At 46.9% G+C, this 268,055-nt stretch overlaps 8 protein-coding genes and 1 pseudogene across 23 annotated transcripts; 7 read left to right on the top strand and 2 right to left on the bottom strand.

The window, feature by feature from the left end:
* The first annotated feature begins 31,823 nt into the window (after nt 1-31,823).
* On the top strand, nt 31,824-55,534 carry Itga5 (integrin subunit alpha 5). The gene is made up of 30 exons (XM_046436102.2): nt 31,824-32,269; nt 38,801-38,931; nt 41,276-41,388; nt 41,517-41,637; nt 41,831-41,892; nt 41,979-42,024; nt 42,261-42,386; nt 42,615-42,659; nt 42,774-42,817; nt 44,729-44,785; nt 44,960-45,012; nt 45,299-45,507; nt 45,793-45,984; nt 46,185-46,230; nt 47,003-47,104; nt 47,279-47,334; nt 47,466-47,620; nt 47,918-48,055; nt 48,185-48,252; nt 48,737-48,887; nt 48,970-49,062; nt 49,222-49,301; nt 49,418-49,498; nt 49,605-49,710; nt 50,093-50,245; nt 51,794-51,877; nt 51,984-52,097; nt 52,698-52,799; nt 53,364-53,486; nt 54,425-55,534. Exons 1-30 carry the CDS (start codon nt 31,878-31,880, stop codon nt 54,506-54,508), a joined length of 3,327 nt encoding a protein of 1,108 aa, XP_046292058.1. The 5' UTR covers nt 31,824-31,877; the 3' UTR covers nt 54,509-55,534.
* A 3,616-nt stretch (nt 55,535-59,150) lies between these two features.
* Nucleotides 59,151-81,225, top strand: Znf385a (zinc finger protein 385A). Of its 3 annotated transcripts, none has more exons than XM_046436347.1 (8): nt 59,151-59,226; nt 65,755-65,888; nt 74,838-74,948; nt 76,595-76,757; nt 78,742-78,984; nt 79,329-79,498; nt 79,714-79,809; nt 79,929-81,225. In XM_046436347.1, exons 1-8 carry the CDS (start codon nt 59,217-59,219, stop codon nt 80,157-80,159), a joined length of 1,158 nt encoding a protein of 385 aa, XP_046292303.1. In that variant the 5' UTR covers nt 59,151-59,216; the 3' UTR covers nt 80,160-81,225. The 3 variants fall into 3 exon arrangements, with proteins under 3 accessions (XP_046292303.1, XP_046292304.1, XP_046292305.1); XM_046436348.2 differs by lacking the exon at nt 59,151-59,226 and adding an exon at nt 64,589-64,683; XM_046436349.2 differs by lacking the exon at nt 59,151-59,226 and adding an exon at nt 64,863-65,085.
* Nucleotides 81,226-82,461: 1,236 nt separating this feature from the next.
* Nucleotides 82,462-82,648, top strand: LOC124087478 (small nucleolar RNA U3; annotated as a pseudogene).
* A 4,134-nt stretch (nt 82,649-86,782) lies between these two features.
* Nucleotides 86,783-90,745, top strand: Gpr84 (G protein-coupled receptor 84). The gene is made up of 2 exons (XM_046436053.2): nt 86,783-86,893; nt 87,719-90,745. Exon 2 carries the CDS (start codon nt 87,724-87,726, stop codon nt 88,906-88,908), a length of 1,185 nt encoding a protein of 394 aa, XP_046292009.1. The 5' UTR covers nt 86,783-86,893; nt 87,719-87,723; the 3' UTR covers nt 88,909-90,745.
* A 7,846-nt stretch (nt 90,746-98,591) lies between these two features.
* On the bottom strand, nt 98,592-123,335 carry Copz1 (COPI coat complex subunit zeta 1). 2 transcript variants are annotated; one of them, XM_046436105.2, is made up of 9 exons: nt 123,260-123,335; nt 108,911-108,979; nt 107,267-107,348; nt 106,566-106,657; nt 104,822-104,877; nt 103,142-103,219; nt 102,320-102,371; nt 100,713-100,751; nt 98,592-99,940 (listed from the first exon to the last, which is right to left on the bottom strand). In XM_046436105.2, the coding sequence occupies exons 1-9, from the start codon at nt 123,275-123,277 to the stop codon at nt 99,893-99,895; spliced, it is 534 nt and encodes a 177-aa protein (XP_046292061.1). In that variant the 5' UTR covers nt 123,278-123,335; the 3' UTR covers nt 98,592-99,892. The 2 variants fall into 2 exon arrangements, with proteins under 2 accessions (XP_046292061.1, XP_046292060.1); XM_046436104.1 differs by lacking the exon at nt 123,260-123,335 and having other exon boundaries at nt 108,911-109,036.
* A 21,121-nt stretch (nt 123,336-144,456) lies between these two features.
* Nfe2 (nuclear factor, erythroid 2) lies at nt 144,457-156,860 on the top strand. 5 transcript variants are annotated; one of them, XM_046436313.2, is made up of 3 exons: nt 144,457-144,619; nt 150,191-150,360; nt 151,733-156,860. In XM_046436313.2, exons 2-3 carry the CDS (start codon nt 150,247-150,249, stop codon nt 152,741-152,743), a joined length of 1,125 nt encoding a protein of 374 aa, XP_046292269.1. In that variant the 5' UTR covers nt 144,457-144,619; nt 150,191-150,246; the 3' UTR covers nt 152,744-156,860. The 5 variants fall into 5 exon arrangements, with proteins under 5 accessions (XP_046292269.1, XP_046292265.1, XP_046292267.1 ...); XM_046436309.2 differs by having other exon boundaries at nt 144,457-144,724; XM_046436311.2 differs by having other exon boundaries at nt 144,457-144,735.
* On the bottom strand, nt 155,953-162,414 carry Hnrnpa1 (heterogeneous nuclear ribonucleoprotein A1). Of its 3 annotated transcripts, XR_006850044.2 has the most exons (12): nt 162,256-162,414; nt 161,594-161,710; nt 161,140-161,286; nt 160,791-161,001; nt 160,606-160,698; nt 160,417-160,509; nt 160,121-160,195; nt 159,746-159,907; nt 159,024-159,179; nt 158,702-158,766; nt 156,316-156,393; nt 155,953-156,112 (listed from the first exon to the last, which is right to left on the bottom strand). XR_006850044.2 is itself a non-coding variant. In XM_046436307.2 (11 exons), the coding sequence occupies exons 1-10, from the start codon at nt 162,268-162,270 to the stop codon at nt 158,711-158,713; spliced, it is 1,125 nt and encodes a 374-aa protein (XP_046292263.1). In that variant the 5' UTR covers nt 162,271-162,414; the 3' UTR covers nt 157,809-158,457; nt 158,702-158,710. The 3 variants fall into 3 exon arrangements, 2 of the variants coding, with proteins under 2 accessions (XP_046292263.1, XP_046292264.1); XM_046436307.2 differs by lacking the exons at nt 155,953-156,112; nt 156,316-156,393 and adding an exon at nt 157,809-158,457; XM_046436308.2 differs by lacking the exons at nt 155,953-156,112; nt 156,316-156,393; nt 159,746-159,907 and adding an exon at nt 157,809-158,457.
* A 69-nt stretch (nt 162,415-162,483) lies between these two features.
* Nucleotides 162,484-201,657, top strand: Cbx5 (chromobox 5). Of its 4 annotated transcripts, none has more exons than XM_046436316.2 (5): nt 162,484-162,614; nt 182,014-182,191; nt 187,404-187,590; nt 191,033-191,133; nt 193,087-201,657. In XM_046436316.2, the coding sequence occupies exons 2-5, from the start codon at nt 182,055-182,057 to the stop codon at nt 193,235-193,237; spliced, it is 576 nt and encodes a 191-aa protein (XP_046292272.1). In that variant the 5' UTR covers nt 162,484-162,614; nt 182,014-182,054; the 3' UTR covers nt 193,238-201,657. The 4 variants fall into 4 exon arrangements, with proteins under 4 accessions (XP_046292272.1, XP_046292270.1, XP_046292271.1 ...); XM_046436314.2 differs by lacking the exon at nt 162,484-162,614 and adding an exon at nt 162,905-163,063; XM_046436315.2 differs by lacking the exon at nt 162,484-162,614 and adding an exon at nt 180,141-180,277.
* Nucleotides 201,658-240,057: 38,400 nt separating this feature from the next.
* On the top strand, nt 240,058-246,879 carry Smug1 (single-strand-selective monofunctional uracil-DNA glycosylase 1). 4 transcript variants are annotated; one of them, XR_009225962.1, is made up of 5 exons: nt 240,058-240,103; nt 241,420-244,017; nt 245,005-245,713; nt 245,798-245,823; nt 246,535-246,879. XR_009225962.1 is itself a non-coding variant. In XM_046436101.2 (4 exons), exons 3-4 carry the CDS (start codon nt 243,727-243,729, stop codon nt 245,530-245,532), a joined length of 819 nt encoding a protein of 272 aa, XP_046292057.1. In that variant the 5' UTR covers nt 240,058-240,103; nt 241,420-241,609; nt 243,716-243,726; the 3' UTR covers nt 245,533-245,937. The 4 variants fall into 4 exon arrangements, 3 of the variants coding, with proteins under 3 accessions (XP_046292057.1, XP_046292054.1, XP_058432254.1); XM_046436101.2 differs by lacking the exon at nt 246,535-246,879 and having other exon boundaries at nt 241,420-241,609; nt 243,716-244,017; nt 245,005-245,937; XM_046436098.2 differs by lacking the exon at nt 246,535-246,879 and having other exon boundaries at nt 241,420-241,609; nt 242,823-244,017; nt 245,005-245,937.
* Nucleotides 246,880-268,055: the final 21,176 nt, after the last annotated feature.

The raw sequence follows: 268,055 nt of genomic DNA, 5'->3' as shown, positions 1-268,055 counted from the left end.
TCAGAAGTCACACTCCTTCATTTTTGCATTATGCCTTTGGTATACTACTGAGCCCTTTTCCTTGTGGGGAGGGAACTATATAGGAGCATGAATACCAAAAATCAAGAATCCGTGGGGGGGCTGGGGATGTGGCTCAAGCGGTAGCGCGCTTGCCTGGCATGCGTGCGGCCCGGGTTCGATCCTCAGCACCACATAAAACAAAGATGTTGTGTCCGCCGAAAACGAAAAATAAAGAAAAAATAAAAATAAAGATGTTGTGTCCATCGAAAATTGAAAAATAAATATTTAAAAAAAAAAAAAAAGAATCCGTGGGATTGTGTTGAAGGTAGCCTGCCACACTCAGTTTCCCCATCCTCCAATATCTTCTATGAGAAATTCTCTCACCTCTCTTTACCTTTCTCTTTCCTTAACTCTTTTTGTTCTAATTAGTTACAATGACAGTACAATGACCTTGACGTGTCATACATTTGAATCAGATGGGATATAATATCTCATTTTTCTGAGTATACAGGTTGCAGAATCACATTGGTCATACATTCACATATATACACACAGTAATAATGATGTCTGTTTCATTCTACTATCCTTCCTATCTCCCCTCCCCTCCCCTCACTTCTCTACCTAATCTAGGTTAACACTATTTTTTCTCACATCTTCATACATGGCATTTTGTATAACAATGAGGGTCTCCTTCCACCATCCATGCAATTCCCTTTCTCCCTCCCTTTCCCTCCCACCCCTCTTCCCTATGTAGAAGTAATCATCTTCCCATGCTCTTCCTGTCTTCCCCATTTTGAGTCACACACACCCCCCCACACCCCTCCCCCCCCCCTTATGTCAGAGAAGACATTCGGCATTTGTTTTTTGGGATTGGCTAACTTCACTTGGCATAATCTGCTCTAATGCCATCCATTTCCCTATCCTTAACTCTTTCTACTACAAAAATTCTAGTTACATCCATTCTTTAAAAAAAAAAAAAAAAAAAAAGATATAGGCTCAGTGTGGTGTTACACACCTATAATCCCAGCAGCTGGGGAGGCTGAGACAGGAGGATCACAAGTTCAAAGCCAGCCCCAGCAAAAGCGAAGCACTAAGCAACTTAGTGAGACTGTCACTAAATAAAATAGGGCTGGGGATATGGCTCAGTAGTCGAGTGCCCCTGAATTCAAACCCAAGTATCAAAAAAAAAAAAAAAAACCCTCCCCCCCCCCAAATTGATCAGGATTTGGTTGCAGAAAACCAAACCTATTCTAACTAGTTAAACCAGTAAGGCACTTGGTGTAGGGTGCTAACTGCACCACAGAATTTTTGGAAGAGCTGAAGAAACAAATGATGGACTACCAGAAATTATTCCTAAGGATGGCTAAAGGACCTGACACCGCTTCCCTGCATTAGGAAGCAGCCAGCTCAAGCAGCACACCGTTGTTGCCTCTGTCGGCATTCTGCTGACAGTGCCCTGCACGCCTTCTTTACTCCTGCTGTCCTCTGAATTCAAGTGATAAACTAATGCATCTGATTGAGTTTAATTGAGATGTGATTTATTTAAACTAGAGGCTAAGGATGTAGTTCAAGGGTAGAGCACTTACCTAGGAAGTGCAATGTCCTGGATTCAGTCCCCAGCACCACAAAAATAAACAAACTAGCTAGCTACAAGGGAATGTGGAAAACATCTTTAGCTTTTCAGTCTCTTCAGTGTATGCTGAGTAAACCATATATAGAACCCTCCACACTCCCTCTCAAGCAGTTGCTTCTTTCTTCAGTGCCAGGTTTTATAAAAGATTCTTGAAAGGCTTGTTTAGGTCGTCCCCACCTACCCACTCCACTGTGCTGGGGAAGCAAATGCAGGATCTCACACATACTAGGGGAATGTTCTACCACTGAGCCCATTCTCACTTCTTAATCTTCTACAGTCTGTCCGCTCTATTCTTACCGTCCCCACTGGATCTTCTGATTTGCAGGACCAGTGTTTTTTCAGTACCGCTCCCTGAGCATTCAAGGAGTAATAAGTTATATTTTTATGACGCTCATAGTAGGACTCATATCAATGTTATACACAAAATCACTTAAGATCCTTTCTTCAAAGAGGCCTTGGACTTAAAGGCACTTAGAATTTCAACTATCACCTAAATTAAACATGCTTTTCCTCCTACATAACTAATCTTAAATTAATGATGACATTTTCATCTAGTCTTTTCAGAATTCCTTCACTTTCAGTCAGTCACCAATCCTGGCATCTCAATACCAGAGACAGCTTCTGAAGCCAGCCCAGCTCTTTGCATCCCCACTGCAACTGCTCTATTTCAGATTAGCAGCCTCACCTAGACTATTACAGCAAACTCCTCCTGACTGGCCTTTTAGCTTCTGGGGTTTCCCATTTTCATTTTATCTTCTGCTTTAGCACAACTTTCAAGACATTTAATTATCTGTTCCCAATTTACCTTGTAATAATAGTAGCAAAGGCTGTTAGGTTCATTAAGGTTCTCACTTGGTAAGGAAACTGAGGGGGTCATAGAATTCAGAAGATTTGACCAGAGTTTCTTGATTTCTGTATGGAAGAACCAGAATTGAAGTCATGTCTGCTACCCCTAAAGCCAATACTGTGTGTGAGAGAGAAAGATTGAGGATTGAACCCAGAGGTATTCTACTACTAAGCTACAGTCTCAACCTCCTTTCTTTTTTGGAGACAGTCTCAATAAATTGCTGAGGCTGGCCTCAAACTTGCAATCCTCCTGCTTCAGCCTCTCCAGTCACTGGGATTACAGGTGTGTACCACTGTGCCTAGTAAGCCAGAACTCTTAACCCCATTCCATTTTACAGTTACTACAACTTTATCTTTACTCATCCTATTCATAGTCTAGCCTTGGTGAAGGCACCATCTTTTTCAACACATGCTCTTTAATGATCATACCTCTCCTGAATTGTAGCTATTCCCTCCCATCACTTTTCTGCTTAGATTGTTCCTATTCCATCTTTAAGTTCCAACTCAAATGTTACCTCCTTAGCTCACCTGAGATTATAGGCATGTGCCACTGCCCTGACTTTAGCTAGCCTTTCCAAGCTCTCTGTTCTATATTCTTCTCTGTTCATACTTTTTTAAATAGCATCTACTGAGTTGTGTGGTATTGTCTTTTAAATACCTGCATCGTCATGTTTAAAAAGAAATAGAGGGGGGAAAGGGGGCTATTGATACCATAATAGTGGAGAAATCCGAAAGATACACCCTAACCTAGTAATCAAAGCTTCCATAAATAATGGGACCAACTGACACCATATACTACCTGGTATGATGCAGGGAGAAAGACACAACCACTAAAAGCTCTGCCACCATGTTAATCTGGGAAAACACAGAACATTCAGACTACAAAATAACTGTTCTATATTTTCTGTTCTGTATTTTAATTTTTATTTTAAAATTTTTTAATTAAAAAATAAAACCCTTAAATAAAAAAAAAGAAATAGAAACCACTCTTCGTATCTTAAGCAGGGAGAGAAAATAATACAGAGAATTGGGTGGTAACAAAATAATTTAAATAGCTGAAGGAGCTGATGATAGGCCAAGCCTCTAGGAATGACTCCCAGAACTATTAGAATAACCCTCCAGGTGCCCACAGCCTCTGAAGACCATTGGAATACTGTTTGAGAAGATGGCACCTTAACTACCATTCCACAATGTACATAGTATCAGACTTTTTGTAGAACCACTGACTAATGTAAACATCTGAGTACAGGATCAGCGGAAGAGGAAAAAAGAAAACTGGGTAACCAGTACCTTGAGCATTGAGAGTTTGTTCTAAAGCAAGTTGGGGTTTTGAATATTTGCTTTTATAGCAAGATAGAAGTCAGGGTTTTTTTGTTTGTTTGTTTTCTTCCTTTAAAGGAAATGAGTTATTTTCAAAGCTTAGAGGAACAGGTACCATATGCCATCTTATTCACAAAAAAAAAATTGCCTGTATATGCCTACATATATGAATGTATAATAACAAATCCCACTATTGTATATAATGCACCAATAAAAACTTTTCTTAAAAAAACCTTGTTGTCATATTATTTGAGTGCTAAATAGGCAGGCAAATGGGGAGGGGGAGTGGTTATGAAAGCAGTTAATAGGTAACATTGAACTAAGCATCAATACAGACTAATTTTGAGTCTAAGACCAGCCCTATGACCTTGGAAATGTCAAACTTTATGCCTCAATCCTCTCTTGTAGAGAGGGAATGAAACTAAATGACTTCTAAGGTTCAGTCACACCTTAAAATTTTGATTGCTTTTGTTATTCAATTGAAAAAAAAGTATGTTAAAGAGGATGATGATTATACAACCATTTCTGGGGCTTTTGATCACTCTTTCCTGTCAAATTTAAAATATTCTCTGAGGCCATCTAGATGAGGTGAGAGAAGAGGGTGGGGGGAAGCAATCTAGAAAGTGAAGGGACTTTTACCCTCACCTATTGAATCAAATACAGCTCTTTAAAACACACATAGCAACTGCAGTGTTCCCTATTTTCCCAATTTGGGGTTTTAGTTCAGTTTTTCCCAGGAGTTAAGTGTGGGGGGGCAAGGGCGCTATTCAAACAGTCATCATTGAGTCTAGGAGCTGGAGTAGCTCATCACAGTCTCACTTAAAAGTGCACTGAAAGCATCCTTCAGGCTACGTTAGCGAGGCCAGAGATTAACCGGAGCTTTCTACTTGGTCCCTGAACTTCCTTTGGGCTATTTGAGGTGCTTGCTATGCTTTTTGGGGGAGATGTTGAGAGCCACAGCCAAAGGGGCTCCAGCAAACTTCCAGCTGCCAGCAAACTTCCAGCTGCTGGCTGATGATTGGCTCACAGCAGCCCCAGCAACATCTAGCTGATTGGCTCCTCGGCCCCAGCAACATCTAGCTGATTGGCTCCTCTGCGGTGATGCTCATTGGGCTGTTTCCCTGCCGTTTCAGACCATGGAGCTGCTCATTGGGGGACTTTTTTGGCTCCGCCCACGTGACCCAGCCAATCGGCCTGAAGAGGAGGAGGATTGTGGGAGGTGGAGAGAAGCTTGTGTGGGAGAGAGAGGCTTATGGAAAGCCGGTGGTGGCAGTTGAGGCTCTGAGGGTTTTTCCTGAGAGGCTATTTTGTTTGGCGTGTGTGGTTCTAAAAATAAAGTTAGTTTCTTTTGACAAGTGGCTCCTGATTGTGCCCAGCCAGACTGCGGCAAAAGCATCCTTCAGGCTACGTTAGCGAGGCCAGAGATTAACTGGAGCTTTCTACTTGGTCCCTGAACTTCCTTTGGGCTATTTGAGGTGCTTGCTATGCTTTTTGGCCTAATTTTTTTTTTTTTTTTTAATTCAAGACTTGTCCTTCATTCTCTTGCTTGTCTGATATAAACTGCTTTTCAGAAAACCATTTCCAGGCAAATCTTCAGATGTTAGCCAAAGGTCAGTTTGCCAATACTGTTTTTTTGTTGTTATTTCCCTCAAAATAAGAGACACGTGACAGAGCCTGGTGCTCCAGAGAATACAGTGGTGTTCCAAGAGCTGTGTGCAGCCCTTCATTTCTCCCCTGCTAATATGCTTTCTTATTTTCTTCAAAGCTTGTTTACCAATTCCAGCTTAGTCCCTGGACTCTCCTTCCCTCACCCTGCCCCCTATATTGTACATTTCAAAAAGTGGAGAAAATATCTTTCTGAGGCCTCCAGTGAGAACTGCAGAATCACCAGAACCCTTATGTCAGATCTCACAGCCTTTACCAAATCTTCATGTAGAGATGGTCCAGATTAGCAAAAAGAAGGAGGAGGGGACAGGGAAAGCCATTAAAAACACAACAGTTTCTTCCCTAAGGGAAAAGGGCTTCTGACAGGCCCCAGGACTGTAGGGGAAAAATTAGTGAGAGGGTTTAGTTCTCAGCCAAAGATGATAGAAACCCCAATGTTATATCTTGCTGCATGGAGCCAAATTAAATGGGATGTACACATGGAGATTTGTTTTAGTTACAGCCCTACCCTCAGGCCATTTATAGTCAAAGACAGTGTTTCTCAAAGCATGATCCAACTATCTATCACCTACATCAAAATTACTTTGGATGCTTATTTAAAAATGCAGATTCCTGGGCTCTGGTCCAGAATTCCTAAATCAGAAAATGTGGAAACAGCATACAAAAATCTATTTTCATAATATACCTTAGATTAATTCATATGTACAATAAAGGTTCTGAAACTTCATATTACTTGAATAAAGGCTTTTAAGGAATTTACAAGACAGATAATTATTTGAGCTTTTAAGGACCCAAGTCCTTAAAAAATTCACACACTAATCACAAAGTAGAGTATATCATAATAGTGATTAAGAACCTAAAGATAATAAAAGTGCATTACCTATGACATATAATTGTAAAGGTATGAATGGGAAAATACATTGAAGTTTTTTAGAAAGTATTAATAGTGATCACTGAATACAGTTAGCTGTAATGAGTAACTGAAGGTCCTTGATACGGAAATGACAAAGTGCATCTAACAAGATTAGTTCCAACAGTGTCTTAACTCCTTCTTGATTCCTTCCTTTTAAAACAAAATTTAAAAAATATGTTTAAAGGGCATAATTTGAGTCAAAACCAGGCTTCTAAAAAATAAGAAATGTTTACTTTTGGACTAGGAATTTAATACAGGGGCACTTTGCCACTGAAGTCTTCCAGAGTTGCTTAGGAAGGACCTCACTAAGTTGTCGTCAAGGCGGGCCTTAAACTTGGGATCCTCTTGCCTCGGCCTCTGGAGTCAACTGGGGTTACAGGAGAACCACCATGCTCACCCCATGAAATGACTGCTTTTTGACCCTGGTAGATCATAATGTGAGCTAGGGAAGGAGACTAGATTTCTGGATCTGATGTAAATTGTTTTCCTATCCCTGTAAAACTCCATGAGTTGATACTATTTTAAAGCCAGTTTTGAGGTTGTGATTAACACTGTCCCCCATTTCTTCAATAAAAAAAAATTCATTTGAGAGCTGTCACTACTTATAAATGATCTTCATCTCTGAAGATGTGGCCCAGGGTGTCAGCATGGATTGAATGATTGTTAATGGATATTAATGGCATTTTCTTTGCTAATAAGGAAGAGAAGAAAACTGCTAGTAGATATGAAAAGAACAATAGAGGATAACCCCCCAGTTTCCCATATCTAAATTAAATAGGATTAGAGACAAGTATAAGCAATTTTTTTTTTTTTTTTTTTTTTTTTGGTGGTGGTGGTGATGCTAGGAATGGAACCTAGGGGTCCTCCACCACTGAGCTACATCCCCAGCCTTTTTTTCATTTTTTTTACTTTGAGACAGGGTCTTGCTAAGTTGCCCAGGCTAGCCTCAAGGTTGGAACCTTCCTGCCTCAGCTTTCCAAGTAGCTATGTTTCCAGGTTTAAACCACCATACCCAGCTTAATATAGGCAATTATTTGTCTAGGATTTATTTCTCTCTGCCCTAAAGCTAACAGGAATCCTATAATCTAACCCCACTTACCTGCCACTTTATGGGCATAGGAGGATATGATATTTATTTTGGGGTTTTCATCTATAATTCCTGGCTCATCACAGAATCTCTAATCTTACCACTTTTCTGTCTTAGAGCTGACCATAAAAATATTCTCTGACCTACCCTTGTCCCTTGTCATAAAATGGTCCTCATTCCAGAAAGGTCCTGCCCTATACCCTACATAGGATGGAAAGAGGACTTCTGCCCAAATGGGCCAAAAAGAATGCTGAAGCAGAAAAACTTGGGCAGGGGGACTCCTCACCCAGTCCATTACAGTCTGTTAACATCAGATATGCAATAGAGTCTCCCTCCATAAAAACCCTAAGGGACTGAATTTGGAGAGCTTCCAGATAGCTGAGCAGGAAGAGATTTCTGGAAGGTGGGGCACTGGTAGAAAGCATAGAAATCTGCACCCTTTCCACTATGCCCCACCTAATGCATCTTTCATTTGTATCCTTTGTAATATTCTTTATAATAAACTGGTAAACGTGTTTCCCTCAGTTCTGTGACCTGCTGAAGCACATTAAACAAACTCAAGGGTAGGGGGGGTCGTAGGAAACTTCATTTATAGCCAGTCAATCAGAAGCCCAAGTCAAACAACCAGTGCATGCAATTGGCATCAGAAGAGGGGGAAATCTTCAGGATTCAGCTATCAGACTATGGGATCAGACGTTGTCTCTAGGTATAGTGTCAAAATTGAAGGACAGCGGGCTGGGGTTGTGGCTCAGTGGTAGAGCACTTGCCTAGCATGTGTGAGGCACTGGGTTCAATCCTCAACCCAACATATAAATAAATGAATAAAATAAAGGTCCATCGACATCTTTAAAAAATTGGACAGCTAGCTGGTATCCTCTGCAGAAGTGATTGCTTGCTTGGAGCACAGGGAAAACCCCCTCACATCTCATGTCAGAAGTGATCTGTGTCTTGAGAGTATAGTAGAAGAAACCAAATTTGTTTTCCTGAAACAGAAGAGAACAGAGTTCAGCTATCCTAGGGCAACTGAAGGAAGTGAGGCTCTTTATTCAGCCTCTGAGAGGTTTGTTTTTGTTTTGTTTTGTTTTTATATAGAAAAGAGCATATAGGGGAAATTTCACTAGTATCCCTAGAACCTGGTCTTAAAAAGCAATCAGTCTGCTTCCTTGAGAAAGAACTATCTTCAACAGATTCTGTAAGGAAGGATTTAGCACTGGGATAAAGTTGGAGTGCTGAAGTTTTAGTCTTTATACTAGTTGTAAAGACAACACCGCACATTGTTGATCTCCATGGTGTCCAGCAGGTGGAGTTACAATCTAAGGCTGCCTGGAACTGCAGTGGAAATGATAGGGCAACAGTGAGCTCCCACAGTCTTCTGAAGCCTGTGGGAAAGAGTCAAGCAGGGTGCTTCTGCTGCTCTCTGGTCCATTCATCCTAATCCACACAGACTTCATTTCTCTTCCTACACTTTCATAGAAACTTTAGCCTGGAAAAAGACAGGAAGAAAGAAAGAAAAAAAGGAACTTTGGCCTGAGATTGAGGGTGCCTACCATATGTGACTTCTTAGTTTCTGGTATCAAACTACGGAAGAGTGACACCAAGAATTCTAGAATCAGGGAATGTTGGGGGAAAGGAGACTTTTTTGAAGTCCAGGTCCTGGACTGTCCAGCCGAGATTCTAGATTGGCAGTGAGCCATCCTCCTTCCTGCCAATCTGGAACCACCCTCCTAAACCTCACACACATATACAAACCTTAAAGTGGCACCAGCCAGGAACAGCAGACCAGGCATGTGCAGTATAGGTATCCAGCCAGCCATCTGGTATCCGTGGATGACAGGCATCAAATTAGTACATAGGTGGGCACTTTGCCTGCCAGTGGGCACAAGGCCATGACCACCAGTTGGGTACAATCAGCCTGCCAGGGTAAAAGGCATCCCATGGCATTGTGCCCATGAGCTTCCCTGCCACAAACTGAATGAAGCCAGAAGTTCTGCGAGCTCTCCTGCCTATGGAGAAATAGACTCCATTTCTCATTGAAAGCAACAGGGAACATAGAGGCCAAGAAAGGAACAGTGCTCAACCTAAAAATAGTAATAAAGCCTCTCATATTGGGTGGGACACAGGGAGCCTGGAACCCAAAACTGGAAGGTGGAAGTCAGTAGTATAAAATGAAATATATAATACAAGTAGAGTGAAGGCAAACGTGGCCTGGTGAAAACAGCTTGGAATAAGACACCTGGTCTCTGCCCACATTAGTTTTATGACCTTGGGAAAGTCATTTCCTTTCTCTGGGCCTCACTTTTCTTAACTATAAGATGAGGCCATTGATCATAAAAACAGACACACAGACCAATGGAACAGAAGACAGAGACAAAACCACACAGGTACAGTCATCTGAGCTGTGACAAAAGTTCCATAAACAGATATTAGAGAAAAGATAACCTTTTTTGCAAATGGTGCTGGGGAAACTGGTTATCCATATGTAGAAGAAAGAGACTAGATCCTTATCTGCCACCCTAAACAAAAGTCAACTCAAAATGGATCAAAAACCAAGGAATTAAACCAGAAATTTTGTAACTCATAGAAGAAACCATACAGGTATAGGAAATAGCTTTCTCAATAGGACACCTAAAGCTCAGGAAATAATATCAAGAATTAATCAATTTTTGTTAAGAATTTGTGGGGGGGGGGGGCTGGAGTTATGGCTCAGTGGTGAGCACTTGCCTTAGCATGGGTGAGGCACTGGGTTTGATTCTCAGTACCACATATAAATAAATTAAATGGAGGTATTATGTCCATCTGCAACTAAAAATCTTAAAAAAAAAAAAAAAGAATATGTAACTTTAGATAGGGCAGAAGGGTTGGAGGGGAAGGGAGGGGGCATGGGGTTAGAAATGATGGTGGAACATGATGATCGTTATTATCCAAAGTACAGGTATTGGTGTGAATATACTTTGTATACAACCAGGAATATGAAAAAATTGTGCTCTATATGTGTAATAAGAATTGGAATGCATTCTGCTGTCATATATAAATTTAAAAAAAGAATTTGTGGGGCTGGGGCTATAGTGGCAGAGCACTTCCCTAGTTTGTGTGAGGCACTGGGTTCGAACAGCAGCACCACATAAAAATAAACAAAATAAAGTCATTCTATCCATCTACAACTACAAAAAAAAAATTTTTTTTAATTTGTGGCTCAAATTCTGAGTTGTGGCTCAGAGGTAGAGCACTTACCTAGCATGTGTGAGGCACTGGGTTCGATTCTCAGCACCACATATAAATAAGTAAAATAAAGGTCTATCAACAACTTTTTTAAAAAATTTAAAAATTAATAAATGGAGCCAGGTGTGTTGGTGCTCACCTGTAATCCCAGCAGCTCGGGAGGCTGAGACAGGAGAATCTCAAAGCCAGCCTCAACAATGGTGAGGCGCTAAGCAACTCAGTGAGACCCTGTCTCTAAATAAAATACAAAATAGGGCTGGGGAGGTGGCTCAGTGGTCAAGGGCCCCTGAGTACCCAGTACCCTCCCCCCAAAAAAGAATAGAACAGTGAATGCTGAAGATGTGAAGAAAATGAGCACTTTTACACTGTTGGTGGGATTTTAAATTACTACAACCACTTCGGAAATCAGAATGGAAGTTCCTCAAAAGACTAGGAATGGGGCTGGGGATGTGGCTCAAGTGGTAGTGCGCTCGCCTGGCATGCTTGCGGCCCGGTTTCGATCCTCAGCACCACATACAAACAAAGATGTTGTGTCTGCCGAAAACTAAAAATAAATATTAAAATTCTCTCTCTCTCTCTCTCAAAAAAAAAAAAAAAAAAAAAAGACTAGGAATGGAACCACCGTATGACCCAGCTATGGCAGCACTCTTTGGTACTTATCCTAAAGAATTAAAATCAGCATACTGTAGTCATACTTGCACACCCATGTTTACAATTCACAACAACCATACTATGGAACTGGCTATCACCTGGATGAATGGATAAATAAAATGGGGTAGATATACAATAAAGGAGTTTTATTCAACCATAAAGAAAAATGAAATTATCTCATTTGCAGAAAAATGGAGGGACTTGGAGATTGGAGATCCAGATTTCCTAATCTGTATACGGAGAAGGCCAGAGGCTCAAGTCAGCCTTGTAACTAATAGAACTTAAAGCTACTGTTTCAAAGTAATGTTCATCTGGGTCACGTCCATTATATTAATATATATTGAGTTTGGATATAAGGGAAGGCTCTGATCTCTCCTCCATCCCGCACCCACAGCCCCGGCCATCCCCTCAGAGCTGCCCTTTCTCACCTCCCACCTCCCTCGTACTGGCCATTCATAGTCACAGTGGGTTGACTGTCAATTGTGGCTTCTGTGCAGTGTTTACCTGGTCCTTGAGAAAGGGTCTGTGCCTGAACTCATCCTGTGAAGAGAGGCGTCCGTTGACGTCCCCTTTAGGCGGTGTTCCACTTCCCTTGCCCATTGAGTTTCCATCAAATACTGGAAGCATCCCATTTATTGGAGCTTCTCTAAATACTCAGGCTTTAAAAAATATCCCGTATTTGGGCTGGGGATGTGGCTCAAGCGGTAGCGCGCTCGCCTGGCATGTGTGCGGCCCGGGTTCGATCCTCAGCACCACATACAAACAAAGATGTTGTGTCCACCGAAAACTAAAAAATAAATATTAAAAAAAAAAAAATTCTCTCTCTCTCTCTCTCTCTAAAAAAAAAAAAACAAACAAACAAACCGTATGGACTGGGGCTGGGGCTCAGTGGTAGAGTGCTGGCCTAGCCACATGGAGGTACTGGATTAGATCCTTGGCACCACATAAAAATAAATAAAATAAAAAATAACCTGTTTAAGGATTGAGAACAGAGAGTTTAGAGATATTCCAGTGTGACAATTAGCGTTTACTTCTCTAAGTTCTGTTGTCCTCACTGTCTGGAAAATCTTAACCCTCAGGGAAGAAAAAAAAATGGTCAAATAGTCAGATATAATTAATATCTTACGTCCAATTGCATTGTGTTGGATTTCAAAGGGAATGTCATTTCACCTCTCATCTTCCACCAAATGTGTCCCTGTGCTGTGTCTGCCAAGTGGAAAGTAGGGGGTGACTGATGCAATAACTTGAGGTAGAAATAAGTATAAAACATGAATCCTACTTCAAGAAATTTATAATCTGAAAAAAAAGAAATTTATAATCTGTACTGTCTCCTAATGCATAATGTTACATCTAAAGTGTGGTTACGTAAAACAACAAACATTTATTCTATCAGTTTTTAATGGGTCAGGAATTCAAGACTAGATCAGTAGGCAATTCTGACTCAATGTCTCTCATGAGGTGGCAGTCGAAATGTCAATTAGGTCTACAGTTCTCTGAAAGTTTGGGTTTGGGTTTGACCACCCTGCAATGAAAGGTGGCTCATTCACGTAGTTGGCAAATTAGTACTGGCTCCTGGTGGAAGGTCTCAGTGCCTCTTCACATTGGCCTCTCCATTAGGACGCTTGAGTGTCTTCATGACATGGTGGCTAGCTTCCCTCAGAGAAAGTAATCAAGAGAAAAACCGAGTTGGAAACTGCAATGTCTTTTAGACTTAGCCTTGGTAGTTAAACACGTCATTTCCACAGTATTATACTGGTCACAGGGGCCAACCATTTTTCAGGGTAGGAAAGGAACACAGCATAAATACCAAGAGATGTGGGTCACTGAGGCCATGATGGAGACTAACAATCGCATAATCCATCTGGGGTTTCAGAGTTTTCATAAATAGTTAATAAAGCTAAATAAAAGAGCTAATATGTAGCTGGGCATGATAACACACACCTATAATCATAGTGACTCCTGAGGCTAAAGCAAGAGGAACACAAGTTCAAGGTCAGCCTCAGCAATTTAAACCCTGTCTCAAAATACCAAATCAAAAGGGTTGGGAGTACAGCTCAGTGGTAAAGCACTGTACCCCAATATCACAAAAAAACTTAAGCCAGTATATTTATAAACCTACAAAAACTTTGAATATGTTCATGATAGAAAAAATTTCCATGTTTAACAAAATGCCATCTAAGCCAGGCGCAGTGGTGCAAGCTTGTAATCCCAGCAGCCGGGGAAGTTGAGGCAGGAAAATTATGAGTTCAAAGCCAGCCTCAGCAAACACAAGGCACTAAGCAACTCAGTGAGACCCTGTCTCTAATAAAAATACAAAATAGGGTTGGGGGTGTAGCCCAGTGGTTGAGTACATTCAATACCCAATACCAAAAAAAAAAAAAAAAAGGCATAGAGTAAAATAGACCAGCAGATTCTCTTTTCATTGAAACTTTTTTTTTCAAATATTTATTTTTTAATTGTAGTTGGATACAATACCTTTATTTATTTATTTTTATGTGGTGCTTAGGATGGAACCCAGGGCCTCTCACGTGCTAGGCAAGCGCTCTACCGCTGAGCCACAATCCCAGCCCCTGAAACTTTTTTTTTAACACCTTTAAAACATGCTTCTTCAGAGTAGGCTAAAGGCTTTCATGAATTCCATGGTAATCTTTATGCAAAGAATGTAAACCATGCTGCTGTAACAGAGAGACCCACAAATGAAGTAGTGGTTCAGAGATAAAAAGAATAGATAGATAGTCCTTGACTGGTGAAGAAGACTGCATCTCTGGGTCCAGGACAGCTGCGTAATATGTTATCAAATCCTGGTAAGCAGAAGTAAGAAAGAGGAAGTAGAGAGCTACTAGTTTTCCTTTTTAAGGCCGTGACCCAGAAGTTATGCACATTGCTTCACTCACATCCCATTGACCAGAACTTAGTGATGGGTCCCCTCTGCCTACTGGAGGCAAGACAGTCTCCAGCTGGCAGCCAACTACCCTACTACTACATACAACTCAGTGTCTGGGCAATGGGGCAGAAGGGTCATATTACCAGAAGGAAGAGACTAGATGCCGTGAGTCAGTGATCTCTGCCACACTTAGAAAATATAGTTCTGTGGGGAGAGGTTAAGACCAAGGTTAACAAGTAATTGAACCACATCTCCAGATCCATTTCAAGAACTGGCTGCATATTAAAAGCATGATAAGGAGCTGGGGTTGTAGCTCAGTAGAAAAAAAAAAAGGTAGAGCATTTGCTTTGCATATGTGAGGCCTGGGTTGGATCCTCAGCACCACATAAAAATAAATGAGTAAATAAAACAAAGATACTATGTCCAACTACAACTAAAAAAATATTTTTTAAAGAAGCATGATAAGTGAGAAGTACCATGTTGCTAGAAGACAACCCATGTGAAATGTCATATAAAATATATTTGTCATAAAATATAAATTTGTCATAATTTTATAATGCCCCTATGTTATGTTTTATTACTTTTTTGGGGGGGGTCAAGGATCAAACCTAGGACCATGCACATGGTAAATGCTCTGTCACTGAGTTATAGCCCCAATTCCTTTATTACATTTTTCAAAAAGCTCGGTTGATTTAAATAATATTTATTAACCCAGGCAATGTCCCAGGCCATGAAAAAACAGAAATAAACAAGAACGTTACTACAGAATTTAGTCTAGTAGAAGAGACAATCAGAAAGATATAGTACAGTGAGGTAAATGCTATGATTGGTGAAATCTGAAGTATTTAATGCAGGGAACTAGGAAGGCTTTTTGGAAGAAGTGATACCTGTGCTAAAAACTGACCTCTGAAATGTCACATTACATTTGGAGAGTATATCAGACTTTGAGTAGATTTCAGATTCTTCTGATGGAGGTGTTAATATTTACCACCAAGAGCTGTAGACGTACAGATAGTATGTTAAATTCTCCCAACAAATTTATGAAAAAGATATTATCTCTATTTTACAGATTAATGCAACTCAGGGAGGTTAAGAAACTTGCCACTGTCACATATCAAGCAAGGGAGGCAGCAAACTCAAGTCTTCTTTTCAGTATAACAGTCATGTTTCCTGTCCAAAATACAAGCACATTAACAAAAAGCAAATGTCAACATTAAAAATTCTATGGAGGGCTGGGGATGTGGCTCAAGTGGTAGCGCGCTCGCCTGGCATGCATGCACCCGGGTTCCATCCTCAGCACTACATACAAACAAAGATGTTGTGTCTGCCGAAAAAACTAAAAAATAAATATTAAAAAATTCTCTCTCTCTCTCTCTCTCTCTCTCTCAAAAAAAAATTCTATGGAATATTCTTTCATGAAATATTTATAGTTGCTTCCATCATATGTACATCCAAATATATTCAATTTCTAAATTGCATAAGAACTTTATAAATATCCTGGATAATTAAGTGCTAGACTATGTAGTACAGTCTACAAGTGCAGGACTTCAAAAGAGTGGGACAGAGTCAGAATGATCTGGGGAAGATAGTGCAGGGCTTGAGTGAGCCTCGATAAAACATACAGAGGACGGTTCATTCCAGATGCTGGGATCACAGGAGCAAGGATAAAGATAAACTCGGCACATTAACAAGACAACAGTGAGACCCCCCCAATGACTACAGCAAAAGGGATATTGGAAAAAAGCTTTCTGTTCTCCTGGGTACCAAGCAGGAGAAGGTGGAAGAAGTATAGGCCTCAGTGTCATTTTACCCCCATTTAAGTGGCCCTGATAGCTGTGGCTCTATCTTTCCCCCTTTTCTAGAATTTAAAAAAAAAAAAAAATCAAACATTTCCAAGATCTTCCTTCTCCAGTATAATCATATTGCTCCCTTGTATATCAAGAGGCATATATTATTCTCCCAGTACTGGTCTACATCTACTGACAGACACACATCCTTACTCCATTAAAGCTTCCAGGCTAGTGGGATAAAAGAGACAATTCAGAAAACAGAATTGAGCAAACTGAACCTAAACCAAAAGCATAATATTTCTTGTAAAAAGTCAAGGTGTTTATAGCTCTACCATGTTCGAAACCATGGCAAACTACATGGAAGAAGATGCGAGGCAGGGGCAGGGTAGTCCCAGACTGGATGAGGTTTCTTACACTCCTGAATCCCTGTAGTCAAGCCAGAATCATCACCGCGAAAAGGGCTGACAGAAGGGCTACCTTACCTCCAAAGAACTCCTGCCCCTTCTGCCTCTGCCCCCAAGTAAGCAGTGAGTGGGAAGCTAATCAAAGGGAGAGATTGGAGGTGCCTTTAGGGTCAGGCAGGATCCAGCAGACTGGACCCAAGCCAGCGGAAAAGGCCATTGTCTGAGTTGCTTTCTGGATTTCCTGCCCTCAAACACCTACCCCGCCCAACATGCCCACTCAACCAGACCTTTTGGCTCACCCTCTCCCATCACTGTGGTAAGGAGGCACTGTCTACCACTAGGACAACAGGCCCTCAAGGTTCTCCTAAAGTGAGAAGGAAAATCATCCAGACCCATCTACACTGAGGAAGGGCAAAAGAGATGACAGTGCAGACCTTTAAAATCACTAGAGGAACCAAGCACTGTGGTAATCCCAGCAGCTTGGGAAGCTGAAGCAGAAGGAACACAATTTTGAGACCAGCCTCAGCAACTTAGTGAGACCCTGTCTTAAAAAAAAAAAAAGACTGGGGGTGCTGGGGTTGTGGCTCAGCGGGGAGCGCTTGCCTTGCGCATGCAAGGTCCCGGATTCAATCCTCAGCACCACATAAAAATAAATAAATAAAAACAAAGATGTTGTGGACAACTAAAAAAAAAAAAAGAAATGAATATTTTTAAAAAAGAATTAAAAAAAGGACTGGGGATGGATCTAAATTTAAAGTGCCTCTAAATTCAATCCCCAGTAGCCTCCCTCCCACCAAAAAAAAAAAAAGATCTCTAGAGGAAGATATTTTGGGATCTTAATATAAGATCCAGGATCCTCTTATCTCTCTCAACCCCACTCACTTCTAGTTTTACTCACCTAAAAGATCTGGAGTTTTCTGGGGGAAGTGAGCAATGGCTGAGTGGTGGAGAAGTGGGAAATGTGTATGTAGGTATCTGTGCCTCTAGGCACATCCCAGTGTTTTTAAATCAGCAGACTGGGTGTGGCTGGGATAAGGAATCTACAGGCCCCTTCTGTTGAGATCCATGGGCCTTCTTTCCTACCAGCCCTGACCTTGATCCTCTTTTGTGACCCTGATGAGACCAACTTCCCACTCCCAGCTGATTCCTATTTGGAATCACCCACTTCCAGCTCCTGGGCCCCTCCCCCATCCACATACTCACTCCTCTGGCAGGCTAGCTGGGCTCTTGGCTGGGAACTGAGCTCAAAACGGAAACGGGCAGTTGGGAGGTGTGATTTATGTCTCTGACTTCACCCCAGGCTGGAACCCAAAAACACTGACCCTCCTCCACATGCCCTTTTGGCAAACTTCATCTTCCTCAAAAATCTCAGGCTCTTCTAGCTGGTCAGGGATCATCCAGGCAAACTACCTCATCCTCACTCCCAGACCCCTCTGCATCACACTAACATTCACACCTTCACCTCCTGCCCAGTAAGAGATGGAAGAATGCATTAACTTCATTATCACCCACAGGAGGTGAAATCTCCTATCAGCCCCCAATAACAAGGAAGTTCCTGTATATATCTATATATTTAGTTTCCTTCTCTCCTGATATTGGACCAGTGGTTGGTGAAAATGAAGAGGAGCACACTTCTGTAATCCCACCTACTCAGAGGCTGAGGCAAGAAGATCACAAGTTGGAGACCAGCCTGGGCAATTTAGATTCTGTCTCAAAATAAAGAATATAAAGGACTAGGGGTGTAACTCAGTGGTAGAGAGCCCCTGGGTTCAATCCCAGTACCAAAAAGATAAGAGAAGAAGGAGAGCTAGCCCACTCAGAATTCTAAATTCTGTTTCTGGTCTCTCAAGATCTCTTTGCAAATTTAAGGTAATCCCCAACCCTATGATTATTTCTATCTCTAAAGATTTCTCAGAAACATTCTCAAAGATATCAAGGTGTTTTTTCTCACTCCTAAACAGTACCCTGGCATGTGGATGCATATCTTTAGGCTCTATTTGTGGAGGGCTGGAAAGCATACCCCATTCCAATCCTCAAGCCCAGAACCAGGAAAGATCTTACTAGGATGTGAGAGTCCCCTCCCAGGGACTTCTACCTTTACCAGTTAGAAAGCCCTGCTAGAAACTCATTTTCATCCTTTCCTGCTTATAAAGATGCCTCATCAAATGGTCTCGTTAACTTTAGAGGGATGTTAGAAAAATTAAATGTGGAAATCAATTTGAAAGATATAAAATGCTGCTTCATAGGATTATTTTGAGGTTAATGAGGTAATATATGTTAAAATGCTTATATCTGTAAACTGGTATTTGATTAAAAAAAAATAGCCATTTTTCCTTGTAATACCTTAAAATCGCAAAGGGACCTAGGAATTTGCCCTTCCTAGAAGTCCAGAGTTCATGCTTCCATTACAGTTTCCTTGGACGGGAGGCTCAGACTCCTAGGTTTTAGTTTCTGAAGGTATAGGATCCAATGAATGAGTCCACCCTCCATTCACTTTTTCTTGAGTCTGACTTGCCTGGCCTGGCTTCCCTCCCATTACCCCCAGCAGAGCCTTTCCCCCAGAGCCCTGAGCTCATCCTGGTTACCAATTATTTGTTTATTCCTAGCCCCTACACTAGGACTCCAGCTCCCATTCTGGTTTTCCCCTGAGTTTCTATATAACAATCTGAATGTGTTGAACTAAAATGAAACCTCAAAAACCATGTAGTCCGATTCCTTTGGTTTAGGAAAGACAAAATTGAGAAACAAAAGGCAGAGTTCAAGTTGGAACTTCTAGGCCAAGTACCTGGATCCATCCCAGGGGGTCCCCATCTGCTTTCAGGACTATAAAAATTCTTATCCCCTTCTTCCTTTGCCCCTCTCAGTGGATAGAGTAAATCATTATTTTTAACTTCCTGGAACATAAGCAAAACTGGAGAGGGGTTCCAGAAAGTCCTTCCACACAACCTTAGTTTCTTCTTAGGGCTTCCCTAACCCTTATTTCTGCCCCTTTTTATACATCCCTCCCCTCCCACCTTCCACTCTAGTCACTCATACTTGGATCCTGTGCTAACCTGCATATCACTCAAAAATAGATTTGTTTTTTAAATTGCTGAGGCTAGCTTTGAACTTGGATTCTCCTGCTCCAGCCTCCCAAGCCATTGGGATTACAGGCCTATACACCACACCCAACTTAGATTTGTTTTTTAAAAATTAATTTGTTGGGGCTGGGGTTGTGGCTCAGTTGTAGAGCACTTGCCTTGCACGCGTGAGGTCCTGGGTTCGATGCTCAGCACCACATAAAAATAAACAAACAAAATAAAGTTTTTATGCCCATTTACAACTAAAAAAAATGTTTAAAAAAAAATGAATTTGTTGCTGGGCACAGTGCCATATGCCTATAATCCCAGCAACTCTGGAGGCTGAGGCAGGAGGAATGCGAATTCAAAGCCAGCCTTGCCATCTCAGCGAGGCCCTAGCCAACTCAGTGAAACCCTGTCTCTAAATTTAAATATATATATATATATATATATATATATATATATATATATATAGAGAGAGAGAGAGAGAGAGAGAGAGAGAGGCTGGGAATGTGGTTCAGTGGTTAAGTATCTTGGGTTCAATCCCCATGCCCCCCCAAAAAAAATTTTTTAAATGGGTCAATTGCTCTTTGGGGGAATATTTAATCTGAATCTATTCAAACACCCAAGGCATGGGGGTCCCAAGTGGGGCTGTCAGATTCTGTGACTATCACCACCCCATAAGCCCCATAAGAGGCATTCCTTATGCCCCTGTCAATGAGGCTCTAGCACCAGCTGGATGGGCTGATCTCTCCTAAAGTGAAACCAGATTACTTGAATTTGCATCCCAGCTTTCCCACTTATCTTGGACAAGTTAATTAGGCTCTATTCGCCTCTGTTGCTTTGTCTTATGAAATAGGTAGATAGTACCTCTCTCACAGAGGGGCAGTGCCAATTAAATAAGTTAAAGTATGTAAAGCTCTTATGCCAAACACTAAGCTATTATTATTATAGGAGAGAGAATAACTGTAGGAAACTGTATTCCCATCCCTACCCCTGACATACCTGGGCCATGTGGCCCAATTCCTTTATCTTCCTGGGATCTCATTACCTTTCTCCAAACCTGCCCATCTGGCCCCTGTGCAATCTTACCCTTGCCCAACCCCCTTCCCTCCCCAGAGCCCCAAACCTGGGTATGGGGGAGGGAAGGAAGAAGAAAGGGAAAACGTGGCCATTTTAGGGCAGAGGATCTGTTGGAGGGGAGAGGAGAGGTGGGGGCAGCAGGGGAGTAGACCCAGAGTTGGGAGGCTCCTTATTGGGAAAGGGCCCTGTCTGAATCTGGGAGACAGAGGCCAGGCCTGGGCACTCCGCCAAGTCCAAAGAGCAGGCCCCAGGCCCTACTCCTGGCCCCAAAGCTAGCAAGGATGAAGGGACTAGATGCTCAATTGCTTTGGACCCTTCTCCAGACAATCCCCTGCCCCAACCCTTCCCCTCCTGCCTAAATTTCCATAACTATTAAAGTAGCTAGAACCAAGAGTATAACCTCCTGTGCATATGTGCATGTGCTGGGGAGAAGGAGGGACTCCTGATTCTGGGCCATAATAAGATTAAACTGCTGTTCCAAAAGTAGCTGTCTCTAGGACATTACCCACCACCCACAACCCCCACTAACTGCCACCCCACCCATGTCCAACTGCTGACTGTGAGCTCCTCCTACAGGAATTCAGCCAGTTCTGGGGAGACTGCTGGTGACTGGCAGCAGAGGTGGGGGGCCCAAGTGTGAGTAACGGTTCCCACGGGGATCGGGGTGCCCATGACTAATCAATGAGAGAGAGAGGAAACTTACATTCCTTGACTTGTAGGGCAGTGGATGGAGGTGGGAGGTGGGGCAGGGGCAGACTGAGGCAAGGACAGCCAAGTAGGGACACAAAGAGGGAGACTAGCTGGGGTGGGGGCGGGGCATCTTTCATCCCTGCTCTATCCACATCTCAGGCTGAAGGAGAGACAGGACCCAGGTAATCACACACCTGAGTCCCTGCTTCCCATCCCCTGGCAAACAAGCCTCTCCCCTAGTCCATGCAAGCCAGATCTACTGACTGAATGAGATGAGGGAAGGGCACCCTGGCATCTCACTGGTATTCCTTAGCCCTATGCACCCACATAGGGGTCACTTTCCCCAAAAGACCAGCTTAGAGCAGCACTGTGCAAGGCTGAGAGCTGCACTAGGGCATAAGAGCGGAAATGAGCTGGGAGCCAAGGTGCTGAAGAGAGGAAGGAAGCCAGTCTGCTGCCACAAAGGAGTCAGGAAAGACAAGGAACAAACAGCCAAGTGCCTCCTACCACCCCCTCCCTGCCTCCCACCATCCTCCTCCAGCCTGTCCAACAACTCAGAGCCTCCAGGAGAGGGAGGAAAGGGATGCAGAGACCCTCACAGGGAACGCTCTAAAATTTCCAGCTCTGCAGCCTCAGTGGCAAGGGCCAGAGCAACTCCCCACAGCCTGTGTGTCCAAGGAGGTATGATCACTCCACCTCAGCCAGCTCCAGAAGTCCCACTGTCCCAACTTACTCTACTAAAATGACCCATTTCTGTTTCAGTACTTGCTTTCCCCAGCTCTCCAATTAACAGTGGTTGAAAAAGAAGGTTATGAATTAAGGAAGGAGTGAGGAGGTGGGAAGAACTTGTCCCAAACCTGTCTGACCTTCCACTGCACTGGGAAGAGAGCAGAGGTGCACACACACACACACACACACAGAGTTTGGGCCCACCAGGATACAGAACCATGGACGCAGAACCATCCAGGACACAGAACCCAACCAAAGCATACACCAACACAAGCATGTTCAGGAGTTCAGACAACACATACTGGCATGCACACACGCACACAGGTTTTCACCTCACATTCACATTCGCGTCCTGCCTGGCCACCACAAGTGAACATTCCCATAGAGGGATCAAGAAACCTGGGCTAACTAGGATCCAAACTCTATTCCAGCTTTGACTCCTCTCAAGCCCTGTTTCTCCTTTCCCTGCTCCTTCCTCAGGACTGTCCCCTTCGTAAGGTAAAGAGGAGGCACCTGAGGGTGATCCAGCCTTGAGCCTGCTTGTGGTGAAACTCACTGTCTGGAATTCTGGCCCCCAGCCCCTTCCCTGAGGTGAGCACATGGAAAACATCCAGCTGTGGTTGCTTGGAGAGATGAGCTCAGCCAGTTTGAATGGGGCTGGGGGCCTGGACTCAGCGTCAGACTTTCCACCTCGGACCTTACCCCTCCTTCCACCCCCAAATACCGCCCCTGGGATTCAGGAGCAGGAAAGGGGCCAAGGGGACTTCTGACGCAAACTTCTCAGCCACGGACTGGTTTGGAGGGGGAGGGGCGCTAAGCAAAGAGCAGACCAGATCTGGATGCACCTCCAGTCTGCTTCACCCTGGAAACAAACCCAGAGGAGGGGGACCAAAAGAGACCCAGAAGACTAACCTGCAGGGTGGTGAGTGGGGATGAGGTTGACTTCAGGAATCTAAGAGGTGGGGGTGGAGAGGGCAGGATTCCCAGGAAAGAATAGAGTCAACACAAGAAGGCAAAAATGACCAAGGACAGCCCGGTGCAGTGGCGGCACATGCCTGTAATCCCAGCAGCTCAGGAGGCTATGACAGGAGGATCACGAGTTCAAAGCCAGCCTCAGCAACAGCAAGGCACTAAGCAACTCAGTGAGACCCTGTCTCTACATAAAATACAAAAAAAGGGCTGGGGATGTGGCTCAGTGGTTGACAAAGGACAGAAAAAGCTGGGGCCTAAATGAAAGTAGGCTGGGATGGGGAAAAGAGCAGACCAGGCGGCCTGCTTCCTGCCCACTGTGGAGAGCTCCTGACCCAGGAAAGGATGGGCTCCTCCATCTAGGCTAATAGTCTCTCTACCTTCCGCTCTCCAGGACTCCACACCTGCCCCACCTCTCCACATTCCTCTCCCCCTCCTCGTCCTCCCTCTTTTTCCTTTCACCTGCCCTCTCCCACCCTCTTTCAGGACCCTTCTTTCTGGCTCCTCCATCCACTTCTCTTTTACCCACTGCTCATCCCTCCTGGCTACCCTCACTAGACACTCTGCCATTTCTCTCCCTGAGTCCTCTCTTCTCTCCCTCTCTGCTCTTATGTCCTCAACCTAGCCCAATTCCCCCTCCTTCTGCCTTTTTATCCTTCACGTAAGCCCTCAGAGTTTTGTATATACTAGTAAGCACTCAACAGTGTGTGCAGAGCAAGATCAAAGGCAATTTCTGTGTACCAGGCACAGTTCTAGGCACTTAAAGCAGTCTGAGATCTTTACTGGTTCAAAGATTGAAGCCATGGAAGGCTTTAAACTGAGAAGCAACATCATCAGAGTCTTGATTTAGGGGGATTCAGTTACCCATTGAGTAGGTGAATTGCAGGGGGAAAGAGACCCTCTTTTCCATCTCCCACTTTCCGTCTTCAACTGTTACTTTCTCTTGGACTTCTCTGTCTTCACAGGCTTCCCTACCTAAGAAAAACTTCCTCTCTCCCTTCCATGAATCTCCCCCTCTTCCTTCTATCTTCTTCTCTGTACCCCCTATTCTGCCTTTCCTCCTCTGAACACCACCCCCCTTTCCTAGAACATCTGTGAACAATTGCTTGTACAGGCAGTTAGGTTGAGATCTCTCCCCAGCCAGCTGTGGGGCTGTGGCCAGCCATGGCAGCCCTGGTGGAAGGGTGTGGCCTGAAAGAAGGGCTGGTCTCCTGAAGGTAGAAGTTGTTGGCTTCATCCCACCTTTCCCTCCCCCAGTCACCTATCTCTCTACCCAACCCCCAACTCCCCTCTTCCTGATTAGTCTCTATCACACATTCCTTCTCTATCTTAGAAACCTAGAGAACCTGGCCCTACTCTCTAATCCCAGAGTTCTGTCAGCTAGAACCCTAAGCCAAATTTGATCAGAGATGGAGCAGTGAGTTCTCCAGTGCCCAGCCTCTATGCTGCTGGACCGCTATTGAAAGGAATCTAAGCCAAAGGGGTTAGGGAGCTCCTCCTCTTGGCTTCTCCCCTGGGACTTTGAGTCCAATCAAGGGTTGAAGCTTAAAGTGGGAAAGAATGGGTGCTGACAGGGCATAGTGCAAGCAGCCTTTGCTATAGGCGATGTAGGAAGCCAAATAGATTTTGGTACGAGACAACTAGCAATAAACCACTCATAAATTGTAAATTTGTAAACTGTGTACAACACTACCTCCCTTTATATTATCATCATCTCAACTTTGTAGGTCACAACCTTGGAGTCCAAGGGTGGTTTAAGAATCTTCTGAGAGACTCAGAATCACATCTATAGTTCCAGCTACATGAGAGGCTGAGACAGGAGGATAACTTTTTTGTGTTTTGTTTTTGGTACTCGGGGTTAGGGCAATTTACCACTGATCTACATCTCCAGCTTGCTTATTTATTTGTTTGTTTGTTTATATTTGAGACAGGATAAGTTGCCAAGGCTGGCCTCAAACATGTAACAAAAGGATCCCTTCAATCCAGGAGTATGAGGTTAGCCAGGGCAAAACATGAGACCCCTGTCTCATAAATATGAATGTGTGGTGTGCATGGCTGGGTGTGTAGTTCGGTGGCAGAAAGAGTGCTTTGCATACATGAGGCTTTGGGTTCAATTTGCAGTCCCATGAAAAAATCTTCTAAGGCAATACCAATGAGATCCAGCAATCCCACTAAAGGGTATATACCCCAAGGAAAGGAAATTAGCATGTTGAACTGTGTCTTCATATTCACAGCAGCACTATTCATAGTAGCCAAGGTATGGAATCAACCTCAGTGTTCATTAATGGATGAATGAATAAAGAAAATGTAGTACATACACACAACGGAATACTACCCAGTCATAAAACTGAATGAAAGGGCTGGGGATGTGGCTCAAGCAGTAGCGTGCTCGCCTGGCATGCACAGGGCGCTAGGTTCGATCCTCAACACCACATAAAAATAAAAGAAAGATGTTGTGTCCACTGAAAACTAAAAAAATAAATATTAAAAAATTCTTTCTCTATTAAAAAAAACTGAATGAAATACTGCCATTTGCAACAACATGGATGGACATGGAGGACTATATATTAAATGAAATAAGCTAGACACAGAAAGACAAATATCACAGGATCTCACACAATGAAATCCTAAAAAGTTGATCTCATATAAGTGGAGAGTAGAATGGTGGTTACCAAAAGCTGGGATAGTTAGGGGAGAGGAGAGGATAGGAAGATGTTTGTCAAAGGATACATAATTACAGTTAGATAGGTGGAATATGTTTCAAGAGATCTGTTGTACAACAAGGTAACTATAGTTAATCATGATATATCCTATTCTTGAAAAATGTGCAGGGTTAGTAGCTCACTCCTATAATCCCAGCAAATCAGAAGGCTAAGGCAGACAAATTACACATTTAAGGCCAGCGTTGGCAAGTTCAAGACCAGTGCAGACAAGAAAGATAGAAAAAAGAAAAAAAATTAAAAATATTTTTTTAAAAAGTGTCATGTGCTGTCACAAGAAAAATGGTAACTATGTGAGTAAGGCATGAGTTAATTAGCTAGATTTAGCCATTTTCCAATGTATACATACTTCAAGTATCATATTTTATACATGATAAAAACATGCAATGTTATTGATCAATTTAAATATTTTTTAGTTAATTAAAAAAAATCTCCTAAGGGGCTGGGATTGTGGCTCAACGGTTGAGCGCTCACCTCACACGTGCGAGGCTCTGGGTCTGATCCTCAGCACCACGTAAAAATAAATAAATAAAGGAATTGTGTCCAACTACAACTTAAAATAAATAAATATATATTTTTTAAAAATCTCTTAAGATGTGGTTCCTTTTCATACTGAAGGAAGAAAGGGAGGGAACTCTGCTCCTCAGGACTGCTGCACATCACAGAACTCATGAATGTTTGTGCCAATGATTCTATTTTACCCTCATGAAATATTGCTGGGGACACCTGGAACCCTTGCAAGGGTTTTCAGTGAGACTTCTTGCAAGGATTTACTCCATAGTTCAGCACTCCAACAGGTCAGCTCTTCCTGAAGGGAAGGGCAAGGAGATGGACCTATTCTTAGCCTTCTACATGATCCCTGAAGGACAAATGTGCTCATTGTAAAGTGACGACGGACAGGGAGGAATTTGAAGCCAAGGAAGGATTGTGTGTGCATGTTTGGAGGTGGAGAGGTAAGAGGTGCCAGAGGTCCAGTGAACTCATGGAGAGGACTTATGCAGGTTCATGAAAATCAAGGAGGGGGATCATGCTGGGCACCATCTCCAACTTCATGTCATTAAGGACACACACACACACACACACACCAATTTCTGACTAATCAGAAATACTGTCATCTCTGTGGGGTCAGGAAGAACTGAAAAGAGCTGAAACTGAAACAGCATGTCTGAGTTTGGGGATGTAATCTCTGGTCTTGTTCTCCTCCCTGGCCCCTTCCAATGCCCTAACTTCCTGTCTCGATTGGTAATCCTTCCCAAGAGAAGGCTAGAAATGGCAGACAGACTTGTGGGAGTAGGAGGGAATGCCTGGCTCATCTGTAGCCCCAATCAGATGTGCACTGGGAATCATGGTGCTCCAGGTCCCTCCCTGATGGGCTCCAGATGTGCTTACATCTGGGAAGACCATCCCAGGAAGCTGACACTCTCGCCCACAGCTCCCACCCCGGATGGGTCTCTCTTCCAGCCTCTAAGCCCTTGAGCTAAGAAGCTTCAGGCACCCCTTTCCTCTACAGAGTTTAGGCTCATGGCAGCAAAGTGGAAAAGAAGGAAGAAAAGTAATGGGGCTGGGGCAAGTGAGCAAATACAATGAGGTCAATGCTAGGACACCTCAGAGGATCTTATTCTCCTTTTAACTCCCCATCTGGGGTCATTATATTTTGCTGATGAATTCTGGAGCCTCCAAAAATTCTGAAAAAAGAAAAAAAATTAAGAACTGAAGAGAAGTTGGAAGAAAAGACACTAGCTAAGATGTGGAGTGGGCAAATTCCTTCCCATTGACCTGCTCATTCAAGACCCCTGGGTCTTGTGAATTTTTATACCAGTAGGCCCTCAACCCTGCCCCTCTATTATAAGTGCCCTTGAACTAGTCCTTGACCCTTTGGCTCTCTCCAGCCTAGAAAAATTCCCAATTTAGTGCCTGCAGACATATCTGGCCACAGTCTCAATCACTAGGTTGAGTCCTAGATCCCCAAGAGAATCTAAGCATCCCAGGACTGCTCCTACCACCCTAACAAATATCTTTCATCCACCACTCCGCTTTTCTGAACAAAGTAGGGATAGGGGAGGGGAATCTGGGTTTATTTTAAGTCTGGGACATGAGGGAGGGGTGGCTCCAGATCAGACAGTGGGTTGGAGTGGTGGTAGTGACTCACAGATGATGGAGCTATCAGTTCCCCTAGGCAGAGACCTGAGTCAGGCCAGTGACAGAGTTCATGGGTTCAAATAGTCGGCTCCTGGGTTTTCCAACTTCCCTCTTAGACATGCACAGAGCATTGCCCCAACTTCAGCAGGCTTTGGACTCAACTCCTGCTATGACTGGGCTCCTACTCTACTGCTGGGGATCCCCCACTCCCTTCAGCTCCACAACCTTCCACAAACGTCCCTCCTTCCTTCCCTCTGTGAAATCCAACTCCTGCTCATTGCCCCACCACAGGGCAGGAGGAAGAGGGCCCAGAGCCAAACTTAGGAGCCACAAACCAACAAGCTCCTCTGGCCCCCTTTCCTCCAACTCTTAACCAGTCTTTTTTTGCACTGTTCACACGGAGAACGTTATAATTGCACAATTCCCTGAAGTAATCAAGAGAGGCTTGCTCTGGCCAGAAGCCACTAGCCTGGGGTCTCTGGCAAAACCAGATACTTCCAGGCTTCAGGGATTGAGGGGGTCATTATCAGTCTCAGCACACCTATAACCCATTTGTGTTGGCATCAATACACCAATTGGGAACTTTTACTTCATAGAAACCTCAGTAGAAGCCACCTCTACCCACCTAGGCTTTTTTATGGGTCTCAAAAGGCTCAAACTTATGTCTTGAAATCAGAGCACCCTGACTGTGCTCTCAGAATTTCAAGGCATTTGAGAATCTAAAAGAAGCCACTGATACTTGGTACAGTGCTGCACACCTGTGATCCCAGAGGCTTGGGAGGCTGAGGCAGGAGGATCAAGGGTTCAAAGCCAGCCTCAGCAAATTAGCATGGCCCTAAGCGATTTAGCAAGACCCTGTCTCAAAATAAAAAGGGGATGTGGCTCAGTGGTTAAGCACCCCCGGATTTAATCCCTGGTATCAAAAAGAAAGAAAGAAATTAAAGGGAAGAAGCAGCCACTAAGTTTTATCACATATATGCACACAAAAAACTTCCATCCGGTTTCAGAAGGATTAATGGCCTGTATTTAAAATCTTTCCCCCACCCTACCCCCAAGGACAACAGATCTAGGTTAAAATCCCTACTCTAGAACACTATTCCCTATAGAAATCCAGCCCAGTTTGGAAAGCTAATAATAGGAAAAGAAGGACTCTGGCCAGGCTCAGTGGCACATGCCTGTAATCCCAGCAACTTGGGGGGCTGAAACCAAAGAATCGTGAGTTCAAAGCCAGCCTTATCAATGGTGAGGCACTAAGCAATTCAGTGAGACCCTGTCTCTAAATAAAATACAAAATAGGGCTAGGGATGTGGCTCAGTGGTCGAGTGCCCCTGAGTTCAATCCCCAGTACCCTCCCCCACACACACACACACAAAAAAGACTCTGGAATCCACTGGGATTGGGTTTGGATTCCCCCCCTGCCCTTTTCTCTGTTGATGTTGTTAGTCACTCCTGTAAACCTCAGTTTCCTGGCCGTAAAATGAAAACAACAATACCTTCAGTGCTGGATAGTTGGGAAGATTAAATGGGATAGAGGCAATTTAAAGGGGAATCCCAGAGCCAAGCATATAGCATGTGTTAAATAAATCACTATTAATACTTTCCACCGCTTTCCCATGCTACTGAAATTCAGCATGACTCTTGGCTTTAGAACCTGTACCTGCACCTGCATCTCTGTCATTTTCTGGTTCTGAAACTGTCTTCAGAGCAGGCTGATAGGTGACAGTACTAGCCCAGTGAGTGTCCTGGCCTCGTCCTTCATCCCCTGTGCCTCCATCATGATGAGTATACCATGATTAGGAACAGTCAGTCATCATATCAAATCATTCCCATTGAGCAATGAAGGGACAGAGAGTAGCAGAGAGGTCAGGTCTGAGAGAGAAAATAGAGACACTAGGAGGCACCCATGCTAAGCCACCAGAGAGAGAAACTGAAAGATACACAAGAGAGAGACAAAGCTGAAAGGAGGCAGAGGACAAAGGGACAGTGGGCTAAGAGGAGAGGGCTTTGGGTTGGGAGTCACAACACTTAGGTTTTAGATTCATCTTATCTGGTAAACCATGTGACCTTGGACAAGTCACTTCATCTCTCCACACCCATTTTCTCCTCTTTAAGAATATTGGATGGATGGTCTCAAGGCCCGGAGGATTATGCTGAAATATCTCCAGCCAGGAGGGAAATCTCAAAGTCAGGCCCAACTGGGAGCAGAGGAAAGGAAGGCCAGACAAAAGCAGGCATGGCAAGAGGAAAGGCAGGCAGTGTTGGGGCCATGGGAGAGGACTTATAAGGGCAGAGAGAGCCAAGAGAGGAGGGATATTGGGGAGAGTAGAAAAGCCAGCCAGAGAATGACTAAGGGGCTCCCGGTGTAAACAGGAGCAGGGAATGGACAGGGAGGGGGCCTGTTTGACTTGGCCAAGACTGGGGGCGGGGTGGAGTGGGGAGGAGGACTGGGGCAGGACACTCTGTCCCCTGTCCCCCACCAAAGCTCCTGGGAGGAGCTGAGTCACACACCTCCCTCCCTGCACCCATCCCACTCCCACCCCCAAGCTCCCCAATCCTGGGAAAATCTAAAGAGTGGTTTAACTGAGAAAGGAGAGGGCAAAATTCACGTACATGTGTTTTTCTGGGTTCTACAGCAATCAGGCTTCCATTCTTCTCCTCCCAAAGCGGGTTCCCAGCCCCTTAGCTAGAGTGGTTACTATAGGTTACCTTTGGGCACTGTTATGCTTAAGATCCTGACTCGGACATTCCTTGGGTTCTGCACCTGAGAAAGGGTCAGGACACAGATGTGGGTAGGATGGGGGCTAGTAGAGTGGGATCAGAAGGCCTCTCCCTGGGGCTGCAGCAGCTCTGGAGAAGGCTTTTGAAAAACTAGCTGGGTGGTTTGGGACAGGAAGTAGAGGAACAGTGAAGGGAAGAGTTGTGGCAGGAAGAAAACTGTTGACTGTGGGCATTTTTATTCTGAGCCCCCCAGGTTAGAATCTGGCAGAAAACAGAGAAAGACAGTGATCAGGGTTTGACTTTGGGGGCGTATTATCCTGGAAGGAGAAGACTCTGGAGGAAAAAGACAGGAAAGGGACTGAAAAGGAGAAGGGGTTAGGAGAGAATCTAGGCTCCTTGATCCCCCTCCCCCAGACTAAGATAAAGACTAGAGTCCTGAAAGGTGATCTCATCACTCAGTGCCAGAGCTGGGGGAAGGGATGGGCAGGGGGTCACTGACTTCCTGTAGGACAGACCCTTCCTGTACTTCCACAAGGGATCTGGGGATAAGGGGTCCTGGGTTCCAGCTCCCAAAGTTTAGAGTCAATAGAAACTGAAGGTTGGGCCCCTCTGTAAGACACCCCTCAACACCACCATCACCTTCCATAATTCCCCAGGCCCTGTAAGAATCAGGCCAGTCTGATCAAGGTACTGAGGGGCCAACCACTTCCAAGCTTCGTCAACTGCCAGATCCAAGGAAGGGGCTTCCCAGAGGTTTCCATACCCTACAACCAGGTGGGAGACCTGAGGCAGAATCCTGCTGGTGAATGACCCCAGACTCGTGGGGTGGGGTTTCAATTCTAGCAGCTAGGAGGGGGAGGGGAGTGGCAGCGGAACTCAGGAGCCACTTTCAGGCTCACTGGGAGCGCTCTGTACCTCGACTGCCGAGTCCCCAATCCAGCTGGCCGGAACCCAGGCACCCGGTGGCCCCGGAAGACAAGGGGGAATCCCAGTTGGCCAGACGCCAGAGGAATCTCCTATCTCTTTAGACCCCCAAAGTGTCCTCCCTGAAGAAGCGAGGGAGACCCCACACACCAGACACAGGCTCCCTCCGCCCTCCAGAGGTGATTCCTTTCCTCATTAGGAAATTCTCCGCTCCCTTTTTCCGACTCCTTTTCCGAGCGTTTACGTTGTACATCTGGAAAGGAGGGGGAGGAAGGAGGGGACGCGAGGGGAGGGGGAGAGCGCAAGCCCGCCCAGTCTGACCCCGCCAGACACCCGGCCTCCAGCTGGGGCTGGGGAGAGGGGGTGGAGAGGTGCGGCCCCCCCACGCCCCTTTGGGGTGGGGGGCGCGGGCTCGGCGTCCCGAGGACCCAGGAATGCCCCCCCGCCAGCCCCCTCGGCCGGCGGGGGGAGGGCTCAGCCGGGAGTTTGGCAAACTCCTCCCCGCGTTGAGTCATTCGCCTCTGGGAGGTTTAGGAAGCGGCTCCGGGTCGGTGGCCCCAGGACAGGGAAGAGCTGGCGCTATGGGGAGCCGGACGCCAGGGTCCCCACTCCACGCGGCGCGACTGTGCTGGGGTCCCCGGCGCCGAGCCCAGCTGCCGCTGCTGCTGCCGCCCTTGCTCCCGCCGCTGCTGCTGCTGCTGCTGCTGCCGCCGCCACCCAGGGTCGGGGGCTTCAACTTAGACGCAGAGGCCCCAGCAGTGCTCTCTGGGCCCCCGGGCTCCTACTTCGGCTTCTCAGTAGAGTTTTACCGGCCAGGAACAGACGGGTGAGTGACGAGGGTGGGCGGCGAGATGGGGGTTGGGGGCCGCCTGGAGACTGGGGACGCTGCTGGGGTCTGGAGGGGACCCGAGCTTGAGTTTGAGGGCGGAGTTTGGAAGGACCTGAGCTGGAGTTGGGGGCCCACGCTAGAGTTGGGGGCCCGCGCTGGAGCAGGGAGGGAACCGTGGCGGGCGTGCAGGGGGGCCTGGAGTGTGGGAGAGATCAGTGGCGAGACATGTGTCGGGTGGGGAGAGGACACGAAGCTAGAAGCCGGAGGAGTCTGAACAGGAGTCCGAGGCCAGGAGACAGGACAGCACATGAATGAGGAGCTGAGGGTCTTGGGCTGAGATCTGTGGGTTGCACGGGGACCAGGGGCGGAAAGGGGGCACGGAGGCCAGGAAGGACTTTGGGGGGCACTGGCTAACCTCAGGATCCATGGGGCATTGTGCAGAAAGAAAACGGTAGAAGCTGGATGAGCTCTGTGTAGTAAGAGTGGAGATAGAGACGGAGGGGGTCGGAAGGTTAAATGGGGGCCAGCTTCATCCCTCCCCCTCACTCAGACTTGGGAAAGACCTGGGAAGGGGATGGCGGCTCCCTCCCCTTTCTCCACAGTCTTCTGCACCGCCTTCCACCCGCAATCTCTATTTAGACCGGGGTTTCCAAGAACCAGGGGAGAGTCCCGGGACCCTGGCACTGGGGGCGCTGGGGCTGGGGGCGGGCTCAGTCAAGGGCGGGTGCACGGATGTGTCGGGAGGGGTGTGTGTGCGCGCGTGAAGGGGGGTGGGCGGTTTCCCTCTTCCTTTAGCTCTTGGGAGGAAGAGAAAAGCTGGTTTCCTGTAGCTTGTGGCTGAAGCTGAACCGAGACCAAAACTTCTGGGACTAGGGTAGGAAGCTGAGTAGATGCCGGCTCGCGCTGGCCAAAAGGTCCAGAAGCAAGGACTCAAAGACCCTGAAGCTCTCAAAAAAGGATTCTTATTACCAATTCCTCAGGGTGACAAGCAGACCCGGACCCTGAGTGCCTGGAAAATGGGATGTCCACAGGCTTGGAAAAACCACAGTTAGAGCCAAAGTCACATTAGAACAAGGATTTTCTTTTTGCACTGGGGGTCTGGGAGGAGAGGAAAGTGACTGCTTGTGACTGGGCCAGGGACCCCAAGATGACTGACTCCTGATCCTCCACTATGACTGGAGTAATCAGTCTGTTTCTCCTCCTGAGCTCTGAGTTTCCCACTGCTCACCACACCTCTCATTCCCCAGGATCTAGGATGTGATAGGACCTCTATCAGAGGTGAACTGTTTTTGCACATGATACTGTTACCTGAGTTCTACTCACTTTCTTTAATTTTTGGAGAAAAGGGGCTAATCTAGCTAATTCAATTGGGGAGGGAAGCAAACATCTCCTTTGTCTGGGGGACTTGGGCTGGGGAAAAAAAAAAAGATTTTAGGCCCCAGCTGTTAGATCTGGGCTTTTCAAGGTCCCCACCCCACCTCCCTGGCCCCTTGCCCAAACCCCATTGCATCACCCTGGCCTGGAACCTCTGCCAGGCCTTTCCTCCCCAAGGCCCCCTCAAACTTCTTACCATAATCCTAATGGAATAGAGGAGGGTGGGAGGGAGGGAATGGGGTCTTCTTCACTGATCAGGGTTTTTAACCTTCCCCTGCCCTCCCCAAGAGTGTCATTTCCCTTTTAAAACATTCTTCTAAAACATCTGGATTTCACACACTCCTGGTCCCCTAGCTGTCTGTCTGGCCCCTGGCCCTGATCTTACAGTCCCTGAAGCCCTCTTCTAAAACAGGGCCCAGCATTCTCCTCCCTTCACCTCCCCTCTGCTCATCTCCCCTTCCAAGAGAACCCAGGTGTCCAGCTTACACTCCTCCCCCTCTCTTTTTCTCTGTGCAATACCCTCTTAGCGTAGCACTTGCAACATTCTGCCTCCTCTGTGACTTCCCTCCCACCACAGCTGGGCCTTTGACCTCCTCCCCTTCCCTTGAGACAACATAGCCCCTCATTTAGGACCACAGCCAGAGTGGAAGGACCTGAGTGTTCTTGGTCTCTCTTCTGCATCACCTTTTATGCAATACATTAAACAGCATCATAGGACAGGGAGAGCATCTCAGAGGTTGCATGGCAGGTAGGAGCAAAATGTGAAGTCAGGCAGCCCTGGGTGTGAGTCCCTACCACTTCCCAGTTAAAGAACTGCCATGTGCAGTGGCACATGCCTGTAATCCCAGCAGCTGGAGGGTGGGCAGTCCTGAGGTAGACTGGGTAGATAAGTTCAAAGCCAGCCTCAGCAATAGTGAGGTGCTATGCAACTCAGTGAGACCCTGTCTCTAAATAAAATACAAAATGGGGTTGGGGATGTGGCTCAGTGGTTGAGTGCCCCTGAGTTCAATCCCTGGTACCCCCCCCCCACCCACCACCACACACACACAAAAAGAACTGTCATGTGTAGCCAGGCATCATGGAACACACCCATAATGCCAGCGACCAAAGAGGTTGAGGCAGGAGGATCGCAAATTCAAGGCCAGCCTGGGCAACCAAATAAGACCTTCAGCAATTTAGCAAGACCCTGCCTCAAAATAAAAAATAAAAAGGGCTGGAGCTATAGTTCAGTGGTAAAGTGCCCCTTGGGTTCAATCCACAGTACCAAAGGGGAAAAAAAAAAGAACTGTCATGTAAAGCCAAGTTCTATAAACCTTTGGAGCCTGATTTTCCCGTAAACATCAGATGCCTAACTTATTCTAAGAACTAAAAGAGACAAAATATATGAGACACCTGGTCTACAGAGTGATCAGTACATGGGAGGCATGAGTTTTTTGGGTAGCTGCTTTCTGGTTATGGTTTTCTTCTCCCTGGCCACCAGCTCGTTCTTTGTTTATGTTTTCCTCCATTACCTGCTTTTAGTACTTGCTTGTAACCATGATAGTAATAAAAGTTCTTCACATTCCTGTAGCACTTTCATATCGATTTCTCCATTGGATTGTTACACAAAACCCTCGTGTGGAGTAGAGAAAGCATTATCGCCGCATTTGATATATATAAAAACTGAGTTGTCAGGAGTCCTAGAAATTTAGAACTAGAAGTTAGTTTAGGGACCACTCAAGGGCAACCCATCACTTTATGGGAAGAGAATCTAAAACTTTAGAGGGACACTACTTGGCTCAGGACACTTGAGAGCTTGAGAGGTGGACAGTCAGCTCAGCAAGTTGAGCTAAGCAGCCTGAAGCAGCTCTTCCCCCCAGCCAACCAGGCAAACTCCTTGTGAACCCCAGGCATATATTTGAGGTTTCGGAATAGGTGTTCCCCTCTGGCCTGGCCAGTGCTGGACCCACAGAAACCTATAGGAACTGGGCCCCGATCCACTTGCTGCTCGCCACCTGACCTTGTCAGGCCATCAGAGTGAAACAGTAACTGAGTATTGAACGGGAACTGGTTAATCAGAAGCCTGCTATGGAGATAGCGGAGAAGGAGAGAGGAGGAGAGGAGGGGATAAATTGGCTCTGGTGTGGACCAGGACTCTGGCCTAGAAACCAGGATTCCTGGTTTCTGATTCTTATGCTAGGAGGAATTCTGAGTGACCCTGGACATATTATTTAACTTCTCTGTGACTTAGTTTGCCCCCTCTTTCAAAGAGGACACAGGCCTAGGTCAGCAGCTTTGGAACTTACAGAGCATCAGAACCAAGCTGGCCTCCCTTTGCAGCACCTCTGTGGGCATCTACACCAGTCAAAACCAGTGGGTGCTTCTGCAGTGTCTGTTGTGACAGTCTGTGTCTCCAAGGACTAAATCTAGACTCTCGGGGTTCTGGGCTTTGAAATAAATTATGGCAATTATTTCGTCCCTTGGACTCAATTTTGGAAGTTTATCGGCCAAACTGCATTCCGTAAGGAATAATTAATGGGTTTTCTCACTTTTTATTAACCAACATCTACAGTTGCCAATCAGAACTTCTGACCAGCATGCGATATCATCTCCCCACAGGAGTTGATACAATTCTAGCCAAAAACAAATACACTAGAAGTTTTAATTAACTTAGGCTGCCTTATCAGTAAATGCATGATTTCCGTCAGGCTTTCTCAATATTGAAAAACAAAGGACTCTCCATTGTTACCTTCTTGAACCCTTAAGAGGACCCAGCTTGTATGGGATTTAGGAAGCAGGAACCAGGAGAAGGGGAATAAGGACAAGCTCACTTACATGGCATCCCAGGCTCTAGGTATCTCACTTAGCACAGGGGAAGGGGAGGAGGTGTTGAGTTGACCAGGGATGGCAGAGCAGCCAAGTCTTCAAGTACAAGCCATGGGCAGCATGGCAGGTCAGGATCTGTGTCTCATGCCTGCACACAGGTGTCCTGAACCTTCATGTAGTCAGGGCTTGTGGGCTTCACAAGCTTTGTAAAGCCTGTCTGTCACCTTCCAATCCTGTTAATCTCCAAGCTTCCTCCTCAGGCCATCCCAGGAGACTTAGGCTCAGCTCTTCCCCAGGAACAGTGGCTGTTAGAGAGAAATTGGGAGTGGGAACAGGGTCCCTGTGCTTCATGAGACTTCTGAAAGGAGAAAGAGAAAGAAGGACACAGTGTTGGTGTTACCCAGGCCCATGCTGAGCTAGGGTCTGACCTCAACTCCTGGACCCAGGTCCAGTGGTCTGTTTCCAGTTGGTGACCCTTTCTGATTTCTGGAGCCTAAGGGCTGTGACCAAGTTCTCTGAGGCAGCTCCTTTCCCAACCCTGAGGCAACACAACCTCTCAGGATCACCAGCCTCGCCTTGCAACTGACCAGGTTCCTGTGCCTTTGGAGTGGCCAGCTCCCACCCCCAACTGAGTGTAATGTCTGAGTGAGAGGGGTGGGGCCCAGCGGGTGGGAGACAAACGGAGAAGTGAGGACAGGAAGCTACAGGCAGTAAACATTTCCTGTCCCCAGGGTAACCAAAGCTGGAACCTCCCCTCTCCACTCCCCATAACTTCAGGAACTCCCTCTCTTCGGCCTCTCCTCTCCTATTCCTTTGGACCCTGCCTTCCCTCTCCTCCATTTTCATCTTCTGATCCTCATAGACCCCTTCCCACACACATTTCAGTCCCCTCGGGCCTGCTCTCCCTGTGTTCCCATCTAGTATTCCTTTTGGACCTCAGCCCTCCCCTATTCAATATAGCTGGTCCTCCTGGAAGACACCCCCAGCCTTTGTGACCTCTGCCCAATCCCCCTCTTGGGCCTGCTTTCCTACTGAAAAGGCTGAGGAAGATCCTCCAGCCCAGGGAGGAATGGCTATTGAGAGGGTTGAAAGATGAATGGGGACGGAAACCGAAAGAGAGAGACACCACAACCTAAACCAAGAGAGCCAGCACAAGGGACAAAAGGATGTAGAGATTGAAGAGTTGCCAGAGGCATATATAACAGGACAGCAGGGACCAAGGCTTGTGGGGATGCCCAGGAGCCCAGACAAGTTGCCCAGGCTATGGGATGAAGTCCCCACAGAAGACCCTAGAGGAGAAAGCCAGGAGAGCTGTATGGAGGCCTTGGAGGCAAGGGACCTGGGGATGGCAGAGGTAGAGCTGAAGGCAGGAAGATTGTCTGGGACATTAACTATGAACAGCCCATGACATAGGACCCCTATCAGGGACCAACTTCTCTGGGGAGAACTGAGCCACCATGTGGAGAACACGGCTTGCAGTTGAGCTGGATTTGAATTCAGTCTTGTGGGGCTGGTATGTGAAAAGGGTTCAAGGGCTGAGACAGAAACCTAGCCAGGAAGGTGCTGTCCAGTGCAGGCTCCAGGGGGAGGGCAGACCCAGGCTCAGGGGAACAATCTGTCTCAGCATCCTCCAGTTCCTCTCTCTGCTTCTACTGCCTGATTTCCAGGACTCACATTTTCCTCCTACACGCCCCAAGGCTGGGCAGCTGGACTCCTGGGTCTTGGCCCAGGGAAGCAATTTGGCTAGTGACAAGGAGTACAGTCTAGGTGAGAGGACTCAGGCTCCAGAGGAGTCTGGGGTTCCAGGACTGTGCATCTAATTTGTCCCTTTAAAATTTTTTTTCTTTTGATTCAATTTTCAATCAGGCCACATGTTGCATTTGATTATTATACTATTATGTACCTTTTTTTTCCCCCCCTGGTCCTGGGGATCCAACCCAGGATCTATGCTGAGCATGCGCTCTACCACGGAGCTCTTCCTTCAGCCGGGCTGTGCATCTAATCTTGGCAGACAGATAGAGATGATAGAGAAACTGGGGTCTAGGCCCTTTGGCCCCCCTTCCCCTTCCTACAATTGACTCTGGTTCTTCCTTTCTTAATAGGGGAAGGTAGGAGAGAGAGTGGTGGGAGGAGGGGAGGGGTTGGGTTAGTGACAGCAGCACATGGGGACCGCCTGACTCCAGCCTATGCCTCTGGCATCTGTGGCATCTTCTGAGATATAAATACAACCCAGGGGGCATCTACCCCACCCCCAGCCCTCCCTGGCCCGGAGGCCTGGGTCCTTCCTGCCTTCAGAGACAGATCAGACCTAGGAGCCAACCTAAACTGCCTTTCCTTTCCCCTCCCCAGGGTCAGTGTGCTGGTGGGAGCACCCAAGGCCAACACCAGCCAGCCTGGAGTGCTGCAGGGTGGTGCCGTCTACTTCTGTCCTTGGGCTGCCAGCCCTGCACAGTGCACCCCAATCGAATTTGACAGCAAAGGTAGGCTGGTGCAGTTCAGGGAGAGATTGAAGGAGGGGTAAGACTGCAGCTGGGGGCGGGGCCTGGGTGGGGCCTGGAGCCAGGGGCGCAGCCTGCAGGGCTTTGAGGCCACGCCCTCCCAGCGGCAGCTCTGGTGCTCCAGCTCCAAGCAGTGGCTCCCCACGGCACTCGCTCCACGTTCCCAGCCCAGCCCAGGGAGGGCGGGCATGATTCAGAAACATGTGGCTCTCATTTCCACTGAATCACCCACAACTCTGAGAAGCCAGGGCTATAACACAGACAAAGACAGGGAGAGTCTCACACACTATTCAGTTCCTTTAACTAAGCATTGACTAAGTGATAGTGCATGCCATGCACTGTGTTCCTGCTGCAGGATTGGAAGATGATTCAGCCACTGCCCTCAAGTTGCTCAAAGTCCTGAGGCCCAGAGATGGATGGAAGGCAGCCACAGACTGACAGCTAATACTCAGAGCACTTGCTCTGTACCAGGCACTGTTGTGACCACTCACATAATATTAACTCACTTAATCCTCCCAACAACTGTATGAAGTATTATTGTCCCCATTTTACAAGTGAGGAGACAGTTTAAATCACTTGTCCAAGGTTATACAGCTAGTAAATGGTGCAGCAAGGATATGAACTGCAGCAGTCTATCTCCAGAGACAGACTTGGGTGAGGGGAAAGGAAGAGAACATACAGCAGTAGAAGACTCTCCTTGTATATGTGAGGCCCTAAATGTGAACCCAGCTCTGCAAAAAAAAAGAATGGGGAGGAGGCCAAGTGCAGGTGAAACTGTCTCAAAAAATACGATGGGGTTGTGGCTCAGCAGTAGAGCCCTCACCTAGCACGTGTGAGCCCTGGATTCGATCCTCAGCACCACATAAAAATAAATATAGACAGAATAAAGGTATTGTGTACAATTAAAAAATAATTTTAAAAAAAAAATAAAAAGAGCTGGGGCTGTAGCTCAGTGATAGAGTACCCCTGGATTCAACCCCCAGTACCACTAAAAGAAAAAAAAAAAAAGCAAACTTGAAAAGTTGGAGACAGGGCTGGGTTGTAGTTCAGTGATGGAGCACTCGCCCGGCATGTGTGAGGCACAGGTTTGTTGCTCAGCACCACATATAAATAAATAAAATAAAGGTCTATAGACAACTAAAAAAATATTAAAAAAAAAAAGTTGGAGACAGTGGAGTTAAGAATCATGAAACAAGACTGTTTGTTCCTGTTGTGTTGTTTTGTTTTTTGCAATGCTGGTATGGAACCCAAAGCTTTGTGCATGCTAGGCACGTGTGCTGCCACTAAGCTATACCACCAGTCCCTAAACAGACTGATTTTTAAATTTTTTTTTATTTTTTAGTTGTTGATGGACCTTTATTTTATTTGATTATTCAGATGTGGTGCTGGGAATCAAGCTCAGTGCCTCACATGTACGAGGCAAGTACTCTACGCTGAGTTACAGCTCCAGCCCCAACAGATGGATTTTTAAAAGCCTAAAAGAAACCAGACATGGTACTACACCCCTGTAATCCCAGCTACTCTGAAGGCCGAGGCAGGAGGATCCCAAATTGGAGGACAACCTAGGCAACTTAGTGAAGCCCTGTCTCAGAATAAAAAAATAAAAAGGGCTGGGGATATAGCTCAGTGAATTCAATCTCCAATACCCCAAAAAAGTCTACATGATAAGAATCAGAAGAATAAGAAAGGCTGGGCACAATAGTAATCCCAGCAGCTCAGGAGGCTGAGGCAGGAGAATCACGAGTTCAAAACCAGCCTCATCAAAAGCAAGGGGCTAAGAAACTCAGTGGGACCCTGTCTCTAAATAAAATACAAAATAGGGCTGAGGATTGGATCAGTGGTCAAGTGCCTCTGAGTTCAATCCCTGGTGCCAAAAAAAAAAAAAAGAGAGAAAGGTGGTCATATAGAGAGCAGAGATTGGGCTTAGAGAGAGGAATGTCAAGAAAGATTGTGAGGAGCATCCTGTTAGAGACATAGGCCCAGGTACAGACAAAGAAATGCAGCCATACTTACACCCTGGGTTTGGGGAAAGCCAGTCTCCCTATCACCTTCCTGCCCCACCCCACTGCAAGTATCCTGTCTCAGCTGGGTGAGGAAGCTGGGGGACCCTGGGGAGGCAACTCTAGAAACCCCTGTGTGTGTGGGGGGGAAGAGGGCTGAGTCCGCACACAACATAAGCTAAAGATTCTTCTCCGCTTACCCTCTCCCAGTAAGTCATGGGAGCTCAGGGCTTGAAAGTGCTGGGCATCCCCGGCTGAGGGCAGGGGCTGCCCTGGAGCTCAATAGCTCAAGACCCAGCAAGACTTCCCTTTCTCACCTCCCCAAGGCTCCCGGATGCTGGAGTCCTCACTGTCCAGTACAGAGGGAGAGGAGCCTGTGGAATATAAGTCCTTGCAGTGGTTCGGAGCGACCGTTCGAGCCCATGGCTCCTCCATCTTGGTGAGGGGCCAGAGGACCTGGTGTGACAGCTGGGGGAGAGGTGGTGGTGGAGTAAGGCCAGGCCTGGAGGGAGGGAGGAAGGCCCTTACTGGACTAAACCTAAAGCCCCGTCCTCCTGGTCCTCGCAGGCATGTGCTCCACTGTACAGCTGGCGCACAGAGAAGGAGCCACTGAGTGACCCTGTGGGCACCTGCTACCTCTCCACAGACAACTTCACCCGCATTCTGGAGTATGCACCCTGCCGCTCAGGTAGGGGCGAGGGAAGACCTGTGTGCCGACTCCGCCGTCTCCATGAAAATTTCTCCTGTGCTCAGGGCTGACTCCCCACAGCCCCCCAACTCAGCCTGTGCACCTTGACCCAGCCTGAGGCCCTTCCCCTGGCTCCCTCCCCCCTCCTTCCCATCTGTTTGGGGCTTGCTCTCATCGCCATCTCCCCTCACAGATTTCAGCTGGGCAGCAGGGCAAGGTTACTGCCAAGGGGGCTTCAGTGCCGAGTTCACCAAGGTGAGAGGGTGCGCTGGAGGAAGGGGTGGTGGGTAGTGGACCCCGAGGTCAGGATCAGATGTTGGACTCACCTCCCTCCCCCACAGACCGGCCGTGTGGTCCTGGGTGGACCAGGGAGCTATTTCTGGCAAGGTAAGTCCTTCCTCTAGCCCATTCTAGGCCCCTGGCGCTGGTCCTATCCCCACTCCCAGCCTCGAGTCTCTAGTCCTCCCTGCCTCTGTCTCCTCGCCCCTGCCAGTCCTCCTTTTTCCATCACCCTCTACACGCTTCCCTTCCGCGATCCACACATGGAATCCTACCTGGCCAGCCTCCATAGTCCCCTCAGCCACCTGCCCTCCATCCATCCCCTCCACACCACCCTTCCCCAGGCCAGATCCTGTCTGCCACTCAGCAGCAGATTGCGGAGTCCTACTACCCAGAGTACCTGATCAACCTGGTTCAGGGGCAGCTGCAGACGCGACAGGCCAGCTCCATCTATGATGACAGTTACCTGGGTGAGTGAGCAGGTGGGAGGGGATAGCAGGGGGAGCACTCAAGGGCCCTGTCCTCCCCTACACCCTTGCTTCCCTTCTCCGGCTCAGGCACCCCCAGCCCCTCTGCTGTACTTGTTGGGTGCACACTGACCATGAAGGCCCAGCAGGGGAGGGGAAGGGATTAAGGGTGGGTCAGGGCAGAGGAGTCCCAAAGCATAAATGCTAACATTCACCCACCCTGTCCCCCAGGATACTCTGTGGCTGTGGGTGAATTCAATGGTGATGACACAGAAGGTGAGTGTGTCCCCAGGATGGGCCAAGGTGGGGGGAAATAGGGAATTCTAACATTCACCATTCTACTCCTCCCCTTCCCCTGCCTCAGCCCACAACTCTGCCTTCTCTTCACAGACTTTGTCGCTGGTGTGCCCAAGGGGAACCTCACCTATGGCTACGTAAGACCCGGCCTGCCCTCCCTCTCCCTACCCCCATGCTGGCTAAGCACAAAGAACCATGCGCAGCAGTTTTCGAGAAAGAACCATGCGCAGCAGTTTTCGAGGGCTCAAAAAGTGGGCCAGAACACCACGGGCTTTAGAGTCAGACCTGGGTTCAAGTCCTGGCACTTACTCGGATAAATTATTCTGTTTTTATTCACATCCTGCTCCCTGCTTAACCTCTCTAAGCCTCATTCTTCTCTGTATAATGGGATAATAATAGTTCTGACCTCACAAGGCTCTTATATGGGTGAAATGAGATAACGCATGTGAAAGTACTTAGTGAATTGTTAGGCAGGGTACAACGGGCAGCTGTTATTATTAGACCAGGACAAGTGCCTGTACAGATAAGAATGCCATAGGCTGTCATTCAATGAACAGCCTGTATTGAGGGGAGGGAAGAGACAAGAAGATGAAGAAGACATCACACCCCATCTCATAAGGTGCTTCTAATCAAGTACATGAGATAAGACACACTTAATTCTCTTCTGGGGTGGAGCCCCTCAATGCAGCAGACACTGTCCATTCTTGATGCTGTTCTTCACAACAAGTCTATGCTGTAGATGTTATCATTCACATTTTACACATGACAAAACTGAAGTTCTAAGAAATCAAGTAAATTGCTTAAGCTCACCCAGCTAATGAGTGGCTGGATAGAAATTTAAAGCCAGGTCTAGCTGGACACAGTGGTGCATGCCTGTAATCCCAGCTACTCCGGAGGCTGAGGCAGGAGGATTGCAAGTTTGAGGTTGGTCTTGGCAACTTATCAAGAACCTGTCTCAAAAAAAATAAAAATGACTGGACATGTGGGCTCTGAGTTAGAGCACCCCTGGATTCAATCCCCAATACCACACACACACACACACACACACACACACACACACCACATGCACACCACACACACATAACGGGTCTATCTTTTTCCAAAGTCAACATACTTTCTGCACTAACGATAAATTTTAGAAAACCAGTCAAGGTGATGTAACAGTAAAGAGCAAATAATAATTTCATTCTAGAGATGGGGTGGAGATTCAGCAGAGACGAGATGAGAGGACATCTTGGGAAGGAGCATGAAGGAGACAGGAAAAAAAAGGAAAAAGAAAAATGTCAAGATAGTTTAGCAATTTCATGGGCTGATTGAGAAGGAGGAGAATAAGGAAAGATTGAGGAGAAAACAAACAGATAAGTTAGGACCGGATTCTCCAGTGCCTTGGGGAGCCAGGCAAGAAGCTGAGACTGGGCAGTAGATACAGTGACCATCTTCAACTCAATCTAGGGCAGTCAGCCAGTCCTACTGCACTGGGGATGAAAGTGGGAGCAGGAGGCCAGGAGACTGGCTGTCCAGCATTTTGGGAGGAAGGCACACACCTGAGTCACTGCAGCAAGAGTAGAGAAGAGCAGGATCCAAGAGACTGGGAAGGCCAGTTACTAAGGGGAATATAGGAGAAGCATGAGTGTGTTTGGGGGGAACTAGAGGATGAGAGATGACTTAGGTTTTAAACATCTTGGGTTTGAGGCCCCAGTGTGCATTCAGTCATAGTTACAACAGTCTACTACTCGCCAAGCACTATTTTTGGCTCTGGGGTGAAAGCAAAGAACAAAACTAAGCTCCTGTCCCCACTGATGTGCTACTCACTATTCTAGTGGTAGAGAAGGACCACAGACAGAAAAATGTGAAATCTGTCAGTAGTTGGTAAGCGCCCAGGGGCAGAGCCACCCGGCATAGAGATGGAAATGGGAGGGCAAAGCCCATGAAGGAGTTAGGGACCATTAGTGTATGTCTGAGGAATGCCTGCTTTCAGGTACCCTGTACCCATTTGTCCTTTAATTGTGAGACGTTCAGGAATAATGGGCTTATCCCTTCACCCCCAGGTCACCATCCTTAATGGATCAGATATCCGATCTCTCTACAACTTCTCAGGGGAACAGGTAAGGACACTCCCCACCCCCACGCTGGCTTGTCTCACTGCCAGCCAAGCCTCAACCCTGACCCAATAACATCAAACTCCCCGCCTCCTGGCAGCCTCTGGAGTGTCCCTTAATCCTGGTTATTGACCCCACATTCTGATCTCATGCTGCCCCTTTATCCTGCCCCTCCCCCAGATGGCCTCCTACTTTGGCTATGCGGTGGCTGCCACTGACGTCAACGGAGATGGGTGAGTAGTAGGAAGGACACGCCATGGTGCCCTGACTAGATCCTGGAGGGAAGAGTGGGGCTGGGATGGACTGCAAGCAGTGTTTTTCCAGGGCTTTTTCTCTCGCTCATGGTTGTGTTCCCCTTGCTCAGGAACATGGACAGAGCTGAGAGCTAAACTGGAGACCTCAGGTCTCCTGGTGGTTAGGAAAGAGCCTGGGGACCCAGGATGTCTGGATTTCTGGCACTAGGATGGGAGGGGAGTGGCAAGACAGGGTATCATGATGCCTGGATCTTCTCTTCCCCAGGCTGGATGACCTACTAGTGGGGGCACCCCTACTCATGGAGCGGACAGCTGATGGGCGGCCTCAGGAGGTGGGCAGAGTGTATGTATACCTGCAGCACCTGGCTGGCATAGAGCCCACACCCACCATTACCCTCACTGGCCATGATGAATTTGGCAGATTTGGCAGCTCCTTGACCCCCTTGGGGGACCTGGACCAGGATGGCTACAATGGTAAGTAAAATGGTTTCAGAGCACTAAGGACGAGTTGGGGGCCTCAGTTAGGAGGGGTTAAGTGGGAGGGTGTCCTTCAGCTAAGACACCAAATGCCCTGTGATTTTCCAAGGAGGGGTGTAGACTTTAATTCCAATGTCTGGATCTCGAGGTTTAGGAGTAGGGATGACAGATGGGGGTTGACAGATGGGAAAAAATAGGATATTGGGTACTGAGGTCTATTGGTAGAGATTTGGACCCCTGGATTCCTGGCCTGCTGACTGATTTATGTTGTGTGTCTTGCAGATGTGGCCATTGGGGCTCCCTTTGGTGGGGAAACCCAGCAGGGGGTAGTTTTTGTATTCCCTGGGGGCCCAGGGGGACTGGGCTCTAAGCCTTCCCAGGTTCTGCAGCCCCTGTGGGAAACTGGCCATGCCCCAAACTTCTTTGGCTTTGCTCTTCGAGGAGGCCGAGACCTGGATGGCAACGGATACCCTGGTGAGTTTTACCTGAGGCCCCTTCCCAATTCCCTGGTCACAAACTCCTACCAACTTCTCTTCCTAAGCTTCCAGATGCAATTGTGGGGTGCTGCCACAAGATGCTGACTCAGCCTCGGAGCAATGACACTAGAGGTGGTTAGCAAGAAAGGATCCTGATTTGGGGATTGCTATAAGGGGTGGTTTCTTGACTTTTTGCAGATCTGATTGTGGGGTCCTTTGGTGTGGACAAGGCTGTTGTATACAGGTACGAACTCTAAGGGGGGACAGCAGCCTGGTAAACTGGGAACTGGGAATTTCTCCTTAGAGCTAAATTACGAAAATTATAGACCAGGTGCAGTGGCGCAGGCCTATAATCCCAGTGACTCAAGAGGCTGAGGCAGGAGAATCACAAATTCCAGGCCAGCCTCAGCAACTAAGCAATACCCTCTCTCAAAACGGAAAATAAAAAGGACTGGTACCTTTGATTTCCAACATAGGCTAAAGCAGGAGGACTTGAAGATTGCAAGTTCAGGCAAGCCTCTGCAATTTAGTGAGACCCTCAGCAGCTTAGTGAGACCCTGTCTCAAAACAAAAAGGACTGGGTATGTAGCTCAGTGGTATAGCGCCCCTGGGTTCAATCAGAGCACCTTAAAACAATTTTTAAAGGGTTGGAGAAGCCCAGTGTGGTGGCTCATTACTGTAATCCCAGCAAGTTGATAGGCTGAGGCAGGAAAGTCACAAGTTCCAGGCCAGCCTCAGCAATTTAGTGAGGCCCTAAGCAACTTAGTAAGACCTTGTCTCAAAATTAGGAAAAAAATAAATAAATAAAGGGGCTAGGGATATGGTTCAGTGTCCCCAGTACCTCCTCCCACAAAAAAGGGCTGGAAATGTAGCCCAGTCGTAGAGACTCCTGGGTTCAATCCCCAGTATCACCAAAATAGAAAGGAAAATCACTCTAGGGGAAACTAGCATTCTGGGGCTTGGGCACAGGTTTCAGAGGAGCCTTAATTCTATTTGTCCCATACCCACCCTTGCAGGGGTCGCCCCATCGTGTCTGCCAGTGCCTCCCTCACCATCTTCCCCGCCATGTTCAACCCAGAAGAACGCAGCTGCAGCTTGGAAGGGAACCCTGTAGCCTGGTGAGCTGGGTCTAGGAGGTTGCAGAGATCTGTGCCTGGGATCTAGGATGGGAGACCAATCTGACTTAGGAAGGGGACGGTGTGGGTGTTCTACCCAGGGTCTGCCCAGAGGTGGGAGCAGAGAAGATGCCTGTACCAGTGTGTTCACCAGGTTTCTCCTTGGTCTTTCTCCAGTATCAACCTTAGCTTCTGCCTCAATGCTTCTGGAAAACATGTCCCCAACTCCATTGGTGAGAAGACTGCCTGGATCTCTCAGGCCCTAGGGTGGGATGTCGGGGCTGGAGACCGGGTACCTCCTTTCTCTCTGAGTGGACCCGGAGGGAGAGGTAGATCCCCATAACTTATTAGTCCCTGGGTACAGGCTTTGCGGTGGAGCTCCAGCTGGACTGGCAGAAGCAGAAGGGAGGGGTACGGCGGGCGCTCTTCCTGGCCTCCAGACAGGCGACACTGACCCAGATACTGCTCATCCAGAATGGGGCCCGGGAGGACTGCAGAGAGATGAAGATCTACCTCAGGGTATGGCCCTGGGGGTGGGTGTGGACTGGTCAGGGAGGGGTACCACATGGAACTGAGGCCCCTTCTGGAGGAAGACATTGGGAAAGTCCCTCGAAGGGCTTGGGGCTCGTGGGGAGGGGGTCTGGCTGAGGAAGGGAGGCCTCTCTATTTGAGGAGCTGAGAACCGGGCTGCCAGGGACTCTGAAATAGTTAGAACAGTCACACTTGGGTCCCTGAGTGGGAAATAAGAGGCTAAGAAGCCAGACTGCCAGGTCCCCGGATTCCCCCTGACCCTGAGAACTCTCTCCCCGGCTCCAGAATGAGTCAGAATTCCGAGATAAACTCTCCCCGATTCACATCGCCCTCAACTTCTCCTTGGACCCTCAAGCCCCCGTGGACAGCCATGGCCTCCGGCCCGTCCTACATTACCAGAGCAAGAGCCGGATAGAAGATAAGGTGAGGACCAAGAAGGGAGGGGGCCTAGGACAGAGGCCTGGGCACAAGAGGCTAAGGCCCTGGGGAGTGGGGAGCCTGTAGCCCAGGAACAGTAGAAACTCCCCATCTTAAGGGTGTCCTGCTCTCCAGGCTCAGATCTTGCTGGACTGTGGAGAAGACAACATCTGTGTGCCTGACCTACAGCTGGAAGTATTTGGGTATGTGGAGGCTGATAATGAGCTAGGGTGTTCCAGATGTCTTACCACCTGGAAAAGTAGAATAGGGACATATTAGCTGTGTGATCTTGAGAAGGTACTGAACTTCTCTGAGCTTCAACTGCTTCATTTGTGTAGTGAGAATAACAGCATTTATCCCTCTGACTTTTTGGTTTGGGGTTTTGGGTGTGTGTGTGTGTGTGTATGCGTGTGTGTGAATGCACGTGCATTACTAGGGATCAAACCCAGGCCCTCGCACAATAGGCAAGGAATCTGTCACTGAATTATACCCCCAGCCCCTTTCTGAGTTTTTGGAAGGATGAAAACGTGATCATTACATAAAGCATGAAACCTAGTGCCCACTGTAGAGTCGGAACTCAGTTAATGGTGTCTATTACTACTTTATTTTTGTTGTTATTGTTATTATTACCCATTGTCCTGGTTTGAGAATTAATTCTAGTGTTTCTTCTCCTTGTTCCCTCTCCAGGGAGCAGAATCATGTGTACCTAGGTGACAAGAATGCCCTGAACCTGACTTTCCACGCCCAGAATGTGGGTGAGGGAGGTGCCTATGAGGCTGAGCTTCGGGTCACAGCCCCTCCAGAGGCTGAGTACTCAGGACTTGTCAGACACCCAGGGGTGAGAGGGGATTCTCAAGCGGGGATTGGGGGGAACACTAGGGGAGCACCCAAACCTGACCTGTGCCCACCCCCACCTCCAGAACTTCTCCAGCCTGAGCTGTGACTACTCTACTGTGAACCAGAGCCGCCTGCTGGTGTGCGACCTAGGCAACCCCATGAAGGCAGGAGCCAGTGTAAGTTGGAGACAGAATAGGAAGGGGCAGGAGGGAGAGAGGACCACTGGACAGTGACCAGCATGTTCAGAACATAATCAAGGCACGGGGAAGGAGGGTTGGGATTGGAGCAACACAAACGCACTATGGAACCGCCCCTTTGTCCTCACTGTCCCACAGCTCTGGGGTGGCCTTCGGTTCACCGTCCCTCACCTACAAGACACAAAGAAAACCATCCAGTTTGACTTCCAGATCCTCAGGTAGGGGGTGGGTTGGGCAGGGAGGAGGGAGGCTGGTGCAGGAGGCCAAGCCCTTGGGGGTCAGGGAATCCCCGCTGGCTGGGCTCCAGCACCACCTGTCTTGCCTCCATCCACAGCAAGAATCTCAACAACTCACAGAGCGATGTGGTCTCCTTCCAGCTCTCTGTTGAGGCTCAGGCCCAGGTCTCCCTTAATGGGTCAGTATCCAGGCAAATGGGGACCTACTAGGAGGGGTGACAGACTCTAGGGGAAGGATACGCATGGGGTCCCTTCCGCCCTCCTCTAAACCACCCTACTCCTTAGTGTCTCCAAGCCTGAGGCTGTGTTCTTCCCAGTAAGTGACTGGCATCCCCGAGACCAGCCTCAGAAGGAGGGGGACGTGGGCCCTGCCGTCCACCATGTCTATGAGGTGAGGAGAGCTGGTAGGCTGGCCAGGGGAGAGGGGTGGAGGGTGGGCCAGAATGAATGACTGAAAGGAGGAGCTAGCATGAGTGACGGTGGCTGGGACCAGAGTGAGGAAGACAGGAGGGTAGAAGGAGTGACTGCAGTGGGTGGAGAGAGGCCGCCAGAGGCTAGATGGCTGCTGAGTGACTTAAGTAGAAAGGAGAGATGGAGTGTGGCCCCCCCAGTGTGGACTGAGAAGGATGAGGTTTTCATCTCTGCCCTTGGCCCCTCCTTGGCCCCTGAGATGGGAGCCTACAACAGGGTACACTGGGGCCATGGTGACCAGGTCTCAAGTGAGGCAGAAGCTTTGCTATCCCTCTCACGGTAACCGTGCTCTCCCCCCTCAGCTCATCAACCTGGGCCCCAGCACCATCAGTCGGGGAGTGCTGGAGCTCAGCTGTCCCCAGGCCCAGGAAGGTCAGCCGTTCCTCTACGTGACCAAGGTCGCTGGAGTTAGCAACTGCACCAGCAGATACCCACCTAACCCTGAGGGCCTGGAGGTAAAGGGCCTGGACACTGGCTTGGGGGCAGGTTCAAAGGTCCAGGGCTAAGGGGCTAGGAAAGGTTTTTGGGATCTGGAAAAGGCAACAAGAATGTGCCTATAGCTGGGACTGAGGGAAAGGGTCAGAACACACAGATACCTCAAAGGCCTGGGAGGCATCTTTCTTCCTGAACTATCCTTTCCTATTTCTTTCTCTTTTTTTTAATATGTATTTTTTAGTTGTAGTTGGAAACAATACCTTTATTTATTTATTTTTATGTGGTGCTGAGGATCGAATCCAGGGCCTCACACGTGCTAGGCGAGCGCTCTGTCGCTGAGCCACAACCCCAGCCCCCCTTTCCTACTTCTTGACACACTTGTAAGGCCAAGATTTGTGCTGCCTCCTCCAGGAAGTCTTCAGACCTGTTTCTCTGGGCCCCAGTGGCTGTTTTATAGTGTATCTACTCAAACATTTAATTGAATGAGTATCTAAACTGAGCACTATTAGGCTCAGAAAAAACCTACAGTAAACAAAACTGACAGGATCCCCATGGAGCTTGTGTTCTAATGGAGGCTGATAAATAATGGAAAGTTAAGCCAGGCACAGTGGCGCACACCTGTAATCCAGTTACTCTGGAGGCTGAGGCCAGAGGATCCCAAGCCTGGGCAATTTAGCAGGACCCTGTCTCAAAAAAAAAAAAAAAAAAATGCTTGGTATATAGCTCAGTGTTAGAATGCCTCTAGGCTTAATCCCCAGTGCCACACACACACACACACACACACACACACATACTGAAAAGAGAAAAATTAGGTAGATGTGGTAGCACATGCCTATAATCCCAGAGACTTGGCAGGCTGAAGCAGAAGGAACCCAAGTTTGAGGCCAGCCTCAGCTACTTAGTGAGACCCTGTCTCAAAATAAAGTATTAAAAAAGTTCTGGGGAGGGTCTGGGGTTGTGGCTCAGTAGTAGAGCGGCTTGCCTCACATGTGTAAGGCACTGGGTTCAATTCTCAGCAATACATATAAATAAATGAATAAAATAAAGGTCCATCAACAATTGAAAAAATATTTTAAAAATAAGTTCTGGGGATGTAGCTCAATGCTTAAGTACCCTGGGTTCAATTCCTAGTACAAAAAAAAATTTAATTAACAGGTATTAAAAACAATGGAAGTACAGGGCTAATGTGCTGTGGGGAGATGAGACTGTCTAAACTGAGTCATGGGAGAAAGCTGTTAGAGAGGTAATAGTTAAATAGAGGCCTGAAAGACAAGAACGAACCTACCCCTGGGACACAGGGAAGAGTGAGCGTTGCAAACAGGTAGCAACAAGGACCTGATGACTGATTTATACATCTCTTCCATGTAAATTCCGAAAACCAAGTTTTACTTATTTCCCTTTTTCAACACTGCCCTTGCCTGGTGCCTGGCACATGGGAGTTGGTTAGCTGGGTGGATGGGTAAAGAGATAAGCAGGTTGAAGCTGCACCTGGCACCAGGCACAGGCTGACTTAAATGCTGTGATGTGATGAGGCAGAGAGGCAGCTAAGGGTCTCTTTCTTCTTCCAGCTGGATCCCGAGGGTTCCCAACACCACCTGCAGAGAAGAGAGGCTCCAGGTAGGAGCCCTGCCTCCTCTGGGCCTCGGGTCCTGGTAAGTGATACTGGAAATGAGGTCCGAGCCCAAGTACTGAATACCTGTTGGGCTATCAGAACCACCAGAAGGGCAGAATTCCAGATCCACACCTCTTCCTTCCCAGAAATGCCCAGAGGCTGAATGTTTCAGGCTGCGCTGTGAGGTTGGTCCACTGCTTAGGCAAGAGAGCCGAAGTCTACAGCTGCATTTCCGAGTCTGGGCCAAGACCTTTCTGCAGGTGAGGGAGCCTTACCTTAGCCCTGACCTCTGACCCTCAGATCTACCCAGATTGACCCCAACCTTTCCTAGGGCACTAGCCTCCTCTCCTTGGTGAATGGACCTGGTACTCCAGTCCCCCCCTCACCCTTGTCTAGACCAGGCTGTGTCCTTGGCGCCACCTTGTGGCCACAGCAGAAGCAACCACTCGTGGCCCATTCAGAGAAGAGAGAGCTGGAAAAGGAGACCAGTGTGCAAAGTTGTGATAGAAAAACAGAAAGATGGAGATGAGTGCAGAATGGATCAGACAAGAAGATGTAGGAATAGTAAGAACAGCCATTTATGGAGCACACATTGTGAGCCACGCTGTCCTGGGTGTTAATCCACGTAAATGATGTTTTAAAAATATATATTTTTTTATTTAACAGGTAGTCAGTCATCTGATTATACATTATTTAGTTATAATTATTCAATTCCACATTTATTACCTCATATAAGAAATATCAGGAAAGAATGAGTCCCAAATAGGGAAAGATCACAGCCTGGGCCAGACCACAGAGAAGAAGCCTTATGTCTCTAGATCCCAAGAGATGCTATCCTGATCACCTTTCCCCACCCACAGAAGGAGCACCAATCATTCAGCCTGCAGTGTGAAGCTGTGTTTGAAGCCCTGAAAATGCCCTATCGAATCCTACCCCAGCAACTACCCCAAAAGAAACTTCAGGTGAGTCCAGAGCCAGAGGTCGAGGCCAAAAAAAGACAGGGCTCAGAGTGCTGGAACTGGGCCTGGGACAAGGGGCCGACCTTGTTATTTTAACAGCTATTTGCTGAACATCTGTTATGTGCTAGGAACTGTACAGGTGCCAGATACAGTAGTAAGCAAGATACACATGGTACCTCTGCTCCTGGAATTCACGCCTTGTAGGCAGTGGCAGTAGAGTGTGACAGGTGTCAGGGTATTCCTGAAACCACATCATATGAACACCTGAACCTAGTCTTGCAGGATCAAGGAGGTCTTCCTGGAAGAAGTGGTGTGCAAGCTGAGACATGAAGTTACTAACCAGGCTAACCCTGTAGAAAAGGAAGATCCTAGGGGGAGGGAACCACAGATACGAAAGCTCTTAAGTAAAAGACAATATTGTACATTTTAGGAACTTACATCTTTTAAGTTCAGAAAGCTGTTAGCACTAAATGAGAGGTGGGAGGTGGGTTTACATCCAGTGAGGGCCAACTGTATCTGTAGGAAGAATTTCTGGGTCTCAGTGACGTCACCTGGCTTGTTCCCCAGGTGTCCACAGCCGTGCAGTGGACCAAGGCAGAAGGCAACAATGGCGTCCCACTGTGGATTATTATCCTCGCCATCCTTTTCGGCCTCCTGCTCCTAGGTCTGCTCATCTACGTCCTCTACAAGGTCAGCCACGTCCTGCCCATGATTTGGCCACCATCTCATCAGGCTCTGCCCTTGACTCAGCACAATCCCAAGCATCCACCTCCAGATCAATTTTCTAGTCATATGCCTCCACCTCTGCCCTGTCAGTTTGCATCCCATCCTGTCCCTTCCTATAGGATCCCTCCCTTCACACTAGAGCCCCTAGCTTAGAAAGATTTCTCTTATCTCAAGATGATTAGTTTGCCCGATATTTGCAAAATCAATATAAGCCACAGATGGCAGACACATGGCATTCATGCTGTTACTCCTAAAATCCAGGGCAGCCATCATTAATTGATCACATCCTAGCAGTGGCCTAGACTCTTTCAAGGGGCAGCCACTAGGAAGCAATAATACTTGGCACTCGAGTTCAAATCTGTTTGCCCTTCCCAACTTAACTGGGCAGTACTGGGGACTGAACCCAGGGGCGCTCTACCACTGAGCTACATCCCGAGCCCTTTTTTTTTTTTTTCACTATTATTTTTTATTTTTGAGACTGAGACTCACTAAATTACCAAGGCTGCCCTTGAACTTGTGATCTTCCCGCCTCAGCCTCCTGGGTAGCTAGGATTATAGGCAGGTGCCACCATGTCTAGCTTCACTGGGGGCTTTTTTTGGGGGGGGGGCGGTGTTAGGGATTGAACCCAGGCTCTTCTGCACGCAAGGCAAGCACTCTACCAACTGAGCTGTATCCCCAGCACCTTACTGGGGGCATTATTAAGGAATTAGCAGGATATTCCCCACATGCTAAACCATCACCAATTTTGACCCTTCTGTGCCCACTGGAGCTCTGGGAGTAGTCTCAGCCTGAATTCACAGGCCCCTTTTGCAGCATGGGGAGATTCTTTCTCATTTCCTCTTGAGATAAGAGCTGGGGAGAAATGGTAGAACCTAAACTCTACCTCTTTCCCCTTCATCAGCTTGGATTCTTCAAACGCTCCCTCCCATATGGCACGGCCATGGAAAAAGCTCAGCTCAAGCCTCCAGCCACCTCTGATGCCTGAGTCCTCCTGATCCCAGATTCCTGATCCTGAAGATCCAGTCCCCCAACTTCAGTCTGCTGATGACAGGGAGGGGACTGGGCACTTCCTGAAGGTGCTGAGGGCCAGGGAGAAGCTCCTCTCCTTAGCCCAGAGACATACTTGAAGGGCCAGAGCCGGGGGAGGGGGATGAGAATCTGGGGATCCCTCCCCACCCCATGCACTGTGAAGGACCCTCGTTTACACATGCCCTCTCATGGATGGGGGAACTCAGATCCAGGGACAGAGGCCCAGCCTCTCCACAGCCTTTGCATTTTGGAGTTTCCTGAAAACAACTTGGAACCATAACTAGGGAATCCAGTCATGGTTATTGGGCCAGACATGCCGTCAGGACTTCCTGTCCAGCCTCAGCCTGCAAAGATATGTCATCGATCTTGCCAGAGATGCCAAGGAAGCCCCAGCTAAAAATCTGGGACCTGAGGAGTGAGACCTGGCAGCTGTGACAGCCCCCACCCTGGTGGGCCAACAAGGAACACTAACCGTAGAAGGTGCCCTAGGACCAGCTCAGGACAGATCCCAAAGGTCCATGCTGGCCCAGAACCCAGCTCCAGGGGGGAATCAGAACTCCACGGAGCCAGATCCAGTCTGGGGCATGGGGTTGATCTGGAACCCAGACACAGACATTGGCAACCTAACCCAGGCAGATCCAGAACTGCAGTTGGGTCTGCTCCAGACCTGGGCCTAGAGGCCCAATTCACCCTGACTTGGGAGATGTCAGGAATTGCCCAGGACCCTGAAGAGGCCATGGTGGCAACAGATCTGGAACCTCAGCCTGGCCAGATGCAGTCCCTGTCAGTCCCCAGATAAAGGGGAACTGGGCTCCTGCAAGATTTGGGTTCTGCCCACCAGCTGCACTGACGCTGCCCCTCCTCTCCCTACCCAGCCCTCCCCTCCCCTCTCCTCCCCTTGGCTCCTGACACCCCGGACTTATTTAAACTATGTTGCAAGTGCAATAAACCCAACCCACTGCCCCCACTACCAGAACTGCAATCTGTGACCTCCTACCTCACTCTTTCCAAACCCATCCTGGAACCAGACCTCTTGGCAAGAAGGAGATCCCTGTCTCCTGACTTCTGTCCACAGAGAGCTGGGAGTATGCCCCCGGGAACTTCTCTTAGTTGAAAGAGACAATGGAAGGAGAGAAGGGAGGAAATGGTTTGGGTTTGAGGATTAGGGGAGAGTGCAAAGGGGCAGGTCCAAGGAGAAGGTGGAGGGAGACAGTGCAGAAGACTCACCTGGTCTTCCCTTAAATCAGTAATGAAATGGGAGGGGAAATCCAGAGAACTAAATTGGAAGAAAGCTATTAACACTTACACAAAAAGAAACTGAAGCCCAGAGAGTTTATGTAACTTGCCCAAGGTCACACAGAGCAAAGTCAAACCCAGCCTTGTCAGACTGTGACTACTCGAATTCTTACCCAATATATTATAGGATTGGGGTCTTCAAGAGAAATTGGGCACAGTGGGGGAGCCTCTCAGGCTCCTCTTTTCTCATCAAACCTCTTCTGATGTGCTGTGGAGGAGGGAGAGGACTGGGGTTGTGGGAGGCAGATGTCCATGTCTTAGTAGACCATAGTTTTGTCAGCAGAGGGCAGCAAAGCCACAGATTTAAGGGAATTTGGGGAAGAGAGGGGAATGAGGTCCACCTCTCTCTTCCCCCATCACCAGGGCTGTTCTTGTTAACTCAGGCTCTTGCCTACCAGGGCCTGCATCACCTCAAAATCCTTCTGGGACACCATGCCTGGATCACACTCCAGCCTGTGTCATTTTAGAATTCCATACCTCAGGAATGTCTTCCCAGAGCCCGTAAATGAGGAGACGCTGATGGGGAGGAAGAGATAAGATTAGACAAAGAATCACCCAGCATTTTAAAGGATGTCAGCCATAGTACAAGGCACCAGAAATTCTTGAGGAAGGAAATCCCATACTGCATCATCAAGAGGAGTTCCCCTTCTTGGGAGGATGGAGGTGGGGGATCACAGCAGCCAAATGCCAGGGGCCAGATCTAAAATTTCTTCCACTGTTATGAAGAGGGAAATGGGCTGTGAGCATTGGGCTGGGGTCTGGGTTTTCAGTGTGTGGTGAGAGAGTGGAGAGATCTGTCCCATGGATGCACAATTCAAGGAAAGAATTCCTTGGGCTCAAAAATGAAACAGATGTAATCCAGAACCAGCTTCTCTATCCCCAGGCTGAAACACTCTGGGCTGTTTCCTCTCCCAAATCATGTAGCCCTGCAGAGCAAGTGCCTCCCACCTTGAGACTTGAACAATCCAGGCCCGAGCCCTATCCTTGTCTGTGTTGGTGGAGATGGAAAAGAGGAGGGAAGGAAGTGAACAGAGCAGCTGGGGGCGTGTGGAGGGGGAGGGGGCTCAGAAGAGGCAGCTGGCAGGCGGGAAGATGATCTGGGGGTCTCAAGTTTCTTGACATCAATTAGAGCAGCCGGCCTGGGCTCATTAGTAGCCTGGGGTGCAGGGCTCATCAATAATGAATTCACCCCACACTCCCCACCCCCAGCTGCCTGCAAGGTCACCCCGCCCTCCAGCCAGCTGCCTCCCCATAGTAAGATAAGCAAACCCTCTTCTCAGAGTCCCTGAAAAGATGAACAAGGACTAAGGGCAAAGGGGGCTCTATCACAGGTCAACCATGCCTAGCGTTAGCCCTTTTTAGTCTTAGAGTCCACCCAAGAGAGACAACACAGGAAGAGGAGAGTAGAGGCAAGGTCTAAGAAAAGAGGGTTTATGACACTGGGGTAGAACCCTATGGTGGCAGTTCAGACCCAGAGCAAGAGGACACACCTGTAATGCCAGAAGACTGAAGCAAAAAGATCTCAAGTTCAAGGTCAGCCTGGTCAATTTAGTGGAATCCTGTCTTAAAAAGTAAAAGGGCTGGGGACACAGCTCAGTGGTAGAGCAACCCTGGGTTCAATTCCTGGTAACACACACACACATACCATAAGAGGACCTCCTCTGAGAGACATAGAAACTTCATATCCTCCCCCAAAGCCAATCGTGGACAGCCAGGTCATAGTCCCAAGATCTTTGAACCTCTTGGTCAGAACAATACCAAGGCTTTGGCACCCCCAGCATTCTGTTGCCCTTGAGCTAGAGCACCTTGACAGATGCAAAAACAGATCTTTTCTTCAAACCAAGTCAATGTGGCAAGAGATCGCTGGTGCCCAGAATTAGGAACCCAAACTTCTTGCACCTTATTTGGTTATCCAACTCTAACTTGCCTCCAGAACCCAGGAATGCCAGTCCTCCTTCCCCCTCCTAAACAGTTATGAGATTCTAATCCCACCACCCCTTCCACTGACCTCTTTCTCCCTGTTTCCACCCTCCCTAAATCCCAAGTGTTCCTGTTCCCAAGCACACCCCCTTTCCCTCTGGCTGGGCTTGGCCTGAAGCTGGCTGCTTGGCATTCTGGGAAATCTGCCTGGCACCCTCCCTCTCCAGGCAGGTGTGGACAGGTCCAGGCTGTAGCAGCTGCATCCTCCCCAGACACCTCAGCAGACTCCCAGACTCCAGCCTTGTGCTGGGGTCCCAGTTGCCTAACTTCTTCCCAGGCCCCTTGTTGGCCTTAGAATACATCCAAGTGTCCTGTGTGCCCCCTCCCAACTGACATTCTTCCCAACTCTTAATATCTGTCCTTCTTTCCATTCTCTCCTCCACTTCACCGTGCTCTTCATAGAAGCTCTCCCTGAATCGTACACCCTCTCCCTCCCCAAGCCAATCCAGGTCATCTCTACAAAGTTGCATCTCAGTTCTGGATTTTCTGTCATCTTCCAGTTATGCTAATGATATCAGCTACAACCTTCTATTTCTACATCCTCAAGAGAATTGATTGCAGTCTCTTCCCCAAAAATTTCTTTAAAAGACCCAGGCATTCTGATCAACTCAAATCTATCTTCAACCCCCAAATTCACCCAGCCCCCAGGCATTCTGCTCCTAAATTAGAAAAACAAACCGGTGGATCTCAGTGGCCCTCGCCTGGCCTGGAATCGCAGCGACTGGGGAGGCTAAGGTAGGAGTCCGCAAGTTCGAGGCCAGCCTCAGCATCTTAGCGAGGCCCTAAGCAACTTAGGGAGACCATATCTCAAAATAAAAAAGGCTGGGGAAGTAACTTAGTGGTAGAGCGCCCCTGGGTTCAAGCCCTAGTTTTTGAAAAAAGAAAAGGAAAAGAAAGAAAAGCAAAACAAACTAGGACCCAAACATTCCCGAAGCACCTCCCTCCAACCCCCTCCCAGCTCATCATGTGCCCCCCAATCCGGGGCTCCATCCCTCCCCAGAGCACTCCAGCAGCCTGCCCGACATCAGCCCAGAACTAGACTTCCCGCCCTCAGACCCAGGCCTCTCAGTCTTCAGCTTCCTCCGTCACCTCACGGTCTTCTGGGCGTCTGGTTCCCCCAACCCCGGCTGCAGTGACTCGGTGAAGCCCAGAGATCAGGGGCAGCAAGTAGAAGGTCGAGAGGAAGCGGGAGGGGCCAGGACGCCCCCTCGCGGAGCCCGGGGTGCCGGGTCCCCCCTCCTCCCGTCTTCACCTGCTGCGGGCCCCGCCCCCGCTCCGCCTCGGCCGGCCTCTGCTCCTCCCCCGACTCCTCCCCCCGTACCCCCAGCCCGGCCAGAACGGCCCCCGGGACAGAGCGACGCGGAACCCCGGGCGCCTGGGTCCCCAGCATGATCCTCGGTGAGTGGGCTCTGCGACTCCAGTCTCCCGGCTCCTGGGTCCCTCTCAGTGGGTCACCCCCCTCCACCTCCCGGCACCGCGGTGACTGCGGCCGCCAGTCAGCGACCGGCTCCCCCTCCCCCTTCATCTGGCTCCACATCTGGGGTCCCTTCCTCCCCTCGCTAAGCTGCCGCTTCTCCCGGTGGTCTAAGGAGCGGCAAGGTGGGGGAGGCCGAACGGAGTGAGACCCCCGCCCCATAATGAGAACATTGCGTATTCATGAGGCTCATGAATATTATATGACATTCTAATAGAGGCTGGGGGAGGGGGCTGGTCCTGGCCTGGTGGAGTTGGGGGAAAGGTTCGGACCCGTCCCCTTCAGCGCTTCCCCCTACCCTTTGCTTTGACACTCCGACATCCTTCTGGGCCCAGGATAAGAGGGAAAGGAGGAAGTGGGGGGCGGGGGGAGAAGATGGTGGGTGTAGCTTCGAGGTGAGTGTGGTGGGAGGTGGGAACCTGAGGGCTGAAGATAAGGGGGCTGGGGAGAAGAGAGGGTGGGAAACTGTCCATCCCAGGGCTCCTGCGGCTTAGATCCTGTCTCCGCAGCCATCCTGCCCCAACACGCCGGGACCTGCCCCTCTCTCTCCCTGCTCTGGCTGCCTGGGCCCTTCCTTCCCGTCTTCCTTCTTCCCCTCCACCCCTGCCTTGGGCCGGGGGCACCAGGAGAGGGAGGGGTGATGGGGAAAGTAAGACTGGGGGAGGGGAACTCCCGCTGGGCTCTGACAGCCCGTCAGCCACAGCCACCCCATCCTCATGACCTACATCGGGAAGGGAGCCCCAGGGATGGGGGAGGAGAGGGCCTAGCTGTGCTCTGGACTCCGCATCAGCTCCAGCTCCAGGCCCCTGCCCTGGGCCCTGCCTCCACAGTAGTGCACAGACCTACTCTGACCTCTGCCCTCCACCCTGGCTAGGCCGGTTCCTGTGCCCTGTTTGTAGTGGGAGCCCCCCACCAAGCCCAGACACCTGTGGTCTCCCTCCCCACACTGGGGACACCTGGATCCATGCTGATGCCTAGAGGGCTTGACTGGCTCCTACTCTCATCCTTCTCCTGAGACCCTCTGCTATTTTTCTGCTTGTCTTTTCTTCTTTCAATTGACCTCCCCTTACTCTATTGACTTCACTAGCAGAGGCCCATCCGCCTTCCTTCTCTCCTCCTCCTGTGTGGCTGTCTCACCACTTCATGTCTCACTCCCCTCCACCTGGCACTCCATCCTATCTATCAAGTGAATGAGAGAAGCAAGGCATGAATGACTTCTTCCCTGCCTCTTCCCCAAGAGTATTCTAGTAGGGGAAGATATTCCACAGCCCTCTTTGAATACCACCCCCATCCTCTAGGGGGACACCCCCAACACACTTTAGACTCAGACCCCCTTTGCACAGGCTGCACGGTCCTCCACCCTGTGCCATCTCTGCACTCTGCCTTCAAGCTGTAATTAACTCCTTCCTTGTGCCAAGGCTACCAAGGGGTGAGAAGCGTGCCAGGACCCTCAAACCTCAGTCTTTTTTTAAATTTTTATTTTATTTTTATTTATTTATTTATTGGTGCAGAGGATAGATCCAGAGTCTTATGCATGCATACATAAACACAAGCTCTACCACTGGGCTACCCCCAGCCCCTGCCTTAGCCCTCTCTGAGGAAGGAGGTGGGTGGGGGAAGCTGCCAGGCTCAGGTCCCCCTCTCAGGACCCACACTAAGGTATTCAGCTCTAAATGCCTCATTTAGAATGAACCACGGAGTCCGTGTGCTAGGTGGCCCTGGAGGGACCCTAAGATGTCCCCACCCAGCCTGCTCAAGATCTAGAGTTGGAGTCCCAGGTTTAAGGTGGTTCTGGGCTCAGCTTCCTAGTTCCAAGCCTTTCTGCATCATCCTTTCCAATGGAGTCCCTGGTGCAGTGAATGGCAGGACTTAGGAGGAGGCCTCGTCCAGTCAAATTTCCCAGAGGTCTGCTTCCCTGCTCTTCCCTTCCCAATCTCCTCCTCCCTTTAAGCCCTGCTCCCGCCCACACCCACCCTGGGGTTATTAGGGATGATGTTTTGAGTAGTTGTTCATAATCATCCCCTTGTCTCTTTCATCTTTGACTTCAAAGCCTTTCCAGCTCTCAACCTGCCTCCTGCCAGGATGGGGCAGAAGGGGACAGATACATTGGACTTGGTCAAGAAGATAAGACCCAGGAGCTCAAGGATTTCCACCCACTCCCCACCCTGGTTTAGGCATTTCTGGGGAAGGAAGAGAGGCCAAAAGGCCTAAAAGGAAACGGAGATGGAGAGATGATATCTCAATTCCTCCCTTTGGCCACAAAATCTAATTCCCATTCTAACCCAGCGCTGACCCTGTGAATTTTGCCACCTTGAGCCCTAACCACTTGCAACCTTAACCCCAGTGCCTCTCTCTGAGCTTAGTCTCACCTGGCCTACCCTTCAGACCAGCAGCACTACTCCCAGCCCTGCCTAGCACCTCTCCTAGCTCCTGTGCCTACTCAGGCTTTGCCACACCCTGAGCCAGCTCACAGCAGGCGCTCCCATTCTTTCCACCAGGGCCTGAGGCCGGGGCTCCACCTGAAAGCCAAAGAGCTAGGCCTCCCAACTTGGCCAGAACTTCTGGGGAAGAGGAGGAAGAGACCAGGCCTGAGTGGGATGGAGGAGCCAGATGCAGCTTGGTGATGGGTTAGTGTTGGCAGGGAATCCAGAGTAAGATCAAAGTGCCCGTGGCTAAGCAGGGTATGGAAATGGGCAGATGTCCACTATCTGAGGAGCTGTGAGCTGGCCCCTCTAAAATGCACTGGGAACTGTCTTTAATAAAGCATGTAGCAATTCCCCATGGAGCTGGGTGGGGTTCCGTCTGCGGGAGGTAATTACTCTAATGAGCTGCTCTCTGGAGGAGCCTGCCCCAGCCAGGCCCCAGCTCCTCCCTGCCCTGCCTAACATGGGTGCTTCACTTGCACACACTCCAATTTACTCTCCTTCTCTCCTCCAAACCTGCCTGAAGCCCTCACCCAGCCCAATGACAAAAGCCCAAATTTTTTACCTCAGTTCCTGATCACCTGGCCCTTCCTATAGTCTTGTCTTTTTCCCTTTCCTTCCCCCAGAAAAAAATGTAGTGCTTAAAAGCTCTGCCTCTGGAGCCAGGAGTGTTCAAGTGCCCTAATAGCTGTGTGACCTTGGTCAGATAACTCCCTCTCTGAACCAGCTGTCATCATCTATAAGATGAGAATTCATTTATTCAGCAAACATTTATTGAGCTCTCATTGTGGCACGCCAGCACTTGACATGGATTTGTTCAATCCTCTCATCAGCTCTGTGAGGCAGGTACTGTTCTCATTTCACAGATGAGAAATGAGACTGAAAGAGCCAGAGAAACCAGCTAGCCACCCAACTAGTGCACAGGGATCATGCACTGGAAGACCATGTATGTAAAGTGCCCGGCATATAGTAAGCCCTCAAAAAGTGGCACCTATTGTTTTCTCAGAAAATGGGGAGGAGGGAGCCAGGTGTGGTGAGGCACACCTGTAATCTCAGTGACTTGGGAGGCTGAGGCAGTAGGATTGCAGATTCAAAGCCTGCCTCAGCAACTTTAGCAAGGCCCTAAGCAATTAGCAAGACCCTGTCTCAAAATAATTTGAAAAACAGGCTGGGGATGTGGCCCAGTGCTAAAGCACCTCTGGGTTCAATGCCTAGTACAAGAAAAAGGAGGGGGAGGGAAGAGCCTGAGGCTTGAGCTACATGAAACGAAGAAGTCTGTTTCTGCCCACCGAACCCATAAGCTGCCATCTGCCCCTCTCCACACCTCAGATTTCAGAGTGGAGCGGGAGGACACAGGAATCTGGAAAGGAGAAAATGAATCTCTAGTTGTCTACTCTAGTCCTTCCCTTACTCCACTCTTATTTCACCCCTCTCTCACATTCCCCCCACCCCAAGGTTCACACCAGTGGAAAAGATGAGCTACTGGCCACAGGGAACTGAGTGGCTGTACCTGTTTTGTTTTATCCCCTCTGGAGTTGAAATGAGGACTCCAACCCCAGGAAATGCATGGAACTTGCTCTCCCCATCCTATCCTTCAACCAGATGGAAGCCTGTGCTCACATCTCTGCTTCAGAGTTAAATTAGAGCCCTTTGGGAGTGATGTAGCAGAGAAAGAACTTGCTATAGAGCGCGACAGATCTCAATTTGAATCTCAGCCCTGGTACTTACAGGCTGTGTGACATCAGCCAAGTTTTTTAACTACTCTCAGTCCTGGTTTCCTCACATGTCAAGTGGAAAAAAATCTTATCAGCTCCTTCATAGAATCCTTGCCACCTCATAGCCCGGGTCACCTCCGAGATTAAATGTGATAATACTCAGAATTCATTGCCTGGCACATAGTGGCTCCTCGATTTTTTTTTCCTGCGGCTTTTTCTGGAACTCAGCTCTATCCTCTAAGATGGGTGTGAGGAGTGGGAGGTTAGAGGGTGGAGAGCCACTCTGCAGTCCCTGGTGCTCCAGTAGGTCAAGTGCCAGCCCCAAACCAGCTGCTGGGGTGGGGGGCGGGATGCTGGGGACTCTGGGAGCACTCAGGTTTCTGTCACCATTCCTGAGGCTCGTTAAGGCTGCCCTGGCCTTGGGTGCCAGGCAGAGAGGCGGGTGGGGCCTAGGGGGAGAGGCCATGAGGGGACAGATCGGGAAGGCGAGATGGCCAAGCTGTTAGTCTCTCTGTTCACTCTCTTCTCTTTATCTTTCTCCCGCTCTCCGTCCTCCGCCTTTTGGCCCTCCCACCCTAACCTCCAGCTCTGCGCCCGCTTCTCAGCAGTGTCTGTTCTCTATTGCATCTCACTCTCTTCCATCTCCATGGTTCTCGACCCTCTTCTCTCGCAGTGTCTCTGTCCTCTTCCTCAGTTACTTATTCCTGCTCTGCCACGCTACCATTTCCTCTCACTTGCTGTCTGTCTTTGCCCACCCCATCCCAACCCTGAAGGTGTCAGAGGAGGAAATGGACACAAGACATACAGACCCCCAGCAGCTTAAGGGCCAAAGCCAAGCATCCTAGTCTCTCCTCCAGGCCCTAGAATTTGTGAGCCCAAACTCCCAGCAGTCTTGAGCCTTCCCTGCCTGAGGCACCCTGGTCACCCAGTCCTGGCACTGGGTAGAAGAGAGAGACCCCCTCCAGACCTTTCTGGACCAGCTCCCTGCCCCCAGCTGTGCCTGAGCCCTCCCCACCCCCTCTCTCTCGCCTCAGATTCCCCTAATCCCTGCTCCCCCGCCCTCCCCTCTGCCCCACTTTTCCAGGACTCTGATTGGCTGATTCTACTGACTGGGCTGGGGGAGGGGGATGGCAAGGGAGGGGGCAGAGGGCAGAACCAAGGGAAGGGGACATTGTCAGGCCCAGGCCCCTGGGGGGCCAGGGCCAGGCCACTGCCTAGGGGCAGCGGGCACCAGAAACTGAAGGTATGAAAGAGGGAAGTCTCTATGGAGGGAATAGGAGAGGATCCTGGGGATCCCCTGCCCTAGGAAGGTCAAGGGAGGACGGGGCAAAGCAAGCAGGGCTTTGTTCCTGGGAACCCCTGTTGCTGGCAGGGGGTGCCTGGACTAGTGGAGGGCAGCCAGAGCTCCGCAGCTGGGGGACTGTGGGGTTGCAGAAGGCAGCTGGGCCAGAGGAAACTCAGAGGGTCTGGGTCCCCCTGCGCTCAGGGCTCCCTTTGGAAGCTGGTAGAGTTCCTCCTATGACTTAGTGGGGAGAAGAAGGTTTCAGGGGAGGGCAGTTGGAGAGCAGGCCTGCACTTTCATTTCCCCTTGGGGTCAGAGGCCGGGTGGTGGCTGTTCCTGCAGAGCTGGAGTGGAGCACTCCTGGTGAGACAAAGGGTCTGGGAGGACTAAGGAGGGTTGGAGAGGGGCCTCAGAGGGTGGCCCAGGCCATCCATTTCCCAGAGCATTTGCCACCCACTGGCTACCTGCCTCCAGAGAGGTGAGCAGTTAATTAAGGGTCATGATTGGAACAAAATCATAACTCCAGGGAACCTGAAAGATTCTGCAGCCCCTGCCCCAGATCTTGGCTTCATGGTCCCCTTGGGCAATGAGTGGCATGAATCACCCAGTTGACTCCGTCCTTCCTGGGATGATAACAAACCTTTGAATATCCAGGGAGAAGGCAGTGAATGCCAGGGAAGAAAGGAGTGGCCAGGGACTTGGGGCTCAGAGTCCCTGTGGGTCCAGCAGGCAGGCTGCAAAGAAGGTCTAGGCTTTCCTGGGTCTGTAAAATACCCACAGGTCTTTGGGGGAGGGAGGATAGAGAAGGGGGAAGCGAAAACCACCCAGAAGGGAAGGCCCACAGTGGAGGACCTGCTCCAGTGCTCCGGAGCCAGCAGGGGAAGTGTGTCTACACTGCTCACACGTGTGCACGCACTAGGGGTCACACTTCTGAGTGAGGGGGGAGCAGCTAGGGAGTGGGACTGCCAGGCTTGGGCGGGGTTCCCAAGCTTCAATCTTCCTACCCTACAGAATGTTTTCTCTGCCCTCCAGGCAGCCTGAGCCGGGCAGGGCCCCTCCCTCTGCTGCGGCAGCCCCCCATCATGCAGCCTCCACTGGACCTCAAACAGATTCTGCCCTTCCCTCTGGAGCCGGCTCCCACCCTGGGCCTCTTCAACTACAGCACTGTGAGTAGCAGCCGCCATCTTCCCCACCCTCCTTCCCCAGCCCCTGCCCTCTGCTTCTCCTGTATTTAATTCTTTCTCTCTTCTTATAACTTAATCTTCCTCACTTCTAGTCAATTACAAGTATTGTCAGCTCTCTGGTATAGTATTAACCACAATAATAATAGTTAATATTTACTGAGATCTTGCTATCGACCAACACATGGAGTGCTTTGTTTGAATGATCTTAGTCCTCCGTGTTCGGCAGACCATCCAGAGAAGTAATGAGACCCAAGTTGTGGTAGTGACAGTGAGGAGGTGGCAGGGTGTACATGCTGGATCCAGAAGGAGGGGATAAGCAGGAAGACACGCATGCCTGCTTAAGTTCTAGCTCTCTAGAGCCCTAGCTGGGTAGGTAGGATCAGTAGGTAGGGCTTGGATGGTTGGTGAAGTTGTCTGTTTACTACAACATGAAATAGGGAGCCACTATCCATTCTTGAGCAGGAGAATGACTTGCTAAGAGCAGCCATGGAGGAGGAAGGTGACTGGGCTAGTCAGAAGTGGGGCTAGAAGGGAGCAAAGACTGGAGGAGGGTGGCCGTCAGGAGAGTGCCCCAGCAATGTGGGCCTGGAGGGAAGTCAGTGGCAGCAGCAGGGTGAGGAAGAGGAAGGGGGAAGGGTGAGGTGTTTCCAAGGACATACTGACAGGCCTGGTAACCAACTGGTGTTCAGGGGTGGGGGAGAAGAGAAAGGATGAGTCAAGGATGACTCCAAGGTCCAGGCCTAAGTGACTGGGAGGAAGAAGTTACAGGACACAGGCAGGGTTGGAGGAGGAGGCTGTCTGGGTGGAGAGTGCTGAACTCTTTGGGACACGCTGAGAGAGATCCCAGAGAACGCTGAACGAAAAAGGTCCAAGAGTTGGGTGTGGTTCTGGGTGCCTATAATCTCAGCAACTCCTGAGGCTGAGGCAGGAGGATTGCAAGTGTGAACTGCAGCTTCTGCAATAGTCAACTAGAACTTGAGGCCTGGAGAGAGGGCTGAAGCTAAAGGTTGGGGGGAATCAGCCTTACTCAACCCAGATCATTCACCCTGAAAGCACACTTGGCCACAAACACATACTGGCTGGAGGATGCAGGATTTCTTTATCCAACTCCTTTTCATCTTCACAACCACCCCACAAGGTAGACATTAATATTCCTGTTTGACAAATGGGACAACAAAAATTGAGGTTCTGCAGAGTTTAGTAATTTTTTTTTCCTGTATTGGAGATTGAACCCCAGGGGCGCTTAGCCACTGAACCATATCCCCAGCCTTTTTTTTTTTTTTTTTTTGAGTCTGGGTCTTGCTAAGTTTCTGAGGCTGGCTTTGAACTTGGGATCCTCCTGCCTCAGCTTTCCAAATTGCTGAGATTACAGACATGCACCACATCCAGCAAGGGTTCAGTAATTTATATAAGTTGACACAATAATATGTGTCCAAGATATAATTTGAATCCATAACATCTGACTCCAAATAGAATTGTCATTATTCCATAGCCACTCTCCAAAAACTCCAAAAGAACCCAACCCAACATTCAATTGCATTTTAATGTCTACAAGTGCTTTTCATAGCTTTTTTTTAGTATAATTTATTTATTTATTTATTTTTTATTAGTTGCTCGTGACAATACAACGATCTTGACATATCATACATTTGATTGCTTTTCATATCTTAACCTTTAACCTTTATAGTACCCTTTGGGGCGGCTATTGTTATTATTCTTATTTTACAAGAGAAAATTGAGTATTGACTATAAGTAGTTCTATGTACAATGCAGACAGGAGAGGTAAATATGAGACAGTCCTCTCTTAAAGGACCTTATATTCAGAAGAAAAAAGATATGTACACAGTAGAACAGAGGGAAGATTATGAATATTGTCACAGAAACACTAACAAAAATTCAATTTAACCAAAGAAAAAAATTTTGAGCATATATCATGTGCTGGGCACTTTGCCTGGTGTGAGGGATACAGGACTCAGTCCTCCCCCTTAGGGACCTCACAGTTTAGTAGGAATAATAACAAGTTAACAGTTACCCTGTGGTGTTGAGGAGCTGTGTCAGAGGCTTTTAGCTTGCATGGGAGTCCAAGGCAGTGTCAAACAAGACTTGCTGGATATGGAAGTACCTAAGGGACCAACCAAAGTTAAGCAGGAAAAAGGAGAGCAGAGGAGAAGAGGCTTAACCTAGATGGAGTGGGTAACATGACTTAGGTTTGTTTTGTTTTGTTTTGGTACCAGTGATTGAAAACAGGGGCACTCAACCCTGAGCTATATTCCCAGCCCTACTTGTATTTTATTTAGAGACAAGGTCTCACTGAGTTGCTTAGTGCCTCCCTTTTGCTGAGGCTGGCTTTGAACTCTCGATCCTCCTTCCTCAGCCTCCCAAGCCACTGGGATTACAGGCGTGCGCCACTGTGCCCAGCCCATAATTTAGGTTTTGAAGAATTAGTAGTAGGATTTAAAAAGTGGCCTTAGACAATGTTCCAGATTGAAGCAAATCACGTGAACAAGGACTGGAAAAGAACCCTTAAGAAAATGCCATTTGTTGAGTATAACTAGATCAGAAGGTGTGGGGGATACTTCCCCCTATCTGAATACCTGACGTATATTTACCCTCATGTCTCAGCAGCCCATTACTGTCTCCATTTTTAATTTATTTGCTTTTTCATGTTGTTTTGAGACCAGGGTCTCACTGATCTTCCCAGGATGGGCTTGAATTCAAGATCCTTCTGCCTCAGTCTCCCACATAGTTGGGATTATAGGAATGCCATATCCCTATTTTATCGGTAAGAAAATATAGACTCAGAGGGTTACGTGATTTGTCTAAGGTTGCAAAGCTATCTAATTCTGGGCCTGGGGTTGTGCCTCAGAGGTAGAGTGCTTGCCTAGCATGCATGAGGCACTGGGTTCAATCCTTACCACCATATAAAAATAAAATAAGGGACTGTGTCTACCCACAATTACAAAATAAATGTTTAAAAAAAAAAGAGCTCTCTGTTTAAAAATAAATAAATAAATAGCCCAGGTTTCTGAGTTCCACAGGGTTCCTCTCTCTACTGCTTCTAGTGGAGCTGTTTAAAGCCACGAGCGCCTGGTGTGGAGCTGCACACCTGTCATCCCAGCAACTCTGGAGACTGAGGCAGGTTCAAGGCCAGCCTGAGCAACTTAATGACACTTTCAGCAACTTACTGAGACCCTGTCTCAAAATTAAGAAATAAAAAGGGCTGGGAACCCCAGATTCAATCCCTAGTACCAAAAACAAAAAAAGAAAAAGAAAAAAAAGAAGAAGTCATGGGATCTGGAAGTGTAGCTCAGCAAGGGAGTGTAGCTCAATGGAGAGCACTTGCCTAGCATGCATGAGGCCCTGGATTCAATTCCCATCACCAGTAATAAATAAATAGGTATATAGATAGATAGGTAGATAGAGAATTAAGGGCATGAGCAAAAATAGGCTTGAGAGTGCAGCAGGGTGTTGAACATCACCATCTTTGGCACATGAGGGTCAGGATGTGAATTGATGTTCCACTGTACTGGCTGTGTGCCCTTAGGCCAGACATTTAACCATCTTGAAACTCAATTTTATCATCCAGAGAATGGGATGCTAATAGTACTAATTCACAAAGTTGTAACAATTGTATTATATAATCATAATGCCTAGCACAAACTAAGTGCTCAATCAGTATCAGCTGCTATGATTATTACGTTATTGCTATTATTTTGATTTAAGGGAAGAGCAGAAAGAGAAAGGTAGGATGGTCAGGGACTCAGTCTTGAGGAATAAGCAGAATTAGGCAGTGGGAACCTGAGGAGGCTCAGTAAAGGAAACAGAGGAGCCACTGGAGGGGGCGGGGGAGGAAATATGTTCCTGTAGAGTTGGAAAAGCCAAGGGAGAGAGTGTGTCGGGCTGCACCAATAGTGTCAAATTCTGCAGGGGAATGAGGACTGCAGAAAAGCTGCAGACAGGCCTTTGGAAGTACTGTGCAGCAGTTAAGTACATGGCTTGGGAGTCAAGCTGCCCAGGTTTAAATTCAAATCCCAGTTCAGCCACTTACTAGCTTATGACCTTGGGCAAATTATTTAACCTCTCTAAACCTCAGTTCCTTCGTCTATAAAATGAAGATAATAATAGTACTTACTTCAGATAGTGGTTGTGATGATTAAATTAGATAATCCATGCAAAGAGTTCAGTACAGAGCAGCCACATTCCAAGGGCTCAATCAACATTAGGTGCTGCTGGAGATGATATTATTGCTCATGGCACCTCTGGCGGTCTGTGGACTGGTACCTCCAGATCTCTTTCCTACTGTGCAGTTCCTACCCATCAGACCCTCCTTGCATTACTGTCTCCCCTTTCTCCTCCCAGGTACTCCACTGCTTCCCTCTGCCCTTGGACGTCCCTCACTATCTCCCAAAGGCAACCCCTCACTAGATCCAGATCCCTGGTTCCGTCATGTCTTTGCCTTAGGCGATTTGTGAGGGGATGAGACCCGGAGATGAGATAGTAGGATCCCAGGCCCTGTCCACAGAGAACGAGGTGTCCTGGGGAGTGGGCTGCTTTACCTTCCTGCCGCTCACGCCCCAGTACTGTCCCCACTCGACCGCCAGAGGGCAGTAAATGCACGAAGCGTGGTTTAAGCTTAGAGAACCTGGTGCGCTGGCGGGAGTCGGGCGAGGGGAGGGGGTGAGAAGAGGTTAGGGATGTGTTCCCTAGTCTGAGGTCGCTTCTGTCCAGAGAGCCAGCCCCCGCCCAGCTCCATCATTGGAAGGAATCGCTGAGAGAAGTGCCTGACACCTGGGTACCTGGACTCGATTTCCCACCCCTGCGGGGGAAGAGGCTTGTAAAAGGTGCAGCACAGGGACTGTGTGCAGAGGGAACTGGGAATGGGTCGTCTGCGGACTCGAAAGAAATGCTGTCAGCAGAGGAGCGAGGATCAGGGCAGAAGAGGTGAAAGAAAGGACAAATGTCCGAGCTAGACAGAGTCGACCATAGGATTGGTGGGAACATTGGACCCAAAAAGGAACACCAGTGGAGGCCCCTTAGGTCATCTGTTCCTTGCCTACGCCGCCGGGCCAAGTGGCCCCTCGCCCGGAGAGGGTCTTTCCGGGAAGCAGCGGCGGCACTTGAACATCCCCTCTAGTCTTTTCGGTCTAGCCCCCTCCACTCCTCTCCAGTTCCCTGTCCCCGCCCCCGCCCTCGGACCGCCCTCGGCCCCGCCTCTGGGGCGGGCTCCAGAGCCGGCCGGCGCCGCCTCCCAGACTCCCGACCCGCCCGGCCTCACAGCCCCGAGCCGCCCGGGCAACCAGCGCCGCGTCCCCGGCCTGCCCGGCCGGCCAGGCTCGGCCCCCCCGCCCTGGTCCGCCACCCGGGCCATGGAGCCGCGGCCCCCAGGGTCCCGCAGGGTAAGCCACCCGGCCCCTCCTCTCTCTCGGGCTCCGCGCTGCCGCAGCGCCCCCCCACCCCATCCCCGCCCGCCCCTGCGGGGCTGGCCACCTCTCCCTGCGCCCCGTCCTCCGGTTGTCCGGCCCATCCCCCACACCGGCGCGGCCCTAACCAGCCTCAGGATCCCGGCTGGTGTCCCCAGACTATGCCACCATACCGGATACCCTAACCTCTGGTCCCCAGGTCCTTGGAATCCCTCAGATCTTCAGACTTCCAGGCAGGTCCTACACCTACCCTCAAATTACCTCACTTTTCAGCTCCCTCTTCACCAGCCCTGGCCCAGCGCCCCTTCCCCACCAGCTTCCACCTGCTCTTTTTATCTTCCCCATGTCAATCCTTCCTGTTCCTCAGGTTTTCCCACCCTTGAGATTCCACTCCCTTTCCCTTGTGGTTTGTCACCTCTTTTTGAGGGGTGGGGAAGTGGGGTGGTCAAACAAGGGACAGCAGGTTCCAATACATAAAGGGGAATGGAAGGAAATATAATCAGAGCTTCCTCATCATGATCTAGTTTCCTCCCTTCTATCCCCATTGCCCTTCCTGATTCACTTTGCCCCAGCTTCAGAAAGCTGTTCCCCTTCACATCTGCTGTTGGAGGGCACATGGGCGGGGACTGTTTGGTGGACTTGTCCAGACAGCGTGTAGGCCAACATCCCATAGAAGAGGCTGTAGAGTGAGATGGTCTCTCTGGGAGATGCTGGCCTCCACTTCTCCCCAGGGATCCTTCATCTAGGTCACCGGGGCCTCCTGACCTTGGCCCAGAGCAGTACTTCAGTGGCTCACATTCCACCTGCACCAGGATTGGGCCCACAAGTCCTCACCTTCAACTTGGTGTCTCCTCTGTTCATGGAAGAAAAGGTGGGAAAGGCCTGCCTGACTCCAGTGCTACCCTCCATGCCCCCAGTTGGTGTTTCTGGACTTTAACCTGTAGAAAAGTCTGTGCAAGAGTCACTTTCTCACCCTGGAAGAGGGACCCAGGTGGGGCCAGGATTGTTAGGGGTGGAGGTTTGGATGATCAGTCCACATCTCATCCTCAGGGTCCTGGGTCCTTATCCCACATGGGAATAGGCTGGGGCAATGGGGTGGGGTAGAGACAGAACCAGGAGTCTCTGCCCTCCCCTCTGCATCCCATTCCTCTCTCCCTACTGTTTTCATTCTACTTAGGTTTCCTGGCCCAGATTGGGTTTCTGTCTGGGCTGAATTCCCATTCCCCACCCAGCATGTGAGGAAGCCCAGGGTTTAGGAGAACCCTGGGGCAGAGTTGTGGGGGGGTCTCTAGATAGGAATGACTTAGACCTGGAGATTGGGAGCTGAGAGCAGCAGTCTGTCTCCCCTTTGTGATTAAAGCCTGTCTCCAACTTGGTCTGTCTTTCTTTCTGCCAAACACATCATATATTTACACAGATAAACACACAGCTGAAGATTACACAACCTGACCATTCGTGGTGTCAGCAAAGCCCCCAACACAGAACTGTTGATACATAAAAGATGTACACACAGTACATGACACTCATTCACACTCCACCCATGCACAGATTGATCACAGCCTGCCTCGCGCGTGCACGCACACACACACGCGCATGCACACACACACACACATCCATTCCTCTCCTGTTTGACTTTTCCTTGAACATAACTGGGGCTTCCAGAAAGTTGATGGGAGATTATGAAAAGACAGCATTGAGAGAGGCTGCTTCCAGCCCAGGGTCAGTCAAGAGGTTGATGCTTGTCAGACACTTATCTGAATCCAGTCCTGTGCTTGCATCCACCATTGCCAAAATGAGGCAGAGTAGGTGAGGCTGCCGCTCATTTCACAAGGGATGCTGAAAGCCCCTTTCCTGATATTAACCCCAACCAGCTGGTGAGACTCCTGCAGGGCAGGCAAGGAAGTCCAGACATCTGGGCTTCCAGACTTGCCCCTGCTTCATGATCCTTCTCTCACAGTGTCTCATTGGGAACCCTAAAACCTGGGCACCAGCAGAGATTCAACCAAGGAACTAAGGATCCCCAATTCCCCAGCAATGTGTCTTACTTACTTCCACCTGGAAGATAAGGTTTCACCCCTCATTTGGTCTGTTCTTATGAGAGGTCTTAGCCATCACCCAATCCTCCTCAGCCTCAACTGCATTCCAGTCAGTCTCCCTGGCCGCCTGTGGGCCAAGGGGAGGAGGGCTGTTCAGGAAGGCAGTTTTCATGCCTCTAGGTCCTGGCTTTATCTCCTGATAGTAAAAAGCCTCAGAGGAACTCTCATCCTCTTCCCTCCTCATGTGAACTCTTGGCAGGAGACTGCAAAGACATCTGCTGACCCAGGGTGGAGGCAGAGATGGCCCTAATCCTGCCCAGCCCACAGCCCTTCTCAGAAGCCCTGTGATCAGGGAAAGAAGATTCAGAAGATCACTGGGCTGCCTTAGTCTTGTCCACTGTCCAGGTCCCCCTCTTATTCCCCATTATTTGCTAGAGCCACCTATTCCCTTCTGATTTATTTATTTGTTTGTTTGGTTTTTGTACCAAGGATTGAACCCCCAGGAGTGCTTAACCACTGAGACCACCCCCTGACCCTTTTTTAAAAATATATATTTTATTTTGAGATAGGGTCTTGCTAAGTTGCTGAGGCTGGCTTTGAACTTGCAATTTCTCCTGCCTCAGCCTCCCAAGCCACTGGGATACAGGTATATGCCATCATGCCTGGTTCTTCTGGTTCTTTTACTTTCTCTAGAAGATGCTGCCTTTAAAAGGTCCAGAGAGCCAGGCACAGTGGCACACACCTATATTCGTGGCAGGTCCAGAGGCTGAGGCAGGAGGATCATGAGTTCAAAGCCAGCCTCAGCAACTTAGCAAGGCCCTAAGCAATGCAGCAAGACCCTGTCTTTAAATTAAAAAAAAAAAATAGATAAAAGGTCAAAGGGCTGGGGGTGTGACTCAGTGACTAAATACCCCTAGGTTCAACCCCGATACCAAAAAATAAAACAAAAAGTCCAGAGAAAAAGTGTTAAGGGCAAACTGGGTCCCAGAAATGGGAAGAGAGGAATACCTGTCTCCTGGAACCAGAGGCTGGGCTTGACAGAAAGTCTTACACCAGAAGGGGACCAAAAGGGTTCAAAAGCTTCAGTGGAAGGCCCAATGGTCTAGGGTTCCTTGGTCCCTCATGTCAGCAGGCCTCTGGCAGATTCGCTAGCTATAGGAGACAGGTCAAGATGACAGAATTGGACCTTCATGGTATGATGAACCAAGGCAAGAATCCAGGATCAAGTTCCAGCTCAGATATTAACTCATGATGTGACCTTGGGCAAACCACTTCTACTTTTTTGTGAAATAGAAGCATTGGTCCAATGCCTCGATCAGGTCCCTTCCAGTGCTATGAAGATTGGGCTAGAGGAATCAGGGAACTGAGCTTAGAGTCTGAAAAGGCTCTAGGACCTTGGTTTAACCCAGCAGCTGCCAGTTGGGGGAGGATGGACTTATGCTGGGTTCCTGGCTCACCCTAGCCTGCCTCCACAGATGGACCCTGTGCAGAAGGCTGTGCTCTCCCACACTTTTGGGGGACCCTTGCTCAAGACCAAGCGGCCCGTCATTTCCTGTAATGTCTGTCAAATCCGCTTCAATTCTCAGGTAAGAAGCCCAGCTGCTTGTCCCACCCTTGGTGGGGGAGGGGGCAGCCAGGGGACCTTGAGGGAGGGTAGAGACTGGGAACTCTGGGTGAGGGGCAAAGATTAAGGGGATGTTAGGGGAAGAACAGGGAGTGGGGACACTGTGGGAGAGGTGAGAGCTACTAGGAGGCATTTCAGGGAAATAAGAGGTCACTTATTTTGATATGAAGTAGACCCATCCTCTGAGGCTGACCCCTTCCTCCCTCCCTCAGGGACTGAGGTATTAGAACACAAGTATCTGGATGGGAGTGTGGCCTTTGGCCCTCTGGTTCTCGGGTGCAGGGCTGAGTTAGGTCATTGGTTCCCCTGCAGAGCCTGTGTCCTCTTTGGCCTCTGCTAGGCTCCTCTCTGGGCCCACTAACTTCCCTCTAACCCCTTGGTTTCCTCTTCTCTACACCCCATTTCTACCCTTCTCCCTCCAAATCACACACCAAGTCTGGCCCCTACACCCCTCCCATGGGACTTTCCCCATGGAGAGAAGCCACCCCAAACCCAAGTGTCCAGCCATCCAGATCTCCTCCCTCTGAGACTCACTGGGACTCCTTTTTGGGTCTAGAGGGAACTTCATGGTGTACATGTTCTGAGAGCTTTTGGAAAAAAACAGCAGGGCCTCATTCTGCTGAGTAGAGAAATAAAAGCATGCTCTATTTCTCTACCCAGTACACACACATACACATGCACAAACCCCATGCCATGGGCCTTGCACACCACCGCCCTCCCCCTGGGCTGCCAGTGTTCTTTCCTGCCTATCTACACCTTTTATTTCTACCCCTGTCTAAGTGACCTTGGGCCTCCAGGATTGTACATTCTTAGCAGGGGTACAAATGGGAGCGGAGGGTAGGGGCAGGCGGTGGGTAGGTGGAGCCAAGATCAACCCAGCATTAGGTCTCTGTTTAGCTTGGTCCCCAGGCATCCTTTCTACCAACCCTTTCTCTGCTCACTGGTGGAGGGAACAAGATTGGAGGGGTGGGGAGCCAATAGCAAATAGCTCTTCCCTCTCTTTGCCCTCCCTTTCCCTCCCCCATCCAGTGGCTCTGTTTTGACAGCTGTCTCTACTGCTGTCTTCTGTCTCCAGAGCTGGGCTTAAGGCCAGGGTCCTCTAGAGTGTCCGTAGAGGAGTCACGGAAAATGAGACCTAGGGGAAGTCATCAGGATAGAACCCAGGCATCAGAGCTCCTGCGACATCCAGTCTGAGAGTAAAAGCAGCAAGGGCAGAATCCTGGGGGCACAGGATGCAGGACATAGGCCTAGGGTCTAAGAGGATGCCAACTGACTTCATTTTAGGTCCCTCCCAGTTTAGAATTCTCCCACAGGTTTGTGGTCCCCTCCTCTCTATCCCAGGATTAGGTGGAGGGCCTCAGTCAGCAGTCAGGCCCTGGGTATGGTAGTGGGGTACAGTTCTGGGCTAAGATTCCCAGAGACTCACACTTTAGGTGTTTGCCCAAGGTTCATGAACCAGCAGACTGATCAGCATGGGGCTGTACATCTCAGCATGCAGGGAGATTCATTGCAGCCCGCTGAGGCCACCTTAGGAGCTGAGGAGCCCTGTGGGGAGATCAGACGATGAAAAGTGATCTCAGATTCCATTTTTTTCTTCCATCCCTAAAGAGTCAGGCTGAGGCACACTACAAGGGTAACCGCCACGCCCGAAGAGTCAAAGGCATCGAGGCTGCCAAGACCCGAGGCAGAGAGCCTGGCATCCGGGAACCTGGAGACCCAGCTCCACCAGGAAGCACCCCCCCAAATGGGGAAGGCATAGCCCCCCGCCCAGGTGTGTCTGAATCCCCCACATCCTTCAACTAATCTGTCTTCTCTGTTCTCTCCCCATTTCCAGAACTCTCCTCTGCTTCTCTCTCCCTCCCTCCCTCCCTCCCCACCCCCACTCCCACTCAAGGTGGGTCCTGGAGCCAAGCACAGTGATGTAAAATTTCCATCCTGTCACCCCCACCCCCTGCCCCAGCTCCTCTCAACAGAGTCCCCACTGTCTGTCCTCTCTGCTCAGTGACTCAGAGAGGGGCTAGGGTGAGGCCACCTGGCAAACCTCCCCAAGAAAAAGGGAACCATCCAATCCAGAGAGAGGCCCCTTCGTGCTGGGCGAGGGAATCCGGGATGTCTGAGTACCTGCCCTGCTGGGACTCTCCTCAGAGAAGACTAAACCCGAGAAACCCAAGGAACTCCCTAGATGATCTCGGGTAGACCTTTGAACTTTTCTGGGCCAGTTTTCTTTTCTGGCGAATAAGAGAGTGAAACTTTTAAGATCTTTGAGGTCATTTCTAGGTTTACAAAAACCAGCTCCAAAGTTCTTTTTCCCTCATGGCCAGTGGCCATCCTCAACTTCAAAAGACTGGGAAGAGGGAATATAGAGACAGGAAGATATGAGCCACCCCATCCTAGGATTACTACATCCAGTGGCAGTCATGGCCAGCTCCAGAGAGACCTAACATCCCCCTTGTCCCCATTTCCTCCTATGCTGGCCTGCCCTTCCTGCCTCACTCTAAGAAGAATGAGAAACAAGCCTGTGCACCACCCACGCCCCCACTCTCACCACACACACACTGGGAACCATCCTCAGGCGTCCACAGATAGAAGGGCGGGCCTGAGTCCTAACTGTGCTCTGCCTGCTTCCTAGCCTGATCATGTTGGTTCAGTTGAACATCTCTGTAAAGTGCAGGGACATTGGTGGTAGTAGTGGTAGTAGGAGATAGTTAACATTTCTTTTCTTTTTTGTGTGTGGTACTGGGAATGGAGCCCTTTTTTGCTTTTTATTTTAAAACAGATTCTTGCTAAGATCCTGTGTGCCTCACTAAGTTGCAGAGGCTGGCCTTGAACTTTTGATTCTCCTGCCTAAGCCTCCTGAGTTGCTGGGATTACAGGCCGGCACCACCATATCTGACTAGTTAACATTTCTTGCATAGCACTGTTCTAGGTACCTGACACATATTACTTCATTTAGTTCCTATACTTTCTGAGGATACAGAGCAAGATAACTATGCCTGTCCTGCTTTCATAAACCATGAAGTCCTATCCAGAATGGGAGTGGATGTGCTGTCTGGATTGGGATGAAGGTGGAGGATGTCAGAAATGAGTAAGAGAAATAAGCGGAAGAATCATAGGATGGACAAACAAATGGACATCTGCAGGGGTCAGGAGTTCCCTTCCCAACAGCTCCCTACCCCCACTGCAGTCCTCCTCTTGACCCGGAAACTGGATCGTCTGTTGGAGCGAGAATGGGAGTGCTAGAGTTTCCCCTGTACAGAGGCCAGAACACAGTGCTGAGGCCTGGGGCCTGTGCATCTTTAATTGAGCCATGAATTATAGAGCAGCCTGCATCCCTGTTTCTTCCTCTCTGGTTCTGCTCTTTCTGTTTCCCTTTGCCATGCCTGCATCCTTCTCTCCTGGCCCTCCCTCGTCCTGGTTCTGCCCCTTCCAACAGCTAGAAGGCCACTGGGGGATGAATCCTTATTCTATGCCTCACCCTCTGGCTGGCAGACTTCCAGCTTTACCCTCAAGGTAGGCTGGTGGGGCCAGACCCCCCCTAGCCATTCCTAGCTCATGGAGAATGAGCCAGGCACTGGAGTCTCACACCCAGCCTGTGGCAACTGAACCACATCTGGCTCCGACCCATGCATGACAACATGCATGTTGTCACAGGGTGGGGACTCCTGGGCCCTTGCCCTCCAGGAAATGGGGTTAGGTATCCACATGAAGAATGTTCTCCAGGAACTATCTGGGTGACCCATGTTTTACCCCAACAGTTTCCACGGAAAATGGACTGGGTCCAGCCCCAGGATCCCCAGAGAAACAGCCTGGCTCCCCATCCCCCCCAAGTGTTCCAGAAACTGGCCGGGGTGTAATCAAAGGTGAAGGGGGGGCTTCAGCCTCAGCTCCCCTGCCTGGGGGCAGCAAGGAAGAGGAGGAGAAAGCCAAACGGCTGCTCTACTGTGCTTTGTGCAAGGTGGCTGTGAACTCCCTGTCCCAGCTTGAGGCACATAACAAAGGTATGGACTGTCCCCAATCACATTCTCCAGTCCTCTGCCCGTCCTGCCTCCTAGATCCTGAGTCCCTGGCTTCCAACGTCCCCCGGAGCCTCCAAGACCTATGAGGCTGTCTCTTCCCCAGCCATCTCCCTCTGTCCTTAGCCCCCTGTTGCCTCCACCTTACATTTTTCACTTGTGATTCTCCTCTGTCCCACCTTGGGTTTAGGAAGAACCCAAGGGGCTCAGAAAAACCCCACACTTGTAAATCCCTCCCAATATTGTCACTGGGAATGTGGGTATTTAAGGTCTAGTAGGCCTGGAAATTGTTCCTCTACCCCTTACCTCCTGCCCTCTGCGGGATCCAGGTACTAAGCACAAGACAATTCTGGAGGCCCGAAGTGGGCTGGGGCCCATCAAAGCTTACCCTAGGCTGGGGCCTCCCACCCCCGGGGAACCAGAGGCTCCTGCCCAAGACCGAACCTTCCACTGTGAGATCTGCAATGTCAAGGTCAACTCGGAGGTCCAACTGAAACAGGTGAGTCTGAGGCCCTCCCCAGGAATTCTGGGAAGCTCCACCCGCTGAGGGGTCAGGAGAACAAAGAGCTTGCGTGAGGCCCCTTCTTCGGGCTCCTACCCCTGTGCTAAAAAAGGGAATGGACCCAGAAACTGGGCTATCAGCGAGGTGGCCCTGCCCCGTGGCGGTTGCTTTCTTCTGGGGGATCGCAACCCACCACCCAATCGCTTCCTCAGCACATCTCCAGCCGGCGGCACCGAGACGGCGTGGCCGGGAAGCCCAACCCACTACTGAGCCGTCACAAGAAACCGAGGGGCGCCGGGGAGCTGGCGGTGAGGCCAGGGCGCTGGGAAACTCGGCGGAGGGTTGGAAAGAGGGACGCGGGAGGGGGCCCCAGGAGAGGTGAGGTTTACGGACCGCCGCCTGACCTCCCTGCGCTCTCTGGCTTCAGGGCACGCTGACTTTCTCCAAGGAGCTGCCCAAGTCCCTAGCCGGAGGCCTGCTCCCGAGCCCCCTGGCGGTGGCTGCGGTGATGGCAGCGGCAGCAGGCTCCCCGCTGTCCCTGCGTCCAGCTCCGGCTGCACCTCTTCTGCAGGGACCGCCGATCACCCACCCCCTGCTCCACCCGGCCCCGGGACCCATCCGAACTGCGCACGGACCCATCCTCTTCTCCCCCTACTGACCTCAACCCCTGTCCCCTCCCATTCAACCCCCCACCTCCAGCCGGGACCCAGGCCTCCGGGCTCCCAGCCCGCCCCTCCCGGCGCTCCCTGAATGATCTCTCCTTCCCCCCCACCCCGAGGTACGGGGTTCCAGGAAAGGGGAGGGTAGTGGGGGAGGGGGGCTTCAGAAGGGGGGGAACACCCCAGATCTCAGGGAACCCCGCCCCCTGCCCTTCCCTCTCCCCTAGAAAAGGGGGGGCCGTCTCACCCCGAGCCCCCTTGGAGACACCCCCCCTCCCAAAAGCCATGTCCATCCAGCCCTTCCCCCCCAAACCTAGCACAAAACGGGGTTCACAAGCCATGGTCGGGGCCCGAGGGGCAGAAATGGATTTCTTGGCAATAAGCGGACTCTGGGACTCCGGCCCCCTACCCCAAACTGAAGCGCTTCCGTGAACACGCCCGTCCTCCGCAGGGGGAGGGGGGCAAGCGGGATTCTGGGTCCCTCATAAGCACTTTGGTTTTACCGCCGGCAACCTCACTGTGCCCGCCCCGCACCATGCCCCAGCCCCAGGGCTAGCCGGGCCCAACGCAAGGGGCAGCACTTGGTGGCATCTCTGGCACTTGGGTGGGACCAAGGAGATGTCTCCATAGACCCTTCCCTAGCCTTCTTCCTCCCCAGTCCGGGTTCCATTCTTTTCACCAGCACCCATCGCCCAAGGGGTACCGAGGGGGGCAAGGGGTGTCCAGTCCAAGCCCACCCCCGCCTCGCCTTCCGCAAAACTGTGAGCAAAAAGCAATAGAAGCCTCGCCCCCGCCCCCGGATTTGCCGAGTCTGTAGCCTCCCCCATCCCAGCTCCAAGACCTCACGGCTGTCCCCTCCACTGCACAACTCGGGCGGGGGCGTGACACCCCCACCCCTCTGTGGTTTCTGTATTGTCAGCCCTTCCAGCCACCAACCCGGGAGGGAGATGGCCACAACAGGCCTTCCCTCCCCATCAACTCCTTCTGCTTGACAATGTAGCAACCCTGGCCCTCCTCTTTTCCCTCTCCCTGACAATAAAGTCTGGATTCGTTCTGCCCTCCGCCCTCAAGACTCAGCCTCTGTCTTTGCCCAATGACTTGAGAGCACTTTGATCGGGAGATGTATCTGTAGGGTGAAGGAGACCCACACGCCGAAAGGGGGCCAGGAAGAGGAGGGGGATAGGAAAACGGAGTTGGGAGGAGGCAAGGTAGGAGACTTGTGCAAAGCTAGCGCAGTCTAGCTTTACATCCCACCCCGCTAGTGTAAACTTAGTCCAGAGGAATCTTTAGTCCAGGTTTGGGATTGCAGCTCGGCTGTTTAGAATTTGCCACAAGTCCACTAGGCGGCGCCAGCGACAGGGAAAAGGAGTGTTCCCTAGGCTAAGCCGCTCCTTTGATAAGCTTTGCGATTCCAGGGAAATGGATTTAGACCTAGTCTCAAACAAAGGAAAGAATCCAGGCTTTTGTGAGTCTGGTGGGAAACCCATGCCAGCAAGACAGGGCACGGAAAGAAGTGGGGAAGGGGCCTAGAGATCTGAGCTCTAGTTTTTGCTTGGCTCCATCCAGTGACCTCAGGCCAGTCTTAGCCTCTCTGGACCTCAGTTTCCCCATCTGCAAAATGAACCCTCTCGAATCTTTTAAAGGTTCATTGAGAGCTCATGTATGTCAAGACTATAACTCACTGAGACTGCCGTTTGCAGATATGCTAGAATCCCTTCTTGTCCCACCCCCGCTATGCGATCTGAAAGGGAGAATTTGGTCACCTCTCACAGTGGGGGAAAGGGTCTGCTCCTTAACCTCAGAATTCAGTTCCAGCACTTACTCCCAAGAACAGCAGCTAACCCTGTGGACCTCTCTTGTAGCCCTACTGGGTGGCAGAAAAGTCAACCCAAAAGGCGCAGAACAAAACCCAGCATCTTCGAGGGGCCCTCCTGACTTTGGTCATCTCTTCTCATTTCCCCTCCTCTACCCACTTCCTAGTCTTGCAAAGACAGGAGGGAAGGTGGGATGATGACTGTTAAAGAGGAAGAAGAGGGGAATAGGGGCCCTGGGTTTGTGAAATTGGGGGTGGGAGTTCACTGTGGGTTCAGAAATGGACTGACAAGGAGGTTTTGTTTGTTTGTTTTTGTGGGGGGAGGGTTGTTTTTCAACTTAATCTTGTTCAAAAAAAAGGCAGAGAGTAGAAATCCAGAAGGATGAAAGTCCCAGAGAGGGTCTAGAAGAAACGGGTTGGAGAAACTGGGATACTGGCACCCCCTATAGGCACCTCAAACCTGCTGGTTTAAAACTGAATTAATCATTAAGTCTATACTTTCATTTCCATAGTTCATTGCTAGAGATGTTTCTCTGAACAGGTAGAGCACCAGAAACCACAAGGAATAAGTACAGTGTTGTCGCCTGAGCATGAAACACGGCTCTTGGTGTTGCTTTGCTGTAACTGCCATTTGCCATTAGGAGGGTAAGAGGAAGAAGGTATCATCTGAGTAGTTTCTGGTTTCTTTCTTTCTTTCTTTCTTTTTTAATTTATTTTCAGAGGACTTTCTTCTATTTAATAATTTATTTTATATATTTATATGCAGTGCTGAGAATCAAACCCAGTGCCTCACACATGCTAGGTAAGTGTGCACTACCACTGAGTCACAGCCCCAGTCCAATTTCTGGTTTCTTGATATATTTTGGCTTTCTTCCTTCTGACTTTTTTACCAGTGTTAATTTTTCTGTAAACTTGTACTATGGTGTCTTTCTTCCTTTCTTTTTTTTTTTTCCTTTCTACACTGGGGACTAAATCCAGGTGGGGGCTCTATCACTGAGCCACATCCCTAGCCCTTTGAGATAGGGTCTTGCTACATTGCTTGGAGCCTTGCTAAATTGCCCGGGCTGGCCTCAAACTTATGATCCTCCTGTGTATCTGGGATTACAGGTTTGTGCCACTGTGCACTGCAAACTTGGACCATTTTTCAGTTTATTATTATTTTTTAATTTTTCTGATTTTTTAAATATTTTTTCTTAGTTGTAGAGGGACACAATACCTTCATATTATTTATTTTCATGTGGTGCTGAGGATGGAACCCAGTGCCTCACACATGCTAGGCAAGCCCTTCGGTTTATTATTGAGCATCCATCCAAAGGCCACAATAGTGATCTTGTTGGTCCTGTGATGGCCACTTGTTTGGGAGTCTATTGGTCAGTGAAGGGATGTAAAGCCTTAGCCACTGGGTAGAAGTTCCCATGTGGGATCCAGGCAGGGTTTGATTAAAGATAGGGGAGCCAATATCTTTATTAAAGTTAGATGGGCATGGGGCTGGGGTTGTGGTTCAGTGGTAGAGCACTTGCCTAGCACGTTTGAGGCACTGGGTTCAATCCCTGGCATCACATAAAAAATAAATAAAATAAAGGTATTGTGTCCATCTGCAAATAAAAAATTTTAAAAAATATCTGGGCATAATAGTGCATACCTATAATCCCATCAACTCAGGAGGCTGAGGCAGGAGATCACAAGTTTAAAGCCATTCTCAGCAATTTAGTGAGGCCTTAAGCAACTCAGTGAGATCCTGTCTCTAATAAAATATAAAAAGGGCTGGGGATGTGGCTTAGTGGTAAAGGGCCCCTGTATTAAATTCCCAGTACCAAAATAAAGAAAGAAATAAAAATAAAATATAAGAATAAATCTGATTGCAGATGGCAGGAAAAAAAAAAAAAAAACGAGATTTGAAAAAAAGCAGTGTCTAGAACTTTGAGTCAGCCAGAAATGATGAGTGGAAAAGTAGGTGGGTTAGTCCAGATAGGGTAGTGAGAGTAAAAAACAAAACTGAATTCATTATTTACTTCTTTCATTAAGCCTGTTCCTCATCCCATATCCTCTATCCTTTTTTTGGTGCGGGGGATGCTGGGGTTGGAACCTGGGGCCTCACACATAGCATGCTAAGCGTGTTCTCTACCTCTGAGTTGTGTGTGTACATGCACGCTGATTGAGAGTAGCAGCGTCCAGGTAGAGACCAGAGATTCATCCTAGTTCTTCCATCTTCCTAACCTCTTCATCCATTGGCTCACCCTAAATAAGTCACCATATTTATTTATTTATTTATTATTATTATTATTTTTGTGTGTGTGTGTGTGTGTGTGGTGGTGCTGGGGATTGAATCCAGGGCCTTTTGCATGCAAGGCAAGCACTCTACCAACTGAGCTATATTCCTAGCCCTTATTAATATTTTTAATATTTTTATTTTTATGGGCACCAGGGGTTTGGACCCAGGGTTCTTCACCACTGAGCCACATTACCAGCCCTTTTTATTTTTTATTTTGAGACAGGGTCTCACTAAGTCGCTTAGGGCCTTGCTAAATTGCTGAGGCTGGCTTTGAACTTGTGATCCTCCTGCCTCAGCCTCCTGAGCTGCTGGTATTTATAGACATGTGCCACCATGCCTAGCTATTTAACTTATTTTTATTTATTCATTTTTTACCATACCAGGGATTAAATCCAGTGGTGCTCTACTACTGAGCTACATCCCCAGCCCTTTCTATTTTTATTTTGAGACAGAGTCTTGCTAAGTTGACCAGGCTGACCTCAAACTTTCCTTCCTCCTGCCTCAGCCTCCCATGTCACTGGGATTACAGGACTGCACTGCCACTTCTGGCTAAATAAATCCTATTTGACTTCTTAGTGACCTCTGAAGCCTGATGTTGTTCTCCATTTCCACACCACTGTCCTAACCAGAACTGGCTGCATCATTTGTGGGGCTTAGTGCAAAATAAAAAAGCAGGGTCCCTTCCTCACAAAATATCAATAATTTTGACTCAGTGACTGAAGAGCATTAAACCGAGCACCAGACTCTTCTTTTTTTTTATACTGGGGATTGAATCCGGGGGCACTTAACCACTGAGCCACATCTCTAGTCCTATTTTGTATTTTATTTAGAGACAGGGTCTTGCTGAGTTGCTTAGTGCCTCACTTTTGCTGATAACTGGCTTTGAACTCACAATCCTCCTGTCTCAGCCTCCAGAGCCACTGGGATTATAAATTCACCTCTGCACCCAGCAGGTCCAGACCCTTCTAAGTGTGGGGCAATGACACAGGTGGCCTGGTCCTAACACAAGTGCTTTCTACCTCTGTCTGAGCTGGTGCATCTTTACTGATCTCTCTCACTCCCGGCCTGCATGCCTTCACTCTGTACAGCTATGTGAGGGCAAATCTCTCTAAAGACTTCTAAAACTCCAACTCCTTAGCATGATAAGCAGGGCCTTCTTCACCCCTCCCTTGCTCACCTCTCTAGGCTCTTCCCTGTTGTCCCACCATCACACTCCTGGTGGCTTCTGCCTGACACTGTTCTATGCATGCTGTTCCTTTTGTTTAGACTGTCCCATCTATCATCCAAGAACACTGTTCATCATTCAAAACAACTCAAGCTGGTAGTGGTACCACACCCCTGTAATCCCAACGACTCGGGAGACTGAGGCAGGAGAAAGGAGAGTTTGAGGTCAGTCTGGGCAACTTAGTGAGACCCTGGCTCAAAATTTTAAAAAAATAAATAAATAAAACATGCTGGAGATGTAGCTCAGAGGCAAGATGCTCCTGCATTCAATCCTCAGTACTGCAACAAACAAACAACGCTGTGCATGGTGGTGTGTTGTCTGTAATCTCAGCGATTCATGAGGTTGGAAGACTAGCCTCAGCAAATTAGCAAAGCCCCAAGTATTTAGGGAGACCCTATCTCAAGACAAAAAATAAAAAAATAAAAAGCACTGGGGATGTGACTCAGTGGTTAAGCACCCCCAAGTTCAATCCTGGGTACCAAAACAAAACAGCCGGAAAATGGCACATACTTGTAGGAGGCTGAGGCAGGAGGATCAGTTGAGCCCAGGAGTTTGAGGCCAGCTATCTAGAAATCAACCAAAAACAGATGGCGCGTCAGATTTGGTCCATAGGCCACAATTCACTAACCTCTGATTTAAGGAATTAAATGAGCCTTTATACATTTACATATCTTTGTCCACAGCTAGAATACACATGAGGCCTTGGATCATTCTTTCTAATGTCCCCAGTGTCTTGCTCAGAGTCTGGTGCACAGTAGATACTCAATGAGATTTGTGGAGTAGACAGATGAATGAATGAATGATTAAACAGGAGCTTGGGTGCCTTTGGGAAATGAAGCCATAATCCCAGATGCCCCATTTTCCATCTTTTTTACCCAACTCCATCTCTCACATGTGCTAGAGTATCACATGGGACCCTCTGACCTGAACCACCTCCAACTCCTGGACAGAAGACAAGCAGTGCTACCCCTAAACAAGCCCAAGGCTTCTGGGGGGCCCAGAGTTGCTCCTGGAAACTGGCCTCATTTTTGGAGTGGCCCAGATGACCTGATGCTGCCTCCAGGTCCCAACCATTCTCTGCAAGGATCTTCTAAGTGTCCTACCAGGCAAAGAGGGGAAGTAAGCAGAGTCCACGTCTAAGGAAGGAGAAAGGAAAGAGTGAAACAACTCTGGAGTAAATAGATGGGGAATTTCAACAGAGCAGCCCAAATTTCACTTGCTAAAGCAAAATGAGTAGGACCAACCGGAGGTGGGGAAGGAAGTGGCTGAGGTTGGGTAACTGGGGAGTTTCTTATTCTCTTAGTCTGGTATAATAGGAGACAGGAGAACAAGCTGCCTCCTACTTGAAACCTGACTTTGCACTGCTTTGGGGGTGAGTTGGACTTCTTCCCTTGGAGAGAGAATCAAAGACTGGGAGACTCAGGTGAGCACTTTTTTGGGGGGTGTATGTTTACTTTGTTGGACTTCTCATTTCTCAGATAGTAACTCATAGATAAAACTGAGGTCTGTGTGTATGTGTAACAGAGGGGAGCAGAGGACATTACAGCAGCCTCTTAAGTACAAAGATGGGACTCCTGAGTAGTCTTTGGGAATGGGGGAGGAATTAGGAAGGTGGAGGGTGCTGGGTTTACTGAGAGCTTCTGGATTTATGTGGGGGCAGACAAAGACCTGAGACATTTAGAAAAGATATCTTTGATAAGAACTTGGGAAAAATCTTTGGGATTTTGAAAGGACCAAGCCTAAGGGAGAGTTGGGGACCTTGAGATGAAGAGGTATGAGAATGGTTTGGAGGATGGTGAATTAAAGTGAGCTCCAGGAGCACACCCAGTGGCCAGGGGCTCAGAGCTGCTCAACAGACCTAAGTCAAAGCCTGGCATGTTGGCGCCTGCCTGTAATCCCAGTGATTTGGGAGGCCAAGGCAGGAGGATCACAAGTTCAAAGCCAGCCTCAGCAAATATGAGGCACTAAGCAACTCAGTGAGACCCTGTCTCTAAATAAAATACAAAATAGGGCTGGGGATGTGGCTCAGTGGCTGAATGCCCCTGAGTTCAATACCCTGTACCCACCTCACCTCACCACCCAAAAAGGGCTGGGAATGTGGCCCAGTGGTTAAGCACCCTTGGGCTCAATCCCTGGTACTGAGAGAGAGAGAGAGAGAGAGAGAGAGAGAGAGAGAGAGAGAGAGAGAGATCTAAGTGCAAAGGCAGGTTCTGACTCCGGTTTCCTCTTCCACTCCCTTCCCCTTCAGCCTCCATGATGAGGAACACCTCTGAGGCCAACTTCTCCTGCTACCATCAGTCTGTGCTGGGCTATCATTACTTTGCAGTTACCTGGGGGGTGGTGGTGGCTGTGACCGGCACTGTGGGCAATGTGCTCACCCTGCTGGCCTTGGCCATCCAGCCCAAGCTCCGGACCCGCTTCAACCTGCTCATCGCCAACCTCACCCTGGCGGACCTGCTCTACTGCACCCTCCTCCAGCCCTTCTCCGTGGACACCTACCTCCACCTGCGGTGGCGCACTGGCGCTACCTTCTGTAGGATATTTGGACTCCTCCTTTTTGTTTCCAACTCTGTCTCCATCCTCACCCTCTGCCTCATTGCACTGGGACGCTACCTCCTGATTGCCCACCCGAAGTTCTTTCCCCAGGTTTTCAGCACCAAGGGGGTAGCGCTAGCACTGGTGGGCACCTGGGTTGTGGGTGTGGCCAGCTTTGCGCCCCTCTGGCCCGTTTACGTCTTGGTACCTGTGGTCTGTACCTGCAGCTTTGACCGCATCAGAGGCCGGCCTTACACCACCATCCTCATGGGCATCTACTTTGTGCTGGGGCTTAGCAGCGTGGGCATCTTCTATTGCCTTGTCCACCGCCAGGTGAGGCGAGCAGCCCAAGCGCTCACCCAGTATAAGCTGAGCATCCGCAGCACCCACGTGGCGGGGACCAGTGAGGTCATTCCTGGTCGCTTCCAGGAGCTGGACAGTGGGCTGGCATCCAGAGGGCTCAGTGAAGGGATCTCATCTGAGCCAGTCAGTGCTGCCACTACCCACACCCTGGACGAGGGCTCATCAGAAGTGGGGGACCAGGACAACAGCAAGGTAGCTAAGCAGTTGGCAGAGAAAAACCCTCCAGAAGCTTCTTCCAAGGCCGGGCCAACTAAAGGAGCCCCAAGAGCTCAGGACTCTCCTTCAGAGTTTGGGAAGGTGACCCGGATGTGTTTTGCCGTGTTCCTCTGCTTTGCCCTGAGCTACATCCCCTTCTTGCTGCTCAACATCCTAGACGCCAGGGTCCAGGCCCCCCGGGTGGTCCACATGCTGGCAGCTAACCTCACTTGGCTCAATGGCTGCATCAACCCAGTGCTCTATGCAGCCATGAACCGCCAGTTCCGCCAAGCCTATGGCACCCTCTTAAGACGAGGGCCCCAGAGTTTCCGTCGGTTCCATTAGAAACATGTCCCCAGCAACCAGAATCCCAAATGGTCTCTGGAGCCAGAGTGGCCAGCTGGCATGAGAACAAGTGACGGTCAGACCTGTGGGCATTTTTACAGTCTGTCCCCCAAACCACGGTTCTCCATCCCTTGATGAATGATTCAGCCCCAGGCTGCCCAAGGAGCACTATTAATTATTAACAGGTGAATTGCATGTTTTGTTTTGTTTGTGGCGCTGGGGATCGAACCCAGGGCCTTGTGCATGCAAGGCAAGCACTCTACCAACTGAGCTGTATCCCCAGCCCCGAACCCTTTTTACTTTTTATCTTGAGACAGGGTCTTGCTAAGTTGCAGAAGCTAGCCCCAGACTTGGGATCTTCCTGCCTCAGTCTCCCATATTGCTGGGATGACAGGTGTGTGCCACCGTGCTCGGCTAAATGACATGCTTTTAATGTTTGGTTGTACTCTCTGAGCAAGAAGGAGCTGGAACCTAATAAGTGAGAATGTGGGGACCTATGTCAGAATAAGGATAAAGAGCACCTGGCCAGGGACAGAGCCTTCAGCTGAGGGGTGTCCCACTCATAGAACACAGTGAGGTAGTTTAGAAGAATGAGCTTGGCAGTGGGTTCCATCCTCAGCACCACATAAAAATAAATAGACAAAATAAGGTTAAAAAAAGAAAGGATTAGCTTGCCTTTTTTGCTCAACTTCCCAGAAATGATCTCTGCCCCTAACAACTGCTGCCAGCATCCCCCATCTCCACAAACAGGTTTATTCCACTCAAAAAAGTTTGGTGATCCAGCTTGGACACCCACTCCAGTGAACCCAGCTGCCCGCCCTGCCCGGTGCAAAGGGAAGAGTCACTGATGAAGAGCCCTGGCTCTGGGAAATGGAACTGAGCTTTGCCGAGGCAAAAACACGCTTCAGCCCCCCTAGTAGGGTCTCACTCTTTGTAGCTAATTCATCCTGTTGCAGGCCATTTAAATACCCCATTATCCTGGCTTCTGAAACAGGGCAGAAACCAAGAGGGCTCTGGGGCCAGAATAGCGGGGAGACCATACCAGCCCTTTCCTCCAGCCCGACCTACACATCCAGTCGCGGTGGGCATGTGCGTGAGAACACTTGCGGCCACCAGGTGACGCTGGTTCTCTGTGTTTTCCTTTCTGGCTTTCTGCTTAAGGACAGGAAAAAAAAAAAAATACCAGCAGAACAGCAAGTCCAGTCCAGGGGTCAGAGACCCAGGGATCTGCACCTGCCCTTTCTCCAAAAAAAACTTAGGAAGAAAAGAAAATAATTGAGACCTTTTAATTTTTCATGAGGTATTCATTATCTCTGGTGGGCAGCGTGGGAGAGCAGGGTGAGCACTGTGGTGGCACTGGGGGTGGCATATGAGGTCAGGCTGGCACGAATGCGGAGGCTGAGAGTTGTCCCCTTCCTACCCACAAACCCGCGTGGGTTGAGAGCACAAGGGAAGTCTGGAGAGATTCAGGCAAGGACACAAAGAACCAGAGTCCAGGTGGACAGATGGAAACCCTCACATGCCACACACCTCCAGGGCCCAGGAATCCTGTTCCTAAACTGGAACCTGCATTTTGTGGTGTCCTCCTTCCACAGAGATCATCAGCAGTCAGGTTGAAGCTACTGAGGCAGGGGAACTGCAGGACCAATGAAGAACATCAGCTTGGGAGTGCAGAGAGGAGGGTTCCAGTCAAGGCTCGCTGGGAATCAGCTCCATGAACTTGAACAGATCTCTGGACCACTCTGGGCCTTAGGTTTTATGATCTGCACAAGGGGGAGGGGACTCTTCCATGAACCTACTGCAGTTCTAAATCCTGCAAATAAATTGTTTTACGTAATTCTCACAAAATTCCTGTGAAATATTTATTATTATACACATGAGAAGACTGAAGTATAAACAAGTTAATTTTGTGCAAGGTCAAAGGGCTGGTAAGTGATCTGACCATGATTTGAGGGCAGTCATGTTACCAGCACACATGGCTAACCACTACAGAACAGCTGCCTTGCTAAAACTAGGATCAAGTGACCAGATGATGCCTAAAAGTCTGTCCTACTAGGACCTTCTAAGATTCTGAAAGTTGATGACTCTCTGAAGGGTTGTAAAAGGGTTTACTTTTCATATTCCTTGAAGGCAATTCAAAAGCTTCCTCAAAGTAAAAGGGAGCAGCAATAGGGACTGAGGTTAGACCGCAGGAAGGACTTCCTAATTAGCAGTCACTGGAAAAATGAATCAGGTGACGTTTTTAGGGGTAAAAATGTGAAAGAAACCCTGGAGTCCGAGACCATACAGAGGACAGGTATTAGCAAGAAGGCAACCCTCTTCTTTCTCACCCTTCACAGCCCTAGACACCCACCCCTGGCCCGGTAAGGGCTGGATAAGGGGAAAGAAGCGGCTTTCTTCAGGTGCTGTCTCCCCTGCGGATGTGCGTGGCGCGTGTCCCTGCACTAGGTTCCCCGTGGTGGGTTGCTCACGCGTGACTCGGGACAAGTGTATGCGTCTGGGAGCCCTGCGTGCTCCTGAATGTGAGGGTGTCTGTCTCTGTCTCTTTTTCTCTGTCAGCCTCCCGCCCGAGCCCAGCTCTATCGCTGACTCTGACGCGGCTTCTCTTTGTCTCGCTCCATCTGCCCGTCCCTCCCGCAGGCTGCACGCACGCTCTTTCCCGGCTTTCGCCTCCGCTCCCAGCTCGCGCCGCCCCCGCCCGCGCCGGAGCCCGCGCCTCGGCCTCCGCCTCCCGCCCCAGCCCTCCTGGCTCTTGCTCTAGCGCACACTCTCTCTCTTTCGCTGTCTCTTACAGGCAGATTTATGGTCAGCCCAGGGCCTTTCATTGGCCAAGTGCTGACAGGACTTGATTTAACGCCGTCTCTCATTGGCTGAGCTTGACAGGCCGATTTACGAGTCTCTCTACCATTGGCCAAACCGTATTGGCCCTGATTTATGGTTCGGTGGCTGCGCGGGCGGGGGGGGGGCGCAGCTAGGGAGTGAGGAGGCCCGTCCCCGCGCCGCCGCGTTCCTCCCGCTCTACCCGCTCGCTCTCTTGGCCTCCCCAGCCCCTGAGGAGCAGGGCTCCCTCTACCTGTTCCTCCAGCCCCCTCCCTGCCCGTCCGTCCGCTGGGAGGGGAACGTGGGGCAGGGTGGCGGTGGGAACGGGAGCGAAGGACCGGGTCTGAGGGGTCCGGGTAGGGACACTGAAGTCTAGAGCGAAGAGGAAACTGAGGGGGCCCCAGGGTGACAGAGGAAGGTTGAGGGACAAGGTTGAGGGGCGGCGGCCCGGGGAGAGCGGGGAAGGCCTGACCGGAGAGGGGGCGCGTCTGAGGGACAAGTGGGCGGAAGCGGAGACAGCGGGCACCGAGGGGCACTTCAGACCTCACTGTCCCAATTGGACGAGAGACAGATTTCCTTTTCAGACAATGGCTGCAGGGGAAAGGCTTAGAGGAGGGAGAGACAGGGATAGCCGGGGAAGGACCACTGAAAGGTAATAGGAAAGAGAAGCCATGGGGAGGCCGGAAGTAAGGTCGACTTTTGTTTTTCTGCTGTTTTTTTTTGGGGGGGGGGGCGTGAGAAAGACTGATGCCCAGAGGAAGTTTTGAGAGAAAGGCTCCCACGCTCCCATTGGCTTCTGCATGGGGACAAGTGAAGCGCCTCCCCAGGAGATGTTCTGCTTTCTCCAGGCTGCAGTGGGCTCCCCATTCCATGTGCCTCACTCCTCCCCCTTGCTCACCTCCCCAGTTAAATTTATGAGTTCAGGATTGGCTTTCAGGAATTAGGAATATTTATGCTTCTTTGAGAGTGAGGTTTGGAGGGTGATAAATAGGGGTCCATGGGTGTGGGGGGGTGCGGCTGGGGGCTCCTGTGTTTAACCTGGCTACTTTCCCAATGCCCCCACCCACCATTCCTTCTCATCCTGAGCCAGAGAAGGAGCACTCCTGGGGAATGGGTTTTGGGTTTCGCTATCAGGAAGGAGGCTTGATTATCCTGGAGAACTCCCCTGCCCCACTCCCACCCCCATCTCAGAGGTCTGCAGAGCTTTGCAGCAGAAAGGATTGAAGGCAGATAGGAAAGAACTTTTTAAGCATCCTGGCATTCATAGAGCCCCTGGAGTGCAGTTATGGCATTTCTGCAGAAAATAGGGAGAAGTCTGTTTCCCCTCTGTTCCCCTAAACTCAGTTGCCTAGGAATAGGGGAGAAGGGCCAGGAAATTCAAAGGCAGGTTTCTCTAAAATGTCACTTCCCTCACACGGAGAGGAAGATTGGAAACCTCCCACCCCCCAGAGACCACAGCCTAGATCCCTGGGAAAGGAGGCTAGGAATGTGGGCTCTGAACATCTCCTAGGAGCTTCAGGCCCCAACCTGTCCACCCCCACTGCTGGCTGAGAATTAAAAACAGCCAGTAGTTCTGGACACCCCTTGCCCTGGGCCTCCAGGAAATGAGGGAGGGAGAAAGGATCTGCATCTGGACCCACATGCCTTGGAGAGTTCTGTTCCAAAATCCGCCATGTCTGTCACCCCAATCCAGTAAGAATGCTTATTCTGGGCCTGGGTAGATAGTGAACAAAGGGATGGGCCCATAATATAAGGGAGGTTTAAGGAGACCAAAGAGCTGGGGAGGAGTTGCCCTGCCCCCACCATCCCCTCCATCTACTCTGGCCTTAGCAAGGATGGTCACAGTGCACATGTGTACACAGGAGACTGCTGCCTGGAGTGGGAGGAGGGAGGGAGAGAAGGGTCTAGACTGGCCCTTTAAGAGCCACTTAGGGTCAGAAAGCTTGGGCTACAGAGAGGGGAAGGAGCTGATGTCAGAAGATGGATGGGCAGCAAGATGGGGATTGATGCTAATGGGGGAGTTAAAGCTAAGTACCCAGACACTCAGAGGGCAGAACTGCAGATCTGTCTTCCTTATGCTCACCCCCCTCCCAAACCAAGGCTGTAAATCTGTCTCTTCAATTGGGGGGAGGGGAGTAAGGAAAAAAGAGAGGCTCTCTTCTCCCTTTTCCTGTTTTTTTCTTTATGCAGCCCCCTAGATCTTCTCCCAATCTCTCATCCCAATCCATGATCCCTTCTCACTAAAATGTCCAATTTTTGGCTTTTTATAAAAAATTGAGAGAATGGCCCGGCATGGTGGCACATACCTGTAATTCCAGCCACTGGGGAAGCTGAGGCAGGAGGATCTCAAGTTCAAAGCCAGCCTCAGCAATTTAGGGAGACTCTGTATCATAATAAAAAATAAGCTGAGTGTGGTGGTGCATGCTTGTACTCCCAGTTAAATTTGACTTGGGAGGCTGAGGCAGGAAGATTGCAAGTTCAAAGGTCAGCCTTAGCAACTTAGCAAGACCCTGTCTCAAAATAAAAAGGGCTGGGGATGTGACTCAGTGGTTAAATGTCCCTGGGTTCAATCCAGGGTTTAATTTTTTTTTTTTTTTTTTTTTTTTTTGAGAGAATGGTTTCAGCTTGCAGAAGAGTGTAAGGAAATTTGTCCTCAACAGAACCCATGTAGGACAGGTTGATGGGATTGTGGTGAGAGACTATAGATTGGAACTTCCTGGTTGCCTCAGTTTCTCTTCTTCTCACCCTATTTTTACCAGGACTGTAGGATGGGGCAGGATGTAGGATGTTCTATGTCAGGCTTGTGAAAGCCCCTGTCACTGAGATTCTGGAGGGATTGGCGCTCAGCCTCCAAGGGCAGCTAGGGAAGTTGTGGGAGCCCTCCACTGAAGATATACCATGTAGTTTCTCAGAAACTACTGGATCATACTGTTCCCTCTTGAGCACCCACCCTATCTGTTGAGTGGAGGTAACTTCAGGCCAGTCATGGATTTGCTGTAAAAGCAGGATCCCCGGCTGTTCCTTATGCCTCTCAGGAAAGAGATGGGGATTTCAGGGAAAAAGGTCTTAGAGGGGCTAAAGCTGGTAACTTCTAGTTCTTCTTTGTCAGATGGGGCTGTATCTCCCACCCTTCAGGTCTGTCACTTCTCTCCCTGTTGGCAGTCTGGGCCTGTTCTGGAGAAGACTCTATGTTAGGGGGCAGCCCCTCTGTATCCCATCTGTTGCAGTATTATACCTGAATTTCTTCCTAGTCCTAGAAACAGTTGGTGCCTGATTGTCTCTGGTTTCCAAGTCCTCCTCCTTATCCATAAGATAATAATCCTAAAACAGGGATCTTATCTCTTCTCTCCTTCCAGGCTCTCCTTCATAGGCCAAAAATCACCTCAGAGTTATCCTCTGTTTTCAGCCTTCAGAGACCAGGGCGCAAGCAAGACTGGCACAGCAAAAGTTGGGGGTTGTGAGCAGGAGCCACTGGAAGCCAGCCTTCCAGCCTCCCATCACAGGGAGGTCAGCCTTTGCCCTCTGTATGCTTCTCTATACTGGTGATAAATCCTGTCTTTGTCTCTCCTCTGACCCAGACCCCAGGCGGCCTGGGGGTCACAGGCTGGGGGAGGGGTCAGTAGGGAGGAGGGGGAGATACAAGGAGAGTGGGAGGAGAAGACAGACAGGAGCAGCTGGTGGGCAGGCCTCGGGGTAGGCAGTAAGGGGCTGGGGCCTCTTGATTCTGTGGATTGGTAGGCATTCCAGCAGGCCTGCATTCCAAGTGAGAAAGTCAGGATCCCTAAGATGTGAAAGTACCTTCAGAATGGAGCTTCAGGATTCCTGGGGTACTGCAGGTGTTGGTGTGGGGTGCCTCAAGGAAAGAGGCTGCTAAAACAAATGGGAGAATAATGTTGTGGGAATCATCACTATCCCCATCTCAGACCCCTACTCTACATACATGTGCTTCGTGCACATGCGCAGGCACACAGGATTTATGGCCTGTCAGCAGGAGGGAGCCCAGGAGAGCCAGCCTACTCCTAGCCTGGCCCCTCCCCAGCAGTCTTGTCTCTATGACTTTCCTGTCTCTGTCTCTGTCTCTCAGTTTTTCTCTGCTCCCAGCCTTGCTTGCTTTCTTTGTGTCAGTTTCTCTCCCTCTCCTGGTTGGTTATTCTTGCTCTCAGCCTTTGCCTCTTTGTCTCTTACTCACATTTCCTCCCTCCTGGTGTTGTTCTTCCTGTCTTCTTGTACCCCTCCTCTCCTCTCTTCCAGTTCCTTAGACTCTCCATCTGTCTCGCCTCTGCCACTCTTCAGTCCAGCCATCTCCCCTACCTCAGTCCTCCCATGAACCCTGTTCTGGCTGGGGTAGGAGGACTTTTGGGAGTCAGGTTGCGAGGAGAGATGGGAAGGAGAAAAGAGGCTCTGAGGAGTCCTTGCTGTGATGGGAGGTCTGAGAAGCGTTGGATTTTGCTATGGTGTGGAAGTAGAGGAGGGGGAGGCCGGGAGGTGACTAGAGAGACGCACAACTAAGGGAGACAAGAGACGGACAGAGGGCAAACAGTAAGGAGAGAAAGGCAAGGACTCTTTTTTTCTTTTTTTTAAATATTTATTTATTTATTTATTTTAGTTTTAGGCGGACACAACATCTTTGTTTGTATGTGGTGCTGAGGATCGAACCCGGGCCGCACGCATGCCAGGCGAGCGCTCTACCACTTGAGCCACATCCCCAGCCCCTAGGGCAAGGACTCTTAAGAGGGTTTTGTGAAGTCTGAGGGGAAAAAGCTGAGAAGCATCTACTGTCTCATGTGAGACAGATCCAGAGACAAGGTCTGGAGACCCTGCCAGACAAACAAAAACACACTGTCCACCATACAGCCACAGTCCTGGATGCTCTTGCCTGCCCAGGAAGTTGTAGAAGGCCTCTTTATCCTATGCAGACAGTCTTGAAGTGCTGGTTCCCTCCCCACTAACCTCCTCTCTGCTACCTCCCTTCCTCCCCTAGTGAGAATGACATCAGCTCTGGCTGCCGCTGTCCTCAGCAGCCTTGCTGATGTACTCTCCCATGGGTGCAACAGAGGCCAACCACCTCTGCTCCACCCATTCATTCTCCAGCCCAAGAGCCAGGAGCCTGGGGTTACACAGCCCAGCCCCCTGCAGTGGGAGTGGGAAGAGGCTGTACCAGGAAGGTGGCTGCAGGAAATGGTGGGAAATGAGGGGGACATGGGTACCAGGGGGAGGGAGAGGAGCCTGAGGGGGGCACTTGAGGAAGAGAAGCTGCAGTAAATCACTCTGTGGGGGTGCTCCCTCTGCCTGAGCTCAGTGGGGTGGGGAAAGGATAGACATGGGGGGGGGGAGTGGGGAATTGCCACATCTGGCAAGCAGGTGTCTGGCACTGTTCAGGCTGTAGTCACTTTCCCAGCCAAAGGGGAAGAAGCAGGAGAGGGGGGGAGGGGCCTCTTGGGGTCCCCTGGGAAATAGGGAAAGGCTCACAAACAGAAATTCAGAGGCCCACAACCAGACCAAAAAAAAAAAAGCAAGGGAGATCATGCAATGTTCCCCTGTCTCTGCTCCAGTCAGTGCTGAGGATGGTTTGCTCAGAGTCCTGAAAGAAAATTGCTGACCAGAATCCTGGGTAGGCCTGGCACCCAAAGTTTCATTCCTACTGGGAAAGAGAAGACAAGAGAAACTGAAGCTCAGAGAATTCCAAGTTTGAGACTGGATAGAACTCAGCTCACCACACCATCGCTGGTCACCAATCCCCAACTCCAGCACTGACACATCCCCTACCCAAGGACCAAGCTGGGTGATAAGGCAGGTTAGGATGCTAAGTCTGGTCACTGCTTTTTGTACAGCTCAGGTAAAGACAGAATGACCCTAGCCCTTCTGCCTGCTGCACTCCAGCTTTCAATGCAAGACCACAGGCAGGAGTGACGTAATGGAACATGAACTTTCTTCTTTTCTATGTGCTGAGAGGAATCCTGCACCCAGGTGCTCCCCACTTGCTGAGCCTAACTGTCAGGTTTCCAACGGGAAGCAGGCAAGTCCTGTGCTGCAGGGCTTCTTCTCATTCTTGGACCTTCCTCCCCTCATCCTTTCCATCTGTCTTGCTTAATCCTGGAATTGCAGGCCCAGTTCATAAGCAGTAGAGGTGACTGAGAAGGAGACCCTTAAATTGCAGTGGAGAGGAGGACTCCCCAAACTGCCCCCTCCTTAAAATCCTGCAGAGGAAGGGGGAAAGAAAACCAAAGCATTCTCCTGTCGCCGCGGCAACCATAAAACCCCCAGCTAAATCCATCTTGTGAGCTCACCGCCCCATTAAGATGCAGGGCCAGGCTCTGCGCCAGCCCAGCCACATTCATTTGTGCGAATAAAGGTGGAGGAGGGGGAGGGGAGCAGGCTCTGGAGGGACGGGGAAATGGCGAGAAGAGGTTATTTACACCGCCGTCCTGACCTTCTGGAGCAGCGCTGGCTCCGATAAATAACCCGCTCAGCGCCGTTTCAGAGCAGGAGTGGGAGGTGCAGGAAGGGAGCAGGGGCTGGAGGAGAGCCCCCACGCAGGTGCGCGTCTCTGGGTTACTAATGGCTGAGGCGGGAGCAGGCAGCTGGCTTTGGGGGTGGTGGGGGGAGAACTCAGTTCCCTGAGACTCCCACTGAGAAAATACCATCCCCACCCCACCCCTGGCGCCAATTTCCAGGCGAGGGGACGGAGCTATGCCAAGGAGGCAAACAGCCCCGTAAATTAGGGATGGGGGGGTTGAGTTACTGGGGAGTCTCTGAGGTAGGAGGGAAGAAATATTATAAGATGGGGAGTGGGAGGGGGCTGGAGGAATAGGAGTAGCTGCCAAAAAGAGAGGAAGAGGAACAGAAACATCACACAAAGGCAGTTTGGAAAAAGAAATGTTTTATTCCTCGTCACACAGAGCAGCATAGGAAGGTGGCCATCTCCTGACTGTACATCTCTTACACCAAGATGCCCCTCAAATATGCCCAGTTGTCTGCCCCACTTCAGTGTTGGAGTACTGGCAGTTAGTGGATGGGACAGAATGTTTAAGTCTCAGGAAGGTTATCTTTTTGTGGGGAAGAAGTTTTGGGTCAGGGGAAAAATTAGACCCAAGAGTGGATGATCCATTCTCTTATCCTCCTGGGGAAACCCAAACCCCAAAGGAAAGTGACCTCTCCTGGCCACATAGGGAGGGAAAGAGACCAGACCTACTGCTTTCATGTAAGGCTGAGGCAAAGGAAGAACAGGGTTAAGCAGCAGATTGCAGACCCAAGGCAGACGAGAAAATACATGTTGGGAGCTGAGGGGACCAATCACCTCAAGGGCCCAGTTGAAAGTCCCCCTCCTTCCCCAGTTCTGAGCAAAAACTCTTCTTCCCAAGACTAGAATGGAATTTTGTTCTAGGGACTGGCTTTGCTCTGGGGCAGAGAGGATAAACCAGGTAAAAGGCCCATGGGTAGTAAAGATGGAGAATTAATGTTGCAGATCAAGAGATGGACCTCCCCAGAATGACCACTCACAGACCACAGCAGTTTTAAAGCTGCATGCCAGGATCAGGGTGGAGAATGAACTTTATAAGCCCACTCCATAACATTTAACTCACTGTTTTTGCCACTCCTATAAGCTGCCTCCAATCACTTTTCCAAGGCAAAGGACAGGGCAGTAAGAAGAAATGGGGGGAAAAGGCTGAGGCCAGTAAGTGGAGCTGAGACTGAGACTGGACACATCCCTGCCCATCCCCAACCTCACTCATAATATAGAAAGGAATTCTCCTCCTACCTCTACCCTTGCTGGACATATGGGCTGTTGGGACAAGGCCTGGTAAAGGCAAAGGGAAGAAAACACTCAGCACATTCTTTCTCCTGCTTTGATCTGGACTGTAGCTACAGCGAAGGGCAAAGGAGTAGACAAAATATGGGGGCAGGAGAGCATGGACCAAAATCCAGTCTAGAAGGAAAGAGGATGTTTCCTCTGCTCTGCATCCAAATCTGCTTGGAGCTTTACTCCTAGCAAGACTGAGGAGAGAGAAGTGTACTGGGGGAGGGGCAACCCCAGACAGGATGGAGATTTAAGGATCCCTTATAATCCGGGAGATGACCCTGAGAGCACCGGTTTGGGCCTGGATGAGAAATCACAGCAGACATGCAGAGTTTTGAGGGGGGCGAGGAGCCAGGCACGGGGTCTTCACCGGAGGAGTGACCACTTGATCTGTTCTTTAGCTGATTGAAGCACCTGCAGAGACAAGGGCAGCACTGAGGGAGACTTGCTGAGGGGCAGGGTGGGAAGGGGGCAGGGCTCTCCTTCTCGTCACTTGCCTTCCCCGTCCTTAGAAGAATGAGGAATAGAAAATCCCCAAAGGTAGAGGAATAGGAAGAAGTCTCTAAGGCCCTAGAGGATTGTCAGTTTGGGAAATTCCCCCAAAATTCAAATCCACTGGGAGGATGAAGAGAGAAGAGGTATACCTGGGAGGAAAGAAAAAAAACTGGGGGTTACTGGACATATGTTAAAAAGAAGAGGTCATACATCCAGATGAACTCCTTAGGGAGGATTTCTAGTGGGTAAAAAACAACCCCTCCCTTGGCCCCTGAATCAGGTAGACAATCTATCTGCAGTCAAGGTAGCAGGATGGATCTGCAAAACTTGTATATCCTAGAATATGCATTTCCAGCCTTCATTTGAATAATAAGAGAAAGAGAGTGTGTACACACACGCACACAGACCATCTGCTTAAGGCAAGCCTCTGCTGGGGAATAAATCACTGAATGAGGCATCAGGCAGGGAGGGTTTGAAGGGTACTGAGGAGGGCTGACAGCCACTGCTCACATGCAACTGGAAGAGGAGTTGGGAGGGGGGTGGGGAGCACAGGGCTGTGTGAGTTTCAGTTCTCCGGAATAAGAGGGAACCAGGGAAGATCTCCAGTCTCATCAGACTTGGCAAACTGGGATGGACTACTATTCCTCTTTAGTGACCCCATCCATCTGGAGAGGAAGAGAGAAAGTCATACCTGAGACACGGTCTGCTCCGTTAAGGGGACATCTTCACCCTGTGGCACAGAGAAGCATTTAGGTTGGAGGCTGGCAGTGGATAGGAAGAGGTGGTCTTTTAAACTGAAGCAAAAGGCAGGAGCCCTAAACTTCTCAGTCCCTTCTAGTACAGCCACAATTTTACTTGGCCAGAGGGACCATAAACACAAAAGGGTCATTTCATCCATCCTCCATTTTAAGGCAAGACTTCTTAAAAGATTTATTCCATTTCGAGTAATCAGCAGGTTATCTGATCCTCAACTCCCTCAACTCGGGGGGGGGGGGGACCTGATTCCCTAGTCAGAGAAGACCTTCCCTGAATATCAATATCGCTGGGGAAAGGATGAGGGGGAGCCAGGGATAGTTTAATGGATCCCGCAAGGCCTGATGGGTAACGACAGCATGTTAATTTGAAGAAATAAACTGCTGCAACAGCAGCCTGAGAAGGGGAAGGGGGGAGTCGGTGGTGGGGGACCCTCTCTCTTGCCACATAGAGACATATGTTAGAGGAGAAGATTAAACTATGCAAATGGAGCCCACGGCAGTTAAGGGAGAAGATTTCCCATTACCCGGCACTGTCAGCCTTCACTCTATGGAGGTCAGAGCTGGGACATTCTGTGAATGGGGAGATTTGCTTTGTTCAGACATCATAGCACCCCCTCAATTTGCAGGTAGGCTCTCCTACCCACCATGATCCCCATAGCAGACTTGCAGCCTTTTGTAGCGGACTCAGAGGCCCCGTTCTGATATCACTAGTACCAAAGAGGACTGAGGTTCTGATGAACAGAACCTTTTTTTGGTAATGGGGATTGAACCCAGGGGTGCTTAGGCACTGAGCCACAGCCCTAGCCCTTTTTATTTTTTGAGATAGGGTATTATTGAGTTGCTTAGGGCCTTGCTGAGACTGGCTCTGAACTTGAGATCCTCCTGCCTCAGCCTCCTGAGCCACTGGGATTATAGGCATGCACCACCATGCCCGGTAAATAAGTACTTCTTGATGGAGAGGTAGTACTCTCAGTTATGTTAAGACTTTAATGTTTTTTTTTGGGGGGGGGCTCCCAGGAATTGAACCCAGGGGATCCCCAGCCCTTTCGATTTTTTATTTTGAGCAACTTTGCCAAGTTGCTTAGGGCCTTGCTAAATAATTGAGGCTGGCCTCAAACTTGTGGTTCTCCTGCCTCAGCTCCCAATCCACTGGAATTACAGGCGTGAGCCACCACACCTTGTTACATAAGACTTTAAAAGGCAAGAAAGACACTCCTCTGTCTCAGATCTATCTTCAAAGAGGAAATAAGTCAACCTCAAGTTTCAGAACCATGAATATTAAAGTTTCTTTTATTTCATCATTCATGCAATACATTAAATGTTTACTTTGTACAAAGACAACATGAGATGCTAGGTATCATGTTAGGGGAAGAAATAAGTTCCTTTGCTTCCCTTCCTTCCTAAGATAGGAAGGAGGGACAAAAGTTGTATGTATGCTATCAGCCCAGACCCTTAGACACATTCGGTTGGTCTGGCTCTGGAGGGTGTTTGTGGATAGATTCGGGGGAGGGGGATAACAGGAAAATACATTGCTGCTGCTTACCCTTAATGCCACCCGGTGTACAACTTGCTGGGGATCACTCTCTAGTATCACCCTACAGAGACAAAAAAGAGACCACTGTTCACTTTGGGATATGTGTTGTGATTGAACCCAGGGGTGCTCTACCATGAGCTACATCCCCAGCCCTTCTTACTTTTTAATTTTGAGATAGGGTCTCACTAGGTTTCCAGCACTGGCCTTGAACTGTCAATCCTCCTGCATCCATCTCCTGAGTCACTAGAATATAGGCATGTGCCAGCACACCAGGCCTCCCAGCCCTTTTGTGTATGTGTATGGTGTTGGGGATTGAACCCAGGGCCTTGTGCATGTGAAGCAAGCACTCTACCCGCTGAGCTATATCCCCAGTCCCCTCTCAGCCCTTTTTATTTTTTACTTTTGAAACAAGGTGTGAGTTCCAAGGCTTTTTTTTTTTTCTTTTGGTACCGGGGATTGAACACGGGGGCACTCAACCACAGAGCCACATCCCCACCCTATTTTGTATTTTATTTAGAGACAGGGTCTCATTGAGTTGCTTAGCGCCTTGCTGTTGCTGAGGCTGGTTTTGAACTCTCAATCCTCCTGCCTCAGTCCCCTGAGCCGCTAGGATTACAGGCATGTGCCACATTGCCCAGCCTAAGACTGCTCTTGAACCTGCACTCCTGTCTCCTGAGTAGCTGGGAAGTACACCAGGATGCCTAGCATGTTCACTCTGTCCTAGTGGACCAACATACTATGGGGACAGAATTCTGACCACTTAGCCCACTTGACTTAGAAGAAGAGCAAGCCACCCAACCATCCCAGATCCAGGCAGGTAAGAGAACTCACCCTCCATCTACGATTTCATCCACAGCCAAGAAGAGCCCCTCCATGTTCTCCAGCAGAGCTCGCTTTTCTACATTTTTCCTGAATCCCCCAAAGAAGAGAAAAACCAGTCCTGTGTGATAGAATCCTAGGACATTGTCTGGATAGGGATCCCAAACTATACTAATAAATATGTCCAACAAGCACATAAAGAGGTGAATAAGATGAAGAACTTTTTAGCCAACCTAATTTCCTCTAACCCTTTTCCTATTTTTGTATGCTGAGTAAGAATCAGGAATGTCAAAAAAGAGTGTGAATAATAGGCTGATTATCCAGAGCTATTGTTTCTTTCTTTTCTTTTCTTTTTTGGTATTGAGGATTGAACTCAGAGGCACTTTACCTCTGAGCCACATCCCCAGCCCTTTTTTGTATTTTATTTAGAGACAGGGTCTTGCTGAGTTGCTTAGTGCCTTGCTTTTGCTGAGGCTGGCTTTGAACTTACGATCCTCCTGCCTCTGTCTCTGGAACTGCTGTGCCAAGCCCTGGTCTCACTAAATTGCCAAGGCTGACTTGAACCTGAAATACTTCAGCCTCAGTCTCCTGAGTTGCTGGGATTACCGGCACAAGCCACTGAGACCAGCTTAGATATATAATTTTTTTCCTACGTGATGTTTTCCTACTATGATGTTGTTCATGACATTGCTTATAAACACAGACATCAGTAGGTAGGAAAAAAGGAAACAAACACAGCTAAAAATCTGGAGGTGGTGGGAGGTGGGAAGGGGTTGAATACAAACCCTATCTGCACTCAAGCTCTGACAAACCTCCTACAGCTCGCTCTGCATCCCATCCTCCCCCTTCCTTTACCAGCTCTGCTCAGGCTCAGAAAAGAATCCCAACAAGGGGGCTAAGAACAATCAGGGTCCATATCCACCAGCTGCAGATCCGGTGGTTGGTGCATGTGGCCTGTCACATCCGTCAGTTTGACTCTTTCACTAGATTACCCAAAATGAAGTCTATTCATTCACCTGGCTAAAAAATAAATCATCCCCTTCCTGAGGAAACCTGAGCCATTTGCCCTGCTGATTTTGTGGGGCTGAGAGCGCCTGCTGTTCTGTTCCGGATGCTGTCTGTACTGGGTTCACTTGGGAGCTGCTGGGGGAATGAAGTTCAGAGCCCTGGGTGTTTTCAGGAAAAGTATCTTATGTCTCTTCTCTTGCCCATCGACATGGAGAACAGAGGACTAGTGAGGAGATGGAAAGGGAGGAGAGGGTAAAGAGCACATTATTCCTGTTCTACAGAGGGGGAAAATTAAGGGCTAGAGGTAGAAACTTGGGAGTGCCGCCTCCATTCCCAAGGTATGAATGTTTCACATGGGATACTTCCTTATGCTTGCCCTTTGCCTGCTTCTAATGCAAAGAATGACCCCTCAGAGCCTCGGAGAATGAAGCATCAGGAGGGGCTGAGAACTCTGACAGAGCCACTGGGGACCAGTAGGAGAATCCCCATCCTCAGGAGAATTACTCCATGGGAGGGACATGCTCTCCATCCAGTCCTCCCCCTCAGTGTGAGTTACTCTGAAATAATAAGACCACTTCTTAAACTAAATTGAGTCCCTGGAGCCTCTGCTGATCCCCCTCAAATCCTTGGGCCTGAAGAATAGCTACTTTCTCTCCCAAACCAACAGTAAGAATGGCTGCTTACCTCAGCATCTGGCTCAAGGAGTCAAAGAGGCAATTCAGAACAGCCATAAGCATCAACTGTTGAGAGACAGAGGGAGAAAGAGAAGGATCAGGGCCCTACAAACTGCTCCCCAAAAGCAAAACCCTCCAATCAAAATACATGGGCTTTCTAAAAGGACCAGAAACATAAGGTAGAAGTGAATACAACACAGGAAGAGGACGTATGGTTTCTCACAGGAGTGAATTCTGCCACACCATTCCACAATTTGAGGCCTCTTTAGCCAGAAGTTTAAATAGAATTTTCCTGTTGTAGTCCTCCACATATCTTTTTTTAAAAAATAACTTTATCTTATTTATGTATTTTTTTTATGTGGTGCTAAGGATTGAACCCAGTGCCTCACACATGCTAAGCAGGCACTCTACCACTGAGCCACAGCCCGAGTCCTCCACATATCTTTACTAATTGTATATGTGTTATCTGATGTCTTAAGTACAGAGAAAAATCACTGCTAAGGTCAGAGAAAGACAGCATAGCTAGTGGAAAGAGCATGTCCTTCTTTTTGCCCCTATGGTGCTGGGAATCCAATCCAGGGCCCTGAGCATGCTCAGTGCACACTCCACCAAATGAGTGTACCCTCAGCCCAAGCACGGGCTTTTAAGTCAGACAGAACTGGGTTTAAACCCCAGCTGAACCATTTCCTATACATATGACCCTGACAGAATTATTTCGTTGAACCATATGAAACTGCCACTTTTGTAGTTTTGACAATGGCCACAAACAAATAATTTTATGGTTCCTCATGGTTTGGTTTCCTCATTGATAAAACAAAGGCACTGACACCTAAGACTCACAGAAGCACTGCAAGGTTTAAATAACAATGTACTTAACAAAGCACTCGAAGCAATAAGAGCTCAGTAAGGGGTGCATCTCTCAAACTTTTTTTTTAATCTATTTATTTTTATGAGGTGCTGAGAATCGAAACCAGGACCTCACATGTGCTAGGTGAGCGCTCTACCACTGAGCCACAATCCTAGCCCTCCGTGTCTCTCAAACTTTGACTTTTGCTAAAAATTATCTGGGGGCTTATTGTTACCTATCCTTTCCCCCCTCAAATATTTATTTTTTAGTTTTTTTAGGTGGACACAATATCTTTATTTTATGTGGTGCTAAGGATCAAACCCAGTGCCTCAAGAGTGCAAGACAAGTGCTCTACCACTGAGCCACAACCCCAGCCCTTATCTGCTCTTATGGAAGTTGCTATTACTTGACATAAATGGTTTTTCCTGAATATAGGAAGCAGGCTAGGATCTCACCCATAGTCCCATTCATACTGTATGACTTCATCCAATGACCCATTCATACTGTATAGCTTCAGCATGACCCAGAATATCTGTTCCTAGCTCAAGCTCAGTCGGGTATGCACCATTCACAGAGGACCCAGCGTCCTGACCCAACCTTGACCATATCTCAGAAATCCATCTTAAAAAACACTGTGCAGGGAAGGATATTAAAACCTGTATTATAAAATATATATATACACATACATACACACACACTGTGCCTTCTATATGGAATTAAGAAAGTGGGAAAACTTCCTTTCTAGGCAGATTCATTTGTGGAGCCATGGTGGAGATCTCTGACCCCTTGGTTAGTCCTGTCAGAAGCCAGAGGAATGTGGCTCTCCTAAGCCCAAAACATGCGGCTACGTCCTGCCTGTGGTTTAGGAAGTGGATCAAAGATAGTAAAAAGGACTGGGGATTCTCACCTCATTTTCATAGGAGCTGCCAATCACATAGAAATAGAGATCGATACTGCTTTTATACACCACCGTCAGGCCTTCCAAGAGGGCAATTTCACCTGGGGGGAGAAAGGCGGAAACAGGGAGTGGCTTGAGATGAGGAAGTAGGAGTTACCTGAACTCCTGGTATCCAGTTGTTTGGGGCCAAGGTAAGGCAGGCTCTAATGACCTCCAGAGACTTAAACTGACCTATTCTTTTGGGGTGGTATCAGAAGGGAAATTTAAACCGGGGGACTCTAAATTGTATCTTCTCTCTAACCTCCCTCCCCCACTCCTACCCACTACACTTATTTCCCTCCTTGTATATGAGACAGGATACTAGTCGATCCTTCGGAGGTGAAAATGCAGAGCGGTCACCTTTACAGACTTCCATTTACCTGCCCTAATGGATGCGGTACAATAAGCAGAGCTGCAGTTAAATTTGTCAAGTGAGGCTCATAAATCCAGGGACTAGACAGGTAGCTAACAGCCAACCTTCCAGCACAGTATTCCCGCGTGAGGTACACTCACCTCCCCATTACATTTCTGAAGAGTTTATTATATGAGGGGAGGAGGTGAAAAAGAAAAAGGAGGCAGTCATTTTATCCTTTTTCCGCAGTCCTGCTGCCACCCCCTTCCCACCATGGTTCGCCCCCAACAGAGGGAGTAGTGAAAGGAAAATGACCTACTGTCAGTCCGATGGGTCTTGTTGAAAATATTCTTTTCAAAGGCCTTTTGCTCCTTGACACTGGGGTAGGTGTCGTCATAGTACTGGTCAGAGGGAAAGGAGACAGGGTTGGGTCATTAGAGCTGGGAGCCCAGAATGATTAGTGACTATGCTCGCCCTGGGATCTTGGATTTCTCTCCTTCAAGGCAGAGGGTGAGGGAGAAATAATGACGTGGAGAAGGAAGGGCTACTGAGGCAGAGAATGAGCAGTGAGTAATCAAATTTAAAGAAAGAATTAAAGAACCCTGCAATAAGCAATCCCACTTCACATTTCTAAAACGGTGGGCAAAGGTCTACCAGACCTATAATGAGGCCTGCGTTTTTTGTTTGTTTGTTTTGTACCAGGGATTGAACCCAGGGGCACTTAACCACTGAGTAACATCCCCAGCCCTTTTATGTTTTTATTTTGAGATAGGGTCTCACTAAGTTGCTTATGGCCTCACTAAATTGGTAAGACTGGCCTCAAATTTGTGATCCTCCTGCCTTGGCCTCCTGAGTCACTGAAATTAAAAGTATGTGCCACCACACCTGGAGATGAGGTCCTGCTTCTATCTGCATTTTAGGAGAGCTCTCCTAAGACCGTTCCCACCAAGTGCTTCTGGGGAGCTGCCCTGTCAGGCAGCCATGCCAGAGAAAACAAAGACTGGAAGGCAGAACTCTTCCTCAGACCCTTCCTCAGACACTCCCTCACTGTATGAAGCTGAGGAATGAGGAAAGACTGTAAAACCCTCCTCCACAGCATGGGGAGCCCTGCCCTGTGGTCTCTCTCAAGTCTCAGCTTTCCTTTCTGCAAACTAAGAGAAGCAGGGGGCAGTCTAGCACATTGCTGAACCTATTCCCAGGCTCTCCCTGGCAAGGGGGCGGAGATGCAGGCTGCTAAATCGTTCTGCTCTTTAGGGGCTAATCCGTCGCAGTCAGCTGAAGACCTATGACAGGTCTGGCATTTAGTAACTGGATAACTGTTTCAAAAGGTGTCCTGCATAGTTACATCCAATTACAGGGAGGAACAGCTGGTGAATTCTAAACTAATCTCTACCTGCTGATTGATTTATGCTATGCTTGCCCGGAGTTAATACACCAGGGACAGAAGAAATTTCTACAGGAGGGGGAGAATATGGAGGGAAGAGAGGGGTGTCCTTTCTCCTCTCTTTCAAAAGATCCAAAGTTAAAAACACCATACTGGGAAGGCAAGAGGTAAGAAGCTTGGTGAGTCCTGTAAATCTAGAGTTGAAACCACAAAACAATCCCCTGGGTAAATCCAAGCAGGTGACAGGGTGGGAGGGAAGGAGGTAGGAATGATGTACATGGGTAGAGTGCTTCTAACATCTAGACACTGCTCTGATCAGGAACCAATGTTCCAATGCTTCTCCCAGCTCTGATGCGGGTAACAGTGGAGGTCAAAGTCTGAGAACAGCAAGTAGAAAAGCAGTGTAGCTAGAGCCCAAAGAAAACTGAGGTTTTATCTGGAAATGTCAAGGGGAGATGGAAGATTCTCAAAATGATACTATCACTATCAAAGAATATGAGTTAGTAGGGCCAGTCTTCAAGATTCCAAGCTCGCAATGTCTTTGTCCTGCTCCTAAACTAATTTGAAAGGGAATCTCACCTTAGCAAAAAGTCGGTCTCCATCATTGTCCAGAATCAGGATGGCTTTGACAGTATACAGGGAGGGTTCCTGAGGAGATACGAACACACCTTCAGTCCTGAAGGCTCCCATCACCACTGGCACCCCAGATAACTTTCCCTAGTCACACTGGGGCTGTAAGGGGTTACAGAGGTGACTCTATATGTCCCCTTCCCTGACACAGTTAGATTTTGACATTTCCCACTGAGAATGATCAAGCAGTGAATGACCTGGGGGAGGGAGCATTTCAACAAAGGACTCCAAGGCAGCGACAGAGGAAGCATCTGACTCACAGAGAGCTCAGTCAAGGTAGGTCATGCTGTTATTTCCAAACACTGTGGTACAGTTATTTTCCAAATTACCATCCCTCCCTGGTCTCCCACACAGGTGGGTATGGAATGTGACCAGATTAATTAATAGGCATTGCATGAGGCCATCTGAAAATAGGATTGAATGCCCTAGTACACTTGGAAGTGTCTGCAGTCCCAATGCAGTAGCAATGCAGAGGCATAAAGCAAGCCTTCCCTAAACCACCCACACACTGAATAGAAGAAAATAAGTGTTTATGTGCATGCACGTGCGCACACACACACCAATTCTGAACGCAGCCCAGAGAGACAGACACAGCCCCAAAACTCTCCTACCAAGCCCAATTCCCCCGCTATATCCTAGTCACTACCACTTAACTTGCTAAGACAAAAACCAATCTGAATTTTGGGGGTCGTAAGAAGATTTGAGAAACACCCTGGGGACTGGAGGTAGTAAGCAAGAGGGGAATTTTCTTTCACTATCAAGAATCAAACCTAGGGGCTGGGGATTATGAGCTCAGTGGTAGAAAATGTGCTTAGCCTGCCTGAGGTCCTGGGTTCCATCCCCAGCACCGAAAAATAAAAAAGAATATTGGCTCTCATAAGGGAATCCCAGCCTCAGTCTAAAGGGTTACATTTAATTCCCTTCATCAACTGCAAATATACCTCTTTGCAAAAGCTCAGTGGTGGGCTGGTTGCAGCTGTTGCAGTTCAGTGAAGAGAGCACAGAAAGACAAAAAGCCGCAGTGGCTGGGGTCACTCTCTTCTAATTAGCTTACTAGGGGAGGGGAAAGGGGGAGGACAGGGAAAGCAGTGGTACCTGTACAGAAGGCATTTGCTAGGGCACATTCCTTGACTTGGCAATCAACACTACTTACCACTGGGATCCCTGCGCTATGAAATGGGGCTGCTGTTTTGCTCCTTTCCTGGTCTTACTAAGCAAAACCCCTAGTCCTCCAACACATTCTCTAAGGACATGTTGAACAAAGACCCAAGGGTGAGGAGAAAAAAATTATACCCAAGGATTCAGAAACTACACGTTCTACAAAGGTCAACTGGCTCATGAGGGTCCAGGAGGTGTAGGTGTCCCCGTGAGAAACCAACAGAGTTCCGGAGGGGGAGGGGAGGCTAAGAACAGGAGTAAAGGGTGATAAGAAATGTCAACTTTCACAACTTGAATTCTTGAGGACAGCAATTTGTTTTTTTGGTTTTGTTCACTGATTTATCTGAGTGTCCAGAACAATGCCTGACATATACTAAACTCAGAATTTGTTCAATCATGGAGAAAATAATTTTGATTTTTAAAAAAATTTTTTTGGGGTGCTGGGGATGGAACCCTGAGGGCTTGTGCATGCAAGGCAAGCACTCTACCAACTGAGCTATATCCCTAGCCCGAAAACAAATTTTCATGATGTAGTGAGCATCTAAGGGAAGTTTTAAAAATATATTTTAAGGGAGGGAAAGGGAGAGAGAAGGGAAATTGCATGGAAATGGAAGGAGACCCTCAGGGTTATACAAAAGTACATATAAGAGGTAGTGAGGGGAAAGGGAAAAATAATACAAGGGGGACAAATGAATGACAGTAGAGGGGGTAGAGAGAGAAGAGAAGAGGGGAGGGGAGGGGAGGGGAGGGGGGATAGTAGAGGATAGGAAAGGCAGCAGAACACAACAGACACTAGTATGGCAATATGTAAATCAATGGATGTGTAACTGATGTGATTCTGCAATCTGTATATGGGGTAAAAATGGGAGTTCATAACCCACTTGAATCAAAGTGTGAAATATGATATATCAAGAACTATGTAATGTTTTGAACAACCAACAATAAAAAATTAAAAAAAAAGGCTCTAAGAAAAAAAATATATATATATTTTAAGGTATCAATGGACCTTTACTTATTTATTTGTATGTGATGCTGAGAATGGAACTCAGTGCCTCACACATGTGAGGCAAGCACTCTCCACCACTAAGCAACAACCCCAGCTCTAAAGGATTTCTTATAATTAGATTTCTGCATATAAGTGGATTTTTCTACTGTGACCATTTGGGGTGATATTACTACTGACCTTACCTCTCCTCTGACAAGCAATCCTTAGAGCTGCCCCCCATAAACTGCACTCTGGAATAAACAAGGTAGAAGGAACTTCTGTCTCCAATCAGGAAACTGTTGTCTAGTAGAGGGAAGTCCTCTAGAGTCTAGTCTAAATTAAGGTCACAAACAGAAGCAGCTTTCCTAACTCCTACCTAGCTCCTCAAAGATCTTCCCATACAAAGATTTCCCCATTAATGCATTAATGCAGCCTCTGTTCCATAGCAACTTAGCTCCTAGATTCACCAAGAGGGAGACAATAAAGGATTTCCCTGTCAGTGAATTGAGAATGAGTTTCCTTCTTTCTTTTTTCTTTTTTTTGGTACCAGGGATTGAACCCAGGGGCATTTAACCGCTGAGCCACATCCTAATCCTTTTGATTTTTTTTATTTTGAGACAGGGTATTGCTAAGTCATTAGGGCCTCACTAAGTTGCTAGGGTTGGTCTCAAACTTTGCGATCCTCCTGCCCCAGCCTCCTGAGTCACCGGGATTACAGGTGTGTGCCATTGCAACCAGTGTTTTTCTTTATTTTCCCCTCTCAGTACCAGGGATATAACCCAGGAGCATTGTACCACAGAGGTACATTCCCAGACCTTTTTATTTTTCTCATATTTTGAGACAGGGTCTCACTAAGATGCCCAGGCTGGCCTCAAACCTGCTATCTTCCTGCCTCAGTCTCCAGAGCAGCTGGGTTTTCAGACATGTACCACCACACTCAGTGAAATGAGTTTCCTTAATGGAAACAAAGAAGTCCAAAAGAAGGAAGTTTAGAAGAAATCATTTTTTCCTGCAACCGTTTTCCCTGAAGATCCTTGGCTTTGTCCCTCTATCCATTCACTGCAACTTAGAGAAAAGCCCACTAGTTTATCCTGGACCTTATTCAGGCATAGGTGACTGGTTCTTGCAGGCACAGAATCTGGTATACTTAGAAGGTACAGGAATACAAAGAAAAGAAAAGCCCTATTAGCCACAAGCCAACTGTGAAAGTCAATGTTCTTGTGGCCAAAGTAGTATCAGTGCCTAAACAGTTATGCTGGCAAAGAGAGAAGAACATTCCCTGGATTCTGTTTCTGCTCTTTTCACTGGCTTCCTAGAATACCTGCTTAAAAGAGAGACACTGGGTCTTCCCGGGCAGCATAAAGATTGGCTGAGGAAGGCACGGACAAGGTCCAGATTCAATGTATTAGAGCTCTGGAAGAAGAAAGAAGGCATGACAGAAAAGCTGGCTAGTTCAAACTTCCAAAGAAGAATCACACTCAAAATAGCTAGAAATGCATTAGAACTTCAATGCTGCTTGACATTTCTATTCTACTTCCGCTGGAGCCAGCAGCAGCTTCTTTACTTCTCCTGCCACCTCCTGACTGCAGCCGGTTCCACTTCAGCCCGGGGCCTTTACCTTTCAGGAATGGGGAGGGCCAGGAGTTCCCCTCATGCCATAAAACCAACCAGTTTAAAGGCCCCAGAAGCCATTACTGATAATGTAATTTCATTTTAAGTTTTAGCAAAGGGCAAGTTTATAAATAACTCCCAGCTACTGAGAAATGGGCTTCCTAGACAATGGACTAGGCTTGACCTTGTAGCATATTAAATGCTGTTGTTAAGAAAGATCCTACAAGCTTAGGCCCATATTCAAAGGACTTAAAAGGTCTATTCTTCCCTCCCATTCCCCAAATGGGTAGCTGCTAGAAAGCTTTCGAGACAAAGTTCTGTGATGCACTGACTTTCAGAGAGCCACAGCCTGAGTGTATAACAGAACTTCACCTCAAATGCTAATGGTGCCTGGAAATGGTGTACAGGCAGACTGGTTTGTAGGACAGATTTTCATGCATGTTTTTATGATCAAGAAAACTAGAATGCTCTGCTCAGGACAGCTGAAAACACCATAAAATTAACAAATGAGGCTTCTGCAAATGTGTCTTCAATCTCTATAAAGGGCTTCTGAAACCTGATGAAAAACACTGTCTTCCAGAACCCTCTCCCTCTGCACACTTAGGACTGTAGGCGGTGGGGTGGGGGTGGGGTCATTCCTAGTGCTGCCCCCTGTGGGCCTCTGGATGACCTGCAGCTTGCTCAGGACTAGAGTCATTAGCAAAAGTATTTAAAAGGCAGCTCTGGATAAAAGCGGTGTAAAGACCTGTAATCCCAGCGGCAGGAGGCTGAGACAGGAGTTCAAAGCCAGCCTCAGCAAAATCAAGGTGCTAAGCAACTCAGTGAGACCCTGTCTCTAAATAAAATAGGAAATAGGGCTCAGGATGCGGCTCAGTGGGCAAGTGCCCCTCAGTTGTTCAATCCCCGGGTTAAAAAAACAAACAAATAAAAAACCTCTATATTTGTGTGTCTTTTAAGTGAAACTAGTAAAGATGGATTTTTAAAAATCACTGAGTTACTCTGTTTATATAGTTTTATATAGTAAGAGAAAGGGCTGGGGATGTGGCTAAAGCAGTAGCGTGCTCGCCTAGCATGTGTGCGGCCCGGGTTCGATCCTCAGCACCACATACAAATAAAGATTAAAAAAAAAAAAAAAAAGTAAGAGAATACTTTGGGGTGTAACACTCGATATATCTTGATATGCCACCAAAAGACTAGAGGAATGGTGTTTAGGGCAGATTGATAGAATATTTGGGAGCTGTGACTAAGGGGGCAAAATCAAAAACCCTTCATGGAGGTAGAATATGTTATCCATAAAACCAAAAGAGCAACAAGTTAAGAATCTGGTTGTGATTCCTGGAAAGTTCTTCATTTCTTTTCTTTCTTTTTTTTTTTTTTTTTGAAGATTTATTTATTTTTTTAAGAGAGAGAATCTTTAATATTTATTTTTTAGTTTTCGGCAGACACAACATCTTTGTTTGTATGTGGTACTGAGGATCGAACCCGGGCTGCATGCATGCCAGGCGAGCGCGCTACTGTTTGAGCCACATCCCCAGCCCAGTTCTTCATTTCTTAAAGAGAAATTCTTAGGGCCACACTGAAAGGGTATACCATGGTTTGGCAATGGGTTTCAACCAATCAGAAACTAGAAGATGCTCTTCTCTCAATCCTATTTATAAAATAAAACCAAGATAGTAAAAACTCAAAGGAAAAATTCCTAGATACCACTCCCAGCTGCACATGGCAAAATTGGGTATTTTTGCTCCCTGATTCTGTGCCAACATTTTTCCAATTAAAAGCTCCTTTGGGGCTGAGGGCTCCAATCTGCAAGCCACAAGCCTGGACTTCAGAAGAATTAGCTAAGGGCTTTGACAAGGACATGCAGTTAGAGTCAAGAGGCACAGTTCAGGGGCTGGGGATCTATCTCAGTGGCTGGGGATACAGCTCAGTGGCTGAGTGCCAGAAAGGCCCTGGGTTCCATCCCCAGCATGAAGGGAAACAAAGCAGAGCTTTAGAATAGGAGCCACAGGTACCTCAGAACATTCCCTGGCTGACATGAGACCAAATATTGGTTATAAAGAAGACACTAAAGACATATCTTAGGCAGAACTGATGGCAAGAAGACAACTAGAAAGAATCTTCCTAGCCAACACAGATCCAAAACGTGGCAAGCCAAGTCACCAAGAGTTCTGCCAATACTGGAGAAAATGTCTCTAAATTCCTAGGATCCTTGTATTACATTCTTGATCAGCCATACTCAAATTCTCCCTTTTTCTCCAAAACACCTTCTTCATGGGAGAAGTAAGAGGCTTGACCTAGATCAGTTAAGGTTAATACCTTTTTTGAGTAACTGCAGGCTCCCTTCCCCCTTCATAAGCTGGTGAAATCTATGGACCTTGCTCCCAGCAAAATACACACTCACGAACTTATGATTTCAAGTTCACAGATGTGGGTTGAGAATTAAACACGTTTGTCTCTGAAGATAATACAATAATGTGGAGAAGGAGAAAAAAATGGGGAAATGATTGATCCTTTTATAAATTAGGCCTGTTGCCTCTCACAAGTTAATGAATTCAATAAACAGGTGTGGCCTTCAGAAATGAATGAGGCTGAGAAAACTAACACAGCCAGCAGGGGGAGTAGAGGCCGGCACCACACCCCTCCGGCGGTCAACGGCCTAGTCTGCTAACTGTGAAATCTACGGGATGAAGATGACCAAGCCTCAAACTCTTCAGGAATGCAAAATCTTGGGTCCTTTCTTAAAACTCTGAAAGGCTTTCTGCTGTAGAAATTTTCCTAGTGGTTGGTCACACAGTCCCCGACTCTTCAACCATCATGAAAGTGAAAGATTCACAGAAATGAGGGACAATGATGCAGCACTGATGGGAAGAGAGATGAATTGAACAAGCTGAAATTAGACTATATTCCACATCTGAGGCCTGAGAGCAGTATTAGAACTTCCTGCTGCCCCAGTTTGGTAATTCAGAAGCCCTCCCTTAAATATCACTCAGCAAAGAAAACAGGCAAATGGAGCTAGATTCATTTCTGATGCATTCTTGGTCATAATTTGTATCGTGATTAACCCACTGCCCCCACCATCTGCTCCTAAAAACAATGTTAGTCTCTGAAAGATTGAATTGACAGCCTGTGTTTATTTTTCAGTCTATTTACACCCCCAAATCAACCCCTAAGGCAGAATTGCTCTCCTCTCTGGTTTTAGTCTCTCTCTAAAAACTACACAATAGAAAAGGAGTTGGAGAAAATTCACTGTCAGAACTATCCAGACCAATTGGTTATGGATGGGGACATCTAAACTGATAGAGAGTGGGGAGAAAAAAAAAAGAGGCCAAATCAAAGAGGAAACAGGCTTCCTCTGCAGCATATATGACTTAGGTTACACAACAGGAAGGACTTCCTGAAGAGGAGGGGAGGTCAAACACCAGCATAAGTCAAAGAGGCTAGTAAATCTAAGGACAGGAGAGATCCTTCTAATAATCTGATGTGAGAAAGCCATTCTGTCCATAAGCAGGAGAGGCAAATTGTAAGAGGGCCCTTGCCAGTGCAGGCATCTCATAATGTAAACGGACTCAGCCTCCCAATCCATCTTCATCAGCTGCCCCAGGGGCACACTGCCTTCCCTCTTCCTAATTACTCCAGCATTTAAGTGGGTAGGTACTGACACTTTATTATTACTATTCCATCTTTTATTTGCCTCCTCCAGTTCCCCTTTCACTAGTGATCTTGTCAATATCCTGACTCTAACCAAGCCACGGGCCACATCAATGCAGTAAAGTAAGAAAGAGAAGAAAGAATCTAGATGAAAAAGACCCTAGCCAGATGTGGTGTCCATGCCTGTAATCCCAGTGACTTGGGAGGCTGAGACAGGAGGATCACAAGTTCAAATCCAGCCTCAGCAACTTAGTGAGGTCCTAAGCAACTTAGCAAGATCCTGTCTCAAAACAAAAAACTAATAATAAAAAAAAGGGGCTGTGGTTGTGGCCCAGTGGTTAAGCATCCCTGCATTCAATCGCTGGTGCCAAAAAAGATCCTAAACCTAACAGTAGGCTCCTCAAATATCCAAATAATTGCACTCATCTTTTGCCTCCCAGGGAGGACCTGGCTTCTCAAGGGTCTGGTTTTCTTCTCAGAGGGCCCCTCCTCTTCTTCTGACCATGTGACAGCTCCCCTAGACCTTTGATATAATTTATACTTTGCCAGGGACCAACTCTTTCCCACTACTGTGAAGGAGAGGGAAAAAATATATATAAATACGTCGGAAATCTATAACGAGGTCTTCTTGGAGGGCAAGACATGGGGAGAGTTAGAAGCAGCGTCAATTGCTCTTTGGGGGTTTTAGTTCAAGCCAAGGTCTGCTTCCAGCAATCAACCATTAAAACAAGCCGGCCAGAGTAACAGCACAGTTTATTCTGATCATTTAATTTGAAGTGTCAATAAATTAAACTTCAATCAATTAAACTAGGTGTGCAATAACCCAGATGGACACCCCGACACCAACATAATCACAATAAAAATTTTTATGGCTGCCAGGGACCTCACCGGGGGCAGTGCTGGCACTGCTCGAGCCCTAGCTGAGAAATATATCTCCACAGCACAGGAATGAGGAGATTGCTTCTCCTAACGAAATGGAGGGGCCAGGCACCAGCAAGGACGCAGCTGGAAGAGGGGCACAGGGGACTGCCAAGAATGAGATGGGAGTGCTTTGGGGGCTTAATGTAATTGATACCTTTGCCCAAAGCAGGGGGAGGGGGCATTTAGGCCAAGTACCTCTACTGTTAGTGCCAAAAGAATTTAACAAAAGCCTCATTAAGATGATTCAGGAAGCAAGGGCCATGGAGCAATATCAACCTTTAAGAGTCATTGATGTATTCTGTATAGTTTCTTCTTCCATGTATATGCACATCCTTGTGCACTTAGAGTGGCCTGATTTTTTTAGTGAGGCTTAGAACCTGGGACTTGGTCATTGTTTTAGAGTAAAGTTATTAAGGAGAGAGAAAGGACAGAGTTAGAGCCTGGTCTGTAAAGCACTGGAAAAATAGATAGAATGGGAATCCAGAGAGGATTAGGAAAAATGAAACCCATGTACAAAGATTTAAGAATCTAAACTATTGGAGTAATTCAGCTTTGAGGGGGGGAAAGGTAAAGGAGGAAGGAAGGGGTAGGTGATTATCTTTAAGATTTCATGTGGGTTGTTTTTGTTTTTTTGGTAATGGGGATTGAACCCAGAGCACTTAACCACTGAGCCACATTCCCCTGTCTTTTTTTTTTTCTTTTGAGACAAGGTTCCATTGAATTGCTTAGGGTCTCCCTAAATTGCTGAGATTGGCTTTGAACTTGTGATACTCCTTGCCTCAGCCTTCCAAGTTGCTGGAATCTCAGGTATGCATCACCATGCCCAGCAAGATTCCATAGGTTATTTATTTATTTATTTATTTATTTTTGGTATCAGGCATTGAACTCAGGGGCACTCAACCACTGAGCCACATCCCCAGCCCTACTTTGTATTTTATTTAGAGACAGGGTCTCACTGAGTTGCTTAGCGCCTCACTGTTGCTGAGGCTGGCTTTGAACTCTTGCCTCAGACTCCAGAGCCACCAGCGTTACAGGTGTGGACCACTGCACCTGGCTTCCATAGGTTATTAATGGAGAATGGTGACCTACAGAACTTCCTCTCCCTTCAACTAAAAAAGGGAGAACCAGAAGAAATAGCAGGAGAGAGAAAGCTGAGTCCAAAGATGCAGGCTGAAGAGCATTATTATTAAGCCCCTGGTAACTGAAAGAGATGAAAGGGTCTTTTTCCTTAGAGACTACAAGGAGACCTCAAAAAGATAAGACAAATCTGTTTGAAAGCTTGGGCTGTATTATTTAAGAAATGTGACCTACTGTCAAGTACCTAAAAAAAGAGAACCTATTGTTATTTAGAAATTTCCATAATCAGAGCAAAATTTTTATATGTATTTTTTAGTGGTAGATTGACACAATACCTTTATTTTATTTTTATATGGTGCTGAGGATTGAACCAGTGCCTCACATGTGCCAGGCAAGTGCTCTACCACTGAACCACAGACCCAGCCCTCAGAGCAAATTTTGATGGTTATTTTTTTCTATTATTTTTTTTTTGGGGGGGTGGGGAGCAGGGATTGAACTCAGCAATGCTTAACCACTGAGCTACATCTCCAGCTCTTTTTTTACATTTTATTTGGAGACAGGTCTTGCTAAGTTGCTTAGGGCCTTGCTAAGTTGCTGAGGCTGGCTTTGAACATCCTGCCTTAGCCTCCCTGGCTGCTGGAATTACAGACATGCACCACAGCGCCCAGCAATTTCTTTCTTTCTTTTTTTTTTCTTTTTTCTGAACCGGGGACTGAACTCAGGGGCATCTAATGACTGAACTCAGGGGCACCTAACCACAGAGCCACATCCTCAGCCCTATTTTGTATTTTATTTAGAGACAGGGTCTCACTAAGTTGTTTAGTGCCTAAATTGCTGAGATTGGCGTTGAACTCTCGATCCTCTTGTCTCAGCCTTCCAAGCCCTTGGGATTACAGGCATGCACCACCACACACCCAGCGCCCAGCAATTTCTTGACCCAGTCCATCTTACCCTTCCTTTCTCAACATCCTACAACTTGTCTATGCCTTGTATAAGTGAGAAGAATGCATTTTGATCAGATATCTCCAGAGGTCTAGTCGAATCAGCAAATAGAAATGTAAGAGTAGGAACCCAAAGTATTTTAGGAGTCTACCCCCCCTAAGGAGTGACTTGTTAAACAGTATCTCAGTAAACTTTTTTTTTTTTTTCTTCTTATTAGGGATTGAACTCAGGGGCACAAAACCACTGAGCCACATCCCCAGCCCTATTTTGTATTTTATTTAGAGACAGGGTCTCAGTGAGTTGCTAAGTGCTTCACCATTGCTGAGGCTGCCTTTGAATTCTCGATCCTCTTATCTCAGCCTCTTGAGTGGCTGGGATTACAGGCATGACCACTGCACTGGGCCAATACAGTAAACTCTTTAGCTCAGTAGAGATCTAAGGTGAGATCCAGGAATCCCTTGTACTTTTGAAATACTAATGAAGATGAAGACAAAAATCAGGATGTACTACTGAGTAAAAATACAAGGAAATGAGAGAAAAAGGAGCAGTGAGAAAAGGTGATTCTAAATCAGATGGAGCTGAATTTTGTGGGCCAGTATGTCAGGGGAGTGAGAAGTAGGGATCTAGGAAAAATTACTTGATTCTCAACTGAGACTCTTCATCTGAATCATCAAATACATAATAATATTTAAGTAATAAAAAGTTTCCTCATTTATCCCAAGAATGGTACAAAATAATGCCATGGTGGATATAGAGAAGTTGATTGGTTATACGCAATGGATGCCTTAGGGCAGTAGGGCTTAATCTTCTCTCAGAATTCCAGTCAAGAAAGGCTGGATTAGTGGAAAATGAACACAAATTCTTAACTGGAGTCCAAATTAAAGTTAAATTGTAAAGAGAAAAAAAAAATGTTGAATAGAGATGATACAGGGGAAGAAAGGTACCTGGTTTAATATCCCAAATCAAAGATCAGCATAAAAATTAGAACTGATACATGCTGGTACTTTTTCTTGGTCCCCAAGAAAAGCTTTATATAACAGATGATTGAAAGGACAATTCTGCATATTGAAAGAATGGAAAGGTCCCAATGAGAAAACCTACAGTAGCATCAGAAAGAGACTTGGTCTGGGAGGATAAGGAAATCAAAATCTAATCCAAGTTTTTACAAAGGAACTTCCTTTATTAAGTTCTTTTCCCTATACCTTGGTTTCCCCTAACTCCATTATATAGGTTCCTGATGACAAAGAATCAGTATTTTTTTTTTTTTTTTTTTTTGGTACTGGGGATTGAACTCAGGGGCACTCAACCACTGAGCCACATCCCTACCCCTATTTGTATTTTATTAGAGACAGGGTCTCACTGAGTTGCTTAACACCTCCCTAAACTGCTGAAGCTGGCTTTGAACTCTCAATCCTCCTGCCTCAGCCTCCAGAGCCACTGAGATTACAGGCGTATGCTACTGCCCCGGCTCCTGTATGGTTTTTAAACAAAGTTCAGGGGTACCTGACCAAGTTAGCAAGGATCTTCAAATGCAGCATCTTAGACACAGATTAAATGGAAGGAATAAGAGAGAAGCAGATACAAAACTAGGGAAGAGAAAATATGACAGATTTTCACATTTTGCTCAAATTCAAAAGAATATATTTTGATCAGATTTCTCCAAAGGTCCAGCCGAATCACCATTGCACACAAACTCATTGTTAAAAAGGGTTCCACATGGGGCTGGAGTTGTGGCTCAGTGGTAGAGCACTTGCTTGGCATGTGTGAGGCCCTGGGTTGGATCCTCAGCACTGCATATAAATAAATAAGATAAAAGATCCATTTATAACTAAAAAATATTTTTTTTTAAAAAATGGCTCTAGGGCTGGGGTTGTGGCTCAGTGGTAGAGGGCTCGTCTAGCATGCTTGAGGCACTGAGTTCGATCCTCAGCACAACATAAATATAAAATATTGTGTCCACTTAAAACTAAAAAAAAGGGGGGGGGGGGGCTCCACAGGCCAGGTGGTGCAGTAGCCCAGGAGGCTGAGGTAGGAAGACTGCAAGTTCAAGACCAGCCTCAACAAATCAGTGAGACCTAAAGTAACTCAGCAAGACCCTGGCTAAAAATTAAAAATGGGCTTGGAATGTGGCTCAGTGGTTAAGCACTCCTTGGTTTCAGGTTTTTGGTTTTGTTTTGGTTTTTGGCAGTGCTAGGGATTGAACCCAGGGCCTTGTGCATGTGAAGCAAGCACGCTACCAGCTGAGCTAAATCCTCAGCCCCCAGTGCCCTTTGTTTCAATCTCCAATACCAAAAAAAAAAAAAAAAAAATGACTCCCCAGACATCATCTTCCTCATTTCTTGGACTTTAAGGAGACTCCTTTTTAAATATATGTATGAAACAATCTAAAAACTTCCAAAGAAACCAATTCCCTAGAATCTATTTTAGTCTGTTACCTGGGTTAAGAGAACTCATTAACTGCCAGGCAGGGTGGTACATGCCTGTAATCCCAGCAACTCAGAAGGCTGAGACAGGATTAAAAGTTCAAGGCCAGCCTCAGCCACTTAGCAAGACTCTCTCAAAATAAAAAATAAAAAGGGCAAAGGATGTAGCTCAGTAGTAAAGTGCCCCTGGGTTAGAATACTCATTAATTCCCTGATAGACAATACTTAGAATTACTCAATTTTTAAGCTCTTTACCTAAACTTAACCAACCCATATGATAAGTAGAAATTTTCTGTGACACTTTGAAATAGGGAAATTAAAACCTATTATTCCTGGGGTTGTGGCTCAGTGGCAGAGCGCTTGCCTTGCACATGTGAAGCACTGGGTTCCATGTGAAGCACTAAGTTCAATCCTCAGCACCACATAAAAATGAATAAACAAGAAAGATATTGTGTCTATGTATAACTAAAAAATATGTTTTTTAAAAAACCTATTTTCCCTTTTAGTGATAAGGATCTGTGTGTATATATGTATGAAATCTGAAGGAAAATAAAAGACAAAAAAGCTTCTTTAGAAAGATGCCTAAAGATCAAATTAAGGAAAGGGGGTGGAATTCTTATACCTGCGAGCACACGGGCACACACACCCTTTCTGAAAGCCAGATAAGCACTTTTAAGAGAAATGCTCTAGTCCAATTCTAAAGAAGGAGTAATAACTATGTTGTTTGAATTAGCAAAAAAGGATGAAATGAACTAGAGGGCAAATAAACCTCTTTAGCCACCATGATTCTCCAGAGAGAGAAATAAGCATCCTAGGTCCTATAATAAAAATTCCTATGGTTGGGGATGTAGCACAGTGGTAGAGGCTTCCCTACTATGGAAGAGATCCTGAGTTCCATTCCCACAAGGGCAGGAATCCTAACTGTAAAGAGGAGGGAAAAGAGAGAACAGAGTCTGAGAAAATATTTCATGATCCATGCTAACTCTAATATTCCAGAACTCTGACAGAATGCTGAGTCTTTATCATGGCATACCTATGTAATAGGGATTAACAGGAAATCGAAGTTTTTTTTTTTTTTTTTTTGAAGGAAAGTGCCAGGTAGTTATCAATGGACACACAAATTCAAAACAACCAGTTTTGTGATGACCACACAACTATGTTCTAAATTTACAGTTTCGGGGCAAGTATGAAGGTTTGCGTAAATTCAAGTCAGAATATCATCCACAATGCTAAGAATGAGAAGGACCTTGAGGGACCCCAATCCACTACACTTATAATCCTAGGGAATGCTAAGGACACCATGTGCTCCCTTTAACTTTTTACGGACTCTATGTTTTCTCCCCGGAATGGCTCCCACTCTCAACCGAGGCTTTAGGTCCTGCACTAGGCCATACACTTATTACACCAGCCAGCAGAACCTTCTGTCCCCGACGATTACCCGGAACTCCCCTTTCTCCCCGCTCCCAGTCGGCTAAACCCTGACTACCCGCCCGTCTGGGCACCGCAGCAGCTCTACGCCCCTCCGGCTCCTACCAAAATCAGCGCCTCCATCTTGCCCCGCAGCTGGTGCCGACGTGGAGCCGCAAAAGCAACGCAGCCGCTGATTGGTCCTGAGTCCTCAAGAAACCCCTCCCAGTAGGGAGATCATTGGATAAGGAAAATCCAGCCCCTGCTGCATTGACCAATAACTGTACCCTCTTGCAAAGCGGAAGTAGGGTATCCAAACAGAAGGCACAGGTATTTGATTGTCAGCTTGAACACTCAATAAAACACCAAAACCTCACAACAGAACGGGGTGGGAAGGTCAGTGGGCGGGGTTGTTTCCAGGGGGAATAGAGGAAGCGATTGTTAATTTTCAATTGGTAGAACGGAGAGCACGTGATATTGTCCTCCGCACTTTTAATCCGCACTCCCTTTAGGGGGCGCAAAGTTCTCTTAGCCTTAAACACCGATCTTTCCCTACCCTAATCCCTATTCCCAGCGCCCCCCATAGGTTCTCCCTGAAGTTTACGGTGTTTTGGCCTAAACAGCTAGCTCTCCCCTCACGTCAGCTCAGATTCCTTAAACATCCTCACTGAAAATCTGCACGATCTTGCAGTTAGAGCCAAAAGATGTTCCAACACGTTAACCGTATAAATCAAGGCCTCCAGGAATTGATTGCCACAGTAACAACCTCCCCAAGGTGGAGTCCCGGACCTTGCTAGGTCCAGGAATAGGCAAGAAGCCAGTGAATTTCTGAAAGCGGATTTTCTTTGACTCAAGTGAAACAGGATGTTAGAGTTTTGGAGACCAGAGGGGAGAGAAGGAGGGGCCCAGGGGTGAAGGGATCAGAGTAGGTATACTCTGAGGGTATAGAGTATAGGGGCTGCGGTTTTCCAGAATGGACAAGACGTTGCAAAATGAGAAAAGGGAAGTTTACCGAATGCTAGGATTTCACAATAAGGAAGGCTTTTAATGAAGTTTGACTTTCCCCGTGCCTCACTATATATATATATATATATATAAACAGTGGGGGAGCCAGGCACAGTGGCACGCAGCTGTAATCCCAATGTTTTAGGAGATACAGGGAGAAGGTTCAAGGCCAGCCTGGACAGTTAAGCGAGATCCTATCTCAAAATTTAAAAAGTTTAAAAAGCAAAATAGTAAAGACTGGGGATGTAGCTCAAGGTAGAATGCCCTCTGAGTTCAATTCCCAGTACCAAAAAAAAAAAAAAAAAAGTAAGGTTGGGGGTTCGATAGTGTCAATGTGTGCCTCTAGTCCCAACTATTCAGGAAACAGAGGGAGGAAGATGGCTTGAGCCCAGGAGTTCAGGGACATTCTTGGCAACAGAGCAAGACACGCCCCGCTCCCCGCTCTTTTTTACTTTATGGGGATTGAACCCAGGGGCACTTTACTACTGAGCCACATCCCCAGCCCGCCTCCTTTTTTTTAATATTTTAAATTTTTTAGTTATAGGTGGACACAATATCTTTATTTTATTTTTATATGGTGCTGAGGATGGAACCCAGTGCCTCACGCATGCTAGGCGAGTGCTGTACCTCTGAGCCACAACCTGAGCGCCCCCCGCCCAGCCTGCCCTTTTTATTTTGAGACAGGATTTTGCTAAATTGTTTAGGGCCTCTCTAAGTTGCTGAGGCTGGCCTTGAATTTGTGATCCTCCTGCCTCAATCACTCCAGTCACTGGGATACAGGCATGTACCACCTTGCGTAGCAGTAAATGTTGTTTTAGTTAGTTTTTTCTGCTGCTATGACCAAAACACCTGACAATAACAATTGGAGGAGAGAAAGTTTATTTGGGGGCTCATAATTTCACAAGTCTTAGTCCATAGATGTCTGACTTTATTCTTGGGGGCCTGAGTTGAGGCAGAACTTCATAGCAAAAAGGTGTGACAAAGGAAAGCAGCTGGGGATGTGTCACCAAGAAACAGAGAAATTCCCCCCACCATGGACAAAATATATACCCCCAAAGGCACACCCCCAATGAACTACCTCCTTCAGCCACACCCTACCTGCCTACACTTACCACTCAGTTAATTTATATCAGTGTATAAATGTACTGATTACATCAAGGCTCTCATAATCCAATCATTTCACTTCTAAACTTTCTTGCATTGTCTTACATGTGAGTTTTGGGGGGACACTTAATATCTAAACAATAAAATGCACCAATTAAAAAAAATGGGAGCCAGGTGTGATGGCATAAACCTGTAATCCCGGCAGGTCAGGAGGCTGAGGCAGGAAGATTGCAAGTTCAAGACCAGCTTCAGCAATTTAGTGAGGCTCTAAGCAATTTAGACCCTGTCTCAAAATAAAAACCAAAAAGAGCTGAGATTGTGGCTCAGTGGTAAAGTGCCCCTGGGTTCAATCCCCATTACCAGCAAAAAGAGAGAGAAAGAGAGAGAGATAAAGAGAAATACGGAAGAGAATGGAGACTAGAAGATAATTCATGGCCAGATTATGAAACACTTTGAAAGCTTCCATGGGGGGCCAGATGATATGAGAGTTGGAACTGTTACACTCTTTTTGGAAAGTGTTCTGACAATATCCTATAAAATTAAACATGGGTACATTCTCTCCTAGAGAAATAAAAACACAATTCATAATGATACATATATAAGAATGTGGCCAGGGGGCTAGGGTGGTAGCACAGTGGTAGAGCACTTGCCTAGCATGTACAGAGGCTCTGGGTTCAATTCTCAGCACCACATATAAATAAGTAAAATAAAGGTTCATTAACAACTAAAAAATATTAAAAAAAAAAAGAATGTGGGGCTGAGGATGTGGCTCAAGTGGTAGCGCAAAAAAATTAAAATTCTCTCTCTCTTAATCTCTCTCTCTCAAAAAAAAAAAAAGAATGTGGCCAGGTGTGGTGGCCCACGATTCTAATCCTAGCAACTAAGGAGCCTGAGGCAGGAGAATCCCGAGTTCAAAGCCAGCCTCAGCAATTTAGAGAGGCCCTAAGCAACTTATTGAGAACCTGTCTCCAAATAAAATATTAAAAAGTATCTGGGGATGTGGTTCAGTGGTTAAATGCCCTGGGTTCAATCCCTCATACCACACACACAAAAAAAAAAATTAGAATGTGTATTGCACAGGGCATGGTGGGACACATCCTAATCCTATCAACTGGAGAAACTGAACCAAGAGGATGGAAAGTTCAAGGTCACCCTTGGCATTTTAGCAGAACTCTGTATTTTTTTTCTTTTTCCATATTTTTTAATTGGTGCATTTGTAGTTGTACATATTGATGGAATTAGTTGTTACATATTGTATATGCACGCAATATAACAATATAATTTAACCAATATCATTCCCCAGAAGTGAGACCCTGTCTTAAAAACAAAAAGGAAGGTTGTGGCTGTGGCTCAGTGGTAGTGCACTCACCTGGCATGTGTGAGGCACTGAGTTCAATTCTCAGCACCACATATAAGTAAATAAAATGAAGGTCTATTAACAACTAAAAACTAAAATTAAAATTAAAAAAAAAATAAGTTGACACAGTAGTTCACATTTGTAATCTTGGTGGCTTGGGGGACTGAGGCAGGAGAGTAGCAAGTTCAAGGCCAGCCTCATCCATTAAGTGAGGCTCTATGCACTTTAGACCATGCCTTAAATTAAAAACTAGAGGGCTGGGGATGTGGCTCAAGTGGTAGCACGCTCGCCTAGCATGTGTGAGGCACTGGGTTCGATTCTCAGCACCACATAAAAATAAAATAAAGATATTGTGTCTATCTAAAAATAAATAAATAAATAAAAAACTAAAAAGGCTAGGGATGTAACTCAGTGATATGGTGCCCCTAGGTTCAACTCTCACAACTAAAAAAAAAAAAAAAAAATACAATGGCAAATTTTTTTTTTAATTATCTATCCAGGGGAACTATTGTAACTAAAGAGAATGTTAGTTCTGTATGCATTAAATTGGAGAAAGATCAATGGCCCATTAAACAACAAAAGTAAGTTGCAGAGTGATTTATCTGGTGTGATTCTGTTTTTGTTGTTGTTTTTCTCCTTTAAAAAATATAGGCCTGGGCTGGGGATGTGGCTCAAGCGGTGGCGTGCTCGCCTGGAATGCGTGCAGCCCGGGTTCGATCCTCAGCACCACATACAAACAGGGATGTTGTGTCCGCTGAAAACTAAAAAATAAATATTTTAAAAAATTCTCTCTCTCTCTCTCTCTCTCTCTCTCTCTCTTTAAAAAAAAATATATATATAGGCCTGGGGTTGTAGCTCAGTGGTAGAGTACTTTTCTTGTATGTGTGAGGCACTGGATTCAATTCTCAGCACCAAATATAAATAAATAATAGAGGTTCATCGACAATTAAAAAAATTTATATAAAGAAATTATATATAAGAATTAATTATATATATATGAAATTTATATATAAAAAATATACATAAAACTGGACAGGGCACAGTCGCACACGCCTGTAATCCCAGTGGCTAGGGAGTCTGAGGCAGGAGGATTGAGAGTTCAAAACCAGCCTCAGCAATTTAGCAAGGCACTAAGCAACTCAGTGAGAACCTGTCTCTAAATAAAATACAAAATGGGGCTGGAGATGTGGTTCAGTGGTTGAGTGCCCCTGAGTTTAATCCCCGGTACCCCCCAAAAAGTGTGTGTGTGTGTGTGTGTGTGTGTGTGTATGAATGACTGGAGGCTGGAGTGTTGCTCAGTGGTAGAGCACTTGCCTAACATGCTCAAGGCCCTGGGTTTGATCCCCCATAATAAATAAAGTAAAAAGACAAGACTGTAATCACATTAAGCTATGTTTGCAAATATTTATATTCTGTTCATTCATTCAAAAATGTTTATTGTCGGCCAATCATGAATCAGGCACTCGTCTAGGCCCTGGGGATAAAGCAGTGAAAAAAACAGTCAAGTCCTTTCTCTTCTGTAACTTGCATCCTAGCTTCAGGGCAGGAACAAACAATAAATGCACCCCCAAAACAGTAAACTGTATAAGGGGTTAGATGGTGATAAATTACATGGAGAAAATTAAAGCTGAAAAGTAGAACACAATTTGGAATGGCATTATTCATGGTGTGGTGGGAGTGGAAGATAGGAAGTTCAATAGGGTGGTCAGAGAAGCCCTTACAATAAAAACTATCTATCTTTCTCTCTATTTATTTTTGAGATGGGGACATTTAATGAAAAACCTCAAAGAAGTAAGGCAAATGAAGCACATGGATATTTGGGAAACAAGTATTTCAGCCAAAGAACAGAGGGAGCGGGGGATGTAGTTCAATGATGAAGGCCCCTAGGTTCAATCTCTAGTCCAGACAAGGAAGGAAGGAAGGAAGATAGGAAGGAAGGAAAACTTCTTTGGAGGTGGAAGCAGGAGGATCACAAGCTCAAGGCCAGCCTGGATAGTGAGATCCTGTCTCAAGATAAAAATCAAAAAGGGTTAGAGATACAGCTCAGTGGTAGGATGCCCCTGGTTTCAATTCCCAGTACCAAATAAATAAATAAATAGTTTGTTTGTTTGAATGTCTGTTTTTAATTCTTTTGAATATATACCCAGCAATGGTAAATTCTGTTTAACTTTCCTCAAAGTCAAATGATTTTCCACAATGGTTGTACCATTTTACATTCTTTTCTTTTTTCGGTACCAGGGTTTGAATTCATAGGCACGCTACCACTGAACTACATCCCTAGCCCTTTTTCCTTTTTATTTTGAGAAAAAGTCTTGCTAATTTGCTTAGGGCCTCAATAAATTGCTGAGGCTGGTCTTGAACTTGCAATCATCCTGCCTCAGCCTCAGTCCCTGGGATTTCAGGCATATACCAACATTTTACATTGTTCACAGAAATGCATGAGGGTTCTGATTTCTCCACATCCTTACCAACACTTTTTACTTTCTGAGTTTTTTGGTTTTGTTTTTGTATTTTTTTTAACAACCATTCTAGTGGATATGAAGTGGTGTCTCATTGTGGTTTTGATTTGCATTTCCCAAATGACTAATGATTTTAGCATTTTTTGTGTGCTTGTTTCCATTTGCATATCTTCTTGGGAAGAATGTCTATTCAAGTACTTGGCCCATTTTTAGGTTGGGTTGCTTTTTAATTGTGAATTATAAGATTTCTATTTGTTCGTTTGTTTTTCGTGGTGCTGGGGATTAAATCCAGCAGTTCATGCATGCTAAGCAAGCACTCTCCCAACTGATCTATACCCTCAGGCCTGAATTGTAATTGTGTGTGTGTGTGTGTGTGTATTCTGGACATTAGTCCCTTATCAGAAACATGAATTGCAAATATTTTATGCTATTTTGTAGGTTGTAGGAAAGCAATTTTAAGATGATTAATTTTACAGTTTTGTATGCAGAAAGGATTGGAAGAGAGATGGAAGGCAGAAAGATCAACCTTGCCATTCTTCAGCTTATAGTGAACACAACAGCAGAAAGCTGTCCCCAAAATACTGTGTACCTCAGGTAAAAGTAGCAAAAGTCAAAGTGTAATGGATTAGATTAGCCATCTGTAGAAGTAGCAGATGATCTGATGTAGTTTGAGAAAAGCATAATTCTATCAACATATCTATAGTACTAGCAACCTAATCACTTAAAGTAAAATGGCTGGAGCACTAACACAATCAAAATCTAACCCAATCAATTATAACAACATGGCTGAAGGGGATATAAAAAGAATCAATTATATTAACTTGCCTGAGCTGAAACCCAATCAATTGAATTGTACCTTGTTTTCATAAGAAGGGGGAAGTTGAAAGATCATCTGCAAAGAATCTTCTCTCCTGAAAAGAAATTGTGTTTCTCTGGTGACATGTAGGAAAGATTTCCTGTTTGACCAATATGAATGATTGTCTTATATCTTTATAAACCACATGAATGCAGTTCTTATTTATTTACTTATTTATTTTGGTACTTGGGATTGAACCCACGGGGACTTAACCACTGAGCCACATCCCCAGGCCCTTTTTTTGTATTTAGTTTAGAAACAGGTCTCACTGAGTTGCTTAGCGCCTCACTAAGTTGCTGAGGCTGGCTTTGAACTCTCAATTCTCCTGCCTCAGCCTCCCTAACTACTGGGATTACAGGTGTGTACCACCGTGCCCAACTAGATGCATTTCTTTTAGTCATGAAAATTATCCAACTAATTTCACCTTGTTCACTAAAAAATCTTTTTTTTTTTTAAAGAGAGAGAGAGAGAATTTTTAATGTTTATTTTTTATTTTTTGGCAGACACAACATCTTTGTTTGTATGTGGTGCTGAGGATCAAACCCGGGCCGCATGCATGCCAGCCGAGCACGCTACCACTTGAGCCACATCCCCAGCCCACTAAAAAATATCTTCTAATTATCATATTTGCCTTCCAAAGAAGTCCACTATTCTATCAGCTAATAGAATCATCTAGGCCACTGTGAGTTTTATAGAGAAATATGTAAATCCATCCTATGGCTTCTATGTCATTCTCTTTTAAATTTAAATTTGGTCAGCATAAGTGAGGGTTTTTTTTTAATTTTTTTTTAATTATTGGCAGACACAACATCTTTGTTGGTATGTGGTGCTGAGGATCTTTTTTTTTTTTTGGTAGTGGGGATTGTTGAACCCAGGGGGTTACCACTGAACTATGTCTCCAGCCATTTGTATTTATTTATTATTTATTTTGAGACAGGATCTCACTAAATTGCTTAAGACATCACTAAATTACTAAGGCTGGCCTTGAACTTGAAATCCTCCTGCCTCGGCCTCCCGAGTCACTAGTATTACAGGGATGTGCCACCACATCTGGCATAAGTGAGTTCTTCCAACTGAATTAATTGGCCAAAATTGAACCTCTGGGTTTAAGCCAAGATCTGGATCTTCTTACAGAAAACAAGCTAGCAACATTTTTTTGTTTCTTTTTGGTTTGTTTATTTGTTTGTGGTTCCCAGGATTGAACCCAGTTGGACTTCACCACTGAACTATACTCCCAGCTACCCATCACCCTTTATTTTATTTTATTTTTAAAATAACTTTATTTCATTTATTTATTTTTTATGTGGTGCTGAGGATCGAACCCAGCGCCTCACATATGCTAGGCGAGTGCTCTACCACTGAGCCACAACCCCAGCTCCCATCCCCCTTTATTTTAAATTTTGAGCATGGTCTCACTAAGTCACTGTGGCTGACCTCAAATTTACGATCCTCCTGCATCAGCCTCCCCAGCCACTGGGATTATAGGCATGCACCAAGCCCAGCTAAATCAGCAATGCTTCTATTTATTGTCACTAACATCAACTCAGGGTTGAATGGAGTTTTCAGAGAGAGAGTAAGAGGAGTTTTTAAGTTTTGTTTTTCCATTGTAAAGTAAACTGGAGACTCAGAAAAGTCATTCATACTGTCTGGGGAAAAAAAGTTAAAAATTGCCAGGGGCCACATAGTTCACCTTAACTCCACCCCAGGCTTGCTCTGTCTCTTGTTATAGCCATCTTAGGCTGAAATGCAGAATGGGAAACAGACTGAATGGTGGTCATTGCAGGCAGCAGTTCCGAGTGTCCACCTGGAATTGTGGGCACATCCCTGCCACAATGTGACTGATTAGGGCTCCCTGAGCTCAGAAGGGCATTCCTGGCAGTGACACAGGTCTTGGGGAGAGAGTGGAAGAAGGGTAGCATCTTTCTTTTTATTGCGGGGGGGGGGGTGTGAATGGGGTTGGTACCAGGGATTGAATTCAGGGGCAGTCAACCACCAAGCCACATCCCTAGCCCCATTCTGTGTTTTATTTTGGGACAGGGTCTCACCGAATTGCTTACCTCCTTGCTTTTGCTGAGGCTGGCTTTGAACTTGTAATTCTCCTGTTTCAGCCTCCCAAACCACTGGGATTACAGGCATGTGCCACTGCTCCCGACAGGGTAGCATCTTTCTGATGCAACAACAGTTGGCTTAATCTCTGAGGTATTAGAAATGTCTCCCCAACATAGGGGTATGATGAAACTTAAGTCCACAAAGAGGAAGATTCCTGCTACTTATATCCAAAGGGATGGGTACTGATTGGAAAAACTTTTCCTCTTTTTTTCAGTGCTGCAGATTGAACCCAGAAGGGCCTCATGCATACTAACCAAATGTTCTACCACTGAACTACACTGCCAGTTCCCTGGATGAACTAGACTGCTGTTTGAGATCCAGCCCAACCTCTGAATTACTTTGTCACCCTCCTCAGAACTCTATCACACATTGTCAGCTGTATAGAGATCAACATTGCTGTGGAGCAGAACTGGATGTTAGCTGTGTGTGCTCCCAAGGGAAGGCCTCAAAATAGGAATACCTCTTTCATCTTAAAGAAGTAGAAGGCCATGCATGAGAGAATAGATACAAATAAACTAGTGGATTTGGTATGGAAAGAATAAGACAGGATGATTGCATCTATTTTATCAATGAAATTAGAGGCAAGGTCTTCATCTGCTGAGAGGAAAGTGGAGATGGTGTTGGAGATATAGAAGAAAGAAGGTGTGAAACAGTCATTGCACAGAGTGGAAAAGATAATTCACTAGGGAAGTAAAAAATTAGTTTACAATGTTGAGTTTTGGAGATGCAAATTTAAAGTTATAGTAGTTAGCAAGATTCTGAGACTTTTTTCCATCAATATTTAGCTGTCCACATATAGACAAGGATAAGACAAGTAGAATTATTTCCCAAGGTAAGTGTGATGGAGGGGGAGAGGATCAAAAAAAATGTCTGCAAGTTTATGTTTCTGAATATGAAGAGGGAATGAAGAATGTTTTAAGAAAGGGGGATAAGGAGCTGGGGTTGTGGCTCAGTGGTAGAGCACTTGCCTCGCACGTGAGAGACCCTGGGTTCGATCCTCAGCACCACATAAAAATAAATAAACAAAATAAAGATATTGTGTCCATGTACAACTAAAAATATATATATATTTTTTTAAATTTTAATGTTTATTTTTTAGTTTTCGGTGGACACACATCTTTGTTTATATGTGGTGCTGAGGATCGAACCCGGGCCGTACGCATGCCAGGCGAGCGCGCTACCGCTTGAGCCACATCCCCAGGCCTAAAAAAAATATTTTAAAAAAGAAAGGGCTGGCGTTGCGGCTCAGTGGTAGCGTGCTTGTCTAGCACATATAAAAACAAATAAAGGTATTGTGTCCAACTACAACTAAAAAATAAATATTAAAAAAATATTTTTAAAAAATGGAAGGGGAATAAATGAATTATTTAAAAAACAAAATAGGGCCAGGTGTGGTGGCACATGTTTATAATCCCAGTGGCTGGGGAGGCTGAAGGAGGAAGATCTCAAGTTTGAGGTCAGCCTCAGCAACTTCACAAGACACTGTGTCAAAATTTTAAAAATTTTTAAAAAGTGCTGAGAATATAGTAGCAAAAGGACTCCTGAGTTCAATCTCCAGTATCACAGAAAGAAAGAAAAAAAGAAAATATGAGCCAGGAGTGTAGATCAGTGGTAGAGAAATTGCCTAACATGCTCAAGGAACTGGGTGGATCCCCAGCATGTCACAGATAAATGAATAAAAACACAGATAAATAAAAATAGAGGGGAACGGTGTTGCACACCTGTAATCCCAGCAGCTCAGGAGGCTGAGGCAGGGGGATTGAGAGTTCAAAGCTAACTTCAGCAACAGTGAGGCGCTAAGCAAGTGAGTGAGACCCTGCCTCAAAAAACAAAAACAAAACAACAACAACAAAAAACAAAAACATAAAATAGGGCTGGGGAATGTGGCTTGGTGGTTGAGTGCCCCTGAGTTCAATCCCCAATACCCTAAATAAATAAATAATAAAAATAAAAGAGTACCCATAGTTTAGAAGTCATTGTGGGAGCCGGGCACCTGTAATCTCAGCAGCTCAGGAGGTTGAGGCAGGAGGATCACAAGTTTAAAGCCAGCCTCAGCAATTTAGTGAGGCCCTCAGCAACCATGGGAGCCAGTCTCCGAATAAAAAATAAAAAGAGCTGGGGATGTGGTTCAGTGGCTGAGTGTTCCTAGGTTTAATTCCTGGTACTAAAATAAAAGAAGTCTTTGTGGGAGGAGGGGCACTTGGGGTGGAAGGAAGGATGTTAGGGTAAGAAAAGGGGTAATAAGGTAAGAGAAAGAAATAAAATGTAAACTGAAGGTCTGTGGGCTCAGAGGTAGAGCACTCATACAGTGTGGGCAAGGCACTGGGCCTTCCAACTGAGTGTGGGGGGGGCATACCTGTAATCCCAGCGATTTAGGAGCCCAAAGCAGGAAGATTATAAATTGAAGGTTTGCCTGGTCAATTTAGTAAGATCCTGTCTCAAAATGTAATAAGGGGGCTGGGGTTGTTGCTCAGTGGCAGAGTGCTTGCCTAGCATGTGTGAGACACTGGGTTCGATCCTCAGCACCACATAAAAATAAATAAAATAAAGATATTGTATCTATTTCCAACTAAAAAAAAATTAAAAGAAAAGGCAGTCTTTGTTTTTTTTGAAAAGGCAGTCTTAATAAAATAAAGTAATAAGGACTGGGGATGCAGCTCAGTGGTAGAGCACTCCTGGGTTCAATCCCCAGTACAAGCAAAAGAAAAAAACAATGTAAACACTGTGAGATACATGTTCATTTCAGAGGGTTTTCTCTAGAATGAATTGCCCAGTTTTCCTTTTCTTTTCCAGTCCTTGTTTTTCCCTTATTTCTTCTTTCCACCTTTTCTCCCGCCAAAGAGAAAAGAACAGTGAAGTATGCTTTTCCTGTTCTGACTGGATGATTTATAGAGAGGACTGGCTCTCTACCAATCCTCAATAGGGGCCTCTGCCTCACCTTTTCTAGATCTTCATTTTGGAAAAAGAAAGCTGATTGTTGTGGGGAAGTGAGGCCAGGAGCCCTATACCTTCCTCTTAGTGGGTGTGTCATTCTTTGGCAAAACATGGCCAGGGGCAGCAGCAACCAGGTTATGGAATGTTTTTAACTGCAACCACAAAGAACAGAAAAAGGGATCACCAACAGGGAGAATGAGAGGTCCTGGCTTGGAGACAATCATTGTGTGTGTGTTTGTGTGTGTGTGTGTGTGTTTTGCTGGAGATGGAACCCAGGGCCTTGTGCATGCAAAGCAAGCACTCTACCAACTGAGCTATATCCCTAGCCCTGGAGATAGTCTTGGGGAAGAACTTTAAATATGAGAGAATTTGGGAAGGGGCCCAAGTCATCATGCCAAATTAGATGAACTCTTACCTTGTGTCTCAATGTACTGTACATGAAATTTGGAGGAACCAAATAAGCCTGGGTCCACCACAGTTAAGAGAACCCTTCCTTGTTGGTTTTGGCCAAATGGTCATTCCCAAGACTGGAAGTCACTCAGTAAAGCCCTCGGGGTTCTCCCAACAGAACTAGGATAGGTGGGCCCAGCCTGCTCCAGAATACTTGAAGGGAGGGGGCTGAGAACTCTGATAGGTAACCAGACTTCTGCAAGGGAGTGGTCCTTGAGCCCTGACCACTATGACTTATCTCCTGTCTTAGGAAAACTCTGGAAACTTCCTCTCTACCCAAACCTCATTTTACAACAATGGGCTCTTATATGCTACTGTGAATCAAACCTTTATCCCCTACAACTGTATATTTACATATATTGATTTTTTTCTAGCTGGAATGTTGATTCCCATGTTTCTCTCAAGAAAATTTGGGCTTTTCCCTCCTTCAATAGAGGTTGAAAGACTTATCTCCTCCCTGAGGACTTTTTTGTATCAATTAGTTGCTCCCTATCCTTTGTTCTCAAAGAACTTTTTTTTTTTTTTTGAGAGGGGTCCCACTAAGTTGCCCAGGCTGTGTCTCAATGGGCTATATGTGAGACTTGTCTCTAACTTTCAATCCTCCCATCTCAGCCTCTTGAGTCATGGGGATTATAGACTTGCACTGAGCCTGGTTCAGAGAATTTAACTTACCTTATTTACACATCACTAGCCACATCTATTTGTTTGCTTATATGTGTGTCTGCTCCATTAGACTGTGATTGCTCAAAGGCAAGGATCTCACCTTAATTATCCTGGTATCTTTTTTTAAAATTTTGTATATGTATTTTTAGTTGTCGATGGGCTTTATGTTATTCATTTATTTATATGCGGTGCTGGAGATTTGAACCCAGTGCCTCACACATGCTAGACAAGCACTTTAACGCTGAACCACAACCCCAGCCCCTACCTTGGTATCTTCTGCATTTAGCGGCTGAGTACACACTCTATAAATATTTGGTTTGTTTTTTTTAATTTTTTTTTTAAAAGAGAGAGAGAGAGAATTTTAATATTTATTTTTTAGTATTTGGCGGACACGACATCTTTGTTTGTATGTGGTGCTGAGGATCGAACTCGGGCCGCACGCATGCCAGGCGAGCATGCTACCACTTGAGCCACATCCCCAGCCCTATAAATATTTGTTGAACAAATAACTACATATAATACTCAGAACTAGATACTTAATATATATAAAAAAACTAGACTATAATCCCTCCCACTAAAAGTTTATTAGTTAATAAGAATTTAATTAAATAATGATAACTTGATATCTGATATTTATTTAATAATTTAATAATACTGACTATGTGTAATATATATATATATAATGTAATATATATATATATATATATATATATATATATATATATATATAGACTGGATTTAATGTATCTGCCTTTTTTTTTTTAATGATGCTGGGGATTGAACCCAGGGTCTTGTGCTTGCAAGGGAGCTATATTCCCAGCCTTGTATCTGCCCTTTTTTTTTTTTTTTTTTAAATTTTTTAATATTTATTTTTTAGTTTTTCGGCAGACACAACATCTTTGTTTGTATGTGGTGCTAAGGATTGAACCCAGGCCGCCCGCATGCCAGGCGAGCGCGCTACTGCTTGAGCCACATCCCCAGCCCCATATCTGCCTATTTTTAAACTTATTTTTTTTTTTACTTACATATAAGTACTAGTATGATCCTCAAATTACAGACAGATAAAATTAAGCTAAGTGAAATTAAAGAAATTGTGCTGGGAACGTGGCCTTGTGGTAGAGCACTTGCCTGGCATCCTGAAGTCCTGGAAATTCCCTACAAAATAAAGACAGAACTTGAAGAATTTGTCTGAGATTTCAAAGTAAACGTCAGCCAGGAATAATGGCACATGCCTGTAATCCCAGCAACATGGAAGGCTGATGCAAGAGGATCACAAGTTCAAAGCCAGTCTCAGCAATTTAGTGAGACCCTATCTAAAAATTAAAAATAAAAAGGGCTCGGGAGGGCGGGGGTTGTGGCTCAGTAGTAGAGCCCTTGCCTAGCATGTGTGAGGCACAAGGTTGGATTCTCAGAACCACATATAAATAAATAAGTAAAATAAAAGAAAGGTCCATTAACAACTAAAAAGAAAGCTCTGTAGCTCAGTGGTAGAGCGCTTGCCTCTCACATGTGAGGCACTGGGTTCGATGCTCAGCACCACATAAAAATAAATTAATAGGGACTGGGGATATAGCTCAGGTGGTAGAGTGCTCGCCTAGAATGCACAAGGCCCTGGGTTCAATCCACATAAATAAATACATTAGTAAACAAAGATTGTGTCCATCTAAAACTAAAAAAAAATTTAAAAAACAAAAAGCAGGCTGGGGATGTGGCTAAGTGGTTAAGACCCCTGGAGTCAATCCCTGGTACTAAATAAATAAATAAAAATATATAAAAAGTCTGGGGATATAACTCAGTGGTGAAGTGCTCCTGGGTTCAATCCTCAGTATATAAAATAAAAGTAAATGTCAGAGCCACAGTTTGAGTGCAGGCCTTTTGGACTCTGAAACTCATCCTTTGGCGATTATTCTATGGTGCCTGACACAAATATACAATACAGCTTATACCGTCATTGTTATAGGATAATATAGTAAAGCACAAAATTATATGGTTCAGTTAGAAAATATTTAACTGCGCTGGGCACAGAGGTGCACTCCTATAATCCCAGCTACTTGGGAGGCTGAGACAGGAGGATTACAAGTTTGTGGCCAGTCTGGGCAATTTAGTGAGACCCTGTCTCAAATAAATAAATAGGAAAGGAAAACATTTAGCCAGGCATGGTGGTGCACTCCTCTAATCCCAGCTACTAAGGAGAATGAGGCAGGAAGATTACAATTTTTTTTGGTGGGGGGCATCCTGGGGACTGAAGTCAGGGGCACTCGGCCTCTAAGGCACATCCTCAGCCCTATTTTTTTTTTTTTTTGAGAATTTTAATATTTTATTTTTTAGTTTTCGGCGGACACAACATCTTTGTTTGTATGTGGTGCTGAGGATCGAACCCGGGCCGCACGCATTCCAGGCGAGAGCGCTACGGCTTCAGCCACATCCCCAGCGCCCCCAGCCCTATTTTGTATTTTATTTAGAGTCAGGGTCTCACTGAGTTGCTTAGCAGCTCGCTGTTGCTGAGGCTGGCTTCTTTTTTTTAATATTTATTTTTTAGTTATAGATGGACACAATATCTTTATTTTATTTTATGTGGTGCTGAGGATCAAACCCAGGGCCTCACACGTGCTAGGCAAGTACTCTACCGCTAAACCACAATCCCAGCCCCTGAGGCTGACTTTTGAACTCCTGATCCTCCTCCCTCAGCCTCCTGAGCCACTGGGATTGCAAGCGAGCACCACCGCGCCCGCAGAAGATTACAAATTTAAGACCAGTCTCCGTGTGGGCTGGAGATATATAGCTCAGTCGGTAGAGTGCTTGCCTTGCATGCATAAAACCCTGGGTTCGATCCTCAGCACTGCCAAAACAACAGCAACCAGTCTGAGCCTTTCTTAAAGTTAAAAACAAAAAAGACTGGGGATGTAGCTCAGTGTTAGAGCACCCCTGGGTTCCAGTGCCACAAAAAATACAAAGACCCTGCATCAGAAACTATTTAAATGAGGTTAACTATAAAAGGGATTAGAGAAGAGGAATATGCATATGAACTAGTCAGAAAATGTGATGTGAGAGCTTGAAATGAACTGGGCCTTGGAGAATAGATAAGAAGGGAACTAACATTAATATTCTCAGTCATGAACACGGCATGTACATTGCCTCATCTGATCCCACACATCCTGTGACAGAAGCTCTGTTCTCCCCATTTACCAAGGTGAAATAGAGACTCAAGAAGGTTCAATAATTCGTCCAAGTCCACACTTGTTGAGCTGAGACTCGAATCCAGATCTCACTGGTTAGAGAGAAGAAGCAGGCGCAGACGGGATACTGGACAAGCAGGACCTTGTGAAAGGGGTAGTAAGTAAATAGCCTGGCAACTGACCTTCCATCCTCTGAGGGCGGGACTTCCTAGGCAGCTCCGCCCACTGCAGAGCATTGCAACAGTGGGGTGGGGTAGGGGTTCTGAGGTTCCTGGAAGGTGACTGAAGCCCACAAGATTGGCACTGTGCCCACTGGGTGGCTAGCACTAATCCCACCTCACAATGCCAGGATGGAGGAGCTGTGCCCTAAGGGCTCATTCCTGGAAGTCTAGCCACCAGCTCCATGCCTCCTAGTAACAAGTGGTTTCAGCCCTGTACAAAGCATCTCACCACCAGAGGCTGGCCTCCAGATAAGGTGTTCTCAATTCCTCAAACCCCAGAAGACTCTTGCCTCCAGGTACCTAAGCATTCATCTCCTAATAGTAACAGGACTCTCTGTATTTCTATTTCATTTTATGGGGTGCTGGGTATTGAACCCATGTCCTTGCACATGCTAGGTAAGCACTCTACTACTGACCTACATTCCCAGCTGTCTATCTAGATTTATAATTAAGCCTCAGGGTTTATTATCTAGGATATTCTAGATTCTTTTTTTTTTTTTTTTTGGTACCAGATATTGAACCCAGGAGTGCTTAACAACTGAGCCACATCCCCAGCCCTATTTTTATATTTTATTTAGAGATGGGATCTTAATGAGTTGCTTAGGGCCTTGCTAAGTCACCGAGGCTGGTTTTGAACTCATCATCCTTCTGCCTCAGGCTCCTGAGTTGCTGGGATTACAGGTGTGTGCCACTGCACCCAGCTAGATTCTTCTATGTTGCTGGGTATAGATGCCAGGGTCTAGGAAGCTTGGTCCTATACAACTCCCTTTTGGCCTGAGAGTGGAGCTCAGTCTTCCTTACCTCCTGAGTCAATCCTCCAAGAGTTCTTATCAAAGGAAAGAAACCTCCTCAAAGACTTTTTTTTTCTTTCGTACTAGGAATTGAACGCAGGGACACTTAACCACTGAGTCATATCCCCAGCCCTTTTTATTTTTTTAAACAGGGTTTTACTAAATTGCCTCACTAAATTGCTGAGGCTGGCCTTGAACTTTTAATTCTCTTGCCTCAGCCTCCCGAGCTGCTGGGATTATGGGAGTGCACCACCACACCTGGCTCCTCAAAAGACTTAAAAAAAAAAAAAAAAAAAAAACTATCCTTACCCAAATTGGAACACAAGGAAAAACTGAGTGGATGGCTCATGAGATCTGGCTTCACCATCTGGGCCTCAGTTTATACCATTCCCCTTTCTTTAGTCAAAAGGGCCTCACTATTCCCTGGTCCCAGTCCTTCACCACCTCCCCCATCCGGGGTAACCGCCCGACTCTGTTGCCTAGGATAACGCCCAGCCCTCCCCTTACCCCCTGTGGCTGCCTCCCCTTTCCGTCTGTTGAGAGAGGAAGCCAGGGGGTGGCAAGTGCAACCCTGTGGGGCACTGATAAAGGGCCAGTGCTATCCCCGCCCTCTGGGGCCACTGCGGTCAGACCAGTAGGCAAGCAGGCAGGGCAGCCAGCTCCCTCTGGGACCCATGGCCCTCCCCTGGTTCCACCTCTACCCACCCCGCCCATCTCTTCTCGGGAAGCTGGTTGCATAAGCCAGTGGGGTGTTTGGCAACATTACTTGTGGCTTGACCTGATGCTGATGGTGGTGTGCACACACATTGTAGGGGTGATGGTGGGGGTGGGTTGACCAGGGTGGCAACAGTTTAACCTTTTAGGGGTTGGTGAGCAGCATAGGTGCAGAATGATAGGACAGGAAAGCTATGTAGCCACCTTTTTCTCTGTATTCGTCTCTGCTACGTTTGTTGAAGTGGAATAATTTGGGGATAGGAAAGTGTTAGGCATCGCTGCCTTGCTGAGCTACAGGCACTAACAACCCAGTCAGGCCAGCACTCACCTAAGGCTTTGCAAATTGTAAACTGAGCCAAGGAGACTTAAAGTAGAAGGGTCTCACCTTTGGACTTTAGGAATCTGAGAGGAGGGGGCTAAAGGACTGATTCCTTCCCCCTGAGGTCTGGAAAGGGTGCTGGGGATTCAGGACACAGTATGGGAAGCATACTTCCCTTGTAGGAGGGGACTTACGAGAAGTGGGAGAGTGTCTTGCCTAAATGAAGGCTGTCTGCTCTTAGCTCACCTTTGTGACCATCTCTGTCCCTACAAGTAAGTAGTAAAGGACTCCAAACACTTCCACGAGTCCCTCTTGCTGCTGGGTGTGGTTCATGTCTGTAATCCCAGTAATTGCAGAGGCTAAGGCTGGAAGAGCACAGGTTCAAGGCCAATCTCATCAACCTACCAAGACCCTTAGCAACTTAGTGAGACCATCAGCAACTTAGCAAGACCCTGTCTCAAAATAAAAAACAAAAGAGCTGGGGATGTAGCTTAGTGTTAAAGTGTCCCTGGATTTTATTAAAAAAAAAAAAAATTCCCTGGGAGGCTGAGGCAGGAGAATTCTAAGTTCAAAGCCAGACTCAGCAACTTAGTGAGACCTGATCTCAAAATTAAACATTATATATATATATATATATATATATATATATATATATATATATATATATATAGAGAGAGAGAGAGAGAGAGAGAGAGAGAGAGAGAGAGAGAGAGAGGATGTGGCTCAATGGTTAAGTGCCCCTGGATTCAATCCCTAGTAGAAAAAAGAAAAAAAAAATCCCTATTGCTTATAGAGTAGAATATACTCTCCATATCTTGACTTTCAAGACACTTTACAATTCAGCCCCAGTTAAAAATTTCTAGGCTTATCTTCCTTCTTCCTTTCTTCTTTCTTTCTCTTTCTCTCTCTCTCTTTCTTTCTTTCTTTCTTTCTTCTTTTGCAATGCTAGGGATATGGAACTCAGGCCCTCACACACCTCCTCTTTTCCAGAGCCTCCTTCAATTGTCAACCTCATCTGTAACGCCTTTCATGATTTTCACCAGGCAGAATTGATTTTCCTCATCTAATCCACAGCATTTTAGAAAGACCTCTATTAATATAACTCCTCAACTACACTGTGAGGATATAGGCCATGTCTTATTCATCTTTGTGTTTCTGGAATGTAAAACATAGTAGACAGTAAATATTTGTTAAAGGAATGAATGAATGATAAAAGTTGTGTTATCTATAGTTGTATCTGCAATGCAGTGTCCGAAACTGGTAGTTCTCATTCAATAAATGTTTGTGGACTATCTGTAAACTGATATCATCGGATAATCAGCCACAAGCATGACTGTCACCACTTCTCATCCCCTGTGAGGGGTCCAAGTAAGTATGCAATTGAGGGAGCTGTACCTGAGTGCCCATGTATGTGACCTGCCAGATTCATGCCCAGGTCAAGAGAGTCTGAGCCCACATGTAATATTTAATGAAGTCATTGGATTGCCGTTTGCCCTACACAAATCATGCATGCACAGTCATGATCTGCTGGGATACAGACGGAATTCAAAGCACTTAGCTATGGGTTTGGCATGGGCATTGATTAATCCCAGCAAGGCAAGCTTACTCAGGAGGCTTCTTGCGGTATCAACACTACTCTCTTCTTGCTTGGTTATATTGCTGGGTTGTGGGGATCTTAGGAAAGAACTGGGATGGCTAAATTGAGGTGCAGTGGAGAAGGAACACTTGGAGGGCTCACAGCAGCTGTTGTTTATCAACTGGGACAGAATAATTTTCCATTATTTTAATGGTGAACCCAATCTTATCAGAATGTGTTGGCTGAATGCCAGCTCTACCTTGGGGTAGCACCTGGTTCCTCAGTCTTTAAATGTTTCCAATTTGGGCTGGGGATGTGGCTGAAGCCGTAGCGCTCTCACCTGGAATGCGTTTGGCCCGGGTTCGATCCTCAGCACCACATACAAACAAAGATGTTGTGTCTGTCGATAACTAAAAAATAAAATATTAAAAATTCTCTCTCCCTCTCTCTTAAAAAAAAAAAAAAAAAAAAAAAAGCCAGTCTCAGCAATTTAGCAAGGCCCTAAGCAACTTAGCAAGACCCTGTTTCAAAATAAAAATGGCTAGGGATATGGCTCAGTGGTTAAGCACCCTGAGTTCAATCACTGGTCAAAAAAAAAAAAAAAAAGAAAAGAAAAAAAAAGTGTGTGAGCTGCAACTCTAAGTATTGAAGTACTGCAGCTAGACATAAAGGACTTTCCTTATGGCTGAAAATTACTAAAAGCTGGGAGGAAGAAAGATTTCTCCTACTCTCTAGAGAGAGATGTGTTTAGTCTGGGTCTTAGATCAAACTCTTGGAGACAAAAGGATGAATGAGAGACACTTCTAGGGGTACAGGTAGGCCTGATGCAGAGCTGCTTGGAGATGAATCTGATAACCTGCACATGTGTCCTGGCTTGTCCAGGGTATGTGGCTGCCATGTGGCTTGGGTACCTTGCCCGGAAGAAAGGAAGCAGAGGCAGGCAGGGGTCTCCTTTTTGGGAGGTGAATAATCCCCTTACTGGGCAGCCCCCAACCCAAGTCTCCGAACACACTGACAAAACAAAGCAAAGCAAAACAAAACAAAAAACCTGGCCAAGAAAGAAGCCTTTGTCCTGGGACATCTGAGGCTGAGGGGGAAAGGGAGAAGTCTAAAGGTGAAAGGACACATCAAAGCAGCCAGCAGCCCCTCCTCCCCCAAGTAGGTCCCTAACTGTGTTCTCAGGGCCTAGGTGTTCTTTAGAGGGAGGCTGTACCCTAAATGCCCACCTGCCTATACAACTGGGAAGCTAGACAGCTGGTCCTTACCTTTAGCAGCCCTTCACCTTGCTATGACTCAGTTTCCCTGTCGCTAAGAAAGCCACGGGGACAGAGGAAGGAGGTTCCAACCTGTATACAGTTTAGAGGTCACTCTTGAGTGGACCATCAGGTTGGAATTCATCATATGCATGGGAGAAACGCAGACCTGGCTGGACTCCTGGGTGAAAAGGAGGGCTGGGAGAGGCTTGGAGCCCTGCGTGCCCCCGCTGGCCGGGAGTAAGGCGGGGGCGGGGTGTGGGCAGAAACCACACCGGGTTCAAGTTTCCTCTCTTGGCCAGAAGGGGCAGGAGGAGAGGAGGGCCACGGGGAAAAGGGGAGGGTTGGAGGAAGGACTGAGAACTCAGACCGAGGGCTTCAGAGACCAGTCCGGTGCTCCAGCCAGCTTCAGGACTCTGCGCTCAGCGGGTTGGAGCCTCCACACTCAGAGCCCAGAAATGGCCCAGGGGCGGGGCGCGGCCCTGACCGGTTCTCAGAGGTAACAGGGATCCTCGCCCAGGAGGTGTCAGCTCTGACCTAGCCTCCCCAGAGCCAACACCCGGAGCCTCACCTCTCGCCTCATCCTGCTTGGATTCTGCCACAGGTGCCTGAAAGGTGGGGTGGGGGAGGGGAGCGATCCTAGGAGGACCCACGGGTCACGCTGGGGAGGTGGAGGAGGTGGAGGGAGAAAATAACCAACTTTCAGTACGGTTCTAGGAGATCTTCCCAGACTGCTCCTGGTTTAGGAATTTGACATCTTTGGGAACTCCTCTGGGAGAAGATCTAGATGGCTTCTTAGGTGTTCTGGGATCCTTCGCATGGGAGGTTGTGGGTGCCGACCACCTGAGGCGCTCCTGAGGGACTGAAGAGTAGCCAGAAGGAACCTTTCACTGGTGGGCTGTCCTGGGGGAACCCAAAGACTCCCAGGTGTTATGGTAACACCATTTCATTCTGCTGCATTGTCCAGCGCGCTGGGAAGATTGTGGGGAATCGCGGGATTGGAGACCCTGGATGTCTGGACTTCTGAGAAGTGTTGCTTCAGCAAGATGTGTTGGTTGGGTGAAGAGTGCTGGGATTTTGCCTCTCATTGTCCCTTCTCTTGTATGGGCCCCGTGGCAGTCGGGATCAGCTGGCACTGCAACAGAGAGGAAGGCATCCCAACCACAGTGTCGTTCCTTCCATCTGGAACTTGGCTACTGGGGAAATGGGGATGCGGTGGAAGAGAATGGGGATGGTATCTGATCTGCTGAGGTCCGGAGTCTCTAGTCATAGGTGTCAGAAGATTGGAATTTGGGGTCTAGGGATAGAATGACAGGATAGCAGAAACCTGTCCCCCCCTTTCCCTTGTTCCCATACACATGTTTGAGTCATATATGTCCCCAGAGGACTGCACTCACTCTGCTCAAATCTCTTTCTTCCCTTTTCCTTCACACAAGTACTTTCTCTGTCTTGCCTCTGTGTGCTTCTCCCTCTTTGGAAGTTCTTCCTAATCTTTTTAACTAAGTTGGTTACCTGATAACCCACACTCCAAATTTTATTGATCTTTCCCCTGTATTGACACCTGGAGAAGTGGAAGTAGTCTAATAAGCCTGAGAACTGGGACACTGGGGCAAGCCCCCTCTCTATTATACTCCTTTGTCAAGGAAGTTAAGAGCCTTGGACAGTGGTGGGGGCCAAATGTCCTCCTCCCACCAGCATCCTTCTCCAAATGATCCTGTATCCCTAAGCATAAAGCTCTGTTTCATTCTGTGAGCACTTCGGGATTGTGATAAGATCTTCCTGGAGATCTGGGGATATAGCTGAGTGGTACTTAACATGTACAAGAACTTGGGTTCAATTCCCAACACTGCCAAAAAAAAAAAAAAAAATCCTTCTGACTGACACCATCTGGGTGAATAAGGAGGATGGATTTTCGTCCCTGATAGTGACTCCATTTCTACCTGATCCATAATGTTGAGAAATAAGAGAAGGAATGAAGTAAAGTGGTTGTGTGATGTCAAGATTTAGAGATGCTAATTACAAAGAAAAGGGACATAGGGAAGTCCACTCTACTTCTTTTTTTTTTTTTTGTGGTACTGGGGATTGAACCCAGGGCTTTGTGCGTGTGAGGCAAGCCCTCTACCAACTGAGCTATGTCCCTAGCCCCATTTTTTTTTTTTTTCCTTTTTTAGTACTGGGGATTGAACCCAGGAGCACTAAACCACTGAGCCACATCCCCAGCCCTTTTTTATATTTTATTTAGAGACAGGGCCTTTTTTTTTTTTTTTTTTAATACGGGAGATTGAACCTAGGGGCACTCGACCACTAAGCCACATACCTAGTCTTATTTTGTATTTTATTTAGAGACAGGGTCTCACTGAGTTGCTTAGCACCTTGCTTTTTGCTGAGGCTGGCTTTGAACTCGCAATCCTCCTGTCTCAGCCTCCTGAGCTCCTCGGATTATAGGCTTGTGCCAGCACACCCAGCTGTTTCTGCATTCTTTATGGCCGTTCTGTCTGATTCATTTCTGATTACATCCTCCTTAGTGATCTAGCCACTGGCTGCCAACTTGCTAGTCCTCTGAAAGGTAGGCTTCTAGAACCCCCCAAACTTTACTTCACTTTCACTTGTTATAAAGACCATCATTCATTCTTGAGTTTTGGAGAACATCAAGCTCTTACTTCCCCTGCAGCCTGGTGCATCCTTGCTGCTGCACCAGACAGCTGGCTCAAGCTGGCCCAGAGATCTCAACTCCTTCTCTCTCAGCCTCCTGCCTCTCCCTGCTCTTCTTCCATGTTTTCATTTTCCTATTACAGCAAGAAGGGGAAGACCGAGTTCCAGGTCTTCATCAGAAAGGGCTGATTTTAGCCAGTGTGGTGGTGCATGCCTGTAATCCCAGCTGTTCAAGAGCCTGAGGAAAGAGGATGACAGGTTTGAGGCCAGCCTTGGAAACTTAGCAAGACCCTGTCTCACAACAGAATAAAACAAAGGCTCATGACATCTAGGCTCAGAGATGAACTGCCTAGATCAAGGTTTTTTTTTTTTTTTTTTTTTTTTTTTTTTTGGTAGGGAGGGTACTGGGGTTTGAGCTCAGGATCACTTGACCTCTGAGCCACATCCCTGGCCCTATTTTTTGGATTTTATTTAGAGACACAGTCTCACTGAGTTGTTTAACATCTTGCTTTTTGCCTGAGGCTGGCTTTGAACTCTCATGGGATTACAGAAATGCACCCCCACCCCCAGCCCAGCCTAGATCAAGGTTTTGAAGCTGGAAGAAATCTAGAGAAGAACATTTGCTGATCTCCTTTCTGGTTTTCTGTTCTTTCCTGTAAATCCATACAGATGGATTATTTTAGTGTTTCTCATGGTGAAATTGGGCTGTTGCATGAGAATCATCGGGCACTTGTTAAAATGCTGGTTCTTAGTTCCTATGCTATGAATTTAACCCAGCAGGTCTGCAGCAGCTTTCTGGAATCTTGTTTTTTACACGTATCCCAGGTGAATGTGGTACACAAAGGTTGTGACTCCCAGAGCTAGATGTAATCTATTCCTCTCAGCAATAAGTTTCTTCAGTCCTGTCTCCATTTGATGGAAGAGACTGAATGTGAAGTAATTTGCCCAAGGTCCTGCATCTTGAAGGCCAGAGAACCTGGTCTCCTGCCTCCTAGAGCAGAATCTTTGTACTGCACCTTTGGCTCAGATCCAGGAAGACAGGAGAGACAAAGAGGGGTGAGGTGGGTGAAGAACTGTGAAGCAAGAATCATTGTCCCTGCCCTCCAAGCCCCCTTCTCCATTCACTTTGCCTTTGGGCAATTTCCGCCAAACCTGGGTGGGGGAGGGTGGGTTTCCGGTGTTGAAATGGCATCCTGGACAGACATAAACACCCCACCCACTCTGCCCACTGGCCAAGGGCCTGTGCCTACATGGACTCCCAGCTCTGGGGATGGCACTATAATAAGGGGGTGGAGACAGGACTCAGGGAGATCCTCTTTCAAAAGAATAATTTGTACTTTCCACCAATTTTATAGTTAAGTCCAAGAGTAAATTCCTTATTAAATAGTTGTGATGGTCAATCCTTGCGGTGGGTGGATGAGGTTAACCAGTCCTATCCTCTGTCCTATAAATTTCCTTTACTCTAGCCTGCTTCTCTTCTATGTGGCGGTGGTTGTAATGGTGGTGGTGTGTAAACCTAGGCATGCCGTGTCTGGCCTCAGAGATCAGAAATCCCCTGCTAAATCTACTTCTCTTGCTGAAGTCAAGGAGAACAGATGCAGTGTCAGGGAATAGGAAGGTAGGACCAGGAAAGGGACTGACAGAGAGAAGACAAACAGAGATAAGGGTTTTCTGAGGATTTTAAGCTGTCAAGCAGAAAGGGACCTCCGAGTTCAACTTGTCTAACTTCTTAGTTTTATAAATGAGAAAAGAACAGGCTCTGGATAGGAGTGTAGTACTCAAAGGTCTAAAGAGGTATTCCCCAGCAGGGCATGGTGGTGCACACCTGTAATCCCAGCGATACAGGAGGATGAGGCAGGAGGATCGCAAGTTTGAAGCCAGCCTCAGCAATTTATCAAGGCCCTAAGCAACTTAATGAGATTCTGTCTCAAAAAAAAAAAAAAAAAAAAAAAAAGGCCTGGGGATGTAGTTCAGTGGTAAAGTGCTCCTGGGTTCAATTTTCAACTTCTGGTACAGGGAAAAAAAGAGAGAGAGAGAGAGAGAGAGAGATAGATATTGCCCAGAAGAGAAAAGGGACTGAGACACCACAGAAAGAACTGACTGAAGTAGACTGCCAATAGAGGCCCAGAGTATGAAGACCCAGAAATGATACTGGGAGGCCTTATGGATGAGCAGAGTCAGGTTCCAGATCATATCCTGTCATTTTTCAGCTTGGATCAAAGACCTTATAGGATCTGTGGAAATCTTTTCTTTTTCTTTTTTTTTTTTTTTTTTTTTACTTGGGATTGAGCCCAGGGGCTCTTTAACACTGAGCCACACCCCCAGCCCTTAATATTTTATTTTCAGACAGAGTTTTGCTAAGTTGTTGATGATCTTCTTGCTTCAGCTTCCCTAGTCACTGGGATTTCAGGTGTGTGCTACTGCATCTAACTGTGAAAATCAATCTTATAAACTAATAATGCTTGTAAAGCACTGGAACAGTTCTTTTTCTTTTCTCTCTCTCTCTCTCTCTCTCTCTCTCTCTCTCTCTCTCTCTCTCTCTCGTTGAGACAGGGTTTTGGCCAGTTACTAATGGTCTCACTAGGATGACGAGGCTTGCCTTGAACTTGTGATCCTCCTGCTTTAGCCTCCCAAGTTGCTAGGATTAAGTGAGTGTACCACTATGCTTGGCTTAGGACAGTTTTGACAAGGACTTAATAAGTCTTTGCTGTGGTTGTCATATTACCTCGGAAGAGGAAAGACCCCTGTTTATGTGAGTTAGGGTATGGCCAAAATGACCCTATGGGGACACAGGGAAGAGGTCCAGGGTCTCGAGAACCCATTCCTTTTTTTGCCTCTGCTGCCTGCGGCTGATAAACCTCTTATCTGGCCCAGGCAGGGGAGCCCAGGGTCAGGATAGGAGGAGAGGGCAGGGCTGCTATCAGCCACCAGGCCTGGGCCCTATCAGAGAAGGGGAGGGGCTGTCTGCACTTCCCAAACACTCCTTGGGGATCCCCCACTTACTCTCAGGAAGAAAAGACTGAGACCCAAAAACTGAAGACACAGGAGGAAAGCTGGGGTGACTCCTGATATTTCTTCCCAAGATGGAAAACCAAACCAAGTTTAAGAAGTTCAGAAGATCTGACCCTGTCTCTGGCCAGGAATATAATTTTGGAGAGTGAGAAGTAGGGCAAGGAGAAAGCACCTTGTTTGAAAAAAAGGTAAAAGTTTACTGCGCTCCTCCTAAGGGAACTGCCATGGCCATGGTAGCTGCGATGGAGATCACATCACACAAAAGGACCTTCCAGTTTAAGAGTCCAACATGAGTGCGCCGGCAAGGTCTCCCTCCCCTCAGGTGAAGCTGGAGGGAGCCCAGAGGCAGGACAAACTTGCCAGGCCTAGCAGAAGCTGCTCTAATGCCTTTCTTCCTTCCATACAGGTTGTGGAGGCCCTTCGGGCTTTGGGGGACCCTGGCCCAGATCCTGGCCCAGTAGGATGCCCCCGTGTCCTCCCCAGCAGAGCAGGAACAGGGTGACACAGCTGCCTACTGTGGAGCTGGGCGAGATGGAACTGACTTGGCAAGAGATCATGTCCATTGCTGAGCTGCAGGTGCGCAGGAGGGGAAGGCTGGCGCAGGGGTGGGAGGAGCAGATCTCAGGCTGCCAGTGTTGCCAACAGTGGAAAAGAAATGCTGGGGAATGTGCATGGAAACATCTGGGGACAATGGGGAGATGGGAGCGTGGATGGCTGGGGAAGGAGTGGTGGGGAGGGAAGGGTCTGATTAGGGTAGAGGCCCCTCTCAGAAACTGCCTGCTCGCCTCTCTACCCTACCTCCTTTTCTGCCCTCCCTTTCTCACCTTCTCTTTTGACCTCACTCTCCTCCAATCCTGCTCATCTTCTTCCCTTATTTCCTCCCCCTGCCCTTAGCAACGGGGCCCCTTTCCCCCAGGTAGCAGAGCAGTAGTTCAGGGGCCTTAGGAAGGGGAGTCACACTATGCCGGGGTCCTCTCCTCCTACAAGTTGGACAAAGGGGTGTCTGTTGGCCTAACAATGATGCCTTTGTCCCCAGCTGGGTTGGAGCAAGGTGGCTCCCCTACGTGGGTTGGGGGCCTTGTTTCCAGCATGTTCTCTCCTCGCTGCACCTGGGCAGGGACAGAAGGACTGAAGAGTTAGAGGGTAGAGCTTGTGCAGGTTCCCCAAGGTGCTTCTTAGCCTCCAGGCCTGGCTCTGTGCCTGTCTCCAGTCACTGGCCCTGACACCTTCAGGATCTGCCCTAGGCCCTCCTTCCACACAACAGCTCCCTCTGCTGGCACCCAGGGCATGGCCAGGGACTGAACTTGACCCTTTGTCCCTAGATTACCACAGCAGGAAGGGGTTCTGAGGGGTCATCTTGGCTAACAATACCTTGCCTTCCTGAAGGAAATAATGGAGCAGGAGCTATTTTAATACAGTAAGAGCTTCTCTTGAGGAGGAGGTTCTGTAATTGTTCTAACATTAGGTGGTCTTCTCTGAAGTCTGATCCCAGTGACTTCTATTCTTGCTTATGCTGCTTTCTTCTTGGAATGGTTGCATCTCCACTTTGCAAGAAGCTTCCAATTTTGTGCACATCTTTCCTCATTGGGTCTTTGGAAGGACTGTGATAGAGCTGGTTTCTTCTTTTTCTTCTTCTTCTTTTTTTTTTTGGTGCTGGGGATTGAACCCAGGGTTTTGTGCATGTGAGGCAAGCACTCTACCAACTGAGCTATATCCCCAGATTTCTTTTTTAAAATATTTTTTAGTTGTCAATGGACCTTTTTAAAAAATTTTTTTTTCAGTTGTAGATGGACACAAGACCTTTGTTAATATTTTTATGTGGTGCCGGGATCGAACCCAGTGCCTCACACATGCTAGGCAAGTGCTCTACCACTGAGCCACAATCCCAGCCCCAGGGCTGGCTTCACTTTGGTAGCCTGTCTCCAAACTCTTTTCTCTTTCCTTGCAGGGTCTAAATGCTCCAAGTGAGCCATCCTTTGAGCTCCAAGCCCAGGCCCCATACCCTGGACCTCCACCACCCCCAACCTACTGTCCCTGTTCAATCCACCCAGATCCAGGTTTTCTACTTCCTCCACCACCTTATGAGCTCCCAGCATCTGTGACTCATGTTCCAGAAGACCCCCCATACTCCTATGGCAACATGGCCATTCCAGTCTCTAAGCCACTGACCCTTTCAGGCTTGCTCAGTGAGCCCCTCCCAGACCCCTTAACCCTTCTAGACATTGGGCTGCCAGCGGGGCCACCCAAGCCCCAAGAGGACCCAGAATCAGACTCAGGATTATCCCTCAACTACAGTGATGCTGAATCTCTTGAGCTGGAGGGGACAGAGGCTGGCCGGCGGCGGAATGAGTGTGTAGAGATGTATCCAGTGGAGTACCCTTACTCACTTATGTCCAACTCTATGGCCCACCCCAACTATGCCTTGCCCTCTGCTGAGACCCCCATGGCCTTAGAGCCCTCCTCAGGCCCGGTGCGCACTAAGCCTACTGCACGGGGTGAGGCAGGAAGTCGGGATGAGCGTCGGGCTCTGGCCATGAAGATTCCCTTTCCTACAGAAAAGATTGTCAACTTGCCGGTAGATGACTTTAATGAGCTGTTGGCACGGTATCCGTTGACTGAAAGCCAGCTGGCACTAGTTCGGGACATCCGACGTCGGGGCAAGAACAAGGTGGCTGCCCAGAACTGTCGTAAGAGAAAGCTGGAAACCATTGTGCAGTTGGAACGAGAGCTGGAACGGCTGGGCAATGAAAGGGAGAGGCTTCTCAGGGCCCGGGGAGAGGCAGACCGTACCCTAGAGGTCATGCGCCAACAGCTGGCAGAGCTGTATTGTGACATTTTCCAGCACCTTCGGGATGAATCTGGCAACAGCTACTCCCCTGATGAGTATGCTCTGCAACAGGCTGCAGATGGGACCATCTTCCTGGTGCCCCGGGGAACCAAGATGGAGGCTACAGATTGAACTGGCTCAGAGAAGGGGACTGATAAAGGGAACCTTGAGATCCAGAAGACACTGAGTTCATTAGAACTAAAGAAGGGGGAACCCTGGCATTTGGAAGCTACAAGTTATGTTTGAAGAGGTTTGCCTTGCCTGGGGATGCAGCTGTGGAAGATGATTTGTTTGCTTGCATAGCATGCTTAGCAAGTACAAAACCCTGGGTTTAATCTTCTGCACTGCAAACAAACAAACAAAAACAGGGGGGGGGGTTTTGAGGGTGGGGAAGGAGCTTAGCTTCTCAGGCCTCCAACCTCCACCTCTAGACTTTGGACTATAAAAAGTTCTGCAGAAATAGCTTTCCACCGTTTTCTTTCTTGAGGGACCTGGGCACTCCCTATGACACTGCTTGTTGGGGTGGGGAGGGAAGCCTAGGTATTTATCTATCTTCATCCCCCTTTAAGAGACAGGGATAATGGATGATCTGAGGAACCCCTCTCTCTCTGAAGACCCATTAATAAAGTTGGGAGAGGTGCCAAAACTGGATGGGCCCTCCATGCAAGATTCCTGATGTTTAGATACTGGGGATTTAATCCAGGGGTGCTTTACACCCCCATCCCTAGTCCTTTTTATTTATTTTTGAGAGGCTCTCACTAAATTGCTGAGGCTAGCCTTGAATTTGCAATCCTCCAAACTGCTGGGATTACAGGTGTGTGCCACCAAGACCTGTTTCATTAGATCTCTCTTCTACCTGTGGAGCACAAAAAAGCCCACAGGCTTTTTTCTTTCTGCTTCTCAGCTTTGGTCATGATGTGCCAGAGCTCTCAGAAAACTGAGTGAACTGTTGTTCTTGATTGGAATGAATTCAATTACATACCAAAGTTTCAGAGCATTTCATACCGAAGCACTGGTAAAACCTAGTCTAAAGTGAAGTAAAATGTGCACTCTCATAAAATCTTTGGACATATTAGATAATTACTACCCAATTCTTGTTTTGGGGCCTGGGCCCTCTTCAAGATCTTGAAAATCTTTTATTAGCCTTGTCTCACAAAACTCCAGGATATAATAAACTAAGTTTTAGATTTTTTAGTCACATCAAAGTTTAATCAAACGCTTTAACACCATATAATCTCTTTGCTTGGGGTTTGGTGCCTATCTCCTCCATCACTGAATCATATCACTTCCCTTCTGCAGTGTTTTACCTCCATCCTACCATACCATTTTACAAACTCCATCCCAACAGGGAAAACACACTTCCAGTAGAACCCCAATGCTTACAGATTCTGAAACACATGGTCTCTAGCCTAGGTTTAAGGAATAAAAGCCTAAAGCTTCTTTGCACCCCACCACTGTGATCCTCCTGTCTCAGCCTGCCCAGCTGCTGGGATTACAGGCATGCACCACACCTGACCCACCTTTTTTGTCAGGGGAAGGGTACTGGGTATTGAACTCAGGGCCACTTAATCACTGAGCTACAGACTCAGCCCTATTTGTATTTTACTTAGAGACAGGGTCTCACCGAGTCACTTAGTGCTTCACTTTTGCTGGGGCTGGCTTTGAACTTGAAATTCTCTTGCCTCAGCATCCTGAGCTGGTGGATTACACTTTTGTGCCGAATAGGCTCCATGCCTCCTATTTCTAACAGGTTTGAAGATATTCCCACATTTCAAGTTGTAAAGAGCAGGGCCTTAGACTAGCTGCTTAGAAAAAGCCTTCCCATGATCACATTCTAATGGGGTAAGGCAATAGTGTACTTTTTTTGATACATGGTAATCTGCAAAAGTTGGAAGTTATCTGGATTATATGATCCAAGTGGTTATAGGAACTTGAATAAGATACCAAATCTATTTCCTCATGTGAAAAATATGGAATTTGCCAGGTGTGGTGGTACACACACCTGTAGTCCCAGCAGTTCTAGAGGCTAAGACAGAATATTGAATTTAAAGACAGCCTCAGCAACTCAGTGAGGCCCTAAGCAACTCAGTAAGGACCTGTTTCTTAAAATATAAAAAAGGGTTAGGGATGTGGCTCAGGGGCTAAAGGCTTCCAAGTTCAATCCCCAGTACCAAAAATGGGGAATTTACTTTCATAATCTTGTCTAAGTAGAATATGATAAAACTCACTTTTCAATTTCAATAGGAATTATTTTAGTGAACTACAGGATCATAGAATTCTTTCCCTCCATATAACTGTCCAAAAGATGCCTTTTAGCAAATCCAAGTCAAAAACAGATCCCTGACACCACTCTTAAAACATGTAAGGGTGGAAGACTCTCACCATGAAGTATTTCAGAGTAACATAGCCATGAACAGAGGAAAAATTTCCCCCTAATTCTTTGCTAAAAATTTAGGGCAGAAATGGCACTGTGTAAAATGATCTTACCAAGTTGCTCAGGCTGGCCTCCAACTTGTGATACTATTGTCTTAGCCTCTGGAATTGTTAGAATTAGGCATGAGCCACCATGCCAAGCTTCGTTTTATTCATCACCTTTGACTTTTGAGATGGGTCTTTTGTTGCATAGGCTAGCCTCAAAATCATGTTCCTGTTTCAATCTCCCAAATAGCTACAATTGCAGACATCATGTCATACCTTTAAGAAACTCTTTCCTTTCATATTCAGTTCATTTCTTACCCTTGGAATGAGAATTTTAAATCTGAGGTATCTGGCCAACAAGTACAACTTGTTAATCAAAGATGAGTTCTATCATGCTTCTTCCTCTCCATGATAGGCACACAGCTCCCAAAAGAGATTCATTAAACCCAGTGGCAGGTGTTAAGCTTATATAACTTGACCTTTCCTTGGCAGGGGAGCTAGAAACACATGCTCCAGTAGAGTGAAGTAAACGTTATTTCTATTGGGTCATATTATCCCCACTGTGCTTTTTTGGCTTTTACTAAACCATGACTCAGTGAGTATGAACCATAATGTATCCCAAACATATAAGCTTAAGGGTACAGAACAGCAGCAAAGTATCTGTATAGCATGCTGAAGGCCCAGGATTCAATTCCCAGCACAAAACAAAGAACCAGAGTATTAGAACCACTTCAGGAACTCAATTCGAACAGGAAACAAGATTTCATTTTAAGCATCTATGTTGTTTTTCTGGCTTACCACCAGACAACTAGTGTAAATCACTAAAACCCCTATAACCTATTCACCAATTTGAAATGGTTTCAAAGATTGCAGCATCAGGTCATTTACTTTTACTATTAACAAAGAGGAACAAGAAACAAAGCTAAAAAAAAAAAGAAAACAACCAACAACAACCCAGTTTATTAGAAAAGTCACTCACAAAATTGAATGATTACAGATCTGCAAAGCAGCTAAAAACCAACTGCATGGCAGTGAGAATGAAGTACATTGACTAAGATAAAGGTTGTCCTCACAAGGATGTTCCTGCAGAAAGAAAAAGATTATCAGTATTTACGTAAGCAGAGTAGAAAGATTCTATGACTGTATCTACTCATTATGATAACACTTAGTTGTTCTAATAATTCTGCTGACTACAAACAATCCAACATTATGAAATATTTTTGTTTTGATCTGAGGTGCAACATCTCATTCTTTGGAAATGGTAAGTGCTGATTGTTAAAACTTACCTTTAGCAATGAACTTGGACAGAAGTTTCTGGCCGTTTTTTTTAATCGAGCTGATAAGCCTGTAGTAGCAGATTCCTCCTAGAAAAGTAAACAACCTTTTAGAACAAACTCTTTTCTGAGACCATGTCCCATCTTCGTTATACCTCCCACCTCCCATTAAACAGCCCACCCAACCTCCCACCATTTTGGGGAAAGGATTCTAGTCATTACTTTGAGCCACTGTTTTAAGGAAACGAGTGAAAGGAAGGTAATAAGTGAATAATTTATAGGGCAAAAATATACCTTCACAATAGAAATAATTTAATGTGCTCACTTCCTTCAATTGGGAGTCAACAAAGAGCAGGGTATTAAGAATTCATCTCCAGAAAAACCAATTGCAGCTTAACTGGACTAGTTTTGGCTCAATTTATTAAGGAGAATGCAACAGAAAACTGGATTTTAGATAACTAATGGATGTAAGTAAAATCTGTTCTTACCTACCAGCATAGCAATAAAACCTTTCCTCCTGGTTCTGACTGCTAGTCCTAAGAGTCAGGTGTGCCTTACTCTTGTCTGCCTCCTTTCTTGCGATGATCACTGAAACTTCACTCCCTCCTAGCTTTCATGGAGCGTGCCGTGGCCTGCCCCTGGCTTATCTGTACTCCACATACCACAAGTGTCTACTCTCAGCTGCAGAGTGTCTGAGCTCGGAGCCATTCGCGCTATACTTGCTAGCAGTTCCTAGTAGCTGAACATCTCCTGGAACTTTAAAGGCTTTGTCACGAATCCTGAGGTATCTGCAAACTCCCTTAATAGTTAAGGTTCCACCTGCTATTGCAAACTCAGCCAGTATCATGGAACTATCATCCATGCTTCCCCACCCCCACCCCCTCCCACCCACCCCACCCAACCACCCCCCTCCTCCCCAAAACTTCCAAGTGATACACCCATGAGATGGAATATACAGTCCTATTGTATAAACAAATATCTATGCTACTAGGTACAATGGCACTGAAATTGAGAGGGTACCAAAGGGAAGGCTCAAAAGTATCTATGCACAAATAACAATTATTGGGTCTATTTGGAATTTCTACACAATTATCACCGTAGGATGATCGTGTTATCTTTGTGTTGAATTTAAAGGAAAACTGCAGTTAACACAAAATTACATAGAAAACATGGCTCCACATATTTCTAGTTTTACCCTCCAGGTAACTGGTTGATATTATATATAAACCTTTTTAGACCCACCCAAGACCACGACCCAGCAAAACTGCAGTTTTCCTTTAATATGAAAGCCTATTTTCATGTAAATTAAAATTCTTATTTTATCAAATGTCTCCCAAACACTTCTAATCTGTGGCCTTGAGGGGTGGCACTAGCCAGCAACTGGTTTCTATTCTCTGGCAGAGCTTTGAACTTGCATTGTGATAGAAGCATTCAACATTTATGGGGTAGTGGGTAGGAAAAGTACAAATCTCTGCCAGTCCCAAATCCATACAGTTTTCATTCCATTCAAGAGAATTAAATCGTTTATTGATTACACATGATAATGGATGATACACAAGCTTCATTCCCATCTATTATTTATCTGGTACCATTATTCAATTTAGATATTGCATAGGATATGCCAACAATCATTTTTTTAACCAAATAATTCCATGACTGCTTGGGTGACCCTTTCAATGGTGAACTTCAGAAGGTCACAACTACACCAAGGTTTCTGAACCTGGCATCATCCTGAATGAATTCTAACTTCACACTGTTGGGGAAGTTTTACCAAGATGGCTTCAGAGTAGACTAACTTTACACAGCACATTTAAAAAAAGACACATTTATTCAGCGTCATGATCAGACTATTACATTTAGCAATCAACAGCATGGGTGCAAAAAAAAAAAAAAAAAAAAGTCTACATTAAAACCCTTTGTTGGAATGCTTTACACTTTCCACAGAACAGAAACTAAAATATCCTGTTATACAATTAGTCACAAATACAGTCCTCGAGTTTTTTTTGCCCATACACATGAGTATTGTCTAAACCATGTCTTCTTTGTAGCAGCTAGGCCCTGCCACCACTGTGCTTGGCTGAGTTCACAAATCTGTTGTAACCTGTAGCTTCCCTGTCACTTCTCTGGCTCTCCTCTCCTGCTAAGCTTTGTTTCCTGTTGAACAATATGGAATAAAGTTGTTAATCTAAACATATTAAGACTCAAGGCTATAATCCAATAGCAAAGTTGTTTCCCACAAATTTTGCTAATCTGAATATTAACTTAACATCCACAATTTACTGCAATTATAATGTTAACTATGTTGCACTGCTCAGCTATATTAGGGTTACTGGGTTCATCAGCAATTATAAAAATTAAGTCAACATGTAAAAAAAATAAAAGGGTACTACTTACTTACCTGGCAGTATTAAAACCTTCTGCCACTGCCATAGCTACTGCTGCTGCTGGAACCGCCATAGCCACCTAAAAAAATTTTCATTTATATTTAGGAAATGTCAGTGAAATACCGATTTGAGGCAATGACACGTTCAAAGAAGGAACGGCCATTAAAGTGACCTTCACCTAGAGTGACAAAGGTGTGAGAAGGTCATGTTAAGTTTTCAAATTTGATTGCAAATTACTTACAATTGTTAAATTATCAGCTTTTCATTATTTACATATATACCACCTTCAAAACTGGTAGTCCTATGAGATCAACCAATATTATAAATATATAATACCTTGGTTTCGTGGTTTGGCAAAATATTGGCCTCCACCACCGTAAGGTCCAGAGCTTCTGCCTCCAAAGTTTCCACCCTTCATGGGTCCAAAATTTGATGACTGATTGTTGTAACTGCCAAAATCATTGTAGCTTCCACCACCTCCAAAATTGCTTCCTAGGAATGGAAAGAGGGACTTGTCTATTACTTGGGGAAGATGACTGATAGTGCCCAATTCTGCTTAGTGTTCAGAATAAAAAGAGGTTATATATTAGCTGCCTGCCTTCCTCCCAAACTGGTGGCTCCAAATCCTTATATTTTATCTCTGGGCAAGGTATTCAAAACCCATCATTCAACTCAACAGTTTTCCCCTAGTGGCATTTGCAAGCACTCTCCAGCCTTAAGGCCTTTCTTCCACATCCAAGGCCAGTGCAAATACAAGCTTCTTGGTTAAATCACCTAAGTACCTAAGGTCCCAATGTTGTTTCAAAACTAAGTGTCCTGCCATGGTACTGCTTATCTAACTCAAATTTAAGACACCACTATACACATACCCATCTACTTATAAGGGAGTGAGGCGGCCCCAGCTTAAAGCTAGGAGGAGGTAGCACAGCAAGCTTGTTTTAAATGTACCATGCAGTGTACCACACAATGCTTTAAAAGCTCCAAATTCCAATACAGGCATAAACTCTAAAAGGCTAATCTAGCTATCACACCAAGTACTTGGATCACTGGATACCTACCACTACCACCGCCAAAGCCGCCTCCGCCTCCTCCGTTGTTATAGCTGTCATAGCTGCCACTCCCGCCATAGCCACTGCCCTGGTTTCCATAACCCTGTCCACCACTTCCATAGCCTCTGCTTCCTCCAGAGTAACCAGGGCCGCCTCCTCCTCCATAACCACCTACAAGAATACAATTCTTCTCAATAAGACAAAAGTATTCAACAATAAAAACCGGTGCAAATTTGATAGCTAAGGGCCTCCTTTACAGCATGCAAATTATGGGCCAAGTTGAGTTCGTCATGCACTAGGAGTTTTAGTTTCTACCATCCTATTCTAAAGGTATAGGTTGCCAGAAATTTTTACTTACACACACGTTTCTCTAAAAAAACTTACCATCATTACCAAATCCATTGTAGCCATCCCCGCTGCCACCATATCCACCACCACCACGACTGCCACCAAAGCCACCTATAATAAAGATTTTATATATGAGGTGTATAATATGTTAATTGCACACTAAAGATTAACTTTTGGTTAGGGTCAAGCCAGAACCATGATTAAATAAAAATGTAACTTTGGAAGTGTAGGCCAGTTGTAACTATTGTGGGTTGTAAAAAGGATGTGATGTAGAGCAATAGAATTATATGGTCACTATCAATTTTCACTAAGCCTTAAATAACAACACATACCACGACCACTGAAGTTCCCTCCACGACCGAAATTGTCATTTCCACCAAAACCACCTCCACGACCACCACCGAAGTTTCCAGAACCACTTCGACCTTAATAGAAAAAAAATTTTTACGTGTTAAACCACACATTGGCTCACAGTAACTCAGAATTACCTTTACATCACAATCAAGTAATAATAAATGTACCTCTTTGGCTAGATGAGGCACTAGCCATCTCTTGCTTTGACAGGGCTTTCCTCACTTCACAGTTGTGGCCATTCACAGTATGGTATTTCTGAACTAAAAAAATTTAAAGATAAAATTCTGGTCTTAGATCGAGACTTCAAGTGGATCTTAAAACCCTCAGTAAATGTCAGCAATGTGTTACTTACTGACAATCTTATCCACAGAGTCATGGTCATCAAAAGTTACAAAAGCAAAGCCCCTTTTCTTTCCACTGCCTCGGTCAGTCATGATTTCAATAACTTCTATTTTCCCATACTGTTCAAAATAATCTCGTAGGTGATGTTCTTCAGTGTCTTCTTTAATGCCACCAACAAAGATCTTTTTCACAGTTAAGTGGGCCCCTGGTCTTTGAGAATCCTATCAGGAGGAAATTTACTTAAGTTACTTTACACAAGCAAGATCTATTCCCAAAAGGAGAATTTTAAAAAGCTTAGAAGACTCCCAAATCAGTAGCACACCTTCAAATGAATATTGGGGGAGGGGAAAATCACTCACTTCTCGTGAGACAGCTCTCTTTGGTTCCACAACTCTACCATCCACTTTGTGTGGTCTTGCATTCATGGCTGCATCCACTTCCTCCACAGTGGCATAAGTGACAAACCCAAAGCCTCTGGAGCGCTTGGTGTTTGGATCTCTCATTACCTGCGAACAGTGTTAATTCACTTAATACACAGCCCAACTCTACAAAGTAATGTCATTTCTATTTTAAGGCCAAGAAGAAACTTTACACCAATCCTGTATACAAAGCCATTCAGTTTCCCACTACGGTAGATTTGAGATAGCTTTGTACACTAAAGAACAAAGGCAGTCCCTTTGCCACGTTATTTCTAATTATTACCTCTATTAACCACCTTCACAAAGCATTCTGACAAGATTAATATCAGAATAAGCCTAGGAAATCAACTAATTCCAACTAATTCTACTGCCTTTTGTCCCTTCCAAGTCTTACCACACAATCCGTGAGTGTTCCCCATTGCTCAAAATGGCTTCTCAGACTCTCATCAGTTGTTTCAAAGCTCAGCCCTCCGATGAATAGCTTCCGCAGCTGTTCGGGCTCTTTAGGGGACTAGAGTGTGGGGAAAACACGTTTAAGTGGGGCTATAACACGGACGCTTCCATTTAGGACAAACAAAACCAGACACCAACGTGCGTATAACTTATTGTTCCTTGAAACCCCAACAAACCACGTGCTTCTCCCCATCACTGAGGGTGGTGGTGGTAGTGAGGGCTGGAGAGCACCAAGCGCATGCGCCCCTACTCCAGACGCACGCGCAACAAAAGGACTGTGCGAAGGGGTGCATCATCAGTAAGATACGAATAGCTCTACGAAATTAGCCCATGCGACAAAGCAAAAACTGCCCGTATGCGTCTACGAGTTTTGACATTAACGAGTAACGAGTACGGCGTGATAACTAATAATTAGCGGACGGCGGCCTCATGGCGACGACGAGGACAACAAAATGGCGACCTCAACTTTGGGAGGAGTAGGCCCTGGCAGCGACAGCAGGATCTGCTGAAAGCGCTAGTGCAAGCTGCGAAACCACATAACATCTCACCCAACTCAAAAGGGTCGAAAAAGAAAACTCAACTTTCGAACAGCGTCTAACTCACCTCTGATTTAGACATGACGGCAGCAGGAAGACAGACTTTAACGATGCTTTCTCGGCGGCGTCCACGGGCAGAAAGGAGTAAGCTAACGAACGTATCCACCAGCCTACCTTCAGCCTCGCCTTTTTATCCCGCCTCCTCGCTTTCGGCATTGGCAGACTCCGCCCCTCCAAGGCTCCGATTGGCTGTCTGAAATCACTTCCTCCTTCTATTGGTCTATGGTTCCGTACTGCTGTGAACGTCATCCGTTTGGGCGTTCTACGCAAGCCCCGCCCCCTTGAGTCATTGGTGCCTGAGCTACGTTACTCTTAACCAGTCTGATTGGCTAGCCGGCCAATCATTCATATTTGAATATGCCCAAGGTATGTAAACGCCTTTTTCGTCTTCCACACCCATATAATACATTCACCTCGCCTGGCAAAGCATAACTAATACTATAAATTAGATAAGTAGCTTGTAAAAACTTTTTTTTGCAGTCACTACTTACAGAGCGCATGTGTAGTAAAATGGCGAGTTTACGCAGGCGTATTATGAAGTTCCGCCTGCCGCTGGAACACGTGAAATGGCGGGCGGGAGTGGGCGGTGAACCTATGGCGCCTGCGTAGTGGCGGGAGTTGTGCCCTCTTTTGCGCAGGCGTTATGGGCGGAGAAAGGGTCCGGTTCCAGGATTGGTTGCGCAGGCGCAGGGAAGGATCCGTTTTGGCGGGCGGTTGGCGTTGCGCAGAAGGCGGCGGCAGCGGTGGCTTGTGGTTCGGCCCCACCACACAGGAACAGGGCAGACGTTAGTGTGAGTGATCACTCTCGATCCCGGGTAAGTGGAAGAGAGTCTTGTCTACGCATACGAGGTCTTGAACCGGCTCCATTTGGGCCCGTTATTGTGAAATGAATGGACCGCGGGGTGGGGGGCATAGTGAAAGGGCAGCGATGCATCGGGCCAACCAATAAAAGAACAGGGGGCGGGATATTTTATCCTTGCAGGTTCTTTGGGGCTTTGCAGCCGAAGAATTTGACTGGCAAGTGTATAGGCCAATTGGGTCTGCCTTGAGCTGCCGAATGACCGGCGCTTGGGCCATCGGAATGTGGGAGGCGGGTTTTTCCCTCCTGAGCAGCGTCTTACTGAGCCAATGAGCACGAAGCGCGCGGTAGGTTGGCCTTCTGCAAGAGGCAGCGGTTTGACTCCAATGGGGAGCGCGGGAGTCGGGCAGTTAAATGGATGGACCGAGTCCGGAGCCAGTAGGTGAACGGGTACTCCAAGAGAGGGAGTTATCTTAGACTAGGAATTGTTACTTGGATTTCAATACCTGTGATGGTGCGTGGGAATGAACATTTTATCCATAGTGACTAACCTAATGAAATCTTCAGGTTTCCATCCCATACACCTTTTGGGGAAAATGTTTTCCCCACCTCGGGACATCATATATCTACCACTTTAGTTTTAGGGAAAACGAGGAGTTTTAGACTTGACTTATTTGCTTGTTTAGAAGACCGTTAAGATGGTAGAACAAATAGGATAAATCTTCACGTATCTTTATGGAATGCATCCAAGAAAAATCTACATCATAATCATTTCCACGGACATATAGGTACGTCTGTAGGTCCAGAGAGAGTTTTGAAAGACTACATATTTGGATATGACACAATGGGATCGAGGCAGATGGGATTTCTAATGTTTAAATCTTTTCAGAGATAATTTGTTATAAAATTGAATAAAAAGTGATAATTTGTCATTAAAAGTAAATAAATTTTTTTGTTGTTGTTTCCAGTCATCACGTATTTCTCATTACCTCCTTTCTCTTTAATTATGTATCTTCCACTGAGGAACTTTCCTTACATAAATGTATCTTTGTTTACAGCATTAAAGATTTCCCAAGCCCCTCTTTCCTGCTGTTCTTTGAGAATGTCTGGTTTGGGGTGAAAAAGAAGTTGCTTAAGGAGGGTATCAGGGAGGGAAGAACCACCCATCACCTGGATCACCATTCATTGCCTTTTGGTTAGGTTTTCTTCTTCTGTTGGTAATGCCCACTGTATTTATTCTAGGGCTTTTAAAATTTTTATTATTATTATTATTTTTTTGTACTGGGTTTTGAACCCAGCCAGAGGCAGTTTACTACTAAGCTATGTTCCCAGTCCTTTTTATTTTGAAATAAGATCTTGCTGACCATCATGTATAACAAGTTAGAATAAATAAATAATTTAATAAGTAAAGAAAAAGATCTTGCTGAGTCGCTGAGGGTCTCTGCTAAATTGTTGAGACTGGCCTCTGACTTGCAAGTATTCTGATTGTAGGCCTGAGGTATCTACCCTGGCTGTGTCAATTTTAATACTTCATTGTTCACTGGTTAATGGTAGAGTCAAAGGGAAAATATTTAAATGGCCGATAAAATCAACTATATATGAAATAAATTTAGGATTAGAGACCTTTGGGGTTTTTAAAAAATATTTTATTTATTATAAAATTTTAAAAAATATTTATTTTTTAGTTGTAGGTGGACACAATATCCTTATTTCATTTTTATGTGGTGCTGAGGTTTGAACCCAATGCCTCACGTGTGCTAGAAGAGCACTCTACCACTGAGCCACAGCCCTGAGTCCTTTACAGTTTTGTACAAAAAACATAATTCCAGTGCAGCTTATAATGAACAGAGGAGTGATTTCCATGTTAACTGGTGCTTGCAAAGGGATAACATAGTATCAGTTATACACCTATTTATAGGTTATGTTAATGATGCAGTTGCTGAGCTTCTAAGAACTAAAGTGATAATGGATTAAGGATATTTATCATTGGTGTTTTTAGGTTTGAAAGGAATACCAAGAAAGAACAATAAAGAAAAATCTAATCATGGTCTAAAATGACCAATGCCAGAGTTTGTATTTATATTTTGAAAATATTTTATATTTTCAAAATATTTTACCAGTTGGAAATTAGGAAAGCTGGAGATGATGGGTGAGGTGTTGAGGGAGTGACCTTTGGTAAGGGAGCACTACATTTTACCTGATTTAAGTGATTTGGACATTCCTGGAATTCTTTTGGGCCAGAGTCTCAAATTCTCCTTTGACCTTGATTTAGTGAGAAATAGATTTTACACTGGTCCTGTATACATATTGAAACATGTTTCACCAGACAAAAGTGCAAAGAACACTAGCACTTTCTCATCTACAATGTATTTCATTTTTTAAAAAACCAGGTCAGTTTCCACTGAACTGATTTCACAACTGTTATAAACCCACAGTTTTTTTGGGAGGGGTGTGGGGAGAGCCCTGCTCAGAGGAATGGGCAACCAGATCATAGCACCTTAGATTATTCTGAGTGAATTCATTTCATCTCTAGTTTCAGCTACCTGAATTTATAAGCAGATTCATTGGTGGTCTCTTATATGGTGTTTTTACATGTATTTTAGCTTTGTGAATTGAGCATTTCTAGTTGTTGTGCAAGTAAAAATTGCTTGTTTTATTATGAAGTGTATTCTAATGGGATTGTAGGTTTGATGAGTATTTCTCTGTGGTGGGGGTATTTTAATAGATAATTTTCATTGAAATTCTCAAGACTATCACATGAAAAATCCTAACTAGACTTATCCTTTGCTGTGGAAAATCTGGTAGGGTTGTTAACTTAAAACCACCCCACAGTAATACAAAGTGTTGGGCCTCCATTAACAAAAGTTAAAGCACTTGCACTTCGAGTTTGGAGGGCTACTAATGCATCTAAACCTAAAAGGGTTATTTACTAAAAGATGTAACTGAAGATGTTACATCTTCACTGGTCTGTATAAAAAAAATAAGTAGAAGACTTTCCTATAGGTGGTACAGAATTTGCCATCCTCTTGTCTTAGTCTCCGGAGTTGCTAGGATCACATGTTTGTGCCACTACCCATGTCCAGCTATATCAGAGTCTTAGGTAAGCAGGATGGTAATTGGGAGGGAGAGAGAAAGAGCATATAAGTCTGAAGTGACCAGATATTTTCTTTAAATGTCTAAGATAATTTTGTAGATTTTTCAGAGTCTTTAATAATACTTTAGAAAAGAGAATGGTTTGTGATTCAGGATGCAAAGTTTCTGAGGAAGACTAATGGGTGTTTATTTTTGGTTTTGGGGATTTAAACCCACCAGAACCTCTTGCATGCTGAGCCAGTACTGTTGCCCCACCCCCACCTCTTTTTAATTTTTAAGGCAAATTAGTAACCACAGCATAATTTTCATCTTTTTAAAAATATTTTTAGTTGTCAATGGACCTTTATTTTATTTATATGTGGTAACAAGATTTGAACCCAGTGCTTCACCCATGCTAGGCAAGTGCTCTACCACTGAGCCACAATCCCAGTCCCCTAATTTTCATATTTTATTGGAATCACTCATTTAATAAGTTCACCTGGTAGAGAATGTTGAGCTTTCATTTTGTTCTTTTTCTTGGTCTTTTTTTATTTTCAATTACCTGAAATCAGGCCTAAAGCTGTGCTATGGATATTGATTTTAAAAGCAGAATATTAATGTGGTTATTGTTTGATTCAATATAGGTATTTACATATTATTATTCATGAACTTGGACTCTGGGCAGTCATCTTTTGTCACTAACATAAACTTTGATTTTCCTTTCTTGCTCATAGAGGGTGACTTTAACTGATCATTGTACTAATAGGAAGAAGTCCAGGTCGTCCTGAGAAGAGTTGGCTTATACAGAGTTCAAGATGCACATTTGTTGGATTTCTGTAAGCCATTTGATGCCACATATTCATTTCTGATGACAACTTTACACTTGTGCTGGCAGAACACCCACAGTGACAACTGCTGTCTATGTTTAGTCTGTCCAAGACCTCAACCAGCTAGTATGTTTGTGGAAAAACCTACACTGTTCTTGTTAGCAGCTATGTAAATATTAGACCTCTCTCTGAGTTTATCTTCTCAGGTCTGCCAATTTATTTTTTGGCAGTTTAGATCCTGTGATTGCCTCAATTTACCCTTTGAAATGAGGGATTAAAGGTTTTAGTTATCCTTTGGGTTAAGTGAAGCACAATTCTTTTTGAATCGGTACACGGTTTTATATATGTCCAGTTTATGATGGATGTGTGTGTTGGGGAATGAACCAGCGCTTTGAGTACATGCTCTTACTTCCGAGTTACACTTCAGGTTCCTAGCCCCAATTTATGGTGGTGCCTCCCCCCCCCACACCGCCCCGCCGCCCCAGTTCCTCACACATGTTGGCAAGCATTCTCCCACTAAACTGCATGCATAGCCTCCTGGTTTGTGATTTCAAAAATTTTACTTCCACCGTTTATTTGCTTCCTGTGGTTCGTACAACATCCTAGCACAGACTTGGTAGCTTAAAACAACAGGAATTTAGCTGAGCACCGTGGCACCGGCCTGTAATCCTAGCTACTCTGGAGACTGAGGCAGGAGGATCACAAGTTTCAGGCCAACTTTGGCAAATTAGTGAGACCTTGACTCAAAGTAAAATATAGAAAGGGTTAGGGATGTAGTAGCTCTAAAAAGAAAAAAGTATAGGGATACAGGTCTATGGTAGGGGGCCCCTGGGATCAATTTTAGTACCACAAAAAATCCTAAACAACAAAAAACCAGGAATCCTCATAATTCTAGAGGCCATAAGTCTGTAGTCAAGGCTTTGAGTCCCTTGTGGAGGCTCCAAGGGATAGTGTCTGTTCCTTGCCTCTTTCAGTTTCTGGTGGTAATTACCATTCCTTGACTTTGGGCAGTTTAGATCCTGTGGTGTAAGGGACTAACTGGGCCATTTCCCTCTGCTCTTTAAAGGATACATGTGAGATTGCATTTAAGGCTGGAAGATCAGGACTAATTTCTCTCAGATCTTTTTTTCCTATATATTTATTGGTGCCTTATAATTACACATAATAATGGGATTCATTGTTACATATTCGTACATGTACACAATATTGTTTTCCCATCCTTCCCTTTCCCTCCATCCCTTCCCCTGGCCCACATCTTCTACTCTTTCTAGTCTCCCTTGTTTTCATGAGGTCCCCTCACCTTTTTTGCCTTATTTCTTTTTAGCTCTCATATATTCCCTCAGATCTTTTAATCACATCTTTTCTTATATAAAACAATCACAGTTTTGTGGGTTAGGAATTGAATATCTTTGGGGGGACCACCATTTGGACCACTATACCTTGGTTCCTTAACTCCTACTCAAATAAGTTTGACCTCCCTCAAAAAACAAAAACAAAAACAAAAAAACGTTATTTTAAATGAAAGAGGCAAATGAAAAATAAAAAAAGCTCAGAAACCTTGGTTCTTTTCCTATTTCTGCCATTAACTAGTGGCATATGGGGATCTCTTTGCCGTCGGGTCTGGAGTTGGATAAGCGATAGCTAATAACTCGAGACTAAAACTTATGAAGTGGCTCCTAAGTCATCTTAGAGTTTATTTTTTATACCAATAATTGTAAGTGCCAATTAAGAAATTATTCTAGGTCTGGGGATGTGGCTCAAGCAGTAACGTGCTCGCCTGGCCTGCGCGGGGCGCTGGGTTTGATCCTTAGCACCACATAAAATAAAGATGTTGTGTCCACCGAAAACTAAAAAATAAATAAATTTTAAAAAGAACTTATTCTAAAAAAAAAAGATCACTCAAAAATAAAAAGTGTGTCTTCACATTAGGGAAAAAAATAAAAGAACTTATTCTAACATTTGGGCCAGTGTGATCCTTTGGTATTCTTTCCTAGGACTTGCAAGACAAAAGACTGACTTGCTGGCTGATTGTCAACTCCCCAGGGCATAACACAGGATAACCTTTACTCTGTGCTTAAAACTTTTTTCAAAGAAAAGATTTTCTGCAAAGGGTGTTAAGGGACTAACTAGGCCATTTTCACCCTTTTCCTAGTGAGACAAAGGGCTATATAGTTTGAATTTCCTAGTAATAGTAGTCCATCTAAATTAAACACAAATTTTTCCATCTGAAACTAGATCATGGACAGAAAAAAATTTCACATGCAATTTTAATCTTCAGACTTACTGTGTGCCTGTTCTATTGTGCTTCATGGCTGGAAGGGCACTAGCAAGCAAGCATGAGATCAAGAAATGGTATACTTGAAAGGGCTGTTTTAAAGCACACATTATTTATTTCTTCCATGGAGTGGAGGAACCAAATTGAATTCAAGTATTTCTCTGATCATAATCTGTTTCTTAGAAAATAAAGCAAGTTCAATCTGAGCCAGCGGACATAATTATGTCGGAATAAAACGCCCTGTGCTAAAGAGGTCAACTAACAGGCTGGGAAATCTTGAAGTTTAGTTTTGGAGGCAAATCCTTGAACTCCATGTGCCTTGTTTTTTGTCCCTAAATCAGTAAGACTCACCTCACAGGGAGTTGTAGAGGGTAATATATTGCTAATTTGTTCGGTATTTTACAACAATAAATTATCTCAAAAGATCTGATAAAACATAGGCAAACTTCATTTATATGAGTAGCTGGAGACAAGCATAGATAAAACTTACAGATAATTCAGAAAAGTTATTAAAGTTGTTTTTAACTTCCACTATTAAACATTTTACCTTATATGTCCTATATATTTTCCAGATTTTTTTAAGTTGTTGATAGACCTTTATTTTATTTTATTTATTTATATGTGGTGCTGAGGATTGAACCCAGTGCCTCATGCATGCTAGGCGAGTACTCTACCACTGAGCCACAACCCCAGCCTCTCTCATTCTTTTTTTTAATAAAAGATCTATGGCATAGGGCAAATAGCAGCAGGTTAGGTAATAAAGGAATCAGTTCATCAAGAGGATGTAACAATCCTGTGTTTATACAGCTAATAATAAAAGCTTCGTAATACATAAAGGAAAAATGAGATAATAGAAATCTAATTATATTTGGAAATTTTAATACCTTGCTGATTGATAAGTCAAGTAGAAAGATCAATAGGGAAATAGAAGACTTCATATAATTGATGTTTGTAGAATAGTTCACACGACAGCAGAGTACTTTTCAAGTATACATAGAACACTTAACCTAAACAGACCATCCTCTGGTCATAATACAAGTCTCATATTCAAAAGATTCAGTTGTGTACACTATATTTTGTTTTTGCAGTACTGGGTATCAAACCTGCATACATTTGAGGCAAGAAATCTTATCACTGAGCTACATCCCTAGCTGTGTCAATTTTTTTTCTTTTTTAATTACAGTGTGATTAAGTTTGAAGTCAGTAACAAAGATATCTGGAAAGTCCCCAAATATTTTGAACTATACAACACTTCTAAGTAGTCTATGAATTAAAGAGGAACTCATGGATTGGGGATGTAGCTCAGTGGTAAAATGTGAGCTTAGCATGTACATGGTCTTGGGTTTGATCTCTTGCAACACAAATATGCAATCACAAAGAAAATTAGAAAATATTTTGAACTGAATGAAAGTGAGAGCATGACATATCCAAACATGAAATACAGATAGTGCAGTGCTTAGGGGGAAACTTAACTACAAAAGTGAATCTAAAGTCAGCGACTTGGTTTCCACCTTAAAGCCCTAGAAAAAAAGGAATAAAATCCCAAGTATCTTCACAGCCTGTAGTCCCAGCCACTTGGAAAACTGAGGCAGGAGGATCGATCTCTCTCTTTTTTTTTTTTTTTAATATTTATTTTTTAGATGTAGATGGACACAACACAATGCCTTTATTTATTTTAAAGAGATAATTTTTTTAATATTTTTTAGTTTTTAGGTGGACACAACATCTTTATTTTATGTGGTGCTGAGGATCGAACTCAGCACCCCGTGCATGCCAGGCGAGTCCTTACTGCTTGAGCCACATCCCCAGCCCCAATGCCTTTATTTTTATGTGGTGCTGACAGTCAAATCCAGGTCCCACCCGTGCTAGGCGAGTGCTCTGCCACTGAACCATAATCCCAGCCCTTCTATCTCTTTTTTCATTTTGGTACCAGGGTTTGACCTTAGGTTCATGTAGCCATTGAACCCCATCCCCATCCCTTTTTTGTTTTATTTAGAGACAGGGTCTCACTGAGTTTCTTTGTGCCTTGCCAAATTGCTGAGGCTGGCTGTGAACTTGGGATCCTCTTGCCTCAGCCTCCGGTGTCACTGGAATTACAAGCCTGTGCCACTGCACTAGACCAGGAGGATCTCTAGGAGTCTAGGAATCTAGGAGTTCATGGCCAGCCTGTGCAACACAGGCTGTTATGTTAAACAAACCAACCAAAATTCATCCAAAGTAGGCAGAAGAAAAATAGTAAAGATAAAAGTAGTAATAAATTTATTTTATTTTATTTTGGTACCAGGGATTGAATCCAGTGGCACTTAACCCCTGAATCACATCCCCAGTCCTTTTTAAAAAAGTTATTTATATTTATAGACAGGGTCTCACTGAGTTGTTCAGTGCCTCACTAAGTTGCTGGAGGCTGTCTTTGAAGTCTTGATCCTCCTGCCTCAGCTTCCGAAGTCACTGGGATTACAAGGTGTGCACCACCACACCCGGCTTGAAATATTTTTTAAAAATAAGAAAATAATGAACTGGAAGTTCTTTGAGAAGATCAGAAACTTAATTCTTTGAGATAAATCAGGAAAGATGGACAGATGACTAGCCAGGCATTTTGGCACATTGCCTGTAATCCCAGTTTACTTGGGAGGCCAAAGCAAGAGGATCACTAGTTAAAGGCCATTTAACAAGATTCTGTCAAAAAGACACAAATATTTGGAAAAAGAGGATGGATATTACTATTGATCCCACAGACTTTTTTGTGTGTGTGTATGTTACTGGGGATTGAGCCCAGGCAAGATCTTTATCACTGAGCTAGCTATACTGGAATCCCTGATCCTACAGATAAAAAAGGTAATAAGCCAAGTGCAGTGATACATACCTGTAATCCCAGCAGTTGGTGAGGCTGGGAAGATCACAAGTTCAAAGCCAGCATGGGCAACACCCTGTCTCAAATAAATAGAAAGGGCTGGGGCTATAGCTCAATAGTATGAGAAACTGTGGTACTATATTCCATGTCTTAGTGAAATTAATTGCTTCCTGGAAAAACAAACTATCAAAGCTCACTTCAGTACAGAACTTTATTGGCCCTATATCTGTTAAGGAATTGAGGTTAAAAATATCCCACAAAGAAAACTCCAAACCTGAAATATTTTGTTCTTTTTCCCACAACAGACCTATGAAATATGTAGGGCATATGGCTAACATCCTTAATGTTAAGTGAACTTTCCAATTCAATATTTAGTGATCTGGCATATCTACTTATTCCAGATTCTGAATAGAACTGTTAAAAAGTTGCACATTAAGTTGCTTTTTTGTAACAACCTTTTAAGGTGCTAACAAGCACTGGTTTAACTAAGGGAGAAACTTAAAATCCCCTTAAGTTGAAGACTGGAGTAGACTGCAATTGTTAGACCCTCAATAAATGTCCCATAACCAACCAAACAATTTTAGAGCAAGGAACAGAATGACTACATTAATCATCCCTTTGGCAAAGGATTTGAATTGGGAAAGTAGTTGGAAACTGTACAAAAAGAAAAATCTTACTTGGCTTAAGTAACATGTCAAAACAGTTGAAGAGCTGGGTGGTCTGAGATTGGCCATCCCTTTAGCCATTTATCTGATGGTGGCCTTTCTTTGCATTTAACTATCAATATATCTGAAGTGTAGAGCACACTTTTATGATATTGTGGCATAGTAACTCACACTTAAATGTCAATAGAGACACTTGCAAAGACCTGCAAGGTTCAGTAACTTCTGGTGTGGGTTTGTTTCTCCTGTCATCACCCATTATGTATTTTTTTTTACAGCTTTTAAATTGCCACAGAGTGAAATTGGTTGGGATCATAATAGATGGCCCAGGAGCTGCCAAGGATACCCTTGTATGGGATGGGAAAAATTCAATACTGGCTTGATTTTATTTATCTAAATTGTAGGCTATGAACTTCAGTATAATTCATATTGCAGATACACCAAGGTGATGGCAAAGCACAAAATCATGCCATATGTTGAAGGAATGCTCTTTTATTCCCAGAAGTTTTATAGTCTTGCGATATTTTTTATTCCAATTATATAAAAAAATTTTGTCAGCAGTAGTAATCAGATTTTAGTATTGTTAACATTGGTTTAAATTCTAATATTTTCTCAACAGTGAAATTAGAGAGATTTTAGAGATTTTAGTTTATGGTTATGAAAATTATTTTTTATGTCTCTTTAATGTCTTCACTAAACTAAGAAGACTACTGAGAAGCAAAATTGTCTTAATGTAGGTTCTTCCTTAAAATAAATGATATGTTGACAGGACCTGAAGGGGTCTTTGTAATCCTTAAACTGCTGATGTCCAAAAACTGCAAGCTAATACCAGGGTAAGGAGTGAGTTTTAATTTTATGGCTGATGTTGGAAAAATGCTTTATAATTATAATTTTATTTTGGGGTAAGTATTTTAACCCTTCCATATTTTGTGAGCATGATCTGCCAAAGTGGTATGTATAAATCTGTGATTCATGGTAATCTGCTGAACATTGCTATTACCCAGTTTTCTTAAGATTTATTTATGGTGAAATTGCCATGTTCTTTGTGAAAGGTGACAAGGTTTTTAAGTTCATGCTTTATCACGTTTAATTAAGAGAGGAACGGGTGTGAGATTAACACCCATCTAAGAATGGGGTGCCTTGAGATGAGTTTAGTATGTTCCAGAGATAGTTGTTGGAAAGCACCATCTGGAAGACATTTTCCCATAATGGTGCCAAGTTCTACTTTCTCATAAATCTTGGAACGGCTGGATATCTAACCTTTTGCCCAATGGTTGGATTTAGGTGTGCCCTAACTAAATTTCAAGACCAACGCTTGGGAGAAGAAATTGAATAGATTTTAATGAAAGGAAAAGAAAAATTCATAAAATTATTGAGATAATACAGATTTGTTTATTGTTGCTAAATACAACAATATGCGAGACTGACAATTTAAAGCAGTGTTTTAGATTTGAGTTCTAGAGTGCACATTGATTTATAAAATAATGGTAGTCCACAGTGTATGTTTTAATCTAAAAGAACAAAGGTCTTTACTCTCTTGCTCATAGTTTTAGGAGGCCTGGATAATCAACATATAGCATACATTGCCTCATAGTAGCTGGTTGAAGCAGTGCCTTATTAGTCCCTGATTTTTTTTTGGTCGTGGGAATGGAACCCAGAACCTTGACATCACATGTTAAGTATGTGCTCTACCTCTGAGGTACAGCCACTTTGCCCTGTTTGCTTGATTTTTCAAGGGTCATGAACTGGAGTTTTGCTAGCCAAAGGGAGAGCATTTCCTCTCTAGATACTCCTCTCTATTAATAAAGTTTGTGTTGTCTGTATGTGGCTTGTTAATGATAGGGGTGTTAATGACCACAGTTAATCTTCCTCCTGAACTCTTTCCTAATCCAGTCTCTTAAATAGACATTTAAAAAGCTTTTAACTCCTCTTGAATTGGGTGCTCATGGGCTTTTGGTGGAGGTGGAGTGATAGTTATCAGCCCATTTAACAAAATCCGAGACAGCCAGGACAGCTATAATGTGCATCTCTATGCTGTGTTTTTTGTTGAAGTGCCACATGGCTAATACTTTGGAAATCATAAATCCAGTACAAGAAAACATCTTTATAGAGGGTATTTTAGTTTTATGCTGTATGGGTTACATACCTAAGACCATTGGTACTTTCAATATCCACAAAGAGCAAAGAACATAGAGCAGATTAATATGGTTCTGTAAATTTGGTTTGTTTTCATCCGTTTTATTTGCTGAATAAGACTATATAGAGGATGCTTAGAAGACAGTGCTATGCCTGACAATTTAATCTTTCCCTAAACTACTGTCTTTCCCCAAGGGCTTTAGGGGAGAAATGGGAATTTATCAAATCTGGGCCTACTGAAGCCACTCATCAGTAATTAATTAATCCAGGTATCCAGGTGATAGGGAACTTTGCATATGCCCTCTGCCTGCCTTGTTTTTTTTTTTTTTTTTTTGTGTGTGTGTGTGTGTATGTGCGCGCGCGCTGGGGATTGAACCCAGGGCCTTGTGCATGCAAGGCAAGCACTCTACCAACTGAGCTATATATCCCAAGCCCCCCTTGTTCTTTTACCATGAATTTCTGGAGGATTTTGCCCACTTAGTGGGTGTAATATAATTTATATTGAAGCTCTAAAGTGAAGAGAGCTCACTTATTATGCATCTTGACTTTTGTTCTGATTACTACCTCTAAATACTTCAGAATCTAGTTCAGTGAAGCCGCTTATTCTTTCTAAACAATAAAAAGAATGCTTGGAGAAAGATACCAGAATTCTCTTATTTGTACTTTTTTCCTCATAGTGGTGATGGAAATAAAATGTGCTACACCAAGATCTAAGAAAAGTCATGAAGCACCTGGCATTGTAAAGAAATTATAGTGGGTCTTCCGCCTGTAATCCCAGAGACTTGGTGTAGGCAGAGGCAAGAGAATCAAAAGTTCAAACCAGTCTCAGCAACTCAGTGAGACCCTGTCTCTAAATAAAATACAAAAAAGGGCTGGGGATGTGGCTCAGTGGTTAAGTGTCCCTGGGTTCAATCCCCACTACCAAAAAGATAGATAGATAGATAGATAGATAGATAGATAGATAGATAGATAAAAAGTTATAGAGGGACCACAGCAAACTGATACTGGGAACCTTATGATGGGTGGTTTTATGATTTTCTGATTGATTGGTTGGTGCCAGCGGCTAGCCTTTATATCTGTTGTTTTGGAATTCCCAGCTTTGTTGTAATGCTGGCTATGTAATTGCTAGGGACTGACAGTTTTTAAATGTTTTTCTTTAACTGCATAATATATGGAATTATTTTTTTTCTTCCTGTCTGCTTTATCTTCTTACTTTCCCATCCCCCCCTTTTTTTTGGTGGAAGATTCAACTTTTAAGAGTTCCCTGGCAGTGACTTGGAATGTGGGCTCTGACTCTGCATAACTACAAAGTTCTTTGATGATCTTCCAGGACCTCCTTCTGTCCGGATCCCTGGTTTAGGTGTTCTCCACTAGCATTCAGAGGCCTGTAAGGTGAATTTGCCTTGCATTGTTGATAGGAAAGATTGCTGAGGCTGCTCTTTTTCTGTGTCCTAATGCTGTAGCTGGTACAGTCTATCTATAGTGGTTAATCCTTTTACCAGAGAATTTTATCCTTTATCCGTGTTCAAGAAAGGGTTGGGAGCTGTCTTGGTTGAAAGACTCTCTAGAAACTTGAGAAGCTGCTTACCCCTTCCTGTGAAGATTTCCACAAGGATAAGGTTGCAGAGGCTCGTCTTCTCCTCCTCTGTGGTAGTATCAGAATTCTACCTTAATCACTTCATCATCCTGCCAACCGATTCTCATTTCTCATACCAGAAAGCTCCCTTCTCCCAAGCTCAGCGTGAACCACCAGTCTTGATGCTTTATCTGGTCCAGGCTCTAGCCCTTAAATTGTCTGTCTGGCTTTGTGTTTCATTTGACCCTAATACATTGGGTCGCACTGTCTAAAAGAGAATTATGTCCCCTCCAATGTCTGAGTGCATTTCTCATTTTTTACTGCTGCTCCTGAGCAGATCTGTAACTTCAAGGTTAAGATAAGACACATTCCATCAGAACTATGTCGTCATCCTTGCCAGCTTCTGATCTGTGACTGTCCAGGAGATTTACAAGACAATTGCATGCCATTCTTTAAAGAATATTATGGTTGGACTCTGACTCCTGGCATCAGGCCCAATTCTATTTGTCAGCTGTTAGAAAACCCAAAAGAGAAAGGGACCTCAGCCCGTATGTCCTTTAGGGAGTTCTTAAGAATGAGAAGAAGAGAATAGACTTGAACCTTAATTTCAGGATGTTTTAGGGGGAAGAGTGGACACTAGAATATTTAGTATGGTTATTCGTTGAATTCACTCTTTTTTTGTGATCAGACACTGGTCTCGTGATGCTAAGTATGCACTCTGCAGTAGAGCTATATCCCCAGCATGAATTCTTTTCTTTTTCTGAAAGGTTTCACCAAAATATGTTTTTCCTGTCTTTTATTCCTTCACAGAATTACTGTCTTTTCATTCTGCTATCTCCCACATTTTGTGAGTTTTAAGATGTAGGAATGAGTACTTGACCCTTGAGAGAACATACCTATTCTTCTCTGAAGTTTTATTACTTTTCCAGTGCCTTTACAGAGGTACTGTTCCTCGCTTTTCTTACTGTCTGCTAACATGTTGAACCGCAGGAGTTACTGCATGTGGTATGGTTTATGGGCTTAGGAATTTGGAAGGTCACATATTTCCTTCTGCTGTTGTATTGGACCCTAACTTATTTTTACAAAAGGTTCTTTTTGGAGGACATAATAGCTCTTTGATTTCAACATAAACTCACCCTTTCCCTAGGAGGTAGGAAGTGGGGATTTATTTGGCCTGTTTTAATGATACTAGGGTTAGATCTAAAATTTATTTATTCATGATCACACATGGCAAATTAATGAAAAATCAGGACACTATTTTAATTTCTGTGGCATTGTTTTTAGATTCCTTAGTTAAGAAAAGTAAGAAGAGTTGAAAAAGGCAATTTTTACTCAGAGGTTTCCTGATGGGTCCTTTCAATTTTGAGGAAATCCCCTATAATTAAAAATTTTGACTTTTCTGACCTGTAATAGCTGTTTTCTGTCTGACAACCAAATAATCACCTTTATTTGTCTGCTATTATTCAGTCAGATTCTTTTATTTTAATACCAAGGGGTCTCACACACTGAGCTACATCCCCAGCCCTTTTTAATTTTCTTATTTGAGACAGGGTCTCACAAAGTTCCTGAAGCTGCCTCAAACTGACAATCATTCCGCCTCAGCCTCCTGCTGCTGGAATTGGAGGCTTGTGCTACCCAGCCCAACAGATTCTTTGCTTTTGATTGTTCCTTTTCCTTCTATCCCATGGCAGCAGTCTCTGGCTGTGAAGTTCCCACATAAGAGCTGGGAATGGTGGTGCGCATCTTTAACCCCAGCTATTTTGGAGACTGAGGCAGGAGAATGGCAAGTTCAGGGCCCACCTTTGCAATTTACTCATACCTTGCCTCAAAATTTTGAAAAATATTTAAAAAACTAAAGGGGCTAGGGATGTAGTTTAGTGGTAGCATGCCTCTGGATTTAATCCCCAGTATCATAAAAAACAAAGTTCCCATATAGGACTGCTGTTGTAGCTCAGTGGTAGAGTGTGCTTAGAATGCACCAGACCTTAACACTATAAAAGGTAAAATAAGATAAAGTTCCTGTATGTAAAGCAGAGTAGGATTTGGGAGCTCTAAAATGTTTGTTTAAGGGCTGGCGCTGGGGCTCAGCGGTAGCACACTTGCCTGGCATGTGTGAGACACTGGATTCCATTCTCAGGATTCCATTCCATTCTTATTTTATTTATAAATAAATAAAATAAAGGTCTATCAACAACTTTAAAAAATATATTTAAAAAAATAAGATAATTAAAAGCAAAATTTATGGCATTTAGTCTCTTTTCTTCATCCCAGTTCTCCTTTTCTCAAGTATTAGGGATTGTTGACATAGGGAATGATGTATTAATAATGTTTATCAGATGGATAATAATTACTAAAAGATCCATTTCATAACAACATTGCAAGAATGACCAGGACATGGTGATGCAGGTCTGTAATCCCAGCAGCTCTTGAGGCCTAGGGAGGAGAATTGGATTGCCAGTTCAGAGCCAACCTCAGCTAAATGAGGTAGTGAGTCCCTGTCTCAAAATAAAAAAAAAAGAAAAGGGCTAGTGATGTGGCTCAGTGGTTAAGCACCCCTGGGTTCAATCCCTGGTACCAAAAAAAAAAAAAAAGAGTGAGAGGGCTGGGGATACAGCTCAGCTGGTGGAGCGCTTGTTGTCTCGCATGCACAAGGCTGTGGGTTCAATGGGTTCAATCCTCAGCACCACACACACACACACACACACAGAAAGATAAAGAAGCAAGGAGGTTGGAGGATTCTAACTTAAAGGCCTGCCTCAACAATTGAGGGAGACCCTGTCACAAAACAAAGCAGAAGGACTGGGGATGTAACTCAGTGGTAAAGCACCCTTGGGTTTAATCTTCAGTACTAAAACAAAAAATCAAGTGAGAATAAATAGTTCAACAGCCGTGTTTTTGGCTAACCTACTCTCCCTTCCTTTATGTAACTGCTGTATTAGGGATTAATTTTTTCCCTAGCTATAATTTCAGTTGTAAGGTTTTTTTTGGTCAGTATTTCAAGCCTTTGGATTCTAGTTCTGTGTCTAGTGTTCCTCCCAAGAAGGAAGCTCATATGGTATCTTTTTTTTTGGTGGTCCTGGGGATTGAACCCAGCCAGGGTCTTGTGCATTTGAGGCAATTAATCTCCCATCTGAGCTATGTCTCCAGCCCTTATATGGTATCTTTGAAATGCTTCCCCTCCCCCTCTTTCCTCTGATTACCTCCCAAACAATTTTAATAATTGTACTATACACAGGGAGGTTATTTTTTCCCCCCCCTCCAGTGTGGTGCTCAAACATAGGGCCTCACATATGCCAGGCAAACACTTTACCATTGAGCTACAACCCTAGCCCATTAACAGTACCATACAGATGGTGAAAAAGGCCTTGTCTAAAGTGCTTCTGGTGGGTTAGGGTACAGATCTTGTTGTAGAAGGACCTGGCCTTTCCATTCCTCCTTTCAGTGAGCTATAATCTCATTAGATGATCTTAAATTGCTATTGATTAATTCACAGTGCTTTTAGAGTAATAAGCATAAGTTTTGAAATTAAAACGCAAGGACCAATTCCCTTGGTTTCTGAATGCCTTGCCTTGAGGCCAAGGGAGGTACCGTCCAACTTCTCCACCCAGTCATCACCGAAAAGGAAAGTTAAGCCTTTTAACTTTTCCATTTGCCTCTCCCCCTCAGTCTAGTAAGGCTGCCAGTTGCCATGGCAACGGACTGGGACAGCTGCGCAGTGGCGCCCAGGCAGCTGGGTGGGGGCGGGGGCGCTGCCAGCCCGCCAAGCCCCAGACCTAGGAGGGGAGGCCCCTCCTGTTAGCCCAGAGGGAAAGAAAGAACTGGGGCGATCCGGTAGGTAAAGGAGGGAACCCCCATTCATTTTCTACTTTGGGGGCTTCATGAAGGGATAAAGGGAAATTTTCCTTTTCCCTCCCTCAAACTGAAGAACACATATGTAAATCCTTGTTTTTCCTGCTGAGGCAGGGGAGGCCATAGCCACAATGCTTAACTGCATGCATCTAACACGGGGCTGGTTTTTACCCCAGCGCTCTGACCTAAACTGCTCAGCTCCCGGAAATTCCAAGGTGAGTGGGGGTGGGGGTGGGGACTCTCCCTGGAATATGACATTTCCTGTCTCTGGTGAGGTCGGAGGCTGTTTTTATTTAAATAAACCAAAATCAGATCTATTTTCTTGCAGCTTAGGAGTCTCTTCTAAATTCATGGAAAGATATATTTTAAAAACACCTATTTAACATTCTCCCATACTCTTTTCCAGATAAAGTATTTTAATGAAAACTTAGTTTTATTATAGGGCAGTTATGGGTACAGGCAGTTTTTAGGATGTGTATACCTATTGCAGTAAGTTCTAGAATGTGGTTTCCAATAATATTGCAATAATTTCTTAAAATCTAATTTGAAGTGAATTGATGTAACTTTTTATGTTTACTTGACATGAACATAATTCTGACATTAGTGGTCCTTATTCCTGGGAGTGGTTTCCTGGTTAACATGGTAATGTTTAGGAGTGCTGAAAAACATCTTTAAAGATAACAGCAAAATAAAAATGAAGTTCAGCTAAGAAAACAATCCCTGCTACTCTATAATCCAGACTGTAGGCACCATTTAACATGGTTAAGGAAGAATTCTTAAATATGGTTATGGTAACAACAGTGTTGGATTTTAAAAAATTAGAGTCTTTATGGAGCACCCCCTGTTGTGCATATTTCTGGGCTTAACTCAATTTCCATTAGTTTTGCCTTGCTTCAGCTTTCCTTGGGCTTATGAATGGCTCCTCTGTGTTTTGAGGAGGCTTAATGTTGATGCTGAGTCTGGGGCCAGACTTCTTTTTCCTCCTCTTCCTTTGGCCCAGAGTCAACTTCAGTTAAGAGGAGAGGGACCTCCTTAACTATTTGGGTTAGTTGAGCCATGGGAATTACTGAATAATCCAGTGACTAATTTTGAATTTTAGGACTAAAAAGTTTTTCTTCTTCCCTCCCATCCCCAAATGAGCATGCTGAAAAAGGAGGCTTAGTGTGTTTGAGATGTCAGCCTTGCTCTTGTGAGCTGATGGATGCTCTGGAGGTACAAGCTCAATTTGTTTCAAGGAAATGTACTGAGTCACTGAAAATGTGGTGAAAGATGCCTAAGCAAGGCCGTTTTTGTGCTAAGAGACTGGTCAAGATGCCCAGATTAGAGAAAAGTTACATATTGGTGGCTTCTTTTTTCATTTTTATAAAGACTCTATTCACCTTGTAGGGAAATGTTTTCATTCTGTCTTGGTTCATTTAACCAAAGGTTTTCCACATTTTCTCTTTGAGTTCCAGGCTTAAAAACAGTTACAAAAGTAACCAGGAGTTAGATAACTGCCATCTGATAATTTTCATCTCTTTCGACAAAGAGAAAATTGTAGCTGGGGGATTGAGGAATTGATCCATTTTTTAATTAAATTCTTTTTGTTTAAATTAAGTTCTTAAGCTGTCTACATAGAATGATCAGAAACTTTGTTCTCTCTGATTCATCACATTGATAAGAGACAAAGTTTTTAATCCTCACAAAGGTTGTAACCATTTCGTCTTTCCCCTTTGCAGGAACCCGTGGCCTTAGTCCTTCAGGTGGAATAGTGTGCGACATGGGAAAGAAAACCAAGAGGACAGCTGACAGTTCTTCTTCAGAGGATGAGGAGGAATATGTTGTGGAGAAGGTGTTAGACAGGCGTGTGGTTAAGGGGCAAGTGGAGTATCTGCTGAAGTGGAAAGGCTTTTCTGAGTAAGTGCTTTTTTTCAGACTTTAGGACTCTCTAGAGGTAGAGACCATTGGTTTACTCACCCATGAGCCACCATGGTCATTGTCTTTTTCCCCCCACCTTTTTTTACCTCTCTGAAGAATCAGAAGGTACAGAAGTCACTAAGTAGTCTCCCTTCTCATGGAACTGATTTTTTTTCTTTTTAAATTTTCTTTTAGTTGTAGTTGGACACAAACCTTTATTTTATTTATTTATTTTTATGTAGCATCAGGGCCTCACACATGCTAGGAGAGCCACAACCCCAGCCTGGAGCTGATGTTTTGATACAGTTTTTGAGGGGCAGGATAATGGATTGGTTAAGGAGCATAGGCCTTGCGAAACAAAGTTTCCATATTCTTGTTTCACCACTTAAGATGCAAGCTAGATGATCTTGGCTAATTTCCTTATTTCTCTTCAATAAAATTTGGATAAGAAAAAGTACTTGAGAGTTGTTGGGTAGATGTATAGAGTCTGAAACATAAGTTTAGTGTAAGTATAAACTGTTGGTAGTAGCAGTATTTGGCATACAACTAAGATAAAAATATGTACATTATAGCAAAGAAAGAAGTAAGTCATCTAGCCTGAATCAGATCTTAAAAGTGTATCAAGATGAATTATACATCTTATTGAAAGACTTATTTGAGGTCAACATTTTATTTGCAGAAATTTCAAACATAGCCCAGGTGTGGTAGCACATGCCTCTAGTCCCAGCAACTTATTAAGAAACTGAGGCAGAAGGATCACAAGTTCAAGGCCATCCTGGCAATGTAGTAAGACCCTGTCTCAAAATAAGAGATAATTCAAGCATTGTAGGATACCTAGCATCTCTAGCACCCAGAGTGCTATACGTGGGTAGTACACCAATCTGAAGATGCTTTCCATATTTTTAAAGAGTGGTGGTAATACAACTTCCACTAGATAAGAACCACTGAGTTTAGGGGAGACTGAGTGCACCGTGAGGTAGGAATTAAAATAATAACAAAAGATTTTGAGGGAGTTCTTTAGGCCCATCAAATCATAACTAGAAGTACTAAGGTATTTAAAACTATCTCTTTTGAGCTACTGGTGTCTCACCATAGATAAAAAGGAAGAAGATGAAGTTTGGGATAGACAGGTTAAGCACTAATCCTTACTTTGTCATCAATACCTGGGACTCATAAATGACTGGAACAAATTTGGCCCTTTACCCCAGCGTTTGACAACAAAAGTACCTGCCTGAGTGCTAGTGGATATCCTCTGTGGATGCTGAAACTGTGGACAATATTGAATTGTATATAAATGCACTATATGTTTTTTTCTTATATATCTATGACAAAATTTAATTTTTAAGTTAGGCACAGTAAGAGATTACAACTAATGCCGGGTGGGGTGGCACATGCCTATAATCCCAGTGGTTTGGGAGACTGAGGCAGGAGGATCATGAGTTCAAAGCCAGCCTCAACAATAGCGATGCACTAAGCAAGTCAGTGAGACCTTGTCTCTAAATAAAATACAAAATAGGGCTGGGGATATGGCTCAGCGGTTGAGTGGACTCTGAGTTTGATCCCTGGTACTAAAAAAAGAGAGAGAGAGAGAGAGATTAACAGCTAATTAATGATAAAATAGAATAGTTGTAGCAACATACAGCAATAAAAGTTATGTGAATGTGGATTTCCCCCAAATATTTATTGTACTTACCTTTTTTATGATGACATGAGATGATATAGTGCTTGTGATACGATGAAGTCAGGTGAGTAACGTAGGCATTCTAATATAGTGTTAGGCTACTGCATATGGTTATTTGAACATAAGCACTACAAGTACCATGATAGTCTGATAGTGGAGATAACTACTAAGTGACTATTGGGCAGATAGTGTGTGGATACTTTGGTCAAAGGATGATTGACATTCACAGAACAGAGTGAGATAGTGCAACATTTCATCATGTTGCTCAAAACAGCATGCCATTTAAAGTGTATTAATTGTTTATTTCATGGAATTTTCCAGTTAATACTTTTGTATTGCAGTCAACCACAGGTAAATTAAATTGCAGAAAATGAGGGGCTAGGGATATGGCTCAAGTAGTAGGGCGCTTGCCTGGCATGCGTGAGGCACTGGGTTTGATCCTCAGCACCACATAAAAATAAAATAAAAAGATATTCTGTCCACCTAAAGCTAAAAAATAAATATTTTTAAAAATTGCAGAAAATGAAACCATAGTTAAGTGGGAACTAGTGTATGTGCTAAGCAGTGATCAGATTCTACTTCCTCTGTTCTATTTAATTCTCATAAAAACCTTTAGAAGAACTGGGCATGGTGGTGCACACCTGTAATCCCAGGATTTAGGAGGCTGAGGCAGGAAGATCACAATTTTGAGGCCAGCTTTGGCAACTTCATGATAACCGTGTCTTAAAAAATAAAAAGTTGGGGATGTAGCTCAGTGGTAGGTTGCCCTTGGGGTCAACTTATAGTAAAACAAACACACACACACACACACAAGCCTTTAGAGGTATTTTCAGTTTCCAGACGAGGAAATTAGTGAAGCTGTTTCCTAAAGATCACATAACCTATGATAGTGGAACAAAAATCCAGTATCAAGATTTTTTGCTGGGGCAGGGGGGGCGGGGCGCTGAGGTTGTGGCTCAGTGGTAGAGCACTCAGAGGACCTGGGTTCAATCCTCAGAACCACATAAAAAAAAAATAAATAAATAAAAATAAAAATAAATAAATAAACAAAATAAAGGTATTGTGTGCAACTAAAAAATAAATATATTTTTAAAAAGATTTCTTTGGGGGGCTGGGGATGTTGCTCAAGCAGTAGCGCGCTCGCCTGCCATGCGTGCGGCCCGGGTTCGATCCTCAGCACCACATACAAAGATGTTGTGTCCGCCGAAAACTAAAAAATAAATATTAAAAAAAAAAAAAAAAGATTTCTTTGGTTCTAAAATCCTTTGTAAATTATATTGTGCTTTCTTTTGGGTGAAAATTGTTAAAATAGAAGCAGCAGTGCCAAAATGGTAAGAAAGAGATAATCCCATCATAGGTCAGGCTTTTTTGCTATCGGCAGACTCTTTCCCACCCCCAAGTCTACTTCTTGTGTTAGTGTTGGTGTGACTTTTGATTTTGGTGCCTTAATTTCCTATGGAATAATAAACTATATGGTTTCTGGGTTTGGGAGAAGAGTTGTGTGAATGATTTTTTTGTTGTTGAGAATATGAAAATATTTTTGAATGACTAGTGACAGTAGACTTGTCCATTTGAATTAATATAATCCAAATCCTACTTCTTTGTCTTTATTGTGGTGATTTAGTATAGTACTGTATTGCCCTTTTTTTTTCTTTTTTTGGTACTAGGGACTGAATCCAGGGGCGCTTTAGTGGTGAGCTAAGTCCTTAGCTTTTTTTTTTTTTTGAGACAGGGTTTCACTGAGTTGCTTAGGGCCTCACTAAGTCGCTGAGGCTGGCCTTGAATTTGTAATCTTCCTGCCTCCGCCTCCTGAGATGCTGGGATTCTAGCCATGCAGCACTACACCCAACTTCATTGCCTTTTTCTATGTAACTATTTAAGTCCTCCAATACTTAAACTTTTTCCCAAAATATGAGTAACATTTAGGACAATGAAAACTGGAGGTGAGGGGCTGGGGTTGTGGCTTAGTAGTAGAGCGCTTGCCTTGCATGTGTGAAGCCCTGGGTTTGATCCCCAGCACCACGTAAAAATAAATAAAGGTATCATGTCCATCTACAACTAAAAAAATTTTTTTAAAAACTGGAGGTGAATGATTATTAGGTTGCCCTTTTTTTTTTTAAGAGTTGTACATATGAAATATGATATGTCAAGAGCTTTATAATGTTTTGAACAACCAATAAAAAAAATTAAAAAAAAAAAAAAAGAGTTGTACAAATGGTTGATTATATTGTTAAATCATATTTCTTGCTTAATAAGGCATAATTCAAGTTTCAAAAAGTTTTTTAAAATATTTTTGTTATAGGTGGACACAATGTCTTTATTTTACTTTATGTGGTGCTGAGGATTGAACCCAGTGCCTCATGCATGCTAGGTGAGCTCTCTACCTCTGAGCCACAACCCCAGCCCTCAAAAAGAATTTTTAACATGGTACTACAAGGAATTGAACTCAGGGCCTCATACATGCTAGGCAAGCACTCTACCACTGAGTTATAACCTTCTGCCCTAAATTTGAACTGTTGAACAGCTTTACTGAAGTGTAATCTACATAGTATAAAATTCACTCGCTGAAATTATACAATTCAGTAATTTCTCATAAATTTGTAGAGTGGTGCCGTTATTACTATTACTACACTCCAATTTCAGAATTTATATGCCTCCATCCCCCAGAATTCCATTCAACCCATTTGTAGTTAATGCCAACTCCCATCTTCAACCTCAGGCAACCACTAATCTACTTTCCATCTCTTTCACTTAGTTTAATGTTTTTAGGTTCTTTGAAGTTGTAGCATATGTTAGTATTTGTTTCTTTTTGTTGCTGAATAGTATTATCTTGTATGAATATATCAGTTTGTCCAGTTGAAGGATGTTTGTTTTCATTTTTGGCTATTAAAATGCTGCTGTAAATAATTGTGTACAAGTCTTTGTACGGGCATAGTTTTTTCATTTTTCATAGTAGAAATCTAAGATGGATGCCAGGCATGGTGGTGTACACCTGTAATCCCAGTGACCCAGGAGGCTGAGGCAGGAGGATTACAAATTCAAGGCCAGTCTGGGCAATTTAAGGAGACCCTGTCTCAAAATAAAATAAAAGGCTGGAGGTGTAGCTCAGTGGTAAGGTGCTCCTGGGTTTAATCCCAGTACTGCAAAAATAAATAGATTTAAAATTTATAATTTAAAAAATGTGAAACTATGTAGCTCAGTGGTAGAGCATCCCTGGGTTCACTTCCCAGTACTGCCAAAAATTAGTAAATAAGAATGAAATGCTGGGTGTGGTGGCATACACCTGTAAGCTCAGTGGCTGGGGAGATTGAGACAGGAGGATTGCAAATTTAAAACCAACCTCAACAATGTAGCAAGACCCTATCTCAAAAATATTTATATATATATATATATATATATATTTTTTTTTTTTTTTTTTTTTTAAGCTGGGGATGTGGCTCAGTGAGTTCAATCCCTGGTTCAAAAAACAACAAAAAAAGCCTGATTTTTTTGTCCACTCATTTTCCTCTTTTCTCCAATCTTGTTGCCCAGGGAGCACAATACTTGGGAACCAGAGAAAAATTTGGATTGTCCTGAGCTAATTTCTGAGTTTATGAAAAAGTATAAGAAGATGAAGGAGGGTGAGAATAACAAACCCAGGGAGAAGTCAGAAAGTAACAAGAGGAAATCCAATTTTTCAAACAGTGCTGATGATATCAAATCCAAAAAAAAGAGAGAGGTAAGTTTCCTTTCCCTGTTCCCCACTGTGCCACTGTGTTAGCTTTTTGTTGCTGTGACAAATACATGAAGGGAAAAAAAAAACAAAACTTAGAAGAGGAAAGATTTGTTTTGACTCATTGTTTTGGAGCTTTTAGTTCATGGTTGTTGACTCCATTGCTTTGAGTCTGAGGCTAGGCTGGACATCATGGCCAAAGGGAATGGCAAAGCAGAGCTGCTCAATTCATGGCAGCTTAGAAGCAGAGGAGAAAGGGGAAGGGGAGGCCAGGAACCAACAAGGGCATGCCCTGTGACCTACTTCCTCAAAAGCATGCCCCCCTGCCTATAGATTCCACCACCCCCTAGTATCCCGTTCAGCTATCAGTGGATTCATTCTCCCAAAAGCCCCACCTCCTAACATTGCTGCATGGGGACCAAGCCTCGACACATAGTCTTTGGGGAACACTTTGTGTGCAAACCATAGCGTTCACAAACTGTTTTTAACTAAATAGGGGGCCATATTTTAGGTATTTCTGTTCTAAGGATGTACCTAGAACAAAAGCTTTCAGGAGGTTTGTTGGTTAACTGCAGCGCCCCCTTCTGGCTGAGTGGGAAATGTAATTTGTGGTCAATGGATTTGTATTAAAGTGGCAAAATTAAATCTGTAAAACATTTAACTAGTTTGCCTTCTCAGTAAATAGAAGATTTAGTTATTTTAGAGAGGGAGAATCTTTGATGAACTTTTTAAGAATGGAAAAGACCTTTATTTGTTTTAATGATAGTACTTGTTTTCAACCCTTTCTATTTTTTTAATTGAGATGAAATTCACATAATATACTATTAACTGACATTTCTGTTTTCTCTTGATCCTATTATAGTTTCATACTTCACAAAAGAAATTTTAATCTTCCTTTTGAATCTTTTTGTTGTTTATTTGGAAAGTATATTTATGAAATTTTTGTTTGATTCAGTTGCTTTAATCTGTGCTCTTTAGCTCTCAAGTAACTAGCATAAGCACTGTTATTACCTCCTTTTTCACCTGCATGTGTGCACATAAACACACACCACCCTCCAGCTTTTATTCCTTTCATTTATTTCAAGGTTACAAACCTTTTGTGGTGAAGGATATATCACACACTTAAAGTTTAATAAAATAAAAGCATAAGTCCACTTCGGAGTCTTCCAGCATCACTGCCACAAGCACCTCTATTTATCTTTATTCTGCGTGGATACCTATCACTGGCTGCACATTAAAATCACCTGGGGGGCTGCTTTAAAAAATCTCCAGTGCCCAAGATGCACCCCCAGACTAGTTCAAGGAGAATTTCTGTGGTTTGGACCCAGGAATCATGGTTTAGAAAATCTTACACAAGTGATTCCTGGTCTTCATAGGGCAAGATATGGAAAAACAGCTTAAAAAGAAGTGAGCATGAAAGATTGGAAGCTGCAAGTGAAAGGGGACTCACAATTTCTATGTCCTTATTTGTTTCCCCAAATAATTGTTTTGTTTGTTTTGTTTTGTTTTTTGCAACCTTATTTTAAAAACTGCCCTATTTTGGTGAGGTCTGTATATTATTATGATATATTGTAATGATACAGGATTTGAGAATGCTTTCCCTTCTCTAAGGAGGGAGGTCTTGAGTCTCTTCTTTTTTATGAGTCCTTTATATTCTGGCTTTTACTATTTGATTCAGTTTCTGTCTAAATTAAGAGAGCAAAAATAACATAGTATAAAACTTCTAGTTAGGCATTTGTGGCAGGTAGTGAGTATGTCCTCAGTCTAGGGTTTCTGTCCTTTTGCAAAGGAGCAATCTGAGTAATCTGGCTTAGCGCCACTGGCCAATACAGAGTTTCATTCCTAAGCCTGATTCTGAGGCTGCCGACCTTGAAAACAACCCCTACCTGTGCTGTTCACCCGAGGCCCTTGATAGCATTCTGAGCAGTACTGGTGGCTATCAGGTAGGCAGCTGGGAAGATAGGTGATTGTATGTTTTAAAGTATAGAGGAACAGAGGAGGATTGCATTTTTTTTTAACACCATTGCATTAAAAATTGGTTAGTTGGTATTATGCCTGATTTAAAATCACTGTCTCTGATGATTTTAGCATTTACCTCGCCTCAGCTCCTTTTCTCCCACCCCCCTCCCTATGTGGCAAACTGTTTTCAGCCGCCAACTATGATTTACTACCCAGACCATGCGCCAGCTTTCCAGCTGTGAGCAGCTGTGTGCACATCTGGGAACCTCTTCCTCTTAAGCACCCTCAAAAGAGGCTATGTTTTTAAAAGTCAGTATTTCCCCTTGATCCATGCCTGGAATTTCTTTCCTATTTTGGGTTCTGTATCTTTGGGGGCCACCTGAACCCTGCATCTCTTAGAGGAAAGTAAGGTGAATTTTAGATCAAAGAGATCTTATAAAAATTAGACACAAGGGATTTCATTCATTTGGATAGTTTTCCTAAATTTTTTAGTATGCTGCTACTAGATAAGCTTGCATTATCTTCCATGATATAGTTTTTAAAAATTATGTTTTATATAAAATTTTATTTTCTTGCTCTCCACCTGGATAAGACCCTGTCTAGATAATGATTACATTTAAACCAAGTTTCAGCACTTCTCTTGTGACTTATCGACTAGTTAGTTAGTTCATAATCACAGTCCAGTTTTACCTTCACTAACAGCTCATTCACATTGGAGGGGATAGGCAGACCAGGGTCTTCTCTCCAACCAAGTGCGTGGTTATTAGAGTTTGTGATCTTTGAAACTGTTTTGTGTCATCAGCCTCGTATCATTTTTACCTCTGTTCTTTTATAACATAGATGACTATGTGAAAATAAAAATTTAAATTATTGTTCAGTGTTAAGGGTAAGGGCTGGGGATGTGGCTCAAACGGTAGTGCACTTGCCTGGCATGTGTGCGGCCCGGGTTCATCCTCAGCACCACATACAAACAAAGATGTTGTGTCCGCCGAAAACTTAAAAAAGAAAAAAAAAAAAAAGAGTTGAGAGAGATGGTATATTTGAAGTTTTTAAGGTGAGAAAAGGTTTAGGTAGAGTAAACATGAACTTGCTTGTCATCTCAGAAACTATAGGACAGGGGCAGCTGCCTAGAATACTAGAGAGATTCAGAGTGAGTAGGAGGATTAGAGGAATTTCTAAATAGTGACTTCAGAACATCTCATGGGACCTTAAAGACTTGTAAGGGTCACTCTGAATCTTTTCAAGGGAATACAAGGAAGGACAATTGCATCTTCTTGCAAAAGGAAAAAAAAAATCTCTTGGCATCATAGTTGTCACCGACTTAACCTAGTTATTATATTTCTTAAATCCTAAGAATTTTTTTGAATCAGTGACAGAAGTGGTATCACATGATATTAACCCAGATTGAGCTTGTTGTGCTGAGAAACAGAAATTTTTTTTTACTCTTTCTCCAAGCTGTAAGTAACCTTTCTTTATCTTCTATTTATAGCAGAGCAATGATATTGCTCGGGGCTTTGAGAGAGGACTGGAACCAGAAAAGATCATTGGGGCAACAGATTCCTGTGGTGATTTAATGTTCCTAATGAAATGGTGAGAGAGATTGGGCTCCACTTCATGATTGTGTTTCTTTGAATTTGTATGGAAGATAGAGTGACAAGACTGAGAATTCCCAAACTAAGAATTTTGAATTTCAGAGATCCAAATCCTATGCCCGCTATCTGGCATTAAATGGGAATTGTGATTCACATGTATTTATGACATTCTCAAGCTTCATTATGAAACCAAATTATGTTATAGTAGCCCATATATCAGAAAAAAGTAGAAAGCATAAACTATCTGTTTATATAGTTCTGAATTATTTACTATAAGATCATGAGCCTGTGACAATAAGAGTTGAATTAGACTTTCTACCATTCCTGAGGGCTAAGACCACTGAATGATCAAAAAGAGAAAAATAACCTCAACGAAAAATATTAAGGCTAATACTGACCAAAGCAAAGGTTACTTTGGCCAGTAGAGAAAGTGGCTCTTGAAGTAAAGTGCAGTACTTTTTTCAGTTTGTTGTATCTATTTATTTCTAGGGATTGAATCCAGGGGCACTTTGCCACTGAGCTACATCCCCAGTTCTTTTTATTTTTTGAGACAGATTACATTTGCTAAGTTGCTGAGGCTGCCTTGAACTTCAGATCTTCCTGTTTTTAGCCTCCTGAGTCATTGGGATTCCAGGTGTGCATCAATGTGCCCAGCTCAATTTGGGTTCTTAAAGGTGGGGTGATTAACCAAGATAGTCCCAGCCACTTGGAAGCTCAGGCAGGAAGATTGCAAGTTCAAGGCCAGCCTGGGCAATTAGCAAGACCCTGTCTAACAAAATAAAAAGGGGGCTGGGTGCAGAGATGCACACCTATAATCCCAGTGACTCAGGAGGCTGAAGCAGGAGGATCAAAGTTCAAAGCCAGCCTCAGCAGCTTAGTGAGGCCCTAAACAACTTAGACCCTTCTCGGTGTACAAAATGAAAAGAGCTAGGGATGTTTCTCAGTGGTTATATACCACTGGGTTTAATCCCTGGTACCAAAAAGTAATATAACATAAAACATAAAATTGGGGATAGTGGTCCAGCTCACTAGTAGAGCACAATTTATTTTTAACTTTTTGGTTGTAGTTGATACTGGAAATTGAACTAGGGGTACATCTAATCTCTGAACTATATCCCCAATTCTTTTTTCTTTTTATTTTGAGACAAGATTTCACTGAGTTGCTGAGGTTGGCCTTGAACTTGAAATTCTCCTACCTCAGTGTCTTGAGTCACTGGAATTATAGGTGTGCCCACCTGCATTCACATATTTAACTAGTTTTTTCTACCATAGTCCAAAATTAAGTATCTGCTCTAAGCTATGCATTTTCTATTTCCTCTCATCCATAATACTTACCTCTGTGAATTAAATGCTCAAATTTCTAGAAAAGAAAGTATAGCTATATTTGTCCACATCTCAGGAGAATTTAAAATTTTTTTTGATTAATTACAAATAATTGTGTTGCTAAGATAATTTTGTTTTTACTTGGTAATGGGGCTATGTGACTTGGGTAATAGGAATTTTCACCAAATTTCCATGTTCTTATTGTTTCAAATCACAGTTCTTGGGCTAGGGATGTGGCTCAGTAGTAGAGCATCTGCCTGGCATGCATGAGGTCCTGGGTTTGATCCTGGCATTGGGGGGGGGGATCACAGTTATGACCAAAGGTAATGAGTATTTAAAAGGCCACAAAATGAGGAGGATTAGATCTCTTTGCTTAAAATGATTCAGAAACTAGGTTTACACATATCATAATTATGCTGAGTACATGTTTAATTGTGTTTACTCACATGTTGAGACACACAAATAAAACTTACAAAAGTAGAATAATGTATTATTTATCCTTTCACCCTGAAATAAAGCTGAGGAGGACATCAAGTCAGTTCAGTGCGCATAGTGACATAAAGTCTGTTTGGACAGATTCTCTCCCTCTTACTTCATTTCCTTCTAAGTCTTTTATTCTTCCTTCCAGGAAAGACACAGATGAAGCCGACTTGGTTCTTGCAAAAGAAGCTAATGTGAAATGTCCACAAATTGTGATAGCATTTTATGAAGAGAGACTGACGTGGCATGCATATCCTGAGGATGCGGAAAACAAAGAGAAAGAAACCTCAAAGAGCTAAAGGACGGGTGGTCTCTGTCATTTCTCTTTGTACATAATACATTCGCCTCCCTGCCTTTCCCTTCTGCCCACCCTCTTCTATCCTAAACACATCCATAAAAAAAATGTGCTTATCACTGTGCTCCACAGGAGAAATGTTGGTATTGGTTCTCTTGTAACATAACTGATGGTCTGATTCATGATAAGTGTCTTTCTGTGAAGACCAGGCATTTACATACTGTGTGTAATTCCCATTGCCCTTATCTCTTCCTTCTGCTCCCCTGTGACCTCAAGATAAGTTTTAACTTTTTAATCACCTTAAGAGTCTTGATCTTTTCAGGGTTGGTTGCTTTTTAGATCGGGGGATTTTATTACAATGATGATGAATTTTGGTTTCTTGCTTTGTTTCTTAGAATATGTTGATGACCAGCTGGCCTTTATTTTGACATGTTGGGATGGAAAGAATATTGCCCATCTTTTAAAAAGCTAATAGCAACTGCCTACCTGTTGGGGCTTTCCCAACCTTCTTTAGCTCTACCCAGGAGAATGCAGGGTCCCTGATGTGGTCTTCTTCTGGGCTACCCTCTGTTGTTCATCCTCACCCATCCTCCCAGAATAACTCCGTCCTTTGGAGGACTTGAAATTTTATGTTGAAATTTATCAAGGCCCTCCTTTTAGCCCTAGGATTTTTGGCCTTGTTCTTAGTAATCCCTGATTCTCCTTCTGTAAGTTTGTCATAAAATGACAAGATTATTAACTATGGGACAGGAGGATATGGGGTAGGGGCAAGAAACAGTTGTCTTTATCATGTATTATGTGTACGTATTCTTTCCTTCCATCCCTGATATTTAGACTGTATTTATGTAGGTGTGAGTGATTGCCTGGTGCTTGCTTGTGCCAAGGTGCTAGGCACCCTCCAACCCTGCCAACTTTTGTGGCCTCCCAAAGCATTCCTGTTACCAAAGAGGCTTCAAACCTGACTCTCTCTTCTCAATGGAACTATGTTGCCCTTCCATGTCATTATTTTCAGTGGGGAATTATTGGAGGGGAGCCATTGGCCACAGTATCAATTTTAAATTTTCATTAACAATTATATATATGTTTACTGCTTTTTTTGACTCCTGGATTTGCCAACAGAGTCCACAAAGTATTAATGCTCTTCTCCTTTTCCATCCTCAAATTTTATTTGAATCTTATTTTTTAAAACCCATGTTCATGGAAAACTATCACCTCAGAAAGTGGCAGGTCCTTGCATTAGCATGTCGACACAACCTTTACTCCCTACTCAGCCAAATAGTTCCCTTTTGGTTTCCTCTTGCTTTGCTATTGAGAGATTTTTTTCCTGATCATATCCTTCTGCCTTTGTCCCCCAAACAATGCCCTACTTCCCTTTATCCTTTTCTTGTAATTGAGGGCTAGAGAATCAGGACTAAACATAAGGAAGTAGCAGGGTTTGAGCATCCTTGTCCCAGCCTCAAAGCTGAGGAAATAAGAATAAATGCTTGAAGTAGCCTTAATTCTAGAGTTTGCCAGCCATTGAGGCTGTTTTTGTTGTTGTTTTTGATTTTTAAAACACATAGCTGTCTGGCCAGGAGCATTCAGCCATTGCTAGATTATTCATAGTAATGAGGGGAATGGTGGATTGCTCCAGTCCACAGATGAGCCAAATAATATGCAAATCATATACCCATTCATAGCATTTGTTACATTGCTTCCCTGCTCAGCTGCTGATTGAATTCTATATGCTTGTATAAATTATGTCAAAAATTATACTGCACCGTTGAGAAGACAGCTGTTGCTACAGTGACAGGACAGACTGGAACAATGGAGCTTTTGGTTTAAGTCAGCCAGGAAAATCTTTCTGAATGGTAATGTGATTGGGGGAGAGCTCATAACCCATACCTCATGTGGGTAGGAGTTTTTATCTCCATATTCCTTTGCTCTATGAAGGATTTAAAGGCCGGATCAAGTGGTAGATCATTGACAGTCATTTGTATTTAATCTGATGGGCATCAGCAAGAAAAGAAGGATAGTCAGAAAACAGATTTTTCGTACAAGTAACATAGGATATCAGGGTAGGTAAGAAAAGGGCAAAAGATGTCCAGAGCTCCTGAGGAGGGTATCACCCAGATCACTTTGACTGACTGCTGGAGAAAATGCTAACCTACCTAAGTAACCAGTGCATGCCTCCCAGTGATAGTGGTTATATGAACTGCAATGACCATGTTTTTAAAATCAAATCTAGCACATGGACAAGGAAAACAGCAATATTTGGTACTGAGATTAGTCCTTGAAACCAGGTACACGATGTTTTGCTGTGGCTATAGGTAATGTTGAACACATTTATCAAAGTCTGAATTTCCTTTACCAAAATGACCCTAGTGTCATCTGTTACTCATCACCCCTTTAATTCTCTTCATTTCATCTTTTTCTGTCTTCAGTTTATAGAATCATGGTTTTCTGAGTTACCATCAAAACAACTTTTGTTCTCTCCTTGCTACTCACAGCTGGTTGTGTGGCATGTAGGGAACCAGAGCACCAATACTAATTTCAGCCCTTAGCACAAAGGAAACCAGATGCCTGCCAGTGCCTCCAGCATTTGTTGGTGCTGGGTAGTTGTTCTCTCCATTGGAGAATTGCAGCCTCAAACAAATCTGTTTCATGGAACTTTCTCCTCTCTGAGGAGTTTGTAGCCATGGGTGAAGCACCCCCTTCCCCTTACTGAGGATTGAACCCAGGGGTGCTCACCACTGAGCTACATCCCTAGATCTTTTTATTTTATTTTGAGATAGGGTCTTGCCAAGTTGCCCAGGCTGGCCTCCAACTTGGAATCCTGTCTCAGCCTCCCAGGTAACTGGGATTACAGGTGTGCTGTTGCACCCAGTTTGCAAAGAAAACACTCTTAAATGCGTAGGTCTCAGGTGCTCACGGTATATTTTTCCTGTGTTCAGTTCTCTTTCAAAACATCATTCTAATGCTGAATTTCTTCCAATAATCAGCAGTAAGCGATATCCCTTTCTACAGAGTTTAACAGAGCTTTTTGGAGTAGAGTCTACCAGGGACAGCTTAGCAGGTCTTCTGATTCCCAGGACTGCACAAATGGCTCTCAGGTTAAAGTCCACTACTGGGAAGGTCAGCCTGGAGGGAGGGCAGTGCCCATTTTAAACCTGGAGAGAGCCATATTATTATTTTTTTTTCCTTGTTCAAACGGGCTCTCAGGAACATTTGAACCTGTGGTGCTCCCAGCACTAACAACTCTAGATGGTCCTTGGCTGTCCCCCAACCATATCTGCATACTTTTGGTTGTTGAAGGGTTGGTCCTATTCCCACAACCCAGGCAGTTATTATTCTTAATTCTTTTTATTCCTGTTCTGGAACTACCTGTTGTCTGTTTTCTTTGCATTCAGTCCAAATCACAGGGCACTGGGAAAGGTTTTAGGACTTCGTCTTGAGTTTTTATTGGGCCTGTGCTTTAATCCAGCTCACTAAGGAACAGTGAAGGAGCAGCATTTAGACTGAGGAATCATTGTCTCCAGCACTAGGGTTCAAATTTGAGGGTGTAAAACACTACTTTGTGAGGGTGTGAGAGCCCCATTAGAGCTGAATTGAAAAATCTCAGATGGGCTAAAAAAAAGGATTTATGACCCCATCCCTTTGGTTTAGATTTTTAGAGTCAAAGTTAGGGTTATTTACAGTCTTAACTTACAGTCTAACACAGTATAGACTTGAGGTCTGTACTTTTATAATTGAATCATCAGGCATGTCTGTACCAAGGCAGAGAGGAAAGGTCTGGAGCCACTGTTTGACATTGGCTTCACCCTCTAATGAAGATTATGTTTTCAAAAACAGATGTTGTCCAGCCTTACACACAAAGGCATATGCTCTGAATTGGGTGCCCCAAGTTTTGCATTGAGCTGTCTGAATTTTCGCCATGTTAATGTACATCAACTTTGGTGATTTCATTCAACAAACATTTTTTGGCCTGGGGATACCAAGTTCAAAAAGGGGCCATCCTTCTACACTCAAGAGAATTTTCATATTGGTATGGGATGAACTGATCATTAATAATTTTGTATAGTAAAGATTACAAGTGGGGGCTGGGGTTGTAGCTCAGTGGTAGAGCGCTTGCCTAGCATGTGTGAGGCACTGGGTTCGATTCTCAGCACCACACCAACAACTAATCAAATATTTTTTTAAAAAAAGATAACAAGTGGGTATAAAGTTCTGGTTTAGGGGCAGAGACAGCTGACTGATGTGGTGTAGTTTTGAGCTCTAGAGTAGGAAGGTGACATTAATTAGTTCATATGTGGAAAAGACCTATGGCCTTGGATGAACTGAGCTAATTGGCCATGGAACACAGCAAAATTGTTTTCCAGAAAATAAACAAAGCTGAGTTAAAAATGCTGTCATTATGGAGAGAGAAAACAGATGAGTGGGTATAGAGGACCCCTGATTTGAGTCCCTGGCTTGTCCTCTGCCAAAGTATTCAGTGATGTAGTTAGTTCTTGCTTGTGGAAAGCATCAGCGATGTTACGTATCCAGTTGTTTGTAGATTCTGTAACGCTGTTCTTCATGGACATGTTATCAAAGTTGCTCATGCATATTTCAGTTTCTTATCCCTTTTGGAGGAGTGAACATGAGGTGGGCTTTAAGCTTAAAATGTACTATCTCTTGAGAAGATTTGTTTTAAAAAAAAAAAAAAAAAAAGCTGGGGGCACATCTCTTAATACCTGAGCATATACCTCGGGGTAGTACAGTTTTATTCAAGTATAGCAGGAGAGTGATTTCTCACTTATGTCAATTATGTGGTAACCTTTCCCAAAAATACACATAACCTGGAGTCTCAAATGAGTCTAGGATGAATCCTAACCCAGTTATGAAATAGTGTAATCCTAAGAAATTGTCCATTCTAACTCACATGCTCATAAGAAGAAATTTAGCTCTGACTGGATTAGCAAGAGTAAAAGAGCTTTGGAAGTCAGAATTCCCAGGATTTAGACTAATTACTGGAAAGTTAAGTGTGAAGTTCTTTGGATAGCTTCATAAAAACAATTTGTTTCATTTTGCTTGTGCTGGATTTCTTGAATTTTAATCTACCTCATCTTGTCTTTAGTTACTTCTGTCTGTCATTGCTACTTGAACATCATGTTTGACTGGTTGTTTTCTAAGGTGACATTTTCCTATCTGGTAGTTCCTTTTCTTCTGGTCCTCATTTCACCTAGCATCATCTCACATTGCTTCTCTGTCAAAAGAAATGTTTTAAAATAGTTTAAAGTCTTGTTTTATGGGAAGAAGTGATCCTTCAGTGCGGTTTGTCTCTGAGGTCAGTAAGAGAGGAGTTAAAACAAGGTGGTGGGGGAGGGACAGATCCTGCACTGGAGGCAAAAGCTGACAAGGAAAGAGCCATTAATTAAGACAATTTCAAAGTCAACTGATTGTGATCATTAATGTCATAATAGATCAAAACCTAATTATCACAGTCTAGGTAAGAGCCATCAGTATTAATCGGAAAATCTAATAGGAAACTATTATCAAGAAATTAGGCCAAATTGAATGCAATGAACTTTTTATCTTGTCATTCTCTATTTTGTGTGTGTGATGTCCCTTGGCATTGACAGGTATGACCCTGACAGCTGATCCAAGTCCAAATGGTCAGCTCATTACCTTTTTTTTAAGGAGTGTATTTTGGGGGGGTTGGGGACAGTTAAAACTGAACCCAAACTGTCATTGCTGAAGATCAGTCTTGATCTTGTCATTTGGATTTGTCCACTGTGATCAGCCATCAGTAGAAAAAGTTTATATTTAAAGTCTTCAATGGTTCCTGGAACTATAGTGTCCCTGATGAATATGGTACTGTGTTGATAATTTTTTTAGCTTCTGTTGCATGTAGAAGGTCCTGCTGCACTAGCTGCTGTGAGGGACATGAAAAAAAGCAAGGTATTTGTCTGGAAATTATTTGAGATCACCCGAAATGATAGTTCCTGTGTCAGCATTCTCAAGGCTCAAGTCAGTGTTTTCCAGTTTCTGGTAGCTTTAGGATTTGATTCTAAAACAGGGCTGGCTGGGGTTTGGTACCCTCCTGCCCCCCAACCCCTTGTCCTAGTTTTGGGGTAAGGAACATAATGGTTTCTACCAGAACTCAGAATAAAACCAAAGTGGGTGGGGAATGCATCAAATGTTTTTTTGTCCGTGGGTTTTCTGTTTTGTTTTTTGCCTTTTGCGTTAAAGAGCTATGGTTCTGGCAGGAGGCAAGAATTTTACAAGAGTGTATATGACGAGTTATAGAGGTCACCGTTTATATTCTTAATCTTAAGCTGTTTATGCAGTCCTGGGTTTGAGCTGAGGCAGAGAGGTTGGGAAATGATGCCCTCTGGGTTGGTGGGGAGGGGTGTGCAGCAGCTGGAGGCTGGTTGGTGGTGCTGGGCTTCTGCGCTGTGTGATAAGTAGCCCTAGGAGACTCCATCAAGTCCACCAGTGGGTTAAGGTTTTTCTTGTGCCTACCTGAGAATGGTCTTGTTTCTTTCTGGATTTTAGGAATTTGGGTTATTCAGTACAAAACCTTGAGAAATCATTGTGACTTAGCTCTTCACGTCTTAAGATTTTTTTCCCCCAAAGGAATTCATGTCTTTAGTGTTTAAAATGTAATTTTATTTTCCACTAACATAATTTTCAGAAGCAGATGGTTTCTTTTAGGTTCCTCACATTATACTAGATAAATAATAAACCCTTAGTTAATAATTGTGGGTTGATTGAGCTCATCTCATTTGCAGAGTGAGGTGTACCTATCAACTTCCTTTTGCTCCCAAGTGTACCTGAGAAGTAGAATACTCTTAAGCAGAAGATGAATTGAGTGGATGCTAACTGTGTGTGCCAACCTCTTCAACTGATTTAATAATGGCTGACCTTGGGCAAGTCATTCCTTTCAATGCCTCAGTTCCCCATCTGTCAAATGGGGGTAATAATACTGACCTACCTCACAGGGGTGTTGTGAGGCATTGTGAATCAAAGTTGATAGAATACTTTAGGTTCCTCTGTGGAGGATTTCTTGAGCCGAAGTGTAAGCCTGATGCAGGCTTTTAGTCCTCACTGAGCTGTCTCCAAGTTTGGAACTACTTAGTGACCTCGGCAAACTCTCTGCCCCCTACCCCTCATCAAAGCTGCTAGTTCAGATGTTGACAGTGTTTTCTTGAATGTTGGAGTCTTAATAGTCCAGACTTATTTAGGATGTTATGGGGGGAAGGCACTAGTATCTCCTCTGTCTTGCATTCACAGAGAGGCTTTGGATTAGGGAATCATGAGGGAGGGGTGCTACTGCTTGTTTTTCTTTTCAGGTTGGGAATTAAGATTCCTTTACCTATGGATTTGGAGCCAACAGACTGTTTCCGGAGGGTCTCAGTGGTTTTGACTTCTATCACTTTTAATTCCCCCCAAATGATCCCAGGACTGCTAGGTCACTGTACCCTTACATGCTCCTAAGCCTCCTCCACGTCATAGGAACCAGATGGTTCAATAAATGTTACCACCTCCTCATTCTCCACCAGAAAGAGCTACATTGGAGGGGTTTTTTTCCCCCCAGAAATATGTGTAATGCTTAGAATTGGGCATTGATCCTTAAGACTTACATCTGATTTACTGTATTTAGTATTTGTCATCTCTTTCTCAATGTCCACAATCTGAACCTGACCTTGACCTTTTTTCCCCCTTTGGTTTGAGAAAACCTTGGAAACCATTTCTATTGCCCAGGTATGGGATCAAGAATGTCCTCTTTCCATTTCATTTTAGGGGCTCTGCCAGCTCCTCTTCCCAATAGGGCTGTTTCTCCTTTCCCTTCCTTAGTCCTAAATTGGTAACCCATGAAAAAGCACAATGTCCTGGCTCCTTGCAGTCACATTCCAGTTCTCTGTGTTTTGTGGACTCTGCTCCCGCTGTTCACCCAGTACTGGGGGTACTGGAGGGTTCTGTGGAGTCCTGGAGGATGGAGAGAGCACAGTCTGACATCCTGCCAAGTAGCCAGGAGTTGATTTGCCCATGGCCTGCTGGCCTTCCACCACTTCCCACGGGATGGGATCTAAGAAACTCAAGAGGCTGGGTTCCTTCCAGCACTGCACCATCCTGAGTAGTAAAGTCACACTTTGTAGCCAGATTTCTGAATGGAAATGAGGCATTGAATTCTCTATGGACTTTTTGGTTTGTGGGGGAGTTTTGGTTGTGTTTTTTAGTTTTATTTCAGCCAAACATGTCTGCTTTTGATTTTTTTTTTTTAAAGGATAAGTGATCTATATGTATGTTTGCCTCTTATATGTAAATGTTTAAAAGTAGGCATTTATGTGTTTCCACAACTGACATCTGATTCAGACCTCATTCTCTCCCCCTCTTCCACCCTCTTTTCCCTCTTTTCATACTCTTGTATTGGTTCTAATAAATGGTTGCTTTTCAAATATGGATCTTGAGTGGTAGTTTGAAGATCTGGATCTCACACCCTTTCTTAGTTTGGGCCCTGGAATGTCAGACCATAACCATACATCTCGCTTCCAAAAGAGCAGCGGGACTTTAAGAATAGAGGTGGATGAAGGTTGGGGTGCCTTAGGGTGGAGGGCTGGTTTCCTAAGGGTTGTTGGGTCTCTTAGTTGCTGTCTTTCTACAGCCACAGGGTGGTGCAAACCTGCGGGAATACAAACATGTCCCACTCCCCCAGTCTATTCCCTGAACTGGTTCTGTTTGTGTGCCTTCCTGGTTTCCAGGTTCTTCTTGCTGCTGACAGTTCAGAGAATAAACATGACCCATGGCACTCTATAAAAAGTGAGCACATGGTTGTTAGAACTTAAGAAACGCCACATCAAGTAAACAGTCAATCAGGTTTAAGGATTACAATGTATGTCTTTGTAAATATAACTTTGTATTTTATCTTCCTGATTTTTGACAAATGACCCCAAATAATCTGTCTTCTCTGAGGACTAAATGCTTGGGGGCCAGGAGTGTGATGGAGGACAGTTGGAAGCTGGGTTAGCAGGGGAAGCATATGCTGGAAAATCCAGCATTTATTGGGTAACCGAAGTTTCATGCAACCCTGAAGCTAGTGGAGATAGGCAGAAACTCCCAGAAGAGTGAGAAGTGAGGAAGATGAAACATCCCAGAACCAAGGCACCCTCCCATGGAGATGTGACTCTGAGGCAGAGTCCTTGTTCCTACCAGCTCTTATCTGCAGTTCTCCGGTCCTGTTTTCCTTCCTTGCTGTTGAGTTATAGAGTCTCCCCAGTCTAATCTCGTAAAGTCTTATGAAGACATCTGTAGGTTGGCTGACTTAATGGTCCATGACCCCATAAACATGGGACAGGAGAGCCATTTGGTCCACTTCAGAGCCAGACCCTTCTGGACATTATTTATTTCCTACCTCTGAAGCCTGGGACTGCTTGCCCCCTTCCCCTTCCATCTCTTTCTAGTTCTCGCATCATCATGACGGTTTGTCTCTGCCTCAGGCCCATCAGAAAGTGCGACTCCAGGGTTTTGACACCAGCATTCTCACCCCTAAACAACTGTGGCTTAGTTTTTGCCTCCTCCAGTGTGCCTGCATGGCGCTCGCTCAGATGAGCTCATCTTAGCTCAGAACTCTTCCCCGTAATCTTGCCTGGTGGTCTGCTGGAGAAGTCCAAAACTGGGCAGTTTGGCCTCTCCTTTTGTCTTTCTCAAGGGCTACAGAGCTAGTGAGATCCATGCAGCACCGAGGATCACGTGTGGGGGTCACCGGGCACATACATGCAGCTCTAACACGCCCTGTTAAAGGCAGCAGCCTTCAGGCAGCCTCTGCCCTTTGGAAGGAAGTGTAAGCCAGGGAGAGAGCCTCATTATTTGTGGCCTGCTAGACAGAACCATGCAGAGGGGAGCCCACTACAGTCCATGGACATACCCAGGTGCTACCCAAACCTTGATGTGACCTGTGTCTGTGTGTGTGTGTTGGAGCAGGGGAACGAGCAGAAAAGCCCGGCCCATTGGTGTCTATGGATGTGCCACACAGGCACAGTGGGACTCTTTTCAGGCAGAGGTGGGGTTGAGGGAGAGCTACGGAGTGTGAAAAAACCCTGTGAACTCACTTGGAGTCATGGACAAGCTGAAGACAAATGAAGGGAAGGACTGGTTTTGTGCCCCGTGGCCGTCTTCCTCCCCTCCTTCCTATGGCTCTCCTGCTTTCCCTACCCTCTCTGCAGCTGGAGCATCTTGCATTCCAGGTGCTGGCTCCCTCCTCGCCCAGCTTCTGTCTTTATTTGTGCTGCTGTATTTTTTATGATCTCTCCCCTTTGTCTACTATATTGTGTGTATTTTTCTTGTTCTTCATTTTTTTGTTTTTGTTTGTTTTCTTTTTCTTCTCATTTCTGGTCTCTCCATGTTCTCTCCATCCTTTAAATTCCACAAGCAACCTCAATTTGGGCACTTATTTTCAATCCCATCAAATTAATATCTTTCTTGCAACAGTCTGGGACTCTGAGCTCTTTCTACCCCATGCCACCTCTGGAAACAGGTGCATCCCTTTCTGTATCTAATGTGATGCCCCCTTCCAATCTGGGAGAAGCAGCTGTCTCAACAGCCTCGTGCCTCCTCTCCGCAAAGCCGTTAGATCATTTGGTTTTGAGCCAGGGAGGGAGAAAGAGATGCTGAGAATTGAGCTTGCTGATAAATTTAAATTTGGGGGCTGCTGAGATGAACAGCGTTGGGGTTATTATTGCACCCTTTCCTTTTCTTTCCCTTTCCTGCTGCTGCTGTCTTCTGGAGAAAGAAGCTGGTGGGGAGTTGAGGTATTGGCCACAGCTGCTGCAGTTTATGAAATTCTGCTACATCTGCAGCAAGGGGCGGAGGCAGGGGGAGGTGCACTGGAGCCCTCTCCTCTGCTGATAGCAATGGGATAGGCCATTCCTTTCCTGCTGTTTCCCAAACCATCTGCAGGGACCTGTGCAGCTACCGGGTGCAGTGCAGCCCAGCCCCAACTGCCTCTAACCAGGACACGGATGCTCCATGCTTTCTCTGCCCTTCCAGTTGCTTCCTTCTCCCTGACTTTTTTTTCTTGTTCATTGTCTGTTCTCAGTTGCTGTTTTTTGTTTTGTTTTGTTTTGTTTTTTCCTTTATGTTAGAGAGTGAATAAGGGGGATTGAGGGGCAGAGTGAGAGAGGGAGAGAATAAAGATTGTTTTCCTCCTCTCCTTTGGCGCTGTGGGAGAGGGGGCAGGGAGTTGCCATCTTTCTCTTCCTGGAGATTGGGTCATCTCTCCATCCTCAGCCACCAGAATGAGCAGTGATGTATAAAACAAGGACTCTTACTGGGGATATAGCTCAGTGGAGAGAACATGCCTATATTGCAAGGCCCTGGGTTCAGATCCCAGAACTGCAAAATAAAACTTAACAATCAATTTGGAAACTTTCATAACACTCCGGGGGTGATTGGGGCCATCTGGGGTGTTGCCATAGACTGGACATCACTGAACTTTAGTGTCTAGCTAAACCAGCTGAATCCTTATTTTGTCTGAAACTCCTGTTTCCTTGTAGCATAGGAATAAAAAATTTCCTCCTTGGGGGTCTCCCATTGCCCCATTCATCAGCCTAAGGGATCATGAGCAGGTAGAAGCCATTTTCCTGATTCTCCCTGTCCCAATCTGCTCCAGGTAGATGAAGGCCAGGAACTATGTCTGGGCTTTTGGATCTCATTTCTACCTTTGACTTCTATGCTTTCACTCAAAGCAGAGAAGGAGATTTTTGGTTTGGACTAAGGAGCTGGTTCAGCGACCAGGTTACAAGCATGGAGAAAGGAGGTAGAAAGACAGACACAGGATTGTCCCTGGAAAGAACTAGGAGACTGGAATAAAATATGGGAAACAAGAAGCTTGAGGAGACAGATGATGTGTAGGGGATGTGTGTGTGCCAACACACAGATGCCAGGAGTATGGAAGCTCACACAAGGAGCAGGTGAGGCCCTTGGCCGCTGCGCATCCTCTGCCTCCTGGCGCACCCAGACAAACACAGCCAGCTGGAACTTCCCTTCTGAAGAGCTCTGGGCAATGAATCAACTGAGCATCCACCCTCAAGTGTTCTGAATTAGAAAAGACTGGATGACCTCCCTGGAAATCTGAAAAATATTTGGACTATTTCAGGAGGCTCTTTGGCATCCTGAGGACTTTAATCTCCACCCTAGGGTTGGGAGGATGGAGGGCCTGGAATCCTGAAGTTTCCTTTCCTCAGGCCCCAGTCCTGCTTCAGGTGGTCTCAGGAAGGGAAAGAGAAGAGAGTGTGTCTAAGAAAGGAGGTGAGGCATTGGCAGTACAGTGGCTGCAGATAGGGCCACCTCATCACGAGAGATCTCAGAGCTGGATAACTGCTGCTGCCTCCAGAGAAGAGATGGGCAAACAGCTCCCGTCTTCCCACAGGAAATGGCATGTCTCGGTGTGTGTGAGTTGGAGGGATGGATTAATTTGAATATATATTTGTGCTCATTTGAATATATTAAATCCCTTTAAGTCCAAGTTGTGTCACTTTAATAGAAGGGAAGCAATTGCCTAGATAATTCAAGGCAGTAAATAATTCCCAAATTGTTTACGAATCTGAGTAAAGGTTGCTTGGACTGGATCTTGGGACGACATCAAAAGGTAGGTACCTGTGGGGGTGGCTTCTCTGGGCGAAGAGGAAGAAGTCATTAAAGGAGGTAAAGAAGAAGTTCTTAGATCTGCAGCAGGACAGCTGTACACAACTCAGAAGCAGAAAATGGCAAGCAGAAAATCGAAGAGACAGGTGGAAGAAAGGTGGGAGGCTCAAGCGAGCCTCAGGGGCAGCAAACTATGGGAAAAATAGCGAGCATGTTGGCAGGCCAAGGGCCCAAAGAGCTGTAGAATAAAGTGGGAGCTGAGAGAGGTTAGGAAGCAATGCAAAGTCGCCACTGGCATTTCTCCAGAATTAGCCAGTACACCAGCCCAGACCAGTCCAAGCACTGGGCAAAATCATTAGGTAAGAATTCAAGTCTGGGGCTGAGCATGGATGTGCTCCCCTGTAATCCCAGCAGCTCAAAGGATCACAAGTTCAAAGCCAGCCTTAGCAACTTCGAGGTGTCAAGCAACTCAGTGAGACCCTGTCTCTAAATGAAATACAAAATAGGGCTGGGGATGTGGCCCTGGGTTCAATCCCTGGTGCCAAAGAGGGGGCAGGGAGAATTCCAGTCTGGGGCTGGGGGTGTGGCTCAGTGGAAGGACACATGCTGAGCCTGCACCAGGCCCTGGGTTAGATTCCAGCACCATCCAAAACCAAAACAGAACAGCAAAAAACACAAACTCTGGCTTTGTCATTCTGCAGGCCATAGATCAGTTAAATTAATCCTCCTGTCTGGGTATCAGTTTCCTGAGGGCTTTCTTTTTCATAAAATATTTTAATGTAATCACAACAAAAACCAATAAAAGGAAAAGTTGGAAAAAACCATAATCATGTTAATACAATACATTTTTTTATGTTTAAGTGCCTGATCAGATTTTGTCCATATCAAGACAAAATTCCTATCTTTACATAGTAATGTTTTGTGTGTGTGTGTGTGGTTTTTTAAAATTTAATATTAAGAATAGTTCTATAGCATAATATGTTTTGTTTGGTTTTGGTTTTTGGTTTTGGTACTGGGATTTTAACCCAGCGATGCTTGACCACTGGGCCTCATCCTCAGCCCCTTAGGGTCTCAATAAGTTGCTTAGGGCCTCGCTAAGCTGCTGAGGTTGGCCTCAAACTTGTCACCCTCCTGCCTCCACCTCCTGAGTTGCTGGGATTACAGGTGTGCACCACAGCTTCTGACATTACAGCACTATGTATTTTTAAAAATTGTGTCAAATTATAATATATACCCTTTTACAGGATACAAAGTGGTGTTATATGTATCCAGTGTGGATGACTGAATCAAGCAAATAAACATATTCATCACCTCAAATACTTATCTCTTACTCCTAACTGGAACATTGTATCCTTTGACCATTGGTTGATCCATTTCCCCCACCCCCAGTCTCAGTAACCACATTCTGTTCTCTGAGTTCAGTTGTTTTAGGTTCTACATATAAGTGAGAACACGCGTCCTGTGCGTGACTTATTTCACTTAGCACAATGTCTTCCATGCCCAATCATGTTGCAAATGACAAATGTTTCTTCTTTTTAAAGGCTGAATAGTATTCAATTGTGTTAGCCACATTTTCCTCATTCATTCATTTGTTTCAACCCAGGGGCGCTCTACCACTAAGCTACATCCCAGCCCTTTTCATCTTTTCTTTTGAGACAGGGTCTTAGAAATTGCTGAGGCCAGCTTCAAACTTGTGATCCTCTTGCCTCACCCTCCTGAGTAGCTGGATTTCAGGTATGCACTACTATACCTGGTCTCATTGTGGGTTTTTGTTGTTTTGTTTTGTAGTGCTGGGGATTGAACCCAGGGCCTTGTGCATGCGAGGCAAGCACTCTACCAACTGAGCTATATCCCCAGTCCTAGTCCCTCATTGTGGTTTTAATTTGCATTTCCCAAGTGATTATTTTTTTCAAATATCTGTTGGCTATTTAAATGTCTTTTTTCAAGAAAAGTCTATTTAGGACCTTTGCCCATTTTAAAATTGGGGGGTTTTGTTTGTTTGTTTATTTGCTATTGAGTTGTTCGTGTTCCTTATATATTTTGGATAGTAATGGATCAGATGTGTGGTTTGTCAATACCATCTTCCATTCTGTAGGAAATCTCTTCACTCTGTTGTTTTCTTTGCTGTAAAGAAACTTCTTAGTTTGATGTCGTATTTCTTATTTTGCTTTTGTTGACCATGGTTTTGATGTCAAATACAAAAATCATTGCCTGTGACTAACATCATATAGATTTTCTTCTGTTTCCCTCTAGTGTTTTTATGATTTCAGTTCTTACATTTAAATCTTTAGTCCATTCCGTGTTAATTTTTTTGTATAGTATGAGAAAAGGGTCCCATTTCATTCCTCTGCCTGCGGATATCCAGTTTTCCCAGTACCCTTTACCAAAGAGCCTGTCTTTTCCCCATTTGTTTTCCATTCTTGACGACTTTGTCAAATTCATGGGTTTATTTCTGGTCTTTTTATTCTGTTCCTTTTGTTGATGTGTCTATTTTATGCCAGTATCCTGCTGTTTCAGTTATTATAGATGTGTAATATGGTTTGTAAGAATAGTGCAATGCCTCTTGCTTTGTTAGTTTTGCTTATAATTAATTACCTTGGCTATTTGGGGTTTGTTTTTGGTAATTATATATGTATTTTAGATCTTTTTCTATTTCCATAAAATATGACTTTGGAATTTTCAAGAGGGTACATTGAATGGGTAGATTGCCTAAGTATTTTATCATTTTTTTTTTGGATCTACTGTAAATAGGATTGTTTTCTTTTTAGTTCTTTTTTGGATAGTTCATTGTTAGTGTATAGAAAAGCTACTGGTTTTTGTGTATTGATTTTGTGTGCTGCAATTTTACTGTATTTATTTATTCTCACAGTTTTTGTTGTTGTTGGGATTTTTAGGGTTTTCTATATACAGACTCCTGTCATCAGAAAATGATGACAACTTCATTCCTATCTTCGCTATTTGGATGCCTGTTGTTTCTTTCTCTTCCTAGTTGCCTGGCAAGAACTTGCAGCACTCACTGTGTTGAACCCAAGTGGCGAAGGTGGGCACACTTGTCTCATTCCTGATCTTAGAGGAAAAGCTTTCAAGTTTTCACCATCAGGGGTGCTGTTAACTGTGGGCTTGTCATATCCAGCTGTTGTGAGGTTTGGGTACATTCCTTCTACCTAACTTGCTGAGACTTTTTTTTTTTTTTTTTTTTAATCAGGAGAGGATGTTAAATTTCATCAAGGACTTTTTTCTCTGGATTTAGTGACATATCATGGACTTCGTTCTGTTAGTGAGTGTATGTATCCCTGGGATAAATCCTTCTTGATCATGGATATTGATCCTTGTAACTGAATTAATTCTTGCTGCTGAGTTCAGTATGTTATTTTTTTTTTTTTTGAGAATTTTTACATCTATGTTCATCAGGAGCACTATATGTTCTTAATAGTTATTATTATTGAAAATCATTATTAATAAAGTACTTGCATAGGTTCTGTCAGGACTCATTGTCTGGAAGGTCCTCTTATACTTCTCTGGCTCTTTCATCTCAGTCTTGTACTTTTTTTTTTAATGTTTATTTTTTAGTTTTTTAGGTGGATACAATATCTTTATTTTATTTTTATGTGGTGCTGAAGATTGAACCCAGTGCCTCACGCATGTCAGGCGAGCACGCTACCACTTGGCCCACATCCCAAGCCCCTCAGTCTTGTATTTTGAAACAATGGTGCTTCCAGAACTTCATTCTTTTCTCATTCTACTTTGTTTTTTTCTCCTTCTCCTTCTTCTTTGTACCAGGGAATTGAACCCAGGGGTGCTTAACCACTGAGCAACATCCCCAGCCCTTTTAAAATATTTTTCTAGAGACAGAGTAGCGCCTTGCTAAGTTGCTGAGGCTGGCTTTGAACTCAAGATCCTCCTGCCTCAGCCTCCTGAACCACTGGGATTACTAGCGTGGGCCACTGCACCTGGCTATTTCCGTTTTCTGAAATAGCTCATACACACTCATTGTTTCAACCATTGCATAGGAACCCATGACCCCCCCAAACCTATGTCTCAGGACCTCAATAATTTCTCTGTTCCCACCCTAGCCATTTGGTCTATGCTGCCTCCTTCCTCCCAAGAAACCTAGAGACTCCTCAAATATAGACCCTCCCTTGTTTAACCTAGACTCCCTTTTCTGCACCTCCTCCACTTCCCTTCTCCTGGTCCCTCTCCCAGCATTTCACAGAACCATGCCCCTGTCCCCCTTCACCCTACATCTTCAGTGGCTCCTTCCTCCTCCATGCCTCATGGATCCTCCAAGCAGAGTTCCTCCCCGTCCCTGTGGTGCTTCCACAGCCTCCTGCACCTCGTCTGTATTATGAAATAAACTGAGTCCTGTGGACAGAGTCCACTTCTAGCTCATTGTTGGATCCTCAACTTCACGTCACCATCGTTAACTTGGTCATATTCACACTCCCTTTGTGGCTGTCATTATTAACTCTGTTGTCCACCCTATCTCATTAATAACAGTGACACCTAAAAACTTGTATTAAATATCATCATCTCTCAATCTGTCCCCCCCTTCCCTCTCTCTCTCTCTCTTGCATGCACGCGCACACACTCTCTCTCACACACACGCTCTAGCCTTAGGTAAGGCAATTGTCAGTTCTCTCACCCCGAAATGATGCCTGGTGGGACTGAATCGGTGGGAACAGGAGCCCTGTGTCAGTTCCTTCAGTGCTGGGCACAGAAGGCTGTGGCCTGAGCAGGTGGAGCTTGGGTGGGGTCAGAGGGAACAATGTTAAACCAGAGAAACTTAGAGCAAATGTGTATTTCCAATATATGAAAGCATTCGCACCTCACAACTCAGAGGAAACTGAGCCCAGGAGAAGGCTGTGACACTTCCCAGGGTGTCACAGTTGATTAGTGGCAGAACCAGGCCTGGAACCCAGGTCTGTCTTCCCCAGGACTCCCCTCTGTGCAGTGGCTGTGCCCTTCCTGTCCTCGGATGCCCACTTAGGACATAAGGAGTCACAATAAAAGGAAGGCTGAGCAGTTAGGAGGTCCATATGTTTGCTGAAAATTAGCCAGGGAGCACAACGCCTCAGAAGATGGGGGACAGGGTTTCCAGGCCTTCTTAGGAGGGGATGGTGGAGACAGGGGAAGGATGTGCAGACCAGGACTGTCCTCAAAGAAAGGCCCTAAGGATCCTTGCCTCTAGCTCAGCTAGGCAGCCCGAGGTGATTTGGGGGTTTGTGCTGCCCCCTGGTAGCCAGTGTGGAAACGGCATCCAGCCTGGCAAGCAGGCAAGCCAGCATGACCCCCTGCTTCACCTGAGGACCTCTTCTTGTCCCTGTGTGCTCACAGAATGCACCCGGGTGAAATTCCTCACACCTCTTGACCTGGATCGTTAGTGGAAGCGCTCCCTTCTCCATGGGTAAGAGAGCAAGATGGAGGCTCACGCCATCTGTCCGGAATCTCCGGGAATCTAGCACTTTTTGACATGCAGTAAGCAGGTCCTGTACTATTTCATTGAATTATTACCAAGTCTCCACTGAGTAGTCAATATCCCCATTTTACAGTTGAATAAATGGCTCTGGAGGGAGGAAGTTCCTTTTTTGAAAGTTGCGCAGTGCCAGAGCTTGAGGCCTCTTTACCATGAGTCCGGTGCTCTTTCCGGTGGCAGCTTCCACTGCCCGGGTTCTCCTCCTTCACAGCCCCTGGGTGCTTGGGACTCTCCTATGGGCTCACAGATGTCACGTAAAGGCTACCTGGGACCAGCAGCACCCTAAGTGTCTATATGTGTCATACTCCAAGTGCCTGAAAGAATCAGGGCTTCCCTCCCTCCCTCCCTCCCTCACTCATTCAGTGTTCCTATTATAGTGTCTCCTATTGCTCCAGACTGCCCAAAAGCAGGACACAGCCAAGGACAGACACGGTCCCTGTCTTCACTGAGGGAGCTCACAACCTGGGGAGTGCAACTGACCAAATGTTCATGCGGTGCATACTAAAAGATGTCACTACTAATTGCCTTGGGTGAGAGGATTTAGGGAGGTCTTCCAGAGGCAAAAATATTTGAGTTTTATTTATTATTGGTACAGGGGATGGAACCCAGGGCCTTGGGCATGCTAGGCAAGTGCTTTTCCATGGAGCTATGCTACATCCCCAACCCCTTCTCTCTCCCTCTACCCAGTACTGAGGACTGAACCCAGGGGCTGTCTGCCACTGAGCTATATCCCCAGCCCTTTTTATTTTTTTATTTTGAGCCAGGGTCTCCCTAAATTGCCCTGATGCCTCAGCCTCCAGAGTCCAGAAGGCCCCTTAGCCCCTTTTCAAAATTTGTTCGGAGGACTGGGGCTGTGGCTCAGCAGTAGAGCACTTGCCTAACACTTGGGAGGCCCTGGGTTCGATCCTCAGCACCATACATAAATACATAAAATAAAAAATAAATATTAAAAAAAAATTGTTCTGAGACAGGACTTCCTAAACTGCCCAGGCTGGGCTTCAAATTTGCTATCCTCCTGCTTCTGCTTCTCTAGTAGCTGGGATTGCAGGCTGAGTGATCATTTTCAAAGGATGCCTGCCAAGCAGACAAGAGGGCAGAAAGGCGGTCTAAACATAGCAAGCGCATCTAAAGTCCAGGCAGAGCAGGAGAGCCCTTGAGGAGGCTGTTGTGTGCCTGAGTCTGGCCTGGATGCTGGAGATGAGGCTAGAAAAGGGGAATGCTGACAGAATGTGAGGGGCTTGGCTGGGGCGAACAATATAAGCTTTCTTCTGAAAGCCTGGGAAGTTCAGTTTTAAGTTGTTGAACTTGATCAGTCCCTTTTTATAGCAAGGTAACCTCGCAGGCGGGACTACCACATAGGATACCACGCGCCAGTCCTGGCAGGAAAGTCCCAACTAAGTCCCCGCCCCAGGCGTTGGGGAGAAAGGTCAGCACCCCCAGGAGACATTGACACGGTGGAGTCCTAGAGAGAGGGAGGAAACCCGACCCTGTGGTTTCAGGATTGGCCTGCGGCTGTGCGAGGCAGACAGATGCCCAGAAGGTGGCGCGAGCTGGAGGTGGCGGGTAGGGACAGGACGGCACCCGCGGCTGCTCAGGGAGGCGTGAGAAACCGCCAGCACCCGGGGCGTGAACAGCCGCAGCGGAGGCGCAGACAGGGCGCCTGCCCCGCGTGGGGCCTGTTCTCCCGGAGCCGCCTGCCACGAATTTATGGTCCAAAGCCAAATGCAGCTGTGCGCAGCTGGGCATGCAAATGTATGCAAATTACGCTGCCCCGCAGGGGCCCGGAGCCAGCCGAGTCAAAGAGTGGGGGAAGGGGCTTTGTTACTGCCTTTCCTGGCCCAGGAGGAGCTCGGACGGTGGGGGATTGGGGTGGGTGGTGGTGAGGACGCATCTTATCTTCCGCTTCCTGAAGATCCCGCCTCAGGGCCATGACAGTCTTTGGGGAAGAACCTTGTCCCCAACGCCCTGGGTTCCCACGCTCATCCCCACTGCGAGTAAGGTGCAGGCAGAGATTTGAAGGCCTCTGGCGCCGAGAGACCCAAGTGTCCTTCGTTTACCGTTAGCAGGAAGGCCCTCCATAGGATATAATCATCCCACCTTCGCCCCAGCCTTAGAGAAGTCCCTCTCCCCGCGACCAGGGAAGACTCTTCTTCTTTCACCCCTTCATCGCATCCTTCCTCCTGCCTCCCATCCGATTTTTGAGAAGACCTTTCAGAAGTCTAACCACAGTCACCCTTGCTGTTTTGTATTTCCTTGCGGTTTAGTGAGAGGACTCTATTCCCTAAGCCCCAGTTGTTGGGTTTTGAGAGTGTGGGAATAGGGGCATAGTTAAGGACGCCTAGGGAATCGATCGCCACCCGAGGCAAAAACTAGTTGCCTGCGCTGGGGACTGTCATCTCGCATCTTGGGCCCTTTTGCTTGCCTGCTGTTCCCACGATGGCCACAAGGGGTCTTCCTTGCGCTAAGAATGGGAAAACCTCCGCAAGGCTGGAGCGCAGAGGGGCGGGAGGGTCTGGAGCGGTTTCCCCTCCGCAGTCCCCAGCTCCCAGACTCGGCGGTGTCCCGCCACCCCCGCCCCACCCAGGCGGCTGCATCCAGTCGCGCACGACCTTCAGCTCGCTTACCCCACGCTCTAGACCTGGAGTTCGACGCTCCTGCTCCTGACTCTGCAGACCTGCCCTTAAGCCTAGAGAGCAGCACCAGGGCTGGGAGCAGAGGCGAGAGCCCCGGGCTGGACACATCATAGACACCCAATGAAAGCTGGTGATAGAAAGGATGTGGCAGTGTCCTGTCCAGAAGCTAGGGGAGCGACCGGATGACCTTGATGCAGGGCAGTAGGAATTCCCAAAGGAAGAGGGGGCCACAGAGGCAGTTCAACCGCTAACCAAGGAAACTGAGGCCATCTACGGGCCCAGCTACATAAGACTTAGCTATTGATACAGCTGGGGAGGTCGTGAAGTGACCAGGGAAGTTAGAAGGGAATGGGCAGCCAACCAGAAAGCAGCCTTAATATTGCCCTGACCACAAAAGGCAAGAGTACCAAAAATCGGAACCGCAAAAGGGCTGCTTTGTCAGGATAGGGCTTGGAAAAAGAGCTGGAAGTTTGGTTCAGAGGAGCAAAGTTAAGGCACCCACTTTCTTCTTTGGGGACAGAACTTGTTACGTTTAGCTGAAGCTGCAGCAGGAGGAAAGGTGGTCAGACACCAGGAAGGACTTCCCCATTGGAGTCGGATCTGGATGTAGTGGGTTAAGGGAGGATGAAGTCGTTCCCGGGGGCTAAAGTCGGGTAATCTGAAACCCCCTCTATAATGGAAACTCATCTTGGGTGATGGGGGCGGGAAATAGAGTTAAGGATTAGACACAGTGGGAAGAAACTCTGGGGGAGTTGATGGCCCTTCCCCCAAGGAAGCGGATGGGGCACTGAGGAGCGAGAGGCATCAGACCAGGTGCTCTCTGACCGCCCACCTGGATGACACCCGGGTGGCCCTGTGTCCTGCCCCCGCCGCCTGGGGCTTGCAGAAGCCCCTCCCCAGCCCAACCCGCAGACTGTCTGGATGCAGCTGAGCCTCTGGCGGCACGCGGGCGGCGCACACCTTCTTAAAGACCCCCCGATGGGCTCCAGGCGGCAACCCACTACCCCAAACCTTACCGTAGGCGCGCCCGGGGAGGGTGCTGAAATGGTCTTCTGCAACCCTAGGAAGGGTCCTTAGGAAACTCGCCTTGAATCCTTGGGCCCCTCTACCTGTGTTCCCGGTGACCTGGCTGAGCGGGGACCACACTTTGATTAGTACATAGTAAGGACAACAAGGACAGCTTTGGGATGGAGGCCCGGTGGACCGTGCGACCTCGGCTTGAAACCTCCACGTCCGCATCTGTGACATGCGGAGGCCCCCTGTCCTGTTCGCTTCCCAGCTGTTGGAAGGCCTGCGCCGAGGCCTGGCAGGGGGCGTCCTGGTGCGTGCCTGCCTGCGCTGAGCGAGTCGCAGCGCGCAGCCCCCCGCGTGCACGTGGAGGCACTTGAGCGGCTGGGTCCGCGTCCCTGGAGGCCATCGAGCAAAGACTGGAGAGTCAACTGTTAGAGGTGCTGGAGAGAAAGCCCCCTAGTTGAGACGGTCCTCAGAACTGAGTGTCCCAGACCCAGCACTCAGTTCTCCGGGGCGGGATCTCAGGGACCCGGGGACTCAGTGTAGTGGGTCTGGTCCGGGGGAGCCCAGAGACGGGGCTTCTCCGATGGTGCCCGGCAGAGGGCGCACAGGCCCACGCGGTGCAGTCCCCGAGTGCGACCGGTCTCCCGTGTGCCCTCTGCTGGCCGCTGAGGACACGGCCGCGCGGCCCCTTCCCTGTGGGCACCCAATGGGTGGGTTTCAACTGGCCATCGCTCTCCTGCGGAAGTCGAACAGCACCCAGATGTGGGACCAGCGGTCGGCCTGACTCTAACTCCACTCACCACTCAGCTCCGGAAGCGGGGCCCCAGTCCTCCCCAGCCCTCAGAAGTGTGGGTTGATTAAAGTACCAGAATTCCCACCCAGCTCTGCACCCACACTGGACTGCAGAAGGGTGGCGAGGAGAATCCAGCAGCTCAAGCTGAGGGCCTCATGGACCCCCATGAGCCACTCATAGAGGCTTGAAATCCAGCCTGCCTGCTCCAGATCCCTGGTCCCAGCCTGTCAATCTTTCAGAATCTCCATCCTGGGATGTTCCAGACTTCCAATGAATCCCCTGCCTACCACGACTCCTGTCTACCAGGATTATCAATTTTTTTTAAGGTACTGAGTTTGAACCCAGGGGTGCTTAACCACTGAGCCACATCTCCAGCCCTTTTTATATTTTGTTTAGAGACAGGCTTCTACCAAGTTGCTCAGGACCTCACTAAGTTGCTGGGGCTGGGGCTTTGAACTCATGATCCTATCCTCCTGCCTCAGCTTCCGGAGCCGCTGGGATTATAGGTGTGCACCAGGGCACCAGGTCTGAATGATCTTTTTAAAACAAGTAGGTGCAGGTCACTCTCCTAATTTAGCTCCCCATTGCCTACAAGAGTGGACCCAGACTCCTGCTTGGGGCCCTCTGTATTGGCCAGGCCTGTGCCTGGGATCTCTTGGAACCACCTTGCCTTCCCCTCACAGTTCTCCAAACACCCTGTGCTTCCGTGTCTTTGCTCATGGGGTTTGGTCTTCCCTTGACAGATTCCTACTCATTCCTCAAGGCCCACTTCAGATGTCCCCTCTCTGAGATTTTCTTTCACTGACATCCCCAGAAAGGGTTTCTTTGAACCCATGGGTGGCATACACACCTCCTCTTAAATGACTTTTATCCTGAGCATTATCTATGTACAAGTCTGTTTCCCCCAGTGGGACTCCTGCTTCTCCAGGATAAGATCTGGTTGTTATCTCTGTTGACCCCACCCGGGAAGGCCATATAGGTCCTCTCATTGAAGGACCAAAGGTGACCTCAGCCCCAGACAGGTCTGGCCCTGGGCCTCCAATGTGACAGAGATGCCTCTTCCTGTTTAACAGCAGGCTGGCCCAGCTAGTCATCTCGCTCCCCTGCTCCTGGGGTGAACCTCTATTTTCCCACTCACTCCCAAGAGATCAGGGGTCCCCTCTTTCTCTGTGCTGTTTGCTCCCCTTCCTCTGGGAAGTAGGTGCTCTGGATCTGTTGGTTCTGGGGACCCAAATCTAAATCCCATACGGAGTCCAGGAACAGATGTTAGAGGGAGGCTTGTTCCTGGAGACTCCCCACCGAGTCTTTGGCCCCACCCCAAATTAGCCCACCCCCACCCCGAGTTACCCAGTCCTTGCTTGTCTTGCCTGGAGCTTGGGGGCAAAATCATAAATTTGGGAGACAAGAGGCAAGATAAAGATCATTTGTTGAAAATGGTGTCATCAATCATATGCTGCAGAGACCACATCCAAGAATGTCCCAAACCTGGGTGCTCACATGTACTGGCCGCATGTGCCCTGTGGTGTTTCCTCCTATCCGTACCCCCCCCCAAAACAATGTCCACAGCCTCTCTGGTCAGCTCCCTTCCTGGGCGTCAGGTTGCCTGTCTGATTCCTCTCTGCATTCTCAGAAGGGCACAGGCCCGCCCTCTCCTCTCCCACCTTGGGAGGGTCTCAGGATGGAGACGCCCCATCCCCCACTTCCCTCTCCACATTAATGATCACATTTCTGAAAGCGCCTGGAGGGGAGACTCCCAAACTCCTAGTCGCAGAGTTTCAGGCTAAGGATGAATAGATAAATAATGGCTTGCCAAATTAATTAATTATTTTATTAGCCTGAGTAATTATTAATCAGGTCATTAATCACCCAGCTGTGCACTATGAATAGTAATTACGTGTGTGGGGGTGTGTGTGTGCAGTGATGGAGCAGGTCATGGCTCTCAGGTCTGGCAGTGTCTATACCTTCTTCTGGTCCGAGGATTTGGGAAGATTTATGGGCCTCTGTGTCTCCCCTGAGCCTCAGGTCCATGCTAGAGACAGGAGCAGAATGGAGGTCTAGTCGCATCCCTCGAAGGGCCAGGCGCTGATTTCACCCTCCAGGCTTGTGAGTTCAGAGCTAGGGGCGGTGCAGAACAGAAGAGAAAGGAAAATGAAGAGCCCTTGGACTTGGGAGTGTGTGTGTGGGGGAACAGGGTGGGACCTGGTTGAGGGGAGGTCGAGATGGAGCGAGACCCTTGTGTGTGTGCAGGTGTCTCCACAGCTGCACTGTGACCGATCATGATCATTTGATATGTGAAAGCAAAGCTGGGATTGACCCAACATTTTGCCTTTGAACCTGATGCTTTGGCAAAGTATAGATGCCACCGGAGACGAGAGAAAACACAGGAGGCCGTGAACAGAGAAGGGAGGAAGGGCAAGGTGAGGCTGAGTAGAGAGGACAGGAGGAAGGAGGCAAGGATAGCAGGGGCTCTTTCTTTCTTTTTTGGTACTGGGGTCTGAACCCAGGGCACTTTGCCACGGAACCACATCCCCAGCCCTTTTAATTTTTTATTTGGAGACAGGGTCTCGCCAAGCTGCCAAGGGTCTCACTAAGTGAGGCTGGCCTTGAACTTTGTGATCCTCCTGCCTCAGCCTCCGGAGGATCGAGGATTACAGCCTGCACCACCATGTCCAGCTTAAAAGTCCCTTGGGACTTGGAACCCGGCCGACTCTAGGGATCTGAGTGTTTGTCTTGCTGGGTGCCGCTGGTTCTGCTCTGCCCTCTTTTCCACGCTATTCACCCTACTCAGGACCGGCTCTCCACTGCAGTTTGGAATGCACTTCTGAATCTGTCTCCTGAGACTGTTTCCTGGAGCTCTGTCCACTGCCCTGTGGGATTTGGGAGATGACATGAGGATAAAAATAGATGGTGACGTGGTGACAGGTTGCACATGCCCTTGACACAGGAAGTCATTTTGCAAGTATTACCTCCAGCCCTCCTATTGTTTGGAGATGCCATCAACTCGGATCGGGGTGGTGCAGCTTCAGACAGCAGTGAGCTCTTAGCTCTCATGGGTGCCTTTCCCCTGGGGACCCCTTCTCCATGGGCCAGGGGGTCCCGAAAGTCCTGTCCTTCCACTGTTCACTTGCGAAGGGCCTATGACCATGCTTTTATCTGCTCTGGATTCCTCTGCTCGTAGCCCACTTCACTCTCTGTTTATGGTCAATTTCACTCTATTTACAGTGGGTCTTGCTTTGTTTATGACCTGCTTGAAGTCAGTTCCATTTCTGGATCCCCAGTCCCTCTCCCATGCGCTGTTTGTTTATTCCTCTTCTCAGGCCCTTCCCCAAGACTCTGTTCTGGGAGGGCGCAGGAGAAGGGGAGGCCTGGGTCTCATAGCCTGGACACCTCAGGTCCAGCTTATGGGGGCTGAAGAGAGGCTGCAGGCTGGCAGGGGCAGGTTCACCCCCCAATCTGTTCATAGGGACACCTGTGAAGGGGAATGAGCAGGAGGTGGCCCCCCCCAGGGCCTGAGAAGGGTCCCTAGGAGTCAAGCCAGAGAAGAGACCCTCACACACCTGACCCAGGCTGCTGTGAGAATATGGCCCTGTACTCTCCTGGGCCCCTGCCCCTGGGGGCCCTGTCCACTGGGCATCCCTGTTCAGTGTATCCTCTCAGCAGAGCTCTGGGGGCAGGGCAGAGGGTCAGATGCAGGGGCAGCTTCTGACATGACAGAGCCTGTCAGGAGATAAACATGGGCCTGGAACCCAGCCTCTTGTTTGGAATTCTTGGCGGCTGGGGATGGTGGTGGTGTGGGGAGGGGGTAGTTGGTGGGAGAGCAAGCAGGGGGGGAGGACAGACTTACGGGGGGGTTCAGAGAAAGGGGGCCACAGCCCAGCACCCCTTGACATTGTTCAAGGACTTGTCGCTGATGGCATTGAAGAACGTGTAGCTCCCAAAGTCCCTTGGGATTGACTTACCCTCTTGTGAAACTGCTCAGTGCCCCTTCTGAGTGGGTACCTACTGGGCAGTAGCGAGAAATGCAGAGGATGGGGGTTCCCATAGCATCCAGGTGGACAGACAGGCTCTTCCTCAAACTCCCTCCCTCTGGGTAAAGAATTGGGGACCGGCAGGAAGGTGTGAGGAGGCCCACATTCTGAGCTCTTCCTTCCAGCTCCTCCCTGGGAGGTTCTGAGCCTTATCTAGAGGACGCCCCAGGGGGCTGGCTCCAGCTCTGCAGGGTCCTGACTGCACCTGCAAGCTGACTCAGCTCGCCTTCTCCACCTTGCCAGGCTCCCACCCCTCTTCTTTTCTCTCACTCCCTTCCCCTGCCCTACCTTGCAAACCCCTTTCAAGTCCCCTTGCATCTACCCAACATTTTTCTTAGCTAGGCCTCTGTCCTTGACTCTTACTGCTACAACCCTCTGGGCCCACTTCTGTGGTTCTTCCCCACAGATTTCAAAGTGGTTTTCTCAGACCCTTGGAACAGTGGCGAGGACCTCAGGTTCAGGGGCTGGAGGGCCAGGGAGCGCGCAGTTGTTCCCACTGCCAGCAGAGGGCGACGCACACACAAACCCTGGCAGAGGTGAGGTGGGCAGGCCCGGTGGCTGGCTCCCTGCTGAGAGGTGGGACAGAGGAAGCTTGTGGCCTAGGGGCTGCCCTGGGGGCACAATTAGTGAAGCTTTCCTAAAGGGATGGGAATCTGCAGTTCTTTACAAACTCTCTGATGGCTAATCATATCAGTTACTTCAGTTACAATTCTGTCAAATTCTCAAAATAACCACTATTTTCATTTCACAGCAGGGCAAACTGAGGTAGAGGAAAGTTAACTGATGTTAAGTCCTGTGCCCAAGGTCACAGAGCAAGGAACTGGGAGAGGAGGGACTTACAGCCCTCTGGAGGTGGCCCCTGCCTGGGGGGTCTGCCTCCTCCCTCCCAGACGCACAGCCAGGAGCCTGGAAGGGGCCTTAAGTGGTGGTGCACCCAGCCCCCTCCTTCCGGCACCCAGCAGGGTTCAAAGGAGGGGCTGGGAAGCTGGGCGGGGGACCCCTGCCCCCACAAGCCTCCCTCAGCCTGGCCAGATGCCTTTGGGGCCTGGAGACAAGGGCTGGAGAATGGGGCTGCCATAAACAGTGTCCGGGCTGCACCGCGAGGCTGTAAAACCAGCCCGGCAGAGCCTGGAATGTGGAGGGATCCAGGAAGGATTTTCCGGCCTGGTCTGGCCTGATAGCATCTTTGGGGCCCTGGGGTCAAAGGGGAGCCCGCCTCCCTTCCCTCCCTCTTCCCAACCATCCTGCTGCTCTCTCCTTTCTCCTTGCCTGCCCCTCCTCCCCCACTCCCCATCTCCCTCCTCTGTTCTAGAGACTTCTGTCCTGTTTCTGTAGCTGGGTGTCTGTTTCTGCCTCAACTTGGTCTCTCTCAGCCTCTTGTGTTGGGGCGTGGGTACAGCCCCCCTGTGAACCCATTGGTCATGTCACTTTGGTACTTCTCAGCCTGCCTCCCCTCATCTGCAAAATGGGGATTTTGCTAGCCTCTCTCCCAGAGGATGGACTGAGGCCCTTCAGCCAAGCGCTTAGAACAACCCCTGGTTCACAACTGCTATCTGTTTACCTGTTAATTTATCTGATTTCTTCCCTGCAGAGGGATCTGGGTCAGCTATGGGCTTTCTTGGGCTCATCAGTTCTCACAACCTTCACCGGTATCCCCGGAAGGACAGCAGTTTTGTGAGGTGACCTCCGCGAATGCTGGACAGACATCCCACCTCCCACCAGGCCAGGCCTCCAAGCCCGGCTCTGCGGGCCAGACCGCCATCCCTCCTCTGACCAGCAGGGGGCAGCAGACGCCAGGACTGGGATACACAGGAAGGGTGTGTGCGCTCACCTGGCCCTGCCAAGGGAAGGGGCCCAGGGGGCAAAGCGGAGAGCTGGGAGCTGCTGCATGTGGCAAGGACAGTTAATTCCCAGGTATCTCCCTCCTGGCCCTGTGCCTGTGTGTGTGAGGGAGAGGTGGGAAGGGAGTGTCCTGCCCTGTTATTACCCCTGTTGTGACATGTGGAGGGGTAGTTGTGTGTACCAAACCACCAAATCAACATCTTATGGCCTGAGGGACTCAGAGATTGTCTAATTGTTCAATCGCCTTATCTTCCGAGGAGGACGCTGAGACCCAGAGAGGGCAAACTGCTTATTCAGGCTTGCACAGCATGCTCGTGGCAGAAATTTTGGAATACTCCTCCACTGTCCTTCCTGTGCATGTCTGTGTGTTCCTGTGAAGTAGGCGTGTGTGCTGATCCATCCAGAACCTCAGGTCCCAGAACATGTGCCTCCTTGGTCATCCACCACTACAGCTGCCTCTTGGAAGTGCTCCTGTTTATCCTCCCCCATTTTAGCTCCTCCCCTCTGCCCTGGCCCCTTCCTCTGGCTCTGGTGACCCGCAGATGAAGGCACTGTACCTTCTTCCCTAGAATCGAGGTGTCTGGAGATTGGGGCTCTTGTAATAATAATAGTAAAAGCTATTATTACTATAATTATGGCCTATATTAGTACAGTGATTATTGTCACATGCATCAGATCACTTAATTTCTTAATCCTTCAGCAACCCTCCAAGGGAGGGATTCTGACTGCTCCTATCCACACATGAGAAATTGAGGCACAGAAAGATCATGAATTTTGCCCAAGGTCACACAGCCATCAGGTAACCAGGCTGCTCCAACCAAGCACCATATAGGACACATAATCCGTCCCGTACAAGAGTTCTGTCCATAGTCTTGAGAACCACCTTTGACTGCTAATGGGACCCTCATTGCACGCCAAGCACCGTGCCAGACGCTGTCACTTGATGTTGGCATCATCCCCACGACAGCCCTGTGAGGTGGGTTCTGTGATCTTCCTGCTGTGGAGGAGGGAATGGAAGCCTGTTAGCGAGCAGAGAACTGGGCCTCTGACGGAGCTCTGGGTGGCTCTGTGCACTTGAGCCTCTGCTGGCGTGATGCTGTCAAACTTCATGTCACCGGGGTCTTGTTCCAATGCCAGGTGACCCAATAGGTCAGGTCAGGCCTGAGATGCTGCATTTCTTTTTTTTTTTTTGGCGGAAGGTGTACCAGATATCGAACCCTGGGGTGCTCAACCACTGAGCCACATCCCCAGCCCACTTTATATTTTATTTAGAGTCAGGGTCTCACTGAGTTGATTAGGGCCTCATTAAATTGCTAAGTGCTGGCTTTGAACTTGTGATCCTCCTGACTCAGCCTCCCCAGCCACTGCGATTACAGGCATGTGCCACCGCCCTGGCTGAGTTGGTGCATTTCTTTTAAAAAGTATTTATTCTTAAGTTTTAGGTGGATACAATATCTTTATTTTACATTTATGTGGTGCTGAGGATCGAACCCCGTGTCTTGTGCATGCTAGGCGAGCGCTCCACCACTGAGCCACAACCCCAGCCCCAAGTTGGTGCATTTCTGCAGGTCCCTTGGGGTGTGTGTGGGGGGCACTACTGGGACATGGACTCCACTTCAAGTACTAAGGGTCTGGAGCACCTCCTCATCTTCCCACAATAAGCTTTCTGGGGCCTCAGAACTCCATCTGCAAAATAAGAGGCTCCTATTAGTCCAGATTTTCAGTTTAACCTCTTTTCACCCCCGCCCCCCCCCCGACCCCCATCCCTGCTCAACCTGAGATCATCTCTGAATGCTTGGCAGCGGGCTCTTAGAGCAGCGGGTGGAGATGGTCTTAAAGGCTTCTCAATCTTCCCCTAATTTTCTTTTCTTTCGTTTTTGACAGGGAGGTGGCATCCTCCCTGGGTTGCCCAGGCTGATCTTGAACTCATGGGCTCCAGTGATCCTCCTGCCTCAGCCTCCCAAGTAGATGGAACTGCAGATGCATACAGCTACCCCCACCTCATTCTCCCCAATTCTAATGATTGGGAGAACTAAGGCCCTGGTGGCACCAAAGCGCATTGCAGTAGACACAGGACCAGAACCCAGACTCTGGCTCCCAGGAGGTGCTCTGTGATCCCTTTCTCTAGGAGTCCTCAGGGAGGCCAAGTGGCTGGCGGATCGAGGGCTGCGGGGCCCCCCTGTGAGGCGGGATGATGGGTCCTTGCTATAGGCAAGCACTTCAAGGGCACTCCGGTGCATCTGGGAGCAGGTGGTCCTTCCTTTCACTGTCCCCATCCCGTCTGCCTTGGTTTCTCCCTCCTCCTCGTCCACGGGCCACCTCTCTGTTCCTCGCTGTCTCTGCTTTCAGAGTCCTGGCGTCTCATCCCATCTCTGTTCTCTAGGTGGCTCTCAGCACCTATTTCCGGCCCGCCAGGCCTCCAGATCACAGGTGTGACTTTGAATGGTCATTGCTCAATTTGCCTGGCTCGCTCCACTGTCCTTCTCCAGCTTAGCCTCATCTTCCCGGTGACCTCTTCCCCCCTGGCTCTCTGCAGCAGGAGACCTTCAGGGCCGATGACACTGCCAAGCTGACAGCGAGGGACCTCCCTATCTGAGAGGGCCAAGAGGAAGAGGGGCCTATTCAACCTAGGGACATGGGCTCCTGCTGGACCCAGCCTGGATAGGGGACCCCGAAGGCACCCCTCTGCATCCGTGGCAGCGTTCCTGTTGATTCTCTCCTGGTCTCTGGCTGGGTGTGAGGAGTGCCAGCTGCCCTTGGTCTGCCATGCCATCGGCACTGCCTGGCCTCCTGGGGGCCTGCTGACCCATGTTTACCTGGAGGATGAAGAGGCCGACCGCTCACCAAGGTGACCCTGCCCCAGAGCTTGCCTGCAGATCTGGTCCCTGGTGGAGCCCAGAGGGTGGGGACAAAGTGGGAAGTGGTGTGCCCTGGATTCCAGCTCCCTGTGGGACTCGGAAGGAATCAGGAGGACCTGGACTCCCCCAGGGACTCCCCCAGGGACTTGCAGGGAGTTCCTGCTTCGGGGTGCAAGTCTGGAGGAAATGACCTCAGTCACTCATTCCACGGATGCCTCAGGAGCACTTGCCATGGGTTAGGTGCCAGGATAGGCGTCAGACACCTGGCTTCAACTTAGGTCTTGGTGACTGAAAGGGGAGAATCTGCTGGGCACAGTGGCACATGCCTGTAGTCCCAGGGACTCAGAAGGCTGAGGCAGGAGGATCCCAAGTTGGAGGCCAGCCCGGGCAATTTAGAAAGCCCCTGCCTCAAAATAAAAAATAAAAAAGATTGGGGATGTGGCTCAGAGGTTAGGCACCCTGGGTTCAATCTCCTGTGCCACCCGAGTGGGGGAAGAGAGCTGTCAGGACCTGGGCTGGAGAGTGGGAGGGAGGCCCCAGCAGAGTCAGGACTGATGGCAGAAACAGGAACTTCCTGATGTGGGGGGCTGAGAAGGGCCTGCAGGACCAGCGAGCGGCCTCCTCCGAGCCTGGGTGTCTGCAGATGGTGACCTGGCAGGTTGCTCAGCCCCTCCAGGCCCGTATTCCGAGAGGTGACAGCAGGAGGCTGAGTCAGCAGTTCTTGGGAGATGACCTAAAACCTCTGGGAGAGTCAAATCCAGGTTCTTACCCAGTCCCTCCCACCCCAAGATCCAGGAGTTCTGGGGTGGGGACCCGCCTGGTCCTGATGGGTGGCCAGGTGACAGGTGGTGGAGCTGGCAGCACCTCCCAGGGCCCCTCCTGCCAGGCTGCAGTCCAGAGGAAGCCAGAGTTTGACTTCCTATAGGAAGGGCACCCAGTGAGGTTCATTTGGCCCCCGAAGCTGAAGACCAGGAACAGGCCTGGGCCTTTTCTACCAGAGGCCACCAGCACTTCAGTTCTGCACCTTTTTCTTTTAATATTTTTTTAGGTGGGGGCTGGGGATGTGGCTCAAGCGGTAGCCGTAGCGCGCTCGCCTGGCATGCGTGCAGCCCGGGTTCGATCCTCAGCACCACATACAAACAAAGATGTTGTGTCCTCCGAAAACTAATAAATACTAAAAATTCTTTTAAAAAAAATTTTTTTTAGGTGGAGATGAACACACAGCATCTTTATTTTTCTGTGGTGCTGAGGATGGAACCCAGTGCCTCACATGTGTGAGGCAAGAGCTTTACCACTGGGCTACAGCCCCAGGCCCTTTTTCTCTGCTGCATTGGTTTCCTCTCTTATTTGCATGTGTGGGGTGGGAGTGGGGGAGTGGTGCTGGGGATCCAGTGGAGGGCCCCGGCACTGCACCACTGAGCCACACCCCATCCTGGTTTTGATGGACAAGTCTCCACCCACGTCCTGCCTGCTTTTCTTCCTCTGTCATCTCCAGTTTCTAATAATCTAAAATATTTCCAGAAAGTGTCTTCCTTGACCCTTTTGTGGGAAGCTCTCCCTGTCATCTGTCCCAAGTCACACCCCACCCCATGTGGAGCCCATATTCCCTGATCCTTCCCTACAGATGGAGAAGAAGAGGATCATGAGCATCACCTCTGACTATCATCTGCTCTGCCTGCCTAATCCAGAATAATCTCCAAGGAGAAGTGCTTTCCAAGTTTTCAATCCCAGCAGGAAGAACTGAAGTTAGATGGCTGGAAGAACTTCCCAATAGCTGAAGAGAGCAGTCTGAAGATCATGGGAGAAAGACTGGTTTCTATCCAGGTCTGTAATCCTCTTCTCTCCCTAGTTCCCCCTTTCTGTGTACCCTTCAACCCCAGTTAGGGTGCCTCTATACCCACCCCATGACCTCATCATGAATGCTGGCAGAGGGGACCGAGGTCACAGCCTCTTCAGGGTCCTGCGGAAGGGTTGGCCCGGACCCCTTCTACCCTGCCTTTGCCCTGCCTTTCTGCTCTGAGTCCTGCATTCTTACCACTCTGACCTTCCAGCATGTTCCCGACAGGGCCATGAGAGTCCAGGGCTGGACGTGTCTGTGCAGAGAGGTTTGGGTGGAGCCAGGTGAGCGGCTGTCCAGGGATTGCGCTCACCTGGGTGGCCCGGCATGGCTCTGCCTCAGCCCTGGAGCCGGCTGGCGGGACAAGTCTGTGCCTGCACAGCCCTGGGGAGCCGCTGGCATGGTGGGCTGACGCACTGACACCTGGTCTTCGCTGACATGGGCCCTTCTCCCCTGGGGGCCGGCCAGGTGGCCGCCCGCTCTGGTGCCGATCTGCACCACTGAGGTCCCACTCTGGAAGATGGCATGGGTGTCTGTTGGGGAACCTCCCTGGGTGTCCTTTAAGGGCTCCAGAGGGGCGGATCCAGAGGGGCGGGACCGTGGGTCCTGACCCCACCTTACAGACAGCCCCAGAGCCCCGCCCCCGGCTCCTGGCCCCTCCCCCACACCTGAACTTTTACAAACTATTCCACGCTGTTCCCATGGAGGACGGTTGTGCTTTTGGTCCTTCCCTCTCCCCTGTAAGGGAGTTTGGATCCTTTTAACAAGTGTGTGCCCAGGGTCACCAGCTGGGGGTGGCGGACTGAGGTCTGTGGGGCTTGGTGGCTCCCCTCCCCTGCTCGCTCCCCAGCTGCACCTGGGGCCTCGGGACAGGCGCTGCTCCCTGGGCCTCTCAGAAACCGGGCCCCCTCCCCTACCTCGTCTCCCAGAGCCCAGGGCGGAGCGGGGCCTGCGGAGGAAGAGATGCCTGTCCTTCCCCCGTGTGGTCACAAGGGGGCTCTGGGATCAGGTTTTTCTCCCTCCGACTGGAGTTGGGAGAATTCCCAGCCACACACACCAGCCTCGTGGAGCTTCTCTGGAAGCGCTGCAGCCTCCCGCAGCTGCCATTGACGGGTCTCTGCCAGCCCCAGAGGCAGCCAGAGGGGGTGCGGACTTTGGGCTTCAGAATCCCATTCCAGAATTCCTTCCTTCTCTCAGTCCGGAGTCCTCCCAGTTGTCTGCCCCTTGTTTCTACTGCCACTGGGGGTGGGGTGGGGAAAAATAGAATGAACCACCCTTCTTCTTTTGTGTTATGATTTCTTTTTTTGTGTTATGATTTCCCTACCCAAAACTAGAGGGGAAGCACTTGTTCTCTTTCCAGTCCCTTGACCATTACAGTTCACACTGTGATCTCCTGTCACTGCTGAGAACTGAATAGACAGCAGCAAGAAAGATGTAAGCCAGACATCAGGAAGGACTTCCTCCCAGAGAAGGCCATGAACAACAAGAGTTTGGGTAAATGAAGGAGGTTGAACATAGCAGCGAAGTTTCCTGTTCCTCTGGAGGGAGGCTTTGGTTCTGTGTGTTGGGGAGAGTCCTCTGTGGTCCATAGTCCCCACCTTCAGTTCCTTGCAGGCAAGAGGCAGGGCTGAGTGCAGTTGCTGGCTGCTGTGCACCCCTGAGCCTTACAGAACCAGGGACACTGCAGGACCCCTGGGCCTTGGGGGCTCCTGGGATATGGACGAGATCTGTGGGGTTCTTTCAGAGGGATGAAAGGGGAAACCCCTGCGATGCTGGCGGAGGGGAGGCAGGAAGGAGTGGTTTCTGTGCCCATTTTAAATGTGTCCCGAGGTCTTCAGATGGTTAGACTGAGCGCCACTGGCTCAGCAGGAAAGGCCTGAGCAGGGCACGCAGCCACCACTCCACCTGCTCAATCCCTGTGTCCCCTGCCTCCTCCTTGTCCCTGCGATGCCCAGAGATTCCTGGGTGGCCCAGAGCAGGCTCAGGAGCCAGAGCTGCCTCGGGCCACGCCCTGCGGGAAGGCGGAGGGGACACCTGGAGGGGACACCTTCCTCTGGGCCTGTGCAGAAAGCACTTCTGCCATCGTCCCTGCCCAGCCTGGATGTGTCCATTTCCCAGGCAGAGAAATAGGGGCAGGAGTGAACTCGCTGGGGTGGACGCGGTGGGGACAAGCTCCCATCCAGCCGGGGCTCCTCCTTCCCAGCTCCCCCCTGCCCCCCTCCCCTCCCCTCCCCACCCCACCCCAGCTCTCCTCCCCCTTCAGCTCTCTCCTCCTTCCCCTTCCTCCCCCTCCCTCCTCCATTCAAGTGCCCCTCCCCTCCCCCTCCCCCCTCCCGTACTAGGAGTTAAGCCAGGTGGAGGAGTATTTGGAACTAGAGAGGTGCTCCTGCACCCCTGGGGCATCTGGGCTTCCCTGGCCATTTCCCTGGTTCCTGCTCTTTCTTCCTGACTTCCCCCAAGGTTGATGCTTCTGTTCTGTGGGCCTGGGGAGGGGCAGGAAGGCGGGGAAAAGTCTGGCTCAATTAAATAATGCGTGTGCGTGTGCGTGCGTGTGTGTGCGTGTGTGCGTGCGCGTGTTCCTCGGGGAGTGAGCTGAGCAGGCCCCGGTGATCCCTGCCCTTGAAGGACCTTCTTAAGGAGGCAGCTGGGGCAGATGGCCGTGTGATGGGCTTCAGGGAAGGCTTCCCAGAGGAGGCGCAGACACTTGAGATGGGTCTTGAGGGATGAGCTGGAGTTTACCAGGCCCCTGAAGGGTGGGGACAGAGGCAGTCCCATCAGAGTCACCACCGAGAACTTAAGGAAGTCTCAGTAGCCCCGTAGGCTGGCGAGCAGGCAGGTGGGCGGCTGCGGCCCCGGCTGGTTAGCTTGCCAGGCCCTTGCATGGAGAGATTCAGAGCGGGGCATTGGTCCTGTCTGAATGAGTGACGGGGGGGAGGGAGGGGCTTGGGGACATTGAGGAGAGTGTCCTAGGCCCCCATGGTCTCCCTGCTTGCTGGGAAACTTACCTGGCTGGGCCTCAGTTGACTCATCTGTAAAATGGGGAGGGTGAAGCATCTTCTCCTTAGGAAAGACAGACTTTGCCGTTTCTCAAGGTGCCTGTCACACAGAGAGCTTCCACGTGGTCACTGTGGGCTCCTGTGACCAGGACAGCCTTCGTGGACGGCTTGAAAGGGTGAGATAAACGGAGAGGGGTGGACATAGCCGGGAACCGTGTGGATGAAGGTCAGAGGCTGCGGGAGTGAAGTCACATGCAAGGACAGCTCTGGCGGACTCTGGGGCAGGAGAGGAGGCACTGCTTGGCATGGGAGGTGACTTGTGCTGTTGGGAGGTGTCTGAGGAAGAGTCCGGAGCAGCAGCATGTGAACCATCCCCCCATGGCCATCCCCACGGTCTTGGGGACCAGACTGTTAGAGAAAGCCCCGAATCCAGGCCCCATAGGTCTTCAGGGAAGCTGGGAATCAGGAACATGCAAATGACATGCAAATCGACCACACCCGGCACCCAGGCCTGAGGGCAGTAATTTCTGGGTTTGAGCTGCAGGCTGGGGGCCAAGGTTCCTGCGCCCTTCCCCGTCCTTGCCAGGGCGCCTCCTGCCAATGGCCAAGCCTGTCCAGAGCGAGGACACGGTCCTACACTACTTTTGCCTTCTCCAGGCCTGGGAGCTGTCCCCAAGCTGGGCCTTGGCCTCTCCGTCCTGTGGGAACTCCCAAAGCTCCCAGGAAGTGTCTGGATGTCCCTGAGGAAGAGAGTACCGCAGGGAGGGCAGAAAGGCCACCTGAGGCAGAGGGAGTGGTGAGGAAGGTCGCAGTGCGGGGACTGGAGGGCGAGGGGCCGTGAGCAGGGAGGGCGGGGGACACAGCTTTGGGGGATAGTGCGGAGTCAGGCCCGCACGAGCCCGAGACCCCAGACACATTCCAGCAGAGACCTTGAGTGACAGAGGCAGGCGGAGAGCGGCCTCTCAGGGCGCAGCCTGGGACCAGCGCCTCTGCCTCTTCCTCTCCCCTGCCTGCCTGTCTGCCTGTCCCCGGCTGACGGTCCCTTTGTCTGTCTAGCTCTTTGTTTGCCCATTTCCCTCCCAGTTCTCCTTTCTTTCTCTATGGCTGTCTTTCTGTTGGTCCAGATCTTGCTCTGGGTCACCGCCCTCTGCTTATCACTCCAAGGAGAGAAAACTTCCTGCTAGTCCTTGCCCTTCCTCCTCCTGAGTTTGGGTCTCCATTTCCTCCTCTCTCCACCCTTTGCCTCCTATCAGCATGTTTGTAAAATTCGGGAATGTGAACAGGTGACTACATTTGTGATTGCTTAGGCATTGTAACAAAGGGTTTAATACACGTGGGGGGGGGCATGCTGCTCGTCAATCTTCTGAGGACAAAGTGAGAAGAAAATGATGACTACAGCATGAGGCGCAGTAGTTAGACATTCAGAAGAACTTCCCCAAAGGGAGGTGTAGGAAATATTACAGCAGGTCAACTGGAGAAGGCTAAATAACCACCTTCTGAATCTCCATGGCAGGAGGATGGGCAACATGACCTTCCCTAGTGTGCGCTAAGAAAAGGTCTTTTTTTTTTTTAATATTAGTTGTAGATGGACAGAATGCCACTGAGCCACAACCCCAGCCCAAGAAAAGATCTTTTGATGTGAGGCAGCAGAGATGGGCAGGAGGCTAAGGTACAACAGTGGCCATCCCCTCTCCTAGCTCCCACCTGCACAGCCTCTCCTGTGTCTGGGGAGAGGCCCTGGGAGGGGAAGGGGTGCGGAGGAAGTGCCCTGTCCCCACCGCCACCCCGTTTCCCCACCATCTTCCCAAGCTCAGGACCACTCGCCCCCGCCCCCGCCCATGCATGAGAGATGGCTGCTGGGGACGGAGTGATGTATGTAATGCAGATAAAATGTCAGCAATTCTAAATGGGTCCGGAGCTGCAGCCGTGGGGGGGGTGGGGCGCGGGCGGAGCAGGGGGAGAGAGAGGAAAATGAGCCGCGGGTCCTCGCGGGGGAGGGCGCGGGGCAGAGCCCCCTCCCCCAGCGGGGCCGGTGGTGGGGGGGCGGCCCGGGAGGCGGGAGCCCAAATGAGATTTTGAAGAGGGAGCTGGAGGGCGGGGGCGGGGCGAGGCGGGGGCGCGGGCGAGCTGCTGATGTATAGCGGTTTCATAACTTCCTCAGTATTAAAGGCAGGTTCATGGGGAGGGCAGCGCCATTAATCACCAGGCTGAATGGGGCTGGGATTTGCTGAGAGGCGCGCTTGCTGTCTGCTGCGCCTGCCCGGCTCAGGGCGGGAGGGGGCAGGCAGGGATGCCCCTCCTGAACCCCTGAACCGAGGGGGCGAGACCCTAGGACGCTGCTCTGGGTGTTAGCAAGAGGGTCCTGGGAGGTAGGGGAGGGCGGGGACGGGAGACCCTGCCAGGGAGGAGCAGGACGAGGAGGGTTGGGGCAGGGGCTGGATCCAGGAAGGGGGAGGCAGGGGCTGGGGGGGATGATGTGGGCAAAGGCTGAGGGAACCCTGGGGGAGAAAAAGTGGGGAGGGACGATTTTGCATTTGAACATGAAATTGATCACATGTAAATATAATGCAAATGACATGCAAACGAGCATAGGATTTCTCTGGGTCCACAGCTCAGGCGTTCTCTTTCTTGGACTGAGAATCGGGGCCAATTTGCATCCAGTTCTGTGCCTAGGGCCTCGTGTCTTCGTTATTAATATTTGCAGAGGGAGAACTCAAGGTCTCTCTTGTGAAGGGGGTGGGGGAGCCAGGGTGAGGCTGCCTCTCCAGGCTCCTTGGGAGAGGGTGAGGCCACGCCCAGCAGTAGTGACATCAGGAAAACTGACACTTGAGAGCCACAGGGAGGGAGTCCAGTGGTCAGACTCCGGACTGAGTTAAACTGGTGCGGGCAGGAGAGGCGGAGACTCTGCAGTGAGGCAGGAAGATGGAGAGAGCAGATCCCCACAGTGCACTTGACAGGCCTGAGCAGATACATGGAGGATGTGACAATGCCTTCTGCGTCCCCTGTGGTGGGCACTGTCATCCTCTCTTTCAGGTGGAGAGCAAAATGGTCACCCTGAGATTCAGAGAGGCAATGATCTTCCTAAGGTCACACTGCTGGTGAGTGCCAGACCCCCAAATTCAAGTTTCCTTGGAAGTTCAGTGCTCCCTCAACCTGCCCTAAGACACCACTGGCAGAGAGGAGACCAAGATCACCCAGATGGTTTTCCCAGGGAGAGATCTATCCATTGCACTCCAGATGTGCCAGCCACTGTGATGTCCCCAGTAGTAATTTGTGGTAATGGGGAACTGCGTTTGTACTTCCCCTTAAAAAAGTCGCCCTGGGCTGGCGTTGTGGCTCAGAGGTAGAACGCTCGCCTAACATGCATGAGGTTTGATCCTCAGCACCACAGAGAAATAAAGATATTGTTATAACTAAAAATAAATATTTTTTAAAAAGAAGTCAATCTACCATAAAATCATCCATGAATGAGATAAAAACAAAACCAAGCAGGCATTCATGTTTTCCAGTTTTTCTTTCTTTTATTTTTATTTTTCTGTCCTGGAGATCAAACCCAGGACCTTAGATATGCTAAGCAAGTGTTCTACCACTGAGCTACACCCCCAGCCCTCCACTGGTATTTATTAAGCACTTATTAGGTACAAGATAAGGGCCTTTGCTCTGGAGGAAGTTTGAGTGTTAATCTCCCAGAACACACAATCCAGCTTAGAATCATGAGGAATTTCAGCAACGGCTGGTGACAATGGTCAGCAGGGAGGTACAGGGAATGCTTCCAAGGGAGGTGGCATTTGACTTGGGCCATGGAGAATGGGTAGAATGTATTCAATGGCAGAGTGCAAACAGTGTTCCAGGCCAGGTATAACATGCGCTGTTATGCAAAGGCAGGAGAGGATGAGTCAGTCACTCTTCCTGAAGTGCTGGAACTTAGGGTGTGTGGAGGGCTGTGAGGGGGTCAAGTTGAGAGGGTGAGGGGTGGGTCAGGACACCAGGGGGCTGGAAGGCCAGGTCTGGGACATGGAAGTTACCTGAGAGGCCAGTTGGGAGTAGGCAATTGGGTAAGTCATTCACTCAATCACTGGCTCGTTCAACAACCGTTCATCAGACACCAATGAGTGCCAGGACTATCCCTGTAGCTCCACATGCAGAGATGGGAAGGATGTGGTCCCTCTCTTCAGGAAGTTCAGTCAGGCCAGGCATGTGGCACATGGCTGTGATCTCAGCTACTCAGGAGGCTGAGGCAGGAGGATTGCAAGTTTGAGTCCAACCTCAGCAACTAAGTGAGACCCTGCCTCAAAATAAAAAAAATAAAAAGGGCTGGGGATGTGTCTCAGTGGTAAAGTGCCCCTGGGTTCAATCCCCAGTATAAAAATAATAGATCCAGGGCTGGGGTGGTGGCTCTGTGGCTAAGCGCTTGCTTAGCATGTGTGAGGCACTGGGTTCGATTCACAGCACTGCATATAAATAAGTAAAATAAAGGTCCATTGACAACTGGAAAAAAAAAAAGGTTCATTCAGCAGCAATGTCTTTAAAATGGGGATGAAGGAGTAGGTCCCTCGAAGTGTGACTGTGAGGACTAAATGTGAGAATCCACATGAAGTACTTAGTGGCATCTGGTGTAGAAGTAAATGTCAGCTTTGTTATCATCCTTATTTTCACCATTTAAAAATTTGTTTTTGGTACTGGGGATTAAACCCCAGGGATATTTTACCACTGAGCCGCATCTCCAGCTCCCCCTTCTTTTGGGGGTATTGGGGATAGAACTCAGGGGCACTTGACCACTGAGCCCCATCCCCAGCCCTATTTTGTACTTAGAGACAGGGTCTCACTGAGTTGCTTAGCACCTTGCTTTTGCTGCAGCTGACTTTGAATTTGTGATCCTCCTGCCTCAGCCTCCCAAGCCACTGGGATTACGGTGTGCACCACGGCACCCCGGCTATCCCCAGCCCTTTTTATTTTGAGACAGGGTTTTGCTAAGTTGCTGAGGCTGGCCTCGAACTTGGAATCCTCTGGTCTCAGCCCCCAAGTAACTGGGCCTACACGCGTGCTCCACCATGCCTGGCTCTTATCACCATTCTTAAAGGTGTGGATGGAAGGGTGGAGGCAGGGAGAGGGATCAGCATCTGTTGCAAAACTTGGGGTGGGGAGGAGGAGTGGTCCAGTGTAGGTAGGAAGAAGAAAGTTTCAAGAAAGCTCTGAAAAGGATAAGGGGAAAGAAGGCAAGTGACAGAGTCAGACACCAGAAAAGGGTGGCGTGGGAGTACCACACGTGGGGAGAACAGCCATCCTTCGGTTCAAGTCTCTGCTGTGTTCCTGGGTCCCGGGAGTGTGGGAGCAGGGCCCAGGTGGCGGGCAGGCTGGACGCTGGGGTTCTGGGGTTCTCTTCCCATTTGGCTACTTGGCTGCTGTCCCAGACCCAGCTTGCTGCCTTTTCTCAGCTGCTTGATTTGGCTCCACCTGTGGGAGATCCTCTTCTCACTCTGCCAAAACCTAACTTCCATCCTTTCTGCTGCAGGACTTGGGGATCAATTCCGTTCCCTTGGCTGTCTGTCTGTCTGATGTCTGTGTGGTCTCCTCAGGATAATTGCTCTGGACAAGTGTAACACCACTCAGACAGATTGTCCTACCTCCTGGCCCCGACATCTCCCACCACTGAATCAAGCCAAATTACCCAGCCCCCCCCCCCCAGCCTGGGGCTCTGGTGAAATCCGATTAGTGAGGAGAGAGCTGTGCTGAGTTGACAGCTCCTCCGATAATTGCTTCCCAAGTAAGCGATGCAAATCCACCCACCCACCCGGCTCTGCTCCTCTGCGGGGACCCAGGCATCCAGCCCAGGAGGTGGAGGATACCTGAGTTTGGGAGACTTGAAGCTGTCACGTGTCCCCCGTTAGGTGGGCATTAATTGGTGAAGCTGGGCTCTGCTGCCTTGGGGCTGAGATAGGGGTAAGGGGAGGAGAGGCTGAGCCAGGGACCCCACTGGCTCTGCATTTCTGTCCTCTCAGTCCTTGGAGAAGAGACCTATGTACCAATTTCCCTGTAGGTAGAAGGAAGACGTGTGGAAGACGCAGACCAGCAACATCCGAAGCAAAGAGATGTTATGAAACAAATAAATGAACTCGTGGCCTAGCCCTCCTGGTTCTTCAGTTTTGGAAGAGAGGTGGGAATGGGACCTGGGGTGGGGAAGCAGACAGCCTCCTCCATCTGTAAGTCCCCCACCCACCAGGCTGGAGAAGGACATGGAGGGTTAAGTCCTGACAGAAGTGGAGCTAAGCTGTGAGACGAGGTGTCTGGAGGATTGATCAAGCTTTGAGACTTCTGAGCTTGTGCCAAGGATGTGTCCTTGGGATGCAGTGGGCCTTGCTCACTTCATACATCAGGAACCCCTCTCCGCTTCTCTAAGGCAGTGTACTTTTTAAGGACCTATTAATAACCCTTTCTTTTTTTTAATATATATTTTTTTCAGTTATTGATGGACGTTTATTTTATTTTATGTGGTGCTGAGAATCGAACCCAGTGCCTCACACATGCTAGGCCAGAGCTTTACCACGGAGCCACAACCCCAGCCAATACCTTTCTTACTGTCTTCTCTTCCTATATCTTTCTTTTTTTTTTTTTTTTTTGGTTTTGGTACTGGGGATTGGACGAGAGCTTTGTGCATGCTAAGCACACACTCTGCCACCGAGCTACACCCCAGTCCTCCTTTTGACATCTTTACCTCAAGCTCTTCCCTTCTCTGGCCCCTTCAGCCCACCTCTTGCTGACCTTGGAGACCTGAAAAATACTTTCCTTGCAATCCTGAACTTCCACCCCCAAACCTCGCTTACGCAGGTCACTGTCTTTGTTGAACTCTTCAGGGATGAGTAGCCCCATCTTGTCCTATGTGCTTTGGTATCTGGTATGGCGTTATGGCCCAGATCTTGGGTACTTAGTTCGGTATCTGCCTGAGACCCTGGCTGTGGTAATAATAGCAATGAACCTTGATCAAGCTTTGAGACTTCTGAGCCTGTGCCAAATTCTGCTTCAGGGAGCACAGATTCTGTGCTAGGCATTGTTGGTTTTTCCCCCTGGTTCTGGGGATTGAGCCCAGGGGTGCTCTACCACTGAGCTATATGCCCAGTCCTTTTTTATTTTGAAATGGTCTTGCTAAGTTGTTGCAGCTGATCTGAAACTTGCAATCCTCTTGCCTCAGCCTTCTGAGTAGCTGGGATCACAGTTGTGTGCCACCATGCCACCATGCCTGGCTGTGCTAGGCAAAGCGTTAAGTACCTTACGTAATTGAGTCATTTCATCATCATTACAGAAGATACACTTTACAAACATTATCCCATTACATAGCTGAAATAACTGAGGCCCAGAGGAATTAAGTAACTTGCCCAAGGTCACCCCTAGGAAGTGGCAGGGCTGGGATACAGATACAGGCGGCCTGGTTTCACAGCCCGTTCTTTTTCCTCTTCAATGCTCGTTTAAGGTTTGTTGGGCTGAGAGAGGGTCCAGGGTAGTGGAGTTGGGGAAGGTGGCTACCCTGGAAATTAAATATCAGAACTCCCTTCAGGGTTCCCCAGGGAGCTGACCAGGACGACACCTGGTCGTCCAGGGAGGGGAAAACATGGCTTCACTTTCTCCAGTATCCAATTTCTGTTTTCTGCAAGCAGAGGTCCTGCTGCTAGGCCTTCTCCACTGGAGAAGCATGGAGGCAGGAGAAGGGCTGAACGACCTGTCTAGAAGCCGGAGCTGGGAGTCAGAGCTAGGACCTCCAGAAGCCGATAGATGGCGCTCGTGGCCCAACACAGCCCCAGTAGCCCGAGAAACTGAAGGGAAACCGTGAGCGTGTTAACCCCTTCCCCACTGGGCTCAGGGCTGAAAAGCAGACTAGGGAGCCCTTTCCAGCCCAGGTGATCCAACTCTGCAGCTTCTTTCCCAGGTCACAGCCTAAGCCTGTTTCTGCTTCTGCCCTGAAGGTCCTATGCTTCCCAGAGGGCCAGGAGATTAAGAAATGGATAAGGTTGGGTGGAGGGCCCGCCTAAGCCCATGTTTCATCTTTTGGGCTCTCTCTGTTGAAAGTTTCTGGGTCTCTGCTTCTAAGCACCTTCACTTTAGGAGGCTTCCTCACCCCGACCTTCCCTGAGAGACCCACCAGGTGGAAGAGAAGCATCAGGGGTTAGAGATAGAAAGGGCCCCCAGATCCCTTTGGGGTCAACTGTGGTAACTCCCTGTGGACTGCTTAAGCCTTGTCTTTTTCTGGGGAGGCCCTGGGGATTGAATTCTGGGGCACTCAACCATTGAGACAAATCTCCAGCCCTATTTTGTATTTTATTTAGAGACAGGGTCTCACTGAGTTGCTTAGCGCATCACTGTTGCTGAGGCTGGCTTTGAACTCTCAAGTCTCCTGTCTCAGCCTCCTGAGCCACTGGGATTATATGTGTGTGCCACCGCGCCAGGTGTCTCAGCCTCTCTTTATATCTGGACTCCCTATCTCTGAGTTTCCTGGGGTGGATAGGCTTTAGGGATAGAAAGAGTTATCTAATTCTTCTAGGAAGTTGAAATCAGGGGAAGGGGCTCTTGGGAGTTATCTCCTTTCTTGTTACTCATTTTACTCATTATTGCCTGCCAGAGGCAGATTTGGAATGGGTAGGGGATGCCAGGATGATAAAGTGTGGAGTGTGAAGTGTGAGGCAAGCGAGTGGTAGAGGGTAGGGTGGGAAGGAGGGTGTCTAAGGGATAGTGGAGATCCTAGAATACTTTTTTAATATGTATTTTTAGATGTTGATGGGCTTATTTTATTCATTTATTTTATGTGGTGCTGAGAATTGAACCCAGTGCCTCACACACACTAGGCAAGTGCCTTAACACTGAGCCACAACCCTAGGCCCATGCTAGAATTCTTAAACAGTGAGATGACACCACAATGAAGTCCCTCCTCCCCTTATTTTTGTTCTGAAACACACAAATGCATAGATATGAGGAGACAGCAGAGCCTGTTCTAGGAGCTTCCTCTTACTTCAGTCATTCCAAAGAAAGAAGCAAAGATAGGGAGATATACACAGAAGGTGACAGAGGCGCATAGATACAAAGAGGAAGTTGAATAAGAAACTAGAGATAGTGATAAATTTACGTAGGCAGAGAGATGCAGAGACCCAGAGTGGGGAAGAATCTGGTACACATTAAGGCTCAGGAAATAATGGATTTCATGAGGTGGATGATTAATTCAGTTTCCAAAGTCTTGCAGGGGTAGGGATGGTTTCTCACCTCAATGTCAGAGGGTCACTGCTTATAGCTCCCTGAAGCTCCTGCTGTACCCATTAAGTTTTCGTCTGTTGATGGGCTTGAAAAAGGGGTAGCATCCTTGTTCACTCATTTCTTCCTGTTCTTGGGTTCACTGGTCTCCTGCCCTCTGCCCACAGGGAGACATTACTTTGGTGTTCAGAGTCCTGGTTATGCTCAGACATGTGTGCAGGGGTGGGGGTGGGAGGAATTCAGAAGATAATTAGCCTTAGGGGGTTTCTAGATTAATGAAAGTCTTATAATCAGGACACAGAAGCAAATCTGGATAGAGGACAAGAACAAAACAAGAACAGATTCGGACATTGGTACACTGTACATTGGTACAACTGCATGAGGAGGTGGGGGAATGGATTATTAAGTGCAGCTATGAGATTAGGATTGATTAGGGAAGGCTTCTGGGCAGAGTATTCAAGAGGGAAGATTTGGAAAAGGGAGATTTGATGGTTAAACTTGTATGTCCACTTTCATGGACAGGGATACCCAGACAGTTTGTAAAACATTATTTCTGTGTATGTCTGTGAGGGTATTTCTGAAAGAGGTCTGCTTTTGAATTGGTAGATTGACAAAAGATCATCTTCATCAATGTAGCTGGGCATCATCCAATCTCTTGAGGGCCCAGTGGAACAAAGGTGGAGGAAGGGCAAATTTTCTCTCTTTATGAGATGGAACCTCCATCTTCTCCTGTCATTGGAGACCTGTCTGAAGGCCTTGGCTCTCGGGCCTTCAGGTTCTGGGATTTACATCAGCAAGCTTCCCTGCAACTCCCCCATTCAGACTTGGACAGAATGAGGCCACCAGCTTTCCTGATTCTCCAGCTTACAGAAAGTTCATCAGCAGATGGTGGAACTTCCTGGCCTCTGCAGTCCTGGTACCCAATTCCAATAGTAAATCTACTCATATAGATAAAAAGATAGATAGCCTATTGGTTCTGTTTTTCTGGGGGAACCCTGACTAACATAGAAGATTATAGGGCTAGGCAGATAGCATAGCAGAAGAAGGAGAAAAGTCAAAATGGTAAATCTATAAGAAGGGCTTGTACAGTAATGGGGGACGCTTGTTGCCAAAGAGTTGTGAGGAGATGCCAGAAATGTTTTGGTACGTTTTCTATATACAGTAATGGCTCCTGGAGGGCTGAAAAGGAGAGCTCATACCTGGAGCAGCAGGGGGACTGGAAAAGGTCTTTAGCCACTGTCAATACCCTCAGATGGGTGAAGGATTGGGAATAGTTGGAGCTTCCTGTAGTTGTGAGTGAATTTTAGAGTTAGGACCTTACAGAGCCCGGCCCCTCACTTTTCAAGACTTCTTGATTCAGCCCTGATGATAGGAATAAACTACAATTCCCAGCGGCGCTTAGAATTATTTTAGCGCGCCTTCCGGGGATTTGTGTATTTCCGGCGGAAGTGGCTCAGGCTACGCCAATCGCCTCCCCTATATAGTTTAGACTACGACTCCCACTGTCCTTTTCGCCGGGCGTGGGGGGACAGGAACCGGAAACGGATGGGGAGCTGGTCCAGGTGAGGGAGCGGGAGGCCGGGAATCTTGGGCGCAGGGGCAGGCTGGGGGCTCTCAGGGCCCTCGGGGCGGAGCCGAGCGGGTGGTCCGAGTGTCGGTTCTTCCGGGCCTTCGCTCCGTCTGAAGCCTGCTCCGGCGCAGGGGCAGCCGAGCCCGGGGAACCGCTTGGGAGGCCTGCGGGATCAAGGCTTTCCCGTCGGGCGGAGCCCGCGGGCGCAGGCAGAGGTTTTGTCTGGTGCTGCTGTCGTCGGCCTCCTCGGAACCAGAAAGAGGGGTGAAATAGCCTTTTTGAGTCCATGCTCTAATTTTTTGGTTTAAGGGTTTGCTTATTTTCCCTATGGATTCCTGCAGTGCTTGCAAGGGGCAGGGTGGTGGCTCGTGTCTTGGACTTCTAATAAACTTCCTCGACTTGATTCCAATCTGAAGTCTAGCGTTGGTGGCCACACTCATCTCAGAGTCACACTCCGCTGCCTTTGCACTTAATGTAATTTGATATGGACTAAAAAAAGGCTATTTCACCTCTCTTTCTGGTTCTGAGGAGGCCAACACCACCACCAGACAAAACCTCCGCCTGCGCCCATGAGAAAGCCTTGATCCCGCAGGCCTATTTTATAAAGCATCTACATTTCTTACGCCTTTGGTTCTTGGAGACTTTAGGTAGCATTATCAAATCCTTCCTTTGGGCTCCTGTAATGTTCTGTTCAGGATGTTAAAGCTCAAGTTATACTGGCTTACTGTTAGTTGTTTCTCTGTCCTCTCACAGTAGTTTATATCTTACTGAAAGCCTGAATTTCATTTGAATTTCTTCCCCACCAAGAGAGCCATAGTGCCTGTCACATAAAAGATTCAAATATAGGGAAAAAATTAACAGCTGGTAATAGATTGATGGCATATGTGATTTTCATAGAGGAGAGTTAAATGCCTTGCTCAAGAGCACATTCTTAAAAATGAAACCAGGACTAGAAGTCAAGACAGTTGACTTCTACCCTGTCTTCCTATCAGATCAGGCATTGAAACTCTGGAACACTGAAAATAAGGGCTTGTCACTTTTGCATACCCCCATTCTTGCTGTCTTCAGCTCAGATCTCTAAATGCAAAGGTCTCTAGATCCAGCTTACACTTCAGAGACATCCTAGAATTAGAGCAGTTATCCCTTAATGTTGCAAAGCATGGTAACCTGAATCATTTGCACTTATCACACCTTTTCACCTTTCATATGAGCCACATGGACTGATCAGTTAAAGACTTCTGTGATCAGTCTTGAAAACTTCTTAAGTTGGGCCTCTGAATTTTTTTCTTCTTTTTCCACTTTTCCTAGGCTAGGATCAGAACACAATAACTTGATCTGTCAACCTATTGTGTCAATCTTGAAACAACAACCTCATCTGGGGAAGAGGTTGTACTTGTCTGGAGATTGAAAAGGAGTAGTCCCTGCCCTGTGGGAGGCCCACATGTGATGGAAACACACCCAGAGCCTGGAAAACTGTGAGAAGCAAGCAGAGTGCCAAGTAAGCAACTGAGCTTTGAATGAACTGATGATAAAGAAGCAGAGGAGAGTTGGTTAGCACAGGTTCCCCGGCGATGGGCTTGCCTAGCATGTGCAAGGCCCTGGGTTCAGTTCCTAAACACCACAAAAACGAAAGTAAAACACACATACACACACATACATATACCTTTTTTTTTTTTTGTACTGGGGATTGATCTCAGGGGCACTTGATCACTGAGCCACATCCCCAGCCCTATTTTGTATTTTTTTTAGAGACAGGGTCTCATTGAGTTGCTTAGTGCCTTGCCATTGCTGAGGCTGGCTTTGAGCTTATGATCCTCCTGCCTCAGCCTCCTGAGCCACTGGGATTACAGACATGTGTCACTGCACCCGACCATATACATTTTTTAAAAAGGCTACAGATGTCGTTCAGTACTTGAGTGCTTGCTAACATGCTCAAGGCCTGGGTTTGACCCCTAGCATATGTGTGTGTGTGTGTGTACATACACTCATAAAATAATGGTTCTTTGGTAGAAGGTATTTTTTATTCTTTTTAGTTGTACATGACAGTAGAATGTATTTTGACATGTTATACATACATGGAGTACAACTGATAGAAGGTATTTTTAAACAAGATTGGTAAAGTAAGGATGGCCAGCACTGAACAGGTGTTTGTTGAGTACTTATAAGGACCAGGACCTTGAATTATGGAGGGAAATTGAACAGGGCCTGGCCTATTACCTACCGAAGTCTAATTGGGGAGGCAAGATGTGAATTTGTGAAGACTCCACTAAGCATGGTGACATGCCTTCACTAACCATCAGAATCACCTTGTTTAAAATGCAGATACTAAGGCCTCACAGCCTCCCTTCTTGTGTGTGGGGTTGGGAATCTATCAAAGGGTGGTTTGAGCTTCATTTTGGAGGCTGGGTATCATTTGGATGAGTGGAAGGGTGGGAAAGTCATAATCCAAGTTGACTGGATGGCTGTTGAATGATGTCTGGTTAACTTAAGGAATCTATTTGGTTGGGATTTTAGTAATGGCATGTGCACGATTTTGGTAGTTTTGGTAGGGAAGCCATTTTGAAATTGTAAGTGGAATGGTCAGTTTGGAACAGTGGGTTTGGATAGGAATGCTGGGAAAGAATGGCTTTGCAATTAACTCCCTTTTCTTCCCTCTTTCTCCCATTCCTCTGCTCACCTATATATAACATCTCATTTCATCCTTATAACAGCACTATGAAGTGGGTATTATTATTCTTAGTATTTGGATGAAGAGACTTGAGGCCCTGACCACGGTTGCATTGCTTGCAAGGCTGTTCTGAGTCTGGTAATCATCCTACTCACCACTGAGGAATCTTGAATGTGTGAAAGAAATTGGGCTTGGGCTAAGGGCTTGTAGAATTAGTGGGGGGGCTGATAAAACCATCTAAGGCAAGATGGGAGTGGGTGGTTGAGAGCATAGTGTGGGTTCAAATCCCAGCTTCATTACTTTCTAACTGTGTGACCCTGGGCAATTGCTTGATCTTGCTAAGCCTCAGTCTCCTCGCTTGTAACATGGGAGCAATAATACCCACCTCATGGGGTTGTTATGAAGATCAATGAAGTGTACGTGGCTTAGAGCAATTGCTCACCACCTGGAAGCTATTGTAATTAGCCTTCGCAGATCTCTGGGCTGTGGCTGTGCACCTGCATCTCATTCATCAGCACAGTGGTTTCCAGGACACAGCCATCCTGACTGGACTTGTTTTAAGGATGACATTGTGCAGAGAGGATGCCACCAGTAAATGTGTATTGAAACCTACTGTATGCTCAGCATGGCCTAGGAACTAGTGACTCAGACTCATGCCTAATGGAAGGAGGTTTGGAGTGGGGGATGGTTGGTGGTTTTGGCTCATTTTCTCTGGGTGATGAATAAAGAGGAAGGAAATTAAAAGTGGGGAGGAGAAGAGCCTTCATTATCAAGAACTGAGGTGAGCTTGGGCCTACTGGACAATTGATGGATTACTAACATGATTTCCTAGGTCTCTTCTGAGCCCAGGAAAATGGTAGTAGGGGCCCTACCCAGCATAGATTTCTTCCACTCTGGGCTGAGGGCTGATGAGACCTCTGTCCTCCTCTATTCCAGGTGACAGCAGCATGGCTGTACCCCAGGCTTTCCCACTGGGGCCCCTCCACGAGCCTGTAGGTGCCCTGATGGAGCCCCAGCTATGTCCTCAAAGCTTGGCTGAGGGCTTCCTGCAGGAGGAGCTTCGGCTTAATGCTGAGCTAAGGCAACTGCAGTTTTCAGAGCCTGTGGGCATCATCTACAATCCAGTGGATTACGCATGGGAGCCACATCGCACCTACGTGACTCGTTACTGCCAGGGCCCCAAGGAAGTGCTCTTCCTCGGCATGAACCCGGGACCTTTTGGCATGGCTCAGACTGGGGTAAAGGGCATGGTTTCCCCTGGTGGGTGGCGTGGGAGGCACCAAGGTGGATGCTTGGCTGGGTGTGCTATGGAGGAGGAGCATGTACAGGGCTGTGGACGTGATTGGATCCTCCCCATACACACACTGGCTCCTGTAGTCTCAGACACTCTCTTGGCCTCTCTGCCCGTAGTTAACCAAACACATTAATGGTAGTTCCGTTTCCCCTGTGAGTTGTCCACTAATTGCATCTGAGAGCTCTTCCTTCCGCCATCCCCCATCTTTACCTTCCCTTCCCGGATCTCCCCTGTCCCTAGAGTGGTTGGGGTCAGGAGGGGGACTGCTGGGTCCTCAGGGAGGACTGATTGGCAGGGTGGGTATGTAAGAGAAGCAGGCATTTGGGCAGCCTGGTTCTGTTTCTCAGCTGAGGAGAGATTCAGAATAGCTAGGCTCCAGGGCCCATCTGCTTTCCTTTCAGGGCTCAGGATGAGTGACTGCCTTTCAGAGGGGGTGCTTGGCAGGTGGGGGAGGGGAAGAGGCCTCAGGGCAGGAGGCTCAATCGCTTTTATTGACCCCAACTGGGTGGTGAAAGGTGATCAATGATGATCGATGGAAATGACAGCCTGAGGCTTGGGGCTGGAGAGAGCATCCAGAGAGCGGTGGTCATCCCTGTCCTTTGCCTCCTTTAACCTTGGTGGCCTTTCTTTCTCAGGTCACCTGTCTGTCCCTGTAGTAACCATCAAGCCCTCAATAGGCTCAGATGTCCCTTGTTGGGGAAGAGGCAAACAAATAGGTTTTCTGGATTACAGTCCACAATGAAAAAAATGGAGAAAGAAGGATAGGATCAAAGCGCAGAGCCAGGAGTCCTTGTCTCAGACCTTTGGATTAAGTTGTGTGTGGGGAGTACCCAGACTGGATCCTCCTGAAAGGTGGAAAGGGTTCGTTTGGTCCAGAGCCCAGGCATCAGATCTCTAGTTGAAGCCCTCATGTCTCTCTCCTTCCCTACAGGTGCCCTTTGGGGAAGTAAGCATGGTTCGAGACTGGTTGGGCATTGGGGGGTCTGTGTCATCTCCTCCCCAGGAGCATCCCAAGCGACCAGTGCTGGGACTGGAGTGCCCACAGACAGAGGTGAGCGGTGCCCGATTCTGGGGCTTTTTCCGGAACCTCTGTGGACAGCCTGAAGTCTTCTTCCGTCACTGCTTTGTCCACAATCTGTGTCCTCTGCTCTTCCTGGCTCCCAGTGGGCGCAACCTCACCCCTGCTGAGCTGCCTGCAAAGCAGAGAGAACAGCTTCTTGGGATTTGCGACGCAGCCCTCTGCCGGCAGGTGCAGCTGCTGGGGGTGCGGCTGGTAGTAGGAGTGGGGCGACTGGCAGAGCAGCGGGCACGACGGGCCCTGGCAGGTCTGATGCCAGAGGTCCAGGTGGAGGGGCTCCTGCATCCTTCTCCCCGGAGCCCACAGGCCAACAAGGGCTGGGAGGTGGTAGCCAAGGAAAGGCTCAATGAGTTGGGATTGCTGCCTCTGCTAACAAAATGAGTGTCCCTAGGGCCTGGCCTAGGACAGTCAAGGCCCCCAAGTCATTCTTGCACAGGCAGATGACTACACACCGCCTGGACTGGTGCAACAGGGCCTTCCTGGGCTTTCTGTTGCCAGGAAACATGTTCTTTGATCTGTTGAACTGTCCCCCAGCCTGCAGAGGCAGTCTCTAATTACCAGGGTGAGTAGTTACTCAACTCCTGTTCACCCTCCTGCTTCCTGTGTCCTTGACTGTCCTTTGAGCATTGCCCCTTTTGTCTTACAGTGTTGGCTCCACAGAATCAGCAGAAGGTGGGCTTCTTGCATACTGCTCTACCTCATTATTTCCTTGGGAGTCCCTATGCAGCTAAGTATCCTAGACAGGAACTTCAAAAGGTCAAATTTCCTATTTCAGAGAAAAGACTTTTAAAAAAGTCTTTAATTTTTTACTTTTTGTTGACATGTATTAGTTGTACATATTAATGGGATGCAATGTGATATGTATACATGCATACAGCATGAGTTGACATCCCTTTACCTCCACCACCTCTTTCCCAGCTAGAGGAAAAATCTTGCCAGGATCCTTATCCATCCTCATAGAATAGCTTCTGCCAGCTGATTCCTTTCTCATAGGGATCAGGACAAAATACGGAACATGATGTTCAGAGTGAATTCTAGTGGGGCCCAGTGTTACACACCTATAATCTCAGCAACTTGGGAGGCCAAGGCAGGAGGATCACAAGTTCAAGGCCAGCCTTGACAACTTAGCAAGACTCTGTCTCAAAAAATAGAAAGAGGTAGGGATGCAGCTCAGTAATAGAGTGCCACTGGGTTCAGTCCCTAGTAATACTCACACACACTCACACCCACACAAACACGTAAATGAACATTTTATGGGAGACTGAGGCTAAATCAGAGGGAGAATTCAGTGTGGCAGTGTAGAAAAGTCAGAAAACCTGGATTTTTATCCTAGCTTTGAGACTCATAAACTTTATTCTTTTTATGTTATTTTTATATTCCTAGTATTCTTTTTGTGAGACTTGTGAACTCTGATGGAAAAATGGATTAACCTCTCTAAGTCTCAGGATCCTCATCTGTAAATGGAGATACCTCCCTCACGGGGTTGTTTGAGGATTAACTGAGAAAACACTTGAAGTGCCTTGTGATGGCCTGGCACTCGGGTGCTCACTACATAGCTTTCTTGCTTTCTGTCTGGGTTGGGCAGTCATTGCACTACAGAGGAAACCCCTTTCCACTTTGAAAGCCTGGCTGGGGTCGGGAAGTCTTGCCTACCAGAAATGGATCATGACTTTATGAAAACCCAACCTGCCATTCTTCAATTTAAGCATTAAAAGTTCCTAAACTCTTTTGTGGTGGTACTTTTTTCCCCTCTGCATGTCAGGGGTGGGAGATCTGTTGTTGAGATTTTTTTTTCTGTACATACCTCTTCACTGTTTGCAAAAGGTTTTCTTGGGTAGCTGGGGGAGGGATGTAACAGATTTCTAAATGCTTCAGCAAAGCTGCAGGGTGGGGGTAGTGGCTTGTCTAGTAGTTTTTCTGATACTTGGGGTACATGGGAAACAGGGATGGGGTGGCCTGGCATCTGACTCATTTCTTTTTGTCTGCTGAATGGCTGGCTGGTTGGGTGCCCCTTTTTTAAGAACTGGGAAAGTGAACCAAGTTGGAAGCAAAACATGCCTTGATATCATCTTATTGAGGAACACATGGTTTACTCCTGATTTCTTGGGACACAGGTCATCTCCAGTTATTTCAAAATTAAGATCTTTAGAATAAATTATCCTCCCCTCTTAGCATAGAAAGGAATTTGACCTGCCTCTGTCCTCAGTTCCTGAGAGGGAGATTTCTAAATCCCGGGAATTTCCCCAGTGATAGGTGTGTCTTTGTTATGGTGGGTCCTCCAAACCACACCTGAAATTAACAATGTTGAGATTTGACCATAGACCACACTTTGTGTTGAAATTTGATCTTGGACCATAGCTGAGTTTTATGCTAAGATTTGACTCAGGATGTAGGCTGACCATGCCAGAAAGACCAACTAACACTTGGAGGATTGGGACTTTCTTCTGGGTGATGTATCAGCCTGATCTCCAGGGAGGAGACGGTAACACAGACTGAGTGCAACCACATGGCCCTTTATTTCAATCAATTAGGCCTTTGTAAAGAAACCCTAATAAAAATGTTGAACACCAAGGTTTGTGTCATCTTCCTGGTTGGTAAAAACATGGATGTGTTGGGAAGGTGATATGTCCTGGTTCTATAGGCAAAGGACATGGATGTGTGTTTGGAATACGTCCAGATCTTGCTTATGTTTCTTTGTGTTTGGATGGTCCTGATTTGCATTCTTTTCTGCAGTGTTGGGGAGGGAACCCAGGGCCTTATGCATGCTAAGCACATGCTTTACCACTGAGCCGTACCCCCAGCCTCTGATTTGTATTCTTTATAATAATAAAGAATGTACTTAAACAATTATACTGTGTTGTCCTGAGTTCTGTGTGTCTCTAGCCAATTATTGAACCTGAAGGGTTGTGGGAACCCTTGTATTTTTAGCCAGTTGGTTAGAAGTGTTGGTGGCCTGGGGACCCCCAAACTTGGGAATTGCATCTGAAGTGAAGATAGTTTTGTTGGGGACTGTGCCCTTAAACCTTTAGAGTATGTGTAGACCCCAGATAGCATCATAATTGCCTTACAGCATTGCACTGTCACATGCCTTAGTCCCCCTTCCTCTTTCTGCCTTGGTGCTATGGTACTAAGTTGTGGGTGCTCTGTGTTGCGAGTCACTGAATTAGGCATTGTGCAATCATTGCAGAGAAAGAAGCTGTTTTGTATTATATATTTAGCTGAGAAAATCAGAGAAAGCTCTCTGGAGGAGGTGGAATTTCAGGTGACCTTAGAGATGGGAAATTTGAGAGCTTAGTTAACAGCATCATTATGTTCAAAGGGTGGTAAGTAGATTAGTGTTGGCTTGGCCTACTTGGGAGAAAAAAACTGAAGAAGTAAGTTGGGGCCAGTTTATGAAGGGTTTTGAGTGCTAGAATAATCTAAGAATTTGCAGTCCAGTGGGGGAAGTCAGATGCACAGAACACCCCCACTGAAAACACCCAGCTATAGGTGGACACCCACAGATGAAGATGAAGGATGTGTTAGTCACCTTAAGAAAGGGGTCTTTTTGTTTATTCATGATGCGGGGGATTGAACCCAGGGCCTTACACATGCCAGGCAAACACTCTACCACTCTACCTACATCCCAGCACAAAAAAGGCTCAATTTCAGTCTGTGGTCACTTGGCCCTGTTGCTTTGGACCTATAGTGGCAATGGTACATCATGGCAGGAGTGTGGGGCAGAAGAGCCTTCCAGTAGCTGGGAAGCCAGGAGAGGAAGGGTGTAGGGCAGCAATATTTTCTTTAAGGACACACCTCCAGCGACCTAGCTTCCTCTCACTAGGCTCCACCTCTTATTAAAGTTTCTGCCACCTCCCAGTAATGCTATAGGTTGGTGACCACGTCTTCAATAGATGGGTCTTTGGGGACACTCAAGATCCAAACCATAGCAAAGAAGCAGGAGGCACAGTAGGTACAGTGGGGCAAGAAATGGAGAGAGAGAGCATTAGTGTGTAGGGAGGACATCCTAGGGGCACAGCAGATTCTGGGTTAAAGCCCAGACTCGGGGTAGAACCATGAGATGGTGGAGGCAGAGCTAGGTAGTGCGCAGAGGTACTTGGATGGTAGATACCAGGATGATGTCTTGAAGGTCGGGTGTGAAACAGTCACTGTCTGATCTGGCTTCAAGTGGGGCTGTGCCCTCAATTCCTGGGGTATAATAACTTGTCAGGGAGATGATGATTAGGGTCCTGGGTCTGCCATTTCCCAAGTGCACTGTATTAGAATAGTCTGCTAGGGCTGCCATAACAGGAATACCGCATAGAGCATGGCTTAAACAACAGACTTATCTTGTCAATTACGGAGACCAGAAGTCCCAAATCAAGGTGTTGGCAGGTTGGATTTCTACTGAGGCCTCTCGTGTTTATGTTTTGTTTTATTTTATTACTGGGGTGGTGGGGGGTTGAACAGGGGTGCTCTACCACTGAACTACATCCCTAGCTTTTTTTTATTTTGAGGCAGGGTCTTGCTGAGTTGCCCAGGCTGGCCTTGAACTTGCGATCCTCCTGCTGAGGCCTTTCTCCTTTGATTGCAGAGGAGGTGTCTTCACCTAGTCTTCACATGACTTTTCTTCAGGTGTATCTCCTTGGTGTCCCTCTCCCTTCTCAAAAGGACACTAGTTGTATTGGATAAGGGCCCCAGCCTATTGTCTCATTTAACCCTAAGTATCTCTATGGGGCTCTGTCTTCAAATACAAAGTCATTAGGGCTTAATATCTGAATTTTTGTGGGACACAATTAGTCTATAACAGATACTCAAAGTCATATCTTTTTGTTGTTGTTCCTCACCAATGTTAACCTCAAATAGGAAAGGACACTTGGGAATGCCCCCCTTTTCTAGTCTGCAGGGTTGGAAGATAGTCTGGCAGCTTAGCTAGTTTACCAGACTTAATGTCACCAGATTTTCTCTTACCTCCCAGTTTATTCTTGAGTAGTTTCTTTAGTGCAAATGGGAATATCCTAGGGGAAGAAAGCTCACTGTTTTTTCTTGAGCCAAAGGAAATAGAGGCTTCTGCAGCTACTTGACAGTATTCTGAGAAGTCCAAAATCAAATTGAAATAATTTGGGTCATCTAGAATTTTGTAGTTCAGTACAGTAGCCACTAGCCATGTGTGGCCATTTTAACTCAGGCTAACTAAAATTAAGTAGAATAAATACAGTTTTTTTTAGTTCACTAGCCCTATTTCAAGTGTTCAGTAGCCACACATGACTAATAGCTACAGATGGAATAACACAGTTATGTAACATTTCTGTTATTGAAAAAATTCTTTAGGACACCATTGATCTAAGTATCAGTGGCTTACAACCCTCCCTGTGAATCAGAATTAACCTGTGGAGGTTTAGAAAATTCAGTGTTTCAGTTCCACTTCAAGAAATTTTGATTCAGGAGACCTGACATGCATCTGGGTATGTCTTTAACAGAATCTCTGTGCTCCTGTTATGCAACCAAGATTTATTCTTCAAGGTCCTCTGAAGGCCATGAAGGTAAGGAGATGGTCTCTTATTTTCCTGTGTAACCCTATACCTGGCACAAAGTAGATGTCCAGGTCAACTAGGCCAGTAATGCATAAATCTAGCGTGGGAGAACTACCCCGCATGGCCACCCAGAAACTTGAGTTTGTCTAGAGTTTGCTGCTTTCATCCTGTGATGGTGATTCAGGTTCTGGTTTAGAAGAAGGCTGGAAATTTAAAAGTCCCACCTTTTAAAATACACACACACCTGGCACAGTGGCACATGCCTGTAATCCAAGTGACTAAAGAGGCTGAGGCAGGGGGATCACAAGTTCGAAGCCAGTCTCAGCAATTTAGTGAGAACCTTTCTCAAAATTAAAAAGGGCTGAGGATGTGGCTCAGTGATAAAGCACTCCTAGGGTCAATCCCCAGTATCTAAAAATAAAATAAAGCAAAATACACACATCCTCGTACTCAAACTCAACTTGGTAGAGACAAGGCTGTGTTTGGGGACGCTTTTGAGACTCTGAGGGGTAGAGTGTCTGGGGAAGAGAGACTCTCACCAAGTTTCCCACTTACTTCAACAGGATGGCTTAAAGGACGATTGGGTCTTGAGTTCGAGCCTTGTGTGATCTCTCATTTTCCTTTCTCATTTCAGCAAACACTTGTTGATGTGTGCTGTGAGTCATTCCTGTGTTAGACACTGTAGGGAGTGACAGAGGTGAATTAGATAATTTTTTGCCCTCATGCTGGTCACTCTCTAATCCTGGGAGATACAAGCATATAATATTAGTATAAATCAATCTAAAAGCATGTTGTGAACACGTTATCAACACAGCACTCTGGGCACAATGAGAGAGGAGGTGTGGGTAGAGGGGTGTGTGCCTGTAGGAAGGGGCTGCCACTAGAAATTTTTTATTCCTTGCTAGATCTTACCATCTCCATGGAGTGGATATTTGAAAATGGGAACCACTATGTCAGATTTGTCTAAGAATTTTTCAGTTCCAACTACAAAGTTTTAGGAAACAGGATGAGGGGAGGGATCGAAGACCCAGAATTAGCCAGGAGCCAAGGATTGGACATGGCACTGTTGAAGATGGGGAGTAGAGCCTCCTGTCAGAACAGCTCTCTTGTTCTGTAAACTTCTGGGATGGGAAACTGCAGCAAATTGTGCCAAGGATTGTTCAGGTGCTCTATCAAAAATGACTGAAGCCTGAGCCGGGCATGGTGGAACATGCCTGTAATCTCAGAGGCTCAGGAGGCTGAGACAGGAGGATCACAGGTTTAAAGCCAGCCTCAGCTATGATAAAGCACTAAGCAATTCAGTGAAACCTTGTCTCTAAATAAAATACAAAATAGGGCTAAGGATGTGGCTCAGTGGTCAGGTGCCCCTAAGTTCAATCCACAGTACCAAAAATAAAAAGACTAGAAATGGGCTGGGGTATAGTACAGTGGTAGAGTACCTACTTAGCATGCATGAGGCCTGGGTTCAATTCCCAGCACCACATGTAACCGGGGCCAAAAAAGCTAGTGGTAGAATGGAATAAGGCAATAGAGATTGTGACCTTTTGACTCTTTGAATATACTTGCTTAGGAGGAAGTAGGTTGACTATTTTCTAATTTTCTCTAAACCCCAAAGAACAAAATAACTTCAACTGAACTATGAGACATTGAGGTTCAACACATGGATAAAATTCCCAGATATGACCATCAGGTGATGCAGAAGTAAATTGCTTCCCCTCCCCCCAGGGCCTTAATGTCAACCTGGCCCAAGCCCAAGTTTGCTAGTGAAGTTTGAATTATCAAGTATTTGGGGAAATTCTCTCCCTGCTTGTTTTGGCCCTCACTCTCAAAAACAAAGCAAACAAAACAACTGCAGCAGAATTTTCCTTCACATCTTCTCGCCCATTCTTCTGCCCCTACCGCCCACTCAAGCTCAAAGCTCCTTAGCCTGACATCAGTGGCTAGGCCCTGCTTGCAGAGGGGATGGCTGAGAGCCCAGAACAGTCCTCCAGTGTGGCCTGTGCCAAGCCGGGTTGCCATTTCCATTTTCATTAATTGAAGTAGCTTGACCCTGATCATTTCAGGCCAGCAATTTCCTGTCTGCTAGTTGGGAGTGTGTGGAGGACATGCCTCTGCAGGTCATTCTGTCCTTTCATCTACCTTGATGGTGCTAACGCCTCATTCAGGCTGCAAAAGTGAGCCTTCTAATGCGGTTGATAGGGGAGAAACCCAGCCTCACCCAAATACCCAGCCTCACCTCTTGGGATCTTTATCTCTTTGGAAGACCTTCCTGGTGTCTACCCTCAAGCCTACCTGTTGTAATTTTGACTCAATTTTGTTTGTTTCTTTGTTCGATTTTTAGGATCTTGCTTACACATGTGGTTGAGTCTCAGAATCTCATGTGCGGATACTTTCTGCTGTGGCTGGGAGAAGAACAAGATGTCCTTGAGTAGACTTTTGCCTTCCAACCCTGGAAAGGCACACAGAGGAGTGATGAGGGTGTGTGATGGCTTTGCTCTGAGTGTGAAAGTGAATGAGCGCTTTGGTCCTTACCTAGCATTCAGGAAGATCTGTGTGTCACCCCTTTGAGATCAGAGTTAGTTCCCATGTTTGGTAGGGTGGCTCTGTAAGTACCATTAGGAGGTTGGCGCTTTCCCCTGGAGCCGTGGGTCTCTGGTGTTTTCTGTGCATTCGTGTACTTTTGCCATCCATGGGATCTTAAAATCTTCCAGATGGACACTCATGTCATTGAGTGTGACACGTCTTTGCTGCTGTTGTGGCTCTGTGTGTCTGTGGCATTTTTTTTGTGTAGCCTCTGAGTGTTCGGGCATCTTCAGGGGGGCTCGTGTCTTTCCGAGTGTCCTCTGGCTCTGCTGGGGAGGGGGAAAAGAAGGAGCCTCGACTCAAGGGGAGCCGTCGGGTGGGGGAAATGTGCTGGGAGGGGGTGTGCTGCAATCTGTGACTTGGAAAACAGACGTGCGGAGCGTGCGGGGCGGGGGCGGGGGCCTCTCTGGCCCCCAGCTCCTCCGCAATCCAATTAAATAACATTTAAATGCATAACCAGCCAGCGCGGCGATGGGGCTGGAGATTGGAGCGGGCGCGGCGGCGGGCCGCGCGGGCGGCGTTTTGTGGAGCTCAGCGATTCTAGCGGCAATTTCCCCGCTCGGCGCGGCTTTTACGAGCCCGCTCCCGGCGCCGCGCCCGCTCCGCTGCGCCCGCCCCGCTCGCCGCCACTCCCGCCTCGACACTTTTCCCCCCTCGCCTTCTCGGCAGCCTTCTGGTCTGTCGTGTGCGCTCTCTGCCCCTGGGTCTCTGTCTCTCCATCTCTCGGGTCCATCCGCCTCTCTCCGTCTCTGGGGGCTGCTCGGAGATCTCTGTACGCCTCTTCCTTTTGGCCTCTCCACTCTCGCGGCCGTCTGTCGGTCTGTCTCTTTCTCCCTGGGTGTCTGCCCATCTCTGGCTCCTGCCATCTGTCGGCTTTGACTTCTCTCGCTGCTGTTTCTGCCTCTGACTTTGACCTTTTCTCCTGGCCGAGGTGGTCCGGCTTCTCTCGGGCTCATCATCTCATCCCAGCCCCTGTCTGTCGTTGCCAGTTTCCTTGTCCCTGGCCTTCTGAGTCCTCCCAGCCCCACACATTTCCCCTCAAGGAGGCCTCACCGCACCACCTGCCCTATGCGCCTTCACTGCCCAGCGCCATCTCCCTTCCGCCCCCACAGCACTGCCCAGCCTCCCTCCCAGCGCCGGTGGAGAAGGCCAGCAGACTGGGAGGATCAGGGAGGGGAGGAGGCTGGCATAGTTAAAAAGAGGGGTGGGGTAGTGGACTAAGCATGATGGGCTCCGGCCCAAGGGGAAGATGGTAGGAGTAAATATGTCGTGAGTGAATAACTGGAAGAGACCCATTCTTCCCTGCATTCTTTAGGAGCAGAGCAGAGAAGACTGTCCCGTCCAAAGTCAGGGGAATACTGCTGTCCCTGTCTGGGGGTCCCCAGGAGTGCTGAAGAGTTGTGAACCCATCAGGGACTGAGGCTCCGCTGGGGTTAGGGTGGAGAGTGGGCACTTCCTGAAGATGGGTGGGCCAACACCAGAGAGCTCCCTGAAGCCAGTGCCGGAGGAAGACAGAGAGCAAGAGTGATTTCATTTCTCACATGGGATCTGCCTCCTCTTCCTCTTCATTCCCTTTCTTATCCCCATTCAGACCCCCCAACATATGGAACCTGTCGTTTACCAGATGCTCCATGCCCACGCAGATTTAGGGGGCAGAGCTTTCCTGGCAGAGAGAACATCAAGGGCAAAGGCCCTCATGTGAGCTTGTCTGGTGTGCTGGAGGAATGGGGCTGAAATGGCTGGAGCCCAGAAAGAGGAAATGGGAACCCAGATCACATAGGGCTAAGAAGTCACTAAGGCTTTAGCATGCACGCTGGTAAGATGGGAAGTCACTGGAGAGTCAGAGCAGGGGAGTGATATGATCTGCCTTGTATTTTAACAGAATATTCCTATTACTGTATTGAGAATAGATTGAGAAAACAAGGGCAGAAGCCGAGAGACCAGTTAGGAGTCCATTGCAGTACCAAGTAAGGGATGATGGGGGCCTGGTCCAGGGAGATGACAGGCAAGATGGCGAGGAGCAGTCACAGCCTGGTATTCTTTGTGGAGTCAGCCAAGGGATCTAATTATGGGTCAGATGGAAAGTATAAAAGAAAGAGAGAAGTCAAGGCTAGGGAGATTGAGATTTTGGGGGCTTGAGTGACTGGAACATTGGACTTGCCATTACCTGATATGGGGGACTATTATAGGAGGAGCTGGCTTGGGGAGACAAGCTTTGGACACAACAGGCTTGAGGTGCCTGCTAAGCATTCAAGTAGAAGAGGCTAGTGGGCAGACACATGCACAGGTCTGTAGTTTAATGTGAATTCCAGGCTGAGATAGAAGTGAGAGTCCTCAGTGACACTGGATGAGATACTCTAAGGAGTGAATGCAGATTAAAAAAAAAAAAAAAAGACATCCAATAAAGGACAGAGTCTAAATACTTCAATATTTTGAAGTTGCAGGGCTGAAAAATCAATGCTGATGAGGATTTGGGGACTAGGTGTGAGGAGATCTTGGCTTGATCATTCTTCCTTCACAGCCACCACGGAGGCCAGGCTACTCTCTGGGCCTCTGCTTCTTTTCCCTTCAGACTCCACACAAGAGCCACCCCTGCTCCTGTCCTCTCCAGCTTGGTCACCTGAATCAGTCACCATTTTATCCCCAATGCCTATCAGTCCTTACAAGGGCTCCTGCAAGTGAGCTTTCTAGTTGTAGAGCCAGGGAAAGAGAATGGAGGTTAGAAGGGACCTGAGGGTCTTGGTTCACCTTTACTGTTTTCCTAATAGGGACACGGAGGTCCTAAGAATCAGGGGACTTGTCCAAGGTCCCTCTGCCAGCAGGTGACCAGGGCTTCCAAAACAGGGTTGAGTGCCCTTCATGCCCACCCACCCTGCCTTTCCCATCACTTCTCCACAAACAGCAAATGGTCACTAAGCCCCAGCTTGTGCCCACCAAGGACTCTGAGGCATCCAGTGGAGACAGAGATGCAGTTCTCATTCTCAAGAAACATCAACTGAGGACCAGAATAGTTATTTTTCTTTTTTCATATCTTCTCTTTCATTCCTTATGACTTAACAACCGGGACTCTCCTCTTCCCCTTCCATGCTCTAGGTCTTTCCTTCCCTCCAAACCTTACTCTGACCCTTTCTTTAGAACCCCTCCCCAGATTCCCTTGGACTGCCTAATGCACCAGGTGGCTGGACCCTGAAACAAGAGGCAGTCATCTTCTTTCCCTCACTTTCTCATCTCAATACCAGTCCTTATGCTGCAAGTTCTCTCAGCTCTGTCACAAATGGTGTCCCACATCTGACCACATCATCCCACTGTCTCCCCTGTACAGTCCTGGCCATGTCCTGTTTCTCTTACCTATGCTGCTGACACTACTGCCCCGTCTGGCTCCCCAGCAGTCTCTTCTCCACACAGCAGCCAAGTCCCCCAGTCCCCCAGTACCATCTCCAGACCTTATGTGCTTCCTACTAATTTTGTGTCCTTCAAACCAGTCTGCCTGCCCTGTGGTCCCCCTCCGTCCCTCTCAGATCCTGTGGTAAAGGGTGCTGGAGGGGCCTGGTTGACTTCAAGGTGGTGTTTGAGGAACCCATTGTTGGAGGCCATCTGACTGGGAGTCAGGATGTTATCCTGGAGGGGACCTTAAGGTGGAGATCAAGGAGTAGGGTTGAGTATGGTCTCTGAAATGGTGGGGGGTGCTGGGGAGTCTTGGGTTCCCTCATTCCCATTCCTCATTTTCTCTGTTTGTACTGTGTTCTCTCTTGTTCTCTTCCCTCTGTCTCACTGACTGATTCTGTTTTGATTAGGAGGTAGAAGGATCCCTCACCAGCCCCAGGGCCTTAAAAGATTCTCCAGTCAAATGTAACTCTGTCCTGGCCCAAACTCCCTCCCCCCTGGGGATGTGGGCTTGAATGACCAGGTGGGAACATTTATCCTTTGGGTACCTGAATCAGTCACCATTTCATCCCCAGTGCCTATCAGCAGTTGGCACCCAGTAGGTGTTTATTATTTGTTGAATGGACAAATGAATGAATGAATGTCTCAGGCCTTCAGCTTTCCCATTGCATACATGATCTGGCCTTTTTGGCTTTAGGCTACTGATTTCAACTTTAGTTTTGTGGTACTGGGGATTGAAGCGAGGTCACTCTTACCACTGAGCCACATCCCCAGCCCTTTTTAGTTTTTATTCTGAGACTGGATTTCACTAAGTTGCTGAGGCTGGCTTTGAGATCTTCCTTCCTCAGCTTTTATAATAGTTGGGATTGCAGTGGTGCACCATTGTGCCTGGCTGTAGATCATATTTTGAGGAGCAAGACTCTAAAAGGAGATGCCTTTCAGGCAGAAGGTATCCTCAACCTCAAATTGCAAGACAGACTGATGAAGATTGAGGGGCACTGAGAGATAGTGAAAAAGAGAACCAAAGAAAGGAGGTCCAGGGCTTCTGTTTGTTTTTTTTTTTTTTTTTGCGGACCTGGGGATAAAACCCAGGACCTCATGCATTCTAGTCAAATTCTTACCACTCAGCTGGGGCGAAGGGGGTGATGGGAGAAGGAGAAACTGTAGGGGCCTGGTGTTAATCTGCATTAAGTAGGACTTTTGATGAGGAATCAGTGTTTTGGTATAAAGGCAGGTTTGCTCTGTATGCTTTAGGAAGCCACAGAAGGAGTTCCATGAGGAGGTATGTGTTTTGGAAGGGCTGCTTCTGGGAGGTCTTTGCATCTACTGTTTACCTGACTAATAGAGTGGGACCCTTCTCTGTGGATTGTCTCTGTGTTTGTGCTCACCCAATGCTTGGTCAGGCTATGAAAGTGAAAGGATTGTCCCTGTGTTGAGCAGAAGCTGGGGGTGGGTTTGATTTTCACTTTCCCTGGTATTTCCTTCAACACCAGCATCCCAAGACCTTGTTACCAATGTCTGATGCTTTGGGACTTTTCTGCTTAGATGCCTCCAGCACTGGCCAGAACAGGTGCTATTCTTCCTAGAAACTAAGTTCTTAGTTTAATACCTATGTTCTTCACACATAGGCTTGTATGGGCTGGACCCTTTCTTTCTGGCTGCTGGGGAAGGGGCAAGATTTTTTGTTTGCTTTTGTGGTGCTGGGCTGGAAGCCAGGACTTTGAGCACGCTAGGTAGGTGCTCTACCACTGAGCTGTACCTCCAGCCACAGGTAACATTTTTGTGATTACTTATGGGAGGGAGCCATAAGTAATCACCCTAGCCAGGGTCCATTTCCTTTTTCCGGGTATGTTCCCTGTCTCCTGTGCCTGAGGTCGCTCTCTTTCTGGTACTTGTTCCTCCTACAGGCCTGAAATTGTGTCAACAGGAAGAGCAGATTTTGTTTCTGTGGGAGGTGTGGGGTGTTATTTTCATTTGATCTTCTTTAGTTGCTGATGATCCTCATGCTGATGTGCTAACAAGCAGAAGAAGCCAGGGGCAGCCACTGGCAGCCTTGCTGGAGGTGGATAGACTGTCGCAGGGACTTAGTCTCAAATAGGCCATTGAGAGTGGAAGGGTAGCTGAAAGGATTTGGGGGAAAGAACCAATAGAAGGGCTGCCACTGTCACCGTGGACTCAGTTTCTCTGCCCTGGGAAGATTTCATGGGGACCCTTCCTTTCCGGGGTTCCATGGCCTTTGCCTTCCATGTTCCTCACTGTTCTCAGCTCTTTTAGCCCAGCTTCTTTTGCAGCAAATGTGCTCTGCATGTGTCAGGCAAAATCTTCCTGAATGCACAGAGTAAAGTCTATGTCCCTGATGTCAATCACATCTTTTTTTTTTTTTTGGTACCAGAGATTGAACTCAGGGGCACTGGACCACTGAGTCACATCCCCAGCCCTATTTTGTACTTTACTTAGAGACAGGGTCTCACTGAGTTGCTTACCCCCTCACTGTTGTTGAGGCTGGCTTCGAATTCATGATCCTCCTGTCTCAGCCTCCCAAGCGGCTGGGCTTACAGGTGTGCGCCACTGTGTCTAGCTCAATCACATCTTTGATGCAAAACACATAGTAGTGCTCATTACCTGACTGATGAACTTTCTGGTAGAAGTGAGGGTTTTTTTTTTAGAGAGAGAGAGAGAGAGAGAGAGAATTTTAATATTTATTTTTTAGTTTTCGGTGGACACAACATCTTTGTATGTGGTGCTGAGGATCCAACCCGGGCCACACGCATGCCAGGTGAGCGCGCTAGTGCTTGAGCCACATCTCCAGCCCCAAACATTTACTATTTTTTAAATTTGTTCTTTAGTAACATTTATTCTTTTTAATGAGAACAGTGTTTTGTAATTAATATTTTTTTTTAGAGAATTTTTTTTTAATATTTATTTTTTAGTTTTCGGCGGACACAACATCTTTGTTTGTATGTGGTGCTGAGGATCGAACCCGGGCTGCACGCATGCCAGGCGAGCATGCTACCGCTTGAGCCACATCCCCAGCCCTTTTTTTTTTTTTTAAAGCTGTTAACCTGGTTTCATTTATTTTTAGTATTAGGAAGCTGAGGGCTAAGTTTTGGGTTCTTCTGCAGTAACTATCTATTCTTAGTTTCCTTTCCAGAGACATTTTCTCACCCTACTTCTTTGTTCTGATTCTTTCATAGTTTTTTTTTTTTCTTTTTTTCTCTTTTGCAGTACTGGGGATGGAATCCAGCACCTGGCACATACTAGGCATGTGTCCTACCGCTGAGCCCTATCTCCAATTCTTTCTTTTTTTTTTTTTTTTTGGGACAGGGTCTAGCTAAGTTGCTGAGGCAGGCCTTGCTTGACCTTGGGATCCTCCTGCCTCAGCCTCTTAAGTTGGGATTTTAGGCGGGTACTACCACACCACCAGCACCTGGTTGTTTTGATGGTTCTGTTTTTTTCTGTGTTTTGTATGGTAAGTCACCTCTGCTCTTTTTAATGGAAAGTAGGGAAAAACAGCTGCTCTGGAAAGAATTGTCATATTTTACTCCAACTGCTGTACTATTTCTTTTGAGTTGCCACCTGCCAGCTGATTCCTGAGTGAAAGGGATGCTGGTCTTATGGAATTATGCCAGGTCCTGTTGGGAACGCCTGGAGAGCAAGCAAGAGGCCAAGTTGAAGGTCAGCCATAGTGGCACACACACACTTGTAATCCCAGCGACTTGAGAGACTAAGGCAGGAAGATCTCAAGTTCAAAGCCAGCTTCGGCAACTGAATGAGATCATCAGCAACTTAGGGAGACCCTGACTCAAAAAATAAAAAGACTTGGGAATGGGGTTCAGTGGTTAAGCACCCTGGGTTCCATCCCCAGGACCAAAACAACGCAAACAACAAAACATGGTGATCATACTGTCAAATTCACAATGGTTGTTGTGAGACCGGGGCTTGGGGCTTATAAAACACTTTCTAGACTGTGAAATGTGAGTGTTTTAACTGCTATTATAAATATTCCACTCTTGCCCTTCTTTCAGTCACTCTCTTGTCTTGGGAGCTGCCAGGAGGAGGCATGGACCCCCAGGTTCTGTTCTGCTTTGGGGCTTGTTTCCTTCCTCCCCTTCTCACCCCCTGGTGAATGGCATCCAAGCCCCTTGCCCTCCATGATGCCTCTCCTGTCCTCAGGCTGAGCGGGGCGAGAAAGTGGAGGCTGGCAGGAGGGGAGCAGGAGGGAGGCCGTGGGGAAGCCAAGCTGAAAATGGAAGCCAGGGAGTGGCCGGGGAGCAGTTAACGAGCCACACACTGGCCCACTGCTCTCTCTCCTTTGTCTCCCAGCCTGTATTCCAGGCTCTTTTCCTCTCCTGGCTGCTTCCCCTATCTCCTTTGTCCCTTAGAGCTCTCCAAAGTCCCCTGGCTCCCTTCTCCCCATTTCATTTCCCTGATCCCTGTTTGAAGCTCCATCCACGTTGCCTCTTGTTCACCCTGATTTCCGCCCCAGGTGGGCTCCCTCTCTCTCCCCCAGTTCCCCCTGTACCTCACCCTGTGCCATCCGTGTCTTTTCTCTCTTTATAAAGTCCCCCTCCTTTTCTCCTCCTGTCTTCTTCTACCTTCTTCTTACAGTTTCTGGCTCCCTTTTTCTGTAGGAACCCCACTGCCTCACCACACAGCCTTAGCCTCTCTTGACTTCCCTTTTACCTCTTGTCTTTGGCAATAGCACCCCTCTCTCAGCTGCTCCGCTTGGGTTCAGAGGACTTGGTGCCTAGAGTCAGGGTCCATATGTAACCCTCCATCCCTCACTTGTTGAAATAATGGTAATGACAAGACTAAAATTTAATGAGCACTTACTATGGGTGAGGTGCAATCAAATACTTTGTGATTTTGTGTGATTTTCTCAATAGCCCTGTAAAACGAGTATTTTTATCCCATTTAGCAGACAAAGAGAGTGAGGTGTAGAGAGGTTAAATAATTTGATGTGGTTCCTCAGAGTGGATAGCACTGGACTCTAACGCAGGCCTGAGTAAGGAGCTCTTAACCACAGCCCTGGGAAAAGCTGCTCGTACTCCCCCTCCCAGTGATACTGAGAAAACCTCCCTGTTTCTTTAAGCATCATCTCAGCAAACCCAAATTCCTCCAAAGGTCATTTGGTTCCTTCTTGTTCTTCTGTACAAGACCAGACCCAACTTAGCTTTTTTTTTTTTTTTGTATTTTTTTAATATTTATTTTTTAGGTGTAGATGGACACAACACAATGCCTTTATTTTTATGTGATGCTGAGGATCGAACCTGGGTCCCACCCATGCTAGGCAAACGCTCTACCGCTGAGCCACAATCCCAGCCCCAATATTTTTTAATTGTAAGACTGGGGTTGTGGCTCAGTGGTAGAGTGCTCGCCTAGCATGTGCAAGGCCCTGGGTTTGATCCTCAGCACCACATAAAAAAACATTAATAAATAAATAAAATAAAGGTATTGTGTTCAACTATAACTAAAAAATAAATATTAAAAAATATTTTTTAGTTGTAGATGGACACAATATCTTTATTTATTTAAATTTTTGTGGTGCTGAGGATCGAACCCAGAGCCTCACACATGTGAGGCAAGTACTCTACCACTGAGCTACAGCCCCAGTCCCCAACTTAACTTTGAGTGCCACTGAGAAGGTAATACCAGGCACAGATTTAAGAACTTTATGTACGTTGTCTCATTTAATCATCACAACAACAGTGATTATAACTCATTTTGCAAATAATGAAATGGAGGCACAGAGAAGTCAAGTAATTTGCCTGCAGTCACACACTTAATAAGTGGCAGGGCCAGGATTTGAGTTCAGGAATTTTGGCTTGGGGAATCTGCTTTCCCTTCAGAGATGCTATTTCACACAACTCTTGGAAAACAGCACCATTTTTACTAGCCCAGATGCTCTGAGTAGTTCTTGTGGGTCTGTCCCCAAGCCCGTGGTCTCAGTCTACCTCTGCGACACTGCTGGCTGTGGTGTCATCTCTGTTACAGCACAGACAGCTCTGAAATCTGGTCAGATTGCCAGCCCTAGTCAGGGCCTGAAGGGATTTATTGGTGGCTGCCCCCAGGGATCTGGGACAAGTGTTTTCCTCTCCAGCCTTGCTGTGCAGCCTCCCAGGCCGACAGCTCCCTCGTTCCGGCCCATCGGCCCATCTCAGCAGCTGATTTAACTCTGTGGCTGGGGATTTAGCTGCTGTCCTGGCTCCTACTATAAATCCCTGGGCGAATAACGAAGCTCTGCATCAAATCTACCCACAGAGGAGTGAGCAGGAGCAGATGGTTACCTTGGCTATGGGGCAGAGAGGGCAGGGGCAGTTGGGGAAGGTTCTGAGCCCCTTTGTCCACCCCTCCTCAAACCCAGGTTACACATGGTTCAAGCCTGTGGGGTCCCCTAACAACTCTCCAAGTGTCTCCCATCCCACAGCACCAGCAGGTTCTGGTGATATGGAGTCCAATTCCCGCCCCATTTGAAGTTTGTTTGCCCGACATGGCCAGAGAGGAGAACCGACCAGCTTCCCTGGTTTTGGACTTGCTTTTGAGTTTAGCATTGCTTGGTTTTCTGGGGCCCTGCACTGTATTGAACAGAGGTGGGCTCTGCTCTCCCAAGGCTCAAGCTGAAGTGAGTGCAAAGGACCCTAGGATTTAGGGACTTGGATGGGGGGCTGAGCAAGCTTCTGCAAAGAAGGCCATAGTGGACTGGATGAACTCCCAAAGGGTAGAAAGTAAAGGAGGGAGAGTTGGAGTAGCCGTAATTGGAAGCCCCACACCTTTCACCTTGTAACCTGAACTGAGGAACTCAACCTGGCTGCTCAGGGGTCCAGGGGATTGGACCTGGGGATGAGGTGGGATTGGGCAGGGCCATCATTTTTATCAAGGCCTCTTGCTTTTCTGGCTTCCTCCTGAAGCCTCTTCCTCAGGCTCCTTCAATGCCTCTCCCTGCTGCCTGTCCCCTGGCTCCTTTCTTTCCTTTCCTTGGGCAGTTTCCCTCCTCTGGACAGTACTTTTTTGCTCCACTGACTGGCTAGTGGTGGGGGGATTGGGCTGGAGCTAGTGGTGGGGGAATTGGGCTCTGGTTTTGCTCCCCACAACCACACACGGTCTATAGCCTGTCCCTGGTGTCCATGCCATTTTGTTCTTCCACTCCTCATCCATCTTCCCTGTCCCTCTCCCAGCCCTGGAGGAGGCAGCCTCCGCCTGGGAGATTACAGACACTGAATCAGCAGCCAGCGCCTAGGTTCTGCTGACGGCGGACTTTCTGCCTCTGAGGGCTCTGTGGTGGGATGAGGGCCCCTCCTGGGGCCTGGAGGTTTGGGGTGGGGAGAAGAACAGGTGCATGGAGAGGGAAAGATGAAGAGTGCAAGGTGAAGGACCAGGAGGGAATTTGGAGAGATAAAGGGAGAGGGGGGGAAAGGAGAATTAGAAAGAGAAAAAAACCAGAAAAACATGGGCGAACAGTGAGGGAAAGGAAGGAAGAAGCAGAGGGTGGGAGATGGAAAAGAAGGCCCAGGAGGGAGGAGGGCTGGGAATTAGACACAGCTTGCAGGCCCAGGGCCCTGCCCTGCTGTCCCCTCCCCTAGGGACCAGGCAGGCAGGCCTCTTGGAGGCCAAGTTCACTGGGACTGGGCTGTGGTTGAGGCTGGGCTCACAGGCCCTGGGTCTGGGGCTCTGCCTTGCGCCTCCCTCTCCCTCACGTGGTGGTTTTGTACTTCATCTTGTTTGCGGGGCGGCTGGGCCTGCTCTCGGGGTTTAATGATCTGTGCCATTATTTATAGCTTTGCGCGCCGAGAAACACACTGAATTTATCGCTTGCTTCTATAAATAACCCTGGCAAACGGGTGCCCAGGGAGGAGGGCAGGAGGAGGAGGGAGAAGCAAAGAAAGGAGAGATGGGGGGTAGGGCAGCGGAGGTCTCCGTGGACTCTGTCCCTAAAATGGGGTGACATGTGTGTACAAGGACAGCAGAGGCTGGCCGGACTGTTGGAGTGTGGGTGTGTATTTAAGCATGAGTTGATATAAACAGGACGGCGTGTGCCCTGTGATGAGGCAAGTGGTTGTTTGATGTTGGGGGGGGGCATGCGCCAGTTGATGGTCACTGTTTGTATTTGTGTCTGGTGCCGTGCTGGTCACAGCGAGGTTGAAAAAGGACAAAGCAACCCCAAGAAAGGGCTGGCCTGTATGTGGCTGGCCAATGAGGATGCGAGGAAGGGGTGAGGAAGAGTCAGCTTCCCATCTCTGTGGTGGGGTGCCAGGAAGACTACTGTGAAACTCTTTTTCTAGGTGTTCGATGGCAGAGGAGGAGACCTGAGGAGATGGCTAAGCCAGTGAGAGGAGGAGCTCCTAGTGTCTTATTGGATGGGGGTCAGGGTCACCTGTTCCAGGACCCAGGGGGTCTCTGGTTTGGGGGCTTGGCGGTGGACAGGTGCGGTTGGCTGCAGTACTCCTTATAGAGTTCTTCTGGCAAGTCCTGGCCCAGGGTAGGAGTGGGCCTCTGCTCAGGCCTGCCTGCACCCACAAAGCCAAGTGCCGGCTGCTGTAGCCTGCTGGGCGAGCTGTGCCTGCTCTTGGCAGCCCGTGGTCCCTGCCACAGGCTCCTCACCCCAGGACAGCCCAGGAAGGGGGCCCTGGCACTGTGTGGCCAGAGGGCCCTGGTCCTGCCTCCTCCCCCTCCCCCAGCCCGCAGTCTCCTTCTGCTTAGCTCAACCACACAGGCCGCTGCTGCAGCGATTAACTCCGGGAAGCGCTCTGCATCTCTAATGAGGACATTTGCATATATAACGAAGAACCTTCACAGGTGTTGGTGAAGCCACCCCTCCCCTTTTCCCTTTCTTCTCTCCTGCCAGCTGCCACCCTGACCTGTGGCTCTGGGGGCGGGGGTGTCTCCTTTGGTTGGGCTGAGAGGTTCCAGATGCAGGTGAGTTGCAGGGGCTCCTCTCTTTGGGTCAGAAACAGGGTACAAGCTCATTGTGTCAGGGTGCAAGCCCATTGTGTCAGGGTGCTTGGACAGGCCCTGTGTCCTGTGCACACACACAGAAAGGAGGCACAAGGTCAATGCACCCATCTCTGCCCAAGTACACTGCAGCATGTGGCAATGTACCCAGGTCCCTGCAAGTATGCAAAACACGTCCCAGGCTGCACCCACGCCAATGTGCCGTGCACAGGCTGCCGGCACAGGCTCCTTCACGCTCACATCCTGGCACGGGTGCAGGCAATTAGAGAAAAATGCACCTGCACCAACACTTTCTCCTCCAAACAGGGCCCCTCCTCCCACCTTTCCCCCCTCCTTCATGGAGTCATCAACCCTTATTTGGACCAGAAAACTACTCACCCTCCTTATTCAGATCTATTAAACACAGGAGAGGCCATTTTCCTTTTTTAAAGAAAGAGTTAAGAGAAGACATTGCATCCAGATAAATAAATGATTCGGAAGGGGGAGAGAAAACACCAGGGCCAGGGTGGTGGTAGGGCCTCGGGTTAGGGGCTAGATGCAGGTGGAGGGATGTCTGCCAAGGAGTAGAGCCAGGGGCGCTAACGTCCCCACAAGGTCATTCTCAGGTTATCCCCAACAGCCATGACTCTCCTGCTGCAGATCAGCCAATCCCCCCACACAAGGCCTCTCCTTGCCCTCCTGTTGGTCTTATGAAGCCATGTGACCTTCCTCCTCTCTGGCAGCTGCCCCTGATGATGGATGCAGCTGCTCAGTTGTACCTGTTGGGGGACAGGGACTGCACAGCTCCTAATTACCTCTTCTAGAGCAGGCTGGGGGCTGGGCTGAAGGAGGCCCCCTCCTCTTCTTGGGCGAGGGATGACATCCTGAGCTAGAGCAAAGCCTGGGGGCAGACTTACCCTGAACTGTCCTGGGGGATGGGGCTCTGGGAGGTCCCCTGGAACTGGGGATGGAGTCGGGGAGTGCTTCTGGAAGGCTGGTAGAGGGAACAAAAACACATCACAGCCACAACACCAGTGACTTGGGACACTGGGGTAGGATGTTAAATAAATGACCTCCTGCCAAATTCTTCCCACAGAGGGTAAGACTCAGGTTAAATATCAAGTGCCTGGAAGTCAGAGATGAGGTGCACTTGAGCAGGGGACAGAACCGTGGGTTAGAGGTTTGAAAGGCTTCTTAGAAGGTGAATCAAGTCCTTGTTTTCCTGCCCAGTGAGTGGCTCAGGGCACACAGCTACAGAGGCAGCCTGGAGTTAGAATGTGGGACGATGTCTTGGAGGGGTGGGTTCGGTGACACTGACTGGACATTTGAGGAGGTTATTACCTTTGAGGCTCTGGGTCTGGACTGGCTTGAGGAGGGATGGGAAGACCTCCGGATTAGAAATGAGGAGTACTTCTGCAGCCTTCTCCTCTGGGCCACTGAGGCCTTAGGGGTTCAAGGCAGCGGGGAGGGAGAGGCCCCAGCTAGAGGTGGGCTAACAGACAGTAAAGGAGCGGAGGGGTCCTCTGTAAGATTTGCTGTGATTCTGAGATCTTGTGAATCCCCAAAGTAGGATTCTCCACAGGCTTCAAGAAGGGAAATGGGAAGGAGGAGCAGAGCTGGTGAATGGCTGCCATTCCCTTTTCTCTGGGTGGCAGTGGATATGATGACGTGGCCTTGATAAATGCTGATCACTATTAATTGATAACTGCGGGGCACAGAAATGATGACCCCCACTAGGATTCATTAGTCACAGTTCCTCATTTTTGGGGATCTCTTGCCTGAGGGGAGAAGGGAGAGGGATGGCCTGAGATCCCAGGGCCCCAAAGGAGGAGAAAACATAACAGCTGGCCAGGTAAGGTGGGTCTCCCCCTGACTCCCTGGCTTCTGTCAGCACCTATCGTGAGGGTAGAGAGCAGGAAGGCAAGGGGCAGGTGGGCTTGTAGCCCCTCCCAGTGAGCCCTCTTTTGATTGGCTCCCCTCATCTCCACTTGTCTTCCAGGGTGTTTTTAGTTACCCCCCCTCCTAGTGTACATGGGCCCCAGTGGATTGGGCTGTCCTCCTCAGCAGTGCCCTTCCATCCTTCCCACCAGATTCCTCACTGCCCTTGGGGCTCCTCAGGCTGGGGGAGGGTCAGGCTCCCCACCCCCCACCTTTTCCTGGTATCTTGGTGTCTGTCACTACTGGTATGGGATCTAGGGGCAGTGTCAGGAGGGGAAATTCTCACTTTGTTCCTACTGTGTGTGTGTCTCTGTTTTTAAGAGGGTTTGATTGTGTGCATGCTGGGGTGCTGGGCATGCAGAATGTTTGGGGGAGGAAGCTACTCTGGCCCATTCAGGGTGGTTACGAGAAGGAGACAGAAGGGGCGGGGAGCTGGTCATCCATCATCTCCCCATGAGAGCAGAGCAGGGTAGTTTTGTGAAACCAGGCTTGTATGTGCACAAATGCATGCATGTGCATATGCACGAACGCGCACACACGCTCACACACACTCACACT

Source organism: Marmota monax, unplaced genomic scaffold, assembly GCF_021218885.2.
Source record: "Marmota monax isolate L192 unplaced genomic scaffold, Marmota_monax_Labrador192_F-V1.1 WCK01_AAM20220418_F8-fsc00012, whole genome shotgun sequence".
Lineage (NCBI taxonomy): Eukaryota > Metazoa > Chordata > Mammalia > Rodentia > Sciuridae > Marmota > Marmota monax.
Note: the sequence above shows the minus strand (reverse complement) of the source record. Positions and strands in the feature narration are given on the sequence as shown.

Excerpts from the sequence above, each read along its gene's own strand:
- Gpr84 (XM_046436053.2), top strand. The coding sequence starts at position 87,724 with ATGATGAGGAACACCTCTGAGGCCAACTTCTCCTGCTACCATCAGTCT.
- Itga5 (XM_046436102.2), top strand. The coding sequence starts at position 31,878 with ATGCCCCCCCGCCAGCCCCCTCGGCCGGCGGGGGGAGGGCTCAGCCGG. Across the intron at positions 41,638-41,830 it reads GTATGCACCCTGCCGCTCAG|ATTTCAGCTGGGCAGCAGGG; the intron begins GTAGGGGCGAGG and ends CTCCCCTCACAG. Across the intron at positions 47,105-47,278 it reads GAAGGGAACCCTGTAGCCTG|TATCAACCTTAGCTTCTGCC; the intron begins GTGAGCTGGGTC and ends GTCTTTCTCCAG.
- Nfe2 (XM_046436313.2), top strand. The coding sequence starts at position 150,247 with ATGCCCCCGTGTCCTCCCCAGCAGAGCAGGAACAGGGTGACACAGCTG. Across the intron at positions 150,361-151,732 it reads TGTCCATTGCTGAGCTGCAG|GGTCTAAATGCTCCAAGTGA; the intron begins GTGCGCAGGAGG and ends CTTTCCTTGCAG.
- Copz1 (XM_046436104.1), bottom strand. The coding sequence starts at position 109,021 with ATGGGAGCCTTCAGGACTGAAGGTGTGTTCGTATCTCCTCAGGAACCC. Across the intron at positions 107,349-108,910 it reads GAGACCGACTTTTTGCTAAG|TACTATGACGACACCTACCC; the intron begins GTGAGATTCCCT and ends CCCTCTGACCAG. Across the intron at positions 106,658-107,266 it reads CAAGACCCATCGGACTGACA|GTGAAATTGCCCTCTTGGAA; the intron begins GTAGGTCATTTT and ends TTCTCCCCCCAG.
- Smug1 (XM_046436098.2), top strand. The coding sequence starts at position 243,688 with ATGAGACCTCTGTCCTCCTCTATTCCAGGTGACAGCAGCATGGCTGTA. Across the intron at positions 244,018-245,004 it reads TTGGCATGGCTCAGACTGGG|GTGCCCTTTGGGGAAGTAAG; the intron begins GTAAAGGGCATG and ends CCTTCCCTACAG.
- Hnrnpa1 (XM_046436307.2), bottom strand. Across the intron at positions 160,510-160,605 it reads TGCCTCATCTAGCCAAAGAG|GTCGAAGTGGTTCTGGAAAC; the intron begins GTACATTTATTA and ends TTTTCTATTAAG. Across the intron at positions 158,767-159,023 it reads TGCCAAACCACGAAACCAAG|GTGGCTATGGCGGTTCCAGC; the intron begins GTATTATATATT and ends AAATTTTTTTAG.
- Znf385a (XM_046436347.1), top strand. Across the intron at positions 74,949-76,594 it reads AAATCCGCTTCAATTCTCAG|AGTCAGGCTGAGGCACACTA; the intron begins GTAAGAAGCCCA and ends CCATCCCTAAAG. Across the intron at positions 78,985-79,328 it reads GCTTGAGGCACATAACAAAG|GTACTAAGCACAAGACAATT; the intron begins GTATGGACTGTC and ends TGCGGGATCCAG.
- Cbx5 (XM_046436316.2), top strand. The coding sequence starts at position 182,055 with ATGGGAAAGAAAACCAAGAGGACAGCTGACAGTTCTTCTTCAGAGGAT. Across the intron at positions 182,192-187,403 it reads AAGTGGAAAGGCTTTTCTGA|GGAGCACAATACTTGGGAAC; the intron begins GTAAGTGCTTTT and ends CTTGTTGCCCAG. Across the intron at positions 187,591-191,032 it reads AATCCAAAAAAAAGAGAGAG|CAGAGCAATGATATTGCTCG; the intron begins GTAAGTTTCCTT and ends TTCTATTTATAG.